This window comes from Emys orbicularis, chromosome 5, assembly GCF_028017835.1.
Source record: "Emys orbicularis isolate rEmyOrb1 chromosome 5, rEmyOrb1.hap1, whole genome shotgun sequence".
NCBI classification, from domain to species: domain Eukaryota; kingdom Metazoa; phylum Chordata; order Testudines; family Emydidae; genus Emys; species Emys orbicularis.
This window is the reverse complement of record NC_088687.1, coordinates 12,693,351-12,981,708: the sequence shown is the minus strand read 5'-3', so window position 1 is coordinate 12,981,708 and position 288,358 is coordinate 12,693,351. Positions and strand designations below refer to the sequence as shown.

At 41.6% G+C, this 288,358-nt stretch overlaps 2 protein-coding genes across 4 annotated transcripts; both read right to left on the bottom strand.

Moving 5' to 3' along the window:
- Positions 1–99,543: 99,543 nt before the first annotated feature.
- Positions 99,544–112,132, bottom strand: LOC135879106 (cytochrome c oxidase assembly protein COX18, mitochondrial). The gene is made up of 6 exons (XM_065404948.1): positions 111,827–112,132; positions 107,525–107,625; positions 106,356–106,519; positions 104,490–104,611; positions 102,551–102,658; positions 99,544–100,934 (listed from the first exon to the last, which is right to left on the bottom strand). The coding sequence occupies exons 1-6, from the start codon at positions 112,130–112,132 to the stop codon at positions 100,761–100,763; spliced, it is 975 nt and encodes a 324-aa protein (XP_065261020.1). The 3' UTR covers positions 99,544–100,760.
- Positions 112,133–120,036: 7,904 nt separating this feature from the next.
- ANKRD17 (ankyrin repeat domain 17) lies at positions 120,037–262,518 on the bottom strand. Of its 3 annotated transcripts, XM_065405663.1 has the most exons (34): positions 262,243–262,518; positions 189,187–189,340; positions 188,448–188,604; positions 183,787–183,934; positions 183,130–183,277; positions 179,758–179,991; positions 176,989–177,083; positions 173,287–173,524; positions 172,515–172,706; positions 171,988–172,097; positions 170,004–170,091; positions 168,449–168,576; positions 167,536–167,679; positions 166,488–166,590; positions 164,150–164,905; positions 156,354–156,502; positions 153,895–154,006; positions 153,520–153,665; positions 151,475–151,617; positions 148,524–148,737; positions 146,963–147,138; positions 145,896–146,058; positions 143,471–143,566; positions 141,126–141,242; positions 139,823–139,994; positions 138,366–138,813; positions 137,308–137,463; positions 136,896–137,045; positions 134,716–136,370; positions 126,977–127,174; positions 125,462–125,710; positions 123,228–123,403; positions 122,489–122,653; positions 120,037–120,835 (listed from the first exon to the last, which is right to left on the bottom strand). In XM_065405663.1, exons 1-34 carry the CDS (start codon positions 262,516–262,518, stop codon positions 120,776–120,778), a joined length of 7,716 nt encoding a protein of 2,571 aa, XP_065261735.1. In that variant the 3' UTR covers positions 120,037–120,775. The 3 variants fall into 3 exon arrangements, with proteins under 3 accessions (XP_065261735.1, XP_065261736.1, XP_065261737.1); XM_065405664.1 differs by lacking the exon at positions 262,243–262,518 and having other exon boundaries at positions 156,354–156,499; positions 189,187–189,334; XM_065405665.1 differs by lacking the exons at positions 164,150–164,905; positions 262,243–262,518 and having other exon boundaries at positions 189,187–189,334.
- Between the last annotated feature and the right edge of the window lie 25,840 nt (positions 262,519–288,358).

Genomic DNA, 288,358 nt, shown 5'->3' with positions numbered 1-288,358 from the left:
CTGTGGAACAGATAATTTGCTTATGTTTCCTCTTTGCTGCCAAACACTCAGCTCCATACATTAAAATAGGATGAACCACTGTTTTATAGACTTTCCTTTTTAATCTTACTGGTATTTTCCGATCACAGACTATACCATTAATTTCTCTCCATTTGAGCCAGGCATTTTATTACCCTAGCTCTAATTTAGTCCTTCATTCTGCATTTTCCAAAACCCAGACTCTTGAAACTGTGTTTTCAGTATTATCTGTACATCTAGGTTCAACGATAATTCTTGAGTGTACACATTACTAAAATTACATACTGTATCCTCTGCTTATTTTGAGTCCATCTCTCTCCAATTGAGCTCTCCATTTATCAAGATCCTCTTCTAGACGATCTTTCTCCTGACTAATAGAGTATCATCTCCAAACAGCATGGACCAAGGTGCCTCCTTTTATGTGTTCCTTGTGAGGGTATCCAGGAGGAGGTTAAACAAGAAAGGGCTCAGTGCTGATCCCTGATGCGCTTCCACCTTTATCAACAGTTCGTCTGTTTCACCACTAGACGTTCTGACTATTCACGTTTCATCTACATACCTGGTTTGAACAAAAAGTTCTCATGCCATTTTATCCTTCATGCACCATCAGATGACTTCTCTTGGAACTCAAAGGCCTTTTCCAGATCAATGAACACCATGTGTATATTGTTCATTTTCTCTCTAAGCTTTTCCACTAACTACCTCAGTGCAAAAACAGCATCTGTTATCGACCTTTCTGACATGAAGCCATGTTGATTTGCACTAATATCTACTTGACTTCTTAGTCTCTTATCAATGACAGTTTTCCACAGTTTCATTGTACGACTCATCAGTTCTATACCTCTATAATTTGTGCAGGTGCCTTAGAGTGCTAGGTTCAAATCTTGCACCTGTTAGTACTCCATCAATTTCAATGAGATTACGGTGGAGTGAGTGAGTAAGGCAGGTAGTGCGTGGCCCAGAATAGCACACTGTCACCTCTATACTTGAATTTGAGCTCTGTATGCGTCAGCAATGTAACAAACCCTGATGAAACCTGCACTTCTTTATTATATTTTATTTTAAAATCCTTTTTTGCAATAGAGATGGCCAGAATCCAAACCCTGGTACTTTTGGAAAGTTTGGACCCAGACACACAGTTTACTACTTGTTCTCATCTTTAAGCCAAATCCTGCATTCCTCATGAATCCAAAGCCCCTACTAAGGATTTTAGGTGCGCGAGGAATGGAGGATCCTGTTGAAACGCCCATTGACCTCTGTGCAGGCAGGATCAGATCCCAGGTCATTTTAATGCAAAAATGGCAATGCTACTGTTGGAGACATTTTTTCTTTTTGAAAATTGACCAGCCTTCAAAACCATTCATTAGGCATAATCTTTAATGAGAGAAGGTTGATTCCAACATAAGCCTTTTAAACAGAGCACTGTTAATCACATAAAATAACAGGCCAAATCTCACAGTTTTCCATGTCCAAATCTTCTATTGATCTGAATAGGAGGTTGACGGAGCCCAGCATCTGTCTGCTGGTAGGAATGGATCTAAAAAACAGAGATGGAAGAAGATATACTGCAGAGGAGAACCATCAGAAGAATGTAATGGCTTATACTGTGTGTTACACAGGAACAATTCAGCAGGACACTGCAGGGAAAAGGTCTAAAATAAATCTGCCTGTGACTGGGAACACACACCTCTCATGAGTGCCTCCTGTCAACTGGGTGTGGTACTGCAATCTTTTCTTGGTTCTGGCACCTCCTATAGGTTGTTGACCTCCCTACGTGGGTCTTCAGTGGCTCAGCCCTCCAGCTAAGTCCACAACTAATAGATGAATGGATGAACCTCTCCTGGGGTAACAAAATTCAACAACTGGTTGGCCCTCACCAGAGTCTTCAGTCCTGTCTCTGGGCCCATTTAAATTCCAGACCTTTTCTCAGGCTTTCAGAAAGGAGTCTTGTCCACTTTTCAAGACTTAGGCCACTTCCCCACTGGCTGGTGGAGAGACCCAGGCCCACCCAATACTTCAGGTCCCAATCCAGGGACCCCATGAACAGCAGCCACATACTACTACCCTTCATAGCTACTGCTGCATTCCCTGGGCTGTTTCCCACTCCATCCCATCCCCTTCACCCACTACCTTAGGGTTACAGTCTTGGGGTTCTCTCCCCATCTCTCCCCTGTTTGAGCAGGGTCTCTCCCAGGCCTCTCTGCCTGGAGAGTTCCACAGTCTGCCAGTCTTCCCCAGCCAGGAACTGACCTGCTCAGCCCCTGCAGCTCCGTTTAACTGAGTCTGCAGGGCTCTGACTGGCTGCTTCCCTGCAGCCATTCTAGGCAGGGCTGGAGGACTCACCAGGGTTGCCAACTTCCTAGTCGCACAAAACCGAACACTCTAGCCCTGCTCCTGTCCCACCCCTTTCCTGAGATCCCAGCCTCTGCTCACTACATTCCCCCTCCCTCGGTGACTTGCTCTCCCCCACCCTCACTCAATTTCACTGGGTTGGGGCAGGGGTGTGGGAGGGGGTGAGGGCTCTAACTGGGGGTGCAGGCTCTGGGGTGGGGCCAGAAATGACTAGTTCAGGGTGAGGAAGGGGGCTCCGGGCTGGGGCAGGGAGTTGGGGTGCAGGAGGGGGTGAGGGCTCCGGCTGGGGGTGGAGATGAGTGGTTTGGGGTGCAGGAGGGGGCTCCAGGCTGGGAGGTGGGGCCGTAGGAATTGGAGCACGGGAGGGGGCTGCAGGTTGAGGCAGGGGGTTGGCGTGTAGGGGGTGAGGGCTCTGGGCTGGGGGTGCGGGCTCTGGGGAGGGGCCAGGGATGAGAGGTTTGGGGAGGGGGTTCAGGGCTGAGGCAGGGGGTTGGGGTGTGGGCTTACCTCAGGCGGCTCCCGGTCAGTCGCGCAACGGGGAGGCTAAGGCAGGCTGCCTGCCTGTCCTGGAACCACGCTGCCTGCGCCCGGAAGCAGTCTGAGTCCTAGGCGGGCAGGGTGGCGAGGAGGCTCTCGCCCGCAGACACCCCCCCCCCCCCCCGCAGCTCCTGAGCTTACCAAGCGGGTGCTTGGGGCGGCCACTTCGGAGAGGGGCGGCACGTCCAGCTGTTCAGCGGCAATTCGGCGGACGGTCCCTCACTCCTGCTCCGAGCGAAGGACCTCCCGCCGAATTGCCGCCGCAGATCGCGATCGCGGCTTGTTTTGTTTTGTTTTGTTTTTTGGCTGCTTGGGGCGGTCAAAACCCTGGAGCCGGCCCTGTTTTGATTGCCCAAATGTAAACACTGACATTTAATTTCCCAGGCTGTTTTTAATACAGTCTAGAAAATGGAGTATATTTGGAAAATAAACACTGGAACCTGTATTTTTTTAGATTGTAGCACTGAGATGCTCTATGGCTTGTCTGGTTTAGGCCACTAATATCTATTTGTATCTTTTTATATGGATGATTTTTTTAGTTTTTCAGGGGTATCCTATACATAAAAAGATGGTCAAACTTTACACAACAAAATCCACACATACAGAACCAAACAAATATCGTCCTAGCAACAAAATAAGCACAGCATCAGTGGGAGTAACGACATCCCTGGTAAATCACTTCTGTCCCCTTTCAAACAGTTAACTGCAAAATACATAAAACCATGAAACACATTAAAATAGCATGTAACAAATAGTAAAACATAATGGAAGTTTAACTGTTAAATTAATAATAACCCTAGCCAAGGTGGCTATGATTTCATGCTTTTCCACTGTAAAATGGAGCAATCTGTCCACATTTCATAATTCCAGAGGGAATGAATTCCACATTTTCAGGATCATGCAGAATAAGAAAGTCACCCTTACCGGGGTAATTCTAGTTCCAAGGAAAAGCTGCAAACTGCTGTTGCAGCAGATTCCACAGGGCAGTTCCGACTATGGTGCTCAGCATAGGTGCTGGAACTGCACCCCCTGGCTTGAAGTGGTTTCCATTATGTACAGGGTTGACAGTTTGGTTCAATGGCTCTCAGCACCCCCACTATATACATTGTTCCAGCACCCCTAACCTACAACTGTAACCCAAACACAGAGTGACAGTAGAACACCTTTAAAAAAAAAACACACATAGGAAACTGAACATAATAAAGACCTCTGGCTAAACCCTGCCTGCCTTACTCACATGATTAGTGCCAGTGAAAACAGTGAGCGAGGGTATTGGTGGGGAAGTCCCCGAGATAAGAACGTAGAAAAAGACAGAACGAACTGGACAGGGTTGGGTTCTTTTCTTGCCTAATCTGACTGTGCAATTTAAGATGACATTTGCATAAATGAATACTACATGCAAAAAGCACGCTTCTTTGCTGAGCTTGATTTCCTTTTTTACCAACTGAAGATTTTCCAAATTTGATAACCACTTTGAAGTCCCACAGGACTGGTAAAGTTATGGTACTGTGCCTGATGTAAAAATAATCAGGTTAGGAAACACGCTCTACTAACTGGAGCTGCTTGAAACATTTCAAAGTCCAAAAAAGGAGCACTTTTAAAATAAACAAACAAACTGTTAGGTAAAAAGCAAGTCCTTACTCACCTCTCCAGCACCCGAGTTCGTGCGGAGTTGGTATGGGGCTCACAATCTGTCAGAGACCAGACACCAATTCGTTGATCAACGGGCTCACACTATCCTTAGCTTAAAAGGCTTCGGAGTAAGTGTGGCAAGTTTATTAGGGGTGAGCATCAATATTTATACACAGAAGTAAACAAAGTGATTAACAGATCATAATGGTCATGCATAATCAATCAAGATTCTACAGGATAAAACAGGTTAAAATGTAGATTCAAAAAGACAAAAGGGGAGATGGCTACTTAAGGGGAAGGGGGTGTCATGAGTAGTTCGCAGGTCAGAGCTTTGATTAAAAGTTCAGACAGAGACATCAAGTCTGGGTTAAGTTTAAGCTCATCAAAAGTTCAGACTCAACATTCCTCCATTTGTAGCTTTGGGATAACTATTTACCAAAAGCTACACCCCATTTTAAGGAGCCAAGGGCCGCTTGGCAATTTCAGCCTGGGCCAACTTGAAGAGAGTAAGGCCCTTGGCTGAAGTAGGAAAAGAATAAACTGACCCACATGAGTCTATGAGGGAGGGGACACACTGAATACAGCAACACAGTATTATAAGGATTACTATGGCCCCAACAATACCCACCAAGAGTTTTTTAACCCACCCAAATCCAGGCAGCCAATTCCATAAGGCTCCCCACCAATCATAAGGTGGCTGGCCAGAGGAGTAGTTCTTAGCCATTTCCCTTAGATGTTTGGTACGTTGAAAAGTGTCAGGGTAGGTGTCATTTACAAAAACACAGCATTCTTCATTTATGAGGGCGCAAGTTCCTCCCTGGGCTGCTAACATTATGTCTAAAGCCATTCGGTTTTGCAAAGCTAACTGGCGCAGCTGGGGCATTTCCCCGGCCTGATTCTCAAATAGGGTCGCAGTTTCATTGGTTAAAGACTCTAGTAGTCCCTGTAGACGGATGACACCACCCCTCAAGCTAATGAGACCAGCCCACCGCTGCCACGACAAACCATCACGGATATTAATATCTCTGAAGGTTTCACGGATGTTACGAACGTGGGGAAAATGAGGGGGAGTGAGGGAGATGCGAGAAGGCGGTGTTAGCCACGCTAAATAACATGACCCTGCCCAATCAGGGGAGAGAAAGTAATAAGCTTTGGGCCCGCACACCCAGTATGTTCCATACAATGCGTTTCGGGTATTCCATTGCTCAAAGTAGGAGGTAACCCACCACCCGTTGGACCACTGTTCCCCTGGTAATGCAGAGGGGTCGTTGTGCGAACTGCAGAGGCACAATTTGGTAGTGGTGTTTTCAAAGTGCAGTGTAGTACTGCTTGAGCAGTTGTAGAAGGCAATCGTATATCCCTTAACAATTAGTTGGACACCCTCGTGATCTGAGCAGGGCTTCTTAAAAGCTGACTCTGAAGGCTTGCCCACCCATGAAAAAGTTGGATCGGGGTGAGGGATCCACATATGGGATAAGTGGGATGCGCAAGGCTTGAAGCCAAGATTTTTACTAAAGGCGGTGCCATTAAAATACATGTTGCATTTACTTGTTCCCACAAAAGTTGACCCCTTTTCTTTAACAAAACACAGTGATCCTGTCTGATTGGTTACCCTGAGATATCTGTTAATTGGCACTCCTGTTTTGTCCCATGTAAGATTGTGTTGGACTGGATTTTTTTCTCTAGCCGGTGGCATCCAAGTCATATTAGCAGTGGTCAGGGGAATGGGTGTGAAGGGGAGTCCCTGTTCTGCATTTACTGGAAATTGAGTACATACCCAGCAATTACTTCTATTTCCTAAAATACGAGTTTTAACCTCGTGGGAATATCTAATAAAAGCATTATCTTCATAAGCAGAAAATAAACTAAAAAGGCATAATAAAAAAAACATACAGTTGTCAGAATAAAAGGTCCTCTCATTTTTGCCGAGTCAATTTAAGTCTGATGTCTGAAAGAGGTAAGCTGGTCCACTGGTCGGAGGCAGTGTCCTCAGTGGTGGCAAGAGCTGCTGGTCCGTCACTGTGGTCCACTACGGCTGGCTTGACGTGGGAGTGGTGGATCCAGGATTTGCGTCCTTCCAGGAACACTGCAGTCTGGGTTGTTAAAAGAACCTGGTGGGGTCCAGTAAACCTCGGCTGGAGGGTGTCGCCACGAATGAACTTTTTGGCCCAGACGAAGTCCCCTGGTTGGAACGGGTGGATCTGTTCTTCCAGCGGCACGGTCTGGGAAAACTGCGAGGCTTTCCAAAGGGTACGGAGGCGAGCCTGTAGGGAGAGAAACTGGCACGCGGTCATATGATCCCCTCCCAATAGTGAAACATCAGCACGTGGTAGCGCCCCGCCTTTGAAAGGGGGGTGTCCATAGAGCAGTTCAAAGGGGGATAATCCCAATACACGGGTTGGGCGAGTACGAAGGTGAAACAGGACCAAGGGAAGTACCTGAGGCCACTTTAACCCTGTTTCCTGACAGTATTTAGCCAATGTAAGCTTAAGCTCCCTATTCATACGCTCAACTTTCCCGCTAGACTGGGGGTGGTAAGGTGTATGAAAGGAGTGTGAAATGCCCAGTCCTTGTTCTAAACGGCCAAGGACATGACCAGTAAAGTGGGGTCCGTGATCTGAGTCAAGCACGAGAGGGATGCCAAAACGGGGTACAATGTCTCTAAGGAGAATCTTCGCCACTGTGGCAGCAGTACAATTAGCAGTAGGAAAAGCTTCGACCCATGAAGTCAGAGGGCAAACCAAAACAAGGAGGTGCTTTTTCCCAAAAGCCTTTGGCATATCTGCAAAGTCAATTTGAAGATGTTGAAATGGAGCAGCAGGCGGAGGTCTTCCACCCTTAATTTTGTTAAGAGGCGGAGCAGGTCCATTACGCTGACATGTGCTGCATGCTTTCACTATTGACAGGCAGTAGGGTTGAATGCCTGGAGCATACCAAAAGCGAGCGATGGTGTCCACAAGGGCGTGCGTGCCGTAGTGACCCCCCTTATCATGGGGCCAGCGAACTGCCACGGGGTATGTGGAGCGAGGGAGGCAGGCTCGGCCATCCGGCATAAGCCAGGTCCCTTTGACCAGAGTGGCTCCGAGGCTCTCCCACGACTGTAGTTCAGCAGCGGGTACTGGTACGGGGTGCGGTGGAGTAAAGGAGGAGGTTACAATAGCCAAAGTGGGCATGGCTAAGGGTAAGACGGCAGCCATCTTGGCGGAGGCGTCAGCCAGGGCATTCCCACGGGTGACGGGGCTATCATCTTTAGTATGGGCCCGGCAGTGAACTACAGCCAGGACCGAGGGTTCTTGGAGGGCGTCCAAAAGCTTGTGGATGATGGGGAGGTGCTGAATGGGTTTACCGGCAGCTGTCTGGAAACCTCAAAACTTCCAGAGGTGGATGTGACAATGCACAACTCCAAAAGCATACTTGCTATCAGTAAAAATGGTAACGGTCTTACCAGCGGCCAACTGGCAAGCTCGGGCCAGGGCATAGAGTTCGGCGGCTTGGGCTCCCCAGTTGCCTGGCAGTGAGGCGGCCTCTTGAATGTCCCATTCAGAGGTGACTGCATAACCGGTGAAACGCTTGCCATCAACATAGAAGGAGCTTCCGTCCGAGAAGAGGATGCAATCAGGGTTGTCCAGTGGCACGTCAAACAGGTTGTTCCTTATCTGTAAGATGCTATAAACTACTTCCACATAGTCGTGCTGATCCTGGAGGACTGGCAGGTCAGGAAGCAAGGTAGCTGGATTAAGGGGCCCACACCTTTCAAAAATTAGGTTAGTGTCTTCTAAGAGTTCGGCCTCTAGCTGTTGCTGACGATGGGCCGAAAAGACTTGGGTTGTGCCCCTACGCAGAAGGGCTGACAAGGCATGAGAGGTCCAAACCATGGTAAAATGACCCAGGGTCAGGCTCTTTGCCTTTGTGATCAGCAGGGCAGCTGCTGCCAGAGTCCGGGTGCAGGATGGGGTTCCCTGAGCGACAGGGTCGATCTGCTGAGAGTAAAAAGCAAGCGGGAAATGGTGGGGCCCGCTCAGCTGGGTAAGGACGCCACTAGCAATTCCGCCCCTCTCGTGGACAAAAAGGTGAAAGGGTTTGCTGTAATTGGGGGGGGCGGAGAGACATGGAGGAGGCCACACTGTCCTTGAGTAACTGAAAGGCTTGGATCGTGTCTGGGGACCACTGCAAAGGGTCAGGAGCAAGGTTAACAGTGAGTCGGTGGAGCGGTTTGCTTAACTCCCCGCAGGACGGCAACCAGGGGCGACAGAAGCCAATTAATCCTAAGAAACCTCGAAGTTGTTTCTTGGTGTTTGGCAGAGGGCAGTTTTGGATAGTCTTTATGCGGACTGGGTCCATTTGTCTCCCCTCTGGGGTTAACAGGAAGCCCAGATATCGGACCTTCTGTGAGACCCACTGAATCTTGTTAGGGTCTACCCTGTGGCCTCTGGTGTGTAGGTATAATAAAAGTGCCTTACCATCGATGCGGAGGGCAGCTTCTTCGCGGTTACCTAATAGGATGTCATCTACGTATAGGACTAACGTGGATCCCTGCGGACTGGTGAAGCCTTCCAAGTCGTGGCGGAGGCATTGGCTGAAAATCGTGGGGCTGTCTCTATATCCTTGAGGAAGTCATTGCCAGACATAACTTTGTCCCTCCCAGGTGAAACCAAAGAGATACTGAGAGTCTGGGTGCACAGGAATGCTGAAAAAGGCTGATTTTAAGTCAATAACAGTGAACCACTCAGCATCCCAGGGGATTTGGCTGATGATAGTAGCTGGATCAGGAACTACTGCATGAAGAGGGACCACATACTGATTAACAACCCGTAGATCCTGTACAAAGCGCCAACGAATAGGGTCTCCGTCCTTTTTAGGAGGCTTTTTGACAGGCAGTATAGGGGTGTTACAGGGAGTGCGCTGAGGGCGGACTAGCTTTTGTGCAATGAATCCCTCGATAATGGGGCGGATGCCCTCCCGGGCTTCCAGCGACAGGGGGTATTGAGGGACTGACGGGGGGGTTAAGGAGGGCTTCACTTGAATCCTTACTGGCTCTGCCGAAAGGAGCAGGCCAACATCAGTGTCAGAAATTCCCCAGAGGGTTAAAGGCAAGTCAGTGAGGTCAGGGGAGAGAGGGGGGGGGTTTCCCAATTACCCTGAGTTGGGGCAGAATCTCCTAACACTGTCATCAATAATCCTACCCCTTCAGGAGTGCAGGTTAAAGTAGCCTCAAGCTTACAGAGTAAATCCCGGCCCATCAAAGGGATCGGACAAGCTGGGGAAAAAAGAAAACGGTGAGAAAAACATTTATCAGCATAAATAACATTTAGAGGCAAAGTGAGTCCCAGAGACTGTGGGTTGCCCTCCACCCCAGTTGCAGTTTTAACCTCAGAGGATAGCCAGGGAGAGGGGGCATGATTTAAAAGAGAGAAAGTAGCTCCAGTATCAGTGAGGAAAGAGACAGGCAGTCCTTGGACTGAAAGGGTTAGACGAGGCTCTTTGCTGGGAGGGGAGAAAGTGAGGAAGGAGCCAGCTAAAGACATTAAGGAAATAAGACCGTCACATTGTTTGCCTTCGCCCCCGGGGTACCGTCATTGAGGAGGCTGAGTTTGCTGCAGCTGCTGCTGTTGCCCGTAGTTGATCCAGGCCTGAGGAACGGGCTGGGCTGGTGGTGCAGGGGTGTATTCGTCCCTGGTGTAAGTATCTGCGGATGCGACCGGACCCTCTGGGCGTCCCCAGGGGAGGGATATGCATCCTGCTGCATTTGCTTGATCTTTTGCCTAGTAATTACTCCTCCCGAGGTGTGCCCTTCCATTTCCCCCTTATCCCTCTGCAGAGATTCTGATCTGGAGTCCTGCAGATTCCCCTCTGCGCCCTGGAGAGAGTCCCCCTGCGGAGGAATAGGGGCAGGTGCAGTGGGGACCAACTGACGAGTCAAAACACGCCGTGGTTTACACCCTTCATTGAAATAACATGGAGGGGATTCACTCTCAGGAGAATACCTGACTGCCATAATTTTTAAAGATTTCCACAGCTCTGCTGCTGTGTCCCAACAAAACCAGTAACATAACTGTCCCGGATGGTCTTTTTCGATCTGGCTCCTTACTCCTCTTAAGGCAGCCTGTTCGAAAGAGCCATACGAAGGCCACCTCATCTCCGGGTCGGCCAATACCGCGGTATACCCAGTCCAATTCCTTACACACAGTGTGTACAACTTCCTCCTAGACATTTCTGTCTGTACTGGGAGTTTCCCTTCGTTCCATAACTTATTTACAATCCCCAACGGACTCTCAAGAGGCACGCTAGTCCCTTGACCCATGGTGTCTGACAGGAGCCCTCCAACTGGCGTTTATCCTGCTGTCCAGTACACGACCCCTCAATATTGAATTGGCTGGGAGAAATCTCCCGTGGCGCCTGCCAATTCGTATATGAGTGGTCTGACCACTGGACAGAGGCACCGCACCAGAAGGAAATCCCGGACGAGCCCCCAAATTGTTAGGTAAAAAGCAAGTCCTTACTCACCTCTCCAGCACCCGAGTTCGTGCGGAGTTGGTATGGGGCTCACAATCTGTCAGAGACCAGACACCAATTCGTTGATCAACGGGCTCACACTATCCTTAGCTTAAAAGGCTTCGGAGTAAGTGTGGCAAGTTTATTAGGGGTGAGCATCAATATTTATACACAGAAGTAAACAAAGTGATTAACAGATCATAATGGTCATGCATAATCAATCAAGATTCTACAGGATAAAACAGGTTAAAATGTAGATTCAAAAAGACAAAAGGGGAGATGGCTACTTAAGGGGAAGGGGGTGTCATGAGTAGTTCGCAGGTCAGAGCTTTGATTAAAAGTTCAGACAGAGACATCAAGTCTGGGTTAAGTTTAAGCTCATCAAAAGTTCAGACTCAACATTAACTGAAGATTTTCCAAATTTGATAACCACTTCGAAGTCCCACAGGACTGGTAAAGTTATGGTACTGTGCCTGGTGTAAAAATAATCAGGTTAGGAAACACGCTCTACTAACTGGAGCTGCTTGAAACATTTCAAAGTCCAAAAAAGGAGCACTTTTAAAATAAACAAACAAACCGCACCTCATTTTTCCATCCGGTCTACTATTATTCATTCCTGCACCCATGTGCCCATTTCTGCCTTCTCTATTTACATTTGAATCTTCAGCTGCTGATTTATCTCTTGACAGTTTTGCTGTTATGTGCATAAACAGTCAGGAGGAGGAGGCAGGAAGTATACTCTCAGCAGATGGTAAAGAGAATTAGATGGCCACTTCCAAGTCTTCTCCTGTATGTTTTTATCACCTGTTTGTATCATAAGAACACCTATGTTCATAACTGGATGTTATGTCCTTTCCCCATTATTTTTGATGGAGAGGTATGGTCCTGAATATAAGAATGGGGACAGCTTTGTACTGTAACATACCCTGTTACTTGGGCTGTATGATAGGGACCGGATTTGGCCCCAGTGACTTGCCCAGCATCATACAACGAATTGGGGAGAGATGAGACTAGAGAACCCAGGAATCCTAAAGCTCAGCCCCCATGTTCTAACCACTAGACGAGACTCCCAAGTAATTGGCTCTTGGATGTGCATTTACTGTTCTTCACCTGATTTCACTGTTGCATTTAGATTGATTATTTTCTATCCAAGAGTGCCTATTCCTCAACTTTACAGTTTAAGTTAACTAGTAAAAGGTTAAGTTGAACTTTACCCCCACCCCGCAAAACAAAAAACTTTATTTTTCTTCGTTGTCCTTGCTTCCACATAAGGAAGGCACCAGTTATAATCCAAACAACAGGTAGAATAGAAGCTATGTTTTGAAAAGCATTTGATTTGACTATAAGAAATGTGTGGCATATTTGGTCTGTGGTATCTCTGCCGAGGTATTACTAGTACATCTCTTTCCCTCTCCTCCTTCATATTCTCAAGGTATGTCTACATTACGAAATTAGGTCGATTTTATAGGAGTCAATTTTTAGAAATCAATTTTATACAGTCAATTGCGTATGTCCACAATGAGCGCATTAAGTCGGTGGAGTGCGTCCTCACTACCATGGCTAGCATCGACTTACAGAGCGGTGCACTGTGGGCAGCTATCCCACAGTTCCCGCAGTCTGCGCCGCCCATTGGAATTCTGGGTTAAGCTCCCAATGCCTGATGGGGCAAAAACATTGTCGCGGGTGGTTTTGGGTACATGTCGTCAGTCGCTCCTCCCTCCGTGAAAGCAACATCAGACAATCGTTTCGCGCCTTTTTCCCATGCAGACGCCATACCACGGCAAGCATGGAGCCTGCTCAGCTCAGCTCACCATCACCGCTGCTGTTGTGCCCTGGGTGCTGCTGTCAGCAGATGGTGCAGGAGGACTGCTAACCGTCGTCATCCACCACTTCCGCTGCAACTCTGCTCTCCTGCAGACGCCATACCACGGCAAGCATGGAGCCCGCTCAGCTCACCGTCACCGCTGCTGTTGTGAGCATTGTAAACACCTCGTGCATTATCCTGGAGTATAAGCAGAACCGGGCTAAGAGACGCCAGCACGAGGAGGATTTTGATGAGGACATGGACACAGACGATCCTGAAAGCACGAGCTGTGGCAATTGGGACATCATGGTGGCAGTGGGGCTGGTTGATACAGTGGAACGCCGATTCTGAGCCAGGCAAACAAGCACAGACTGGTGGGACCGCAGAGTGTTGCAGGTATGGGATGATTCACAGTGGCTGCGAAACTTTCGCATGCATAAGGCCACTTTCCTGGATCTCTGTGAGTTGCTTTCCCCCACCCTGAAGTGCAGGAATACCAAGATGAGAGCTGCCCTGACAGCTGAGAAGTGAGTGGCGATAGCCCTGTGGAAGCTTGCAACACCAGACTGCTACCGGTCAGTCGGAAATCAATTTGGAGTGGGCAAGTCTACTGTGGGGGCTGTTGTGATCCAAGTAGCCAATGCAATCGTTGACGTTCTGTTATCAAGGGTAGTGACTCTGGGAAATGTGCAGGTCATAGTGGATGGCTTTGCTGCAATGGGGTTCCCTAACTGTGGTGGGGCCATAGACGGAACGCATATCTCCATCTTAGCACCGGACCACCTTGCCAACCAGTATGTAAACCGCAAGGGGTACTTCTCAATGGTGCTGCAAGCACTGGTGGATCACCAGGGACGTTTCACCGACATCAACGTGGGATGGCCAGGAAAGGTGCATGACGCTCGCATATTTAGGAACTCCGGGCTGTTTGAGTAGCTGCAAGAACGGACTTACTTCCCAGACCAGAAAATTACTGTTGAGGATGTTGAAATGCCAATAGTTATCCTTGGGAACCCAGCCTATCCCTTGCTCCCATGGCTCATGAAGCCGTACACAGGCAGCCTGGACAGTAGTAAGGAGCAGTTCAACTATAAGCTGAGCAAGTGCAGAATGGTGGTAGAATGTGCCTTTGGATGTTTAAAAGCTCACTGGTGGTGTTTGCTGATTAGGTTAGACCTCAGTGCAACCAACATGCCCATTGTTATTACTGCTTGCTGTGTGCTCCATAATACCTGTGAGAGTAAGGGGGAGATGTTTATGGCGGGGTGGGAGGCTGAGGCAAATCACCTGGTGTCCAATTATGAGCAGCCAGACACCAGGGCGATTAGAAGAGCACAGCTAGGCGCGCTGCGCATCAGAGAGGCTTTGAAAACCAGTTTCATGACTGGCCAGGCTTCGTTGTGATAGTTGTGTGTGTTTCTCCTTGATGCAAACCCACCCCCTTTGTTGATTTTAATTCCCTGTAAGCCAACCACCCTCCCCCCTTTGAAATAAAGTACCTATTGTTTTGAAACCATGCATTCTTTCTTTAATAATTAAAAAAAAAATTAGATAGCGGACAAGGTAGCCCGGATGGGGTGGGGGAGGAGGGAAGGACAAGGCCACATTGTTTATTGTAGCCACACTAAAAATCAAACTGCTTGAATGACAACCTTCTGTGCTTGTGCTTGGGCCATCCTCTGGAGTGGAGTGGCTGGGTGCCCAGAGCCTCCGCCCCGCCCCCCCCCCCACGTTCTTGGGCGTCTGGGTGAGGAGGCTATGGGACATGGGGAGGCGGGTTGGCGGTTATACAGTGGATGCAGCGGGGGGGGGGGGTGTCTGTGCTCTTGTTGGCTTCCTTGCAGCTCCAAGACACGCTTCATCATGTCCATTTGCTCCCCCACCAGACGCTTCAGCATGTCTGTTTGCTCTCCCATTATCCTCAGCATCGCGTCCTGCCTCCGCTCTTCGCGCTCACTCAATTCTTTCCTGGCCTCTGCCACTGAATGCCTCCATGCATTAAGCTGTGCCCTGTCAGTGTGGGAGGACTACATCAGCTCGGAAAACATGTAATCGCGAGTGCGTTTTTTTCGCCTTCTAATCTGCGATAACTGCAGAGATGGAGATGATAGGGGGAGCGTAGAAACATTTGCACCTGTGTGGAGATAAAAAGGGAGAGTAAAATTGGGTTTGCTTCTTACGCCTTCATAACATGTGGGAATGTTTTCAAACTGCATCGCTCCCCTTTCCCAGAGCAAGCAATGGGTTGGGTTTCACATTTAAAAGGAGGGGCTGCAGTATTCGGGTAGATGTGCAACACACACCTACACCCACCCCACCGCGTGGCTATTCTCTGGGATGATCCCTTCTCCCCTTCCCCAGCCACTTGGCTATTCTCTGGGATGATCCCTTTTAGCCAAGCGCAAACAGCCCAGCATGAACGGGGTCCTTTTACTGTTCCATTACAAAAATTCCCCTATTTCAACCAGGTGACCATGAACACAATTGCTTTTAAATCCTGTAGTGTAGTTACAAATGTGCACTCACCAGTGGTGCCTTCTCTGGCTTCAGGGTCGGGGATCCCGCCTTGGGAGGGTATTGACTCCAGGGTGATGAAAAGGTCCTGGCTGCCGGGGAGAACAGATTCACCACTTGCCTGCTGCGCATTCTCCTCCTCCTCCTCTTCCTCATCTGAAAAATCCTCCTCCGTGTTCCGTGAGACTACCCCCTTGTAGGTGTCCACGGACAGTGGTGGGATAGTGGTAGGGTCCCCCTCTAGAATGCCATGCAGCTGTTCATAGAAGCGGCATGTATGGGGCTCTGACCTGGAGTGACCATTTGCCTCCTTTGTCTTTTGGTAGGCTTGCCTGAGCTCCTTAACTTTCACGCAGCACTGCTGTGTGTCCCTGGTGTAGCCTCTGTCCAACATGCTCTGTGAGATTTTGGCAAATATATTTGCATTTCTTCTTTTGGATCGGAGTTCTCCCTGCACAGATTCTTCTCCCCATACAGCAATCAGATCCAGTGTCTCCCTTTCGGTCCATGCTGGAGCTCGTTTCCGATTCTGGGACTGCATGGTCACCTGTGCTGCTGAGCTCGCCACGCTGACCAAACAGGACATGAAATTCAAAAGTTCCCGGGGCTTTTCCTGTGTACCTGGCTAGTGCATCGGAGTTCAAAGTGCTGTCCAGAGTGGTCACAATGGAGCACTCTGGGATAGCTCCCGGAGGCCAATACTGTTGATTTGCGTCCGCACTACCCCAAATTTGACCCAGCAAGGTTGATTTTAGCGCTACTCTCCTCACCGGGGAGAAATACAGAAGTCAATTTTAAGAGTCCTTTAAGTCAACAGAATGGGGTTGGTTGTGTGGATGCAGTCATTTTTAAATAGACCTAATGCGGCTAACTTCGACCTAACCCCGTAGCGTAGACCAGGCCTCAGTGTTGCACAGTGGAGAACATCAATGCTCTAACACATTTTCTGGTAATGTGGGAACAGCATGCGCTATAGAATCGATCTTTCACATAGCACAGCTTGCTGAGATATGCAGTGCACGTTTCATAGGGATACTACGCTGTAGCTTGATAATGGGGGTCCTCCCTTCAGTTTCTACCAAAGTCAAATAATCAGTGACCAAACAGATAACGCCTGAAAGGACTATATTGTGTTAGGTGTGGAAAATATTGTATTAAATCCATAGGATGGAAGTATAATAAAATAAAAATTCTATAAACATTTATAATTTTTCATACTTTCTGCTAGTTGGTTCACTTCTCTGGAGTCTTGGACAGTTTTCCTGGAATACAGCAGATTGTGACATCTGAAACCTCTTTTGTTCTTTTTTTTTTTTACATAACTGTCTATTTACATTACATGTGTCATTTAAAATTAACCTTGAAACCCCAGAACTGTCTGATTATCAACACAAACGAGGCGGTATGTTGCAATCTTCCAGGTAGAGTTTCATCTAATCCCATTTTAATAACTGGATTTAACTGAGTTAACATATCCTATTATATGAACCAATAGATTGCTGACATATTCCAAAAGCACAACTGGAAAGAATTTTTACTGGGATACTTCAGAAGAATTTTGTATGGGCTATAAAGTGTTATTGCCATCTAGGTCAAAGTATTTCCGTTTGTGGTGTGTGTAAATTCTTACTCTCTACATCAATATCTTTAGTTGCTTGGGAATCTTCTTCTCAGTGCACTAAGTCCAAATGCTGATGTCCTTACGACCCTGGAGTGTTTTAATTAAAGGAATTATAAACCATTTACAAACTTTTCAGCCACTCAGATTTCTAGACTGGCTGATTATTCTAACACTTGAAAAGAGATTCTGATGCATGTAGTGTAACTGCTAAAGGAATATTCCACGGTCACTGCGGGGGGAGGACCCAGATGTCCGTAATATGGGGCTTGTTCATTTTTTAAACTACTAAAATACCCTGAAGTCTGAAGATTCTACAGATTAAGTCACCTGAAAACATCTTTTCTTAACTGGAGTGTTGTCACTTCCAGGGAGACAGAAAGAACATAAGAACGGACGTTCTGGGTCAGACCAAAGGCCCATCCAGCCCAGTATCCTGTCTATCGACAGTGGCCAATGCCAGGTGTCCCAGAGGGAGTGAACCTAACCAGTGGTGAGCTGGAGCCGGTTCCCACCGGTTCGCAAGAACCGGTTGTTAAATTTAGAAGACCTTTTAGAACCGGTTGTTCCGGGACAACAGATTCTAAAAGGGCTTTTAAATTTAACAAAAGCTTCGGCAGCTGTCCACCCCGCCCCCGGCCCCAGCTCACTTCGCCCTGCTCCCGTGAACGCTCTGCACCCCTTCTCCTCCCCCTCCCCTGCTTCCCGCGAATGAGATGTTCGCGGGAAGCCTGAAACAAGCAGCAGGCAGGTAAACTGGGGCCGGGCCGCGCGAGGAGGGCTCCAGGGAGGCGCGGCACGGCCCAGTCCGGCTCCGGCCAAGCGGCTCCCTCCGGCCTGGCCCCCCAGCCCGGTTCCGGCCGAGCGCCCCCGGCTCCAGCCCCAGCAGCGCCGGCCCCAGCGGCTCCGGTCCGGCCCAGTTGACTGTGCGCTGTGTGAAGAAGAACTTCCTTTTATTTGTTTTAAACCTGCTGCCCATTAATTTCATTTGGTGGCCCCCAGTTCTTATATTATGGGAACAAGTAAATAATTTTTCCTTATTCACTTTCTCCACATCACTCATGATTTTATATACCTCTATCATATCCCCCCTTAGTCTCCTCTTTTCCAAGCTGAAAAGTCCTAGCCTCTTCAATCTCTCCCCATATGGGACCCGTTCCAAACCCCTAATCATTTTAGTTGCCCTTCTCTGAACCTTTTTTAATGCCAGTATATCTTTTTTGAGATGAGGAGACCACATCTGTACGCAGCATTCAAGATGTGGGCGTACCATGGATTTATATAAGGGCAATAAGATATTCTCCATCTTATTCTCTATCCCTTTTTTAATGATTCCTAACATCCTGTTTGCTTTTTTGACTGCCGCTGCACACTGCGTGGACGTCTTCAGAGAACTATCCACGATGACTCCAAGATCTTTTTCCTGATTAGTTGTAGCTAAATTAGCCCCCATCATATTGTATGTATAGTTGGGGTTATTTTTCCCAATGTGCATTACTTTACATTTATCCACATTAAATTTCATTTGCCATTTTGTTGCCCAATCACTTAGTTTTGTGAGATCTTTTTGAAGTTCTTCACAGTCTGCTTTGGTCTTAACTATCTTGAGCAGTTTGGTATCATTTGCAAACTTTGCCACCTCGCTTTTTACCCCTTTCTCCAGATCATTTATGAATAAGTTGAATAGGATTGGTCCTAGGACTGAGCCTTGGGGAACACCACTAGTTACCCCTCTCCATTCTGAAAATTTACCATTTATTCCTACCCTTTGTTCCCTGACTTTTAACCAGTTCTCAATCCATGAAAGGATCTTCCCTCTTATCCCATGACAGCTTAATTTACTTAAGAGCCTTTGGTGAGGGACCTTGTCAAAGGCTTTCTAGAAATCTAAGTACACTATGTCCACTGGATCCCCCTTGTCCACATGTTTGTTGACCCCTTCAAAGAACTCTAATAGATTACTAAGACATGATTTCCCTTTATAGAAACCATGTTGACTTTTGCCCAACAATTTATGTTCTTCTATGTGTCTGACAATTTTATTCTTTACGATTGTTTCAACTAATTTGCCCGGTACTGACGTTAGACTTCCTGGTCTGTAACTGCTGGGATCACCTCTAGAGCCCTTTTTAGATATTGGCGTTACATTAGCTATCTTCCAGTCATTGGGTACAGAAGCTGATTTAAAGGACAGGTTACAAACCATAGTTAGTAGTTCCACAATTTTACATTTGAGTTCTTTCAGAACTCTTGGGTGAATGCCATCTGGTCCCGGTGACTTGTTAATGTTAAGTTTATCAATTAATTCCAAAACCTCCTCTAGTGACACCTCAATCTGTGACAATTCCTCAGATTTGTCACCTACAAAAGCCGGCTCAGGTTTGGGAATCTCCCTAACATCTTCAGACGTGAAGACTGAAGCAAAGAATTCATTTAGTTTCTCTGCAATGACTTTATCGTCTTTAAGTGCTCCTTTTGTATCTTGATCGTCCAGGGGCACCACTGGTTGTTTAGCAGGCTTCCTGCTTCTGATGTACTTAAAAAATATTTTGTTATTACCTTTTGAGTTTTTGGCTAGCTGTTCTTCAAACTCCTTTTTGGCTTTTCTTATTACATTTTTACACTTAATTTGGCAGTGTTTATGCTCCTTTCTATTTACCTCACTAGGATTTGACTTCCACTTTTTAAAAGATGCCTTTTTATCTCCCACTGCTTCTTTTACATGGTTGTTAAGCCACAGTGGCTCTTTTTTAGTTCCTTTACTGTGTTTTATAATTTGGGGTATACATTTAAGTTGGGCCTCTATTATGGCGTCTTTGAAAAGTGTCCTTGCAGCTTGCAGGGATTTCACTCTATTCACTGTACCTTTTAATTTCTGTTTAACTAACTCCCTTATTTTTGCATAGTTCCCCTTTCTGAAGTTAAATGCCACAGTGTTGGGCTATTGAGGTGTTCTTCCCACCACAGGAATGTTAAAAGGCTTCTTTTTGATTCTGCCTGAACTGCTCAAGGTACAACACCCTAGCAGAAGAAGAGACCAGCATATTGGGGCTCATTATATACCCAATAAAACCTTTATTTATTTTCCTTTCTTGATCCTGATCTCTAATTATTTTGTGTCCTCCTTTGAGCACCAGGAGAAAGCAAGTTAAAAGCATTTCCTGGCAGTTACATTAAGATTTACAGCGCTGTGTAAACAACTCAGTGCAGCATCCAGTAACTTGTCGGGATGTGTCAGTGAAATACAGATAGTTTTGAGTTTGGATTTGGCTCATCCATGCAGTGCATTCAGCCAAACTGCAGAGGAAATGAATCCAAAGTCAGACTCAGCCCACACTTCCATATTTGCCCACCCTTTAACAAAGAGATACGCTTGCATGGGAGACCTCCAGTGTTTTATTTGTGCCAGCGTTTGCCAGGTCTGAGCCCCGGCACCTCTAGGCTTGGCAGTTTATAGCCCCAGCAACTCTGGGCTTGCTGCATCAGTTATGAATGTAAAAAAATTGCTTGAGCCCCGGCACCTCTTGCATTACAAATTAAGCACTGGAGACCTCACACTTACATCTCAGCTGACAGGAGCCACCTCTATGCTCTCTAGCACAATAGATGGGAAACCAACAACAAAATAATTAAGGGCTACAGGAAGTGGTGCTGGTGATTCAGCTTTTTCCTCTGAGTCAGAATTAAATAAAAATCCCAGGACTGCAGTAAGGCACAGTGTGCTGTTCGAGAAACCATGTAAACCATATTTGTGATGGGACATAAACCAATGACTAACTGTGATAATTAAAAACGCCATGTCACTTTTCATGAATCTAGAGACCATGAAAATGACCATGGCCATATTCCAACAGGAGTAACTAAATTCCAAGTATACAGACATCCCTGTTACTGCATTGGGAAAGCTTTTCTTCACTAATGGCCCCTAAAATAGAGTGCAGGGCTGCCGCTGGCATCATAATGGCTGCTAAGTTCCACCTCAGAGATGGCTGCAATAGGTAGTGCATGAGGTAACGTGATCCTTTTGTTTAAATAACTTATCATTAGTCAAAACACTTTGAGACTTGCAAAAATTGCTACATAAATTTGTCAAATCAACGCCACTTAGATTATGACTCTTTAAGGCAGAGATTTCTTTCCTTATATGTATGAACAGTAAAACAAAACAAAACAAAAACAAAAAACCAAAAAACCCAAAACCAAAAGAGTTAAATGCAGCTCAGGATCTGACCAAATAATACAGATAATTACAGCTAGTCAATTTTTGTTTCCATTGGCAAATGGTTTTTCTTTAAAAAAGGACAAAACTTTTTGCAAAAAATTTGAAATGCACCTTTCCTACTGAAAACCAAGTTTTTGATAAGCAAAAAAACCCCAAACAAAAACAAACAAAACCCAATAACTATTTTGACAATTTCAGTTAAAATGTCATGGAAAATAATGGCCTGGTCCACACTAACCCCCCACTTCGGACTAAGGTACGCAAATTCAGCTACGTTAATAACGTAGCTGAATTCGAAGTACCTTAGTCCGAACTTACCGCGGGTCCAGACGCTGCAGGCAGGCTCCCCCGTCGATGCCGCGTACTCCTCTCGCTGAGCTGGAGTACCGGCGTCGACGGCAAGCACTTCCGGGATCGATCCGGGATCGATTTATCGCGTCTAGACAAGACGCGATAAATCAATCCCAGAAGATCGATCGCTTACATCCGGACCAGGAAGTAAGTATAGACGTACCCAATGTTGTGAAAAGAAAAACCAGAAAATATGGTTTGCAGTGTAGTTGTGGCTGTGTTGGTCCCAGGATATCAGAGAGACAAGATATGTAAGGTTATACCTTTTATTGGACCAACTTCTACTAGTGAAAGAGTCAAGCCTTTGAGCTACACAGAGTAGATATTACCTTGTCTCTCTAATATCCTGGGATCAGCACAGCTACTATAACACTGCAAACAACATTTTCTGGTTTTATTTTTCACAAAATTTTCCATGACATTTTAACTGAAATTGTCAAATTGTTTTCAAAATGTTTATTGATTTTTGTTTTTGCTGCTTATCAAAAACTTGGTTTTCAGTAAGAAAATATGCTTTTTGGTAAATGAAAAGTTTCTACTGTGATTTTGATAGAGTTGGTTAAAAAGGCAAAATTGTCAGACAAATCAGAAAATGGGCTTATTCTGAATTATGCGAAACTCTGATATTTCAAAAAAATTTCATAACATTTTTCTTGTCTTTTGACCAGCTCTGTTAACACCATCACAAAGTGTTCTACAAAACCCAGCACCTCTAATGGATTCTTTCATGGATCACCTTTCTATCTTTGTTTGCTTTCATGGTCTTTAGGCAAAATGAACATACTGTACAAGGAACTGAAAATATGTAATTGGCTGTTTTTCACTTTTTTCTAAATTTGTGATGTTCTGGAATTATACCTCAGCTACTTTAAGGTTAGACATTTACTACCAGCATTTGTATTACTGGTAGTATATCATGAAAATCAGAGTGTGTTTTAAAATAACCAAAATCATTTGGTTAAAAATACGCATTTACTGACTTGTCTAGACCCTTATGGAAAAATCCTATATAATTTAACAGGGATGAAAGCAATAGGAGTTTACTGGAATATAATAGATTTCTACAGAAATTATCCAAACCCTGTAGAATTTAATAGTGAATGAGATTCTATTTTTAAAACAATCCTACAGAATTCTACACCAAAGATATCGTTTCCTATTAAATTCTAGAGGATGGTTCTTAAAACTTCCAGAAAAGTTTATCAATTTCTATTACATTTTATGGGGCTTTTCCACAGGACTCCATAAGGGAAGTTTGATTCCTACAGACAGAGGCTACAGGGTGTTCAAAGCTAATATAATGGCATCTTATTGAGAGGACTATATTGTAAAACCTGTTCATAGATTCATTTTTATAGAGTTTAACCCAAAGAAAACTGAGCACATCTCAGAGGTGACTTTATAAGCAAAGAGCTTGGAGCATCAGAGTGTGTGCAAACTCTGTTAACATTTGCAGCTGGATGCCTTGGGAAATGACCTCAGAAATGCTTCTCCTCTTCTACTATTTCCATCATTTTCCCTTTTAATCCCAATTTAAACAACAGTTAGGGCCAAACTTATCCCTAGGGATATGCCTCAGAATCATTCCCAACACTTGTACTTCAGGCAATGTGAATAAAAGCTGACGATTTAAAACAATATTTTTTACGTTTTTTTTTTATTTAAATAAGATATTTTTATTTAAATTAAATACAAGTTTAAAAATTAAAATTAAATTTGAACTTTGCAACCTATGTTCAAGCCTAAACATATTACCATCTATTAAAATAATTTAAGCTAAATATTAAAAAATAATATCAAGCAGTACATGTTTGCTGCCAAACTTTAATAAAAGTTAAACTACTGAGCTGACAGAACTCACTGGCTATGCACCTGGAGCTAGAGTTTGTTGAAATGCTAAGAGAATATTTCAGTTTATTCAGTTCAATGACTAAAGTTCATCCAAAGCTAAGAAACCATCTAAGAGTGGAAAACACAAGAAAGATTGTATTCATAGATTGGAAAAGAAAAACAAACTAGGTGTGAGAAGATGAGATCTACTAATTCTAAAGACATCTTAACCAGAAACAATCAGTTCAATTCACTAGTTACAGATAACACTTCCTTTGTTGAAAAAGTGTTCATTTTGATAAACTTTTTCTTCTTATCTGCACATTAAGGTAGCATCCAGCACATAAAAGGTAGTTTTATTTACATTTTTAAAGCTGTTTTTGTGCATTTTAATTTTATTTGAATTTGCATCCAAATAATTCTTGACACAGATCACATTTAAAAATTAATCTAGTAAATAAGAAATGTATCATTCACCATTTTCTAACATAATAAAAATGTAAAGATTAAGAATCTGAATAAAGGTAACTTAAGCTATATAGTTGCTTAAATAAATGTGTTAGTGTATCATCCTGATTAACAAAAAGAAGCACTAAATTTAGTGTAAAGGCTATATTTAGTTGCCAATCAACATCTTTTAATGGTTACTAACCAATGAGAATGAAACTTTCTTTAAGAAACTAACTAAGAAGTATAAATCCAAAACAATTAAAATTATTATTTAAAGCAAGGTTTCCTGCTGCTGATTTTAATAACGATTTAAATCAATCCCCCCGGACTACAGGTGAAAGTAGCTATGAGTATACCCTCAACAATAGTGTTGGGCATCCTTTATATGAACTCTTCATTTGAAAGAGAAGGAGAGTAGGCAGAGCTGCTATTGTAACCACATCACATCCCTATAGCTGTGACTACTGTATAGATATGTTTATGAAAGACTGTGATTTGGAGATGTGCAGAGGGCGGGGGTGAAGGTACACTGCATAGCTGTGTGCAGCAGTTCACCAGCGACGCTCTCCAGTTTGTTTTATTAAAGTTTTATTTCTTTCTCATTCACTGGTTTGTTATTTAATGAACCCCAAGATCGTACAACTACAAAGTTGGCTGCTCACCAACCACACCCCTCTCCTCTGCAGCACTGAGGCCAGCCATGACAGCACAAAGTGCGGTGGTGGCAGAAGCACACCTAAGAGCTTCCTGCTGAGAAAGAGAAAGCAATGAGTCAGCTATCTTTCCAAAGACCCTGCCCTGCTCAAGTATGGCACCTCCATCAGCCTCCTCTTTGCTCCCACAGCCACTCTTCATTTTCGTGGTCCCAAGAGAGCTCTGGAGGACAGCCTATCCCTTGCCACATCTGGAAAAATAGTGGTAAATTTGAGTACCCTGTTTCAGGGCTTTACAACATCAAGGGAAGGGTCAGTCTCCAACTGACAAGTCACAAACCTCACTCATTTGCAAAGGATTGTACTTGCTCATATCTCCCTAGATTAGTAAGCGCTTGGTGGTTAAGCTGATGTGGCAGAGAACCAGAGAAGAACAGTGTGTCAGGTTAGATCACAGAAAACCCCTTGGGACTGCCAACTGATGTGCTGAGACTACTTCTAATCCATTTTCCCTGCCAGCTTGGGACTCCAGAACCTTGCCTGTTTGAGCCAGACATGCTAGCCTGCTACAAACCCATGCCCAGGTCTGATCCATGCCCCCAAAAGCTGCAGGCTTAATTGAAAACAGCTTAAGAAGTGTTCCTGTCTCCAACACTCAGATGCCCAGCTCCCAATGGGGTCCAAACCCCAAATAAATCCATTTTACCCTCTATAAAGCTTATACAGTATAAACTCATAAATTGTTCGCCCTCTATAACACTGATAGAGAGATATGCACAGCTGTTTGCCCCCCCCCCCAGGTATTAATACATATTCTGGGTTAATTAATAAGTAAAAAGTGATTTTATTAACTACAAAAAGTAGGATTTAAGTGGTTCCAAGTAATAACAGACAGAACAAAGTAAATTACCAAACAAAATAAAATAAAACACGCAAGTCTAAACCTAATACAGTAAGAAAAATAAATACAGATAAAATCTCACCCTCAGATGTTTCAATAAGCTTCTATCACAGACTGGACACCTTCCAGTCTGGGCCCAATCCTTTCCCCTGGTACAGCCCTTGTTCCAGCTCAGGTGGTAGCTAGGGGATTTCTCATGATTGCAGCCACCTTTGTTCTGTTCCACCCCCTTATATATCTTTTGCACAAGGCGGGAATCCTTTGTCCCTCTCTCTCTGGGTTCCCACCCCTCCTTCTAAATGGAAAAGCACCAGGTTAAAGATGGATTTCAGTTCAGGTGACATGATCATGTCACTATAAGACTCCAAGCCCTTATTCCTCTCAGCCTGACTCACAGGAAGGCTTGCAAGCAAACAGAGCCATCCACAGTCAATTGTCCTAGTTGATGGGAGCCATCAAGATTCCAAACCACCATTAATGGCCCACACTTTGCATAACTACAATAGGACCTCAGAGTTATATTTCATATTTCTAGTTTCAGATACAAGAGTGATATATTTATGCAAATAGGATGACCACACTCCGCAGATTATAAGCTTTGTAATGATACCTTACAAGAGACCTTTTACATGAAGCATATTCCAGTTACATTATAGTCACACTCATTAGCATATTTTCATAAAATCATATAGAGTGCAACGTCACAAACAGTTAATCATATGTGACAAGTGCTAGCCATGTTACTTAGTGCATCTGTAGAAAGTGCTCCATTACTATGGCAAGGGGGACAGCATACGAACCTTAACAGAACAGAAGAGAGGAACAGGCAACATTTTACAATGCCGCAGTCTGCATTCGGCCTGTGGAGCAAGCTCTGTGAGCTCCTCATCTAGAACAAATATCAGAAAGAGCTGCTTATGGCTTGTATATGTTTGCAATGCATAGGATAAAAAGGGCCTTTTATTGGGTAAACTGGGCGTGTGATTTTAGCAAAGACAAGCAGGATATTTGCAAAGGATGGTAGCCAACATGTCTCTCCGTCATACGGCTCTCCATATACAAAGCAAACTCCTTCCTGCTGTGGGCCAAATAAAATAAAAACAAAGTGTTGTATAGAAGTCGCTCGACTGTAGCACGCAAAAATTAGCTTCTGAGTAATAAGAGAGGACATAGAGCTATACCGTGCATCTGCTTCGCCCTGCAGCAGAGTTGAAGGAATTACATTGCAAGGGTCAAACTCTGCTGATATAAACGGACACCCCTACATTGACATCAATGCAGTTTTGCCCATTTGTCTCAGCACAGAATTTGCCCCTCAATGTGTGCTTTGGATTCAGGTGCAGAAGGTGTCTCCATCACTGACAATTTTTAAATCAAAATTGGACGTTTTTCTAAAAGATCTGCCCTAGGATTATTTTGGGGAAGTTCTATGGCCTATGTTATAGATGAGATTAGACCAGATGATCACAATCATCTCTTCTGGCCTTTGAATCTATGAAGAACATGATCCAGCAGTCCTCAGATAAAACACCCATTGACTTCAGTTGAGCTTTTGCCTGAATAAGGAAAGCAGGATCAGATCCCCAAATGTCTATATAGCTTTATGGTGAATGCTATTATGTATCCAGTTTGCAATTGCCTAAATACCACCATTCTGCATGTAAAAAAAGATGGAGTAAGTAAACATCACTGCCAGCAGCCTTAGCTTGTAAGTAACTGCACTGTTTACTTAGAGGGTACTTTGCAAATTGTTGGCTGGGATTTTAACCACATGGACTAGAGAACAGTCTGCATCTTTTAAACGTTTGTGTGGGTGCCTATCAGTTTGCAGCTCTGTTTTGTGTCTTTGAATTTGATTGTGACAATCATTCCTTGACTCAATACCAACGAGTGCCCGTATGGACATACTCCTAAAATCAGAACTATGCCCACCCCAATCGCCTCTGATTTGCAGCCACAGCAGGTCCCTAACAAGTTTGTAGCATGTACTTTGTTCTGTGAATTATGCACTAAGCATGGTGCCACCTGGGCTGGCCCTATTTAATCTTTGTTAGGAAAATATCATCATCATCATCATCATATTTTCCAGCTTTGCTGTAGCTGATTCTTAGAGCAGCTGAGTTTCCACATAAAACAAATACTTTTTTTGTAGGTTGCCAGTCCTTGCAAATCTTACAACTGAATGCATAAAAGTGTTTAAATGATAAACAGTCATGCATTCAAGTCTTCAGAGATTGGAGCCATATTTTGCTATAAGTTTTTAACTGTTGTGTATCATATTGGTATGGCCCAGGCTCAGGATAAACATACCTAAAAAAATCTTCAAAATAATTTGCATGAAAGTTGCTTTCATTTTAAAAATTTGAATTTTGTCAAGGCAATTGTTTCATTAGACATATGAAATGACAAGAGGCACCTTTCTGAATGCTCTAGGTGAATCAATATATTGAAATAACCTGCAATCCCATAACATATACTAGTCCTAAATTGGCATGCAACACAAACTAAATGTATCACTCCCCCATACATCATCTCTAACAATATTTGCTTCATCAGTAGCCCTCCTAAGTCTTACATTATTTGCCCAAATCACACAGTAATGCTGACAAGTAGCAAACAGAATGGTAACCATTGAACTGGTTACCTCAAAAGGAAAAAAAGACAAAAATTCCCTATAACATTCACATAGCAGAACTTGTCTCCTATTAGTCTGCCTTCCCCCCCTATTTTGTGCACAACTTCTAGTGACATCAAATAGAAGCTGCACAGGGAAGGAGAGCAGGACAGAGTTCAGAACTACCAGGTGTGAGAGTGGAGAATTTTGCTTTCAGGAGGGTAAAGTTCCAACCATGGTTAAATGAGTGGTGGTTACACCTTGGCTCAAAAACAGAATCACAGGATGCTCATAACCTCCACAATCATCATCCTGTCTGGATCCTTCCATTTTCAGGGGAAGCTATTGAGAATGAGGCACCAGCTCCACCTGTGCCTTGATTTCACATATTTTCATCAAGTATTTGAATTACCCATTCAAATCTGGGTATGGAATCAAGGCTGGGTTGATACCAGGGTTTTGGGCACATGAGGCATAGCAATATGCCAGGTTGCTGAAAGGAAGGCCCTTACATATGCTGGTACTTTGGACCCCAAGCCAGCAATGCTCTTAAGCATTTAGCGAAGTCAATAGGACTACTCAGGTGCTTAACGCTAAGCAGGTGCTGAAGTGCTTTGTTGGACAGGGGCCTTACAGCATCATTCTGCCCTGAAAAGTGACTGTTCTTCTTACCCAGCAGGTCTGGTCCTTTTGTGTATTCAGAATCGTATCTGCTGGCATTAGTAACAAAGATACATATTTGTTGCTTTCTACTCCTTTTAGCCCTATATATCCAACACAGCTAAGAGAATAAGTGAGCAGGATTCTATTCCTACTTACTTGTGCATCAGTAGCAGCATTGTTTACTAAGTTCTAATCAGATGCACTTTTGCAACCTCACTGAAAGCAATCAGGTTGCACGGGTGTTACTGAGGGTCAAGATTTGAAGACAATTGGGCTGAACGGGTGTCTTTAAGGTTGGAATCTGGCCTGCAGAATCTGTGTTAAGAATGATGTATAGGAATGAAAAACACCATCTTGATACTGGAATCTCAGGTTGAGTTTGCAGAGCTGGCAACTAGGAAGAAAACATCTTTTAATATGTAAACTGAGCACATTTGATACAGAAGTTATTGAGACACTAAACATATAAGCCCCAAATGCCATTTTAACAGTGACTTTTTCAAAGTAGAACCACTAGGTTCCTGATGTCCATCATCTAAAACATGTGTAAGACACCACAGAATAAGTAGGACAGAGATTTAAAAGCAAGCACCAACATTTAAAATGCAAGCTAGCAAATGAAAAGCAGTCAGCACAACTGAAGGAAAAGGCATTTTTTGTGCCCATACTCATTGCACTGTTACAAGTAGAACATATTACCTGGTGCTGCCAGCAGGAGGCAGTGTAATCTAGCTGTCTGAGCGCAGACCTGGAGTTTGACTCTCCAGTGTCCTAGTCCTGGTTCTGCCACTAAATCCATGCCTGGCTTTGAACTAGTTTCTAAGGACTGTTCTAGAATAAAACTCCATCTGTGGACACACTTATTCCAGAATAAAAGTGCCTTGTTCTGGTTTAGCTTAATCTGCTTTCAAAGGTCAAATTTCAAAGATGGCCTTTAATTTTGGGTGCCCCATTCTTTTGGGCACTCGATTTGAGACTCTTAGGGCCTCATTTTAAAAGGTGCTGGATACCCGAAACATCTATTAAAGTCAATGGGAAATAGCTGGCTTTTGGATAGGATGTAAAACTGAAGTATTCACCACGTTTGATCATTAAGAATCCCATTGCACTTTTTACAAAATAGGGACATTTTAGCCCTGACACCTAGCAGCTGTTGTAGTGAATAGGTATAGAAATAATGGATCAGATCCTCGGCTCGTGTAAATTGGTGTAGCCCCTTTTAAAATTAATGGAGTACAGCAATTGACACCAACTGAGGATACATAACCCAGTACATTAGTTGGTAAAGCACTTTGGGATCCTTCAGAATTAAAGCTGCTACGTAAATGTACAATAGTATTACAGCATTTAATTTCCACTGAAGCATGTTTTCCCTGAGAAATAACTGACTCACTGGGGACTGCTGGAATTAACAAAGAACATGAGATGCCTGGAATTTTCCCCAGTCCTAGTAGCAACCAGAGTTGGGGCTCAGTTTTTGCAGATAAAAGGATTATTTTTCAGTCTGAGAATAATGCTGTAGAGAAAATTACAACAAGTTAGCCCATCAAGTCAAAAATCTGGCAAAGTTTCTTGTCCTAATGGACCAACATTGCTTTTGTACATTGCATGGATGCAACACATGCTGGGAAAATGCAGACAATTTCCATCACTAGAAGTGGAGAAGACACCCTCACGATTGGACTGGAGAGAAGGGGTAAGGGCTGAAAACACTATGTGCAAAGAATCCCTGGCACCCATTTTCCATTAGGAATATAACTGATTAGATAATTGAAAGACTTCACAGAGATGGAAGAGATACCATTAGGTTCCGTAACAACTGAAAGGAATGTCATTTATTGAAACAGCCGGTGTATTTTTAGGAGGGTTGGGGAAAATATAGGGACCCAGATAAGATTTGTGTGTGCAAGGAGTGGTAAAGCAGTTGATACAGAGAGGCCTGTGGAGTGCTTATAGAGTTCTTGCCCATCCACAGTTACCCGACAGGACCACAATGTGTTGCAGGAGGAATTTAACAAACAGGGGGACTTCTGGTCAGAGATTTCTCTATGTATTGCTTAAGGCATGATTATTTCCTCACACTACATGTCCCATCATAATTTCCCTGCTGGGTGGCTGGGATGCATTACTGAAGAGGTTTGCATGCATCTACCATACAAATCCATATTATGTGGAACTGGAAGCATACTGGTTTTCATCAGAGAATTTACAGTGCCCAGTGGGTCTCAGGTTTACTAGTAGCATGACAAAAAAAATACATGATAAAATGCATGCTGTATACCAGGATAGCTAGGGTCTTTGGGCCTGATTCAAAGCCCACTGAAGTCCACATCAGGCCTTTTAGCAATTGAAAACAGACCCGAGAGAAAAGGAGGGGACAGTGCGTGAAATGATAACTCTGAGTTGGGGTAAGAAAGCAAAATAAGGCACATCAGTAGAGGCTGGTGGCCTAGGAAAGTGGAGAAGTAAAACAGAGTCAAGGTTTGTTCACAACCAATTTACAACAGGAGGTAAATATTATAATTTGATTCAAGACTGAGTTTGCAACACCTAGTAAGCGTTGTCTTCAGTCAATCATTTTGCTGTGGAGACAAGGGTGTGAGCGACAGATGCCAGACGATGAAGTTCCTTCCCAGGTACCCAGGAGTGGCACCAGGGTTTTTGCCGCCCTAGGCGGCAGCGCTCCTCCTCTGAGCATTCAGGGGGCCTGGGGTCTTTGGCGGCGGGGGTCCTTCTGCTCCGTGTCTTCGGGGCACTTCGGCGGCGGGTCCCGGAGCGAGTGAAGGACCCGCCGCCAAATTTCTGCCGAAGATCCGGAGCGGAAGGACTCCCTGCCGCCGAATTTCCGCTGAGGGCAGCAAAATGCCGGCCCCCAAATCCTGCCGCCTAAGGCGACCGCCTAGGGTCGCCTAGTGGAAGCGCTGGCCCTGCAGGTACCAGTTTGTATTAGTGCTACTGCTAAACTAAACCATAGCTTATATGTTCTGTGATACAGATTGCCACATGGCAGGCTCATGGACAGTGTGGCCACATCATCTCAGCACCCCAAGTGAGTTTCCAGGATGTGGAAATCCAGATTTTCGCTTACATCTTTGATCTATTTTAGACAGCTGGAACCCTGCTTGTTAAGTGTTACAAGACTTAGGATATGGTTGTCACTGAGTTCACTTCCTTTTGATCTGAGACAAGTTTGGAGTGAGTGTTATCAGTGCTACTCTCAGTAACTTTGGTCTTGTTTTTCCAGTGTGTTCACCAGTAAGTTCCAGAATCTCTGGGTGTTTAGATTTGTCTAATTTATCATTACTTTGGGCCAGAGAAGACGCTGTGTACTGTTTTTAAATTACACAGATGAATTGCCTAAGAGCAGGCAAAGGAAGCATATAGGGGGACAAGTAATTCTGTTTGCTCATCCATGACCTACCACCAATATATCCCATAACCAGGCATGCTGATTAATAATCTGGAACAGAAGGATGTGATCAGCACATTTAGATGTCCAAAATGGGATATAGTCCAATAGCTTTACAACATATGCTTAATACAAAAAAACATTTGGTCACAGCTGTTGCTGAGCCTGGATTGGAAGGAAGCCAAAGAAACAGGGAAGTGAGAGCATAAGAAAATTACCAAGGGGAGATCAATGCTTTGCTTCTGTATGGGAATGCCAGCACTGAAGCACAAGATAATCAATTGCAATTATGCAGGTCTCTTCTGGCTTATGGAATGCATCTGTCAGAGAAAAGCTTGGAGAGAGAGTCTGTGTAGACCAACAAAGGGCCATCCAAAGCCCCCTTTTTTTCTTTTTCTTTTTTTTTTGGAGCTCTCTGGAATTGAGCAGCCAATCAAGGAAACTCTACTCTAATGATGGATGTTAATTTTAACCATGAGCTGAGTGCAGCTCATGAAATTCTCCCATCTCATCATGGAGGAGAGTATTACAGACTACTGAGAAGGAAGGGAAGTATTACGTTACAGAAATTTGTACAGATGGAGAGGTGTTTTGTGTCATATGCAAGAGGATTGGGGTCAATCTTCTTAGGCATAATGGGACTTCATTCATTATAGATGAAAAGATTCAAATCTTAGTGCTATGTGAGAGAGGATCAGTTTAGAGGTGGCTGAGGCAAGTTTACAGGAACCGTGGAAGAGTGAACTGGCCAACTGAGGCAAATAGGTTACTTCGTTTCAAAAAGCAGATGGAACATGTATAGGATTTTCCCCTCATATCTGATTAAAGTCTGCAAAATATAAACATAAGAAGTTCTATCAAAAGAGTATCAACTGCAATTAAAGAAGCTTGTATAAAATTTTAAGGGATATCAACAATTATCATTCAGGGCATAAACTGATCACCAGCTGGAATCAGAAAGAATCCCGTATGCCCCCAACCATTTGGCTGATATAGTATTTACACAATTAAGTACATTATGGGGGATTTACAACTTCCTCTGAGGCATACTGCACAGGCCTCTGTAAGAGACAGGATGCCAAGCCAGATGGGCTATTGTCTGCTCTGGTATGGCCACCCTTATAACAGTAATCTTGTACAATATAAGCCATCTTAAGTTATGCATATGGTACCATATGAACATTTTTCTTGTCCCATCTATAAATCACTACCAAAGCTGCAACCACTGTACTCCAAATTAGGAGTTTGTCATTTGTGGCATGCAAGATGTCTTCAAGCAAGTATATACTCTATTCCACCCCTCTGCCACATATACACACTTCCCACTAGCTATCCACAGCAGAGAAATGTGAAATGCTTGAGCTATGGGAGGTGCGGCCTTGGGCTGAAGCTTTTAAAAAAGTGTCTGTTTAAAATACCATAAGAAAGCTAGAGCCACTGTGCTTCAAAGGATTGTCTGGATCACCTACTGAATCCAGACTGTCTTTCTTGGGACATGATGCTCATGTCAAGGAATTTAAAGGTCACTTAGGCTGATGAGAATGACTATCCAAGCCTGCACTAATTTATTTTGGCAGTGCAATGGATGAAGAAAAAACAGTAAAAAAAAAAGTTGTAAAGAACTTCTCCAAATGCTTCTTTGAAAGAATTTGTACATATCTACGAAATGTTGGTTCCACACCAGACTCCTAGGCCAAATTTTTTCTTTCATTAATTTCTTCTTCATTTTTAAAGATTTTACTGGTACCCATAAATGTAAGAGAGGCCAGATAGTATCCTTTGCCAATAACTTTTGGTCTGCAGTTCTGGAGGGTTTCTTTTAATTGGTTTCTCATTATTAAAATGTTTGGATTTGAGATCTTGGGTAACTTAACACTTGCAAGAAACCACTGAAGTACTGATGTGGATGAGAAACTGTTAATAGTTGACTGACAGCCCCATACTGTGATTGTAGGGGAATTGTAAACCTAGAAGTCACATGTATAAACAAGGGGTCTGATGATAGTTTACTTCAGTGAATCCAAAGGAAGGTAAAGAAATTGATGGTAGACCAGAGGACATCCTAAAGGAATCTCACCAGTTTCAAAGTTTCTACACTGGTTCTAATAGAATTCCACATTTTGAAAATAAGGACGCTCCTGGAAAGGGCATAATTTTTCAAGCCAGTGGACTCAGGGTGAGCGCACACTAAAAGTGTACTTTTGAAGTTACCACTAATTGTCACCAATTTTCATCACATCCAGTGAATTTTAGACAAATGAAAGCACTTAAAGACATTTATAGTAAAAAGGATATAAATTAAAATAGGAAAACAATCTGCCTTGTTTGTTTTAGCTGCTTGCATGCCTCTAGGTCAGTGTTTCCCAAACTTGGGACGCCGCTTGTGTAGGGAAAGCCCCTGGCGGGCCGGGCCGGTTTGTTTACCTGCCGTGTCCGCAGGTTTGGCCGATCGCGGCTCCCACTGGCCGAGATTCGCTGCTCCAGGCCAATGGGAGCTGCTGGAAGCAGTGGCCAGTACATCCCTCGGCCCGGCCCGCCAGGGGCTTTCCCTACACAAGCGGCGTCCCAACTTTGGGAAACACTGCTCTAGATTGTTGAATTCCAATAAATTTTTTTGGATACATTCAGTTTATTTAATTTATTAACACCATGGATTCTAAGTTTTAGGGCTTGATTCTGATTGCAACTGAAGTTAATGGGAGTTTTGCCATTAACTTCAATGGGAGCAGAATAATAATTACTGACTCTTATTTAGCCCTTTTCATCAGTAGATCTCAAAGCACTTCACAATCCTTAATGCATTTATCCTCATAAAATCCCTGTGCGGTAGGGCTTTTAAAACAGAATACATAATTCCTGGAGTTACAAATTACATTTAAAAAGCAACAGAGGGTCCTGTGGCACCTTTAAGACTAACAGAAGTATTGGGAGCATAAGCTTTCGTGGGTAAGAACCTCACTTCTTGCATCTGAAGAAGTGAGGTTCTTACCCACGAAAGCTTATGCTCCCAATACTTCTGTTAGTCTTAAAGGTGCCACAGGACCCTCTGTTGCTTTTTACAGATTCAGACTAACACGGCTACCCCTCTGATAAATTACATTTAGTTCTGGAAAAACTTGAGATCTGTGCTATTGAATTTATTTTATTATGTTTACCTGAGAGTTCTAAATGAAAGACAACTTTCAAAGCGGTTTCTACTTTTTCCCCCTAAACTACACTTTCCTTGAAAAACAATGCTTTAGGGGGGAAATGCTTTAAAGGTAAACAAAAAGGTTTCATGCAACTCAAAAGTTTACAAAGGATTTGCACTTCATCGACAACAGTTCAAATTATAGCATCCACTAACTTTTCGCAAGCCTTATTTCAAATGATGGCAACGTATAGCATCAAGGCACCAGCTAATTTGCTTCCAGTTCTAGGAATTAGAGATTTAGAGATGAAGCTTTGTTTAGTGGACAGAGAACTTTGGCGTTTTATTCCCAACTCTACTACTGAGCAAGCTTCTTAACCCCTTTGGGCCTCAGTTTACCAAACTGTAAAATGCGAGTGACAATACATACAGTAGGTCACAGGAGTGTTGTGAAGATTACTTAAGGGTCAGATTCTGCTACCCTAACTCACATTGAATGGTACCTTACTATGCAAGTAGTCCCAAACAAATCAATAGGATTCCTTGAAAAGTAAGGTTCTACTCAACATGAAGGAGGAAGAGGGGGAAGAATCTGGCCTTTTATTAATCATCACATTGGCAGCAGTCAGCTCCTCCTATGAACAAGCTTTTATTTTGGAATGCTTTGAAGGCTTGAAAAAGAAAATGTTACAGGCATGATCTTGCTCCCATTGAAGTCAATGGTATTGACCAAATAACCAAGAATCTTTTTTTCTTGTGGGTCAACTGTTGCCCTGTAGCTCACCATAACAACTGAGACTGGCAGAGATGGAACTGTTAACCATCCGATGGTATATTCTTCAGAGGATGAAAGTCAGGGCGTCCCCCGTGAAGACTCAAGGAATTCTCTTTCCCTTAGCATCAGAAATACATCAATGGCATCCTTCAAAAGTAAGAGCAAGTTTTTTTGTTTCCCCACTTGTTTCTATCCCCATGTTTGTTTGAATTGGGTAGTTTTTTATGCTTGTTGGAGTTTTTAGACTATATTACTCCTCTGGGATCTAATTAAGTATATTGCTCTGTTCATTATAAATTATGTTTTGAGTCAGTTTCTGTGAAGGCTTTCAGGCACAGATGCCTCTAAATTAAAGATGGATATTACAAAGAAAAAAACTGTTTTACAGTTTGTCTCAAACATCTACACCATTTTCATTAACACAATGTGCACCAATACTGAATTTGTATTACTATTTAGAGTTAGCTACATTAATGCAGTTCTGGAAACCACTCTAGAAAATGGGTCAAACTGTTGCCTGTTAATTGTAAAATTATGTAAATTCAATGGGAACAGGATCGATCCAATCAGAGGAGGAACGTTATAGTCTTTGGGATAAACCCTGCCCATCTCTACACAGGTGTGCAAAGTAGTAAGGTAGACAAAGCCAGCACACAAGAAGCAGTGCATGTGGGGCTAACAGATGGAAGCCACTCATGGCAGAGAAGACACAGGAGAGTATGGTAGTATAGAAGGATTGCTACCACCTGGACATGGGCAGTACAAACATGCCAGTACCTGAAAAGGGGCATGATTACTTTACACAAGAACTAGCGCATATTCTGTCCTCAACAGTAATCATTAGCCAGCACTATCAGCTGCAAATATATCCTGTATTCAGGAGGCAGGCCATTTTAATGCCTTGTCATCCTTTTCTATGGAATTTAAGGCCACACAACAGTGGCTTAGTTGGAGGTATATTCATAGAGTAATGAGATAGTTAATACCAATGACTGCCTCATGACTAGAGTTAGTACAATAAATACCAATGAAATTAATAATTGTCAGGATATAATTTTAAAGTGCTAGACCAATAAATAGTTCTCCAGTGTTATTCTTCGGAATCTGCTTATGTTTAAAAAAAAAAAAACACTTGTTAGATTTGGAAACGTTTACCAACCCTGGTGTATTTTTCTGCAACAGACCAACATTTACTTCTCTGGTGTTTGGATGAGACATAAAGCCAAGATCCTGACCAAATGCAGTCATCAGAGATCATACGCCACCTTTTGCAAGAGTAGGTGGGTGTTGGCTCCAACATCCCAGCCAGATTCCAACTTGGACAGTTCAATTTTGCTTACCTAATTCCCTTTGTGGTTTTATACAGATATTGTACTAGATCCTCAGCTGGTGTTATTTGGCTTTGTTCCATTCAAAACAACAGAGTCACACTGATTTTTACCAGCTGAGGATCTAGCCCCTTCTATTCTTCATTTCCTGCCCTAAACAGCTTGGGCCATATTCAGCTCTGGTTCAAGTTGGTGCAACTTCACTGACTGACCAGCCTGTTTAAGGGCTGTTATATAGGACTGGAGAAGGGTCAGAATGCCACTCTATACTGCTTTTCCACATAAGTCTGCCTCATTACCTTTGATGCAAACAGTTTACACCTTTGTAAGTGTAAATACCCTTGTATTAGTTGTCTAGGATTATGGTCATACTCAAAGAAACCCTCCCCGCCAAAATCATACATTAATAAGCTTTTACTACAATTATACAGGTTTGAAATGCTACCAGAAGGGAAGTTTATAGGCAGGCAGAAATATGAATGAGCAAGAGACAGACAGGGCAACTGTCTAAAAGATTTATGTTCTCCTGTTTTCATGTTAATTGAGATTGCACCCTCTTAAACTAGGGCTAAATCTAGCATTGTTGTGCGCTGTTAAAAATGCCATGATGTTCCACTCCAGTGTTGGCTACATTTCAATAGAGTATGAAATGCTTTATCTACTGTGAAGTTCATGGTGAAGGGAGCAGTAAGATGATCCTTCCTTCCGAAGAAAAATCCAGGGGCTTTGGAGGCATGTAAATATGAAAGCAGGAGGACATAAATCCACTGATTTTTCACAAGAACTGTTGTATTCAGGTGAAAAAGAAAAAAATATGATTCTTTGTCCCTATCTGTTAGCCAATTTCAAAGGCAGGAAAACTGATTACTCAATGTGGAGGGAAAGACAATAACAGAAAACTCGGCAATGGCTGAAGTGTTCCTTTTTTGTTTCAGTTTTCACCAAAAAGTTAGCAGTGATTGGATGACTAAGGGTATGTCTACACTACGAGAGTAGTTCGATTTTACTTAAATCGAATATGTGGAATCGATATTACAAAATCGAACGTGTGTGTCCACACTAAGGACAGTAATTCGACTTTGTGAGTCCACACTAACGGGGAAAGCGTCGACATTGGAAGCGGTGCACTGTGGGCAGCTATCCCACAGTTCCCGCAGTCCCCGCTGCCCATTGGAATTCTGGGTCGAGCCGCCAATGCCTTCTGGGTAAAAAAATGTGTCGAGGGTGCTTTTGGGTAACTGTCGTCATCCGTCCGTCACTACCGCCCTCCCTCCCTGAAAGCGCCGGCGGGAAATCAGTTCGCGCACTTTTCTGGTCAGTGACAGCGCGGACGCCACAGCACTGCGAGCATGGAGCCCGCTGCGACCATCGCTGCAGTTATGGCCGTTGTCAACACCTCGCAGCTTATCATCCACCTTTCCCAGAGGCAGATGCAGAGAAATCAGGCGAGGAGGCTACGGCAGCGCGGTGAGGGCCTGAAGTCTGAGAGTGGCACAGACCTGTCAGAAAGCACGGGACCCCGCGCCGAGGACATCACGGTGGCAATGGGTCATGTTGATGTTGTGGAACGGCGATTCTGGGCCCGGGAAACAAGCACGGACTGGTGGGACCGCATAGTGCTGCAGGTCTGGGATGAATCACAGTGGCTGCGAAACTTTCGCATGCGGAAGGGGACTTTCATGGAACTTTGTGAGTTGCTGTCCCCTGCCCTGAAGCGCAATGACACCCGGATGTGAGCAGCCCTGACTGTCCAGAAGTGAGTAGTCATAGCCCTCTGGAAGCTTGCAACGCCGGACAGCTACCGGTCAGTCGCGAACCACTTTGGCGTGGGCAAATCTACCGTGGGGGTTGTTGTCATGCAAGTAGCCAACGCAATCGTTGAGGTACTGCTCTCAAAGGTAGTGACCCTGGGAAACGTGGAGGTCATCATAGATGGCTTCGCCGCGATGGGATTCCCAAACTGCGGTGGGGCTATAGATGGAACTCACATCCCTATCCTGGGACCGGACCACCAGGCCAGCCAGTACATCAACCGAAAGGGCTACTTTTCAATGGTGCTGCAAGCACTGGTGGACCATAGGGGACGTTTTACAAACATCAACGTCGGATGGCCGGGCAAGGTTCATGACGCTCGTGTTTTCAGGAACTCAGGTCTGTTTAGACGGCTGCAGGAAGGTATTTACTTCCCGGACCACAAAGTAACTCTTGGGGATGTGGAGATGCCTATAGTCATCCTCGGGGACCCAGGCTACCCGCTAATGCCCTGGCTCATGAAGCCCTATACTGGCGCCCTGGACAGTGAAAAAGAACTCTTCAACTACCGGCTGAGCAAGTGCAGAATGGTGGTGGAGTGTGCTTTTGGCCGTCTCAAGGGGAGATGGAGAAGCTTACTCACTCGCTGTGATCTCAGTGAAACCAATATCCCCATTGTTATTGCAGCTTGCTGTGTGCTCCACAATCTCTGTGAGAGCAAGGGGAAGACCTTTATGGCGGGGTGGGAGGTTGAGGCAAATAGCCTGGCTGCTGATTACGCCCAGCCAGACAGCCGGGCGATTAGAAGAGCCCAGCGGGACGCGCTGTGCATCCGGGAGGCTTTGAAAGCTAGGTTCCTGAGTGAGCAGGGTAACCTGTGACTTTTAAGTTTGTGTACAGAGAAGCTGAACCTGCCCCCGTTTCTTTACCCACTAAATGTTCAGTATCCTCTCCAGTTACATACCCCGTTCCCCCCCTTCCAACACACGTTTAAAAATAAAATCACTTGAATTTTGTTAATGAACACCGTTTTCTTTATTACTGTTTTCGCGGGAAAGTGTTGAACCTGGGACGCAGACTGTGGTGGGGAGCGGGTGTAGTGTAGTGATGCAAATGACGCTTCTAAACTCCAGGAATGACAGGCTCCGCAGTGGTGGACTGGTTGTTTCAATGGAGCCTGCCACCCCTCCTGTTCGGGACTCTGTGTGTGTGGGGGCTATGTGACTTTGTGGCAGGGGGAGGACGGTTACAGATCCCCTGCTGCGTGGCTCTGTGATCCAGGATAAGGACCGCTGCATAAGATCTCTAACTGCCCTCCCCCGCCACAAAGTCACAGAGCAACCCCCACCCCCCCCACCACAGAACATGAAAACCACCTCCCAGACTGACCAGGGTAACTAGTGACTGCACTGTGTGTGTGCCCTGCTGCTGAACCTGCCCCCGCCTCTGTACCCTGGTAAAGGTGACTGTCCTGTCCAATTACCAACCCCCTTCCCCCCCTTCAGACAGACTCTCCTCTAAAAGAACATGATGGAAACAGTAATTAACAGAAACGTATTTTTTATTAGCAACTACACATGAAACTGGGGGGTGAAACTTGGACGGGGGCTTGGGTGAGGCGGGAAGGAAAGGACTTGTCAAATTTTGGGGAATGAGAGCCTTCTAGTACTACAGCAGTCTGCAGGGGTGGAGTGAGAGTTTTCACAGACTCTGCCGCCCCTCCTTCTTGGGACTTTGGGTGAGGGGGGTATGGGACTTGGTGGCGGGGGAGGGCGGTTACAGATAGACTGCAGCGGGGCTCTGTCCTCCTGCCTCTGGTCCTGCAGAACATCCACAAGGCGCCGGAGCGTGTCCGTTTGCTCCCTCATTAGTCCAAGCAGCGTTTGAGTCGCCTGCTGGTCTTCCTGCCGCCACCTCTCCTCCCGTTCCATGTGTGATCGGTGCATTTGGGACAAGTTATCCCTCCACTGGGTCTGCTGGGCTGCCTGGGCTCGGGAGCAGCCCATAAGTTCCGTGAACATGTCCTCCCGTGTCCTCTTCTTCCTACGCCTAATCTGCGCTAGCCTCTGGGAGTGTATTGCCAGGCTAGGTCGGGAGACAGTCGCAGCTGTGGGAATGGGAAAAAGGGAGTGAATTCCTCAGAAAGATAAATTTAGTGGTGAACAAAGAAGATAGTCTTTCTCTGTGAACAAGACCATGCACAGCACCTATCACATGCGCACTTAGGACAAGGTCGAATTTTCGGCCTTCGCATTCAGTGCCTGGGGTCTTGCAGTGCAGATCTGAGAAGCGGGGCAGGACACCGGAATTTGTGTAGCAGGCCGACATGGTAAGCCGTAGACTTGTGGCTGCTTAAAACTTTAATAGTAGCACTGGCCTCCTTTCACATTGAAAGCAATGTCAGTCCCTGCTGCCAGCAATCCGGCAAGCATGAACTCTGCCCCTGTCCCACCCCCTCGCGCCTGTCCCAGGGAAAGATCCCTGTATGCTGCCCCTCTCCCACCTCCACCACGTGGCTGTAAGCCGCCGGTTACAGTTCTGTAAAGGAACAGGCAAGGAACAGGCAAGCAGTCCCAATACTAACATTCCCCTACCTAATTCAAAGCAGGTCACCATGAGCGACATCACTCTGATGAGGATTTCAGAGACGGAAAAAGAAAGGATGCTTCGGGAAAGCCTGCAAAGACCAGGGCCGTATGCCGCCATGCTCTGCAGGGCAATGATCCCCGAGTACTTGCTCGTCTCCTGGCGCGGAAATGTTTGCTACTACGGAGAACCCAATAAGGCCGCTCTCCCCAGGAACCTGATGCAAAGGCTTTCCAATTACCTCCAGGAGAGCTTCGTGGAGATGTCCATGGAGGATTTCTGCTCTATCCCCGGACATATAGACCGGATTTTACTGTAGCTGCACTGGCAGGGACTAAACAGTAGAGCGGCTTGGGCAGAACAATCATGCTAAACCGGACATTGTTAGATTTTTTTCAGCAGTTGCACTGCCAGGGACTGAACCGTTAAGCGCCTAGGGCAAAGTAATCATGCAAAACCCATTGTTAATATTGTTAATATTCCTGTTCTGTTAAAAATAAATGTTTAGGTGTTTTAAACACTTACTGAGTGATCCTTCCTCTGATTCTGTGTCCGGGTTAACGGCTGGGGACGGTTGGTAGGGGATCTCTGTAAGGGTGATGAAGAGATCCTGGCTGTCGGGGAAATCAGCGTTGTAAGCGCTGTCGACTGCCTCGCCCTCCTCATCTTCTTCCTCATCTTCCCCGTCCGCTAACATGTCCGAGGAAGCGGCCGTCGACAATATCCCATCCTCAGAGTCCACGGTCAGTGGTGGGGTAGTGGTGGCGGCCGCACCTAGGATGGAATGCAGTGCCTCGTAGAAACGGGATGTCTGGGGCTGGGATCCGGAGCGTCCGTTTGCCTCTTTGGTCTTCTGGTAGCCTTGTCTCAGCTCCTTGATTTTCACGCGGCACTGTGTTGCATCCCGGCTGTATCCTCTCTCTGCCATGGCTTTAGAGATCTTCTCATAGATCTTTACATTCCGTCTTTTGGAGCGCAGCTCAGAAAGCACGGACTCATCGCCCCACACAGTGATCAGATCCAAGACTTCCCGATCAGTCCATGCTGGGGCCCTCTTTCTATTCTGAGATTGCACGGCCATCTCTGCTGGAGAGCTCTGCATCGTTGCCAGTGCTGCTGAGCTCGCCACGATGTCCAAACAGGAAATGAGATTCAAACTGCCCAGACAGGAAAAGGAATTCAAATTTTCCCGGGGCTTTTCCTGTGTGGCTGGTCAGAGCATCCGAGCTCGGACTGCTGTCCAGAGCGTCAACAGAGTGGTGCACTGTGGGATAGCTCCCGGAGCTATTAGCGTCGATTTCCATCCACACCTAGCCTAATTCGACATGGCCATGTCGAATTTAGCGCTACTCCCCTTGTTGGGGAGGAGTACAGAAGTCGAATTTAAGAGACCTCTATGTCGAACTAAATAGCTTCGTGGTGTGGACGGGTGCAGAGTTAATTCGATGTAACGGCGCTAAATTCGACAAACTCCTAGTGTAGTCCAGGCCTAACAGAGCAAACATCAGCATCAATGGGGTTGGATCTGAGGCTAAAATAGGAAAAGAACAAGTTAAGAATTACTTAGACAAGTTACAATCAGCAGGGTCCCATGAAATACATCCTAGAATACTTAAGGAACTAGTTGAAGAGATTTCTGAGCCCTTAGCGATTATCTTTGAGAGCTCATGGAAGGTAGGAGAGATATCAGAACACTGGAAAAGGGCAAATATAATACCTATCTTTAAAAAGGAGAATAAGGACAACCCAGAGAATTATGCACCAGTCAGTTTAACTTCGGTACAGGAAAGATAATGGAGCAAAGAATTAACAATCAGTGTGTAAACACCAAGAAGAAAATAAGTTAATAAGTAACAGTCATCAGCGATTTGTTAAGAACAAATTATGTCAAACTAACCTAATATGCTTCTTTGACAGGGTAACAAGCCTTGTGAATAGGAGGGGAAGCAGAAGATGCTATAGATCACAACTTTAGTAAGGCTTTTTGATATTGTCTCGCATGAACTTCTCATAAACAAACTATAGAAATATAATCTAGACGAAGTTACTATAACGTGGGTGACCAACTGATTGGAAAAGCACACTCAGTAGTTATCAATGGTTCACATTCGACCTGGAGGTCATATTGAGTCTGGTTCTATTCAATATCTTCATAAATTATTTGAATATGGCATAGAGAGTACACTTAGAAAGTCTGCAGATGATACCAAACTGGGAGAGGTTGCAAGCACTTTGGAGGACAGGATTAGAATTCAAAATGATCTCACCAAACTGGAGAAATGGTCTGAAATAAATAAGGACAAATGCAAAATACTACACTTAGGAAGGAATAATCAATTGCACAAATACAAAATGGGAAATGACTGCCTAGGAAGGAGTGCTGAAGAAAAGGATCTGGGGGTTATAGTGGATCGGATCACAAGCTAAATATGAGTCAACCATGTAATAATGTTCCACACACACAAAAAAGCGAACATTGTTCCCAGGATGTATTAGCTGGACTATTGTAAGCAACACATGACAAGTAATTGTTCCATTCCACTCAGCACAGATAAGGCCTCAACTGGAATATTGTGTCCTGGGCACCACAGTTCAGGAAAGATGTGGACAAACATGACCTGTGAGGAAAGAGTGAAAAAATTGAGTTTGTTTAGTCTGGAGGAGAGAAGACTGAGGGGGGGGAACATGATAACAGTCTTCAAGTATGCAAAAGGTTGTTATAAAGAGGAAGGTGAAAATTGTTCTGCTTATTCACTGAGCAGGGGTGAAAGTAAGTCCAAAGACTTATCGGTACGGGGACGGCTCTCTCCCCCCAGAAGGGGCGGGGCCTCGGGCGGAAAGGGCGGAGCTGGGGGTCAGCGTCCCCCAGCCAGCCCATCCACGCTGCCCGGGGCTCCAGCAGCGATTTAAAGGGCCTGGGGCTCCGGCTGCTGCTGCCTTTTAAATCGCCTGCCCTGGGGCAGCTACTCCTTTTTCTCACTCCCGTTGGTGGCAGGGACGTTAACGTCACTCCCCGTCTCGTCGGCGGCCCTGATGGTACGGACCCTACCGGCAGGACTGCCGACGGGGGAGGCAAAAGGGGCAGGGGCGTTAATGCGCTGCTGTGGCAGCGCTTTCATGTGGGCTGCATACAGGCCAGTACCGACTTCTTACCGGTACGCCATCCCGGCCCACTTTCACCCCTGCCACTGAGGACAGGACAAGAAGTAATGGGCTTAAATTGCAGTAAGGGAAATTTAGGTTAGACATTAGGACAAACTTGTAACTGTCCGGGTAGTTAAGCACAGGAACAAATTACCTAGGGAGGTTGTGGAATCTCCTTCACTGGAGGTTTTTAAGAAGAGGTTAGACAAACACCCTTTCAGGGATGACCTAGATGTTACTTAGCCCTGCCTCAGTGCAAGGACTAGGTCTAGATAACCTATCGAGGTCCTATCCAGTCCTACATTTCTATGAAAACATTTTTTCTACTTTTCCCATCACTCTTCTGAGCCGCTACTCTCCATTACCCTCAGTAGTCAGGATTTCCTAAGTGCCGATACACTTGCGATTCCTAATACTAAAGTGTTAGATGTGGCACTTCAAGGGTTTCCTTAAAATCAAAATGACAGACCCCATTCTCATCTCTTTTGCCTAGTCTGCCTTCACCTCAGATTCCTGAAATACCTGCCTTAGACTGTTCCCACAAACAATGTTAAAATTCATCGTTATGCAGTTTGCTGACCTTAGAAGAAGAAAACACTCTGTCAAATCTTTAAGCATATACGTAGAGAATGTAAAACAGTAAAAAGTCTTTAAATCTATGGATGCAATAACTAGAAATACAAGACACACAAACACACAAAAGAACTGAAAAACTCAGGGAGCAAAATTTCAATAGCATCCATCTTCTCCAGTTCAGTACAGAACCCAGGAATATTAAAGCATTTGGGGTAAAATTTATTCTGATGGGACTTGACAATGCAAGATCCTCCGCATCATTTAAGCTCTGTAACGTGGTTACATGGGAGAGACCCAAAAATACCAGCCAGGCAAATGGGGCCTCCACATCGCTTGTTTGCCAGAGTTGGTCCTTCTGTGCTGGCTTTACATAGACTGGCACGGAAGTTGACAATGCGGGTGAACTAGGGAAGGGGTCCTAGGATCCACATTTAGGTAAATCTAGTGGCCCTAACAAGCCACTCAAGTGCCACAGAGGGGCTGTAGATGATACTGCAGTCTATGTGCTACACTAACAGCTGTGGACAAAGGGGAGGCCTACCCTGAAATTCCACACCCTGGCTGCAGATTGGGGGTTGTATTTCCAACTTCACCTGTGTGAAGCATGATCACCCTTTAAGCACACTCAGAAGGAGGCACAGAACCCCGGTGAGCTAGAAAAAGTTTGGTGAAGTAATGCACATTGGAAAACATAATCCCAACTATACATACAAAATGATGGGTCTAAATTAGCTGTTACCACTCAAGAAAGAGATCTTGGAGTCCTTGTGGATAGTTCTCTGAAAACATCCACTCAATGCGCAGCGGCCGTCAAAAAAGCAAACAGAATGTTGGGAATCATTAGGAAAGGGATAGATAATAAAACAGAAAATATCATATTGCCTTTATAAATCCATGGTACGCCCACATCTTGAACATTGCATACAGATCTGTTCTCCCCCTCTCATAAAAAGATATATTGTAATTGGAAAAGGTGCAGAAAAGGGGGGGGGAAACGATTAGGAGTATGGAACAGCTTCCATATGAGGAGAGATTAATAAGACTGGGCCTTTTCAGCTTGGAAAAGAGACTAATGGGGGACATGATAGAGGTCTATAAAATCATGACTGGTGCAGAGAAAGTAAATAAGGAAGTATTATTTACTCCTTCTCATAACACAAGAACTAGGGGTCACCAAATGAAATTAATAGGCAGCAGGTTTAAAACACACAACACACAATCAACCTGTGGAACTCTTCGCCAGAGGATGTTGTGAAGGCCAAGACTATAACAAGGTTAAAAAAAGAACTATATAAGTTCACAGAGGATAGATCCATCAATGGCTATTACCCAGGATGGGCAAGGATGCAAAACCATCCTCTGAAGTGTCCCTCGCCTCCGTTTGCCAGATTCTGGGAATAGGCGACAGGGGATTGATCACTTGATGATAACCTGTTCTGTTCATTCCCTCTGAAGCACCTGGCATTGGCCACTGTCGGAAGACAGGATACTGGGCTAGATGACCCAGTATGGCTGCTCTTATGTTGTGAAGTATCATAGTAGTTTGGGGTTGTCTCTCATTTGAATCAAGGTTTGTGACAGTCACTTTAAAAGTCAGACTTTTAAAGCTCTCCAGTCTCTCCCTCCCCTAACCCAGGCCCTAACTAGCATTCCAGTTGAACAGCTTCCAAAGTTTCAGTAAGAAGTATTTGCTACTCAACACCACCCTTTTACAAGCAGGAAGAGAGATAAAACTTGAAACTATAGGTCTCATCACTTGTTTTATCCTGTTTCACAGCTCCTTGGAGAATAATAAATGCCATTCTGTACACATTTTCCCTCTGATCTGCCAAAACAGATTAATATCACTGGGCCTTGTTACTGAGAGGGAACAGTAAATTCTGCTTTTAGTAGTCAATCCCATTCACACATTTTCACTAACCCTTTTAAGTAAATTTACTAACTTAACAATTAGATCACAAATGTACATTTCAGCCATTTTACATAAGTAGTACAGTGCAGAAAAGGTGCCATACAGCATGTCAGTGTAAACGAACCTCTCCTTCCAAAGTATGAACACGGACACACACACTCCACCTCCGGTTTTCTTGGTTTTTCTGTACATACAATTCCAGTGGCCTGTGGATATCCACCATATAATCATTATTCATCCAACAGCCCATTTATCAGTCATCTTATGTTTCTTAACTTTAACCCTGCCCTGGATTTATTATATTTGGATTCTCACCTCCATTTCCACTTTAAATGAAATCTGTTTAACCCACTTGGGGGGGGGGGGGGGAACAAACGTTCTGGCTGCAATCATGCACTTTACACATAGGGAATATTTTCATCAGTTTGGGAGATTTCTTCCTCCCTTAGGCTCCGAAATTTCCAGCCTCAAACGGGAATTCCATTATACATATTTAATTGGCACCCTCTGCGCTAGGGTAAATTTCACCCTTAGTTAACAAATGGAGCACACAAACACACACAGAATGAAATCTTTCAGTCTTCACAGAGGCAGAACTCCCACTAAAAATAAGTGGGAGTTTTACCCAAGCAAGGATGGGGCTCAGGAAGGGTAACTGAATGTTTACAAGAATATGAGAGAGGAACAGTTATTGAATCCCTTTCTTCCCGGGGGTAGAAACCATAACGTGGCCCCATGAATCTAACTCACATTATGTGATAGTCATTCCTAGACGCTTATCCTTTCAAAGGCAGAAGTTCCAAGAAAGGCCATCATTCGGCAAATAATGATACAGACACACTACATAGGTGGAGGTAATATTTATGAGATACATTTATCATGCACTAATCACCACTTCACCTGTCCTCTGCCCACTAATCCCACTAGGGTTTATTCTGAAATTCTAAACCTCTAACCAGATTCAAGCAACTGTCATTTTAAAAAATATATCAATTTTTTAGCAAAATTATTCTTCCTTTGCCCCACAAAATATCAATTCCCTCTCCAAATTTACACCAGCCCAAGGCTGAGGATGGGCAAGATTCGATCCTTTTGCCACTGACAGCTTTTCTAGCTGTAAAATACCACATCTCCAAAGTCCATTTTCCCTTATCCCCGAGGGCTAGAAATTGTGGGTTTTATCCTTTTAGGAAAGGGTGATTTTCCAATGAGCTCTAGCACTCACATCTAACCCTGCACGGTCACTATATGTTCGACTCCAAATGTGACACTTTTTAACATTGCGTTCATTACTTTTATTTTTTTTTAAATCATACGCGATATATAGTCTACAAAATATACAGTGTGAATACATAAATGAAAGGACTAGAAACTAAAATATTATTCTACTAGGCAAAATTACTGAATTTACTTTAAGTGCTCAGTAAAGGACTTTCAAACTTCTTGAACTTCTCTTCTGACAATTTTAGGTACAGAACAAATGTTTTATGTCATTTTTAGATGTTTAAATGGTTATTTTAGGTGATCTGCAAAACTGGTTCCTAGTTTTCACACTTGCCAGTATCCCAAATGCTTGCTGATAAAACCTTTATACATGGCATCACCACATATAAAAATGTCTCTTATTTTCTGTTCTCCCTTCAATGTTTAAAGGCATTCTTCTTTACATTGATTTATTTCAAGCTTTCCTTTCTTTGATATGGTTCCTTAAATTTTCCATTCCAATTTATGGGCCGGATCCTTGGGTAATTTTATTCTGCATAGCTCCATTGAAGTCAAAGGAGTTAGGTTGTTATAAACTAGCCTCTATATATTTATTTACTTATTGCTTGACAGTTCATGCTCCTAAACAAAATATTAATTTCAGTTTTAGTAGTGCCCATGAATTGCATCATATGTGAAGAATCCCTTTAATAGCAACATGTGGATGCTGCAAATAATAATTGTAATTGACAAAACAATAATTGTACTCTATTTGCCTGAGTTTAATTTAGAATTTAATTTAGTTAGTTTTTTCTTTCTGGAGAGTAGTAAAACGCTGCACTGTGGAGGGACCAAAATACCTTTTCTGGCTGAGGCAACCACCTCTGCAGGCCACGTTCACTAAATGTTCTAACAAAGGTTAGAAAAATTTTTGGAATGGTTTGGAAGACTTACTGTAAGTCAGAGACTTGGGATAAAGGCAAATTGCTTCATGATGAACTGCAAAATGCTTACATTCTTAAACATAAAATAACCTTACTTTCTGTGAAAGAAAAAATGCAATTTCAAATTGACCATTATTTATATAAATGTATATGTTTGTATGTCTGCTTATGTTTGTGACTATAACAGAAGGTGATTCTTTTACAGCACTTTCAACGTTTATGGCCTATTCAAAGTTAACCAGATGCAGGTTTATAACATTTTGAGTTAAACTGGATACTGGCCTCACAGGGATTCTGTGCTTGAACCTGCAATCCTTACTTATCTTAGTAAAGATTACTTTGGAGGAATTATATGCAGGATCAATCCTTTTGTAGCAAAGAGAACAGCTATTTTGCAATTAACAGCAGCAGCTCATAGGCTTAGACATTATGTCCAGCTATATCGAGGGCGAGTGTTTAATCTGATGTAGGGAATGACCTGCTGTCTTGGGTATGGAAGTGCTTTATAAATTAGCTTGTGTAAAATAAACCCTCCTGACCTTTACCCAAAGGGAACCATATGTAAAACCAATCATTTAAAGGTTCTAAAAATGCTGGTATAGTTTTCCTTCAATGTTTTTTTTATTTTTCAACACCTCTGAGCTTCAAGATTGTGACTCAGACCAGAAGTGAATTTTGGAGACACCAAAACTCCCCAAAAGAAAAGCTGTAACTCATAGTATTTCTGACCCAACTAAAAGCAGAAACTCATAGATCTCTCTGCAGAAACTTGTTCTCTATAGATTTCCCACCTCGTTTTGAAGATGTAACAGGTCTGAATAATTTGAATCAAGTTACAGAGAGTCCTGTGGCACCTTTAAGACTAACAGATGTATTGGAGCATAAGCTTTCGTGGGTGAATGCCCACTTCGTCGGGTGCATCCGATGAAGTGGGCATTCACCCACGAAAGCTTATGCTCCAATACATCTGTTAGTCTTAAAGGTGCCACAGGACTCTCTGTTGCTTTTTACAGATCCAGACTAACACGGCTACCCCTCTGATACTTGAATAAAGTTGTGTAAGTGTCTGAACTTTCAGATTCTCACTGGAACAGAGCGTACAAAAGCCTTCTGAGATTTGCCCTTCACTTGTTCATGGGTAAATTGTATCTTCAGCTTAGATATTTAGTAGGACACTTAAAAGAAAACAAAAACAAAAACCTTCTTCCAGATACTTCATTCCCCTAGTAATGACCAAAGCTGAGTGCAAACCTGGAGTAACCATAGGGAGTTTTTAAAATCAGACCATGAGTTGGCATTTAACATATTTAAAAGATAGTGGGATACGGTTACTAAAAAGCTAACCTTTTTCTCTCTCTTTCCATTTTCTTCTGCAAAACCCACAAAATGCAATTTTCCATCCACTTTGCCAGATGACAGAATATTTCACTCATTTTTACTCCACCTGCACACAATGGAGACCTGCTTCTATTATAGCATCTGGAAAGATCTTGAGGAAACTGAGTTGCCACAGGCCACTGTTTCCCCTGGAACCAATGCTTGCAGTCAGACTAACTCAATGCTGCATGTGTCAACAGTGCCGTGTTGTTAATGCCCAATAACGGTGCCCTTAGTAAGTGTTACCACTCTATATAACCATTACAATAGCACCATTCACATCACGAACCCCAGTTTTCATGCATATAAGAAGCAGTTGGAAAAATTTACTCCAGGATAGAAGAAGACATGCAAAGCCTCAAGGTTGAAATCTTTTCAGGAGAATTTGGAGAAAGTCTATTTAACAATATATATTTTAATGTAAACCAGTAAAAGCAGCCAACATTTACTTCATTCTAGTATGCAATGAAAGTGGATTATTTAAAAAAAAATCAAAATTTATTAATGTACTGTAGTTTCGTTCGAATGTTCAGAGATGGAAGATTTTGCCTCTAAATCAATAGACCAAATCTGTTGTAGGGTGGTAGTGATCAAAATCACTAATGGATGTGAAATACAGCCTTTTGATAACTCAAGTCCACTTCCTAGCTGGCAAACCACCCCACCTGACACTAATAAGCACTCTCACTGGCAGCATTAGCCAATGCCATGAATTGAATGGGCACAGAGATTAGACCCCTTGCATCCTTCTAAATCGGGGTTGAGGTAGGTCGATAGGATTTAAGAGGAAGCTTTGGCTGTCCCTGATATTCCTGACCTGCAGATAGGATGTCAACCTAGCACCTTCCACCAACATTAAAATCACACTTTAAATATGAATAAAAGTTCATTAATAATGCTAGCTTTTGATAGTACTGATTAATAATGCTCGCTTTGTCCAATCTGAAAAATAATTCATCATTGAGCTGATATATTGTATATTGTATATATACCAATATACAATTGGTATATATGTGACCACTTTTTATTAGTCAATGGATTCAGAAGATGAGATAGAATTTGAAGTTCTTGCAGTAGAGAAGGAGGAACTTTGAGAGTGAAAGGAAGACTCAGGAAGGAAGGGAAGATATAGAAAACAGCTTCAAATTCAGATGAGAAGCTGAATTTTTCATTGCTGCCTGTTGCAATACAGCTTTCCTTGTTGACAAATGGAAGTGCTGAGAACTCCGAGTTTTCCATTCATCCATTATTCAATGTCTTCAGGATGCAAACTCAGTGCTCCAATAGAGGGGTATTAGTATGTAATGGAATGTCACCAGATACCTCAATGCTGGCACAGGGACAGGACTTCTAAGTGAAGAAACAGCCTTTTAAGTTACTACATGTAACACCTCCCATCCACTGTCCCCTGGCCAATGGCGCACTCTTTTGGGCAGCAAACTCAGGCTTCAAACTATACTCCTGGGGGGATTCTGCACCAAAAACCTTAAAATTCTGCAAAATTCTGCAAATTTTATTTGTCAAAATAATGCAATATAATCACACCAGTTTCAATTGTGTTGGTAAGTTATTTAAACTACAATACAGAAAAAAACCTCACAATAACTATTCAGCATTTCCTAAACACATGAATGTTAAGTTACAAATACTAATACCTTGCATTCCAGTTATAATCCTGGGTTTTCATTTAAATTACATTACAGAACACCACACAGCAAAAAAACAAAAAGTAGAATGTTTTAAATTCCTCAGACTTTCACACATGAAAGTCAAAGTCATACAGTCATACTAATCATTGTCCTGGACCTGGCTGGGTACTTTGGGAAGTGCTTTGTTCTGATTGTCCTGACATTTTATTGACTGTTTGGTAAATGTTTTATTTGCCCTCAAAGTCTTTTTTTTTAAATGGTTAAGTAAAATAAATCCTGAGCTGTAATCTAATCCCATTGTGCCACTTTGGAACAGGAAAAAAGTGAGAAAGCAAATAGATCTTCATAGCTGATTCCCTTACTGTTATTTATAAGGCTTTACATCACTCTAGCAACGTAGGTAAAACTTTTACAGATTTTATGCTCCTGGGGGAATTCATTGAGAATGGGAACAGTTAACTAACAATAGGAACATAACAATGTTACTACACAGGCAGGCTGCTACATTTCTGTCTCAGAGAATGAGATCAATTAACCATCAACAGCAACATTAACAAAATGTGGTGTTTTATTTTTTACAAAATCTATTTTCTTTCATTTAAAAACAAACAATTTTCAATAACATGATACTAATATTTAAGTAAGTGTTTCTTCAATTCTCAGGAATCGACAGATATGTTACTAGGCAGGCAGGCAGCTACATTTCTGCCTCAGAGAATGAGATCAGTTAACTAGCAAGCAGGCTGCTACATTTCTGCCTTGGAGACAGAGCCTTCCTGATGCATGATAAGAAGACCTATCCCCCTCCACGCCCGGCGAGCCGCAGTAGCAAGTGAGGGGAACAAAGTCTCTCTCACTTGTTGGCCAGCTCTGCCCCGCTGACGGTGATCAACGTCTTCCTCCATAGGCACACATGCCCAGTCCCCCTGCCTCTGCAGTGATGTGTGTCTGAGGCTGCTCCAGGCATGCTGGAACAGACACGCTGCCTGGGCTGCCGGGGAAGAGGCGCGTGTCCCCCCACACATTTCTTTTGCAAAGGGCGCAAAACTCTGTCAGGAGTAAAACTAGAGACATGCTCTAGTGAAATCTTGGGGAGGTTCTCTAAGAGTCTAGTGCCAGACTAAAGATTACTGACTTCACACTGACTACAGGTGTTTGTTCTCCCTCACCTCCCAACCATGAAACTGTACAAAGAAAACCAGAGTTGATCCACTAAAATGAATGGGAGAAATCAAAGAAGCCAGGGAAACACACAAGTGGACAGCGACCACAGCAAGCCCTCATAGAACAGGGCCTAACAGGCTATTTTTCATATAACACTGGAGGCAGAGATCTGTGAGCCTTTTGTAATGAAACTAAGTAAACCTGTTTTGACTGGTAACATACACCAGAGACAGCCCAAATCCACAAAAAGCTTCACTGAGGCTGGATGATTGGGATATTATGCACTCATCTTTTTTTAACTTAAAAGTGAGAAACTGCCTAATAGGTTTCATAGGAAGGTTGAAAGGAAAATATCTCAATACATATATATTTATTTGATATGAAAGCATCTTTCATTTGGCACCCTTTCAAATGCCACCTGAACCCAATGGACTGTTCTGACTTCTGTTATTCACTGGTGAATAACTTCCTTAAACATGCCATTCCCCATCTCTAAATTGGTCCCATGCACTTTATTAATCAGCAAGATCTTCCAGGACAAGTCAAGTCATATTTGAGATAAAATGTAGCTAAACAAGCAGCATTATAAGAATCTTTAAAAACACAATTAACATATTTTCCACCTCCAACTCTCATTAAAATGGTTTGCCCACGTTAGCTCCAAGTTTCACAAAAGACTGTCTGCCAGCCATAGAACACGTGCAAAATTTAAAGTGGAAGTGAACATTGAGGATTTTATTACAGCATGACACCAAATTTGGATTTGCAATGCAAGTTTCACCCTTAAACTCTGGACAGGCTACCACCGTCTCCATAGTACAGCAAAGTTCGGATGGATAAAACTATCAGACCACCTTCTGCTATTCATTACACTGGATTATGTCTGGTAACCCCACTGAAATCAATTAAGCTGTTAATTGATTTCAGTTTATTTATTCTACATTTGCATTCTAGATTTGGTGTAGGTGAGAAGAATTTGGTCCCTTTTTCTTAAAGTAACACATTCCTGTAAGAAATGTATCTACTAGCTGCTTTGTCCAACAAAATGGCTTGAAATTATGGAAAGGAGATTACAAATTTCTGATCTCACAGGCTGTTTTATTATACAGTAGCTCCAAGCTATTATATATGATATGATATATGAAATAATATTTTGACATAGTCCAAAGGTGAACTCCCATTCTGTACGGACTGATGTCTCGCCAGTAAAATCAGTAAGGGATTTGTGGGAAAGATAATTAGCAAATATTCTGGGACTGAAAAATTACTGTTAAACTCTGTGGAATAAAACTTGGATTTGCAAACTAATGAAACATGCCATATCAACAGGGGTTTTCCATACGCTACAATTAAAAATTATAATTTTTCCCTTCACAGGCAGGAAATCACTAACAGATCAGCACTACCACCACAGATTTTTGTTAAAGATAAGACACAAATGGAGCATCCAACAGGAGCCAAGGGTCTTTCTTCATAATGACTAACACATTTCATGACATTCCTTCAAATGACAGAGTAAAAAAGCCCAGCAGTTTATTGCCTTCTGTACATCCTGTGCATAAGATATCCCTTTACTTGTGGGCTAATAATATTTCTTTCCTCTATGTCAAATCTCTTTCATTCTCTCTTTTTCTCCTCTTTTGCCAGATGTATTTAATACAGTAAGTAATAAGATTTCCTAATGGTTTCTAGCCTTTGGTGAGAGCATCACCACATCAGCAGGGTGAGAACAAAAGCACCAATGAAATAAACAGGGGCAACTATTTTAGTAGATTACAAAGAACCCACCAATGTATATATTCTCTTCATTTGAAACTGACCAATTGTTTAAAAAGAAAAGCATTCCCATGAACAGTAATACTTTAAGGTGGGCAAACCCACTTCTCTTAATTTCACACACTGTGGGTTTGAGATTTCCATTAGCAAACAACTAATGTGACACAGAATGCTAGGCACCATTAAGAAAGGGATAGATAAAAGATAGAAAATATCATGCCATTATTGGGGGAGAGGGATAGCTCAGTGGTTTGAGCATTGGCCTGCTAAACCCAGGGTTGTGAGCTCAATCCTTGAGGGGGCCACTCAGGGATCTGGGGCAAAATCAGTACTTGGTCCTGCTAGTGAAGACAGGGGGCTGGACTTGATGACCTTTCAAGGTCCCTTCCAGCTCTAGGAGATAGGATATCTCCATTTAAAAAAAAAAATTATATAAATCCATAGTACACCCACACCTTGAATATTGTGTGCAGTTCTTGTCACCCTAGCTCAAAAAAAGATAAATGAGAATTGGGAAAAAGTATAGAGAAGGGCAAGAAAAATGATTAGGGATATGGAACAGGGTTGAGAGATTAAAAAGAGTGGGACTATTCATCTTGGAAAAGAGACGACTGAGGGGGGATATTAGAGAGGTCTATAAAATCATGAATTTTGTGGAGAAAGTAAATAAGGAAGTGTTATTTACCTCTTCACATAACACACAAATTGGGGTCTCCAAATTAAATTAATAGGCATCAGGTTTAAAAAAAAACATAAGGAAGTACTTCTTCACAAAACACATAGTCAACCTATGGAACTTCTTGCCAGAGGATGCTGCAAAGGCCAAAAGTATAACTGGGTTCAAAAAAGAAAGAAATAAATTCCTGGAAAATGGGTGCATCAATGGCTATTAGCCAAGATGGTCAGGCACACATGCTTTGGGTGTCCCAAACCTCTGACTGCTAGAAGCTGAGACTGGACAACAGAGGATGGATCACTCAATAATTGTCCTGTCCTGTTCACTTCCTCTGAATAATCTGGCATTGGCCACTGTTGGAAGACAAGATCCTAGGCTGGATGGACCTTTGGTCTGACCCAGTATGGCCGTTCTTATGTTCTTAACTCGTGTTATTAGAGTCACATTCTGCTGAGCAAAGACTTAAAAAGTCCAATGAAGAAACAGAATGAAATAGGGAGTAAAGAAAATATAAATACAGAAAGACCACAGAAAATGTACATAGCATATTATAGAGACCACCACTATTGCCAGGCTAAGAATTGGAGTACTGGATCAGACCCATCTAGTCCAATATGCTGACTCCAACACAGTGGCTGGTAGCTGCTTCAGGGAGAGGTTCAAGAACTGCATACAAATTGACTTCAGTGGAACTGGCCCAGTTTCCACCAGCTGAGGATCTGGTCCTATGTGTTTGGATTACATTTAGTTCATGAACTATGTTAATTTTATGAACCTCAAAAGCTGTTTGAAATGTTTGCAAAACTTTAAATTCCGCAAGGTTTGCCAATCCCTACAACAAGGGGAGAGACAGACAATTACTGCAATGTGAAGCAGCATCTTTAAAAAGGAAGCACTGGAATGTTTAACCAACTGAGCAGTCTGGCTTATATCGTCAAGTACTGCAAACTGTGGTCCAGTAGTTCTTGGAATTACACAAATTGTAAGCAAACACTTCATAATTCCAAAAGAAGATACAAGGCAGAGTAAATCTTGTAAATAAATCATTAAGTACTAGCAAGTTTTTGTATTATATTATATTTAAAGTCAAAATGCTTCCTTCCCAACAATGAAAATGGAGCTGACTACTGGGACTTCCCATTAAATGAGATGACATCTCTTTGCACAAAAAGAGGTGTCACAATGTTCAGCCAATCGAGCGATATGTTTGGCTGAACAGTCATAGGTACCTAATAATGAACCAAATTCATTCCAGGTGGAATTCCAGCAGTTTCAGTACAGTTACATCAGGGATTTAATTGGCCAAGTGTATTTTAATATCAGCACTTAAAAACAACACTATGTATAAATTCCTTCAGCCATCCGCATGCAGTATTTCTTGCATACAGAAATATCAGAGGGGTAGCTGTGTTAGTCTGGATCTGTAAAAAGCGACAAAGAGTCCTGTGGCACCTTATAGACTAACAGACGTATTGGAGCATAAGCTTGCGTGGGTGAATACCCACTTCGTCAGACGCATGTGGTGGAAATTTCCAGAGGCAGGTATAAATATTCAGGCAAGAATCAGTCTGGAGATAACGAGGTTAGTTCAATCAGGGAGGGTGAGGCCCTCTTCTAGCAGTTGAGGTGTGAACACCAAGGGAGGAGAAACTGCTTTTGCAGTTGGCTAGCCATTCACAGTCTTTGTTTAATCCTGAGCTGATGGTGTCAAATTTGCAAATGAACTGAAGTTCAGCAGTTTCTCTTTGGAGTCTGGTCCTGAAGTTTTTTTTGCTGCAGGACGGCTACCTTTAAATCTGCTATTGTGTGTCCAGGGAGGTTGAAGTGTTCTCCTACAGGTTTTTGTATATTGCCATTCCTAATATCTGACTTGTGTCCATTTATCCTTTTACGTAGGGATTGTCCAGTTTGGCCGATGTACATAGCAGAGGGGCACTGCTGGCACATGATGGCGTATATTACATTGGTGGACGTGCAAGTGAATGAACCGGTGATGTTGTGGCTGATCTGGTTAGGTCCTGTGATGGTGTCGCTGGTGTAAATATGTGGGCAAAGTTGGCATCGAGGTTTGTTGCATGGATTGGTTCCTGAGTTAGAGTAACTATGGTGCGGTGTGTGGCTGCTGGTGAGAATATGCTTAAGGTTGGCAGGTTGTCTGTGGGCGAGGACTAGCCTGCCTCACAAGGCAATGCCCCTCTGCTATGTACATCGGAGAGGAAGAGGAAGAGGAGGAGGAGGAGGGGGGGCAGGAACCCAGCACACTGCGGGAAGAGGCAGGGGAGCCAGCAGGACCAAGCTTCTGCCCCCTGCCCCTTGCCCCAGCTCTTCTCCGCCCCCCACCCCCTCCCGCGGGGGCAGGGGGAAGGAGCAGAAGCTTGGTCCTGCTGGCTCCCCTGCCTCTTCCTGCAGTGTGCTGGGTTCCTGTCCCTCCTCCTCCTCTCCGTCCCTCCCTCCCTGCCAGCCGATCAGCTGATGGACCTTGCGAGGGAGGGGTTGGGGGAGGAATGGAGTCAGCATGCTCCCTGCTCAGGCAGAGAAGAAGCGGGGGCAGGGCCTTGGGAAAGGGGTGGTGGTGGAATAGGGGCATATCCCCTCCAGCCCCCTGCCATGAGCACCCCACGACCCCCAGCCCACATCCCCAGTCCCCTGCCCTGACACCCCCTCACACACACCCAGCCCTCTGCCCTGACACCTGCACCCCCCTCATGCCCCCAGCCCTCTGCCGACTCTTGCACCCCCCCACATCCTGACTTGCACCCCCCACATCCTGACTTGCACCCCCCACATCCTCACCCTGAGCACCAAACGGGAGCTCCTGCACCCCCCCACCCCCACATTCCCACCTGCACCCCTCGCACCAAATGGGAGCTGCCCAGGTAAGCGCTCCACATCCAAACTTCCTGCCCCAACCCTGAGCCCCCTCCCTCATTCTAGCTCCTCGCCAGACCCTACACCTCAACCCCCAGCCTGCTCCTTCACCCCCAGCCCTGTGCTCAGTGCACTCCCACCCTCAGCTCAGTGCAGAGAGAGAGGAAGAGAATGGGCCAGAACCAGGGAGAAGGTAGGTACCCACTGTATGTGGACAGGGCCGGGACCCCAGACCGGCAGCGGGCTGAGCGGGTCCGTCAGCTGGGATCCCGGCTGGCAGGAGCCGGTGGATGGAACCCCTGAGCGGCAGCAGGCTGAGCCACTCAGCCCACTGCTGGTCTGGGGTCCTGGCCGCCAGCCCCGCACAGCCTGCTGCCGGTCTGGGGTTCTGGCTGCCAGACCCTTGCCAGCCGGTGTCCCGGCCGCAGGCCCCGCTCAGCCCGCTGCCGGCCTAGGTGAACAGAACCCCAGACCAGCAGCGGGCTGAGCAGGCCAGCTGCATAAGATCAACATTTTAATTTAATTGTAAACAAAGCTTCTTAAACATTTTGAAAACCTTGTTTATTTTACAATACAACAATAGTTTAGTTATATAATATATAGACTTATAGAGAGAGACCGGCACGTGAAACCTTAAATTAAAGTGAATAAATGAAGACTTGGCACACCGCTTCTGAAAGGTTGCCGACCCCTGCTTTACATCAATGACCTGCCAACAACAGAGTCACGAAAGTTCATTTACGCAGACGACATCTGTTGCGGTACCCAGGCCCGGATGTTTCACGAGCTTGATAACATCTTAAACTGGGACATGATAAAAAGTTAGCTGACTACTGTAAGACTTGGCACCTCCAGCCAAGCATCATAAAAACAGTCTCCAGTTTGTTCCATCTTCATCATGCCAGCGCAACCCGAGAACTGAATGTTTATCTGAATGGTCAGAAGGTGAAGCATGAAGTAGAACCGGTCTATCTAGGTGTGACCTTAGACCGCACACAGAGTTACCATGCCCAACTGAAAAAGACAGCAGCTAAAGTTAAGACGTGCAACAATCTTCTTAGCAAACTGGCAGGTTCGTCATGCGGTGCTCATACTCCAACTTTGCGGACATCAGCTCTTGCACCTTGTATTTGGTGGCGGAGTATTGCGCACCAGTTTGGAGTCGATCGTCACATACCAAATTGGTGGATACACAGTTACATGCCACCACGCGCATCATCTCCGGCACCCTGCGTCTGACCCCACTCCCATGACTTCCAATTCTGAGCAATATTGCTCCTCCTCATATCAGACGAGAGATTGCCACTGGCAAGTTACTGGAGAAAGTATGCGCCAACTCAAGCCTGCCATTGCACAATGACCTTTTTAAACCACCAGCTGCACGTTTGCCGTCACGTCGCCCATTATGGTCTCATCCACCATGCCAGGCTGTTAGGGCAGAAACACTCTGACAAGAGGAATGGATATCAGTTATAATCCCCAACCAGTCCCTCGTCACTGACCCCGCAGTTTGCCCGCCTGGTTTTGACCTGCCCCGTTGCTAATGGTTCCTGTTGAACAGGTTCCGGACCGGGGAAAGGTCTCTGCAGCCAACCAGTATCACTGGGGCCTTCGTGACAGCCCTCTGTACAGCTGCGGCGCAACACAGACGATGATGCACATTGTCGATGAATGCCTGCTGACTAGTTCAGCGGTGGCTTAGAAGAACTGCATCATGCCACTGAAGATGCCAATGCTTGGCTAGACGACTATGCACATGCTAAATAAACAAGGCTCTGCTCTGACACCCTTCCTGTTCAACGTGTATGTGATGCCACTGGGAGAAATGAGACAGTTTGGGCTGCATCAATGTCTCATCAGTGTGTGGATGACACTAAGCCCTACATTACTTTCACTGGACCCAGACAGGCCTACCAATCTATTTTCCTCGTGTCTAGGCAAGACTGGGGTTTGTATCAGAGCTAGTGGGAAGAGGCTTGGAGTGATTCTCCATGTATGGGCTATGAGGTAGAGGTGGCATCTGCACCATTGACCGAGGGTACAGTGATGCATCTTTTTAATGAAGTTTACCGTCTTGGTGTCTTATCAAACTTTTACCTGCTCCTGGACTCCTAAATACCCACAACAATCAAGAGTGCATTTGACGCCCTGCCCTTTTCTCTTTCCTTCTAGAACAGTGGTTCTCAAACTTTTGTATTGGTGACCCCTTCCACACAGCAAGACTCTGAGTGTGACTCCTCTTATAAATTCAAAACACTTTTTTTATATTTAATACTATTATAAATGCTGGAGGTGAAGCGAGATTTGGGGTTGGAGGCTGACAGCTCAGGACCCCCCACGTAGTAAGCTCAGTTTGAGAACCTCAGTTTGAGAACCGCTGGTCTAGAACTCCTGATCAGGTTTATTCATGACAAGTCAAAAAAAACTAGCCTCCTCTGCTTTCCTGCCTCATCATCCTAGAAGGCCTTAGCGTTTCCTGAAGCAGGTCACTGTCTGGATATTCTTCTTGTGCTGGGATTATAATAGCAATTCTGTCTCACCAGGCAGATTTTCTATTAAATTCACAGATAACAGAATATACCTGAGGGGCAGAAAGGCAAGTGAGAGAAAGAATGTGGGTGAGAGAGACCTTTAGTGTTGTTACTTCTGGGAGTTTGGCACGGCAATATTATTACAAGCAAGGTTATGTCATGCATGTCATTTCATAATGAAACACGTTTGTTTTTATAAACCAGAGTTAATATTTGGATACTTCGGGAACAGTTAAGATAATGGGATAATAAAAGCAGCAATATAGTTCCATCCTTAGGGAAATGGCATATTTCAAGGTAAGGGCCTTGTGTCAGCCAGAATATTGCACGTGCTCCTGCAATATCTGAAATGCATTTGGTTATTCATTAGGCTTTTCAGCAATATGATCACTTGCCCCCATTTTCTCCCTTCGTCAACTCTTCAAAAAACCATGTGAAGTTAGTGACAGCAATAGGAATAATTGCATACTGAGTGCGGGGAGAGGGTTTACATTTAAAGAAGTGGCTCATCATTAGGACTTAGTGGAGAGAGTCTGCTTTTCCTATTGCTTAAAGTCACACGAGGTGACAGTTAAATGACCCATCAAATTACCCTGCTGTATGGCAGAACAATTTTTAAATGTTAAAAAAATGAGTGAATCCAGCTCAACTGTTTCCTAACCTGATGTTATTGGTCTAGAATTCACCCAGATGTGGTTTTTGTGAATTTAAGGGTGGTGACTGCTTTGAGCATTTGCTCAGGTCAACAGGGTGGGATGAATACAACAGAAAGCAAAGTACAGGGGCCTCTTCAGTGTGGGGGAGCAGCTAGATAGAATGAATGAAATGCCTATTCTTACATGTTCTATCTCCAGCATCCCTGGATGTGTGAATATCATAACTAAGTTGATCAGTGGGGCTGAGCAAGCTAAGACAACTCTTTAAACAAAACAAAGCTAGGATGGAGTGCTGGGCTTGATGTCAACCCGATGAGGCAGGGGAAACTCAAAGGAAATATTTATAATGCACGATTCTTTACCTTTACATGATATCTTCATATTTTGAAAACAATTTCACTGTTTGGTTGGAAGTCAAAAGGATCCACACAAAAATTTAATACTCAAAAGAGGGAAAAAACTGGCATCAGGGCTCTCTCAACTTGCCAAGTTAAAGGAATGTTATTGAAGACTCCTTACATAAATGTTCCTCGACCTTTGAATGAACCAACACGTCTTAAAAACTGTATTAGCCAAAGCAAATTCCCATAGCAAATAAAACTTTTAGCCGAGTGCATCAGATTTTTCCTCCTTGAAAGAGCTTGAAGAGAAATCTCCAACGTTAGGAATGGCAAACTAACATTTACTGATTGTTTCTAGCAGTACCCTTAGAGCAGTGTTTCTCAACCTATTTACCATTGTGGGCCACATCCAATATTATCTGTATGGCCCTGAGGATGTCACATGGGCTGTAGCTCTGTGCTGATTGGGCCACAGGTTGAGAACCACTGCTTTAGAGCATATGGTATACAGCATAAGGTATTCCTTCTCAGTGCTGGATTAAGGGTGTAGCATGCCAATGCACCAGAGTCCTACAGCAAGTGGCTAGCACAATGCTACTAATAGAAAACTGGGCATCATCGAGTCAGGAGCAGATAGCACTTCTTCCTCTTCAGAAAGATCTCAATCTACTTTTAGAGTTTTACTCCAACTGGAGTAAAGACACTGCAGAGCAGAAAGAGACTCCAAAATTTATCTTAGAACAGTGAAGAGTAAACTACACCCTATCCTCCTTGTAAACATAAAACCTGAGCCACAACCAGTGGGTGTGGTTTCATTGATAGATGTTCCATAAAAGGAAAGAGCATGTTTATCCAAATACTGGACAGTCACTTATCGCTCATAAACCAAGCAGTTGGATCAAATGCAAAAGACAGCTGTTATTTATATTACAAAGGTAGTGACAGCTGATGGTATCTATGGGAGCAACTATGGACAAATGTAGTATGCAGTCCAGAAGCCATAGAGAGATAATCTATTATAAGTGAAGTAAATCAGTTGTGTATGATTGGGGGGTGGGTGGGTGGGAGAAACACATTCCACTGACGTGGATGTAAATGTGTACAGACACTGCTGCTTTATAACTACCTGCATGCACATTAGTAGTTCTGGTGTACTCATGTACACCTGTCTGCCCTGGAATGCTGTTCTCAGTGATGCACATGTTATTGGAGATGAAGTATATGGGTACACAAGTTTCAGTAACAGTAAAATGAACAGGAGTTATATTAATCACCACAGAAGGCATAAATATAATGAACACCGTGCCCCCAGATACATTCAGTTATACATACCTAAACAACAATTCATTCGAGTCACAGCACATGCATCCGTGTGACGTCCATAAACAAGTCCCATTACATCCGTCACTAGTCCATTTCACAGATAAGCTGAATCCTAGAAGCAATGACCCCCTTTGCACTGTCACCAATATCTAGTCTAGTCTTGCATGTGCAGGGTGAAAGATGCAAATTAATATTGTCTTAGAACACATGAATTTGCTCACTTACAATGTTGCTTTCAGAGGATCATAATTAGGAAGGAGGATAGCCTTCACCACACCCTGTTCCTGGAAGGTAACCGTAGCTTTTTCTACTAACACCCAAAAACGGTCAAATTCTGATCCTAGGAATGTCTACACACAAAAGTCAGTTTAGCTAAAGTCACTAGGAAAAACCAAGGGATTAACGTACTGGACCATTCCAATGGTGGGCCATGTAGTCAACTGTCCTGTCTACAATGGTGGCCCATAACAAATGCATCAGTAGAATCTCAAAGAGATCCCAAAATGGGTAGTAATCTGTCCATTGGAGAAATTTCCTTCTAATCCTAAGCATTTAGTGGCTGGCTTATGTTGTAAACCACGAGGGTTAATATGCCTATTTCTCATTGTAAACAACTATGGATGTTTTAAAACAGATTGTTTTTTCTGAATGCCCCTAAGCTCTTTGCTTCAATGACATCTTGTAGCAGTGAGTTCCACAGGCTAACTGTGTTGTATAAAACAGCATTTCGTTTGATCAGTTTTAGATTTGTGGCCTTTTGATTGTATTGCTAGTCTATTAGGTGAGCTGTGTAACAGTATAGAAGTTATTAGTGACAGATCCTGAGACCCTCCAATCTAGCTCCTCATTCTCCCTTCAAATAATTAATGGCTGAATTCAAGGTCCCAGACCTGAACTGGGCTCTGCAGTTTTGCATCCAAAACCACAAGTGGATCCATTTCCAGATCTAATTTGCATCTTTAACAGCATAAACCTGTTTTTTGCTTCGCTGCCTGGAGAGGCTCCCATTTTAGCAATGAGAAAACTGAAATTCAGTGCTTAATTGATTTGCCCATAGGGCAATTAAAGGTAGAGCTGAGAGCATGCAGAACGTCCACACGCACTTTTCTACTGCATTCAACACCACAGTATCAGAGTACTTTACAAGCATTAAGGAATTAATATTCAGAATTCCGCTGTTCGATACAAGTATTATCCACATTTTGCTGGTCCTGTGGTGACCCTGGCAGGTTATAGTCTTTCCAACCCTTCAGCAAGGTTGGGAGCCGCTTCTCAGTTCATGCTGGCCCTTTTATCCCAAAAGCCCTGTCTCCTTGGCCTCTGGACCTGTATGAACCAGTATACGCAAACCACCCCAGGAGGCGTTACTTCTCTGGAGCTGTTCACAATCCCAGGGACTGCAGTAATCAACCCCCACTGTTTTTAGTTCCTAGAGGAGTTGCGGTAATCCTTCCCCATGGAGTAGAATATGGTCCCTAGTCCACAAAGATACATAAAATATTAAGTATCAGAGGAGTAGCCGTGTTAGTCTGAATCTGTAAAAAGCAACAGAGGGTCCTGTGGCACCTTTAAGACTAACAGAAGTATTGGGAGCATAAGCTTTCGTGGGTAAGAACCTCACTTCTTCAGATGCAAGTCAATTAATATTTTATTAATAAAATATTAATAAGTTTAATGCAATAGGATCCCTAAAGATACCACATGAGGTTGCAATAAAGTAGAACCTCAGAGTTATGAACTGAACAGTCAACCACACACCTCATTTGGAACCAGAATAACACAATCAGGCAGCAGCAGCGACCAAAAAAAAAAAAAAAAAAAGGCAAATACAGTACAGTACTGTGTTAAACGTCAACTACTAAAATAATAAAGGGAAAGTAGCAATTTTCTTCTGCATAGTAAGGTTTCAAAGCTATATTAAGTCAATGTTCAATTGTAAACTTTTGAAAGAACAACCATAACGTTTTGTTCAGAGTTACGAACACCTCAGGAGTGGAAGTTGCTCGTAACTCTGAGGTTCTACTGAATCTGTCACACATGCATGTATGAGTATTTGTGACAGCCTCTTGAAAGCTTTTTGTGCATTTGGGAGTAACCCCTGGAGGAGGCAGAAACAATACCATGTAGCTCAGATGACCAAACCTACAGTGTGACTAACAAATTGCGCACAGCAAATGCTTTAAGCAATGGCTGCAGCAGAGAGTTCACAAGCAATCCGTAGACTGAAATGTTTTATATAAAACATTCACCATTGTCAATAATCAGTACATTCATTAAAATGACAACCTGTTCATGACCTGAAAAGCTATGTGTAAACCCAAAAGCTTGTCTCTCACCAACAGAAGTTGGTCCAAGAAAAGATGTTACCTCACCCATCTTGTTTCTCTAATGTGTTCATGGATAGTTCATGAATAGGAAAAGGGGTTAACTTTAAATAAATGGCTCACTGCTAACAGTTCACCCAGTTCTACTTGCTGTGCTTTATCCCAAACACTTCTTGGTATCTAGTGTCCATAGTATGGTCTTGTGGCTAAGGAGCAGGAGACCAATTCAATAACTTCTGGAAAGTCACTTATTTTCTCTGTGCCAAAGTTCCTCCTTTACTTCCTTACTTTACAGGGATGCTGAGAGGAGAAATGTATTGATGTTTGTTAGATATTACAGTGATGGACACCACATAGATAGATTGTGTTTACAATATCTAAACCAAATCCCCAGGTGTTCCATTGAATGTGTTGTAAGGGTTCTTTACAATATCTAAACCAAATCCTTGGATATTCCCTTGAATATCTTCACTCCACTGTGGAAAACGGCAGCATACTTGCTTAGTTTAACAGGCCAGGCCATATACGTTACCGCTGCAAGGGAACAATCCACTCTGGAGAAACAGAGGGGCATAATATTCTACATATGGAGGGTACTTCTGTTGCTCCTGCTGTCATAATTTTGTAATGTACAGGCATTAGTGTGAAGGGTCACAACACAGTCACCACTCCTGCCTGAAAAGAATTTCATTTGATCATGTTTGTTTCTGGATGAATGTGGTCTCATTCCCTCTGCACATGAGAATTTCACAGGCAAGAGGCATCATATTCTTGGGGGGAGGGAGGGAAAGAGGCAACAGGAATGTCAGTGCCCCTTATGGTAAGAGTAGTAATGTGTTTGTCAGTGCTTTAGACTTTGTTACATGGGGAAATTTTTCAGTATAATTTGAAGTGTGAATTCAAACTAATATAGGTATACCAGTATAACTCTCCCCACTAAGCCCCAGTACAGACATACTTATTCTGGGATAAATCTGACTTTTCAGTTTAGCTTATGTTCTTTGGGAAGGGGTTTATGCTAAACTGAAAAAAACCCACTCATATACTGGAATATATTCACACAGGGGTTTACGGATATAAATATACCCATACAAATGGTAAAACTTTCCAGTATAGGCAAGGCCTTACAATTAATATTCACTCTATATAGAGTCAAAGTTTAAGGCCAGAAGGGACCACCAGATCATCTACTTTATTGCCCTGGTTACCACTTGTAGTTTACCTTACGTTTCAGCTCATGCAATTCAAGTTTGTAGCATGCATGGGATCTTAACCATGTCTTGTAACCTACTTAAAACAGAAGGCATAGCCAGGTTAACAAATTGTGATATAGATGGGACCTTATTTGTGTGGTAGCAACCCTAACTCCCATGTAAGTATAGCAATAAAGATGAAGTTCCATATGTCATCCTTGATCCATTCACAGAACTCTCATGGACATCAATGGGAAGTTTCCCCACAAAAATCAGTAGTATAATGTGGTCATAGATAAGACACCCTAAAATAGACACACACTTTAGAGCTGAATAGACATAACACCATGTTGTACAGCAGAGAGGAATCCTGCAGGAAACTGTAGAACACTACATAAACTAAAAAATGGTCCACACTTATTTGCTTTTAAGAAGTTCCCTGAATGGAATTAAAACTCTCAGTGGAAAAAACTTATAAGAGCAGTGTTAAGGCCAATGGCAGCCTAGATGGGACCCTATCCACATGTGTGATGTGTCTCCATAATTTTTACCAGACAGGACTTGCAGGTGTGGCCTGAGCACAGAGGCAGTTCAAGCAGGGAACACTGTGTACTGTGCATTTCTCTCTGTCGGCAGTCTGGTTATCGTTACTTCTGTGCAGGAAGACCTACAGAGCCGAGAATTGCTTCCATGGAATAGTGCATTGCAACTGAGATGCAAACCAGCATTTCCAAGTCTAATACTATTGTTTATTAGTTCAAGAACAGTTTTCACTCTGCCATCGACATGTGCAGAGGAAGAGCCACCCCAGCCCCGAAGCCACCATAGGATCATTAGCCTTGATTGCTCGACTCAGTTGAGTTCAACTTGTACCCTCATGAACACTGACATTGCTCTAACACAGTATCTGGAGAAAAAGCATATTAAAGTGATAGCAATGGTTAAAGTAGATGTTCAGGACAGAGTACAGAACGTGTCCTTCTCCTGACCTACATAGTACAACATGGTTTGGATGATAAAGGAATACTTCAGGATAGAGGCCAAAATGGGGGAAAGATTCCTGTAGCCAACTGCTGGCTACATTGAACATGACTAGATCTACAGTGATGGTTTCTGTGTTTAATTGGCAGTCAATCACTGCTTCCGCACAAAAAGCCCTCCAAGCTTAAATTAGTTGGACTTGTGCAATGTGTAGCAACAAAAAAAGTTACTGAGGAGAATGGGTCAGGCCAAAAACTTGGGAGTATAGTCCCAGAATTTACCTTCTATACTGACTATCCTGTGCATGCCCCAGTTTTAGCAATTCAGCATCTTTTAGATGGCAGAAACCATCAGCAAAAGGTACCCAGTGCTGCTACCAACACCATGACCCTTTGAATTTAGCTTGCAAAACACTGTAACAGAAATTATACGAATGCAGGAAGACTGCTTCATTTTATAGAGAGATGTTTACAGTAATTAGCCCTGCTCTTTGAAAGATTTGTCTAGTCTAGACTGATATATGTTTCTAAGTTGTATCCATTAGTTCCTACAACTCCCCGTGTATATCAATCCATGCATTTTATGAGCTCATGAAATGGCACAAAGTGGACAGCACAATGGACTATACACAGCCTCTCTCCACTAGGTCACCAGTTCTAATCCAATCCACAGCCCAGTGACTTGAAGTTGTTGAAAGCTAATGAGTGCTCACATGATCTCAGAAGAGTAAATAGGGGACAGGTCTCCACCTTAAACTCTTTGGCAGTCTCTGGTTTCTTAGTGCCTCTGCTGAAATACCAACCCCTTCATCCAAATTTCAGAACCTCAGCAGGAAGTTTTGGTTCAGTGCAGGTTGCACTATAGCCAAAGTTTCAGAGGACTCAAATCAACCAGCTTGCCCGCTGCTACGAAGGAGCCCTTGCCACATAGGCTCTTGGGTACATGTGTTGCAGTGGCCATTTCTGAAATGGGTGAATATGCTCTCATTAAGTAATAGTGGAAATTCTGCTGGAAACAACTGATTGGCCTACATCTCCTATCATATCACCCAGCCTCCTAATGCCAAGATGTGGGACACAACTGCAAAATGAGGGATGCACTGAGGGAACATACATTTCTCTCCCCCCAAGCCAGCTATTGTCACATCCTTCTCTCCACCACCCCTCACACCTTTACCTGCCAGCCTCCTCAGAGACATGAACAGTAGTGAGGGCAGAGGGCTGACTTGTTATCGAAAGTCTAAGCTTCATCATTGCAGCAGGAGAACACAGCAACTAGTGTATCCCTGCCCTATGTTTATTGATATATTCCTAGGTATATTCAGCTTTCAGTTTTTGCCAGATACACCCTGAAGGATCCCTTCCATCAACAGGCCAATCTCCCTGTCTTTATTGTGAGCTGTCTTCTGAGGAAGGCCCAGCCGCCTTTTCTCTTTCCTTGAATTTATCAGTACATTTTGCTTCTCTAATGAACAAGACTTTTCTAGCAATCCCAGAGTCTTATTCCCCATGCTGTTAGATGGAGAGACTGAAGATCAAGGTGACAGACCAGCCTTGTTGTGTCAACAAGTCTACTACTAATGGTAGAGGTTTATTAACTCTCTGGACAGGTGAATTAAGTCTGATCGATGCTGGTGCTATTAAAATTACCCTAAATGGGTCTTTTAAAAAATAAACTCTTTGAATGAAAGGAAAAATGGGGAGAAAAATGTATACATTAAGCCTTGACCCCACCCACTTTATAAGAAGTGTATCTGATACTGAGTCCTGCCTTTCCCTGCAAAATTTTTGACACTTCCTGTTGCTGCTGGATGGAACGAGATCTATTACAGGATTCTCCACAAATTGAAGATGTATGTTACCAATATGTCTTGCAAAGAGCACTCGTGAATTTGAGAGGGTGACCTGCTCAAATGATCTGCAAGGGTATTTTGTTCCCCCAATATATGAATTGTTATTGGGTGAACATCTTGTTCTATATCCTAACCCAAAGACACCTTGCCTCTATGCACAAATGTAGGGAATGAGTCCAACCTTTTGGTTTAGATAATAATGCTGAAGAGCTGTGTGTAAACTCAAAAGCTTGTCTCTCTCACCAACAGACGTTGGTCCAATAAAAGATATTACCTCACCCACCTTGTCTCTGTCACCACCTAAAGCAAAATGACTTTAGAGACAATCTGATTGCTCTCAGTTGTAAGACACTGATATGTAGATTCTTTTCTTTTGATATCTAGTGAACTCTGACTAATAAACTGATGTTTAAATAGGCCCCCCTATCCCAGTGTAGATGCACCAGCGGTAAGTATTACTGATGGCATAGGGAGACTGATGGCATAGGGAGACCTTCATTAAGTACATTTAGAGCATGCCCACCACATCGGTATTGTTGACACGTGTAGAATTACCAATTTTCTATGCATATTGTCCAAGGCTGGTTTGTTATTTCTTGGTAGTGTTGCAGGTCTCATCTGAAGAGCGTGTGGGGTCACTGATGTGGCTGATGCTAGAAGACCCAATAACCAGAAAAGCGGGGTGGGGGGCAGAGATAATTGACTGTTGTGAGGACTACAGAATTTTAGACAATTTTATTTTATAAACCTTTCTTCTGGGGGAAAGGCTTTTCCTACAGTCAAGTTTAACGTGGCCCCTATGAAAACAATCCTTTTAGCTGGATTTAGGATATTTTTTTCCCAATTTATGTATAATCCCAGACAGGCAAAAAGTAAACATTTGTTCCACAAAACAGGACATCTTCCCTCTATTACAATTTTATTAACCAATCATCTAGGTAAGGATATACACAAATCCTGTTTTCTCAGATATGCTGCCACCACACAAAGGCATTTTGTAAACACCCTCAGGACACCTTGAGACAAGTCACTTAATTGCTGTGGGGATACCTTTTACATTCCTCACAGGCAGGAGCGGCTCCTGGCACCAGCGCAGCAAGCGGCCTGCCGGTCGCTGTGAGGGTGGCAGTCAGGCAGCCTTCGGCAGCGTGCCTGCGGGAGGTCCACCGGTCCCGTGGTTTCGGCGGCAATTCGGCAGCGGGTACGCCGAAGCCGCGGGACTGGCAGATCACCTGCAGAAACGCCGCCGAATCCGCGTGACTGCGGACCGCCCGCAGGCATGCCGTCGAAGGCCGCCTGACTGCCGTGCTTGGGGCGGCAAAAAACATAGAGCCGCCCCTGCTCAAAGGAGATTAAATTCAGTGATTTTCACATGAAAAGTATAATTTACCAATGTCTAAGAGTCAGTGATAGGTGCCATACTGATATGCCTTTTTTTGGAGCCAGCATATAGAAGTAACTGCAGGGATTTCTTTTAAATAAAGCGGTTCATGTCCTGAAGAATTGCACTACCCAAACATTTGCCTCTTACTGTTTTCTTGTTTTAAATAGTGAACCTTCTTGCTAAAGGAGAACCTTTGCCCTTGAAAGCAAATTCATCCTTGGCGTAGCTACCCTGAAGCCAACACAGCCTCTTATGCTTACGTGTGAGTCTGATTCTGTTCTCATTTACACCAGGTGCTAAGAAGTAACTCCACTAATGTAAACAGAGTTATACCTGTTACAAAGGGGGAGCTTTTCTAAAGAGCCTAAATGATTTAGGAGCACAAGTCCTATTGACTTTCAGTGAGACTTACGTTCCTAAATTTCTTAGGAGATTTTGCATACCTTCCCTTTAAAATGAGATCAGAACCAAGCCTCTTTTTTTGTTGTTGTTGCCTGGCAAACAATTATATATATTTTTAAAAGTAGTTATAACACCTGTTTACTGATCAATTATATTTTAGCTATTTAAATTAGTATTTTTATAGTGAGATTCATGTATCTGAATGGTAACAGAGGGTTAAATGCTAATATTACAGGCAATCGAATTTCTGAAGAGTTCAAATAACCAAACATGTGTAGTCAATTTAAGGACTTGTATCAGAAAACAATAACACGGAAAAATGACGCTCAACTCATGAGAACTGGAGCATGCAGTCCCCACTTGGAACTCATTAGCATATTTGCTCTATTTGTGAACAGAAATATGAACTGCATGTCAATTGCTCAAAAAAAGATTCCAAAAGGAAATGCTGACTGCAGACACTCAACTACTGTGTCATGGCACATGTACCACTTCTAACCATTCAATATATCACATTGCATTGTGACTTCGAAGGCAGGAATTCTTAACTGCAGTCTCTTTCTCCTTTATTTTCTTATAAATATAGTTAAGATCAAGCAAAAAAAGAAACTCCCCCATGGGAGTGTATAGCGGGGGGCACTCACCTCTTGAGCACCTGCTGCATGCTGTGCTGCAGTCTTTTTCCCCGTCTTGGCACCCCCTGTAGGTTGTTGACCTTGGTTGATGGGTCTTCAGTGGCTCGGCCCTCCAGCCAGGTCACAGTAAAAAATGAACCGCCTCTGGGGTAGCAAATAGGGTTATCAGCTTTCTAATGGCACAGAACTGAACACCTCTGTCCCACCCCCTGCCCCATCCCCTTCTCTGAGCCCCCCCCCGCTCACTCCACCCCCACCCCCCATCACTTGCTCTCCTCCTCCCTCCCTTACTTTCACTGGGCTGGGGCAAGGGGTTCGGATGCGGCGGGGTTGAGGGCTCTAGCTGGAGGTGCAGGCTCTGGGGTGGGGTCAGAAATGAGGGGTTCAGGGTGCAGGAGGGGTTTAACGCAATGGGACTACTCATGTGAGTGAGGATTGCAGAATCCAATAGCTGTGGGGCTAGGGGGTGTCGATTGTCCTTCAAATAGCCGATGCCTCAAAACATGTTTTGTTTGGTTGTTTTGTTGTTGCTGTTTTTCAAATACCAGGGAAGGGATATTTGGTTATGCCCTACATACAGGTATCTGGGCCTGGGACCGTTCAGCAGCTGCTCTTACTGTTCTTTGCTCATACACATGGCCAAGCTTTTCAAAAATGAGTTGTTTTGGGTGCCTAATTTGACACACCTTAAAGCAACCAGATTTTCAGCGGCCCCATGTTTAGCTCTCTCTGAAAATCAGGCTCCTGATTGTTAGGCAGGGTCAGAACTGGATCAGGCTCTGAACTGAAAGCTGATCTGTTGCATCTCCCCTCCCCCCTCCTCGAACTAATAGTCTGTCCCCTGGGTATGCGATCAGCTCCTTCCACTAGGGCAGCAAACTGTCCATTTAATGATCTCCCTTTTATCACACTGACATTTGTTTCCTTTTTCATCAGCCTATGATAAAGCCATGGAACAAGCTCAGAAAATACAGAGGGCTTTTAAATGAGCCAAGCGAGCTACTCTTAACAATAATGATAATATTGCCAATAAAACCATAAGTGAGCGTCAGCATGAGCTATTAGGTGCTGTGGATCTTTCTACTTTAAAAATGAAATAGCTGAATGCAGAATCCCCCTGCCCCCCAACTCCTCCCAATGAATGACAGTTGGCAGGTTGCTTGGCTTACAAAAGGACAAGCATATTTCTGTCCTATCTGTCAAACTGCTTTTCTCAATCCTGATCCTTTAAGGACAAAATCCTGCAGGGTACAGAAAGTAGTGTTAGTTGTTTAAAGCAGCCATTTGGGTGTCTTATGGGAGGAATATAAATGCTCTAAGCTAGCAGGAAATACTCACCTATGCCCCAGTGTGCCGTATCTATGTGCATCAGATCCTGCACCCAGAACTCCCATAGAGACAGTGCAAATTCAGGATGTTTAGCTCCACAGAGGATCAGTCCCTAAATAGCCAAGGAGCCAGGGTTTTGTTCCTTTCATTGGACAAGCGATCAGCTCCGACTGAGTGCCAGCATGCTTCTTCCTAGACTCTTACAGGTCCAGCCATTGCCAGGGCCTAGGAGATCATGGCTGCTGAAAGAAAGAGAAATACTGAGTGTCAGCACAGGAACTCAGACACTTATGGTTGGCAATGCCTGAATAAAATACCATCCATATCTAATCATTTGTAGAGATCAATTAAGTAAGATGAGCTGCTTACTGAAGTTTTAAGCTTCAGATCAATGTTATTTCTTTCCAAGACCTGAGAGAGCGACTTTTGCATTTTTTTCCCCTCAAGTGTTTGCAGTGATGTGTTTCACTTGCTGCACAGCATTTAGGCCAGAATTTTCCAGGGGTGGCTGCTTAAAGTTAGACACCTAAAGCCATGCTCAGGCACCTAAACAAACAGCTACTGGTACTAACTACCAGTTAGAGCAGATGAACCACTGGTCTTATCCAGTATGGCTACTTTCATGTTTTTGTGATTTTCAGAGGTGCCAAACACCTACAGTTCTCACTATAATAAAAATCAGTGGAAGTGGTGAGTATTCAGCACCTCTGAAAATCAGAGCACTTTGATGAGACCCTAAACGTGAATTTAAGTGCATAGCTTTTGGGGCCCCCATCTAAAAAAATCTGATAAATAACTGGCACAAGGATTATATTCCCGTTTCTTTAATTTCAAGTCACCAGAAAATAATGGTTGAAGAATGTCCTAATTTGTGCCGAGCTATTCATCTGAATTAATAGCTTCAATTATACATGCTAAGAGAATGGCAATCAAAGCTTATGTTTTAGGTGAGAATTCACCGACACCCTACCCAACCCATGTACATGACTGCATAACTGGCAGAAAACTTCATACATTACCTGCCATTTTCAGCTATTGGCCCCTGCTGGAAACAGAAGAGAAGGTTCAACGAACCAATGGTTGATTCAGCATGGCAAGTCCAATGTTATTCTATTAAAAGCCCAGTACAGCAGCCCCAAAAGAATGACAACTGACTTCCAGTTCCAACCCTTGTGTTGGTGGAAAGGGAAAAAGACTGATGGTGAAATCCTGACCATGTTGAAGTCAATGGCAAAGCCCCTGTTGGCTTCAGTGGGGCCAGGATTTCACCCAGAGTCTTTTGGAAGGATGGAGCCAGCCAAGGGACACACAAAGACCCATACACTTTGTACAACATGTAGTTGCTGGAACAATGGCTATGGAATTGGCTCAGTCAGGAAGCCTACCACCTTGTCTTCAGATCAGGAAGTGAGAACAGTAGGTAAGAAGCAATTATACACAAAGCTAAGGACAATTTAGTGAAAATGCAGTTCTGTTAAACATCCCTTTGCTTGGGAATGCAACTGGGTTTGCAATGTCTCTATGTTTTGTATTATTTGCCACCCTAAGAATAATAATTCATCCCATGGAAACTGCATGGGGACTATTAGGAAGGCAGAAGGGAATACCACCAGTTAGAATTTTGCCAGGTCACCAGAGTTAATCATCTCTACTCTTCTTAAAAGTACCAGAGAACTTTTAATGGTCGTGAATTATCAGGTCCTTGATTTTCTATCTGACTCAAGATAGCACTGGCTCCTGATCGGTGTGTTGGGACTTTGTCTCACCACTGACTCAGAGGAGGTGGTCACCTACTGAGTCATCAACATAGCTTCCTCCAGCACCTGGGTTTTCCATGAAGGTCTCCCATCCAAGAACCAAGTTGTCCCATGTTTGACATGAATAGCCTGTGACACAATGACAGCACAAGGTGGTAGGTGCACACTCCAAAGCCACAAGAACAGTGTTCTATTTTCAGTACCATTCCCTTCTTCCTAAAGACGGGGGGGGGGGGTTGCTCTGGGAAAACAAATACAGGAAAGCTCCATGCTATCATAGTCTGTGCGCTGGATTCTCTTATACTGTTCGTGCTCATAAGTCATCTTCCTTTTTACCCTCCCATGGAGTAGCAGGGGAAAGTGACATGCTCCCTGCACCCAGCTGATCCTGGCTGCTGGAACAGTGTCTGTTGCCTATTAGCAGACTTTTTCAGTGGGGACTGGGTTGATGCCCAGAACTTAGGGGGAGTTTTAAGCCACCTGTGCCCCACTTTCCTCTAGGCTTCTGCTAAACACAGTTAAGCCACTCTGTATCTGTAAGAGAAGAAATGTCACATTGTATCAATTTAGCAAATTTTCCTATGTAGTCATTTGAATGGTGCGTTATCTATGACATACTATGAAAATCTTATATTTCTGGATGTCTCTAAACAAATAAATCTAGCACCTGCCTCCAATAATAGGGTGTGATGGGGGAAAATGCTAGCATAGAGAGGCTATCATTATCCTATCAGTTTGGGGTCATGTTATGGAATGAAAGGGACGTAGTTGCATTGACTGGAACAATCACTAATGGAGGCTATAACTAAATAAAAACCATGAATATCACAGTGATTGGAGTATAAAAAACACCTCATCTTTGAAAAAGGCACCACTTTGGGAAAATGGGAATGAGAAAGACTATTCTTAGCCTAGTATTGTAATTAGTGCCTGATTCTGATCTCTTGCTATTTTTACTTTGGGGTTAACTTCATTGATTTGCTCCTAATTTACTCTGGTGTGAGGATTACCTGCATCAGAACTATTCATTTATTTGTAATCCTGGACTGCAATTTATTTGTGCAATTCCTAGAAATGAGGCAGCCGCAAAAGTATTCAAGCTGCAGACTGTCAATAGTGCATAGTACTGAATTTAATAAATGATAAATCAAGCCTTCAGAACATGTATAAGGAGGGGGAAATACAGTTCCTGGATGGGAAGTTAGTGAGCATTTACATTGGGTAGCAAGAGAAGGGCATAGAAAAAACAAAGGGATTTATGTGTAAAGAACGATGTAGAAAGATGGTTTGATTGCCAATGAAACCCATAGAGGCAAGAAGGAAAAAATGATCTGGGTAAATTCATTTGGACTCTGACCCAAGGATGGTTCTTAAATTTGAAAAGGAGTGTGTGATATTTAGGCACCAAGGACTAAATTTTCAAAAGATGCCTCTAGTTTTGGGTTCCTCTATTTTAGGGTTCCCCGAAGTAGAGCCCTGCAAATCTGCAGATATCTGCTTTATATTCGCAGACCATGTTTGCAGATCGCAGATCAGATACGGATACAAATTTTGTATCCCCGCAGGGCTCTACTCCAAAGCTGTGGTCTGTGCAGCTAGATATCATGCTGCTTGATTTGCAAGCACAAATGATACTGGCATGCACAAACAAGAGGTCTCAAGCACCCAAAAACATAGGCCTCAATAGTTGGTCTCACAAATTAGAGGTCAGACTTAGGCGACTTTGAAAATTTAGCCTCTAAAAGTTTATTCCTTACCAGCTTCCAATATCAAACTAATTTTTAAGAAGTTTAGTCCTTGTAATGGCAACACTGTCCCATTTCCAGTATTGCAAATAGACATTAAATGCATTTCCAGGAAGTTGGTTCTCAACTGGAATAAGATATTTTCCTATAGCTTGGATACAAATATCAGAACCATCTATAGATAAGAGAGGGCTCATATCTGAAGCCATAAATATAGTTCAAGTTTCTCTTTCACCCTACCCGCAGTCTAACAGTCAAAGTACTCACACAGAAGAGAATTTTATCTGCCTGCAGTAGCTCCTGTTTAAAGAGATTATTAGCTGATTAAGATTAGACAACATCACATTTTTACAGCATAGCCCTCTGACTCTCACTTCCTAATGAACGTATGTTTCCTGTTTTACCTAAATCTGTAATTATGCTCAGTATAAAGCAACAGAGGGTCCTGTGGCACCTTTAAGACTAACAGAAGTATTGGGAGCATAAGCTTTCGTGGGTAAGAACCTCACTTCTTCAGATGCAAGAGTATGCTCAGTATGATTTCCATCTGTCTAGGTCAACTATGTAAAACAATTGGCTGAGTCAAAGTGACTCAATTTTAATTTGAATCCTTTTGGGGAATATATATATTCAAAACTGAATTCCTGAATCTCAGTTTTCTTCCAACCTGGATCATACTAGCTTGAGTCATTCTTTCTGGTTACTTGGATTTTCCATAGGTGCCAAATATAAGGGCCTCAGTGGCTGGCAAACCCACCCCCTCTTTCCCCTACACAATAGGCTGAGATTCACAATCTAACCTTGCTGCCTCCATTCCTGGTGCGAGTGTAGTAAGTGCATAGCGTACTGTGAGTGACACAGTCAATCTCAGTCATAGATGGCTCAGGACACAGACAAGGCTTGGGTGCTTAAGTGACCAGCAACAAGACTCAAAGTAACTTGCTGAGTTTAATGAATAAAAATAGAAATTGTTTAGTTACAGATGGAAATGTCTTCATGTGGTATAAAGCATATCCTATCCCAGTATAGTTAACCACAGTGAGTTATTCTGTAAAATACGTATTGGCGAACCCCACTGTCACAGAATCAGAGTCTGGCCGAAGTTAGTGGTACACTAGAAATCCACAGTAGTCACACATTACCCTCAATTAGACGGGCAGAGTTGCCCCATATGTGTTGGGGATGGAAAGGACCTACTAGGCCATTTGGTACATTCCTGTTCGGTTTGTTACCTACAGTACATTTTTAAAGAAGATACTTAATTGAACACCTGCCTACGCTGTGATTTTATTGCTGCAGCCTTCTCCTTCCTACTGTTTGTCACCTCCACTTATGCTCTGGCTACATTTAGATTATGAACTCTTTGGGGAAGAGACTTGTTTTTCTGCTGGTATTGTAAACTGCACAGTACGTGTTTCTCCACTGTAAAAACAATAAGGTTACAACAAGAAACGATCATATTGGGATTTCTCTGTCTTTCCATGGCAGACTACTCGACAGGGAAACAGGTGTCACTGTTTGTAAGTATTTCCTGAACATCTTAACTAGAACTGACTCAGGAAGCCATTTGCAGCACACAACAGCAACTTTACTGAACTTCTGAACTAATGAACAATGCTACATATAATTCATGCCAGTATATGGCACTCTTCATATTAACCAGCTATCTACATATACACATGTATACTGATACGTCTTTATATAGCACTTCCATAACACGTTTCTTATGCTTAATTTAATTCCATGACTTAAGTCTATCAAATCTATATAGGTTATTATACCGCAGCCATCGAATGTGATATCTGAACACCTAGTTGTACCTTCCTGGACCATCTAAACAATTCAACAGCTGCGGAAGAGTAAACAAATGATCTACAGCACATAGACATATCTTCTGTTTTTGTTTCAGGTTCTCTGGTCAGCTCTAAGACTGCGGCGGTTGGGGGGAGAGGGGGTTAGGAATTAAATCAAACCACACCTGCAGCAACTTGACAGGCAGCGTCTCCGTGGCATTTTAGAGCAGTCCCCACGCTTCTTTCACAGCTGAAGTATTTTCTGTCATAGAGAGCGCTGCAAGTACCAAACACCCTGGCTCCTTTTCTAAAAGCTGTTCTTGGAAGCTGCTTTTACGAACAGTACTAGCTGGAATAGTTTCCAGATTAACTACAAAGCTACAATAGCACAGTCTCCCCTCATACCCACCTCCAACACACATTTTTAACTCCATAATTGTTTGTTTTAAGATCCCCCCTGGCAACATGACTGACCATCTGTGCAAAAAGGATTTTGTGAAGAATTTCTTTGAATATCAAAGTTTCAAATCTGGGTTTATAGAGATACAAACATAAGAAAATCGTTAGTGAGACTTAAAAAAATATTACCTAATGATAATACAGGTATTAATCCAAGCATAAAGGGGGGAGAAATCCTGGTAGAAATTGGGGGAGGCCTTTTGGCTTGCGAAGCACACATGCTATGACCATATGCACAGCAAAAGGCCAAACTTCTCAGAAGCCATAGTTGTAGACCAGGACTAGGTAATTCCTAACCCTATTTAAAGAGCTCCTAGTGGGGCCAGCACTGGCTATAGCTATCCTGAAGTATGGCAGGATGGTTGGCATGTTCATTTGCAATTTCCAGGATATACAACTATTTCATAATGGAGCTATGAATGCAGGAGCTGGCATGAAAAGCTTGGGCATGCTTGCATGTACAGAGTGTTCATTGGATGATGATGTGGTTAAGGCATGGAAATAGGGGTCAGAAGATCTGTGCTTACTAACTATACACCAGGGATCGGCAACCTTTGGCACGCGGCCCGTCAGGGAAATCCGCTGGCGGGCCGGGACGGTTTGTTTACCTGCAGCGTCCGCGGGTTCGGCCGATCACAGCTCCCACTGGCCGCAGTTCGCCGTTCCCGCCAATGGGGGCTGCAACTCCAACACCACAATGTAAATTCCCCTTCCCTCTTTGGGCCCTACATGATGTGGCATGATGGTGAAAGGAGGATAAGTTAGACGCTGTCAGGCCCCCAGAAAGCATCTCTATGTATGGGCACTTGCGGCCACAGGAGACTCTGGAATACCAGCTGGGCTAACAACTGCCTTTAAAATCCCCCAAGCTTGACATCACAATGGCATCCGGGGAGGTGCTAAGGAATTATTTGAGAATGAGATTGGAAGCCCAACCAAACAGCCAAACCAGTTGCCATGTCAGTTTATTAAATCAATCTTCATTAAATGCACTCCCTTTAACCAGAAGGGACACAAGCCAAACAGCATCTTTGATACAGAGACCGACTCTGGCAGTTGTTTTCAACCAATGCTACAAAGGCAAAGCACCTCACCCTCTCCAGGTTGACAGACCACACCCCTTTTCTCCCATCAGTCAGAGGAAAGAAAAACAACCCAGACATTAACAAAACCTGAGGTACTAGAAGTGGTGCTGTTCTGCCTTACATTTTCTACAAATCAACCGTTTCTGGCTACCATCCTTCCCTTTCAAACTAGTGGACTATAAGCTCCCAGACATATCTTTAGCCCCACACTTGGATTGATAAATATAGCAACTTCTCTCCTTACCCTACCCCCTTCCTCCAGTTTGTGAGGGGAAGACAGTTTATAGTTGACAGAATACTCTGGCAAGAAAAAGTGAGAGAGGTGGTGGCTGGCCAGCTTCAGGAAAAAAAAAAAAAAAAGAACAAAATGAAAAGCCATTAACTCAGAAAGCCAGGTGCTTCTCACCCCCATAAATTGTAAATCAGCCATCTCCTTATACAGCCACGCCCTTGACCACAATTCATGCCCCCTTATTCTCTGAGGGGACACATCCCCTTTCCCTAAATAAAGGGGCATAAATCGCTCCTGTTGGAAGCAAGCCCTCACTCACTGTTCTCCATTCGCAGAGACCCCTTAGAAAACACAAAGTAAATCACAAAAAAATCACCTTTGTTTTAACCCAAACATCAGTTGCCCTAGGAAGGGACACAGTTTACCTCCTTTGGATCTGAATCCAGACTCTCTCAAGTAGAGGGAGTATTTGTGTCTGCGGTTTTGGCTCAGTCCTTTCTCTAGTAAGATTATTGTAACGAATGAACACGAACCTGAGAATGGTAAATTACAAACTAATGATGATGTTATACCACATATTAAAACCTTTCAAAAACATTTTAAAATATGACTAACAGGTCTTTAACACATAACCACAGATGTTCAGGTCATTGTAATCATAAACACTCAGCCACTGCAGGGCAAAACTCTCCTCTCAACTCCAAAAGGCCATTTAAGGTAGTGGATGAGTAAAATGAAATGAAGTCAAAGCTCCTCACGGAACCTTCCATGGCTTAACTCAGCAAATGGTTCTCTAGAGAGCCTATCACAAGATAAAAGATTTCCTCATTACACTGCTTGTGTTACAGACCCTGAGATCAAGACCCCATTGTGCCAGGTGCTGTACAGACATGAAAGAGACAGTCTCTACTCCCAAGAGCTTAAATAGACAACATAGACAAAGAGTGGGAGGGAAAACAGAGGTGAAGTGACTTGCCTAAGGCCACGCCACAGGTCAGTGGCAGAGCCAGGACTGGAATCCCAGTGTCCTGGCTCCCACTCTAGTCCCCAGCCACTGGATCACACTGCCTCTCTTACTATATGACCCTCAGAAGAATCCTTTTTTCTACAAGGGGCACATTCTCAGCATAGATTGAGTAGAAGGACCCTGAGTAGCTTTCAGTGACCCCTCAGCTGATTTGTACCGGCAGTGGTGGGATCTGAAGAAAGTCCTGACCCCAGCTCTCCTTAGCCTAATGAAGGTCTGTGATGTGAAGCCACGAATGGAGTGTGAACTGAAGGGAAAGAAGTGAAGGATCATCTATAAGCAGTCCCAGAAAAGAAAAATCATCCTTTTTAATTCAGAAAGCATTTCTACGAGGAAAGCAATATGCTGCCACTAACACTGCATACTCCACACAAAAAGAATTGTCTTTGGCTTACCTAATTCACCACCTTCAGGATAAACAACATGTCTTCTCTCTTCATCACAGCTTTCTTTTGATAACAATTTATTAATAAAGGATTACAGGGAAAAAACTCTACCCCTCCAATAAAATTTGGAAAATGTCCATCAGCTGTGTCCCCTAGTATAGTAGTGAGTTTTGTGTTGAGCCTAAGGGTACGTCCAGATTACCCGCCGTACCGGCGGGTAGCGATCGATTTATCGGAGATCGATATATCGCGTCTCGTTAAGACACGATATATCGATCCCCGAACGTGCTCCCCGTCGACTCCGGAACTCCACCAAAGCAAGCGGTGGTAGCGGAGTCGACGGGGGAACCGCGGCTGTCGATCCCGCACCGTGAGGACCCAAGGTAAATCGATCTAAGATACTTCGACTTCAGCTACGCTATTCACGTACCTGAAGTTGCGCATCTTAGATCGACTCCCCTCCCCCCCCCCCAGTGTAGACCAGCCCTAAGGAAGTTAGGTGCTCAGCTCTCATTGGGAGTTGAGCCCTCTGGAAATCTCAGCCCAATCTTTATCTAGAATGTTGCCCCAATTCAAAAAAGCCAGGATTGCTAGTTCCTAGTGGACATATGCTCAGATTAAAAAAACCCAGGAGTGCAACTATCACAATTTTCATCCATGATGTTAGTCTCAGCAGAGAGGTAGGGGACTGAATAGGCATGGAAACTAAGCTCTGTTCTCTCCACTTCTCCTGAAAAGAGGGAGGCATACAGGCAAAGCTGTATGGAGAAGCTCAGTCTGGCTGCCCATGCTGAGAGCACTTCAGTCCCCAGAACTGATACTGAAGTATAGATTTGTCTAACAATCTTCTTCCCATTAGGGTGTGTGTGGCACCCATCAACCTTACTTTTCAATCCATCTGGCATCTACATTTACTGCATTTGAGCTCTGGTCTCAGAACACCAAAAATCAAACACGATACTGTAGCAGGATCTCAGCCACACTCCATGAACAACATCCAAAAACAAAAACAAAGCGGGTAAAGTTTTACTGTTCACTGATGGATGTAAGAGGTGTCACCTCCATGAAACTAATGGCATTAGAACACCAGGGAGTTGAATTGATTCTCTCTCTTCTGGGGATATTCAGTTTTTCTTACGTCTACCTATAGAAAACCCCACGCCATCAGCAACTGGGAAAGGCTCTCCCTAACAAAAACATCAGTTGGGCTAGAGAAATTCTCCCCTGCTGAGCCTCTGGGTAGAGCTGTCAGCCCTTGAGGAGGCAGCTGTTGCAGGCCTGCCAAGCCAACCAGAGAGAAAGGTGAAAAGACGTAAGGGCTGAATGGTGACAGCGGAGTAACAATCCTCTTTTCACTGCAGATTATCGATATTGTGATGCGTTTCCTGTAACCCTGCCACAAGAATGTGCTACTGCAGTATTCTGGCAGGAAAACGAAGACGCAGGTGGCTGCACCAGTAAACAGCTCCAATATAGATGCTCTATCTCAGGGGTTCTCAAACTGGGGGTCGGGACCCCTCAGGGGGTCGTGAGATTATGTGGGGGGTAGCGAACTGTCAGCCTCCACCCCAAACCCCACTTTGCCTCCAGCATTTATAATGGTGTTAAATATATAAAAAGGTATTTTTAATGTATAAGGGGGGGTCGCACTCAGAGGCTTGCTATGTGAAAGGGGTCACCAGTACAAAAGTTTGAGAATCACTGCTCTATCTCCAAGGCCAAGACCAGTGGATTCTGCTTTCTATCCTGACTACAACTACTATTAGCACATCACTGTGCATTGACACTATCGGGAGCAGTCATTCTGCTTCACCATAAGCAGAGTTCTTTCAAGCAGGTTCTACTCCACCTCAGGAGAAGTTCCTGCTCCTTATTGCTAAAGTTCTTCAGAACAAAAGCGAGACCTCAAACCTTATGAAAAAGGTAATGGAAAATATTTGGTGAGGAAGGGAAGAAGCTTCTAGAATTGGGAGCAAGGCCAAATTTCTCTCAAGGGATGGAAGAGACTTATCTGAAATATTATTTGTTTGTATGGAGTTTTGTTTGTTTTTAAATGAACATTTGGGTTTTTTCGCTCCACAATGTGCTTGATGCAATAGAAGATAGAGCTAAAGACGGTCTGCTCCAAAGAGCTCAGAATCTAATAGATTAAGAAGCACCTAATGTTGTAAAATACCCTGCACCGCCTCCCTTCCCTGCTCCTTGTGATGTTTTAAAGAGATGTAGCTGTGGTAAATACAAATATAATCCAGTGTTCCACGTACCTGTGACTCACTGCTTCCCCCAAAATGGCCCAGGAAAAGGGTATTGGGCTACTGAAACTTTCACCTCTAGTCATCAATTCAATTCCAATCCAATGACTAGGAAAAAAACATTACCTCTCTGAGGGGCTTTTGGAGGTCTCGGCCCATTTTCCAATACACAGGTGTCCACATCATAAAATCACCACCACAACTAGCAACTTCAGCCACGAAGCCAGGACTTAATCATCATGGTATAAACTACCCTCACACACGTAGAGGCGCTGGCAGTCCCTGCAGGACAACATGAGAAATCTTGCACTGCAACCAGTGCTCCAGGGTCTGCACTGGCTGCCAATCAGTTTCTAGCTGGAGTTCAAGATGTTGGTTAGCCTATAAAGCTCTAAATGGTCTGGGACCTGGCTGCCTGAGAGATCACTTCTGCCACTATGTCAGACCAAAACAAGAGAGCTGGTTGAACTGGAGTCCCTTTGGTATAGAAGAAGGGCGCGTGGGGAAAAGCGTTCTCAGGATGGGAACCTGCTCCCCTCCCCCCTTGGGTCTAACAAAGCCTGGATTTATTAACCTTCAGGGCATGCTGCAAGAAGCATCATTTTTCCCAGGCACTTTGTAAGGGGGCAGGCTGAGAGATGGAAGGATTTTATTGTCATTGTGCCTGCTGTGGGGGGATTTTGTTATGACTATGTCTGCAGGGGCACATTTGTATTTGGATATGGGCTGTTGGCATGAGATGAACATGTTAAGAGTGCTCAGAACGTGGGATGAATCTCTTGCTTAGGTTTTATGGATCTAAGTAAATAAATAAAATAAGAATCTTGCCTGTCTTGTACCTGTTCAATGGAGAAAGAACACTAGACTCCGGGGCTGTCTACTCAGCAAGCGTCACACGTACTAAATGCACTAAAAAATAATAATAATAAATAGCAGGACTATCCCAGCCAGTTTAATAAATGCAAACATGTATAAAGGGCTGTCTCAAGAATTAAAATCCCTTCTAGGCATTGTTTGCAGAAAGACAAACTGAAAACAGCTGACTGCCCTGTCTCTCAGGCAAAATGAAGCAGGAAAGCTCCTAAGCTAATTCCTCCATCCTGAATAAGGCACAGGGGACTTCATACAGAATAAGTCATCCCCATTGTCACCAGGCCGCTTTCAAATATCACAAAAATGCCTGGTTTTTCAAGAACGTTGTGTTCAAGAGCAACAGTAAAGGACAATTAGAAGGCATTTACTACGTAGGTTAGGAACAGAGGGAATCCTAACAATGATACTGGTCCATTATTAGAGGGAAATAGTAGAACTGTCAGTAGTAATGCAAAAAAGAGAGAGGCGTTCATTAAATATCTGTTATGTATTGCCAGATGATGTAATCATATCATATGATGATGAAATATTTTTCATTCCAGTAACAACTCAGGAGGATGTTCAACAGCAGATACTAAAGGTAGACATTTTAAAATCAGATGGTCTTTTTAACTTGCATCCAGGAGTTTTGCAAGAACTTGCTGAGGAGCTTTCTGGACTGTTAAGGTTGATTTTCAATAAGTTTTGGAACACTGGGAAATGTACTTAAACTTCCGTAAGGCATCTGTCATGGTACCAGATGACATTTGCATTAAGAAACTAGAACAATATAAAAATCAACATGGCACACATTAAATGGATTCAAAACTGGCTAACTGATAAATCTCAAAAATGTCATTGTAAGTGGAGAATCATAATAAAACAGAGTGTTTCTAGTGGGATCTCTGCAGAATCCATTCTTGCCCCTACACTACTTAACATTTGTAACAAGGACCTGGAAGAAAATAAAATCATTACTCACAAAGTTTGCAGAGGACACAAAGATTGAGAGTGGTAAATAATGAAGAGGACAGGTCATTGATACAAAGCAATCTGGATCACTTGGTAAGCTTGGAGCAAGCAAACAATATACCTTTTAATATGGAAAAATATGAAGTTATACCTCTAGGAAAAAAGAATGTAGGCCATACTTGCGGGATACAGGACTCTATCCCTGGGAAGCAGTGACTCTGAAAAAGTCTTACGGGTCAAGGTAGATAATCAGCTGAACATGAGATCCCAGTGCAACGGTGTGGCCAAAAGAGCGAATGCAATCCTTGGACACATAAATAGGGGAATCTTGGGTAGAGACGTTATATTATCTCTGTATTTGGCATGGATACAATGGCTGCTGGAATTCTGTGTCTGGTTCTCGTATCCACAGTTCAGGAAGGATGTTGAAAGCTTAGAGAGGGTTCAGAGAAGAGCCACGAGAATGATAAAGGGATTGGAAAACATGCCTTATAGTGACAGCCTCAAGGAGCTTCAATCTATTTAGTTTATCAAAGAGAAGGTTACAGGTTAACTTGATCAATCTGTAAGTACCCACATAGGGAATAGAAATTTGGTAAGAGAAAGCTGTTCAATCTAAGATGAAGGTATAAACAAGATCCAATGCACGGAAATTGAAGCTAGACAAATTCAGGCTAAAAATAAGGTGCAAAATTTTAACAGTGACAGTATTCATTGGAACAACTTACCAAGTGTTGTGGTGGATTCTCTTATTGAAAATTTTTGAATCAAGATTGGATGTTTTTCTAAAAGATGTGCTCTTGTTCAAACAGGAATTAAGTCAGGGAATTCCAATGGTCTGTTTTATACCGGAGGTCAGACTAGATGGTCACAATGGTCTCTTCTGGCCGTATAAACTATGATATAAGATGATTGCTTTAAGTGGGAGACTGGAGCCATTTGTTCAGTTTTTCTTTTTGTCAGCAGGAGGTCAGCATCCTATGACAGCACTTTACTCCTCTAGCCTTGATATTACACCTTTGCAGAGAAAAGTAGCTGAAGACTAGTGTTTATTTTCTCAAATGCAAGGAAATATTACCTAAGTTACTGGGGGTCTGTCAAGGATCCAGTTCTAACAGAACACCCCCTTGTAGTGTTGTGGGGATGTGTACTCACTCAGGTCGGTCACTGCAGCGGGGGGTGCTTTGTAGCATTCTGGCGGTGATGGGTTCTCAGCCTTCTGGCCAAGCCCTTCTGGATACTTCTCCCCATTTCAAACAACTCAGTGGCAGCAAGCATGCAAAAATGATCAACCATACAGGTAGTTCCCAGTTGAGACTCTGGTCTCTCTCCCTTTAGAGGGGCCCTGGATGGGCTGCAGTCCAACTCACAGTCTGTTGATTCTCCAGGGAAAATTATAGGATATAGCCCATTCTCTTCCCATCCCAACCCGGGTACCACATGGAGCTTCTGGGGAAGTGGGGCAAAATGGAGAGCTGGCTGGACCCCACAGCTGACCACCCCTCTGACCAGCAGTCTATCCTTGGGGATAACAGCCTTCTGCTGCCAGCTAATGTAGCTAGTCCTATAACTCAAGCAGCAGCAGACTGTGCTGTAATATTTTTACTTCTTTCCTTTAAAATAAACCTAGGGAATTATATTACATAAACTCTGTTAAAAGAACATTATTCAGGTTGCAAAGTTGCGCACTCAGAAGTTAGGAAATGACACATTTGCAGTTGTATGGGTAGCCTTAATTCAGCCCTGTTGTGTTTATGCATTATGACACAATCTTTAACTACATGATCACATACTATTTTTCCCCACAAGCCCCATCTCATTCAGTGCACGGGATGGAAATGCAATGGGGCAGAATTAACGTTGCAACCTTACTATGGTGAGAAATCATAAATCTAGTATTTCCCAACTTTTGAGTGCTTGACTATACAACCTAAATTACACATTAAAAAAAAAAAAAAACTATGCTAAAAGAAACGAATGTATTATATAACTCCATAGCTGTAGTGTAGAATTGCATTAAGTGTATTACTAACCCGAACACATATTGAGATACATTTGGTATGGTATACATAAGATAAATATGTACCTTATTCAGTCCCAGGGAACTAGAGCTAAATGCAAAAAACAAGGCTAGGATTTTCAAAGTGGCCTAAGGGTATACGTGCCCAACTCCCATTCAAATGCAATGAGAGTTGGGAACCTAACTCCCTCAGGCTCTTTTTGTAAATCTCCGCCTAAAGTAAAATTCATATTCATCTACAGTATGCATTGGCTGTAGTGTGATTGTCTTCAGATTTTATCTGAGTAATTTGCCCCACTAAATGACATTGCATCCCTCTCCCACATAATCATACCACAATCCTTACCATTATGTATGTGGGCTGTAATACTTTGTTTTAGTTTTGGTTGTTGGGTTTAGCATGTGGGTGCTGGGTGGTGCTGAAACCCCACATTGCAGCATTTCAAACCTGGGGTTGAAACATCACACTTTGGAAGCTAGAGAGAGAATAGCAATGCTTGCCCCAGAGCTAGCTTTGTTTCCTTTTAGAAACACACTGTGATAAACTGTCCCCAAAAGGTACTCCTCCACCCTTCAGTAAGAAAAGGATAGACATTCTCTCAGACACCTTTTATGTGGCGCAAATTCCTCACTGGTTTATTCCATCTCTCCTTTTAGAGAATACAGCCTTGTGATCCTTCAAGCTTTACAAATAAAGTAATAAATGCAGTTCCGGTGGACAGCTGCTGCTCTGTGTTCTGCTGAGCTTTGAGGGAACTAGAAATATTCGATTTATTATTAGAATTAACAGAGATCAATTAAATACAGTGAGTCCAACAGCTTCAATAATAATAAAAAAAAAAAAACCACAACAAACCTAGAGTTCTCCTCCTCCCTGCTGGCATGTCGCTGCAAAGACAGAGAGCTTTGCAAATACAATTAAGCAATAAGAGGGATTGTCCTGACACCTGACAATTTCCATTTGGCATCTCTAGCCATAAGGGATGGATCAACTAGTAAGTTTTCCCATTCTTGTAAAGATCAGCAGTGTTAAACTCGGGGTTACTTCAAAGGGATACAGCAACGAGGTGGAAGAGCTGTTTACACTGCAAAGGAGCAGGCTGATTAAGTTCTGAAACAGCACCAAGATGAAAGACAGAAAAGGAAAAAAGGTTTTAGGTCTTGAAGTCTGCCCGACTCACATCTTTAGAGCCATGACAGTCTGGCATCTAACTCCACATAACCGTAGCACGAGTGCCCTCTTGTGTACAAGGGCTACATACAAAAGTGCGAAGCAGCCTATTTTTCCTGAAATCACTGGCTTGAAATGCCAGGAAACCATCCCAGCAATGTACGGTATCTCAGCTTTGAGTTAAAAATACAGGTTCCTCACCAAAGCTCCATGAAAAACAATCAGGGACCCAGTCTGGATGGATTGACAACACATTTCAAATTCAGTGGCTGCTGCCAGCTCTCCCCTCCTGTGCCTTGTAAATGGTGTTATATTATACTGATGTTTGCATCTTGGATGCGAGGCTAATGATCTCATTTTCCATGTGATGGTTCAAGCCAATAAGCAGAAGAAAGTTGAAAATGAAGAGTTTCATTTAGAGTTTCCTGAACACAGGAACTTTGTCTTCTCATCAACATGATACAAAACAAATATTCTCTGTTGTAAGATACATTTTTGGTCATTTACATCTGACCATCATTTGAATAAAATCAATGATATGCACACATCAGCAGAATACAGGAGAGAATAGTAAAAACAAAATGCAACCAATCATATTGCTAAGTGCACCAGAAACCCATCTTCCTCAAAGAAGGTATAGCAAAGAATACCATACACACTGTTGCTTACTATGGCTTCAATATACATGGCAACAGTCTTTCTGACTATCACCTGAAATCAAATCCTGCTTGCCTTATTCACAGGAGACATTTTGCTCAGAGACATGAGATCAGCTTGCAAAATCAGCTCATAATGTAATATAATTATAGTCTAAGGGATAGGGCACTGTCTTGGGAATAAGGAGACCTGGGCTTTATTCCCAGTTCTGCCACTGATCCACCTGCCTGGCTTTCAACAAGTCACTTCCCTTCCCTGTGCCTCTGTTCCCCCTCCCACTCTTTGTTTTAGTTTAGACTGAAAGAAATTACAATCTGGATTATCTCTTACTATGTCTATGTACAATGCCCAGCACAATGGGTCCCAATAGGTACGACTGTAATACAATAAATAATACTTTTTGTATATGCCGTGTAGTTCCTTTTTTAATGGAGATGAAGGCTACATGTTCCGCTACAAATATACCCTGGCCAATGGACAGAGCCATCTCAAGGAAATGATACTATAACATACTGCCTGCAGGAGTGAGGAATTATTAATTAGATTGTAAGCTCTTGGGGCTGGAACCATCTTTTTGTTCTTTTTGCACAGCACCTAGCACAAAGGGGTCCTGGTCCAAGATTAGGGCTCCTAGGTGCTATGGTCATACAAAGAAATGAATAAATAATCGCTTAAAATTGGTACTGTTGTTTTGAGAACTGATTCAAAATGTGTGTGTGTGTGGGGGGGGGTAGTACCATTTCTATGAATCAGAGAGAAAATATAATGGAATTAAGTAGTAGCATACAGCAGCTCTAGAAGATGGTATGGGATATTTTCCTCTCTATTAAAGTGCATGTGTGGGTCTGACACATGAAGTTGACTTGTCTATACATTCTGTTACACTGGCGAAGTGACGTATGTTGTCAGCTACATTACTATATATTTTGACCATCATTTTTAATAGCGAACATCCAACAAAGTATGATTTTCCAAGCCCAGGATTGTCAGAGGAAAAAACCCTATTAACTTGTAAACTTCACAGTTTTGAGCATCCACAACACCACATGTGTACAGGAAAGTATGGAATGTCCACGGGGATAGGTATTCCTGATTGTACACATGTATGGGACATCAGGGGTGCACAAGTCAGGTAGGGGTAAAATGGATCATGTACTTGTGTGCATGCCTTCCAAAACTGGGCCTTTTGTATTAACTCAAAAACGTCAATAAAAAAAGAAAAAGAACTTCTGCTTACCCGCCTCCCATTTCTGCCACTTCCTAACTCTAGCTATAGGACTGATTAGGTCCCATTTAGCTTTAAGGAAAAAAAGAACCTGAAAATTTACCTGTGATCACCTATGAGGTAGCAAAAGTCTAGAGCAGTGGTTCTCAACCAGAGGTACACATACCCCTGGTTCCCAAACCAGGGAAAGATAGGTGTTTGGCAGCCTAAGTCGCATGTGAGCAGGATCCAGTAGGCATGTTCAAAGATTGCCAGATAGGGCCCCATTTAAAACCTAGCCAGAGCAGAAATAGAAGAGAATGGCACCCACCTTGTAGCTCAGTGGTTAGAGCACTTGCCTAGGATGTAGGAGAGCCAGGTTCAATACACCTTCTCCCCCAGTGGGGGAGAAAGGAGTTGAAGAGGTGTCTCCCACCTCTTAGGATATTTTGATACAGTGCTCCCTCCATCTCTCCTGTCAAAGCTGTTCCACTGTGGCTAAATAATGAAAGTCACTGGAGCAGGGGGACTAGACCCTGGATCTCCCAGTGCATGTCCTAGCCACTGGAATATGTAGTCATTCTCTTTCTGGCCTGCAGCATGCCTAATTACTCCAGTAAATCCAACAAAATGTTTTGGAGTATCCAGGAGCAAAAAAACAAGGGTTTTCAAGCAAAACAACTTATTTTCACTTTCAAATAACTCTAAACCCAGGCAGAAGGGCAGTTATTGAAGATTACCATGTAAACTCAATACTGGGCCTAAATCAAATATTAGATTATAGCCCCAGCTATAACTGTTGGGGACAGTTAAGTTACTGAAAACCTGAGAGAGTACTGGCTTGTCCTTACAGTATGACAGCCTGTGCAACAATACTGTTTCTACTACTGAACTAATTAAATGCTGTTCAGGTTTAATGGTGGCTACCAAAAATTCTACTGCAATAAATGTGCCTGTATAACAGTTATGGTCCTTATTTACTGTACAAAGCACTGTTGCTGACTGGCTACAGAATTTCTTTCACAGGCTTGGGTAAGTTCTTCAGGAACTCTCCACAGCTCTGTGGGATCATGGAAGTCCTGTTAAGACGTAAAATAAGCCTCCATTTTCCTCAAGCTCCACCTGAGAGCACACTAACTTCCCCCAGTCACTCCTGGAAAAGAAGTCTGTTTAGAGCAGTCAGGAACCAAAGCAGGAGACCAAATCTCCTGATCTCGGGCTTCCAGGCCCGATGGTAATACAAATAATAAAGCGCCTGATCCAACTCCCATTAAAGTCAATGGTAGTGTTGTCATTTACTGCAACCGAAACAATATTGGGCCCCCAAAAAGTAGTGCTGGAGTTGTCAACTGCATTGTTGGGAGGCAGTGCTGAAACAAATAGTGTTGACTTGCCTCTCTCCCATGGTGCAAAACCAGTGTGATCAAAATCCAATGTCTGTTCAACAGAGCGAGGAGGGGAGAAGCTGTAACTTTGTGCCTCACCAATACAGGCAGTTTAGCAAAAGCCAAGATGGGCTGGATACGTCCTATATAACTGAAGTTACAGAAACTCCTGACAAACATTAAGCCGTCACACTGCCCAGATGCAGTAAATTTAAGGAGAAAATAGACTAGATGCTGAACAAGTGGGTCAGCTCCAAAGCAGCACGTGAAAATAGAAATCTGTCACACTTTCATTCCTTCGGATTCCTGCACGTTTGAAAATGACACACAACTGTAGACAGTCCTCCTGTATTTACAGCTTGGGTCTACATTTCAGATAAGGACAAGATGAATCTTAATACACAATTTTATTACAATTTTACATAATGTATTACATATTACAATTTTCAGTGCATTTGTATTTGTTAAGTAATGAACAGTTGTACAAGCACTACTTAAAACTTTTAGTATGTACAAAACCTCTGCAATTTTACAAATATACAGCTACCCTTCTCCCCCACATGGTGTATATAGAGCTTTCTGAAATATAGTCGAACATTGAGAATTTACTTTCTCTACGAGAACTGGGAATTTCTGAGGGCCAGATTTGATCACTTAACATTGGCAACACTAAATGGACCGCTGACCTGCTACCAAATGTATGGTATCCGTTTCAGATTGAAGAAATTTATGGCTCCACAGATAATCACAACTGCTTATAAATCTTCTCCAAAACTGATTTCTGTTAAATCAGATCTAGATCTCAATAGTGCAAAAACAAACAAAACCCACACCACTCCTCTGCAAACTGCCCATTAAATTAATAGTACATATGCTTTGCCCAGCTGTTCAGGACTCTAGACCTCGGTCTTTACATAACTGCCATGAAGATGGAGGATAATCTCTTCCCAGAATCCTTCCATAAAAGTCACATAAACCTGGCATTGCTCCATAGGTTTACCACAGCTGTTCCTGCCGACACTGCAGAACAGGTGAAGACAGTGGCCTGTTTCCCCCCTGCCTTGAGGCTTTCACTTACCAGTTGAATATGTTGCATCTTCCTTTCCTCCTGTGGTTCTGAGGAAGGACAGTTCCAATCTTCATGAAAGGCTGGCTCGTTTGCATGATGCAGGCACAGAAGCAGGTGATGGATGCTAACTGCCTCCAAATTTCCCTGCTGTGGAAGTCCATTAACACTTTGGATTTGCATGCAGTCCTTAAAAGATCCCCTGATACAGTAAAACTTGTTCAGCTGAATGGTAAAAAAATGGGGCCTAATTTCATGTAATCTCTATGCTGTGACTAAATGTCAAATGACATCTGGGGTTGACGCATGAAGTGGAACGCTATTGCCCCACAGGAGGCATAAAATGACTGATGGTACAATATATAACATAGCAAGATGCCAGCTGGGATAAACAAACAGCAACTCGAAGGAATTGCTGTGTGCTTGCATTTCAAAGATGCCCAGGGTAAGCCACATCAGGGTAAGCTGAACACAAGAGGAAGACCCAATGGACCATTAGGAACCTAAGAGCAGGAACCTCCTCTGAAAGTAGGGCTATGGAGTGTTGAATGAATCTGGCCTAACATCAAAAATTATTTTAATTGTGCAAAAAGGGGAATGGGTTTTCAGTTTGAACCTGAACCAGTCAGATTTTGCCCGATGTCATTGCCTTAGTTGAATATTAATTTCAATTTAACATACAAAAATATATATATTAGGGAAATCTTCTGAACTTATTTCCAATGGACAGAAGTAATGTTACTGTACACAAAGGAATTTCCCACTCTTACATTCAGCTGTGCAAATACAGCAAGTGCACCCACTATTTGAGAGAGAACACAGATAAACAGTGGTGGTTTCCATGGTAGCACCCCCAAAATGCAATTCAGGTTCTGAAGCAGACTTTCCATAATACAGCCAGCAGCCTCGGTAGTATTGCTGCTGACCCTGTAATAATATAAAACTATAAAAGTATTTTTAGTCCCTAGGTGCCACCTACAGGCAATACCATGTTTCCTTTTCTCTTCCTCTGAATGTGATAGAATGCACTTAATACTTAACACTCTCTTGTACTTAAATTGATTCCCAGCTTCTCCTGAAACTAACACAAGGGATATAAGGCTTCTTCTGTGAAACTTTCTGCATTTTAACAGAAGGTAAGAAGCAAGGAAAAAGTACACTACAATTATACTTTGCAGATATATAGTGCTCTTCAATTATAGCTCTCTAAGCATTTTGCAAAGTTGGGTAAGCAATATTTTCATTTGCTTACTCGAAATATTCTTATCCATGTAAATGTTCAATCCCTCTTTGAATTTTGCAAAGTTCTTGGTCTCAATGACATCCTGTGGCAATGAGCTCCAGTCTACTCACAGATCGTGTAAGAGCCTTTAATCGGTTTTCGATTCTCTCCCTTTGTTTTATTCACACTTAATTATGAATCTCTAGTTTTGTTATCTGACCCTTCCCTAAAAACTCACTCATCTTAGGCCAAGAACTTAGCAGTACCATGAGATCAATGATACTATGTATGTGAATAAGAGTTTGCACGCTTGTGATAGGGTAGGTCTTGCTCCAATTCTAGTCAATGGAAAATCTCCCATTGACTTCAGTGGGAGGAGAAATAAACCCTGTAAGCAATGTTGGACAAACCATTCTATTTCTTCTTTTCTATTTTATATGGTGCCAAGACCAATATTTCATTTCTTTTCACTGCCTCATTTTTCTACCCAACAAGACTTAAGCAAGTTACATTGTAAAGTGGGTTACGATATTTAAAAGTACTATTAAAAAATGGATCAAATCTTAGTCCTCAAGCCTGCACTTACCTGGGTAAGTATATGACTAGTTCCATAATGCTTATACTTAAATAGGTGCGTATTTGCAGGATTGGGATCTCTGACTAATCTAATAGAGGCAGGGAGTGTCTCTGGTTTTTTGTACTGCACACTAGCCCTAAAGTAGTAAATAAAATGAGAAATGAGTTCAGGATTTAGACCTATATGTTAGAATATATAATCCAATGTAATTTTTATAATTGTACCTATATAAAATCTTTAGGTTGAATAAATAACTCAATGTTACAGCTTATATTTTTAAAGCTGTCTCACTGAATAAACAATAAACTGGTGGCAAAAGTTGCAATCTAGTGACGGAAAGAAAACAACTGGGAGTTCAGACACTGCCTGAGCCAATTCAATCTGCCCATAGACAAGTCTCATATTCATTTTTGTAAGTGCAACTGAAAAATTAGACTAAACAGGACCTTGCTGAAAACTCTAGAGTTGCATTTGAGCATCCCAGACCAACTCTAGGACTGCATTTTCCCTTGGATTACACTAGTCCACAGTGTTGTGTATGTAGTCCTCAAGATGCTCTGCATTTCTGTGTTGGAAGGAGTAGTTTTACTAGCTGTGACTGGATCTCTGGAAAAGTACACCTCTACCTCCATATAACGCAACCTGATATAACACGAATTCGGATACAACGCGATAAAGCAGTGCTCCGGGCGGTTGGGGCTGCGCACTCCGGTGGATCAAAGCAAGTTCGATATAACGCGGTTTCACCTATAACACGGTAAGATTTTTTGGCTCCCGAGGACAGCGTTATATCAAGGTAGCGGTGTAGTGTGTTTTCCACAGGTGTCAGGGAAGGGGAGAAGTATTTCTCACATCTTATATTGCATGCCCAGCAAAGTGGGTGTAAGTGATGGATTGGGTCCAGCAATTTAGTGCATCTCCATTCACACTGAGAATAGAAATACAGACAGAAGTGGTACAGCTAGGTTATGTTTGTGGATGTATTGGAAACAGACACATCTGCTTTTGTGTCATCATTGCCTTGTTTGGCCATATAGTATATCTACCTAGTTCAAGAGACTTAAAAAAACCAAGGATGTGTTTGAAGAATGGGCCACTTCTGTGCTGAATAGGGTGCTCTAGAGACCCTAAGTGCTTCCCACAAGGTCAGTCTTTCCCATTTGCTTCAAACATGTTTGCATGTTTATTAGCTTTCTTCAACTCAGTAGTAATGTACTACTAAACAGTTTTAGCTCCCTTTAAAAATGATTACAACTGGGGTCAAAACTAGACTATAAAGGCCACAGTGAGACAAATGCACTTACTTCCCTCTGTAAAGAGCTTTGAGATCTACTGAGAAGCACTAAAAGAGCTAGGTATTATTTCCATACATCTTACCCAGCACTCGTAAGCTTTGCCACTGAGTGCAAAATTAGACTTACATTTTCAAAAGCATCCACTGATTTTATTGGGTGTCCAACAAGAGTCACTTTGTGGCTACCTTTTCCAAAGGTGCTGAACTCCCACAGTGGCAGCTGAATTCAGTGAGATGCAGTACTTAGCACCTCCTTGGGAAAACAAAAAAAGCAAAAAAAGAACACCCTATGCTAGGTGAGTGCCTCAAAGCTGGGCACTTAGAATTAGAAGGCAGTTTAGAAAATTTAGTCTTAACCTTCATGTGCTTAACCTTACATGAATGTTGTGAGGATTAACTGCTATTTGTAGAGTCAGGTGAGAACCCCATTACAAAAATTACCACTGTAGCTGGCAATATTCTCAGCAGAGGGCAGGGATTTAATAGACCTGGACACGGAGCGATCCTCATTCTGCCACTGGTGGTACCACTCCTAAGGGCAGGTCTACACTTACTTCCTGGTTCGGCAGCAGGCAATCGATCTTCTGGGATCGATCCCGGATGTGCTCGCCGTCGACGCCGGTACTCCAGCTCGGCGAGAGGAGTACACGGCATCGACGGGGGAGCCTGCCTGCCGCGTCTGTACCCGCGGTAAGTTCGGACTAAGGTACTTCGAATTCAACTACATTATTAACGTAGCTGAATTTGCGTACCTTAGTTCGAAGTGGGGGGTTAGTGTGCACCAGGCCTATGTCATCAGTAAGAAAACAGTAGGGAAACTGTCACTGCCAATTTAGTGCCTGTCTTGTGAATGGAGGATTTCAGTCTGCAAGTCAGTCAATCTACCACTTTACATGGAAGCACTAAATCCACTTCAACTTTAATGATAAAGTAAGATTTGTAAGATATTTCAATGTTTTTGGAGCAGGTATGGGGATATTTTATGCTCTCTACAGAGAATGTATGCCAGGGGTCGGCAACGTTTGGCATGCGGATCGCCAGGGTAAGCACCCTGGCGGGGCGGGCCAGTTTATTTACCTGCTGACGTGGCAGGTTCGGCCGATCGCGGCCCCCACTCGCCGCGGTTTGCCGTCCAGGGCCAATGGGGGTGGCGGGAAGCCGCGGCCAGCACATCCCTCGCCCGCGCCGCTTCTCGCCGCCCCCTTGGCCCGGGACGGCGAACTGCGGCGAGTGGAGGCCGCGATCGGCCGAACCTGCCACATCAGCAGGTAAATAAACTGGCCCGGCCCGCCAGGGTGCTTACCCTGGCGAGCCGCATGCCAAACGTTGCCGACCCCTGATGTATGCTAAATGCACATTGAATGTTTGTGTCAATTCTGGTGTGGGCGAGTAGGGATTAATAACTCCAAGATTAACAATTAAACATTTACATTTTTAAACAAAGTATTTGAAAAAATCTTCACTACTTACCTGCCAAATCCTGGATTAACACCATCCACAGCTGTCTGTGGCAGGAGGCTTTTCAGTCAGTTGGTGGAGCAACAGCTGCACTTCTGTGCTATCTGAGAAACAGCCAAAACCACCACAGCGCCCCGTTCTCCTCAGCATTGGCTAAGGAGTATCGAACAGTCAGCTTGTTTCTCTTCTCTATACCTGCCTGGGGCCCTACTTACTCCTCTCTCCTCCACCAGGTCCACCCACTTGTCTCTAACCACAGAGACAGCAGGCATTTCTTCCCTACAGAACTTAGTTTGAGATTCTGTTTGTTAAAGTTTAATGGGCCAAATACAACACTGATCGTAAGAATTCAACAGGGATGAATTTGTCCCAGTGGTATGACAAACACTGAAAGCAAGATTACAAGCAATATGCTGCTTCTTGCTCTGGTTTCAGTAGTTGTGAATGTAGGGTCAAAACCAACATTGAATTCAATGAGCGCCATTCCACTGATTTCAATAAGAGCTGAATCCAGCCTTTGGTCATTTAAAAAGTATTTATAAAACAAATTCCTCCCTCTAAGCTCTGTTCTTGGGGGGCTAATCATGATCTACACTAAAAGACACAAACAAACTGGAAAGATTAGGCCAAACAACGAGGTCTGATACAAACCGGGAGAAGGAATGGGAGGGAAAGGTAACAAGCATGGATCCAAGAGTGGCCTTTTTAAAATGCATCTGGTTAGAAGAACAAAAATCTCATTTTTGGGAGATGGCTGTGAAACTTCAATGGAAAGGGAGTTTAACTTGTCGGACCCATCAGAACAAAGGCACAACTGCCTGCTGACGTATGATTAAAGCAAATCAAGGCAAGAACCAGCAAAGGAGGAGGGTGAGCGTGCAGACAGCTGTCAGAAAGACTATGTATGGTTATGTATTCTTTCGATGTGTGCAGTGAGTAGCCCCAACATCTTCTACATTTGATACTGTGTATTTAATACATTATTTGAACTGGCTTCCCATATCCGCACCTTTTTGCATTCCATTAAAATAATCATTTCATTTCAATTTTATGTTGTAGTAATTAATTCCTTTCTTTATGGACACTGAACTTAAACATTCCACAGTGTGTACATGACATACAAAACAATGGTTTTTTGGTCTTGTAGAGCTGTGTGACATAGTTCTATACAAAAGTGAGACCAGTGCCTATGACAACTGCCATCACGCTCTTTCACATGATGCTTTTTTTTTTTTTTTTTTAAACAAAGCAGGATAAATATCATTATCCCCATTTTATACATGGGGAAACTAAAATATGGAGAGATGAAGTAACTTATACAAGCTCAACATGAGAGCCAAGAACAGAACCCTTGTATCCTGAGTCAAAGTTCTACACCTGTTCCCCTGGATAGTAGCAGTGAACCTTTCTCATGCTGTGTAAATCCATGGATTCCTAGCTTGTTTCAGATTAGTTGGCTGACACTGCAAACGAGTGGGCAATTAATCCACCTTTGTAGTTTCACAAAAACACCATCTCAGTTGTCCATAGAACTTTCCCATAGGCCAGTAGATTGACTACATGTGGTCAACTACTGAATCTGAACCTGGACCAGAACAAGTGTCTGAGAGAGGAGACCTAGCACACCATTACCAACCCAGTGACCCATTCAGTCTTCAAATAAAGCTACATCGTTGTTCACTAGCCTGTAGTTAAAATCAGACTCAGTGTAAATAGCAGAGCTACATCAGCCACAATTTTAACATCTATCTTCATCCTGTATTACCAATAAAGGAAAGAAGCTGCTATTAGTTGGACACCCAACTTACAAAAACACCACATGAACTAAAAAAATCCCAACAATTTTGCACTGCGCCAAGAAGTTAGTACAATTACCCACTCCACTTCTTGTCAGAGACAGCCACTGTTTTATTAGGAAAAATACAGTTCCAACGACAGCCTTTCACATTCTCTTTCAAGGAGACACTCAGGGCTTGGATACACTACTGCGTCAGTTGATGTAACTTTCGTCGCTCAGGGGATGGCTTTTTCACACCCATGAGCGACGTAGAGTGACTGACTTAAAGCAGTGTCCACACCGCGCTATGTCGGTGGGAGACGCCCTCCCGTCGGCATAGCGTTTCTTCACCAGGTGAGCTACAGCAGTGCAACTGCGCTGATGTAGCGTGGTAGCATAGACTTGCCCCATATTAAATAGGTACATTTCAATACAATATGACTTATGAATTACTCAAGTTGCCTGTATAGGGTAGTTCTTCCACCAATGCAAAATGAATCACTTTTTAAAAAAGTACTTAGTATAAAAGGCAGAGACTATATCCCTATAAGGAGTGTCTGAGTCAGACTTGGTCCTTGGTATGTGGCACAGTCGACGAAAAGTTGGCGAGCGCAGTAGCAGGTTGTGTGAGAGTCCCATGAAGCTGGAGGATAACCAGTACAAAGCCATGGACTGCAAGGAGACAGGAACACAGCATTCAGCAACCCAAAAGGCAATAAAAGCACTGCAATTCCAGTAGCTTTTCACAAACTACAATAATTATTTCTTATTAAGAAAGTCAACTCTCCTACATATGCACCCTTAAATAAATAGCTATGGTTAAGCAATGCTTCCATTACAAACCCTATTTTTCAGGGTTTTTGAACTCTACTGTAAAAATGTGATCTATGCTAAAATTTGACAAAACTACAGGACCCAATGTTTTAAATTCACAATTCAACTTTTTTCCTGTTTTAGTCTAAATAGGCTTGATAAGCTCAACAACGGTGTACAAGAATCTCTTCAAACACACAATTAAACATGCATTTCTTCACATACAAATCTACTCTAAAAACATTTTCAAGATTCTCTCACAGAAAATTCTGCAAATCTAAATTATAGGTTGTTCAGATCTTACAGTAAATAAACCTTTTATGCAACGTCATCTGTCTCTAGTTACATGAACATGGTCTGCCTTTCAATTCACAAGGTCAACCCAAATATAGACCAACTCCAGATATTTTCTAATACTCAACTTTTAAAAAATGATGTTAGCAACAATGAGTTTGTGGGCTCTCTCTTTTTAATATTTGGCAAAAATACTAGAAAGCACCTACTTTTATTTTTTTTTAAATATATATTGAACATATACCATAGTATGAACACCATGTAAAAATCTCATTCGTTCCAGTAAAAGTTTGCATAGTAGGATTTAGATCAACCTACTGTCAATAGGCTAGTTAACAGAATAGTTTTGTTGGATTCTAACAGTGTAATCAGAAAAATACACATTATATACAAAATAATTAAAACAAAACCAAATTTTAAAAAACCCATTCCACTGACAGCTTGATCTTGTTTCTATTTTCTCTATCAACCTCTTTTCTATAGTGATGCCAGTCTTAATAACTACTTTGTGTCCTCTCTTCCATGCAATGAACACCACTCAGTTCCAGTATTACTTCCAGGGGGCCCAAAAAACTCTAGCCACATCACATTGAGCATTGGCCTGCTAAACCCAGGGTTGTGAGTTCAGTCCTTGTAGCAAAAATCTGTCTAGGGATTGATCCTGCTTTGAGCAGGGGGTTGGACTAGATGACCTGCTGAGGTCCCTTCCAACCCGGATATCCTATGATTTGTTTGTTTGTTTAACATTTGAAGTCAACTGCTTCCATGGATCTCCCAGCCTATCTTGTCTTATCTATGTCTGTCTTATAGATTGTAAGCTCCTTGGAACAGGTTACTTGTTACTGTGTCTTGCATATTATGAAACGTGCAGCGCTTGTAACGATGCACATAACACTTTCGGAAGACCCTAGAGGCTGCATCTAATGTAATGTAAGTGTAAACAGCACCTTTCCCATATGCAGTATTGAATGGTGACCCTTATAGATTACAAATCCTGCACACACTACTACTTGAGTGAAGTCCCTGCTATTAAAATGGTATGAAGTATAATATCAACTATGGTCCGCAATATAGATCGTGCACTTGGGCTGCACTTAGAGCACCATGAATCAAGTCTGGCCAACACAGGCACGACTAATGCAGAGTCTCACCTACTACACACGATTATGTTTTGTACTTACTGAAGGTACAGTTGCAGCAATAGGAATCATCAGTATTGACAGTCCTCGAATGAAGTTGGTAATGTACTTCTGGAACCTGGACAGTTCAAGTTTTCGCAGAGCAAAGATCTGAAGAGGCAAAAAAAAAAAAAAAACACACACACACACACACACACCAGAGAAAGACTTTTTTTTAATACAAGGGAAGTTAAAAATGCACAGTCAATGTTAGAACAGGTTTGTTACACCCAAATATTTTTTTCACATTCTTTTCAATTATTGGGAAGCTCAAATCAAGTAAATTTAAAACATTGATAAATTCCTTCCTTTAATTTGTTTGGTGCCTTACAGTCAATACTCAATCCTTTCCTGGCAGATTTTATACCAAGACTAAGAGTCATCCATTTAAAACATTTTAAGAGAACATTATTTCACAGGAGAATAGCTTTTGCACATTGAATAAGCCTCCAACACCTGATCCTCAAGCACAGTCCTCTGAGAGATGGCTACTGAGAAGAGATGGACCATTATCCCCAACCTACTTAATGAATAATTGAACGGAAGCAGAACGTGTATAGGCAAACCTTGACTTTCATTTTGCAAAACTGTCCTAATCCACATTACTTGGAAAAAATAAAACAGAACAAGAATGAAATCCAGACACATGAAGGCAATGAGGAGGACTGTGATTGATAACAGAGAGAGACTAAACAGTAACTATTTCTGCAGAGATTTGCAAAAGAGCAAGAACATGGGGAATCCAGACTCCTCTACATATTTTATTTTTAATATTCATTAACATTCTCATTCTTATTCCAAAAATTTCAGTATATCAACAAGAATTTATAATGAGGCCCGGTTTAATGTGTAAGCCACTTTTCTTTCCTTTCAATTGTCATTTTATTTTCTGTTTGATCTTGCCTCCCCACACAATGAAGGAGCATCTTTGGACTCATCAAGGATGCCGAAAAAGAGACCACAGACTTGTGTGTGTAGTGCCCCAATATCTGTGAACTTCGGTTGTACGTGTAGGACATATTCCTGCTTATGATGTAACAAATGTATAAAAAAAGCTTGAGTTCAAAATTAGTAAAACATTCTTGACTTTACACTTTTTAACATGTGTCTTCTCAAACACATGTACTATGCAATGTTTACTAGTTTTAATTATGAAAGAGAAATCTCTTTACTTTCTATTTTTAAAGTGATGAATGTAATTTTTTTACAGTACAATGTGAGTTCTCAATGTTGGGACAGCATACTTCTCAGGAGTGGAAATAAACCTACTTGTTCATTTGGAAAATGGGTTCAAATAGTTAAGGGCTGAGATGCACTGGTTAATCTTGATGATGTCTATAAGAGGTTCCAGTCTCTCAATCCCTTTGCTTTCTTAAAATAACAATAAAGCACATTTTCTCAATTACTATTTTAAACTTAATATTTTAAGTCGTTTGCTTTTATCAAGTTTTCAGCTCATTTAGAATCATACCTACTGTACCCACAATCATCACTTACAATACATTAAAAGTGGAACTACGTCATTCTAACATGGAAAAGAAAGCCGCTGGTAAATGCAGCCCACGGGAATGTATTAGTCACACACCAAAACCTTAACCTTTATAAGCTGCAGTGTTAATAAAATGCAATAGGCTAATTAAAGTATTCTCACAGGAATCACTCTGGAGTGAAGAGTAAACTTTTCTGAGGTTAAGCTACATAAAAGCAGTTTCTGAAAAGGCACATTAGAATTTACCAGCAATTACAATGTGCAGGACCCATACAACTTCAACCTTGAAACAATTATGCAGTTTTTCCCTTCTAGACCATGAATTAAGGTGCATATTTATAATCAGAAGCTGCCACGGTATTTTTACACTTTGTAAGGTAGTCGTGAACCAGTCCTAACTTTATAGAAAGAATTATAATTTTCACAATGGTCCAACATTCACCAGCAACATACCTCCACTATCAGCAAATTGAGGAGCCCAAGTGAGACTGGCAAAATCCATGTAGTATCTGGTACAGTAAGGTCTGTAAACCACAGGGTTCCACCTGTCGACAGCTGTTCCTGAACTGCAAGGACTGTTTAAAATACATATATATATTTAGTATGTCATTCTCCTCAAAGTCAGTCAAAATTATGCATAACTTTGCTTTTAAATTGGACTTTCAAAGTAAACATTTTTGTTACTCTGTGGCCATGCATTTTTTTTTTTTTTTTGGTGCCAACTGGCAATTTTAACATCCTTCCATTCCCTCAGAACCAGGGCAAGGAACTGATGTAATGAAATATATAAATCCCAAGTAGGAAAGCTCCTTCCCCTGCCAGGTAGCAGCATAAACTCACATTTAAGTCTTACTCACACTTACTATCAAACATACATTTGGACATTTGAAAACTGTACCTACCTATAGACTGTGAAATGATTACAAGACAAAATCCACTATGTGATATAAAGGACATATAGAAATCAAAGAATTCCAAATCAAAGAAATCCAAAGTGGATTTGAGAGACTGTTGTATTTATCACTGATTTAAAAAACTGGTTCTTACAAAGCATCAGTTGGAAATTCACTTTGCAAACACGAATTATTAGTTTCTCTTTATTTATATAATGATGTCTTTTTAAAAAAAGCTTTTAATCCAAAAGATTAAAAGTGAAGGCAGTCTGCCATCTAACAAGAAAAGGAAATTATTAGTGAGAACTGCAGGCTGATAGGATTTGGGGCAAACAGAGGATGAAAAATAACTTGTTCTGAATCTTCTGTCCCTAACCGCAAAAATTTTATAACAAACAATTTTCCTAATAGTAGCTAAACTTTATTGGGCTAAATGACAAGTTATTTAGCCCAATAATATTTAGCACTTTAAACAATGTCATGTGCCAGAGGAACAGGAGCATTACAATTATTTTTAAAATCTGCCCACTGAAGTTGAAAAGTCTCTCTCATATGGGGGATGCCATTAAAGACACAATATTCACCAGTGCAGAAACCCGCAGCGACCAAAGTACTTTGTTAGACTTGGAATACAAGATATCATGGCATTTGAATCAACACAAAAGCATCATATGTTGGGTTAATCCTGCATATCATAATCTAGTCTTTAAACGGTCAAAACACCAATATTGCAGATAGGATAAAATAAAATACCATCTTGATGAACACATTTTATTTTATCTAAAGTTAAGGCTTTATAATGAGAGAAAACCCCACAGTTTAATTTTAAGCATACCGTTGCGTTAGTATCTTTACATATTAAGTATGACTTCTATTACTTTGGCTTGCAAAGCACACAAAATAATTTAGTGCCCAAGGAGCATACCCAACAGATTTTAGATTGTTCCTAGAGCTCAAATTCCAGCACTGCTGTTAATTGATCATCCCACGCATCCCACTTTGCTCTTTCAGCTCAGAGCTGCACTATAGTGCAGTGTAGAAATACCCTTACAGGCACTACTGGCAAATGAACTCTCTGAGTGAACAGAAAGGTTATTTTGTGGCTATGGCTGCACTGAGTTCCTGATCTACCAGAACAATCTGGGGTGCAAAAAGTATGGGAACAGGCCAGAGGTAGGCTTCTGGATTACATGGACGAGTGGCATAGCATCTATGACATGCCTAATCAAAAGTCTTACAAATACAGTATTATTCACATTAGTCACTTAGCTATGTTTGGGCTATTTTTTCAACAATCTTACAACTCAAACTCAACAACTCAAATTCTTAAATTTAAAACCAAACCATGTTTGTAAAAATTGTAACTGGAGAAGTGTATTTATTAAAACAGATGTATATTTTCAATACAACTGTTCGGAATGATCACCTTCTGAGTCTGCTGCACCGACACTGCAGTTACGCAAAGCTATGGAAACAAACACCCACACTGGAATCTGTATCCACATCAACAGACTAGCCTTGAAGGGGTGGCAGTTGTCTCGAATATACAATTCTGAAACAATTCTTCCCATATTCTTCCTGAAATGGAACCTGATTGGAAAACAAAACAAAACTCCTTGTAATATAACTTTTCAAATTCTGAAATAATAAACCACAGGTTGCATATCACACTTAGTTCATTTCAAATATTGCACTGGAGTACCAGGTGAATGAAGTCAAACCAGGGAGTTCTCCCTTTATGGTCTGAGAGCCTTCCATTTGTTGTCTGCCAATCACCTCCAATCTCACCCTTCAAACCCTTTTCTTTTCTGTGGGCTTCTAATGTTAACCTCTTCACCATCTCTGTTTCCTAGCAATACTGTTCGATGTCTTATTCTGTGTGTTGTATTTATCTGATTTAAGACTACAAGCTCCTCAGTGTACAGACCACAGGCCAGATCCTCAGACTGCACTCAGTCCCATTTACATCACTCTGACACTGCAAAGGAGATGGAGCTACCATACCAGGACAGCTGGGGATTCCTCTTCAAATCATAGAATATCAGGGTTGGAAGGGACCTCAGGAGGTCATCTAGTCCAACCCCCTGCTCAAAGCAGGACCAATCCCCAGACAGATTTTTGCCCCAGATCCCTAAATGACCCCCTTACGGATTGAACTCACAATCCTGGGTTTAGCAGGCCAATGCTCAAACCACTGAGCCTCCCCCTTGCATGAGGAAATCACTGGATGTAGTAAAGCTGACACAGCCAGGTCCTGCCATCCCCTCCTAACAAAGATTTAGAAACCATAGCTATGTGTCAAATCTTGGTCCCACTGAAGTCAACAACTAAACCCAGACTCACTTCAGTGGAAACAGGAATTGGCCTTATAAGTTTTAGTCCATCACAGATTCAGTGCTTCAAATGAGCATATTCCCTAAATGTCTATGTAAATAACACAGAAAAGTTTTATATAAAAATAGTAAGCCAGAATCCATTATTTTAGTGTCAGATTTGTAGAGCCTTTTTATATATACATATTGCCATCATCTTTATATATGCCTCTTATTTTCAGCCCAACTGGATTTGTAAAATACTGTACAATTGTTATCTTACCTAGCAACTTTTTCAGACCAACCAAGTTGCTTCCCACGAATTGAAACTTCATAGCGAAGACGCTTAGCTAGGTTTTCTATTTCAGGCTGCAAATTTTCCAGCTAGCTAAAGAAAAGAAAGAAATGATTATACAGCAAAATTAAAGAGTTCCATCTGCAACCAGTCTCTCTACCCCATATCATCTTGTATGTGTACTGTAAAGTGAAATGCATGCATCTGTGGGTGCTTGCTGCCTCTAAATATATTGGGCTTTTGAGGAACTTGAGTGAGAATGCCTAAGTATTTCTAACAAAAACAACAAATGAAACATCAATCTTACCAGGTGATAAAAAACATAAGTACAAGTGTTGGTTGCATATTATAATTCATTATAGGTTTTTAAGTATATAAAAGGGTCTGTACTCAATTGTTATACAAAAAAACATGGTGGAATCCCCTCACCCATGTTTTGAACAGCCTTATAAGGTATGATTCTGCAGCCACTAAGTCTATAGCAAAAATCTCATTTAATTCAATAGGATCAGGCCCCGGGATGTAGCACTGAAAATGGAGTTTGACATTTTTGCAGTCAATATGGCAAGATACAAGTATGAAAAAGTATTGGTAAGAGAATTTGTAATATTTGTGCCTAAACATGAAATTAATATATTTGTTCTCTATGGACTCCTGATTGTGAACAAGATGATACTAAACTGCTCAAGATAGTTAAGACCAAAGCAGACTGTGAAGAACTTCAAAAAGATCTCACAAAACTAAGTGATTGGGCAACAAAATGGCAAATGAAATTTAATGTGGATAAATGTAAAGTAATGCACATTGGAAAAAATAACCCCAACTATACATACAATATGATGGGGGCTAATTTAGCTACAACGAATCAGGAAAAAGATCTTGGAGTCATCGTGGATAGTTCTCTGAAGACGTCCACGCAGTGTGCAGAGGCGGTCAAAAAAGCAAACAGGATGTTAGGAATCATAAAAAAGGGGATAGAGAATAAGAAGGAGAATATATTACCCTTATATAAATCGATGGTACGCCCACATCTCGAATACTGCATACAGATGTGGTCTCCTCATCTCAAAAAAGATATATTAGCACTAGAAAAGGTTCAGAGAAGGGCAACTAAAATGATTAGGGGTTTGGAATGGGTCCCATACGAGGAGAGATTAAAGAGACTAGGACTTTTCAGCTTGGAAAAGAGGAGACTAAGGGGGGATATGATAGAGGTATATAAAATCATGAGGGATATGGAGAAAGTAGATAAGGAAAAGTTATTTACTTATTCCCATAATACAAGAACTAGGGGTCACCAAATGAAATTAATAGGCAGCAGGTTTAAAACAAATAAAAGGAAGTTCTTCTTCACACAGCGCACAGACAACTTCTGGAACTCCTTACCTGAGGAGGTTGTGAAGGCTTGGACTATAACAGCGTTTAAAAGAGAACTGGATAAATTCATGGAGGTTAAGTCCATTAATGGCTATTAGCCAGGATGGGTAAGGGGTGGTGTCCCTAGACTCTGTTTGTCAGAGGGTGGAGATGGATGGCAGGAGAGAGATCACTTGATCATTACCTGCTAGGTTCACTCCCTCTGGAGCACCTGGCATTGGCCACTGTCAGTAGACAGGATACTGGGCTAGATGGACCTTTGGTCTGACCCAGTATGGCCATTCTTATGTTCTTATGTAAGGCAAAACACACAAATGCTACAGAGAGCTTTACAGGATACAAGGACAATATCACAGGTGGCATGATTCATCTCTATTACTCAATAGCTTTTTAAAAAGTAAAAAAGATGGCCACAACATACCATACTTATTTTGATATGGAGAACCATGTGACAACTAGCTAGCAAGGTCAAAACAGATTGTATGGCTTACTACCATTCAGATGTATTACTACACAACATCTCTTTTACAAAACCACACTAGAGAATTACTTCCTCTGAATTTGTGGTTGGTATAAAATGGTCTCTGCCACACCTGCATTATAACTGGTTCAGTGTGTAGACACACATGTAGTGCCAATAACTAACACCACCAGTTTAAAGTTACTTTAATTGTCCAAAAAACAAGGAAAAAGAGTTATGCCTGAACTGATTCTGTATGGTGAAATCAAAACTACAATTTTCTGTCCATTTTCTCAAGCCTCACCTTTCCCTTACCAGTAGCAAAATGGAAACAGGAAAAAGATTTCCTGGGCTGGATTTCCTGTCACACTTCTGCTCTTACTATTTTGGACTCTCCTGAGAAAGGCACATTAATAGCTGAGTTTTAGTAATACTCCACCCTGATCCAGTGCTTTGAAAGTGTAAATTCCCAACTAAATAAGGAGTGTTGCGGTCACAAAGGATGTGCTATTGATATTTACTGCCGAGTGAATAACAAACAACCAAACAAACCTACCTACCTAACCAGAGATCAGTGTACCACAAAGGACTGTGTTAGGCTGAGTCTGTTAATTCTGCAACATTACAAGCAATAGCTACAGAAAATTTTACTGCATTCTTTGCCAGTGATTACACTTATTTATTTCAGTTCCACATTAGCTGAACCACTACTGGCTGTAACCTTCCAGCAGCTGTTTCTGGCACTACTTTTTGCATTCTAAGTGCACTATTACAAAGCAATTGCCTCTTATATTAAATTGAAACTAATAAAATACTTGGCATTTTCACAGTGCTTTTTTATCCTGAGATCCTGAAATACTTTACAAAGGAGGGAAAAGTATCCTCTCACATCTTGTAGACAGGAACACAAAGAATAAAAGCAAGATTGATTAAATACAGCCTCTTTACTCAAATAAAACATGGCTGTTTTAATTCTAGTGTTGCAAAGGATTCTGCAATTCTTTAGCAGTGAAGCATTTTATCGCAAACACTACAGCTGATACACTGTCTACTCTCTTTAGTGCAATATCAAAAGGTATATTATCCTGTGATTCAAAAGGCTTCACCTGCAACACTTTTGCTGTGACTCTGTTAGGTTCTACAAAATATTTTAACAAACCAGCACTTGGTTGGTTTGCAGGATCTATGGGGAACATCAGTGGTGCTGAAAAAGTTGTGTAAATGATTCACATCATCCTAATGGCTTACCAAAAACATATCCAACAGTGGAGATACTTAACTAGGTTTTCATTTTTACACAATAAGAAAATTAAACATAACGAGTTGTGATTCTTCATAGAGTAGTAATTATGTGTAGTACACAGTTTAAGCCTTTTCTAATTGTACATTTTAGTTTTACACGTACACAGCATTTCATGCTAGAACATATTACATATACATAATAAATGCTGTAGAATAAAATGGATTAGACTGTATTATGTGTGGAATAATTCATGAGGCAGCATATCTAGTATTTAGAAGCTGCTGAACTCTTGTCTACAAAAGGGCATCCACCAAGGCAGCTGAGTGGTAGCACTGGTGGGAATATTTTGTTAAAATTAATGTAGACACAACCACAGAGAGCACCATATGTGTTAACAATGTCTAAGCTACGTCAGTCTTACCTCTGAATATTGTTCCTGAGAGGGGGCAGAGATCACATTAGATTACAATGCTACATCACTACTTTAGTTACACTCTCCCAACAAATAATGTGACACTGCAGCATGGTGGGGCACATGACAATTGACTGGCTGGTCTGCAACAGAGCCACACAGCTCTGTAAGGACAGGGTACCACCAGGCATGAAGCCAGCAGCCATTAAGAAACTCTCGGCTAGTTTCCTTGGCTACACAGGTTGCCAAGCCCCTTACTTGCAAAGGCGGTGGCGAGGGCACTGCACGAGCCCATCGCTCTTATCCTCTGTTTTCTGGCTAGGTACTACAGTAATACATAGACCAAGGAGGAGGGAGAAACATTGTTCTCCTTAACCTCTGAGGACAGGACAAGAAGCAATGGGCTTAAATTGCAGCCAGGATGGTTTAGGTTGGACATTAGGAAAAACTTGCGGTCAGGGCGGTTAAGCGCTGGAATAAGCTGCCCAGGGAGGTGGTGGAATGTCCATCACTGGAGGGTTTTTCAGAGCAGGTTGGACAAACACCTGCCTGGGATGGGACTCGCGAGAGGGGGGAGGGGCTCGCCACGCGAGGGGGGAGGGGCTCGCGTGAGGGGGTCGCGGCGGGTGGGTTGACTCGTGGCCAAGCAGTTGCAGCCACAGGGCTAGCACGAGTGGGGAGGGTGACAGGCGAAGGGGCGGCTCGTGGGCAGGGCACACCACCTCCCCCCGCGCCCCGAGGTGCCCGCACGGGACAGGGGAAGATGGGACCGGGGGCCCCCGCGGATCTCGGACCCACCTTGGCCAGGATGTGGCCCTGGTGCGCGGCCAGCGGCAGGGTGAGGCCGGTGCGCAGGGCGGCGCCGGCACACACGATACTGAGCCACCAGGGCAGGCCGGTGCCCGCCTGCAGCGCCACCAGCCCGCTCTCCGCCCAGTGCACGGGGGCCGACTCGGCCAGCGCCTCGTACAAACCGCCCGGGCTCGCGCTGGGCAGGGAGGAGGCGGCGGCGGCCCCAGCGCGTGACCCCCAGCCGGGCGACAGCAGGAGCCGCTCGCGGAGGGGCCTCTGCAGCTCCTGTCCCGCGCGCCGCCAACACCACATCCCGGCAACGGCCGAGCGCGCGGCCAGAGTCCACGCGGCCGGCAGGTTGGGGAAGGGGCGGGGGAGGGGAGCGACCCGACCGGTCCTCCTCCTCCTCCTCCCGCGCGCGCCCCGAACTCTCCACCTCTCAACCCGGAAGGAACGCGGCAGTAGCTTCCGGCCAGCCAGCCACCGAGAGGGAGAGCGAGACCGCGGCCTAGAGCGCCCCCTCCCCGTCCGCGCGCGCAGCTGCGGGAGGTTGGGAGAGGCGCTATGTTGGATTAGGGCAGGTCTTGCGCTGAATCAGACCCCGACCCCTCCCCCCCACACACGTTGGAGAGCGTGGGGGGAACGGGAGGGGGCCAGCAAGGGGGGGAGGCGGGTGTGGGCTTTGGAGCGATTTCGGGTCTGGATGATGCTGGAGCGGGGGCGCCCGTGGCAGGTGTGAGAACCAAGGTCGCGGTGGCCAATGCGGAGGTCTCAGTCTTGTTCTCTGCTCTCGTTTTGTGGAAATGTGGCCCGCAGGCCCTGAGGCCAACCGTGTGACAGGGCATCTGTCCTCGCGGATCTGGGGTCTGCCTCCCTTCCCTTGGGAGGTATTCGGGCCTCGGGTGGAGGGAGTCCCAACGTCTTCATCATGCAACACTGAGAGTGGGCGGGTGGGGAGATGGAAAACCTCCTGCTGCAGGCCCCAGCAGGAGTTGTACCTGTGCCGGCTGAGCCGCTCTGCCTTTTGCTTCAGGTGCCCTATGATGCGGGTCGCTGAGTCCCAGGGAAAGGAGGAACTGTTCTGCTCCCCTTGGTATTTCCATTGTTTCCTCGTGGTCCCTGGTGGTTGTTTAAGTACCCAGCTGTAGTGTCTGATTGAACCAGGATATAGTTTCCCCCCCTAGGGTCGAGCCTGGAACCTTTGCAGAGCCAACCTGATTGCTCTCAGCGCTAGGTTTATGCTGTGAGCCTTTTCCTCCTTGCTCCAGAGGCCCTTGGTAGGCGTTACAAGGCCTAAAGGATTTGGAAGGCAGAGGAGCATGCCTTTGTGGACCCTGTCATGGACTGACCACTGTTATAAGGAGTTGAACACCTGTGCTGGAACCCATACTTGATTTTTCATGGGCTGTGGGGAGTCCTGTATCTTTCATATGAAAGCTTTGAAGACATGGGCTGCGTGCTTGTGCCCGTTAAGCGATCCCTATGCACACCACTAGGAGTCCTTGCAGTTGGAGGTATAATGCCTCCTCTGGCTCTGGAACAAGAAAATAAATTCCTGGGTAAAACCAAACAACTTTTCTTGGCACTGATGATGAAGCCGTGCACATGGAGGAGATTCCACATCCAAGTAGTAGCCTTGAGCACTGCTGACGGTGATAGAGCTCTGAGCAGGATGTTGTCCGGGAGGGGATACAGGTGAGTTCCCTGTGACCTGTCTGGCGCTTACCAGTACCAACATCTTGGTAAAAACCCCAGGGGCCAAGGACAGGCCAAATGGGAGTGTTAGGAACTGATACGTCTCCTGCTGTATGCAAACCTCAGAAGTCTATAGTGGCATGGTCTGATGGGGATATGGTGATAAGATTCCACTAGGGTCTCCATCTCAAACTTTGTTTTCTTCATACACTTGTTGAGCCTTTTGAGGTCAAGAATGGCTCTGATACACCCCCTCCCTACCCTCACTGTTGCATAATGAAGATGTAGAACCTGCAGAACCTTTCTTCTGAGGGAAGGTATTCTATCACTCCCATATCCAGAAAATGAGATTTCCTTCTGGATCAGATTGTGTTTTATGGGGTCACTGTTCCCTGAGTCACTTGTGCATGGTCAATGAAAACCATTTCTTTAGGAAATGGGAGATTCTGACCCCAGCTTTAGCTCTGGGTGGAGGCCTATGTGATCTGTGTCAAAGTGGATGGGGAGAGGGCAGGCAGGGAGACTGAGGTCCCTCTAGACTTTCAGTCCACTGTTTTCCCTGGGGGAATCTATTGTGGCTTTGCTGGTACCTCTGAGGATGAGGAGCAAAAAGAGCACCTCTCTAAAGGCCGGTTTATATCCTCTCCTGGGGGACCTTCATGGGGAAAGGAGAGACAATGTGGCAAAATCCAGTTAGCCACCATTTTATCCATGTTTTCTTCAAAAAGGAGGGAGCCTGTAAACTTGGCTGAGCACAGGACCTGCCTAGAGTGAGTAGCCACCTTCCAGGGAGTGAACCATAGGCAGTGCATGGCTACTGGGCTGGAAGCTATGGCTCATGCAAACGCTGTTGCTAGCGACTCCTTAAAGTGGAGCCCAAGGTAGGGTGATCTCTATCCTAAAGAGCTTTGAGATATTCCTGGTAGGAAATAGATGCTCTTGGAAAGTAGGTAGCTGCCAGAAATGCTCAGAGGTTGGTGGAAGAGGCTTCAAAGCCCTTGTTCAGAGTGGCCTGCATCTTTCTATCCAAGGGTTCCTTAGGATAGAACTCTCCTCGTGAGGGAATAACTATATCCCTGACGAGGAATGCTACAGTGACAGTGACCTTTGATGTCTCAGCAATAGAGCCCTTTGGTTTTTGAATGTTAAGAAAGGCTGAGGTCACTCTTGTTAATATGCCTGCCCTTACCAGGCTTGTTCCATTCATCCCTGATCACTTTCTCAAAGGAGTGAAGGGGTAAGACAGCCTAAGTGGAGGATGTTGAGGGAAGAAACTTTCTCTGAAGCTTACTCCCAGGAGCCTACTCTGGTTTTAGAACCAGGCAGCTTGCCTTCTTCAGTGGAGGAGGCAGAAAAGGACTCATCTCCTGGGTTGTGTGCGCTTTTACTTTCCCTGTTTAGATTTTTTTTAAAAAAGCTTTTAGCATGCTTTGGGAGTGGAGAAGCCCTGCTGTGACTTTGGGGAGGTTTGTTGCAGCTTGCCTTCCTTAAGGCCTGGAGCCCTCTCAAGAGGTCTGTCTCAGAATCCTCCCCACTGGGGAGGTTGGGAGCGGATTAGAAACCCTGCTTCTTTCCCTAGGGTGCTCAGGACCCACTTTAAGATTTGGGGGGTGGAATGACGTGGCCTCGCAAGCTTCCTCTCTTCGTTCTGTAGAGGTCCCATGGGACTTACCTCTAGAGTTGAGTAGTCAGGGTGCTCCTCACTTTTGGAGCCTCTCTCTTCTCTGCACTGGGGTTCGTGGCCTATTTTTCCTCCCATTGGAGTCACAGCTGCCTTGGTGGGTAGGGACTTGCCTGAGTTGCAGCCTTGGGTCCCCACGGATTTAGGGACAGAAGGCTGGGCACAGCCTGACATCTGCTGAACCTGGAAATGCTGCCTCACATATAGAGCACCACTCAGATCAACTCTGTGCTTTCTTGGCTGTTCTGCCATGCTGTAAGGGACAGAGGAGCCAGCAGGGAGATGCTGCAGTGGAGGCTCAGGGAGGGTTAACCGACCTGGGAGGAAGAGGAATGCCAAGGAGGGAGAACAGCTCTCACTAACCCAAAAAACTGGGCAGAAAAGTTAAAACAGTGGGAATAAGGGCAGGAGGAAAAAAAACCACCACTGTCTGCTGCTGCAGAGATGAAGACTCTAGCAGCAAGCAGGATCAGAGGGGGCATGGGCAGACCATGCAGCACCAAAACACTGATCTATCTGCATGCTATAGAGAGGAGAGCAGCCCAGATGTCCAGAATTGTGGGGAAACCCTGGGCTGCAAAAGATGGCAGGCAGAAGTAGTCTACACAGAGGCCAGTCAATTTCCACCTTGCACAGAACATAATGATCAAAACTGTCCTGATGGGGTACCCAGCAATTACAAACACCATGGCTCTGCGAGCTGCTGCAAGTAAATCACATACCCCCATCCTAGGTATTTCCATACACAGCACTGCAGTATCCAGAAGTTATATCACCTGACCTACTGCCCTGAAATTCAAAACTAACATTTAAAGCAAATTAAAATCCTTAGCTTATCTGCTGAGAGTGCCAAAAAGGTGTATACTGATGGGCCCACTCAATCATGAGGAACTGACCAACTCATTTCACATGCCTCAAAGGTTGGACCTGATCCAGCTCTCTTTCAGATCAGTGGAAAGATTACCATTTACTTCAACAGGAGTGGATTGGCCTATGCTAATGTATTTTAGTCATTACCAAATAGGTCCAGATTTAAACCACTAATTTAGGAATGAAAAGGCTCTGTTCCCCTTTACTAAGCTTTTTACCATTCAGTTGGCCTCTGATAGTGTATATCTTTAATTAGCTGTTTAAGAAAAAGGGAAACCATGTTAAGTAGCTTGCAAATCATGTCATAGATAACTTAATTAGGTCTCTAAGTGCTAATATTGCCTCACCTTGTTCATTTCCAGTAGTCTTTTGTCATTTGCTTCATTTAATCACCTAGATGTCACAAATGCAATGTAGGTGTCCTACTACAGCTTCATTTGTCTGGCAAATAACTGTAAAGATTAAATTTGTTCCTTTTATGTCAAGTCTGTTGTGGGTAACTACAGACCAAGAAATTGCTAAAAATGTTGGTTATTAAATTTTAATTTGTCCTGGAAGTTGACTCATATGCTTGATCCATATGTCAAGGTTTAACTTCACTGCAAAAGTGAAATCTTTCTCTTTATGAGTGTTTTAGTGGTGATTTAACTCTCTAACCTTACCTGATACGGAGCTGTGCCAAGGTTGATGCTAGATTTCTATAGCAGTATCTGCTGTAATTTTTTTTAATCCCAAAGAATTAGAGAACTTCTATAAACTGTTTTTACATAGTGAAATCTTTAAGTCACTCATGATGGATGATCAGCCACATTACCCAATGGAAAATATTTAAGTATTTCAACTCAAATCATATACTCTCTTTCTATGGTCTGGTATGGAATAATCCATATAATGTATTTTCAAGGGAGAAATTTTACTTCCAATGATACTCAAACCAAGTTCTGATAGCTACTATTGATCCCCTCCCTGGCAATGTAGATCTGTAAGAACAGAAGATCATCATCAGGATCTTAACACTGAAGATCGCAAATTTAAAAATTGTTATGGCTAATGCATACGGACATCCACTAGCTTATGCAAGTGGAGCCCAGAACTCCTGCATCACAGTGAATGTACAAGTGCTATAAATGTTTTGTTCTTGTATTTTAACTACTTAGAAATAGTCCTGGTTCAAGAACAAGCTATTTTTGTTTGTAGGTCAAAACAAATTGCAGATAGTTTCAAGTATTCTGTGATGTGAGATTAAAAGAAAGCTCAGTCAGTGATTTTTGATACACAAAAATAAAAGTCTAAAATCAATCCAGTGGACTGATTTTGATTCATCTTTCCTGCCCCCAAATGAAATTTGACTATTGTAAGATTTTAGTTTTAGCGAACCTCAGAAGTTTAGCATCTTGCTTTATACATTTATCTTTTAACTTAGTTTCCTTGGTCCTGGATTTATGGAGACAAAATGACTAAGGGTATGTCTACACTGCGGTTAGGCACCCTAGCTGGCCTATGCCAGGCTCAGGCTTGTGGTGCTCAGGCTAAGGGGCTGTTTAATTGTGATGTAAATGTTTGGCTCTGGGACCCTGCAAGGAGGGAGGGTCCCAGAGCTCAGGCTACAGAGTGAGCCTGAACATCTACACCACAAATAAATAGTCCCTTAGCCCAATTCACCTGGCATAGGCCAGCTGCTGTTTTTTAATTGCAGGGTAGACATATCCTCAGGGTCATACTACATCTCTTGTGAATTGGGTGTTTAAGGAGCTGGTAAGTATCCAAACCAGTGCAGAATACCATTTGTACACAGTAGGCAGAAATTTTGATATCCATCATATCAGTTTTGAAATTTCTCTGTTCACACTATAAAATTATTATCCTTTACAATGAAGGGAGAAGATAGCTTAAGCTAAGAGCTAGCATTACATTTTTATGAAATACCTATTCAATGCAAAGGCATCTGACAGGTTTCACAGTAACTAGATTACAGTACTTTATCATAGAGTGACAAACAGATTACACAAGGTACTGGGATATTTATCATCCTGGGGCTTAAGGAGTGAACTAACTCATGGCTCATATTTCTTGAGTTATGCCATTCCTTAATTAACAGAAAAATGAATAAAGTATTCTGCATATACACACTCCAATAATCTATGCATATGTATTTAAAAAAAGATAGGGAAGACCTGCCAGGTCTCAAGAGTATGTTCCTTTTTTTATTGGTCAAATAAAAGGCATTACATTTGAAATATAAAAAAATGTATCTGAAAAAATGTTCCTAGTACAGACTTCTAAAAACCCCAGTATTTTATTTAACAAGCCTGATCCCACAAACGAAACATGGGGCATTCCAGCCTATGTTCCGGTGTCTACAGTTTTGTTTTCAAGTCAACAAAATACAGACAGCTTTATAAGAAATCACATCCTAAGAAACTCAGTTTTTTTGACCCACAGAATACATTTTGTTGTAATAAATATTGAGCAGTATTTATTCCTCAGAAGGATTATTTCAAAAGAGTAAAAATAATCCGTTAGCACTGGAGAAGCATTAATCATAAAGTTATAGGAGAGTGGTAAACGTTATATAAAATACCTTAATAGCATTATTCCCCACTCATAGTAAAGTGCTGAAATTGAATTTAAATGGTTTTTTATTAACAGCTGTTCAGCTAAGTATCCATTCTGATCCAACCAATTCTTCATACATTAGATTTCAGAAGGAGGAATCACAGACAACTGGAAAAATGAGTTTACTTAGATTTAGAGCACCACCTTGGGGCATGTATACAGACATTGGTATTCATGAACTTCTGGACATCTCAAACGTAGCATCTCCGTATTTAAAAGGCTGTATAATAGCTTTGGAAAAATCATTTTTCCTTCTGGCTTTAAGAGAGTAATCATAGTAAGTTATGAAACAGCATTTTAAAAATCCAGTTTTATAGCCAACAAACAGAATTAATCTAATTAATTTGGGATATTCATTCAATTAAGATTTATCTAAAGTTTGTCAGGACTCTAACTCACCATATAAAAGGGTGGATTTGATTGACATTGTACCTTAAAGATTTACCTTTTAACATTCTTCTATTTCAAAAAGCAAATGATAGACCATGTTGGATTTGTTCCCACAATACTACAGTTGATTTGTAGATCTAGTTTATAAATTTGGTTATACTGTATATCACATATACACAGTCATTTGTGTTATAAACTGGGATCTTGGGTTAAAATAGCTTTGTTTCAAGCTGTCAAAGGCTTGCCTTATAGTACTTCTGAACTTGCTCTACAGCAGGGGTTCTCAAACTGGGGGTCGGGACCCCTCGGGGGTCACAAGGTTATTACGTGGGGGGGTCGCAAGCTGTCAACCTCCACCCCAAACCCCGCTTTGCCTCCAGCATTTATAATGGTGTTAAATATATAAAAAGTGTTTTTTAATTTATAGGTGGGGGTCGCACTCAGAGGCTTCCGTTCTGAAAGGGGTCACCAGCACCAAAGTTTGAGAACCACTGCTCTACAGTTTGTTGATGTTCCTTTGCAGAGCATACTGGTGTTTTCATGCCAGGAAACTTTAAAAGCAAAACATGATAAAAGCTAGTAAAGATGATCATTTACACAGAAATTTCATTTTGGAATGTTCAAAATTAACTTTGATCAGGCAGACGCACAGTTCAGAATAAAACATCGCCTGCTCTAATTAAGCCACTAATTCTTGAAAAATAAGCCTTGGTTTGGAGGCAGTTTCATTAATGAATCTCTACTACTAAGTGCCAGTGGGTGTGCTTACTTTTACTCCAACAGCCAAAAACAGTCACACATTTTTCTTCTCTGGTGACTGGGAGGAACTAGATAGATGCACTTAGAATGGTCAGAGAACTAAACATACCTCACTGCATCCACCCATCTGCAAGAGTCATTTGTAACAGACTGCTGCAGGATGGCACGTTCACTAGTATTCACTGGGGAACTCTACTGGTGTTAGCATGGAGACAGTTCTGGAAGTGCCAGAAGGCATAATCTCAAGAGTTTTTGTTTTTTTTTAATTGAAAACCCTGCGTAGAAGAAAATGGAAACTTACTTTTAATACGTATCTGGTTACAAGAGAAAAATAAACAGATGTATGACTTTTCAAAAATCCAACGTATATAATTGGGAAAACCCACTGATAATTCCCACTTTTATACTGTACTTAAATTACACAAGTAGAAAAGTTATGCTTATTAATAGTTTAATGTATGAAGGAAACATCCAGATTTCTGAATATGAAGGTACATATCTCACATTAATTTAAGTCTACATAAAGTAGAGCCTCTATACTGACATATTGAAATTTACTTTCTGCTTAGCCATTTCTGTTATGTAAACAATTGTACATTTATTTGCCATTCTAAAACTTCAGGATCAAGTTTACATAATTTTGCTAAATTTCTGTGTTTGCTCAGAAGCAGTTTACAGTACTAAAACCAACCAGCCAAAGAACAGTTTCAACAGAAAGTTATGTTAAAAAAAGAAGAGTAAAGGCTAACTAAGTTGAAACATATGATGGTGGGGAATGGGTGGTCACAATGTTCACAGAAAAAGGTCAGTTAGTAAGTTCTTCTGCAAAAAGCCTACACACTTCAGTCAAGCACATCAGTAGAATGATTTGGGAGCATATTAAACGGCCATTTGTGTTTTCCTCTGAATAAAAAGCAATCTCCAGGCTAACAAGTTGATCCCACTCAGCCAAGTTGGTTCATATGCACACTGTTCATGTGAGGTGTCCAAGTTCCAGTCCACACCTGCAAAAGAAGAGGGTGTGTTACTAATGATGTATTACAAGGATGCTTTAGAACATTTAAGAATTTTAGGCTTAGCTAAGATGTTTACAATATAATTTATAGTGCCTGCCTTCACTTTTCACTTCTGTAATGGTTGCATCTCTTAATAAACTACACCAAGTTATTTTCTTAAATGTGTTTTCCTCTTGTAATACCTAAGAGCTGAGGTGTGCAGAGATTATTTTCATCACTTTCATCTTCCTGCCTGTGCTTCTCCCCTTGGTCACATATCCTACCTACACATTCCCTTCAGCACTAGGTAGAACATTTCCCCCCCAGCAATTTTTCAATAAAAAATTAAACTATCATGCCACAGAATGACAATGTGTCATTCCACCCTGATATACTATACGGTAACATTTATATTAGCTGTATATCAGGAAATCCAGCCTCCTAGGATCAAGAGGAATAATAACTAAGGCCCCAAACCTGCCACTGGATCTGTTAATGCTGTGCCTGCTGAAGTCAGTTCGGTTTCTGCATGCATGCAGGGGATCATGCAAGCAGAATCAGTTACAAGGTCAAGGTGTAAAGCATCATGATTTGGGGAATTATAAACGGTTTCACTTCAGCTTTTGAAAAGTTCAGTGAACTAAAAAAATTATTATTGTTATGAATTGTTTTTTCAATATCTAGTACCACGTTCACTGCTGGAGAAACCTTACAAATACTACATGTAACAAAGTAAAATCTATTTGGGTATAACTGATAAATACTTTAACAGAGTTTAATATATAAGCAAGTGCGTTTTATACAGTTAGGTATATAGTTGGATTTGGCTGGAAGAGGAGAAAGCATACAGGGAACCCTCTCCCTCAACTGCACTCATACAATGAACTTCCATAATTCAGCAGAATGAGGCAACTTGTGCAGCCAGCAGTGCTAGAGATCTCAAAAGGGGTAACACTGGGACAGAGATTGATGGCAGGGCAATGGTTAAACCGATGTAGGAAGGGCCAACTCTCTCCCTGGGCACTCTTAGCACTAGTGAAGGCAATACGGCTCAAAAGCATAATGCTCCAGGTCTAATGCCGTGACAGTCTCACCTCCCACTAAGAAAATCATAAATTATATGCAGCAGTGAATAAACTACACTTCCCGGAAAGGCGACTTATCAGTTCTATCACATTTATATCACTTCTAGTACTTCTGTAGTAGCCCACCAACATTATTTAACACATTTAACAAAAGAGGTAATGTAACACTTGAAACAGTTACTATAAGGGCTTGTCTACATGAGGAAATTAACTCTAATAGCTATTCTCCAATAGCTGCCCATGTGGATACACTTATTCTGGAATAGCTATTATGCTTAAATTCACACCCTACCTTATTCTGGAACAACTTCCCCATGTTGACAAGCCATCAATGACTCTTTGCTTATTTTTAAAAAGTAAGTGGACTTTATTTTACACTTGTTACATATAAGTGCATTAGGTGCTGCAGTTGTAATTAGTACGGGTAAATCAGATTTAAATTAGAAAAATCAGAAAGACTAGAAATACACAAGTTTTTATGTTTTGCATTATACTCCTGGGGAATGATTTGTTTTTGTATCTGATTATGTTGAAGATAAGTCAGGAATAATAATTAAAAAAAAAATCACAATATTACCGTTTGAGGGCCATTGTTTTCTGTGGAATTTGAAACCATCTTTATCAATGAGTTCCAAGATGGGTCAGCAGCATGAGGTCCATTAAATATAGGACCTCCAGTACCATCTGCGATGGGTGCTACAGGAGGAATCATTGCATTCCCATACACAGAGAAAGGCATACCCTTCAGGGGGAAAAAAGTTAAGAATCAACATGTATATATAAAGACACACACATATCAAGTAGCAATAGAAATTATCACTTTACATTTTAGAAATTCCCTACATTTGTATTATTTAAAAGAGTAAGGTTTTAAACATTTTTCCTATCTGCTGTACATTTACTTTTTAGTATCAGATTAGTAGTATCTTGCAACTGTTCTGGAGAAAAATAAAGATCAATAATACTCTAACATACACAGCTCAGACTGTTTTGACTGGACAGTACTATAAAACGGGGGTTCTCAAACTGGGGGTCAGGACCCCTCAGGGGGTCGCGAGGTTATTACATGGGGGGTCGCGAGCTGCCAGCCTCCACCCCAAACCCTGCGTCGCCTCCAGTATTTATAAGGGTGTTAAATATATAAAAAAGTGTTTTTAATTTATAAGGGGGGTCGCACTCAGAGGCTTGCTATGTGAAAGGGGTCACCAGTACAAAAGTTTGAGAACCACTGCTATAAAATGTCTACTTGTCTTAACAACATAGAAATACTGAAATTCCTATACTAAGGTGGATGCCAGAAACATTAGGATTGTTACCCCGACTTTAGGAAAATCCATATATCCTGCAGGAACATGCTGATGGAATGTACCGGAAGGGGTTACAATTCCTGTACTGTCTCGCTCCATCGCTTGATGTGAAAACACTCCTGGATCAGACATTGGCCTGTGGATCATATGACTTCCCATTCCACTGTGACACCAATCTACTTTATCTAGCAAAGAAACAAGTACAATCAATTATTATATTGATATTAATAAACTTGTATGGGCAGCTAAGACTAAAGTCCTCTGCATTAAAGCATTTCTGCAACAAGAATAGTCCCTTGCCCTACAGAAACCTTGGTTGTCCACTCAGACTATACTTCTGAGGCACATATATACCAAGAATGAAATCTGTGTGGACAATCACTCGAAGAAATCCCACTTAATGGAGGATGTTGAAAAATTACTTCTAGTCAAGAAATAACTTCCACAATATTTTCTCCTTCAAGTTATGGATACTGAAACCTGCCCCTTATAGCTCTCGTACTGTGGTTACTGAGGACTGCATGGTTTCTTATAACCTCAGTTTGACTGTTCGATACTACAAATGGGCGCTTGTCAAAAGAGTTGGCTTTATCAAAAGATTCCTGAAGCTCACAGGCAAACAAGATGATGCATCCACAAGTGGTAACATGAAGAGGCAGGCCACTTGGAAGTTGGTGGTTACCTAGGGACCAGTGATCATGAACTGATTACATTCAATATGGGAAAACAGAGGACACTCTCAACCGGTAACAGACAGACAATATTTCAAAAAGGCTAATTTCCTAAAGCTAAGAAAAATTATGAGCAAAATTGATTGGGAAGAAAAACTTAGAAAAATGTTAAGAATTGGCAGGTCTTACAGAACAGTTTATCAGACAGCCAAAAGTCATGATTACACAATCAAGAAAGAGAACTTTACCTAAAAGCCCATCCTTGTTCAGTGGCAAGGTGAAAGCATCAATCAGAAATTAAAAAGTAATATATTTACAAATGGAAAAGGGGAAATAGTTGATAAATATTATGAAAGGCAGAAAACTATTAAGGGATACTAAAGATATCAAGGAAAAATCTCTGGCTGGCAGGGCTGAGGACAACAATGAGTTTTTGAAGTGTTTTAGAAATAAAAGAAATCTTAACAAATGGTATAGGATCCAATGCGAGATGAAGATTGTAAAATTGTTAATGATACAGAAAAGGCACAAGTGTTCAATAAATATTTCTGTTACAAAGCAGAAGTGTACTCATACCACATAAAAATGTGTGACTACTGGCCAGAGAATTAATAACTAACTAAGGATGGTAGACAACATCTACTAGGGACAAACTTCTTTAAACCAGCAGGAGCAGATAATGAAATCAAGAATCTGAAAAGAGTTGGCTGAGAAGATCCCAGGCCTGCCTATGTTAATTTTTAATAAATCTGGTATCAGCTGGTAGCTGATACCAGACAAATTAAAATAAGAAATTAGGCACAAATTTTTAACAGTGAGGTTGATTAACCACTGGAACTAACCACCAAGAGAAGATATGCTTTAGCCAAATAAGTTATTTGGTTCAACATAGGGGTAACTGGGTTCGATGTAATGGCGTGTGATATCCAGGTCAAACTAGATGATCTGATGGTCCCGTCTGGCCTTAAACTCTCTGAATCTGAACAGAAAGTTTCACAGTTCCTAATATACAGAACAGCAAACTCCATAAAAGAAGCAAAACTGAAAAAAGGTTATGACAGTCTCCAGAGGAGTAATCTTCATCCTCAAGAGACAACTATCCCATGCATTTCCTCACTCAACGTCCTGTATTGCAACAATCTTCCTCAACAAGAGAGAGTTTTGGATGAGAGTCCATTCAAAGCCCATTAATATTGCTCTTCTAGGCCGGTTGCAGGAGTAATCGTAAAAATTACAGCTAGATTATCTAGTTCATCCCGGGCAGGGTGGAACCTACCTGCTTTGTTATTTATGGCTTTGTGCAATTATAACAGCAACAACAAATGTCACAAGCAGCAAAGCTTCACAACCAAAGGTTCTCCACTACCGTTTAGGACACAACTTCAAATTGGACAGAGCAGACAGAAGACGCAGTTCTGAGAATTGGAAATGAATTTATAAATGAGCAAATGTAAATTCTGCGGAATTCAATTTATACAATGCCTCTCAGTTCTAAAGCATGGTTATTAAGAAAAGCAATATAACTATAAAAAATTGCATGCATAAGGATGCTTGTTAGACAATATTTCATACCTTGATTGCCACCTATCCCTTCAAAGGACCAGATGCCACTATGCCCCACTGGAGTGGCTAAATTGCTCCCAATAACGGATGGAGTAGAAGTTCCAGTTTGTCTAATACGTGCAGAACGTTCAGTCCCAATTGGAACAGGAACCTTTCTGTCCTGAGACGCATTGCTGGGTTTTTCTGACCCCAAGGACACTGTTGAAGGGGTAGGAGATGGTGCTCTAACTCCAGATGACACTGATTGGGCAGGAGATTCTACAGAAAATAATTGAAAAATTACAGAAGTGTGTATGTATATTTAGTATCTTTGCTAGACCTAGTTTGAGATGATAAAATGAATTTCCACTCATACAGTCAAGTATCAGAGGGGTAGCCATGTAAAAAGCGACAAAGTCTGGATCTGTAAAAAGCGACAAAGAGTCCTGTGGCACTTTATAGACTAACAGTCTGTTAGTCTATAAAGTGCCACAGGACTCTTTGTTGCTTTCCACTCATATAGTTCTGTTCACCTATACCAACACTAACCTGTAAAAAAACACCAAGCTTTTGGAAGTAGATGATTCAGGAGACTCAGCAGGCATATTATGATAATCTGAAGTGTTTTACCTCCAGATCACTGGTTCAAAATACAGCTCAAGCCTTTATCACTTGTTGACTGTTTGGTGGCTTATGTGAAACAATTATTGTAAGTAGTTTACTACTCTAGAGTCTATACAATTGTTTATAAAGATACTGTTAAAAAGATTATTTTAGGCATTATCAATAAAGATTGGCAATTAGAAAGGGTTAGATTCTGAAGCATATCTTAAATAAAATAATGGGTTCTTTTCAAAACATCTGCATCTCATTTAGCCTGCAAAAGTCCTAATAAGAGAACTTCAGATTTTAATACTGTATTGCCAGTGGTTTAACCTTTAACTTTCTTCCTTAAATATAATGGAATGAGTTATCTTTAAATTTAAAATTAGTTTTCTATCATAACACATCATGGCTGTGTTACAGCAAAAACTGTAAAAGTCACAATTATAGATGAAGATATCAAAATTTACAGAAAACAGTCACTCTCCAAATCTATTTAGTGGTTATTTTAAAGGGTTCTAAAAACAATCAATCAATCATAAAAGAAACACTATTTGTTGGTAGGATTTATGAATACACTATCACTTGGTTCACTTTTGGAAGAGTATCTTCTCAACCAAAAGGGCTAGAACTTGAAAAAAATCCCAACATCTAAAAGGAACCTCAGAGAGGATTATTGAGCAGCCCTAATGCATCTGTTGAGATCAAATCTTTCATTTAACAGATTTCTTCCAGGACAATTCATTCTGTAAAATATAGTTTCAAAATCCATCTTCAAACAGATACGGACTTTAACAACAATGAAACAAAAAACCCTAGGAAAAAGCTTAGCCAAAAATATCAAGTTTATTCATTAGGAAGCTACATAGACTAGGTAGAATTTGACAGAATAGGTTGCCTTTACAATAATTTCTCACTAGTTTCCTACTGAGAAGAACTCACCATTTGATGCTGATGAACATGGAGGCAATAAACTAAGTGGGGAAAAATGCTGTCTGTTAAAATTAGCAGCTGAAGGTGCTCCGCCCAGGGGTGGGCCAGGTGCATATATCTGACCGCCCGAAAGGTTTGAGGCAAAGTTACCCAAATGTGCAGAAGGTGGTGTTACAGAAGCATACGGTGAATCCATACTGACAATACCTATGAAAGAAATTGGCAGAGGGTAAGTCCTCACTGAAAGATGGTTCTAATTAACATCTGTGTAAGTAGGAGATGAGGACAGTGGGAAAACATTTGCATCAAATTAATTTCTTCATCCATCACAATTATTTGACAGTTTGGTTAATTAGCCAAGTCTTTTTAGCTGTTCTCTCCATTCACACAACTACAAATAGGAGAGCAAGAGAAGTGAGTACTAAAAAACTTTGGAAAGGTGTGTGTGTGTGTGTGTGTGTGTGTGTGTGTGTGTGTGTGTGTGTGTGTGAGAGAGAGAGAGAGAGAGAGAGAAATTAAGTAATTCTGAAAGGTTTAAAACAACTCTAAAATAAATGAGTGAATGAGAAAATAAGTATGCATCAGTACTGAAGCTGGATACAAATAAGTAGTAAGAAAGTAAAAGCCCACCCTTCTTTCAAAAAAATAAAAAACTTTTCAAAGGGGAAAACTGAAAGTAAAATAATGCAGGGAAATTTTCAGGGGAAGAAAAATGATTGGAAAATAGCAGTTGAAGAGAAAATGTGAAAGTAAAAGACCTGAAGGGAGTTAGCCAGTAAATGGAGGGGGTGTGGGGGGGGGAGGGAGGAGGAGGAGGAAGGAGAGAGAAAGAGACAGACTGTCAGTTTGGAAATCTTTCATGCTTTTTGTTGTGAGAGACTTAATACAAATCATATTTTATATTTAAAGACATAAGTAACATTTAAAAATTATGCTTGATTTTTATGTGGAGGTCTGGAGTTTCAATGAATGCAATAACTAGACTGTAAATAATCCTATAATTAGCTACCAGCGTAACAATCTAGCATTTTCCAGATCCATAAATCTTTCTAATTTATATCATTTGGGACTAGAAAAATGATTTTCTAGTAAGTAATGCAGACCATCTGGCACAGGGAAGGTAAAGTTGTGATCGTGTTTAAAATTCACAAAGTATTTCTCCACTCCCCTTTTCTTTCTTTGTTAAGGAAATATTTAATATATGTTCTGCGATCAACATGAAGCCATGTCATCAAATTAATTTATTATAGCTATGAAATAATATAGCTCATGGACTGGCTGTCAGCAGACCTCAGACTCCAATCTGCAGCATGGCCTGGCAAAGCATCTTGCATTCTGGAAGAAGGCTATAAAAGTCACCGACCCCAAACAGAGAAGTGGCAAGAAAGGAGGAGTAGTTTTTTGTTGTGTTCTCCAGCACGCCTATCCCCTTGAGCTTCAACTATTGCAACACTGTCCAAGAGACCTGGCTCAGAGCCTCCTTCCCCCACTTCCATGTGTGCCAGCAAGAGGGGAGCTTGTATCACCTTGATTCCCCAGGTGCCAGCAGCTATACTATTCTCCACAGAGTATGGATAGACCACTTCACACTTCTCCCCAGTCCCTAGCTGCAAGTTAGGCCTGGTCTACACTAGGAGTTTATATCGAATTTAGCGCCGTTACATCGAATTAACCCCGCACCCGTCCACACCACGAAGCTATTTAATTCGACATAGAGCTGTCTTAAATTCGACTTCTGTACTCCTCGAAAACGAGAGGAGTAGCGCTAAATTCGAAATGGCAATATCGAATTAGGCTAGGTGTGGATGGAAATCGACGGTAATAGCTCCGGGAGCTATCCCACAGTGCACCACTCTGTTGACGCTCTGGACAGCACTTCGAGCTCGGATGCTCTGACCAGCCACACAGGAAAAGCCCCGGGAAAATTTGAATTCCTTTTCCTGTCTGGGCAGTTTGAATCTCATTTTCTGTTTGGACAGCGTGGAGAGCTCAGCAGCACTGGCAACGATGCAGAGCTCTCCAGCAGAGATGGCCGTGCAATCTAATAGAAAGAGGGCCCCAGCATGGACTGATCGGGAAGTCTTGGATCTCATCGCTGTGTGGGGCGATGAGTCCGTGCTTTCAGAGCTGCGCTCCAAAAGAAGGAATGCAAAGATCTACGAGAAGATCTCTAAAGCCATGGCAGAGAGAGGATACAGCCGGGATGCAACGCAGTGCCGCGTGAAAATCAAGGAGCTGAGACAAGGCTACCAAAAAACCAAAGAGGCAAACCGACGCTCCGGATCCCAGCCCCACACATCACGTTTCTACGAGGCACTGCATTCCATCCTAGGTGCGGCCGCCACCACTACCCCACCAGTGACCGTGGACTCAGAGGATGGGATACTGTCCACGGCCGGTTCCTCGTCGGAAATGTTAGCGGACGGGGAAGATGAGGAAGGAGATGAGGAGGACGAGGCAGTCGACAGCGCTTGCACCACTGATTTCCCCGACAGCCAGGAGCTCTTCATCACCCTTACCGAGATCCCCTACCAACCATCCACAGCCGTTACCCCGGACACCGAATCAGGGGAAGGATCAAGCAGTGAGTGCTTTAAACATCTAAACATGTAATTTTAACATAACTGGTCCACCGTGGTAACACACGTTCCCACGCCATGAGTCCAGTAAGTAGTCTGGGATCATGGCACGGCACAGCATGGCGGCATACGGCCCTGGCCTCTGCATGGTCTCCCGAAGCATTCTTCCCCTCTCGCTCTCCGAGATCCTCATTAGAGTTATATCGCACATGACGCCCTGCTTTAAATTAGGGAGGGGAATGTTAGTATTGGGACTGCTTTACAGCCACGCGGTGGAGGCGGCAGAGGGGCAGCATACAGTGATCTTTCCCGGGGACAGCCGCGAGGTGGTGGGACAGGGGCAGAGCTCATGCTTCCCTGATTGCTGCCAGCAGAGAGTGGCCTTGCATTCAGTGCGAAAGGAGCCCAGTGCTACTATTACATTTTTAAGCTGCCACAAGTCTACGGCTTACCATGTTTTCCTGCAACAAAAGTAGAGGTGTCCTGCCACGCTTCTCTGATCGCAACTGCAAGACCCCAGGCACTGAAGGCGAGGGCCGAAAATTCGACCTTGTCCTGTGTGCGCATGTGAAAGGTCCAGTGCATGGTGTTGTTCACAGAGAAAGACTATGTTCTTTGTTAGCAACTTCATTTATCTGTCTCAGGAATTTACTCCCTTTTTCCCATTCCCACAGACACATCTGCGACTGTCTCCCAACCCAGCCTGGCATCACACTCCCAGAGGCTAGCGCAGATTAGGAGAAGGAAGAGAAAGACGCGTGAAGACATGTTTTATGAACTTATGGAGTGCTCACGAGAGCAGGCAGCCCAGACGACACAGTGGAGGGAGAACTTGTCACAAATGCACAGAGCAGTCATGGAACGGGAGGAGAGGTGGCGCCAGGAGGACCAGCAGGCTACTCGAACCCTGCTTGGACTAATGAGGGAGCAAACGGAGACGCTCCGGCGCCTAGTGGATGTTCTGCAAGACCGGAGGCAGGAGGACAGAGCCCTGCTGCTGTCTATCTCTAACCGCCCTCCCCCGCCACCAAGTCCCACACCCCCCTCACCAAAAGTCCAAAGAAGGAGGGGCGGCAAGGGCCGTTAAAACTTTCAGTCGGCCCCTGCACACTGCTGCAGCAATGGAAGGCTCTCGTTCCAAAGTTTGAAAAGCCCTTTCCTACCCATCTCACAATAGCCCACGTCCAAGTTTCCTCCCCCCCTTTTCATGTGCGGTTCATAATAAAACATCTGTTTCTGTTAAGTACTGTTTCCGAGAGTGTCTTTTAGAGGGGATTCTGTCTGAAGGGGGGGAAGGGGTTTGTTACTTGGACAGGACAGTCACCTGTAGCAGGCTACAGAGGCGGGGGCAGGTCCAGCATCAGGACACATACACAGTACAGTCACCAGTTACCCTGGTCAGTCTGGGAGGCGGTTTTCATGTTCTGGGGTGCGAGGGGGTTGATCTGTGACTTTGTGGCGGGGGAGGGCAGTTACAGATCTTCTGCCGCGGTCCTTATCCTGGATCACAGAGCCACGCAGCAGGGGATCTGTTACCCTCCGCCCCCTGCCAGAAAGTCACTTGGCCGACACATACATGCAGTCCCGCCCAGGACTGCTGGCAGGCTGCGTTGAAACAACCAATCCAGCACTGCGGAGCCTGTCATTCCCGGAGTTTAGAAGCATCATTTGCATCAAAACAATAAACCAGCCCCCCGCCACAGTCTGCGTCCCCGGTTTAAAACATTCCCGCGAAAACAGTAAGAAAGAGAACCTTGTTCAGTAACAAAACGGAACAGATTTTATTTGTTGGGAAGGTGGGGAAGGGGGTATGTAACTTGGAAGGATAGTCAACAGTAACTGGGTAAAGAAACGGGGGCAGGTTCAGTATCTGTGTCCACAAAGTGAACAGTCACTGGAGACCCTGCTCAGTCAGGAACCTGGCTTTCAAAGCCTCCCTGATGCACAGCGCGTCCCGCTGGGATCTTCTAATCGCCCGGCTGTCTGGCTGGACGTAATCAGAAGCCAGGCTATTTGCCTCAAGCTCCCACCCCGCCATAAAGGTCTCCCCCTTGCTCTCACACAAATTGTGGAGCACACAGCAAGCAGCTATCACAATGGGGATATTGGTCTCGCTGAGATCACAGCGAGTGAGTAGGCTTCTCCATCTCCCCTTGAGACGGCCAAAAGCACACTCCACCACCATTCTGCACTTGCTGAGCCGGTAGTTGAATAGTTCTTTCCCTGAGTCCAGTGCGCCAGTGTAGGGCTTCATGAGCCAGGGCATTAGCGGGTATGCAGGGTCCCCGAGGATGACTGTAGGCATCTCCACATCCCCAATAGTTACTTTGTGGTCCGGGAAGTAAAGACCTTCCTGCAGCCGTCTATACAGACCAGAGTTCCTGAACACCCTAGCGTCATGAACCTTGCCAGGCCATCCAACGTAGATATTGGTAAAACGTCCCCGATGGTCCACCAGTGCTTGCAGCACCATGGAAAAGTACCCCTTTCTGTTGATGTACTGGCTGGCCTGTTGGTCCGGTGCCAGGATAGGGATGTGAGTCCCATCTATAGCCCCACCGCAGTTTGGGAATCCCATCTCGGCAAAGCCATCTCTGATGAGCTCCACGTTTCCCAGGGTCACTACCTTAGATAGCAGTAGCTTGACGATTGCCCTGGCTACTTGCATAACAGCAACCCCCACGGTAGACTTGCCCACACCAAAGTGGTTAGCGACGGACCGGTAGCTGTCTGGCGTTGCGAGCTTCCAGAGGGCTATGGCCACTCGCTTCTGGACAGTCAGGGCTGCCCGCATCCGGGTGTCCTTTCGCTTCAGGGCAGGGGACAGCAACTCACACAGTTCGAGGAAAGTCCCCTTCCGCATGCGAAAGTTGCGCAGCCACTGGGATTCATCCCAGACCTGCAGCACTATGTGGTCCCACCATTCTGTGCTTGTTTCACGGGCCCAGAATCGCCGTTCAACAGTATCAACAAGACCCAGTGACAGCGAGATGTCCTGGGCGCTGGGTCTCATGTTCTCAGAGAGGTCGGAGCTAGTGTCCGACTTCATGCCGTCACGGTGGTGCCGTAGCCTCCTCTCATGATTGATCTGCAGCTGCCTCTGGTACAGGTGGAGGAGAAGCTGCGAGGCGTTGAGAACTGCCACAACTGCAGCGATGGTCGCAGCGGGATCCATGCTCGCACTGCTGTGGCGTCCGCGCTGTCAGTAATCAGAAAAGCGCGCGAACTGATTTCCCACCGGCGCTTTCAGGGAGGGAGGGAGGGAGGGCGTGAGTGACGGACGGATGACGACAGGCGCCCAAAAGCACCCTCGACACATTTTTTTACCCAGAAGGCATTTGGGGCTCGACCCAGAATTCCAATGGGCAGCGGGGACTGCGGGAACTGTGGGATAGCTGCCCACAGTGCACCGCTTCCAATGTCGACGCTTGCCCCGTTAGTGTGGACTCACAAAGTCTCACAAAGTCGAATTACTGTCCTTAGTGTGGACACACACGTTCGACTTAGTAATATCGATTCCACATAGTCGAATTAACTAAAATCGAAGTACTCTCGTAGTGTAGACAAGGCCTTAGACTCTAACTCTGGCTCCCTGAACTCTGCCACTTGACTTCATGGAACAATGAGGGACCACATTCCTTATCCTCCAATTAACTCCCTGTTAGGAAAGCTGGCAAATAAGCAGCAACTCCAGCCAGACCCAATAGGGAGACAAAGTGCCAGATGGCTAGCACAACAAAATGGCAAATTCTGTGACAAAAATACTGAATTCCATGGGAGCTTGGAAATATGCCAAAGTCCCTGGCATCACTGTCCTGATTGAAATGAACTGGGCAGTCCAAACCGCTTAAGTGCTATTGTCTTAGACCCTCTGCTAACACAAGAAGATATCAATGCATCACTTTTCTTTAGAGGCACATTTTCAAAGTTATCTTCACAGCTAAGAGAGCTAGATTTTTTTTTTAACACACACAAAAGCTGACATTCTGAGCACAACTATTCAGCAAAAAGGTAACTTCAATACATGGAACCCTACTGATATAAATGCAACTCAGCTCTGTCTCACTAAAATACCCCTTGCTATTCAACAGGAACTGATAACAAGGCCTACATATTGCCAGATATTTGAAGAAGACCAAACTCTCTAAAATTATTTCAAAATCAACTGAAGTTAACTAGTGCACATGAATAGGTTACAATGTAAAAAATAAACGGCATCTCTCAATTCTTTGATATTAATAAACAAACAGATCAAAATTTACAACTGTTCTTCACTTCTTTAGGAAGTCATTGCTATACTTTTCTCTTGAAGGCAAAACACTACATACAAAATCCACATCACGAGTCCCTACCCACTGGACAGAGTCGAAGTACAAAAAAGCTCTATGTACTCCATAGCAAGTTGCTGCTCGGAATACTGTGACAAAACCCGGCATGAGTGCAGCAAACTGGAAATTCTCCTGCAGAATCACGTGCATTCAAAAATGGTGATTTTTGTTGAATTAATATGAAAATGAATAATAAAAATTAGTGAAGTATCCCTTGTTTTATACATTCTGATTTTAAGTTAATTTTAAACTCTGTCCTAAAGTTTCAATATGCTATGGATTTATATATTGGCTATGCAGGACTACACTACAGAAGTTGGCAAGGGATAAAGAGGGAGGTTTTGTCAGATAGGCAGTGACAACTGAGCCTTTTGATACCTCAGAAGTTGTGGTAGATGGAGGATTCTGTTAACGGTTTCAGTGTTGATAATTTTAACATGCTAACATTTCAACTGTCAACTCTGGGTTTTACATGCAGTACTTCAAATGAGATGAATAGGGCAGTTCCCATCTCTCAGAGATGGTGTGTCAGGCTGCATGCACACTCACGAAGACAGGAGTCCATTAGTTTACATTCAGAAGGTATCCTTGTAAGGGCTAGAAACATAATTCGGGTTAAAAATGAAATCTTATACTTGAATCTGTCCCTTGTAGTGGAACTGTGCTTTCAAGAGCAGATGAATTACGGAATACACAATTCATTTAGTATAAAGAACACTAAAAGAATAGGCAGAAAATATTAAGTGTTCCAAAGTGCAGGCATTCAGTTGAGGGACATATTACTGAGGGCACCACAAACACACATACACACACACACACACACACACACACTCTCGCTTACCTGAGGGACTTGGAGCTGGCCTTTGTAACGGTGGCCTAAAACCTGGGGCTTTGGAAGTATCAGACTGATGCAAGGGTTCTGAGTTTGGCAAAAACGAAGACTTTCCTGACAGAATGGACTCTGGTGTTGTCTGAGATGAAACTACAGATCCACCCCAGAAGGCATGAGCAGAAGTGGAACTGTTCTCAAACAATGTGCTAAAGGGCCCAAAAGGCAAAGTAGCACTGAAGTTAGTACCCATAGATTTGTTTGCTGGATGGGCTGAATTTTGAGAAACAGTTTGTGTACTTAAGGTAGAAGGAAGCTGCACTGAAGAAGGAACACTGTGGGGCCTTTTAATGTGATTTACATTATGGACTGCAACAGAACAATTCTGCACGGGAGCTGGAGTCTTGTGAGCAGTATTTGTTCCATGGGCAGGTGGTTTGATAGCAGGGGTTTCCATTTTAGCTGGAGGTTGAGTAGATCCCATCGATGTCTGAGGCAAGGGATAGGTCATGGGGGCATTTGTCGAACCTACCACTGGGGCAGATGAACTTGTTGCTGCTGCTAAATTTGGAGGCACAACCATTCTAGGATCTGGTAGAGGAACCTGAGGTTGCTGGGGAGGAGGTCTTGCTTCTTGAGAAAGAGATCCTGGAGACTGCTGGTGAGCGGGGTGCACTGAGGAACTCCCAACAGAACTAGCACTCAGCTGCCCACTGCTGGCTGAATTACTTGTTTCCACTACTGGTGGACTAGCTGCTTCCTGGTCAGAGGAAGATGCCCCTTTATTCGGAGAGGTTGTTACACAGTCTGAAGGACTGTTTCTAGAAACCGCTACTGGCTGAGCTGGTGGTGAAGGGGATGATGGGGATGAGACAGGGTAGTGTTCTTTGGCAGTAGGGATGGGATATGTGGCATTTGTAGGTGCTGTACTGTTGTTACTAGCTGTGGTTGTGATTGTAGTTGTGGTGGCATTAGATGTTTTCACAACTGTAACAAAAAGCTGCCTTCTGACTGACGGTGAACCGGGACTGCCATTAGTAGATGAAACAGGCACAGCAGAGGCTGTTGAACTTGTTGTAGCTGTCGGACTAGTAGTCAGAGAACTTGTTGAATTCACCTGAGAACCACTGCTGTTCTGACTGTTATGGCGAGGCACCATGTGAGGTTTAGGTGAGTTAGTAGCTCTTGCAGGGCTCAAAGGCCTAACAGGAAAAGGACCCCAGGTAGACTGAGCTGGTGGAAAAGTACCTCCAAAGTGGGTCATGGGCAACCGAGGTGGACGGATTTGTTGGAAAGTCTGAGCAGCAAGTAAAGCATGTGCAAACTGTGGAGGAGGATATGCTAATGGAAGAGAGACTGGAAAACCAGGCCGCACGTTATTCACTGGGTTCTTGACAGTTTTATGTGTGGGTGCTGAAGAAATTGCAGGCACAGTGAGTGCTGTGGCTGTTTGAGATGTTGATTGAACAGCTACAGTGGTCACTTTGATTCCCATTAGTGAATTGTTAACGGCTGTAGTGGCAGCAGGTGTTGACGACCCTATTTTGGAATTTGCTGCAGAACTTTTCAAACGATTCTTTGGAATAAGTTCATCAATTTCCTTATCTGGATCCTTAATAAGAGCATTGATCAACTGTGTTGCTTGTCTTGTTGATTCTGTGCCACCCCTGTAATAAAGAGTAAAAGGGAGGGAGGAAAAGTATAGTTATTCTGATTTAATTTTTACCCTGAACTTTTACACTATGTAGCCCAAATGTATGCTTTGAGGTGGTCAACCACTCTATTATAGATAAATTCACAGTAAGATATTTTATGTTAAAGGAAACTAGATGTTTAGCTTCATGTGTAAAGAATTTAAAAGGCTGAAATACCAGTGTCCTAAGCAACAAAGGCATTGCATAGTCCACAAAAAATAGTTTCTCTCTCCTTACTTTCTGCCCACAACTACAGAACAGAACCAATTTTCCCTATTCTGCATGAAAACATTCTTTTGGTTCTAAAGCACAAACGGAATAGTAGCATCAATTATGCTTCTCAAATGATATATCTTTAAAATTGTTGCTCACTTAGAAATCCTGCAAGAAAAGTGGTCTATTAAACCAAAGACTACACTTTAAAATTCATTCTTCCCATTTACTGTATAGAAATTATTCTTTCAAAAAGTAGTAAACAATGCCAAACAAACTTTTTACCTGATTGTTATTATTCTGTCCCCTGTCTTGTCTTTCTGTTTGTCGATGTCTATATGTGCTCCAGTGAACTCCCGGATAGCATTGATGTTACATCCTCCTCTTCCAATGACTCTGGAAATTACTGTTGATGGGACAGAAACCTTCTTTGATCTATACAGAAGAAAAAAGTATTAAGTCAACTGGAGAAGTTTTGATGATCTGAAATAAGGTGAGGATTAGCAGGAAGATATGAAGTTTGAGACAGATCCTGAGTTGGTGTTTAAGAGGAGAAATTTATCACTTCTACTCTCAAACTAATACATTCATTTTAACTGCAAGATGGGGAACAATGAAATAAAAAATGTTCTGTCAAAAAAGATACATAAAAGGCGTAAAACTACTGGCATGTTTGACTTTGTATATGCACACATACCTTCTTACAACCTCCTTCCATCCTTCTTCCCTCTTCTGACCACGTTTCGGGCTAGCTATGGTTAATTTTCCATTTGGAGAAGAAAGGGGAGAAGGTCCAGATTTTGTGCAAGTGGACAAGGAGTTGCTGGTTACTTCACTGATAACCTCAGACAACCTTTAAAAAAATAATTTGTTGCATTTAGAGAAATTATTTCTTCAAACTCAGTGCAAGACACACACCATGTGGCCATTTTTCTTTAGCCTTTGGGCACTAAGCTTGTTAGGAGCACCAGCATTAGAAAACCATAACTTGAGTTAGCACATTTCTGCCCAGATACTAAGTACACTAAGCACAAGTGATCATTCATTAAATATAGTTAATATACATATGCAGTAAAATATCTTAACGGTATTTTAGCAGCTAACTACTAGCGAATTTGGTTTTGCTATTTCCCCCCCCCCCTTCTGCTGAAAGCTAGAAACAGGTTCACCACATCTGAGGAAGATGCAGAGCAATAAACTACTTAGATTAACCAACCAGTATGAATTTGTGTATATGGCATTTTGGAATGCATCTAGAAACCATTTGAACTTTTAAAACCACCAATGTAATATCCACTGGATTAGGTGCCACTTGAACTCAGCAGCACTGTACCTGAAACCTAGGCTAAAATACTCCCCTTTCACTTGCTGGCATTGCTAAAAGACTAGCCGCTAGTCATGACACCTGTTGCTAAAAAACACTGACTATACCAACTCTGAACTAACTGAAATGCTTCTGTCTGGGAAACCACATATAGCAAGACAACCCACTAGTTAAAGATTTGTGGGTAGGCTTCATGCCTCAGCCCACTGTTTTAATATAATTCATGATCCAAAAATGTTTTGTCTCCTCATACAATATTTATATTCATATAAATAGAAAAGCAAGGACATTTGTGCTCTTATCTATTTTTATTCTTATAATTTACAAGACTCTAACAAGGCTATTAAAAATAGGTCTTGAAAATCATTTTCAGCAGGAAGTTCCAATTATTTTTGCAATGGGAGTTATGACGTATGGCCACGATAACTTACTTTATTGATGATTTGCCAGAAATGGCTTTCCTCTCCTCCTTCGGGAAAGTGACCAGTACCGACGGCTGTTTCTTGTTGCTCAGAGCGTTAGCGGCTGCTGTGGAAGAAGGACTGTCACTTTTGTGGCTGCTGTTGCTATTGCTGCTTTCGTCACTACAGCTGGAAATCCTCATGTTGTCACTGTCGCCACTTTCACTGGTACTGCTACTCTTCGACTCGCCATTGGCTTTCTCTGGTTGGCCATAGGAGAGTGGGAGTTGATCATCAAATAGAATCTGAACATTATCTGGGTTAATTTTGTTTTTCCTGCTTTTCCTCTTGGAGCTGGTTGTGGTGATGGTATTGTTCCTTTTCCCATGGGAACCTGCTAAAGTGGTCCAAGTTGCAGATATACCTATGGTGGTTGTAGTGGTGGCACTAGGAGGCTCCATTAGGACCTCAGGCTCATCTGATTAAGAATCAAAAAAATTACTACAGCATGAGGAAATTTGCAATTCCGGGATATTTTTGTTTTTCAAGTCACACCTAGCAAATCAGGCAATTTACTACTAAAGTTTAGTAACAGTCTTGAATGACTCCATGGGATAATCATAAGCCAATAACTGCTAAGACAGTTACGTAAAAATAATGCAGAAATTGTTATCGTGCCATTATATAAACTAATGGTACGCCTTCATATTGCATTCAGTTCTGGTAACTGCATCTCCTAAAGGATACAGGGAGTTCCAAGAGTGCTCACAAAAATGATTAAGGGTATGGAAAAACTCTCACATAAAGAGAAACTGAAAAGACTGGGTTTATTGTTTGCCTTTGAGAAGAGACTAATAGCAGGGGACATGATACAAGCATACAAAATAATGGACGGTGTAGAGAAGTTAGATTGATAATTTCTATTTACCACTTTTCAGGATACCGGAACAAGGGGACATTCAATGAAATCAAAAAGTGGCAAATTCAAAACTGATAAAAGGAACTACCTTCCCATACAAAACTCAATTATCCTTTGGAACGCATTGCTACAAGGTATCAGAGCCTAAAGGATTCAAAAGGATTTGACATTATTCAGATAACAAGAATAGTGGGAGAGTTATAGTAAATATTAAAAACCACAAGAGCTCTGGAAAGGATATAAACTCTAGCTTCTTGACAAAGCCAACCACTATGTACCGGGGGCTAGGAGGAAAGTTTCACTGTGGACAGGTTATCCCATAGTTGTTTCTGAAGCAGTTGGTTATGGCCACTGTCAGAGACTGCATACTACCTAGATAGACCACTGGTCTGATCCAGTATAGCAATTCCTATGTTTAGTAAAATTTAAAAGTCATGTTAGATATAGCAAATATGGATGGACTACATGAAACCTTATATCAAAGTACTGATAAAAAAAGCTGTAATCATACTGGGAGTAAAAAATTATGGGAAAAGATTAAATCTATGGGAAACAGCAATAAGACTACCTTCAGCTTTCAGCTTTTCCTTCTCTTGAGCAGCTTGTAGTTCAAAATTCTCTTTATTTTTAGCTTCTATTTCTTCTAGTTTTCTTCTTTGTTCTTCCTTTTTCTTTCTCCGTTTCTCTTTTCTTTTTTCTCTTTTGGCAGCCAAAGCCAGCCTCCTGCTTTCTTCCCTCAGCTGTAAGTCAAGAACATTTTAGCAGTATGAGAGTATTGCAAGTTGATAAAGAGGAACCGTGCACCATGTTCGGGAGCAATGTGAATGCTTCAAGATTACTTCTTTTTTACATTACAATTTGCAACTGTGAAAATCAAAAATCTAATTTAATTAGTTAAATTATGTTTAGACATCAAAAGGCCAATATTTTCCACTCTGACCTGCACTATGGATCTCGATTGTACATTTAACTCTGCAAATATAAACAATACATATTGCAGTGGAGAGGAGAATTTTGCCCTATATTTTAATCTTCAAGCGTACCTATAGAGCATGAAAGCACAAGCCAAATCAAGAATGCATGAAACTTACCAAAAAGAATGAAGATAAACCATTTTCAATTAGAGTGAGATGGTAAAATATATGCTTATTAAAAATGCTGCAACTAATGTGGCACTAGAAGCTCAAATACAGATTTTAGATCAAATATATTTGTGCTAATGTCACCAGGTACAGACTCTTCAGTAAGCTCAGTTTGTACAAAATAACTTTCTGCTTTATATTAATCTTTTTGGGAAATGCTTATACCAAGAAACAGTGTCCATACATAAGCATTTCTTTAATGATATTCCTTTTAAACTTGATATGCATATCAAGGTAAAGCATACTCAGACAATAAATACTGTGCAACAGGTTTTCTGTTACTGTGTGCCATCTACAAACTATAATTACCTTAAAATCATATTTTATATCTATCTATCTATATATGAATGATTTAAGGTAATTATAGTTTGTATATATATATATATAAAATAATCAATCATATATAATTATCTTTTCTTATATTTGCATAGATTATTTTGGAGTTCTAACAGAAAAAATAATCTATCCGGAATAGCTGACTGAAGCACTTTCACTGCCAAAGAAACAGCGGTGACGTTTTGGCCACCTAAAAGGTGGATTTTATGGTGGCTAAACATTCACTGGGTCCCTCTTTGTGGTAAATATTTCACACACCTCTAGCCCAAGAGAGAGAGAGAGAGCGCGTGTGTGTTTGTTTTTAATTCAGGCCCAGATCTTGTATAGTTTCTTCTGATGGTGGAGACATTTTGGTCACAGAAATGAAACTTGAAATGAAAGGGGACTCCTTACCTTCTCTAAATCCAGCTCTTCTAAAAGAATGCTTGCGTTTTTGTTTGCTTCAGCAGCCTGTCTATCTTTGGCTTGTACTATTGATTCCATACAAAGGTGGCATTTCTTTAACATCTCCTAAAATGACAAAGTAAATCAATCTTCTGTCTGAAAACATAAAATTCTGTAATATGTATTGTATTTGTTGACAAACTTATATTTTCCAAATGATACGAGATTTACAGATTTGCTCAATTACTTGTATAAATCAATCATTTTTAAAAGGTTTTAAAGAAAAAATGTGAAGAACATTGGTATTTTGTATTGGAGGCATATTGGTACAAAGCATTTTTAAAACATTTTATTATTTTAATTACTGGTCTTTTAACTGCTAACATGCTGTGGAAACTACAGAATCTTTTATTATGAAAGAAGCAGTCTGACACACACAGAACCGCAGCTACTCAACTGTCAACAAAAGGGAGTTTTGTGGTGATATTTAGAGTACCATCAGAAAAAGGAATAGTGTTTTCTTCTCTTGTTTTTTAATTTAATGCTTACAAAAGATTTCTTAAAGCTCTGGAGACTGAAACTCTCTATTTATCCACAGAATAGGTGGAACAAGGCCAGCAAGCTTTTCCACACTACTCCACTTATGTGCCTCAATTTTGGCTTGGATGGACAGCCACATGCTTGAAAGAGTAGTTCAGTTTCTACTTCTGCTCAATTACTGGCTTCCTTGCTGAGTCTATCAGGAATTTGGTTAGTAAAAATGATAAATGTGGACACGTGCCCTCACTTGTAGGACTGTCACAGAAGCTGAACCAAGGCTCTGGAACTATTTGACTCAAGGGATAACTACTAAGTTCATAATGTTCAGGTCTAAATGCAGTACCCAACTCCAGCTTAACTTTCCTTCAGCAAGTTCCTCCATTCCCCCTTCCTTATACATACTATATTACAGTAAAGCCTAGTATCCCTAATTGGGTGCCAACTGCGCTGGGCACGGTGTTGTCCAACAGAGGAGACAGTCCTTGCCCCGGAGAGTTTAAAACCGAAGGCTGCTGAACAGGATAAAACAGGCTGATGAAACAGAAAGGGGGAAAAGGGATTGGGAAGCTGAAGTAACAATAAAATGATAAAAGAAAGTTGGGAAGGAAAGTAGATGTCACAGCTCTAACCAAATAACCCAGCAACATTCTCTCTCTCTCTCCAAGCTAAGAAGGAAGTCCTTGGGAAGTTCTCAGATACATTGTGATGTGGGCCATATCAATATTTGGATGAATGGCATTAAATTCTTGCAAACTCACAGAACTTTGCCGGTGAGGTGAGGGGATGGGGGGAAGAAGTGCCATGGAGAGTGCTGTCTCCTCACTCATGTCATCCTCCAACACTGCACAGCCTGAACTTCAGGGAGGAGATTTTGCAGGGAGTGTGATGATGGTGCAGGGAATCAGGGATACAGTGGAAACACTCTGTACTACCACCGCTCTACTTTTCTCATGATCTACTTCCTGCTGATGCCTTATTCCTTTTGATACCTGATGCCATTTGCCCATACCAACCTGGACCAGAGATGAACAAGGCAAGAGATAGAACTTTCACAGCAGGTGAGAGGCTCAAAAGATATTACCAATCCCCTGAGAAGCAATTACTTAATATTATGGAAACTGGGAGGCCATTTATGCAAGATAAATGGATAGCAATTCAATCCAACAGCAATTCACTTACTCAACAGCAAGTGTCAACTTCAGATATTTAGTTCAAGCTCAGAACAGCATTGGATCCCAAAAATACTGAACAGCATAAAAGGAATGCTTGCTTATAAAGCAGCAATGGATAATATATTACTGTTTGTTTGCAGTTCTTGTTTACTGCATTTAATCAACATCAGGAGAACAATCTTTCAACTATGTTTAAGAATGGAAGACTTTAGGAGCTTCACTGGAGTTATATGAATATAATCAAATGTCACATTGGAAATGTTAGAATGTTATATTTATTTTTATGGAAAAGAAAAACAAAGTTGCCTTCTGTAATAATATTTAAAAATGCAGTAGAACTTCACTGATCTGAGCAAGTGTCTGGGAAACTAACTGAAAATTAGCAAGTAATTATTCTGCCATTTTCACAACCATTTACTGTAATTTGTACTACTGTTACAGTATTTGGATTTTCAATTTTTACCAAAATAAAACACATTTATTTTGAAAATCATGGTATACTTGCTTTGCCAGTCAAGCAGATGTTCACGGTAAATTCTACTCCAACCTTGATTATTCACACTTAGAACTATTCTTTTAGCAATACTTTTCAGTCTTACCAAAATCTTGCTAAGAGTAGCCACACTACAACAATGCCCTTACCTTGTCAGTAATCGTTGCTATGTATCGCATACATTCTGAATCGGATGGAAACTGGTTTACTTCTTTCACTAGATAGCGCACCACCTTTACATGACCCTGAAAATTTAATTTCAAACATCAGGTTATTTCATAGCAAATTAATCGCTCTTTTAAAGCACTATACATTTGTCAAACATGGCTGTCTCTGGAATATCTTGTATTAATCAATAGCTCTGTTACTGAGGCATCAGGCATCTACCCTTCCAAACTCTTTCAAATATTAATTAATACCCAATTTCTCAAGTCTGGAGATGCTCCACTCCTTTCCTCTCCTTCACACATCTTTTTAGTTAAAAAGTTACCTAAATTATTCAAGTATTTTTGGTTTTGGAATGTCAAATTCAACTTTTTTTCCCATTTCAGACACTTCTCACTCTCTTCTCCATGATCAAGAAGAAAACCCTTGATTTTAAAATGTGTGGGTATTTACTAGTTATTGTGGAGAAGTGGTTTCTTTTGAAAAATGTATACTAGTTATCTTTGAAAAATGCTATTTGCATCACATGTACAGTAGTCAAGTTTTCATAATTCTAAATCTTTTATCTATACAGTTCAATGTGCTATATCATCAATAGGATGGAATAGAACATCGTCAATGGGAGAAAAACACGGAGGCAAAGTCAAGATGCTTAATTTCAAACCAAGTACAATGGTTAATTACAATATTTATCTTGTAACAAATGAACAATGCAATTTTAATCATTTTAACTTGATAGCAGTGGGTGATACAGAGTAGCTTAGAGATTGACTGGTTGCTTACTGACTGATTTAGGGAACAAATCCACTGGTGGTATACATGTTTCTGCAAAGAGAGCAGTCTATCCTGGGACTTTCATCACTAGATTCATTTTTTATTACAGGTTTCAGAGTAGCAGCCGTGTTAGTCTGTCTTTTTTCTTTTGTAGAGAGGCAAAATTTTTTATTACATATCATCTTGGGGAGAGAGGTCTCCTACTATTAAGATCATATGCAAAACAGCCTCAGCAACCCTCCCTTGATTCATGCTGGAACTGAGTACCTTGCATGCAATTTCTTGGCTAATGAGGTCCTGAAAAGTCATCCAAACCAGAGGCTTCATCAATAATCAAGTCATAGATGGTATTAGCCACTAAGCTTTCATTTACCAACATCAACTGAAGAGCAGGGTTCATGACACCCTTCTCTACTGAGCAATTCCAGCAAACCTATGCAATACCAATGGAACAGATATTTAATAGTTCAAACTTGGCTTATACCTCACTAATAATGTATTACTGCCAAGCCTTCTCTTGCTCATGAGAGATCCAAGGGATCACACATTTGCCTTCACACCTTTCCAGTTCCATAGGTGTCCATATACTCTACTTCTGGCAGTAACCAATCATTTAAAATGCAATTTTGTATACTAATATTTGCAAAGTAATAGTTTACTCATGTCACACTGGGTCCTTGTGATGGGGTGTGCTCCCCATACTGGCCCTATAAAAGCTGATTTAGGCCAGGTAGGCCCAATCAGCTAATTAGGCTGAAAATGGGGGAGATTTAGGCTGGAAACTGCTAATTAGAGAGACGCTCACCTGCAAAGGACAGGTGGGGATTCTACAAAAGGAAATTGGAAGCAGAAGGGGCTGCTGGGAAAGTCTGCAGTCACTCCCTGGGCAAAGGGAGATATGTTTGGGCTGGCAAACCCAGAGAGTGGGAAGGTCAGGAAGAGGACAGGGCTCAGGAAAAGGCAGTAAGGTCTAGACAGGAACAAACCTTGACCGCTGGTTAGAGGGTCCCTGAGCTGGAACCTGGAGTAGATGGCGGGTCTGGGTTCCCTAATCAGCCACTGGGAAAGTGGCACAGGCAGTGCATAGGAAGACTGCCTGAGCGTGTTTGTGGAGAAGAGATTTTCCCCCCCAAAAAGGAAACCATAATAATGGCCTAGCCAGGGGCTGAATGATGAAAAGGCCAGAGCAGCTCTTGGAGCAAGAGAGAGCTGCAGACAAAGAGGGTGTGGAGGGACATCTTACAACCACAAGGAGAGGTGTCAACCTGGTGAGCTATTCCTCAGAACGGCCAGGAGGAGGCATCATCCTAATGGTGACTGGAGCACACGGTCATAGTCCCAAAAAACCGGATAGCTAAGACTGTAACTCTTTCCCATGAATGTTTCTGCGACATGTTGGCAAAGCATAACGTTGCATAGGTGATGCAAATACCTGTTTTTGTGGGTTCAAACCAGACCCTCAAAATATTTATGTAAGTTTTTCATTTACTCTTTTAAATATTGTGATAATTAAAGAAGAGATTTAGTAGATCTAATGTACCCATGTTCTGATTACCATCGCACAGTTAAATTTACAAAGAAATATCTGAATAAGGAAGGAAGGAAGAAAGAAAGAAAGAAAAAAATCCATTCTACCTTTCGAAAGGCTGCCATAAGAGGCGTTATCTTTCTGTTATCAGCAGCATCCACATCTGCTCCAGCTTGTACCAGTAGCTGGACAACATCGAGATGCCCACCATTTGCTGCAAGCCATAGTGGAGTATTCCCCTTCTTATTCCGTACATCAATGTGAGCTCCCCTAAAAAAAGCAAATTGTTTTGATCAAAAATTGAATCATGCTTTGAGAATAAACAATACACAGGACCTGTATAATTAGGTCATTACCTATTTCAACTAACCTTTTAGCATTAAAATACTGTATTTTATATATGTTTGGCATGGAGATGCTCGAGTTTCTAAAATTGTTTTTTGACCTTCTGAATCATTATAATGATATAAACATTTACAATACACAAGCAGTATGGTAACCTGAGAGCATGCCAGAAATCCAGACTCAGGAGCTATCTCTGAACCTTTGTTTCTAACTGCAGGTGTATCTCAAGTCGTGGTCAGGCTTACAGGAGGGGCTTGCTGACAGCTGTTTCTATATGCCTGCTGCTGGTCTATTCATGAACGTGCATTGGTATCTACCTTGGAAATGGCTGCTAATGGGAGCATATTCACAGTAACAGTGAATATTACAAGATGGCGGGTTCAAAAGATACATCCTTCTACAATGAGGATGCAAGGAAATATTGAGATCCCTGATCTGATTCTTAGGTCTAAGCCTGGTGAGGAAGAAAATACATGTTTGGGTCAAATACAAAGTATAAGCTAAAATTACTAAATGTTACATCTCCTGTGAAATATAGAAAGGCAAGACAAAAACAACGAGGAGTCCAGTGGCCCCTTAAAGGCTAAGGGATTTATTTGGGCATAAGCTTTCGTGGGTAAAAAACCCACTTCTTCAGATGCATGGAGACATCTGATGAAGTGGGTTTTTTACTCACAAAAGCTTATGCCCAAATAAATCTGTTAGTCTTTAAGGTGCTACCGGACTCCTCGTTGTTTTTGTGGATACAGACTAACACGGCTACCCCTCTGATAAAAGCAAGACAATCAGCATTCAAGACCCTTTAACGGCATAGCTTCAGATATGGTACCTGCTAATGAGAAGCTCACAGAACTTGTAGTGCCCTTTGTCTGCTGCTATGGTTAAAGCTGTATCTCTCGATGAGGGTACTGGAGGAGCATTAACATCTGCACCTTTGTCCAGAAGAACTCTGCCTACCTCTGCATACCCACCCGAGGCAGCTTCCATTAATGGCGTGAGACCAGTCTAGGTTGAGTAAGCAGGGGGAATAAGAGAGTTAGTTTTTGGTTTTAATTTTTTTTTTAAATAAAAGCCAGGAATAACGTCAGCTTGCAGCAATAAGTTCTAAGTTCAAACAGATGCATTTCCATTACTACCTTGCAAGCCACGTTTATATAAACCGTTACCAACATTTAAAAGGAAAAAACAAAATCACCTGCAGCTGGCCAAGAGTGTGGACCGTGCACGCACTGCGTTATATTTTGGAGACTAAACATGCTTTTGGGGATAAATCCTGGACCTGCGCTTTGCAGCACCAAGAGGTGGAGAAGCCCCTGGCTATCATGTTACTAGGCTTTTTACAGTAGCCCAACCAATCTTGTACCGGTTTGGGCATGAGGAGCAGGTAGCAAAGAAGGGATGTTCTGCTGTGGAGCTCATGTAAACAGGTTTCTGCATGGGGAGGGAAAACCTCAACTGCAGCAACACCTGTATGGGGTCTACTGGGTGGGGAGGGAGATAGCCAGACAAGTCTTGGAGGGGAGAAATCCTATTCTAACAGCTGGTATAGAAGCAGATCCTGTGAGTTTAACTTATGTTCCATTTAGTGGGCAGAGGGAAGGGAGGCAACCATTGACCTGATCAGACCAATCTTCATTCCTTGGTTGACAGCTCCATTTTAATGCTGTCTGTCAGGGACACTACGTGGTAGGACAACTGACGTAGCTGGCTGGAATATTGACTGTCAGCTGAAAAGGCTTTTCTCTACTGTCATCCTCCACCCCAATGGCTGTCAAATCTGGCAAGGAGAGGAAATGCTAAGTGAAGTCACAAACTCTGTCCCTGGCAGGGGAAGGGATTTGATGGCTGCAGAATTGCTGTACAGCCTCATTTACGGGGTGCACACCTCCGGATTCCATTTCACCTTCATGGCTGTGGAAGCCAGGCAGACTGTAGAGATTCAGCCAACAAATATAGCTTGGGTTAAGATCAGCTTTTAATTTTTAAAAATATGAAGGTCTCAAGAAATTTAATATAAAATGATGAAGTGTAAGATTTATCATCATTCTGATGCTTGTCATTATTTGAAGATTAAATAAAGCTCCAGAAGCTAAAACAAATGTTTTTATGTACTGTACACACAATGGGTGTATGTCTGTGTGTAAACCAACAGTAACCTTAAAACAAAGATATTTCTTTTCTTTTAAATAGCTCTATTAAAACTCAGCCTCTTCCTCGTTGGTTTCAATAGGCGTGTGCACAATCTATAATCATATAGTTACTACATAGGAAATACTTACTTTCCCTCTTTAGTTAATTTCCAAGGGGGAAAAAGTCACGTGAAACATAGAACTAAGTTCTTAGTATAAATCTGCTTAGCTGAAAGACACATATCTCATCCAGTTCCTTACCTTAGCTCTATGCTCGACATTTGCTTTTCTGTCAAGCAGTAGACTAACTACTTCAGTTCTTCCTTGGAAACAGGCCAAAGTCAAGGCAGTATTCCTATTGGTCTCTATCTGGGCATTAATATCAGAGCCCATGTCCAACAATAGCTTAACAGCAGCAGTGTGCCCATTCATAGCTGCCAACATTAAAGGAGAAATGCCCAGTTTGCTACCAGTTCTGGGGGGGAAAAACAAACGAACAATTTTAATTTTCATTATCTTTGAAAAGGGTGATAGGAAAATTAGAATGTGAAAAAGGACAGTTCCCAAACTAGAAGTTACCATTGGTAATTCTGAACTTATTACTACTTGCAGAAATGCAGCTCAAAATAGAAAAAAGTGTATTCATACTAAACCTGAAAGTTTCCTTTTTCTGAGTAATGAGGTCACAAATCTGTTACAGCAGAGCTCTAATCTACCTGCAGCACTGGAAGCAGAACCAGCCCTGCTAACTCAAGATGGATATTACAGTAATGTACTGCAGAGCATAACAAACTTTGAAACATACTGACTGACCCAAAAGCCATATCACACTTCTCAGCATGTTACTGAAAATCTGCCAAAGGGAGGCCATATCTGTTGATCTTATTACTAAGAGAAAAGTAGTTTTCAGGTAAGGATGGATACATTTTCTCATTCTCTCATATGAAGGTCCACAGGTCTGTTCCACTGATTTTAATCACTGGGTACATCTAGGGAGGGAGAAAGTGATGTTACAACTCTATAAATCTATTATTAAGGCCATTCTCTACTACCGGAAGACTAAAATTGGGAGCACCTTTCTCTCAAAGGAGCGAGTGTTCAATTTGGAAAGCTGTAAGGACATACTAAGTGATGACCATGTGACCCCCTGGGAGATGATCTCATGAGATATAAGGCCTCTACCGCTCTTCAGGAAGAGTACTCCGACATTAGTGATAAACACTTTTTGCTTTGAAGACGCCATAGAAAAAAACACATTAGTCAACACTGAAATATTCTGTGGTTTTCTGCCCATTTAACATAGGATGCTAATGCATGAAGAGGCAATTTGATTCGTAAGATGGTATACTGTGTTTAATGTAAGTCTGGAGCTATCTGAACGACTATTTTAAACCATACGAAAGCTATAGTACTATGTTTCTATAGAATGCTGGAATTCTAAAACAGGATAGTGTGGCCACGTGAAGAGCCTCGGTCCCTAGACCACTTCATTTGAATGTCAGTTATGTCAATTATGTTTTTGTGTACCTCACGTGGGAAATCTCTTGAGGTTAGCAGCATGGAGTGGACCTTTCCCAAATACCTGGATGTCCCGAGGCAAACCATGTCCCAGAGAGATTTTCTGCAGTAGGCCTGATTCCTGACTGCACAAAACACAAAAATATCTATCCAGGAAGCAGTCAGTGCAGACCGGAGTAGCTTGGTCTTTCTGGACTTAGTTGCCATGCTGTACTCCATGAAGATGAGCAGGAGTACAGGGCACCGAGTTATGTATATTTTGGCCAAGCTGATTCTGCTTGACAGCTCTAAGTACTCTGGGACTGAACTAAGCATAGACTCATAGAATATCAGGGTTGGAAGGGACCTCAGGAGATCATCTAGTCCAACCCCCTGCTCAAAGCAGGACCAATCCCCAACTATTTTTTTTGCCCCAGATCCCTAAATGGCCCCCTCAAGGATTGAACTCACAACCCTGGGTTTAGCAGGCCAATGCTCAAACCACTGAGCTATCCCTCCCCCCCATGGTGGTCATGGTTTCAGTGTCTCCTCTGCAGCAGGAACGTCTGGAGTTGCTTGCCTGCAAGGCAGGTCAGTATCATTAACCCCATCTTACAGGCACAAAAAGGTGAAGTGTCTTGTCAGAGGTCACCCAGCAGTGTCAGAGCCAGGATCAGAACCCAGGGCTCTGGTATCCCAGGCTAACTCATGATTCACATTGACCCCCTTGCCTGAAGGCAGAATGAGAACTGTCTGGGGTCATCAGAGGCTGGGCCACACACCACTTCCTGCCAGTGAATGGCAGATCTTGTTCCACCCTCCAATGCTACAAGTAGGATGAAGACTCACTGGAACAGATCCGTGGGCTTCAGTATGGGAGAGAAAGTGACTTTATGACACAAAGCATGGGAGTCTGATATTTGAGACTTTAACTACTATAAATCCTTGTGAAAGAAAAATGGTACTGTTTATATTTTTTTAAATTTCAATTGTGAACAATTTCCCATCCTGCTTTAAAGCTTTGATATTTGTCTCCTTTGCTCAGTGTCCCAGACAAAGTCATGCTACAGCAATATGGCTGCAAACAGAAATAAGGTCAGACAGAAATATTTACATGCTAAAACTATTAGAAAAACTTTATTTACAAAGAGCCTACTGTCTTTTGAACTATCAGATTGGTGAGCAAAAGAGAATATTCTTCTACATACAGTAACGTCTACATATTATAAAATAGTTTTTTAAATAAAACTGTGTACACTTTTTGGTAACTGGGCTGGAGAAAGGGAAAGTGTGTGTGTGTGTGGGGGAGAATAAGAGAAAGGAGATGCTGTCTAGGTGAGTGATTGTTTCTTGTTTCAAAAGTATCTATACTCAGCTAGCAGACAGATCAAAGTCAGTAGGAGGATTTTCACCATAACCCAGAAAGGAGTGCTAAGTTTTGCTACCAAACTCATGGAGAGATGCTTGAAGGAAGGGGGAGAAAGGAACAGGAGTTAAAATGGTATGGGTCTTCAAAAAGCATACTTGAACTGTTCCTGTCTAAAACTGGGCAAAAACTAAAGCAATGTAAACCGTACATTTCTTTAAATATTGTATCAAGATTAAAAGCTTTGGGAATGAGTTTTTGTTTCATACAATCACCAAAGTGAACTTTTATTTTAGATTTAACAAGCAACTATAAAAGCAGGGGAGTAGAGATGAAAAAGAGAACTTGCCTAGAATTGATTTCTGCACCAGCATTTAGTAGGATTTTGATGATGTTCACATAGCCACCAGAAGCAGCTAGACTTAGAGGTGTGTAATCAGAAACGTTCCTGTGCTCTTTGTTTGCCCCTCGAGCTAGCAGCAGCTCCACCACCTGCAATGTTACAAAATAAATTACTTTTGATTCTCTCCTTAAAATTGAAAACCTAACTGGAGAAAATGTTCGAAATGTCTGAATACACCAAAAAGACATGTCTAGAAAAAACAGGTCTCTGTATTGAAAGCAATCCTTTTAAAAAGAAAGAACTTGAACTCTTCAACACCATGCCCCTAGCCTCAGAAAAACATATTACAGTTGCAATTACTTCTCCTAAATTTCATGGCAATAAAATTTAAAAAATGTTAATAAAATACATCACTCCCCAAAGTTGACAATAAAATAGTTTCTGGCTTGGGTAATTACAAATTTGAGAAGAAAAAAACCCAGTACGTAATGACATTGTGCAAAGGAAATTTCTTTACTCAGTGGAAAAGACTACAGTGTCCATCTCCAGTTATATAAGCCCAGTAAATCACAATGATTTAAGAGTACTTCAGCTACCCATGCTATACAATTTTCTCCATCCCGACAGTGAAGCACTCTTGCTCTCTGATCATCCCACTTTTGGATTATGAGTAGATCTTTAGCTGAATATGCTAAACAACCATTCATCATTTTCAGTCAGGGTGCTGAGGTGGGACCTAGAAATCAGTGGTGTGCCTTCTCCCTATTTCCCCCAGCTACTCCACTGCACAAAACTCTCAGAAGCAGTATAGAATTGTTTCTCTGCTTCTGCACTGAAGCAACCGTTATTGTAACTCTTAACAGAAGAGGTATAGTGGGGGGGGGGGGGGGGGAGAGAATACAAACTACTTCTTTCTTACAGGTGTGGCTTCCTTACCCGTTCATTTGTAATCAAGTGGTCAAGACCTGCATATTCTGTAGAAAGGTGGACTTACATTCTGCAGGAAGGTTCCTGGTTTCTGTAGCACTCTGGTGCAAGAGATTTAATTCTGGGGCAGTTCCTTTTACAAAATTGATTTTAATTAGCTAAATATGGACATTAACAATACACCCAGTATTGCTGCTTCTCACAATTACAGCAACTGCTAAGACAAATGGTCTCAGACATTTTAACCAATATGTCCTGAACTATTCACTATTCAAGATAATGTTAAAAATATTTACCTGTCTACAGCGATTTAGAATTGGGGCAGCTGTACCACTCATACAATGTGGGTATTAATTATTCTTCAGCAGGCATACCCAAAGAGCAGAAAGTTAAAGTTAAAGTGGTTATCTGTTGCTATTTGATGTAGCAGTGGAGAGCTGGGATGGGGAGAGCTGACTACTGTCTAGTGGTTTGCTGATATGGGAATCTGTTTTCAAACCCCTTCTTGCAAATGTCGAGTCACCTCAGACCAACAAGGTGAGGGTCAAGGGGAAATGTAGGCTCTTCCCGACATGAAAAGCATCAGTTATCTACTGGGTGCCAAAAATCCCAACTGTCAAAACTTCCCACGTTCTAAGACAACTTCTACAATACATTTGTGCATTGTCAACACGCAACTCTAGCACACTGAAAATTGGAGGCAACACAGACTATTTGAACACAAGAACATAAACAAAGGAACTGTGAATGACTGCATTATTCACTTTCAGATTTAATTCAATACAATTTAGCTTTTTAAAATGTAAAGGTATCTCAGAATTCTAAATCAAAATGTCACAGAAACCAAGGAGCCTTCCTCTTGAATGTAGGTCTAGCTTGCTGCTAAATACTAAATTATTTCTTATATTCATATTATAATACATAACCAATCCTCAATAAGTTTGCAGTTCATCAATATATATAGTTTAATAGCAACAGTCCTTTAAAGTTGGGGTGCTGTGGAAGTCTAGGCATATTTGTTGCCCATACTAGGGAAAATAAATTTGCTCTTAATCTAAACCATGTAACTTACAACCTGCTTCTACAGTAAGGGTGCCTTTATACATGGGTAAATTTCACTTCACCTCTTGTCTTCCCCCTGAACAAGCCAAAGACAACGGCGTGTCCTTGGTTCTCTCAGATTGGGCTTCAATATCTGCACCATTGTCCAACAAGATTTCGACAACACCAACATGACCAGCTGTTGCAGCCAAAATAAGCGGAGTAAATCCTGAAACAGAATAAAGAATGTTTGAATATCTCTTCATCTATTTTTAAATCATTAACAACTTTAGTTATAGCAATAAAAAGAAAGTTGGGTCACCATAAATAAAGTCTAAAATAAATGTAAAACTGTACGTAATGCCAGGTTCTAAGCATGTAATTGTTTTGCTACATTGTAAGATACTGGAGTTCACTCTAAATGGAACCCACATATACCAATATACTGAGATTCCTACCTTTTTTGTCCCTATGCTCAATGTTAGCTCCTCTCTCTAGCAGCGTTTGTACTAATTCTTCGTGGCCACCAGCACATGCAAGTGTCAATGCGGTGTCATGATTACTCTCCGTCTAAAAGAAAAAAAATTACACATACTTCAAAACAGTAAAATACATTTTCCTTCATTTTAAAATTCCATGGTCATTACTGCATGAAGATTTAAATGTACCTCCTTTACAAGACAAATCTTTTAAAAGCCCAAGAAATGTTTTAAATAACTCTATAGATGTTTTTCTTGTGAAACTAACTATAATCATCCTCAAATTAGATAAGCTTCTGAAGTCAGCTCTTTAAATAGAGATTTAATAAGCACCTTCAAGAACTGAGATATATCATATATTTTCTGATAAACTGTTTAATCTTTAAAAGTCATAATGCCAGTCCTGCAATTTACACTCACAATACAAGAGGCATTAAAAATCGTTGCCGTCTAAGAAATGCATGGATTTTATTTTATAATTTTTACCCCCTATAGCAAATCTACAAATAAAAATTAATTCTCATCCTTATAGCTAGTGTTTCTGAAGGAACTAGAGCATTAGGCCTTAGCAGCTGGTAAGCCAACAGAGGGAGCACAAATGAATTGGCAGGATTTATTTCTGGAGCAGTGCTAACATTATTGATAAACACAATAGAAAGGTTGTGAAGGGAAACATGGGGGCTGAAGTAAGTGTTTGACAAAAAGAATAAGGATAAAGTTGATAGGTAAGTCAATTTTGATTTCTAGTTAATAAGAGAATGGATTAACTAGGCCTAGTGCTTGAAAAATGAAAAAACAGGTTTCCAATTTTTGAAATCCAGGCCTATGTAGGTCCCTGTAACTTTTTTGGAAGGTGGGAGGTTTCCTTGATTTTAAGACCCAGAAAAAGGATGACTTGAGAGACTTTAAATTGCCCTCCTCCATTTCCGCCAGCAGAGAGTGAAATCTTGGCCCAAATGTCTTTAATTCAGCACAAAAAGTTCCCATGTTTCCTTATTAATAGGAAGGTAAGAACTCAAAAAGTTGACACTTCCCAGAAATATGCCATCCATAACTGTTGACATTTTTAACTTGGCTTAGAACATTATGCTAAACAACTGCAGTCTTAGGAGCAAGGAGAGGTGAAGTAAGCTATGCTGCCAGACTCAGAGTACTGACACACTGTGAAGAAGACTTTCATTTCTTCAAATCAACTACTTTTCACTAAAAAAACAAATCCTTTATTGCAATACTTCTCAAAAACTCTGGTCCCCAGGAAACATTCAGAGCCCTGCAGTGAGCTTAAGTGATCACTCTTCTGAGGAAGTCCATCAACTGCTAGAATTTCAGAACCACTGCCTTATTTATAACTCCACAGAATGAGCTCACAAATGACCCTACATTTTGATCACTGGTAAACTAAGTAGGTTATGGGAGCAGGATTAAAAGATACAAGCGGTTCTTTTAAATTTAAATTTTTCATGCTCCTGCTTTTAAAATGTTCTGATTTTTGTAGAATGCATCCACTGTCTCCAAGTAACCACTTCTATATTTCCTGTTATTTCTAATTATCTACCATCTTGGTATGATGCACTTATTGATTATGACATTACCTGTCAGGCCCATACGATGGAGTGATGTATGTTTCATCAAATCCTTCCAGTGCCTGGTTAAAGAATTATCAGCTCATTCAACGGTGTATATGTGCGAAAAAGGAAAAGCTGTGGCGTTTGATGCAATCTTTTACTGAGATTGTGACAAGACTTTTAGATGGAACACTTTATAAAAGGCAGCAGCCATCTCGCTCTCTCTTTTTTTGTTTGTTTTAATTTCTACTCTGACCGCAAATCCTTCTAAGACATTAAAAACCAGTTCCTGGCTGACATGTAGCAGAACAATGCAGCACAGGGCAGAGAGAACTGAAGTTTGGTACCAAGTTCTGTCTTCTGTTACCCAAGCTAGCAAGTACTGGGAATGCCACAGAGTTAGCACAATGTTAGCAATGGATCCCAGACAATTACGGAGAGAAGGTTATGTTGATTTGCACTGACCCTGCCAACCTAGAAACCAGGCTGACGGGTTGTGGAGAGTTATTTTGCCTGCTGACTGGCAGAAAGCTGATGAAAAATATCTTGGGGTAAGATTCAAATACCTGTTAGATAACGAAAGATATTTCATCAGAAAATTTATCACTTAGTATCGCACAAACAAGAGAAAGTGAAAACTAAATGATCAGTCACCGAACAAAATGCCTGCGATTTTTCCCCACCTGTTCTGTAGCCCAGATGAGAACACATTACAATTAACCTGTTGGATTATGCAGGATTTTAAATATTCCACCAAATCATCTAGAATGCAACTAAATATAAATCTGAACTGTTTACTGATGGTGATTCATTCATTATGTAGAAGCAAATACCTTCACCACCACAATTATGCTGCACTCATTTCAGGCTTACCTGTGCATCAATATCTATGGCAGGGTAGATTGGTAGCATGGCTGAAGGAGAAATGATAGGACTTGGAGCTGGCGTCTGAGGTTGGGAGACAGAAGTTGCAATGCTATGGGTAGGAGTGTTTGACATTGCAGATGCTCTTCCACTCACTGCTGTTAAACAGAATGACTACATTTAGTAAAGGTAAAATTTATTCTTCAGATCTGTAACATCACAACAAGTGGACAATGAAATACCAGAAAAAACTTGAATGCTTCTTAATAAATCATTGTATTTTGAAAATATATCACATGTAAACCTCTTATTCGTTGGCCTTAACAACTCTGAGAACTTAAAAACTAATTTAAGAAATAGACGGAATGAGAAATGTGTGAATGTTAGGTTTGCGGCATTTTCTGAAAGCCACCTCTGGAAAAAGAGAGCACTTTTCCTGATCAGACACTTTATTCAAGGAGGTATATGATTAACTGACTCAAAAATTCCATGTCATTAAAAGGAGACTGGAGCACATTCAGAATAACTAGGTACTTAAAAAGCTATATATTTTGGCTAACTATGGGTCCTGGAGTTCCTATTCCAATCACAAGGTATTAATGCAAAATAGCAACAATGATAATGTGGAAGCGCCTGATCAGAATTGATCAAATATGAACAACTATGTTACATGGGGGGGTTGGGGGGGGGGGGGGGAGTTGAACATTTTTATAAAAATCATTTTGCCAATGGTATTGATTAAAAGTTCTGGCAAAGAAAAAAAGAAAACCATCAATAAATACTATTCTTGCTACATCATATCAAAATGGCATAATTAGCATTTTGAATGCAATATTTTCCTAAAGAACCTTTTGCATTCAAGCTGTTCCAGTTTCTGGTAAAGCATCCTTTAAAATAATATGTTCTGTGTATACATTTTTAAAGGAATTAATGGATTTTCCTGCTTTCCTTTTTGATGTCAGTGAGGGTCTTTAGAACCTCACTGATTATACAGGAGAGCTATGAAAATGAAGATATACGAAGTGCTGTCAAATGCGCAAAGTAAAGGATTTGAAAAAAAAATTTAAGTATATTTTTTGAATAATCTTAGGTGTTATTTGTAGCTCCAGTAATTACTAAATTTAGAGAAATGCATTTTTCAAATTGATAGTGTTCCTTTACTACATACAATGGAGTAGCTATGCAGGAATATATAGCAACCCCTACTCTTAAAGTTTCTAATGTTTTAAAATTTGTTCTTTGAAGTAGGTTTAATAATTGGGAGAGGTGCCAGATCACCAGCCCTGCACACTGAAGTCCTTTATTCAGCAGCAACATTGTGGGCAGCAGCAATGCAACTTTCACCACAGCATCCCACCAACCTGACTGAGCCTCAGTCCAAAGAGGCCAATGTTTACTCTCTGTACTAACTCAATTCTTGGCCTTCTTGCTGAAACTGCCAACAAGGGAGACAGCAAATGTCAATTATGATAGCAACAAATGGTAACCACCAACTTATTTCATACAGACCCAATGAACAATCTTACCAGATAATAATGACTTCTGGTCACTATCAAACCAAGTTTTACTCATGACTTAGAGGTGGAAGTCTGTGCTAGTCCCAAAGCCATCCAATTATTCATTCTTTAATTTTCACCTAAATAGCTAAAGAATGGCAACGGGCATCTTTAATGAAGAAGAAATCTGTCTCCCATAGTACTTCATTACAAAGTTATCACTGGGTATGGAGTCAATTACTGGCACAAGACTTGAACCCAAGATAATTTGGCCCAAAGGTGAGGTGCACCATATGACTGATTTCAAATTAAAGATAATATCAACAAGAGTTGTGGTTTCAAGGAATTCTTGTTCAGGGAACATCATATCCAAAGGTTTCAGCCCAAGGTATTCATGTTCACCAGGAGTCTTTTTTTTTTTTAAACTTAAAAGCAGCTCAGGTTAATTATCCCTGTTATATAAAGGTGTTACCTAAAAAAAGGAATAGCTGTGGTTTGATTTAGAACAAAAAACAGGAAATTCAGAGTTAGATCTCTTGCTCCATTTTTTGTTCATTATATCAGAGTACATGTGGGTCAGATACTGAAATTTTTCTAAAAGCCAGCAAAAAAACAAGAACCCTAAACTCTGAATTTACTGCCTTTTATGGGTTTAAAGAACAGAACTTTTCAAGCAGCACAAAGTATTTTAATTCCTAAAAAGTTAAAGACGTCTTGGAAAAAAGTTTGATTCCCACCATATCAACATTTTATAAATGAACCATCTTTTCTGTCCAGTGACACTAGGGGCACATGGTAAAGTTACAAGAGATTGAGTACTAAAGCTGGCTGCAAGATGATGGGAATCAATGAGAAGTAAGTAATCCACGCACCAGAACCAGAAAGCTTCCAGTGCTGAATGTAATACCATTACCATAAAAGTTTTCAAAGGGTCATTAAGAACCATAATTTCCTCTTTAAAAAACCAGTTCCAAGTTATGAGATTTTCAAAGACATAAGAAGTTAGTATTGTGACCCACTACAAGAAAAAAGGCACGTTAACTATTACAACTGACACCACCAAGGTTGTTAGGCCTAAAAATGGACCCATGTGGAGAATTATTATATTCAATTGTTTCTAATTTAAGCCATGTACCATTTTTCACACTATTGTTGCTGCAGTGAGAAAAAAAAAATGTAGAAAAACCAACACCCCTCTTCCCACAAGAAACTTTACGATAAGAGTTCATAAATGAACGGTTTATACGCACGCTAATACAGTACACCATGAATATGCATGTTGGTTTACAATTCTTACATTATTATTTTAAATCTGCTGCAGCAATAATTAACTGAGAAAAATATATGGTTCATATCCGTACAGTATATTTACTAAATGAGACAAAAGGTAAAGATGTGTTAATTTTTAGGTCTAACAATCATGAGGGTGGTACTCTGGGTGCCAGGAAAGCTCCTGATCAGGTTGAAATTGTCATTCAAGTGCATACCCCAAAGGCAACCAACAAAAATCGTTCATCTAAAGTGTTCTAACAAAGACTAAGAAGCATTCAATAAAGTACAATGTCTTCGTACTATCTTCACAACAGTAACATGAGTACTCGGCCCACTTTACTAAAGTTAAGAAGTATTTTTAAATTAACTATTTTAATGAAGAGTTTTATTAACATCAGGGCACATTCGGTCATCTCTCATGAGCAAGCAAAATAAAATGAATTCCCTACCCACGCTGCCTCTTTTTTAAATTTTCTGACTGTGATGTGGTGAAGTACAGGTATCTGTTTCAGTAGTTAGGTGAACATCTACTACTGGATGTCAGGGAAATGAAGTGATTTTCTTTCAAATCACATTGAAATTAGGAGCACTTGGTATGTAGATTTGGCTGTAGGGCCACACACACTTTTCTCCTGTTGAGATGTAGGATTAAACTTTCAAAAGCATTAAATCTGATATTCAAAAGTTACTTTTCAAAGTTACTTTGAAAGTTAGGTTCTTAAATCACTTTTGAAAGCAGCACTTTGGTGCTCTTGACAATTTTATTTGCAATGAAGACTGAAGACACGGCAGTATTTCGATTTTATATTTGATTTTCCTGTGTACTGCCATTAGGAGGTCTACTTAACTAATCTTTACATTGGACTCCTTTTCCAGATGTTAGATTTCCTCCGGACTTAAAGGGACATTCCTTACACTTGACATGTTTTCCCCACAAAAACACCAAGTTGTACACTTGTAAGATAAGCACTCCAAATATTGCAGGAGAGAAGGAAAAAAGAAAAAAGTTCACAAGTATAAGTAAGTCGAGTGAAGGTTGTGTAAGATAAAAATCTGTTTTAGAGCGATAGGCTCTTACCAAATAGCTCATTTGGAAGGTAAGCCTGACATTTTAAAAACATGTGCTCATATTTGAGAAATGTCAAAGTTTATTTCTTTAAATAGCTAATATATCTGTCCCTCTTGACTCAGGGGATAATGCTATGCACTTTTTAAATTTAGCAAGAATGGGGACTCTTTTTGTATTGAAGAATGATCATACTATTCATTTAGTTTCTTCCAAGTTTTGAAATTTTTTACACTATGCTGAACAGTAGTAATTTTCTTAGTGGTGTTCTTATTACTGGGCCCACAATGCTGTTCTTGTGCAGTGAATGTCCCTTGCAATGCCAACTTAGAACGGGTAGAGACATTCTTTCATGCTGCACTGCTGTAATTTGAGATGCAAGACTGACAGCCAGATTTTCATTCTCTTTTTCTCAAATGGATTTTAAAAAAATTTAAGATCTTAATGTGACTAATTTGTTTTTTGCATTTCAGGTTTTTCCAAATATTCTAGTAGAAGAGTCAAGTTTTCTGAATTTAAGATTAAAAAAGATGTTCCTAGAATACATTTTTAATGGATCTGTGCACACAATTACAAAGTCACAATATGCCCTGAAATAGTAACTAGAAGGCATGTTGTGACTATGAATTGTCAAATACAATACCACTCCTAAATATTTACAGATCTATCACATGGAGCCTGAGACTCCATAACATATAAATGTTCCTTATTTTACATTTATATTAGTTCTTTTCAGGGGCTTTTTCATGCAGTTTTCCAGTGTAAAAGGTAAAACAGATCACATTACATACATTTCTTTTCATGCAGGAAGTCCATACCTTTTAGTCAACGGACCAATAAAAATGTAATTAAGTTGTGTTTACACAGCAACTCCCAGAGCACGCCATCAATATATACCAAGAATAATACAGATATCTGTATATTATTTAGAATACTGATAGCATAAGTTAAAATCCTTAAGAGAAGTTAAAATGCTATTGCAGTAATTTGCTCCTTCCCATGGGAGAACATACCTCTGCGAGCACTTCTAGAAGTTACGAGAAATCTCAGGATTTTGACATTATATTCTAATCTAGGGTACTCACTTACTGTGTAGTATCTGTCAAATCATTTATCCTTTCCTATGACCCAATTTAGCCATTTGTGAACTGTAAATGCAACTTAATGATCTCATAAGGATGTTTTGTGAAGCTTAAATTTATTGTTTGTAAAAAGTTTTGAAACCCTTGACTAGAAGTCATGTACAACATGTTAATTTTCTTCTCTCTTTTCAAAGGTGTTGAAGGCAACCCTCAATATGGAAAACTGCAAGAAATCTCTGAGTGCAAACATCTCCCAGTAGCAGAAGGCAGGGAGAAGGTGTAACAAATTAAAAAGAGGTACTGACAAATTGAAATGCTTGTTTATTAAAAATATACATTTATAGTATTTACATGCTAATGAATTAATAGATTGCATATATAGCCTTAATATTTAAAATGTGTTTGTTTATAAATAAACTGAAATGATTCTTATTCATCAGGATCTGAACTCAAGATTCATCAGAACAGCATGAGAGATAATGACATCAACATCTCAAGTGGAAGCAGGGAGATGTCCTTCCTTGCCTTGTCATAAAACTCTTGCAGGATGAACAAGAACCCTGACCTCAGGTGTTAGTAGACAAGTAAAAACTAATTTTCAAATAATTTGTTTTTAACATTTGTCATTTTTAAAATCAACTACATATTCTGTTATTTCTAGTCTACTCCTGAGAAATGCTGAAGACTCAACAATTGCCACTGATAGCTGTGGGTACCTCTGATTTTTTTCCATTGCTACCTTAGTTTTAATTTCTCATTCAAAAAGGGGAACTTTTAAAAGTCATTTTATCAGTTGACGTTATAAAAGTGGTTCCATTTTCAGTTGGTTCAAACTTAAGTAATCAAGGTGAAAAACCGGTGACTTTCCATTTGATGAGACAAATGTCAGACATGGTGAGTCAAATTAATTTCTGGTGTAACTCAAGTGACACCATCCCTGAGGCTTAGTCAGTCAAACATTCCATGAAGAGACACCATGAAGTCTCTGGGATACACAGCAAACATGTTCTAGTTTGCTGGGTATTGTATTGAGCCAAATTAATCTCCAGTATTGTGGCAGCTTGAATTCAGACTTTGCAACTTAAATTGTACAGCATTTTTGAAGTTTACCTATTTGTACTACATTCCCTATTTACAAATAAAAATGGGTTCTTTTTACATTAGTGGTTCAGTACTCTGAAATTTAATTTATACAAACTTCAGACTAATCCTGAAAACCTTCCACACATGCAACTCTCACAGATTTCATTGGATATTGCAAACACACAGCTTGTAGAATTGGGACCGACGAATGTGAAAAATATTTGATTCAGATGTAAATTGTAAATAAATCTAGCCTTTCATAAAAGGAAATGTTCAGATAGTGCACCCCCAAAATAGAATCACAAATCCTCAATATTTAAATGGAGTTACATGTAATTATATATCATAATAGATTTTAAAATGTAAACTAAATTTAAGTTCTATTTAAATTCAGTATGTATAATTACATGTAATTACAGCTTAAAAGTTGTAACCATTTTATCTGACAGATGCACCAGCTGGTATTAGGTATCCCAGTGTATCCAAATAAGGGAAATCTTCACATCTCCATTTTCTCATCAGGACGGAAGGAGAGAAATAGTCTCTTGAGTGTTCAGTTTAACTTTTGCCTACTGATATTTTCAAACCTGGATGCCTAAGTTAAGCTCCTGAACAGCACACTGATTTTCTAAAGGCACCCAGGTTTGAAAATGTTGTCCTGAATATTTAAAAACATTCCCAAATACTGTTTCTTCACTTCCCTACAGGATAACGCTACTGTAATTTCTGCAATATGTTGGTACAACATAACTTTACTCCTGTAGACTGAGATATCCTAGATTACCTCCACTGTCATGCTTCTCAAATGGCACATCACGATAATTAGCACCATGTAATTAATATTTTTCTTAATAAATCTGTACTTATAATAAAGTTTTAATATATGTTGACCTCCCACAAGGTAATTTAAAAGATTCAATGGATACACAGGTTTACGGTAATAAAGGAATAGATTGAAAACTAATATTCCACTGACAAGTTGTATAATTAACAAGGGGAGTAGCAAATGAAATATAATTAGGATGCAAAACATGCTCTAAGGAAATCAGCACTGCTAGCCTTCCATACTTCCAGTTGTATCTAAACCCTATTTTATTCTTAGTGTACTGTTTAGTACGCCAAGAAAAATCTAATCTGTATGAAATGTCTTAATACTGGATTATTCTCGTAGATTTGGAAAATTTAAATTTGTTTGCATAGATAAAGGTAAAGCAATATTAATCTGTGTATTTTTTAACAATACATATAGGTTTATTTAAAATTTATTCCTACTTATGGCTCAATTCCTAAATAATTTAAATTTAACTATGGCAGTTCTAATTCTAAAATCAAATGCAGAATGTCTATTCCAGATGGTCTTGCTTGGAGTATGCTAGTTGATAGAAGGCCTATTCCAAATATTAAAACTATTTCTTAATAAACAGATACAAGCACTGAAGAACAATATTGTCAGGCTGGTTCTCCACATCTGGAAATGGGGCTGTAATAGTACCATAGTTTCAATTGTGGCAAAAGCAACTATGCAAAATAAGATGACATTTTGCACATACAGCATACCAACCTGTCAAATGGGCAGTGGGTAGCAAAACCTCAAATGGGAAGTCAATCCTTCAAACTAAAAACGTTTACTTAAGATTATAATTAACTATTATTCTAAAGCCCTAAGGACAAGGATCAGTATATAAAAACCGTTCATTGTTGTGGTAGTTAGAACCAAACCAAAAAAAGAAAAAAGAAAGTGGATATACCCTCTACTAGGTGTAAGCAAATCATAAATTATACCTGCTCATAACAATATAAACCCACCTGCCATGATGTCATCCAGCGTGTCATTGAGGGTCTGAGCAGGGCTGGCTACCATTAACCCTTGCTGAGTTTCTGTCAGAATTCCTTGCCCCAGCCCTGCCAGCTGTGCTTGGCCCAACACTGGCTGTCCAACTATAACACCTTGAAGTTCTGTAAGATTTGCGATGGACCCTGGAGGTAGGGAACCTGTTGCCAGAGGCAAAGCTTGTGGCATCGCCAGAGGCTGAATAGGTGCAAAGCCCATCTGCGCAGCAGTTTGCTGAGGATCATCCTTGAGCAAGATGGGGTCCACCTGCTGTAATCGTGCATAGTCCCCCTCTGAAAGTTGTTCTCCAACCCCAACAGGAGTCAGTAGTCCCAGATGCTGGCAAGACTGCTGTTGCTGCTGCTGCTGAAGCTGAATTCTTTGCGCTTTAACCTCTAGATATTGCTTTTTTAGCTGCTGCTGCGTTTTCAGTTGTAACTCCCGTTCTACTTTCTGCAGTTCCTCCAAAATCTTTTGTTTCTTCTGAATTTGTTCCTCTCTCGTTTTGTTCAATTCCTCAATCTTCTCCTTGGTAAGCTGATCAGCATGTGCCAATTCCAAGGACTGCAGTTGAGCATTTTTTTCTATGGCTTCTTTTATCCTCTGCTCAAGCTCTGTTAACTTGCCCTGAGCCTCTTCTACAATGCTCTCTGGAGACTGATTGGTGATGTAACCCTGTACATCCTGGTTGTTTGCTGGCAAATGGCTGCTGGACTTTTGTTTAGAAGCAGCTGTGTGAAAAAGAAACCCCCTCAGAACCAATGGAAGTGCACATGAATGGCATCCTCATTACAGAGCTACTGTTTGGACATTTAATGGCCAACAGTTACGCACCAAGGTACTGTACCCATAGAAGGTGAAAATGTACAGTAAGACCTTATGAAGAAAACCATATCTTGCACGTTATGATAATTATATCATATCAGAGGCTAGCCTGCAAATCTAACAGTGGATTACTATACATAATGTAGAACAGTTCTGTACATTATTTTTAAGGTATTTGTTCCAACAATAGTTAAATGTCTGAATAGAAAATGATTGCCTCAAGATGTGTGGTATGCAAGTGGCATGATTAGATATACAAAAAAGAAAGGGAAGGAGATACTAGCCCTAGACCTGATATTTTGTGTTTTGAGATGGTATCAAGTCATAAATGCATGGAAAAAGGCAAGAAACCAAGCCAAACTGTTATTTGATGGGTAGGGTTTTTGTTTTTGTTTGTTTTAAGAATCTGCTTTGTAAATCTGACTTGGTAGTTTTAAAAAGGTGCTAATCTAATTAGGAATATTTAATCCCTTCACACTGGGAGTCCAGCTTTATCAACTTGACATTCAGTACTAGACCCAATATTAAAGCATTAAAATACGAATTAATATGTTCTGATTGGACATCTATTGTGTTTAGGTGTTCCACACAGAAGACATGAATTTGCGTATGTTCGACCCAACTCCCTGATCAGGAGAGGGAAAGAATTCAGTCTTCACGTAAGAAAGGACAGTGCTCTGTGTAGTCCAACAGATTTATAGTGAACCAGTCCATAGTGATTAAGCCAACACTGTACCATCTAAATGTTATAAGGAAAAGTGATTAATAGTTCAGAATGGAAGGGAAATTAAAACCCGGTATTTCTAACTGAGGAAGTACCCATTTTCTTCCAGCAGAACTTAAATTGTAAAGTATTACAAGCATATACACAGTATATATTTTATTATACACACACACAAACACATGTGAACTACTGGTGGTCCTTGATAGAAAAAATATTCTGGAGATCCTTTATGTAAAAGTGCAGCAAAAATTTTTAGATAACGTGTCCAAAATGGACACCAAATTTACACTGAGTTCAACTACTTTGCAAAGAGGACCCAACTCACATTTTACAGCACAAAATCAAGAAATTCTGCTTTTAAATATAGTCAAACCTGTACCTAGACTACTATCTTAAGGAGATGTAAATTCCAAACCAACTACAATATTACTGATAACTGTGATCAATGACAATTCTTTCAAAGTTTTTACTATTAGATACTGGTTGACAACCTACATTTCACATTAATCTAGCAAAACCACACATTATGTAATATTTTTAGAGAGGCAGATTTCTTGAAAAATTCCAATTTAAAGAAGTTAGATGGATATTTAGTCTTTAATGTGGGTGAAAACAGTCCTTACAAAAATTAAATTAATTCCCTTGACTGATTCCAGAAATAATTATTGTCTACAGGAACTTGTCAACTAAAATAAAATTAAAGCAACCCTAAATCTTCTACCTAGACAGGATTTTTTAAAGTAAGCTGCAAAGCTACAACTGACCTTTATTTCTGATGGGAAGGGTTGTGGCGACATTGGCAGGGGGTTTGTCAGGCTCCTGGGGTGGAACGACCATGGGCAGTGCCTGCACTGGTACACGAGGAGCCTAAAACATTGGACACTAATAGATTACATTTCTTTTCTTTTCTTCCTATATGCTTAATATTTATTGAAGTATAACATCTAGTTAACAAATTGTCACTGTTACAAAAATGGCATGCATAACATATATAAAATACTGTTTAACACCTTTTGAAATGTTGAGATCAGTGCCAATAGTTGTTAACAGTTCCAGACTATTATTAATATGGGTCCTAAGCACTTTACATTCCTAGGCCATGTCTACACTAGCAAGCTTACAGTGGCATAGCTGTACTGATACAGCTGTGCCGCTGTAAGATCGCTCATGTAGCCGCTCTATGCCAACAGGCGAGAGCTCTCTGTAGACATAATAAAACCACCTAAACAATCAGATGTAGCTATGTTGGCAGGAGACACTCTCCCGCCGACATAGCACTGTGCACACGAGCACTTATGCCGATGAAATTTATGTCGCTATGGGATGTTTTTTCACACCCCTGAGCAACATAAGTTTTGTCGATCTAAGGGGTCGTGTAGACATGGCCTTAGTATAAACAACAAACATTCTAACAATTTAAACATCATGAACATGGTAACCCATACTAAATCTGCAGTGCAAATTTAAGCCACAGTTGGCTGCAAATGAAGGTTAAAAGAGCACTTCTTACTGAAGTGTTTTCGATTGTTGAGATTTTCTTCCTCATTGTTTTTTCAGTAAAATTGACAAATTGAGAGGAAAAAGGCAAAGAATTACCCAGTAATGCTACCAAAGGATTTTCAGTTTGCACTTCAAATTGTGGCATCTTTTCAAAAAAGCTCATCTAGTAACCTACAAAATGTGCTAAACCTATGTTTCCAGATATTTTTCATAACTTATTTAGTGCATATTTTAGTACCTTAACTTTCAACAAACTAAGTATGAACACACAGAAAAATGAAATCACACCCTGTATTAGCTCTTGCATCTTACCCTATTTAAATCATGGGATGGTGGGGTCAGCTGGGTGGCATCAGGTGCAGGAGCAGAAAGCAAGTTATTTGGATAATCCAGCAGGTAGCAAACCACACTAGTATGACCACCTTTAGCTGCCTCTATCAACATAGTTGAACCATCCTAAAGAGAAAAAAAAAAAGGAGCACACTACTTTAGAAAACCAGGTGTATGAGAAACATTAAATTATTTTGTTAGCTTAGAGACACATCTCTACATCATATATTGAAAAGGCATGTTGACAGGCTCACTGATAATTTTGTGCGTTTTTAACAATTTGTAAGACACAATTAAACATTTTTACAAGCGTATCTTAAAACACAAAGGCATTAACATTCTGAAACTATGAAAATTACATAGCAAACTCAGTCTAATTTCTTGGTGCAAGAATTCATGACTTCCTGTGGATAACGCACTCACTCTCCCTCAAACAGTGCTATACACTTAGGGCTTGCCTACACTACCGCGCTAAATCAGAGTCGCTGCACCGATTCATCATGTCTGGTGAAGACACATTGCGTCGATGGGAGAGCGCTCTCCCGTCGACGTAATTACTCCACCTCAACGAGAGGCGGAAGTAGGTCAGCAGGAGAACGTCTAAGTTGATGTAAGTTACATTGCTCAAGGGAGTGGTTTTTTCACACCCCTGAGAGACATAACTAACATCAACTTAGGCGGTAGCGTAGACAAGCCCTTAGTGGCAAGGGTTCTCTTGGACGATGATAAGGATTTCATTTAGCACTATCACAATTTTTAATTTTGAGAGTGATTGCTATAAACTTTCATTACATGTATGTCAGTTTATTTCGTCAGCCCCTACACTTATTTCGAACAGTAACCAGAAGATTAGTTCAGAAGACAAGGAGAAAATACACATGCTAAAAATACATACCTTCAGTCGGTGTGTAGGATCAGCTCCATGAGCTAGCAGTAATTCCACAACTGCCAAGTGACCTCCAGCACAGGCCAGCGACAATACTGTATGATCATTGTTAGCTGTGGTCCTATTCACATTTGCTCCTTCGGTGTAGGAGGGGAAAGAAAGAAGGATGGTGGGGGAAGAAATCACTTCATAAAAAGATGAACTGTAACACTTGTCTTTCACCCATTTCTGTTCTGGAATCAATACTTAATTCCATATATATTAGACTAATATGAAACAGCAGCTTTAAAAATAATTAAATGCATAAATCAACTTCAAACGTATTTGATGGCCAGAAATATTAGGAACAGACGCACTATTACATAATATAGTACTGTATACAGCAAATTTGATAATATGAAATTATAATCATTAACACAAAAGTCTTATCAGCTACATAATGGATACAAAAATGTTACTTTTACTAAATAATACAGGGAAGATAGCATAAATATTAACATTCCCAACCAAGAATGTGAGTATGTCTATATTACATGCATGGACCTAATGTGATTGTATATGTGATGCTGTTATTCACGATCTGTCAGCAATTTTGTTGTTAAAGTGCCTCACTTTATGACTGACATGCTGCAGAAGCCCTTCCTAGTCACTGGCAAGCAGTGATTAATTCCAACTGTGCTTTCTCCCATTCACATCTGCGAAGGGATGATAATGGGGCAGGATTAGGGACAGCAGGCCAGTCAGGTTCCACACGAGGAGGAGAGGAAAACTTGTAACTGTAGCTGCTTGGGAGATGGAAGTGGGGTTACTAAGGAGCAAGAATGACCACACATGCCATTGCTAAAATTAGACTCCTAAATCAATATTTAGGCACCTGATTTTTAAAAGCGTTGAGCACCCATTAGCTTCCACTATCTTCAGTGCAAATAAAACACTAGAGCCTAAAGAAGGGGTCTAATTTCAGAGTTCCTAAGCCGTACCACAGCTCCCAAAGAACTTAATGGGAACTGCAGGTGACCAGCACTGTTTAAGTATCAGGTACCTCACTTTAGGTTGCCGAGTTTGGACGTCCTAGCCTCCATAGCCTAATGGCTTAAATATTCTAAGTCAAGGTAGAGTGATTAAAATAACTTTAATGTAGTTGGAAGCAAGACTACAATGTCATTATAAGTCCTATAATCATTCCATGTTCTTATAAGAAACACTGTCAGTTTTATACACAATATGTCGATTGTATGGACAATCAGGAGGATCAAATGGATCATATCTTCTATTTAATAAAAAAATACATCAAACATATGAGCAGCAACTCAATATCAGTACATCACAACATACAGTGAAGTTTTTCATGCACTGCCTGCGTTGCAAGAAGGGGCATGGTTAAGATAAATGATGTCCAGAACCATAATTACATTATATATAAAATTAAGCATAAAAAAGTTATCCTAGTACTAGCACCTATATTTAAATTATTGGAAACCTAAATAGAATATCCATTACATACACTGTTGTCTTCAAGTCATAATTCTTATAAAAGCAGAAAAGAAAAACTTCATGAACTCACCTTTGCTAATCAAGAACTGAACAGTGCAAACATGACCTGCTCTTGCAGCTTTCATTAAAGGAGTTCTTCCACCTTCTGATTCATGTTCCTAGACAAAATATGAAAACAGGCTTACAAGATTATAAAGGGGCAAGTTTCTAAAGGGATCTAAATCCAGCCTGCACTTTTTCAACTGAAATATTATTATGGTCACAAATGACTGCATTTTGATGTTTAATAACCCAATAATATCCACAAACTAACTGACTTATCTTGATGATATCTGTAGAACAGGGATAATACCAACCCACCTTTGTAAAGAGCTTTGCGAGCCTCGGATGAGAAGTGTAAGTGTTAAGTATTAAAACGTTCAGATTGTAAAGCCCATTTTTAATTTTTTGGGGCTTTTAAGAAAAGTGTTTCCTTATTAATAAGCTTAACAGTTAACTTCATTTTATGTGGAATTATTATAATGCTATACAGGCATTCTCAACAGATGCTGAACATGGACAATGTCTCTGTTTACCTCAAATCATCTTTATTCCATTACCTAAATACAGTTTAATAGTTGCTATTGAAGGGGTGGGGGGAGGGGGGGGGATAAGGTTTTTCACTTCTAGCATAACAGAACCAGCTGTTTTCTGGTATTAACCAGAATATGGAGTGGATCATTTCTGCATTTTCATTTGAAATGCTTCATATAAATGACACAGCAGCAGTATTTTTCTGTTCAGGCCACTTTTAAGGGGTTGGAACAGCTTCGGAAGTCAGCCATGGTAAGTCAGACTAAAGCAGTGATCTCCAACCTTTTTATGCACAAGATCACTTTTTGAACTTAAGATCAACCCAGGATCTACCCCGCCCCGCTCACTTCATTCCCTCCTCCCTGTCGCTCACTCTCCCCCATCCTCACTCACTTTCACTGGGCTGGGGCAGGGGGTTGGGATGCGGGAGGGGGTGCAGGCTCTGGGCTGGGGCCGAGGGGTTCGTAGTGTGGGAGGGAGCTCCGGGGGTGCAAGAGTGAGGGGTGCAAATTCGGGAGGGAGTTTGGGTGCAGGGGTCATATGGTCACTCTGCACCTAATCTCCTAGAATCCACTGGACATTTCATGAGTTTTACTTTTTATTAGTGTCATTTGTGGTTTATAGATCCAAAATCCTTCAGGGACTGTCACAAATCAGTGCAACATTCTCAACTGTGGGGTGTGCATTGGCTGAGCCTGGGGCAGGTGTGCAGGAGAGGGTGAGGGGTGTGGGCTCTGGGAGGGAGTTTGGTGCAGAAGGAGGTGAGGGTTCTGGGAGGGAGTCTGGTGCAGGAGGGGGCTCCAGGTTGGGGCAGAGGGTTGGGGTGTGGGAGGGGATGCGAGGTGTAGGCTCTGGCCAGGAGGCACTTACCACAGGTGGCTCCCGGACGGTGGCGCATCAGGGCTCAGGCAGGCAGGCTGCCTGCCTGCCGTGGCCCCACGCCACTCCCGAAAGCGGCTGGCTGCTGGCACGTCTCTGCGTCCCGAGGGCAAGAGAGGCAGCGGGTCTCTGTGCGCTGCCCATGCCTGCAAGTGCCGCCCCTGCAACTCTCATTGGCCGGTTCCCAGCCAATGGGAGCTGCGGGGACAGTACTGGGGCAGCGCTAGGAGCCACCTCCCCGCCCTCCTCCCAGGGGCCGCAGAGACACGCTAGCAGCCAGCCGCTTCCAGGAGCGGCGTGGGGCCACAGCAAGCAGGTAGCCTGCCCGAGCCCAGATCAACTGGCAGAGGCTCCAGGATCAACCGTCGATCACGATCGACAGGTTGGTGACGACTGGACTAAAGCATTTTGAGAATTTCTTTTAGATAATGAAATAATTATTTTATATCGAACTGGAAAGAATCACTGCATTGAGAGAACATATTTAAAGTAAAATAAAGAAAAGGAGAATTTAAAAAACAAGTTTTCAGCAATTAACATCCAGTGCTCACTTTATTTTTTATTTCTGATTTATAATTATCATCTAAAAGTTAATTCCTTACCAAATCTGCACCTGCCTGAAGTAAGACATCTGCTACATCAGTATGGCCATTTTCACATGCATATGTCAGTGCTGTGTCACCTGTTGCTGTTGTTGCATGCACATTAGCCCCTGAAAAGCAGCATTAATGAACATGTAAGCTTTAAAACAATAGTCTAAAAATAACCAAATCTCTCTATGTTCCTTAACAGAACAGATTGTAAAGCTCTGTAGCATTTTCTTCATCATTCAATAAAAAGTTGATTAAAATATTCCTTTAAAGATTTTATCAGCCATACTCTGAAATGAATCACTAAAGACACAAGTCCCCTCAGAACTGAAGTTTGAACTACTTATTACTCTCCAGTGGTTAACATATATCCAAAATATTAAATGGTCTAGAACAGTTACATAAATCACTACAGAGTATCTACAGAGTCTAACTTCATACTGTTACTAATGAAGGTTTATCAACATGGGCACACGTACCCTATTCAAGTAAACAAACTTGTAGAACCCAACTAAGCAGAACAAAAAATGACTCCATACCTGCAGCTAGTAAATATTTAACTAGCTCCAAATGACCCTCTTGAGCAGCTTCCATTAGAGGTGTGGAACATCCAAGCTCTATATCAGCTCCTGCCTTAATAAGAAAATCAGCAACCTCCAGAAAACCTCCACAGCAAGCTAACGTTAGGGCAGTTTCCTGAGTCTCTTCTGTTTGAGCATTGATGTTTGCTCCTTCCAAAACAAAAAACAACCCCCCCCACCACCAAGATCAAGTTAGTTACTGAAACAAATATTAAAAAGTTAATTTCTTTAATGAAAGACATGTAAAATGTAAAGCTGATTTGACTACTCTGTTTCAAAGAAAATTCCTGAAGTAATTTGAAACCCACATAATTATAACTGTTTCCGACTAGCAGAGATTGCTCATGTGATCTCAGTGAGCACTCTTTTTTCTGTAAGATTCCAGAAGCATATTCTCCAAGTGGATCTATGCAGAGGCCAACTTGAAGAACCTAAATTACATATATTGGTTAATTAGTATGTAATGCTATTCTGTAAAATACATTTTCAGATTACCAGTTGCTCATTTACTTCTCACTGATTAATCTGAATTTATTTAAGGATTTTTTTTGTTTTTTTTTTTTGTTAAAAAGGTCAGGATGTTGCATCTGGGAGAAAGACTATTTGAATAGGAAAAAAATTAAAAAACTAGTTACAGCACTATTTTTTTCAATTATACATTGACATTCATATTTCTAGATGCCCAGATAGTACTTTCAAATCTACTGAGTAGACACACTGTTGTAGTTACCTTGACCTAACAATAATGCCACCATCTCTTCATGACCTTCTCTGGCTGCTTCCATTAGTGGTGTATATCCTTCATCATTTACCTCCTCCAAGTTAGCCCCACGTTCAATTAATAATGCTGCCAGCTCTACATGTCCACCACAGGCTGCCAACGTTAATGGAGACTCAAACGAGTCAGCAGGCATGTTCACTTGAGCACCACTGTCAAGAAGTAACCTAGCAACTTCCACATGGCCATCCTAAGAATGCAAAAAACGCAAGATGAACAAAGCACAAATACAGGCAACACAAGTTTTGCCCTGACACCTAGAACTTGGCTTAAAGATCATACTTCAGTTTATGTATATTCCAGTCAGACCCAATGCATTTTATGGTTGGGATTTACAACAGAGTCTAAGGGAACTAGGTGCACAAATCCCACTGAACTTCAATGGTCTTCTAACACCCTTAGACATTTTTGAAAATCCAAATAGCTAAAACAGATGAAGGGAGTTAAGATTCCCATGAACATCAATGGGAGCAAGATCAAACCTGAAGTATTTTCAAGCATACTCAAAGCCTCAAATGTAGAGATATTGCTACATTATGTAGCCCGCCCAAAAGTTAAGTGTGTGGTTCACAAATTAGTGAACTTAATACAGCATATGCATGTTTAAAAAAAACCAACATGTTGACATCTATAGAACTTCACTAAACTACACTAATTAAAACAATAAAGGTTTTCTTCACCCAACTTTTGAGTAACAATTTAATACAGAAGTGTGGTAATGAGGATTCATTAACTTTGATTTCATTCGTACCAGAATTCACTAGTACCTTGTGAATTATCAAAAAATGAAATAAAAAGAAGAAACAAGTTAGCAAGATTCTAATGCAATTCTGATCCTAAAAAAATTTACTTTTCTGTCAAAATATTAATCGTATTATCCAAACAAGCCCCTTCATGGAAAGAAATAGACGCTACCACAAATTTCACCATAAAATTACTACTATAATACAACCTGCTGCACACTGAGTAAAAAAAAAAAAAAAAATTCTTGCTTCTTCCTAAGCTACTGTAAGATATTCTTAGTCATCTTGCCAGTGGATAACGTTGAACCTGGGTGCTCTTTTTTATATATGAAGACATGAAAGCGTGTATTTTATAGTTTAATTTAAAAAAATTAAGATATATGAGGAATATAATATCTGGTCCTCCCAGGTTTTGCTGAAAGATTTGTTGGGGTCTCAAGATGTATGTTACTAAGCTCTCGCTTTAAAGGGGCAGAGGTGTTTTATCTTTAAAAAATTCCCTTTCTCCAAAACGTACGTCATTCATTCAATCAAAAAAAAAAAAATGTAAACAGTGATTAAAAATCACTTCTCTCAATCGCTCAGCTTGCATTCTCTTGGCTCTTGTGAGGTCATTTCACTAGATATCCACTCAGTCTTCCAGGCAAGATAGGACCTGAAATTTTAACCAGGTTAAAAATAAAAAAATAAAAAATCCACGTAGACATTCTTTTATAGATCATAGGCAGCAAATGAACAGAGAGTAGGCAGAGATGAGAAACACGCATTATGTTAAAAAAAAAAAGGGGGGGGGGGAAAGAGTATTTAAAGTACATTCATAGTAGAACTGGGTCTCTGAAAGGGACATAACAGTAGAGAGGAGTAAGGCCCTTGAGAATGAGTTCATGAAAATTCCCTTTACAGAAGGGAGGTCTAGAAAAAGCACGGAGATGTTTATGTCAGAAACTAACAAAACCATTCAACACAGGAGAGGAGGCTAGCGGGTTGGGGGTGCGATATTAAGAGAGGCAAGACTTCATAAGCTGGGATGGCTATATAAAGCTTATTTAGTTATACTGAGTTTTCAAGAAGATAAAAAGCTTGAATTTGATGTAACAGGAGAAGCCAGTGGACAAATTCAAAGAGGTAAGTAACTAACACTCAGAATGGGCAAGGAAGTTAACTTTTGCTATACACTAGATGCTGAAGTTTAAGCTATACTTTCTCTGCTTTGATTCTATTCTTCATTTGCATGTGAGAAACAATGAAACTGAAAAAATTTCTTGGAAATTTTGTCAGTTTCTCTGTTTAAGAGGGAGTGGAGAGTCATGATACAGTACAAAGAAAACAAAACAGCTATAATTTAGAGAAAAGGGAGGGGAAAACAGACACAAGCAATTGCTTCCTTATTACTATTTAGTAGGAAACCTTGATACAACCTTCCAGTAACTCCTTCCATGTACAGAGTTATTAGGTGCATCTGCCCACACCCATCACTCTATGGGGCTAAATTCCTGCAGCTTACACGTCATTAGACTTGGGATAGGTGAGGTGCATGTTGAAGATTACACATTGAATCTTTGGTGTTGCAACAGGATAAGTAAATGGAAAGATTTTGAAAAAGACCCAGGTTTGCTGGAACTAAACCTGCCCGGATAGCTACTCTAAATTTAATCAAAAGTGAAAGAATTCAAATAAATCCATCAATATTTTACATGGTGAATGAGATACATAACAAATATTATTATTAATATGAATTATATGCTAACAAACAGATTCCCTAAATTGTCATGCAAGAGACCCAAATCTCCAGACTCCAACATGGACAAAGATGACGCTTGAGGGAAAGAACGGTAATCTTCTCTTGGACAGAGGCAGCTGAACAATTAATATTGCAAATTGTATGGGTCATAAGACAACAAACCACAACCAACACTAGGTTAGACCAAGCCTGTTTGTGATATGACTTTCATTGCTATCACTTGGATGATGGACGACTGTAGTTGTTGCCAAAAAAGTTGACAAAAATAAAATACAGTGTGAAATGGATGATCACCCACATCTCATTTATTTTTTTAATCAAACTAACTTTGAAGGGCTGTAGCCGCCTATGAGATCTCACCTACTATCACTGTCATGACAGATTATTTTTAAGTGGCTATGGAGTCATGTGATCTAGAGCAACACTTTTTGTAAAAGAAGCTGGAAGAGGAACACATGGAAAATGGAAAGTCTACACATGGCAAGTTTTGTTTTATTTTATTTTTTTTAAACAAGCTTCTCTGAACTGTAGTAGCATGTGCTGAATACCTTCAGTAACCAGGCAGAGGCAAACATTCAGCATATAAGTTTAAAATGTAAGAACATGTACATTTTAAACTTATCTGTTAAATGCACATTTGAACGTGACCACTGAGAGCATTCAGTTGATATTATTACAGTTTAGGGTTTCCGAGAAGATTTGAAGGTTACCTTTAAGTTCAAAGCTCTTCTTTCAAGTCAGAGTGACTGTAATTAAGATATGAGCCTGTGAATCAAGTGTAGTAAAATACTACTCACTTATTTCAAGACGACTTTGCAGAGGCCTCAGAAATAACCAAATTCTAAAAAATTTTATTGGAACATGGCCAAACAGGTGCTACCACAGCAGACAAGAGTGTCACCCAGTACAACATATGACTATTGTGAAGCATAAAATGAGTGCTAATTTAGATCATTCTGTTTTAGAAAAGTATTGTCTTAAACCATGTTTTCTTTACCCTCTGTTGAGTATGGGGGGATAAAAATAATGAGGCACAATGAATGGACGTATATAATTTAAATTAGATTGTGTACCAAATAGACAAGAGGATCGTCGTTTTGCGGCTCTTCTCCAGCAACTGGAGAAATGCTAAATATGCTTCCATGCTATAGCAATGTATTTGTTTCTTACCATACAAGCCTCCATTAAAGCAGTGTGCATTTCATCTGTTTTATGCTCCTGGTCTGCACCTGCCTCCAGAAGAAACCTCACCATTTCTAAATGGCCTAAATTGAAAATACATAATTAATAAAAACCTCAAAACCTGTTCAACAAGTCACATTCCTCTGTTTTGTGTGTGTGTTCATAGACTGAAACACAGCAGAAAGGTTTTAACATACGCAGTTAAACAATGCAGGACTCTGTTACAATATCATAAACAAAGAAAATTACTTTGGAAATCACCACTTCCACCTCCCATATTTTTAGCCAGGGTAAAAATCAGACTTTTACTGTAAACATCACAGCCCACATTATCTAATCACTAAAATCGTGTACAAGTGCAGTATTCCATGTGATATGCTACAAGAATGTTAAATTAATAGCACAAATTTCATATCGCTTTATAGGGACTTCAGATACTGTCCAGAAAGAAACTAAACTAACTGGTTTAACCCTAACTTTAACTGTAAGCATTCTGTGAAAAAGGCTGCTGTCCATTTATTTATTAATACTGTATGGGACCAGTTTATGGAAACTATTTATTGTATGACTGTATAGGATTAATTCATTGTATGCATAGGTGGGTTTAGTTTAATAGCAGAGTCTTAGGAAACCAGCAGAAAGGCAGCACAACGTCTCTAGATGAATAACCTCCTGGTAAATAGGTCAACAAGTTAAGAGAAAATACCTGAGATTATCTGAGCAGATGGCTACTTTCCAGCTCCAGCCAAAGTACACAGCTGGGAGCCTAAAGTTCAAAGGGACATTACCAATTAACTCATTCTCCAGAAGGAGGGACACAGTTGTTTGGGCCTGCAGGGAAGGAACAGGCTGATACACACACAGGCCCTCCGGAGGGGGTTTGAAATGGTTGGGCCTTCCTAAATTTCCAGGGGATGGTAATCCATGGGTGACAGATGTGTATAAACAGTTTTCAAAATCCTCTCTCATGTTTCTGTGTTCCTACTGTTAAAGATGAAACAATATTTTGTTTTAAGAAAGCTGTCTTGTCAATCTATGTACCAGTGACCCCAAAGGGAAGACTTGCAGGGGCTGAGCCCAGTCTGACTTGCTAAGAAATCACAATTGCTATACAATAAGCAGTAGCCCAGGACCTTTTATAAGAGTGGGAGCATTGAGGGATTTCACTCCAGGAGAGGTGAAACAAGGGGCTAACACCTGAAGAGGGTTCACTCAGAGAGGGGTCCAAAGGGACAGCTGGGCCTGTACCTGTGACACAATCCATTTTCAACTTTTTAGTAGTTAATTGGGGGGGGAGGGGGGGGAAATCCTGCAAGCCAAGACAGCAATAAAAATTAGTGGTAACAGTCACACACAGGTTTTCAAGCCTCAGGCACGAGATCTGGAAGCAAATTAGAAAGCCAAAAAGAGTTCAGAACCTCCAAGAAAGAAAGGAATACAAGACTGAAGGAGCACTTTGAACACAGTCACCTTGAACTCCAAGTTCTTTCCTATGCAAAAGAGTGAGGAGCTGTGTAAGTACCAACTTGCGCTGTTTGCTTTTTACTCTGCTTCCAAAGCTCATAGATCAGGATTCAAAATCCAATCTCATTGCTCTGTTATAATTCATTTTCAGAAGACTCCATTACTACTTACTCTTTTCTAAACACCATCAAAAACTACATCCCATTACCCAGGGTAACAGAAAAATGCAACAGGAACAATCAGAAAAATTTAATCAAGAATATTAGAACAAAATTAACATAATCAGCCAAATAACTCCGTGCTCAGCTACTATGCTGATGTAACCACGTAAGTACGAAGACTACGGACCGGACTCTAAACAGACAGCACAGATCCATCATAACTACTTCAGTGAAACCTGCCTTAAGTGACCATTTGAGGGACAAATTAGTTTATTTAACAGCTGTGGCCTTCTAACAGACGTAAACAAGACTTGCATTCTATAGGTTTGGGTGATCTAATATAGACAGTTGCCTAAAAGGGAGGCAGTGTTCTCCAGTGGATAAGGCACTGGAACGGGACTCGGAAGACCTGAGTTCTCTTCCTGGCTGTGCCACTGGCCTGGACAAGTCACTTCCCCATCTATAAAATAGGGATAATAATACTGACCTTTGGACAGCGCTTTGAGATCTACAGATTAAAAGCACTATATATAAAGGTATTATTAAGGGTCTTTTCTACATGTTTCACTGAATTATAATAGTGGACTTTGTCCAGAGCAATTATAATAAACTGTTACAAAATATTTTGGTTCCCCAATATTGTTTTCTCCAAATAAGGGCTTAATCCTCAAGCACTTGTAGAAATGTTTTTCATATTTTGTTCAACAAGCAGCTTATTTTCAGAAGCTAGATACTTTTTTTTTTTTTGTAGTGCGCAGTAAATCAATCATTCCCCTGATTTTCAGTTAACAGCATTTCTTCATGAAAGTTTGCACTTTTACTGGTTATTTTACTGACCAAATAAGATTTAAAACCTCATGTAAATAAGAGATATAAAATTAGGACCAGATTCCGATACACTTACATTGAATAGCATCTCACTCCATAAGTGGGCCCACTGATTTTAATGGAAGGTACTAAATCAGGGTTAAAGGATCAGATGCTGGACCTTAATGAATTGCAAAATCTATACCTATCTGTAACCATTTAATTAATAATTTTAGGTTGAATACTAAAGTTTGTTAAGGAAAGTAAAGTTTTTTTAGGAAAACTTCTACAAAAAAAAGTAAAGGCGTTAATACTGATACTGTACCTTTGTAACAAGCCAATGTAAGTGCACTCTCCTTAAATTCATTGGAATGTGTATTGATTCCTGCTCCGTTTTCTAACAGCACTCTGGCTACTTCCACATGTCCAGCACTTCCTGCTTCCATAAGTGGAGTGTGACCATTTTCATTGTGGTCCTCAATGCTAGCGCCTGATTCTAACAGCACCTTCACAACATCTACATAGCCCCCAGCACAGGCGTATGTAAGTGCTGTGTTGCCTAGTACCAGAAGAGAGAAGAAACGAAACCAAAAGTTATTCAGATATTTTGTTTTGGCAACAGGAATTGTTTCTACATCCCACTTACCCTCAGACCCCATTTCAATACTTAATTTAACACTGATATTTAAAAAAATGGTTATAACATTTTCAGGTTATGGCTCAAGAAACAGTACAATTAAAAACAACTTTTCACATGTATAACAATGCTGAGACACTAAAACCCTGAACTATAAATGGTGTCTAATGACCTGATTGGGGGGGAGGGAATGAAATCACTCCCATTTTTCTCCACGTGAATCTGCAACTTCTGGCATGACCCATCTCCACACTGATAATTTAATGGGAGGTGTGAAGAATGTGTTATTTTCAGTTTCAGTGTAGTGATACTACTCTGCACAAAGGAAAGCAGATGTTAGATCAATTAAGGAATGGAGTGAACTGCCTTAGGTAAGACGATTTCAAGACTTATTCCCAAAGAGTTAATTTTTAGTATCCAGAGCTGGAAACAGCATATTTTCATTACATATACTTGTTCTCATTCTTTTATGAATCACAGATAATATATCAATATAAACATCCTCCCTCCACCCTCCTCTTTTTTTTTTTTTTTTAAAAACGGGAGTGATACTGCTACTCTACTTTCTGACAACTAAGCAACATATTTGTAAATCAATTAATAACCAAGGTTTCAGTAGTTAACACTCTACTGCAGGACTGGCAAGGACACTTGCAGTTACCCAAAAGTAGTTTCTCTAAAATACAGAATTAAAAACAAAATTTATCAATTTATGAAGTTATGCACTGAAACAGATTATACACGAAATAAAATAATCTGGCAAAAGAAACTGCAAAAAAACCTTCTCAATCATCCCTTGTCCAGCTAATCTCTGCCAGAATTCAAGCAAGCAATCATTTGCAACAAAGCAAATAAATAGTCAATAACAAACTATCCGAATTATGCTCAGAATAGCATATGTCTTCGTCATTGTCTTCATAGAAGATTTGTGCTTCAATTTATTTCATTGCTAAGGAAATTTCACTTTTGAAACTATTCACTGATTTGGGTTTCCAAACACCTAACATTATCTACATACCTTTAGGGAAAAGATCATTATACAATGTCAAATGGATCAATAGCCACAAAAAACTATGCCTATACTTTTTTTTTTTTTATGTAGATTGCTCATGCAATTAGAAATATCTAGTGATTTCCAAGCCTCTCCAAACATTAAAATAAAAACAGTTGGTAAGTTAAATGTATAGCAAAGGTATGTCTCCAGATAGATGTTCAATTTCATTATCTGCTTAATACAGCAAATACCAATCATCTAATTTGTATTCATGATAATATAGCTGTAGTCTGTCAAGTGGCATACAACTGCAGCTGTCCACAGTCTAGAATTATAGGGTGAATCCTGGCTCTGTTGAAGTCAAAAGGAGAGCTATCATTAACTTCAACAGAGCCAGGATTACACCCATAGCTCCTGCAATGCTCTAAAGGTCCAGGCAGTCACATAACTCATGGTATGGGTCCCAAACCCATGAAAACTATCAAAATGTCTGCCACTTACAACCCTTTGGAGATTTTCAAGGTGTGACAGATTCAAGGATATTTTTGAGAAAATTGCCGTAAGACCTTATTGTATTAAGTTTATATATTATTGTAGACTGAGATTGTATGCAACTTTGGGGGGGAAAGTGACAGATGAGAGACCTGGGAATTCAATAGAGTATATTGAAAATGTGCCAGACAGGTATGGACTTTTGGGACAATAAGTGTAAATGGATTTCCTGGGGAACCCCTAAGGAAGAAGTTAATGCAAATTCCTAAATCCAGGTATGCAAATACCCAACCTTTTGAAGTTACTCAGACAAGAAGGTCATTGTCTCCTGGTTGCCAGTCACAGGAGGCCAAGATCAAAGGCCTGGGCTGTTTAAAGAAATGACTGCTTTGCCCAGGCTTGGTCTACACTAACCCCCCAAATCGAACTAAGGTACGCAACTTCAGCTACGTGAATAACGTAGCTGAAGTTCGAAGTACCTTAGTTCGATCTTACCTCAGTCCACACGCGGCAGGCAGGCTCCCCCGTCGACTCCGCGGTACTCCTCTCGTCTAGCTGGAGTACCGCAGTCGACGGCGAGTACTTCCTGGTTCGACTTATCGCGTCCAGACAAGACGCGATAAGTCGAACCCAGAAGTTCGATCGCTCGCCGCCGAACTACCGGGTAAGTGTAGACATACCCCCAGTTTCTGTTCTGGATCTAAGACAAAAGCATTTATAATCATAGGGAAAACCCAGCTGTGGGTTTTGAAGAACTAAAGCCTATCACAGCCCTACGTTGGATTGGGAGTGACCTCTGGTAAGCTTTTTAGTTTCTGTGTAGGTTCTTTTATTGTTTTAAATGTCTTCTCTGTAATGCTCTTAAGAATGAATGTGTTTGCTTAGAAGGAGCTGTGTAGTAACTTATAACTGCAGGCAATGCTCTGGTCATAGTCCAGAGAGACAGAGCAACAGAGAAAGCAAAGCACAAGTGCTGACCTTTTTAGGCAATCTGGCTTGCTGGGGATATCTCAATGAGGCAGGGAGCTATGCAGTCTTGAAACCTCCGGGGGGAAGAGAGTGAGATGCGACTTTCTGCCCAAGTGAGGTGATGGCTAGGAGCCATAAGCCTAAAGTGGATGTCCTTGGTGGACCATGGAGGGGAAAAAACAGGTGCAACTTGCTCTGAAACTGACACATGGCACCTGAAAATCATGGTACGTGTTGTTTCACTCAGGATTTTTTGTATTTTTTTAACTGTACACATTGTGGTCTATAGTCTACTATTTGGGCAGGAATGAACTTTATCACCACTTGCAAATGAAGATGGAGTAACAGTTACTGCAAAAGTGAAAAAGGCAAATGTAAACTTCAACTTCCTGTTTGATTCAGACTAGCAATACTGAACATATGTCTGGAATCAATTAATATTTTTCATTTCTCAAAGAAATATGAAAGCAACAGGCAAACACACTGGAGGGGGGAAACAAACAACCCACTCACCAGGACATCAGATGCACAAAGACACAAAAAAGGTAAGAGTTTCTGTGACACAAAACTCAGACATTCACTCTTCATCATGGCACATTTATTACCTGTTGATGACTGTGCATTGACATCAGCACCATGAGCTAGCAGCAACTTCACAATTTTGACGTGCCCGCCATTAGCAGCAGCCATTAAAGGTGTTATGTCTCCTTTAATACCTCGGTCTTCTACGTTAGCATGCATCGCCAGAAGAACCTTTGGCAGAACGGGCAATAAGTGTTATTGTAAGATGACAAATGCCCAAATTGTCATAGAGCTTAAAATTAAATTCTATATAAAATCCCGTTTTGTGAATTCATTGCGTCTTGTAGGAGCTTATTTCAAAGACGCTCCCCGGGTTACGCAAGACCTGATTTACGCAAACTCGCACTTACGGAAAAAGTTCCGTAAGGCAGAAATAGGATTTTCGAGTTGCGGAAATTTGTGTGTAATGTACGGGTATACATTTCCGACTTATGCAAAATTTGAGTTATGCAAGGCTTTCTGGAACGGAACGATTGCGTAAGTCGGGGGGGGGGGGGGCGTCTGTATATACAAAGTGCCTGTTAGCAATGCAAATTTTTTCTAATGAAGCACAGCTTTCATCTGTTGAAAATATAAGTAACTGAAATGTTACTTGGGCTCTGTAACACCACAAAGGCCAGATAGTGAAACACCAGTACAGTACTTTATATACTGTGTAAAAGACAGCATGGGAAACTAACCTGTGCAAGCTCATAGTATCCAGCTGAGCAGGCTAAACAAAGGAGACTTTCCCCTTCTTCTGTGTGCTCATTCACACTTCTCCCTTCAATTAGCAACTTTCGCACAGCATTTACATCTCCTTCTGAACAAGCTTCTGCCAGACTGCGGCTAGTAAGGTAAATCACATCTTCAGAAAATGAAATTGTAACTACACTTTAAGCAGTAAAGAAATACCTATGTGAGTAGAGTAAAAGTACTATGTTCTTTTCAGATACAAACCTGACCGGTCATCATGATGCAGTCAATACAAGACAGACAAACACAAGAAAAGCGTGATGGAAAAAACACAGGAAACCATAACGAAAATGAAGGTTGAAATACAGTATAAACATGTCCTTTGAAAAATCAGAACTCTCGTGAGCAGTTAGAATCCAGTACAAAACAGAATCCAGTACAAACATTTTCAAGCCCATCATGTAGCATTTTAGTTTATCAAACTTCCTATATATAAATAGAAACAAGGGAAAGTCTAGGTGATGAAATAGCAGCAGTGTACGGTCATAGGTCAGACCACTGCCCCAGGTGAACCCCGCGACTGATGTTTCTAATCTGAACATTTATACCTCTGTGCAATAAAAATTTAATAACTTACATTGTTAGCTACAAGTTGTCTCTGCTATAACACTTTCATTTTATGGGAGGTTTATGTGGCCATGGCAGAATAGCTAGCAGCCAGTCTAACCAAAGTTCGTGTTATATCAGGTGAGAAGGAGCCTGACATAAGACTTTGGGGGAAGGGAGGAGTGAAGGGGGGAAAAGGGAAGTAAGGTTGGGTGATAAGCAAGCAGGAAGAAATTTGCAGGAGAGGAAGCAGTACACCATATGAGGATTGCTGACTAAAAGGCTGATTTGGGTGAAAAGAGCTGGCTTGCATTTGGCATCATGTTTTACCTACTCTGCAGTGAGCAGAGGTAACTTATGAGCAGGGATCCTAGAAATCCGTTTGCCACCGAAAAACACGGAATACGCATTTTTATAGAGAATCTTTAGTTTTTACATTTTGTGAAAAAATAAAATCATATGTTTAAGTACAGTGAAACTCCGTTTATCCAATCTAATTGGGACCAAATCGGATAAGCAAAAATTCAGATAACCTGGAGAGTTTCAGCCTCACCCTCCTGGGGCTGAAGTTCTTTGCCCATTCTCCAGATTATGTGAATTTTTGCTAATCCGACCTGGCCCTGGTACCAGTTGGATTGGATAAACAGGGTCCCACTGTATAGTGTGGCTAGGGAAACTAAAGTTCAGCGTTTCATTTAAATTGCAGAAAAATACAGATTTTTGTGTTTTTTTAATCAGAGAATTTGGGGGGAGGGGTTTATGACGGAAAACTAGGGTCTCTGCTGATGAGGTTGTCATCTACCAAGCACTGTGATGATTTATTCAGGCAGAAACTATCCAGGCTTTATTCCTGACATACACCTCATACAATCAATAAAAGCAGATCTGGACCACAAAGAAGTGTGTCCAGGAGTTGACACAGTTTTCTCTGATTTGGTTGGGCATCTGAATATTTGCTACAACAATATGAAAGCTATAAGTAAATACTGAAAGAACCTCAATCGGAAATTGGAGGATACACGACTGACTGGAAAATGCATACAGTATGGCATAGAAACGTTACTAGCTCTGACACCTTACTGTTTCTTGGAGATGGGGTGTATCTATTGGACAGGGGTCAGAGGATTTTTCTCTCAAACATAAAACTGTCAATATTTTGGAACAGAAACCCTGGGTGATTTCTCTTGCTGGCCTTGCTACCTTCCAACCCTCAGAAACATGACCAGGACCACCACCACCCCATTGTAACATAGTTGTCCTTCATTCCAGGCACAACACGTGAGTCGGGTTAAAAGAGGGGGAGAAATAATGTCAACAGAAATGTCTGTATATCAGGAAGTGAAGACTTCAGGTAGATGCGTTCACTATTGTACCCAGACCCCCACACTACAAGCTGGGGGAAGGCTGGACAGGGGAACCCCAATAACTGGATCAAGGGCATGGCTGCGGGGGGGTGCTGACGCAAGGCTGGTGGGCCCAGCTGATTGTGGTGAGGGGCTGGGTCGGTATGCAAACTGCAAGACATAATATGTATAACCGCCTAAATGACTAACTCCTACCAACAACATATCTCTTCCTTAAAAAAAAAACAAAATAAAAAAACACCACCCCAAAACAGGAAATTCAATGGCAAAAGACTACTTTGACACAGAATTAAGGTTGCCTGGTGATATGACATCACATTCCAGAATGCTGAGTTGAGCAAAACTCAAGCTTCTGAAAAAAACAGCAAATGCACAGTTAAGGTTGCCCAGGCAATCTTAACGCTGCCCTCTTTCAGCTGTGCTCATAGACTCATAGACTTTAAGGTCAGAAGGGACCATTATGATCATCTAGTCTGACCTCCTGCACAACGCAGGCCACAGAATCTCACCCACCCACTCCTGTAACAAATCCCTAACCTATGTCCGAGTTACTGAAGTCCTCAAATTGTGGTTTAAAGACCTCAAGGTGCAGAGAATCCCCCAGCAAGTGACCAGTGCCCCATGCTCCACACTGCAGAGGAAGGCGAAAAAACTCCAGGGCCTCTGCCAATCTGCCCTGGAGGCCCCAATATGTCCCATTAGCACACACAATGTTACTTTACCTATCCCACAGTTGCTGAAATGTATAAGCGCTTCACCTCCTTTTAGGACCCATTCTCACCCACAGGATTCCAACTAACACTATTAAAAGGACAAAACATTACAAAGGTTGCCCGTGCCACTTTCCCTCCATTCCCCTGGACATGGCAGTAGCCAATGGGAACTATGTGCGTACACTCCAGTGCAGTGAGTGTGTCAGATGGGGGCAGCGGTTGTGCCTGCTCGGTCAAGGTGTGTTTGTGATACGAGGAACAGAGTGGAATACTTTGAGGCGTGTTACAGAGCTGTGATTATATTCGGAAATCTGTAGTTTGCACCTTTCAACACGTAAGAGCAAAAGGAAGAGCTGCATGTGTACCTTTAGGATCCAGTATGCATCGTTTCAATGCAGAATTGTGTAGGTTGTGTCAGCAGCAGGGCATACAGCTTTTATTACTAAGGATCTTGTCAGCTGTGAGATGGAATATGAGAGAACTAATGCTTTAATGATGATTAAGTGAAAGTGTAGGTTTGAGATATCTGGTGAGTAAGCACAAGGGAGGTGCAAAAGGCTGTGAAATGGTTCTTAAATTGTACCTGTGAGTCTTTCTAAGAAGTTGGCTAAGGGTATGTCTACACTGCAATTAGACACTCATGGCTGGCTGTGTCAGCTAACCCGGGCTCACAGGGCGTAGGCTAAAGTACTGTCATTGCAGTGTAGCCCACAAGAGGACAGGGTCCTGGGTCCCAGAAATAGGACCCCAGCCTGAGCACCTACACCACAATAAAACAGCCTCTTAGCCCAAATCCCATGAGCCTGAGTGAACTGACATGGGCCAGCCACGGGTTAACTGCAGTGTAGACATATCCTAGTGTGAGAGTGTGTATGTGAGGACCTGGAAGCTCTGGAATCTTATAGTGTCAAGGGCCAATCTGACTATGTGCATATTGAGACGTTGCTCAAAGAGGCTAGAGGGAAGGTGACAACTCCCCTTCTGTCCTTTAATAGTATTAGTTAGAATCTTGTGGGTGACAATGAATGGCTCCTAAAAGGAGGTGAAGAGCTTGTACATTTCAGTAACTGTGGGGTTGGCAGAGTAAAGGTAATGTTTGTTAATGGGGCATACTGAGGCACTACTGAGTTTTTTGCCATTATATATGTATTTCAGTAGTGCCTTGAGGCCCCAACCAACACCATGGCTGCATCATGCTAGAGGATGTACAAACACCCAAAAAGACATAGTCCCAACCCTGAAGAGCTTGTATTCTAAATAAAGATGACTAAGTGTGAGACAGGGGTGTAACGTATAAGCAGAAGACTTGGAACAGAGACAGATTAAGGGACCTGTCCAAGGTTCCACAAGAAGTATGGCAGAGCTGAGATCTGAAGTCACTTTCCAAGTCCCACTCCATTGCCCTAACCATAGGACCACACCCTTCCTACCTTAACTTAAGTAGTCCATAGAAGGGACTTGATCTTATTTGTTCCTCAACCCTCAAATTAGATATTTTCCTAAAACTACTTCAACACCATTTATATTAACTGCTTTCTTTTAAAAAACAAATAAAAATAAGAAAGTGGGCAACAGAAAAAAAATATTTAAATTCTTCCACTGGTTTCAGGAGTCATCTCCTGAAGAAATTTGAAGAGGAAAGCACACTACCGTAGTAGGCTCTGAGCCTACTAGATTTTGTTTGACATTTGAAATTATGTCTAAGATAGTGAAATAAGAATTTTTCTTGAATGCGTTAACCCTTTTAGTACTGATGTCCCTAAATTCCCAGTACCCCATGCAAAAGCATTTTGCATTTCCCACCTGGAAAGCATTTAATGCCAAATGGATTAAATAAAAAGTCCAAAGTATATTCTCAGAATTGACAATCTGAAGCCAGTTCAATCTCAACAACTATGTCATTGTTGTATAGCAAAAGAAAGGGGACAGCAATAAAGAATGTGTTTTAAGTGGCAGGGGAAAAAATGCAAAAGATCTATTTACTTGTCCGTCTGCCCTGCATTTGCTGTGCTTTCCGCTCTCATTCGGGTAAGTGCAGCAGCAGCTTCATCCAACGCACAGCTGACCGAGGAAGTCAGTCTACGAAGCACCTCGGGATCTGCAAATGCTTTACCGTCAGCGGTGGATAATTTACCTATTCCTTTCATTCCAATTTAGGACAAGTGGATACGTACACCGAAAAAGAAAAACAAAAGTAACAAAGAAAGTGTAAATTCAGTCCATACAATATGTTAGCAGAAACCATTCCAATACTGATGGTTAAAGACCTAGAAAGGAGGAGCCTTAACCAGGACAACTACAGAAACAAAAGGAAAAAGCAAGCTCTATAGTTCAGACAGAGTACTTTCACTCATTCTCAGTCTGAAGTGTGGCCTTGCACGTTGGGAATAATTAAGAAATGGGAGGTGGGGAAATTAATTGAGCTTTACTAGCATCATATTCATATGATATTACAATAAAATAAGGTGGAGTTCTGGAGTCCACAGAGAATGATATCAGGACATTTCTTTTCCTGCATTATTAAATGTTTTTGGAAAGGTATGTATTTTAATTAGGTCCACCTCCCCTGCAAAATAATGTTCACACCACTGAAAGTTCACACTGCATTAGCCCCAAGACTGCCACACTTACACATGAGGATTAGTACTTATGCAAGCAGCCCCATTATGGTCTCAGGAATAAAGGTGGCAGGACTGAGCCCTTAAGAGACATGAGTACTTACCTGCAGCTTCAAGTAAAGCTTCTAATCTAGCTTGGGTTTCTGGGTCTACTGTCCTCAAGTCAGCACCATCAGCAGTACTAGACAAAAGCAATTTGGAAGCAGTCTCCAACATTGGATTTTCCAAATCATCCTGATCCAAAATGAATGACTCCACCTGGAAAGAAAAAAGAACACATTAGCCTTAATAAAATTCCAATCCTTAACTCTGTAATTTTAAAGTCCATTCATGCATTTTTTTTTAAATCAAAAGGTGCAGTGATTTTCTTGTTGCAAATAAGATTTTCAGAAGCACTTGTGTTGGCATAATTCTGTTCCCTCTGAGGTTACTACGAGTTTTCCTTCCATGGAAGGAAAATCCTGAACACTTCTCAAAATTCTACACAATATATTTCATAAATTAAAAACTCTAAACATTGCTCTGCAATTGGTAACCAGCAGATGCAACTTTACATTAAATTGTTTTAGGCTTAAGTCTTAATTAGCATTAAAAGTTGTGAACCAAAGTATAAATGCTGGAGAAATTTACATGGAGATAAAAACATCAAGTAACATTTTAGACTAGATTTTACCTCCTCAGAACTACAACTAGTATTAGTCATGAATTCCCACAGAAGTTACTCTATATTTCTGAGATATCTGAAAGCTATATTTTTAAAGACTGTATGCTATACAGTGCAACAAACTAATGGAATAGGGTTAATATCCAGATAAGAATATGGAGATATTAAAACAAAAACAACAACAACAAAAACACAAATTCAAGGGTTGTAAGGTCTTCTCCAGATTTTGCGGTTACACAGAATGGAATATGACTTTTAAAAGTGGTCTGGTTTTCAGAGGTACTGAGCACTTCCTTCTATGAGAAGTGTAGGTGTTCAAAACGTCTGGGGAGGAAAAATCAGACCGGAGATGTCTACCACTTTTGACTGCAATGGTAGCCCTTATAATGTAAATCAAACTGTTGTCCAAATGTGCCAGACAATTGTACTAAGTGTGAGCTTCACTATTTATCTCACTGGAGTGAGAATTCTGAAGCCTTATTATGATCACTGGAGGGCCAGCATTACCATTTAATTGCTGATGGTTCTACTAAATACAGGAGAGCTTATTTAGCATGAGTGCACTACCTGCACAAATCCTACTGTTTTATTGATGGGACGCTGAAAGGTTTTGAATAACACCGCTGAATGTTCAAAATAATTATTTTGTATCCAGATTTCTGCTCTTTTCAATACACACTGTGAATTAAAACAGCTCATTTTCACTAATCAATCTAGGTCTACTGTTTTCCCCCCATTAAAGACAGTAATTTTTGCAACCATTTTAACAGACTATGGAGGAAAAACTTAAGTACAAAGTGAGCACATTTTTCCTTTAAAATTACTTTAAGAGTTCTGTTCATTTATATACTAAAAGAAACTATTCTGACTTTCAGTCATTGTTTCCCTCTTGTTTGATTATAGGGTCAATGAATACTCTAATGGTATTAGGAAATAGCTTGGATAGATCTCAATTAGATTTTTTTTTTTTTATAAGATGCATTACACAGGAGATATCTGCATTCTGAAAGAAGCGACACGACAATCTGTTTTGCACTTGTACTAACTTTTATCATATTTACAAAAGCGGACCCCAAGACTAGTTTAGGAGTAGTAAAATAGATGTAAGCCCTTTTAAACAAACATCACTGAAACAGATACTAACTAACTACTGTAGTGCCTAGGGACACTATTCAAGGACTGTTGTGCTAGGTCCTGCACAAACATAGAACAAAAAGATGGTCCCTAAAAATGTATATTTGTGGCTGCTGATCAAAGTAATTCACTGAACTGAATGTAATGCAGAACGGAAACAAAAAAGGTTGTTACCTTAAAGCTTACTCCTATGAAGATGCATATAAATACATCTCTCTCTCTCATAGGTACTGCCTACTACATTTACCCAAGACAAATGGGGTACAAATATCATCTTAGTCTCTGTCCAGACCATGCACATTATATTTTCAGCCTTTAATGAATGTGTTATGGATTTCTGATTACAAAATTCAAATGAAACATAGCTCTAAAAGCCAAAAACATCCACTGCACTGGAACATCTGGACTATACTTGGATTTGTTGACACAAGAGTGAAAAATACCATGCTGACTAACAGGATGCTGTGTCCCAGTTACCTTTTGCAGAGGAAAGAGCTATTTGGGTAGAAAAGCTTTGAAGTTTAAAATGTTCTGAAATTTAAAAGTTTGACATTAGATGCCTACCTCCCCCCCCCGGCGCTTTCTGATTAAATCTAGAATATCATTTCATCAAAGCTATTTTTATGCCCAGCACATAAAAATTGAGGATAGTCTGAAGGTTTAAAAAAACCTCTGGCTGCTGCCCTCAAATAGGCTGGAAATAGTCCAATATTGACTTTTTTAAAGACAGGTTACACAGATTCTTTAAACAAAATAATGAAGTCGACTAACAGACAAGTTACAAGTAGTTATGGCATTAAACTCAATTAAACTCAGATTTATTAATAACTTGCGTTATACCCTCACATGGTTGCAGGTTTCCATTACCTTTAATTTTCTTTACAAAATATAAAGGCCAAATACTCCAGGAAAGGTGACATATCTTGCACAAATAATTTCACACAGATCTATTGTTCTGTTATAAATCACTCATAAAACATGTGTATAAATTTCTGTTAGCTTCCTATTTGTTTTCAGGAAGTGAGGCTCCCCCAGCCGGGTCCTCATTTCTACTTCCCAACAACTCCTCCACTGCTGTACTTCCTAGTCTAAAAGAATGAATGCCCTTTACCCGATGGTGTGTGGCCCAAGAGCTACTTTAATAAAGATGCTAAATAACACATCCCAAATCAATTGTTTACCATAAAAAGAGTTAATGACCTGGATGTAGGGATAGAGAACATACTGATCAAGTGTGCAGATGACACAAAGCTTGGGCAGGAGAGGGTTTGCAATACTTAGCTGTATCCTCCAAAAATTCAGAGGGATCTTGATAAATTGGGAGAACTGGGCGATAGATGACAAAATGAAATTCAGCATAGACAAATGTTGGGTGCTTAGGGAAGAAAAAAATCGAATGACCAAATACAGAATGGGGGATAACTGGCTTGAACTAAAGCACGTCTCACAAACGTGTGGATGGAACTCCACATAGATGCTCTGCAAATGTCAAGAAAAGGTATTTCTTGAAGCGATGCCATTGACACCACTTGTGCACTTGTAGAATGAGCTCTGACCCCAGGAGGGGAAGGAAAATTAGACCACTTATAGAAGAGTAAGATACAGTAAGAGTAAGATAGAGATTCTATGAGAGGAAACAGCTTGACCTCAAACACTTTCAGCTATGGCAATAAATTGGGAGATTTTCTGATTGCCTTTGTTCTTTGCAGGTAAAAGGACAGGGCTCGTTGCATAGAGGTAATGAAGTCTCCTCTCTTTTTCAGATGCAAGTGCTTTTCCGGCTGCAGGGTGAACACAGGTAAGTGAATTGACTGGTTCAGGTGAAACTCTAAAACTACTCTGGGGTGAACTTTGGATGTAAACACGAAACTTTGTTTCTTATAAAATAGCATAGGAGGGTCCACCATCAATGCTCCAAGCTCACCGACTCTCCTGGCTGAAATCACTGTGATCAGGAATGCAACCTGCACAGATAGAAGACACGTGGAACATGTAGTTAGTGGTTTGATGGGAGACTTAGTGAGCACCAGAAGAACAAAATTTAAATCCCATTGAGGAGTAGACTTCCTTACGGTGGAAAGGTTCTGAGTTGACTCTTACAGAATCTGGTAATCAGTGAGCGAGCGAGAATTAAGTTACCACATGCCGGTGGGTGGTATGCATGGATTGGTGCCAGATGGATCCATAAAGAGTTGATGGGAAGACTCACTGTTGTTTCGAGGGAAAGAAGATAGTCCAGAATAAGGCAATAGCCACAGCCTCTAGTGATGTAAGTTTCTGTTGTGTCCAGACAGAGAAACACTTCCACTTGGCTGCCTAGAATTTTCTAGTGGAATCTTTTCTGCAAGTAGTAAGAAAGCTTTGCAAATTTCAGAGAGCTTCAAAACAAGGATGTTGTAGATTTGACACCCATCCAAAACCCAAGCCCTCTGATGGAGTGCTTGGGATGCTTGATTCTACCTTTCCCCTGGGTCAGGAAATTGGAAAAGGACTGAATGTTGATTGGCAACCAAGATGACATACGCAGAGGACTTGGGAACCAATATTGTCTGGGCCTGTTGGGGGCGATGAGGATGTCTCGTGCCTGGTCTTGATGAATTTTCTGTAAGACCCCAGATAGGAGTGGGAAGGGCGGGAAGGCATAGTTCAGATGATATGACTATGGAAAAAGGAGAGCGTCACTGTGACCCAAAGCACCGTTGTGTTCACTCCCTAAACACTACTGTAGTAATCTTTGTATAAAATAGGCCTTGTGAGGTATCACTCGAAAACTAATAACTTGCTGGACAATAATATCATGGTGAAATGTATGTAGCAACATTATATGCAAAGTCAAAGTCCCCCTGTATGATGTTATTAGTACATGCTCAAAACAGACAGCCCTGTCCAGGAACAAGTTGTTAAACATGTCTATCCTAAACAAAGGAATATGTGTTTACCTCATTTGACATATAAACAGTAAGCAGGATCATCATGACAGAAAGGGTGGAAATGGCAGGGAACAGAACAATTTGCATTTCAGCAAACACAAATGGCGGGGAGGGGGGAAGGAGCATGGAGCCTCTTTCACCAAATTCCATGTCACCTTCCTCACTGTTTGAATAAACTTTACTTTGACAGGTATGCTACCACTTCAAACAGTTAATGGATTATAAAAGAAAGAGGCAGAGAACCTTGCAGAGACAGGCAAGTTTTCTTTCATCTAAGAAGACAAAGGCTCAAGAACCATATAGGCCTCTGGAAAAATCAAGACCAAGGAGAGAGTTAGGCCTTGTCTATCCTGCCACTTTACAACGCTGCAACTTTCTCGCTTAGGGGTGTGAAAAAACACACCCGAGTGCTGCAAGTTTCAGCAGTGTAAAGTGGCAGTGTAGACAGTGCACCCCTCGTGGGGGTGGTTTTTTACAGCACTGGTGCCGCGACTACACAGCCACATTAAAGCACTGCCACTGCACCGCAGCGCTTTAACGTTGCTAGTGAAGACATACCCTTAGTCACGATCTTGCTGGAAGCCTTGAACCAAAACTTGCTAGATTAAATTTTAGACGTGTGTGTTCACTTTTATTTGCTTGTAACCCTTTCTAAACTCTCTCTTATACCTGAACTCATTTAAAATCCTATCTTCTTTTGTTAATAAACTCATTTTACTATTAATCTAAACCAACAATGCTGTGTTCGTGCTCATGTGAATGTCAGCTCCACTTAATGTGGTAAACTGTGTTTGTCTCCTTAAAAGGAGCAAATGGGTCATATTTCTCGGAATTGTCCAGGAGAGGACTGGACATTGCAGAACACATGGTTTTGGGGAAATTCAGGACTGGGAGTGGGCAGGGGTCCCCCTGCAAGTAGTAACCAAGGCTGGTGGAAACAAGAGAGGGGCTATGGGGCTGTAGACAGACAGCTGGGGTCATAACTGCTGGACCAGGGCTGTCTAGAACACAGACACTCAAGGTGTAACCTGAAGGCTGGTTGTGAGTGGCCCAGCTTGGAAGCCACAACAGCAAAGCATTGTGAGGCACCCATGGTGATAAGGCAGGCAGTGACCACCTCTCACTGTGTGCTTTCACGAACAGGGGTGCAGTCTAGACCTGAGAGCGAAGTTCTAGGGCCCCTCTGGAGCAGTATATGTTGCACTTTCTGTTCATCTGAGAGACAAGCAGGCCCCTTTTGAGAGTTCCCCACATAACAAAAATACTGTCTACCACAGAGTCACGTAACTCTCAGTTGTTGTCGATAAAGTGTCTGCTGAGGGAGTCCATCAGCATATTCTGATCCCCAGGAAGGTAAATAGCCAACAGGGTCATTTGATTGCTGGTGCACCAATTCCATAAGGTGACTGCTTCTGTGCACAGAAGAATAGCTATTGTTCCTCCTTGCTTGTTGACATAAAATATTGTCCTCATATTACACAATATGAGGAGGACACAGTGACCTTTAATGTATCAAAGAAAACCTCTCTAAGCTTTCCAGGCTGCCCACAATCCCATCCTGATCTTGGGACGTCTAAGAGCCCTACGTGGAGCGGTTGTCTGAGGGAGCCTCCCAGCCTAAAAGGGATGCTTCCGTAATAATCATCCTGTCTGGTGAGGGGGAAAGGAGTGGCACGCTCAGGCACGTCTTGATCCCTCCATCAACAGTAGAGAGGAGGTTACCTTGGTGTGGGCACAGTTATTATGGTATGCATGGACTGTCTGCTTGGTGAGAACACTATTTGAAGCCACACTTGCAAGCAACAAATATGGAGTCTGGCCAATGGCATGACAAATACATAACGCCTTATGTCCCCTGAGAGAAAGGAATTCTGATTGGTGTTTGAAGGTTCCTCATGACCTGATCTATGAGGCCGTTATTTGGAATCTGTAGCAGATAAGCCCTCACTGTGACTGAATTTAGGGACATGCTGATGAAATCTAAAGTCTGTGCTGGAACGAGAGCAGACTTTTCCAAATTTCCCTTTCCTAGGGAAGACACGAGTTGGAGCACTGACAAAGCTGATTTGTAGGCATCTTGACGTGGCTTGGCAATGAGAAGCAAGTAGCCATGACAGGGGAAAAAGGTGAAGCCAAGACATCTGATATGGGCTGCTACTACCAAAGAGACCTTGGTAAAGAACCTGGGGGTAACAAGGCCGAACAGGAGTACTCTGTATTGAAAATGGTCAGGCACCAATTTGAATCTGAGAAAGCATCGGAGTGTGTGGTGAATGTCCAAGTGAAAATACACGTCCTTCATACTGAGAGCTGTAAACCACAAACCCTTTTCTAGGGATCGGATTATAAAATGCCAGTGTAACCATGCAAAATTGCTGCTTGCGAATAAAGCGGTTGAGACAGCAGAGGTTGAGGATGGCCTCCCTCCACCCTTCTTTCTGGATACTAGTAAGTAAGGTGAGTAAAAAGCCCTTTCCTTGGTGCCGAAGAGGTACCCATTCTATTACTCCTCGCTGCAAGGAGGATTCTACTTCTCGTTTGAGAATCTTTTTGTGAGAATGGCCCTGAAAATTCTGGGGGGGCTTGGTGGGGGCAGGGAGGGAAATTCGATCGCACAGCCAGAATGGATGATGTTTAGAACCCACCTGTCTGTTTCTGCATTCCTAGTGTGGGAAGAGTGTTAGACGACCTCCAAAGGGTATGTGGGAATCCGTAAGTGTTGGCATCATTGGTTTGCACTCTCCAACTCCCATCAAAAATATCATTTCAATGGAGGCTGGGATTGGGACAATGATGTTTCTGCAGAAGGTGCAGGGAAAATGAACCTGTTGCCTTTTATGGGTGGCTCACAAGGTCGGGAGTGGTAAAACTATTGAGCCATCAGTCTTGGCTTGTATGACATCATGTAGAACTTTCTCTTCGGGACAAGTGTATATATCCCCAGGGATCAGAGAGTGACCCTGAAGGCCTTTAAAGTATGTAAAGGCTCATCTGTCTTCTGGTTAAGCATGAGAGTTTCATTGATGGGCAGATCCTCCACAATTGTTACAGACCTCCCTGGGAAACCTTGAAGCATGAAGCCAAGATTCAAGGTACATTACAATGGCAGTAGCCCTTGTCCTACAAGATATATCTGCTGCATCCACTGCTGACTGAAGAGTGGTCCTGGTAACCAACTTGAGAGCCTGAAATTGGTCTCTATCCTCTTGCAGAAGCTTGTCAACAAAGTCCATGAATGTAGAATAGTTCAGGTGATTATACTTGGCCATCGGAGCTTGGTAATTGGCTTCTCTGAACTGAAGACTAGAAGAGCTTCTTTCCCAATAGAGTTTTTAACCTCTTTATTGACTGGAGTAGATCTAGGGTTTTCTCGTCTAGATATCCAAAGAACTGGAAGCATTATGAGAAAAAAGAAAATCCACCCTCATGGCTGAGACAAAATAGCATTTTTCTGCCCCCACAGGAAAAGGGGCACCAGTGGCAGGGGTACACCAGACTGTTCTAGCTGGTTCCAGAACGCCATCATTAAGAGGAACGAATGACTATTATGGAAACAATGTTGTTTTTACAGACGAAATAATAGTATTGCTCCCAAAATCAAAGCCCCAAATGGTTGCAAAACCAGCTAAGCTGGCATCTAGAAATTAAATTAGATAATACTACCCCACTGAGTCTGAAATTATGGATCCCCTATTTGAACCTTGAAGTTAGATAATACCTGCTGTCCAAAACTACAGACCATTCAGCATGGAAAAAACATGCTAGTAGCTCCTAATCAGCCTTTATACTTGGCAGTACTATACCTGTGTCATAAATTTTAAGAAGTGTAACTACACTGTGCATGTGCTTCCGATGAGTAAATGAATGATCATACAGCGTCTCCCATCCTCCTTCCTACTCTTATTGCATCATATCTGAAATTAGAGAAGAGTTCTTAAGGCAGGGACCAAATCTTTTTTGTACTCTGAGCACCTAGCATAATTTTGGGTGCTGTAAATTAATATACGGTCATATTTTAATTTTGTTCTTTTCTGAAATGTTTAATATACTCAGTGAGCAATGTTTTTACATTTTGCCTCCACACAGGGTCATGCACAATGACAGTTAGTTCCACAACATAAAGTTTGGGTGACAAAAACAAAAAATACTGAGATCACACTTTTTACTGAGGAATAATTTCTGAAGTTAGCAATGACAGTAACACCACTATCAGACATTCCAATATATATAGCCCCACCGTCCAAATCCACAGAAGCCTATTCTAAATAACTTCTGTAACATCCATATAGTCAGAACACAGTTTCCATAAATAGCTCTGCTCATCAATCCACAGAGCAGCCATGGCACAGTTTATGCATCTGTCTTGCAAAGTTCTCCATCACAGGAGTGCAATTATAATGGCACACAGTAGGCATAAACAAAAACAAGTCATTTTTATATAAAGCAGAGAACTGAAAAATGTTTTCTTAAACTAGATTCTCCGTCATTTGCATACATCTCCACGTCTCAGTGACTGGTTTTGCTAGCACAAATCCTTATATCTTATTCTTTCGAGACTAGTCAGTTGGTTGTTACGGCACAGCTTTTAAGCAGACTATCATCAGCAGGGCACTGACTCCATTTCACTGGAAGTAGCAAGATTGCATAACAAAATTTTGTAATACAAAGCAGAAATCTGAAAGCTGGGGAATGGGAAAGAAAAAGTGCTCATTCTTATAGATTATCAGCAAAATGTTGTAATTTAGAAACCAAAGCAATTTCTCACCTGCACATCACTAGTGAACTTGCTCAACTGTCTTATCATGCTACATGTTGATGTGTGCAACACAAACTAATACTGTGCAAATTTCCAGCTGTGCTTCAAGCAGTTTTTACAATGAGAAAAGTGGCAGATAACAGAAGACTACCATCTGTCTAATAGTTACACAAAGACTCATTCATATTTTAAAAAATCCTTATTTATATTTTAAAATCTTAAACCCAGTTGTAAAAGCAATTTCCACACCTACCTACCAAGACAGTGCTGAATTAAAGCCTTTGAAACGAGAATATGAAATTTACTGTATTTTCCTTGAGGTGACTGCACAGGAATTTTTGGCCTGAAAGGGACAGTTTGTTTAATTAGTGGCAATTGTTTAAAGTGTTGCAAACAGTTCTCTTAGCGGGAATTAAAATGTGATCAGTCTATGGACTTTGGATATCGTTCTCTCTGACAAATGTAAGTAGCTTGAGGGATCAAATGAAGCCTAGTTAACTTACTCATGCTTTACTTTTTACAGCGCCAAGCAAGAATATGCACCTTGAGAATATGTACACCCCTTCGTTTTCAGTTTAAAACTATTTTTACCGAAAAAATCCTGCGTTTTACAAGTAGTATTTTTTCCTCCCCGATTTTCACCCTACTTTTCTATCATTCAAAAAGATAAAAAAATCTTGTTTCATTAGGAAAACACAATACATCGCATGAGCTATATGTATTATGATACGTTACTCTGTGTGTATATGCAAAGCTCTGTTGAAATAAGACTATGTATTAGTCTAAAACAGGGGTTCTCAGGACAACTTATTTGATGGCCTCAGAGTGCAGCCATCAACTCTTGCTGGTGCCGCTCTCACACTATTTCCTAAAATGCTTAATTAGCTTTAGGAAAAACAAATAAATATGCACATATACACGTCCAAATCATTGTCATTTATTTATTGCTAACTAGTAAGTCTGTTGTGAAAAGTGGTATTAACAAAACATACAAGTATTACTATTCACAGCAGACTTACTCAGCCCTGCCAAGCCTGGGGACAAATTAAACCCTGGATGGGGGGGGGGGGGGGGGGGGGGGGGAGGGTCAGGGGAGGCAGCGGTGGGACTGAGACCGAAGCCGCATGACTGGAGCCTGGGACTGGAGCCTGAAGCCCGGTAGCCAGAGCCTGCCACCCCACCACCCCAGAGCGGAAGCCCAAAGTCTGGGCCCCACACTCCTGCGAAGATGGGGAACTCACTGGCTGCCTGCTCCTCCAGCGTTGTGCCCCAGGTGTCTCCAGAGGGGGGCAGGGCCCAACCCCTGCTGGCAGCCCCAGCAATCAACACCAAGGCAGTGCACCCAGGAGCAAGAGGGAGGAGGAAGGGCTTCTGCTTTGCTCCCTCCCCCCAAATCATAGCCCAGGAGACTGTGGCCACAAGAAAAGCCCTTGGTGGCCACACGTGGCCACAGTGGTCGCATTTGAGAAACACTGGTCTAGAAGATACACACAACAAACAGGCATGCACACAAGCTCTGAAGTGTGTGCACATCTGAACGTACTGATGAATCTCACGCCCACCACATGCACATTTCAAGCTGTTAGCAGATAACGGTTTAAAGATTTGACACACTAAAAAGGGAAGAAAATGAAAAAACATATCAGAATACGTTTCACAACACAAGGAAGTATTCAAAAGTTTTAAAAAACAAAAACAGGAGAAAAAGATGAAGTGGAGTGTATGCTCTGCAAATGGTGTGGCCCAATTATTAAATGTAAATATTTATAGGCTAAGAGTTCTAAGTCTACAACAGGAAAACTGTTTATTCAAATGAAAAGTTTTATTTGGGGATTAGAGATGTATTGTTTTCTTAAACTCAGAGGTGGTATTGTGTTTTGAGTTCTGTTTTAGTTCTGCAGCAAACCACATTAAATTCCATTAATCAAAGCATTAATTGATTGAATACACCCCCCCCGTCCTTCCGTCTACCAAAATAAACCCCAATATTTACACAGAAAAATTATGAATAGTTTTTGCATCAATTTGCACCTGTTTTATAGTAATACACACTGATAATATTCCTGAGAAAAATTAAATAAAAAAACCTGAAAACAAAGGGCCTTACCAATATGCCATTTCAGTTTAGAAACAAATAATGGAAGCAATACAGCAGTGTCCTTTCAGAAAGGTTGCTAAAGACATTGCTTGTTTTTCCAAAGTAGTGTCAAAATTGTTAAACACTGTAATGATTCACATTTCTTAGCAAAAATTAAGAATTTTTCATTTGTGTCTTAAAGTTTTAACTTTAAGAGAAAAGTTCCAGTAGGAAGAAGTTACTTGTCAATCTGTAATCCAGGAAAGACCACAAATGGTATTTATGCTGTATCTAGAAACAAAATTGCAAGTTACTAACTATGATAAACACTAGCTAAGTAACTCACCTAGTGAAACAGTGAAGTTGGCCTTTGAACCACAAAGCTCGTGGTCTCCTCCAGGCACTGGGGACTTATGTCAAAAATAATGTAAACTTTCAGAACAAAAATGTTTCTAGAACCTTTTTGTCGGAAAGAAAAGCATCCAACAGTGTACATTTATTATTAGTCCCTGATTTCCCCTTAAAGATTATAAATTATTCACAGCCTGCACTCTACAGTTGGCCAGAGAAGATTTATAGGACTCATGAAACACACAACTGCAGGATTGCCTTTAAGGGAAAGGAGGACATGGAACAGCAGGTAAAGGGTAGACCAGTTTATATGTGTGGGCAGGAGAGGGGATACCCAAGCTGAAACAAATTCTAGTACGACACCTGCAAGTTCCTTCCTAGCATATTGATAATTATGCCGAGAGTTGCACAGGACTGAAAGCATCAGCAGAAGACTACGGAGTTGCACAGGTGTAAACAAAAGCAGAATCTAACCTGCAGAATTCATTAGGGATGATGTATGAATAGGAGATAATGAACTTTAACCTCCAGCTTTTAGGTTGAGTGTGCAGGACTGGCAAGTTACAAAATCTTGTCAGTACACTGAACAGACCTGCTCTGGAAGTCACCGTCAAGAACATGGAACTTCTTACCAGATGTTGCAGGACTCCGATTTTACAAACAGAGAGAGTAATTGTAAATAAAAATAAAAAAAAGTATTTTATATTATTGTATCTAGTCAAGGATTCCAATTTATTTTAAAAGCCTAATTTTGCAGTTGTTCATTAGTAGCACAGACTTCATACAGATGAAATGTATTCATGTACAATCAGAACATTTTTCTACTTTCTACTATCTCATAATATATAAAAATTTGTCTAAGAATAAAACATTCAATTTCTGCTTGTGAGAAATAAAAGCCAAATTCAGGAAGACTATCCAATGAAATCTTTAATTCAAAAAAAGTTCATTTTGAACTATTTATATAGCTATCTAACACTTAAAGGTGTATCTCATGGGATTCATGGAAGAAAGTGGATCAAAATACAGCAATGTAATGTGAAAGCTGACATAATTCTGGCAAAGAATCTCAGGGGGAAATTATCCCATTCAATAATCATCCAAAGGTAAACATTTCAGTACTCAGTAGCTTATGATTAAATTTCATGGAAATATAGGATGGTTCAAATATATATTTCATAAGTATAAGTTAGTTCTACTTGCCTGCATAATCTCAAGTAAACCTAATTCAAATTCTTCATAATTTGAATAAAAACATAGGTCAATTCCAGGATACCATTAGGCATGTTGTCAAATCCTATTTGATAAATAAATTCCTTACCAAGCCATATAAAGTAAAATCCTGTTATGACAAACATTGTGTAGTCCTAGTTCAGTGGTCCCCAAACTTTTTCCCATTGCGCTCTGCTCCCTCACCCACAATGGAACCTGCGGGCCCCCTCCCCTGGGAACCACAGTTGGGAGCCAAGCTGCAGCTGGAGTGGAGCTGGGGGCCAAGTGGGGCTGGGTAACACTCCCTCCCTGCTGTCGGGGGGAGAGGGGGGAAGCTGGCCCAGGCCTCGCTGTGCCCTCCCTCCGAACATTCCTCCATAGCCCACAGTTTGGGGACCACTGTCCTATTTCATTTTAATATATTTTAGCACAACAAAGCCCATGTTTTATCCCAACTAAAACCTTATTAGTCCCCATTATGGTGCATGATCCCATGATAGCATATATTAATTTAATTGACTACCACTTTAAGTATAACTTTCACCCTCTATATCCACCTTTTAATTACAAAGGCAAAAAAAATTGTATCAGGAGACAGAATTTCAAATGTAGTTGTATGCTCATTATTCATGGGACTATACTTCAATTACTTTTTTTCATGTTTCAGATACCCATCAGGCTGGCGAAGGGGGAAGAAGAATTTCTCTCCACAGAGACACTTATTTTTTCCATGCCAAAGAGGAATTCCATATCTATACTATCTCAATTCAGATGTAACCCTTTGAAGTTATTGGACCCAGAGTTCTTACCATTCTAATATCAAACTCGTCACATCAGCAAAGAGTTAAGGAATAAAACTATTTGGACTGTTGAATACCCAGATTGAGTGTTCTGTTTAATGATGTTCTGAAATAAGTGTGAATACACCCAATGCAACAAAGTTTAATTTTTCCCTATAATGAAGTCATAATACCTAAATTTGTACGTATCCTCTCTCCTTTGTTTTAACTTAGATTATATATATTTAGAAATCTACAATAGATGGTTATAACATTAATACAAATTTTCTGAATTTTCAAATACATCTTCGTAACACAAAGCTAATCCTTCATTTAAAAAAATTACTGATGCAAATATTAAAATGGTCATAAAAAATCATTTAAACCTTTGCGACCTTTAGAATTATATAGTACAGGCAGAGCCAAAAACTATTGCTACTTCTTTTGTGAAGTTTATTGTAAAGATACAGGATGATGAATTCTTGTTATGCAAGCTTGATTTTAAAAATCTATAAAGTTACAGGGCCAAATTCTTGGCTGGTGGAAACAGGTGCAGCATGCATTTATACCAGCAGAAAATCTGGCCTATTTCAGTCTTACAGTTCTTTAAAGGTCAGAGCAGTATAGTTCAATAACATGGGATCCTTCTTTATCCCAGCCCAATCCATTTTTCTTAGCACAGCAGCTGGCACCATAACAGCAACAACACTGCAGAACCATCCACAAAAGTCCTGCAATGCTGACCATTTCATGTATGGTAAAGTAGTATATTTGTTTTCATGTTACTTGGAATTCATGAGAACGGAAAAATAAGTATGATCGCAATTCACACCTGTTCTGTTAAAACATGACAGGCTAAATTTTCTTATTCACACACTTCTAAGATCCGGCAAGCAGGAACTGTGCTGGTATAAAATTAACAAGTGTGAGGTGGTTTTTTTTTTTTTTTTTGCACATTACTAATCTATTTCGCTGATATACTCCAAAATGCGTATTTTTTCTCATTGCTGACAGAGAAGGGGAAAGCAGGAGGGTCAGACTGTGATGCTGAAGTGGTATAACACTGCATCAATGGCTGGCACCAACAGCCCTCCTGCTGCAGGGACACCTGCATTATTACTGCAGTGTCACCATTTCTACTGAATATAAAAAGAAAGTGTTGGTGTGTATGCACACAAATCTCTCCTCTCCATTGAGTACAAGGAAAAAGATACAAACAGCTACACAGGTGGTCAAGTTGTGAGGAAAAATAGCTGTATTCTAACAATTGTTTCTGCATCTCAAATACACCACCCATCTAGTCTGACATGCTGCAGCTCTTATTCCGGGAGACAGACAGCAGCACCAATGAAATGAAGCCAAGCTTCTGGCATCAATTTACCAGGATGATCCAAAAAATTCTAAAAGCTTAGTATATCCTGGTGCTCGTGTGAGACAACTATATGCTTGTCCATACATGACAGGTGAAGCTTTCTTGCTGAAGTTACTTTTGCAGTTAAGAAATATTTGTCCAAATACACAGATAATTAGTAAGACACTCCTTAAAGCAGGCAGACAGTTTCCTAGCCCCACCGTCACATTTATGGGGACAAAGAATACAATGAAGGATCCCATGTGCCCAACAGGATGATTTTACTCTTAGGAAACTGCTGAACCCTTGCAAGATAATACAGATTTACAAACCTGGTATATGCAATTTAAATCAATGTCATGGGTAGGGCCCTACCAAATTCACGGTCCATTTTGGTCAATTTCACAGTCATAGGATTTTTAAAATTGTAAATTTCATGATTTCAGCTATTTAAATCTGAAATTTCACAGTGTTGTAATTGTAGGGGTCCTGACTCAACAAGGCATTGTGTGTGGGGGGGAAGGGGGGGGTTGCAAGGTTATTGTAGGAGAGGTTGCGGTACTGCTACACTTACTTCTGTGCTGTTTCTGGAGGCAGCCCTGCCTTCAGAGCTGGGCATTTGGAGAGTGGCGGCTGCTGCCCAAGAGCCCAGCTCTGAAGGCAGGGCCACCAGCAGCAGCAGTGCAGAAGTAAGGGTGGCATGGGATGGTATTGCCACCCTTACTTCTGAGCTGATGCTGGCGGGGTGCCTGGCCAACAGCTGCCGCTCGCCGAACACCCAACTCTGAAGGCAGCGCAGAAGTAAGGGTGGCAATACCCTCCCTAAAATAACCTTGCGACTCCCCCACCCCCCACCCCACCCGCAACTTCCTTTTAGGTCAGGACCCCAATTTGAGAAACGCTGGTCTCCCCTGTGAAACCTATACAGTATAGGGTAAAAGCACACAAAACACCAGATTTCACAGTGGGACACCGGATTTCACAGTCCATGACACGTTTTTCATGGCCATGAATTTGGTAGGGCCCTAGTTATGGGTAAGTCAGAAAACATAAATCTGAGAGAAAGATTTTATAATTATTATAGGGCTTGAAATAGGGCTATATGGTGATTAGGAAACATCATAGCAAACTGTGTTTGGGCCTGCCAAAATAACCAATTTCTGCAGAATGTAAGCTTTAGTTTGAGATGGACAATTTGAATATAAGACAATATATAGTACTTCCAGTAACAAAAGAATCTGCTAGCCTGGAGCTTGATTGACAGGTTAACCACGCCCACCTAGGCCCTTTTTGCTGCTAACATTCTTAGTTCTGGTGTTCAAACTGCTCCCTAAATGAGCCCTGGAAGGCATCACAGCAAATCTGTTACTTATGTGCCAAGCTGGAGAAGTCAGGCTGTGAGCCCTTGGGTTTTGCTGGGTTTTCCTTTCTCTACTATCCTGCTCCCTTTCCTCCACTCCCTACCCACAGTCCTTACCTGGACCACGGTCCACAGGATTAACATTGCAGCCAGAATGTTAACGTTGATGGAGACATGCTATGCTACTTGAAAACATCAGGAGATGGCCCAATCTGAGGTCTCTGCTGATCAGGGAGGGATGTTACGTGGATAGACTGAATCTCCTCATGCAGCCTTCATTACCTGAAGTGACCAGTCAGCTCTCTATAGAGTAAAGTCTAGCACAAACATAAGGCATGTGGCCAGACTAGTTGAAGGGGATCTACCTAGCACCTGTGAACTTGCTGCCCTCATCCTCTGCACTGGTCACCCAAATCCAGCAACACACCTGGACTCCAGTAATCCTGGCTTCTCAGAACTGTCCTGTCAAGCAGCACTCGTCTGCTTCGAGATTTATGTTGCTTAAATGAGTGTTCATGTGGTCATATTACAGTCCGTGACCAGCTCCTTACAGCTATTATAAGGATTATTCTTGGAGGGAGCCTGAGACTCCTCTAGCTAACTAGACACTTGATTCAGATATACTACAGTATCCTAGGAATAAGCCCCTCCTAACAGACACAAATGGCTTTTTGGATTCTTCCCTGTCCTCCCGGGGCTTCCCTTCTAGTGAACAAACAACAACAAAGCTCCCCAAAGATCTAAAAACTAAAGGTCTCTGCCTCCTCCTCTGCAGAGTGTGAATCTTCTTCCTTGGACTCCTGGAGACTCAGAATCCAAATCCTTTGACACTCAGATTTTGATTACACTTAAGGTGCTGGTTATACAAAAGAGAAAAAAATCTCAGGGCCTGAGACACTCCTGCTAAGGTTCCCCATTAGAAAGAACACGTAACTCTTGGAGCAGGTAGTGAGTACTGAATGGCTCAGTAGAAGGAAGAGTCCACTCTGAACGGCTATGTTAAATTGCATAAAATCCCTATAGAAAAGCACAATAGATCTGACTCCATCTTTATAAGGTGGACCTACAAGATCTCTTCAGTTAAGACCATTATTCCTGTGAAGGCTGTTATTGCCCCAAAAGAGCTCTTTAGTCCACTGTGGCTTACTTAAAAGGGACTAACATTAGTGGTGTTGTGCCTCCCTCATCCTACCTTACAGACAAAAACAAAGCTTGTGAGTAACTTTGGGAAAGTGAGCTCAGGGAGGAGGGGGAAAAAAGGAAAAATAAAAAGAAAGCTTTCCAAGCAGCTTCTCTCCCCTACCTCCATCCAGGTTTCCCTGTCGTTGCCTCTAGCCTTGATCATATACTGCATGGATAGGTTTAATGGATAAATTCTCAATACAGGAGTCTCTAATCCATAAACAGAGCACGCTGCTACGTAAACTGACCACTTTATCAGTGGTTTAAGGCAGGGTCTTCACACAAACTTACACTGAGTTATTTTGGTACAAGACTGTTCTGGGCACACACTTATTTCAGGAAGTGCCCGATTTCAGTTTAGCTTAAGTTGGTTTCCTCTGTCAAAGCCTACACATTAAGACCATGTCTACACTACGGGACGTTGCAGTAGCTATGCTGCCATCAACCCAGCTGTGTAGACATAGCCCACAATGACAGAAATTGTTCTTCCATTGCTGGAGGAACACTGCCTCCCCGAGCGATGGTAGCTAGATTGACAGAAGCACTCTTTCATCCACCTAGCTGTGCCTGCACCAGGAGTTTAGTCAACATAGTACAGAACTTGGGGATGTGGATTTTTCACACCGCTGAGTGCTGCAGCCATGTTTATCTAAATTTTAAGTGTAGATCAGGCCTCAGTCTGAAACAATGTTCCCTATTTTGATTAACCCTGTTTTCTAAATTCGCCTCCTGATACAGCCCTCCTTTAAGAGGAATTATCATGGAATCTTTGCAGCTCTTCGAGCAGGCATTTTCTGTGTCACTCCCTGAGGCTTTCCTGTAATGGATTAAGACATTTAACTCCCATAAATGAGAGTATGGGGATGTTTAGAACAATCAGAGGTTGCCTAACTTTCCCTGAGCACTATCCTTCATGCGCAACTACTTTTCTTATAGAATATTGTTGTTTCCTACTCTTTCTTTACATTGCTACAGCTAAGAGACGTGCTTGATGATAGTTACGGGAGAACATTGTCACACTGTCTCCAGAAACTTCCTGTCCCTGCATCTTTAGGCAGTGAAAATAGTTGTTTTCACATCAATATAGTTACTTTGAGTTAGTTACCTCAATGTAATATCCTAATGAAGACAAGACACTGAAGTTTTAACCTCAATGTATAAGGCTGACCTCTACAGCTACATGAAGGTTAAAACTACAGAGCCTTGTCTCCACTTGGATTTTACTTTGAGATTATCTCAGTGTAGAAAACACCTTTCTTTGGTAGTGAGGACATAACCTTAGAGATCCAGAAGCGGGTTCAGCAAAGTCTGTACAAGAAAGCTGCTTAACTCAGTAAATTCTCCTCATCCAGAGGTGGAAGACAGGTGCTTTTATTCCTATGGGTAAAAGTAAGTTCTCTCAGGTGAGCCCAAACCTTCAGCGCCTCATTCCTTGAGGATGGGGAAATGTTCTCTTTGTCCCTTTACTCCTCCCACATGTGTTTTTTCCCGTCTTAATATGCCTGTTTATTATGGTACAGATATTTCCTCACTTATCTTTAAACTCAGAGCATACTCAGATTTCCATGGGGCAATTTCCAGCAGCACAGAGACCTGGAAAGCTTCCATTCAGAGGGCATAAGCATTTAAGACATTAAGGTTTTCTGACTCCAAGTTCCTGGTATAGATAGAGTTAATATTTTCTGGCTGTCCTATGATATACTGGTATAAGTCAGCTGATCACCCAGTGGCCTAGTCAGCTTGTCCACATTCCGCCCTGTCCCTGAAAGTGACTACAGGGTTTGTAACTGACCACAACTCCTCCTTCCAGGGCCTCATTCATGCTTCTACAGCACTCCTGAAGTCATGCGATAAAGTTATTCTCCAAGTTCTGCCCTTCCCAGGTTTTAGGCCCTGATTTAATTTTGTAAGTGAAAGAAAGGCTTACAAACTCATACACTATCATTGATACTGCAGTAGGCCCTAGAGGCCCCAACCAAGACTAGAATTCTAATGTGCTAAGTACATTGGCCATGCCCCTCTGCCATGTACATTGGCCAAACCGGACAGTCTCTACGCAAAAGAATTAATGGACACAAATCTGACATCAGGAATCATAATACTCAAAAACCAGTGGGAGAACACTTTAACCTGTCTGGCCATTCTATGACAGACCTGCGGGTGGCTATCTTAAAACAGAAAAACTTCAAAAACAGACTCCAAGGAGAGACTGCTGAGCTGGAATTGATATGCAAACTAGACACAATCAACACAGGATTAAATAAAGACTGGGAATGGCTGAGCCATTACAAACATTGAATCTATCTCCCCTTGTAAGTATTCTCACACTTGCTTCTTATCAAACTGTCTGTACTGAGGCATCTTGATTATCACTTCAAAAGTTTTTTTCCTCTTACTTAATTGGCCTCTCAGAGTTGGTAAGACAACTCCCACCTGTTCATGCTCTCTGTATGTGTGTGTATATATATTTCCTCAATATATGTTTCACTCTATATGCATCCGAAGAAGTGGGTTGTAGCCCACAAAAGCTTATGCTCTAATAAATTTGTTAGTCTCTAAGGTGCCACAAGTACTCCTGTAACTTCAATACTGTTCATGCTGAGGTCTGTTTTGCGGCCATCTTCTCCATGCTAATCTTCAGTGTTGCTTGTCTACTAAATAGAGCGCTGGATGATGTGGATTTGTCCACTAGCAGAATTCTGGAGCTCATCTCCTCAGCATCTGATGAGATGTTCATGGACTGTTCCAGAAGATGGCGTTTCAGCCTTGCATCTTCTGCATTCGTGCAGAGAAGGATAAGCATACCAAACATCTGCTCAGTATACATTCCTCTCCTAGACAGTGGAGACACCTGCTGTGTCAATCTTTCAAGAAAATTAGCCCATCACAGGTTGGACAGGCTTGAAGTCTGTGGTACAGGGAGGTATAACGGTTAATACTCAGCCCAGTCAGGCCAACACAGATCACAGTGGTCACATGTCAAACAGTCAGAAGAGTTTGTGAGGGGGTGGGGAAGATGAGAGAAACTAGATTTTATCCAGAACTAGAAACTAGTGGTCAGACACTCCCCGGTTTCCATCTTGCTACCACAGGCAATAAGTGGGAACTGAGGAAGAGTCACTGCCACATTATCCATTAATGCCCTCCCACGGGAACACAAGGAGGCACAGGGAGATCCACACTGAATACTCAAATATTTGTTGTCTAAATTATCCATTACTACAGACATGTTAAAAGCTAGTAACTGGTTTTGCACTATTGCTTCAGGCTGTGGTTAAAGCACTCACCATCCACTATCCCCGCAAACAACAAAAACAATTGCTAATTTAAGTAGCCAGCTACCCCAGACTTTCTTCCCAAATGTTCTGATGTTATGGCAATAAAACAGAGGGTTTTGACTATATGGTTTACAATTTTTTAGCATGCCACTTCCTTTTAGTATACACAGCCAGCACATTCCAGAGAGGAAGAGAGCTGAAAAGATGGTCAATGTATGTAGGAAAAATGGCAGCTGCCTGAGCTAAAGTAAGAAGGGAACTTAAATGCCTGTTTCCTTAGAAGTTTGAAAGATGTAATTCAAGTTTGCAAAGATAAAATAGAAATTGTTAAAATAAATTAAGGTACATAAAAGCCCTGTACACTTCTCCTGACAGGAGAGCCAAGAAATAATATAGTAGATTTGAGAGAGGAAAACAGAAGATTGTGCTTATACTGTAGCGCAAGTAAAAATGCAGTCATCCAGAACTATTAATGCTTATTAATGGTAACTATCCTAGATTTATAATGCAACTTGTCCGATACCAGTCACAGACATTAGGAAAATATAGTTGTTGCTTTAAAGTAAAGTAATCAAGCCCACAAAACAAATTTTCCACTAGAAAAACTTTGTTTTACCCAAAGGAAAAAAAAAATCAATATTATATCTACTGTATAGTGGAAAGCAACAATGGGTTCATGAAAAAACTATTTCAGATTGCGTCTTATCAAAGTTTATAAACTCTCCCCAAGACTTTCTACACCATAAACTCTCACAGCAGGGAGTTTCTCCAAGACTGATAAAAACAGACAACTTTCCCCCCTCAAAAATGCCACCAAATGGCTAAAGCAGCCGATATGCTTGTCCAATCTACTTCAAGAAATTCCATCTCTGGCTTCACTTTGCCAGGTGAAACCCATAAAATCCTCAGGAAAAGGACACATGGCTAATTATATATGTATACACATCTAATTAAAGCACAAAAGTACTGCTATTTGATGATTACAAGTAAATTGAGGCAGAGAACCAGTTTTTATTTCAGCTCCAGGTTAGACAAAGAGAAATCCAGATGTGGTGATGGACAGCATCAGCAGCTTGACCTTGAGACAGACAGCTGCAGCGCTTGGAAAATTTAGTTACCCCAGTGACAGAAACTTGCTTTTATGAGATGAATGGACCTAAACCTTGAGTTTCTGCAGATCATTCCTGTTAAACTAAAAGAGTTGGGGAATTATTTGTAAAAGTGCTCAATACCCACCAGGTCTTATTAAAAAAAAAAAAAAAGGGGGGGGGGTGCCTAGGCTTAGGCAAAAATGAGAATCAATCCTTCCTGAAAATCTGGACCAGTGTTTCAAAAATCCTTAGAGTCACAAAAACTTTGCCAACATAAACCAATTGCAAACCCATGCAATATAGCCCTCAGGAGTCTGCAGGCAGACTGCTCCAGTTTGTTTCCCCTCATTTTTGTCAAGCAGCAAGAGATCAAAATTAACATCGGGGACACTTTCAGAGTCTTGCAAGCTTCAGTGAATCTGTCAAGTATCTTGTCAATTCCCTACTGTCACTGAGGAAAGAGGAAAGCTGTGATCAAGGCAACAGAGGCAGTCATAGGGAGTTACTTATTGGGGGGAGAGGGAGGGCTCAAAATGAAAGCTGGGGAAGGAGTGGTAAAGAACCAAACCCCCTGCAAGCCAGCCAGGTGGCTTTAGTAGTGGCGTAAAGTACCAGAAACACGACCACTCACGCCAACCTGTAAACTCTGAGGTGGTGTTGTAATCAGAAGGTTCTGGCGGATGTGTAAGAGGCAGAGGGTAATACGATTTTTTTTCTCCCTTCCAGCAGCTTGCAGGGGTAAAGATTTAATTTTATGTGTAGACAACTACTAGCCAGACATTTATGAAATCATGAGCCTCCAAGCAAGGACCAGGAAAAGTATATGGGCAGAAATCCTAGCTCCCTCCTTTTCTGGGAGCTGGAGGTATCAGAGGGGGCTGGAGAAAGGAGAACATGATTGCTATTTACTACCTATAACTAGTAGGATTAGTCCCTCCTGCTAGTAAATGTCAGGTAAATTTCAAGTCAGGCACCACAACTTCTACTCCCCTCCCCCTCAGACTAATTTTTCAACTCTACATTTGTAAGCATCATATTTGTTTGAAAAATTGAAGTCCAGATTGCTCTTAGGGGGGAAAAAAGACCTCAGAACAAACTCATCCTGCTCAACAAAGTAGCACTGTAGCTGTGACATGAGCGAGACTCCTTACTTTAACCAAAGGAAAGCTATAGCATGCCTGGCCATTGGATGACAATTATTTATGCAATCATCACTTTGATTCAAAATAAAATGCGATACATGCAATGTATCCAGCCTTAGCTTGACTGTGCATTAGGATATAAAGTCCATTTCTACTTCAGTCTCAGCTGACAACCAACTTATTAATGTCATTGTATAGTGCTAAATGCACAGCTCTTTATATGTTCAAAGTGCTGTACAAACATCTGTCCACATAATTATGTAAACATTGTATCAAATTAAGTTGCTGGGTAAAATGGAAGTTGGAGAAAAGAGCGCTATTTAAAATGTGAGGGTTTCTAAACAAACAAAATTTGGGGGACGTTACGACCCGTGTTAAATGGGAGGTCAGACTAGATGATCACAATGGTCCCTTCCGGCCTTTGAATCTATGAATAAATTCCAGAGATGCTACACAAAACTTAAGAGCCCCATTAACTTAATACTGAATAATTTGGGGGCAGGGATTGGTCATGATTATGGCCCAGCCCTTCAATCCATTTGATCATGGACTTAATACACCACTGCTAGAGTATTTGCCAGGATTAGGAAAAAACTGTTCCCATACAAATTGTGAAACTAGCTGACAGTACATATAGGAACAGCACAGAGAAAGAACAAATGCTTGGGCACATCAGCAGCCAGGGCTGATATTTAATAGGAAAAAGTTTTTAAAAGAATAAAACCCAAAAAACTCTAAAAAGAGGATCTGAAAAGGATCTGTTCATTTGAGAGTAGAAGAAGGGAAAAAAGGAAAACAAAAGGGAAATAGGATGCTACAAATTGTTAATACAGAAATAAAGAGGTACAAGTGACAACTGCGAATACAGAAATTAAAATCTGTTTTAAATTCTGAGTGATCAAAAGTAAATTTAATGTTGTAAGCTTAATGCACATTTACAAAACTCAAGGGTTGTTTTGTTTTTTTAAAGCTCTGTTACAGCGACCGGTTTACTTTTTCTCCTTTGTATGTCATACCATACATTTTACATCCAAAGTAGCATAAAATGCTCCCCATCCCTCACTTAACTATCATTCCACTAGGTACAAGGTGATCAAGCAGTTTGGCCTTTATTCTATATTAAAACTTTTAGAAGGCTCACCATGGTGGCACAGGGCACAGGCTAGATTCTACAGCCTCAAAACAGTCAGGCTGGTTTGGGACTCCAAACTATGGCTCATCAACACCTAGTTTGCTATACAAAAGGCAATCTGTTGCATAATAGTGGGGCATGGGTGAGGATGAGGGTGCTGCCCAGTCTAGGTCAAACAGGGGTCTCATCTGCCACTCCATTAGATGTTTCCTAAGCCTTAACTCTCATGCCTGGCAGGTGTGGCTGGGAAAGAAATGGCAGATACTACACTTGTCAGAGTTGCACACTTCACCCAGGCAGTACGAGAACCTCTGGTGGACATCACAGAAAGGCTCTTGGGCAGGAGACAGCTTTTTATCCCAGTATCCTGGGCATAGTTTGATGTCCATGCCAGGAAAAAAAGGTGTGTGTGAGGAGAAGTAACCCCAGAAGGGGGCGGGAAAGGACTCCCTAGTTGCTTACTGTCTAAACTAAAATAGCCAAAACTATCTAATAAACTATTTTAAACTGTGTACAGATGAAGTCTAAAGAAGAGCTCTGAGGACATTGGAGCGTTCCATCTCAGACCACATGGAGGTAAGAAGGAACTGGAGAGGTGGCTGGTCCAAACCACCTCTTATAGCCTCGGTTCAAAGCATAAGAAGCGAAAGAGCACAGGCACAGACCCAATGGACACTCCTAACAAGAATCTTCTAGTCTCAGGCACATGGAGTGCAGGCCTACCCCACAGTGGAATACACACAGGGACCAACACTTGAAGAAGTGGTTTGTTATGGTTCAGCTCAAGCCAAGGTTTAAGTGAAACTGAAATAAGCCACCAAAACAGCAGTCCACACAGTAGCTTCCACTGGCTAAAGCAATTTAGTTAAACCTGTGCAAAGCGTGTGTAGACAAGGTCCAAGGCACTTAAATCAAAATAAGAGTGTCTACACACAAAAAGTTGCACTTCACCCAGATCAATTTAATTCAGTTGAACCAGTGAACATTTGTGTTTAGAGAAGGCCTAAGCCAGTGACCTGATTTTCAAGGGTGCTGAGAACTTAGCACTACCTACAGTCAATGGGAACTGCTTCGGACTTAGTGCTTTTGAAAAACAGGGATTTTGGTAGGTGGCTACATAGAGATTCAGGAGCTAAGCTTCCAGCACCTGTTTTTGAAAATATGAGCACGTCACTTAGACTGAAAGTGATTTAGAAAGTCGAATCCTAGTCAGGAAGAGAACCCAGGTCTCAGAACAGTATAGACCACAAGATCACTCTTCCTATAATGGCTTTCTAAATGACCTCTTCCTTGCTGCCAGAAAGGATTCTGAGCTTGCTGCAGTTTGGGGCTAGTCTACACTAAAAAGGCTTTTCCAGTATTGCTATACCAGCAAAGCCCTCTAGCAGAGGGACAACGTATACCAGCAAGAGTTCTTTTGCCTGCATACTTAAACCATCTCCCTTAATGATTTAGCTATAGTGGCAAAAGAGTCATTGTTAGCATACAATGTGTCTACACGGGTTTTTTGCTGACATAGCTATGTCAGGTCAGGGGGTAATTTTTTGTACATTCCTAACCAACATCACTCTAATGGCAAAACTTTGTAGTGTAGACCTGGCCTCAGAGCTAAGCAACTATATCCAAATCTGAGTCAAGGTTGCAGCACATCCACGTTAGACTAAAATTCTAGTTTATTTTGCATAAAAAGAGTTCTTGTAACTGTGAGGGGAAAAAAAAGTTACCTACTATTTTGCTTCTTTAAAGATATCGTTCCCTGGGATTCTCTCTACCAGGTCCTGACCGCCCAGTTGGGACAGGGCCCCTGTCTTACAGTGGGATCTTGTGCTCCCAGGCTAAAAACCCTGTGAGTATGGTATACCAAAAATATTCTCTTCAGCACAGCATATCCAAAATATTGCAGCTGAAATTTAAAACCCTATCTAAAACTACAAATGATTCAGAAGCAGAAGTAATGACTGGTTACAAGAGCTTCATTAAACCACAGGAGGGGGAAAAAAATGTTAATCAGGATTCTATTTGAAACAACCTTGCCCATAAACAATTTAGAGAAATGAGCAGACAAAAGCACAAAAAACAAGGAACAGACTTTGCATACCACAAGATTCTTTAATCAATATAGTCAAGGGGACATTTCACAGTGGAAGAAGGCTTGAAATGCATACTAAGATTTGCTTGGTCAGTATTTCCTTTACTATCATTACCTATTTGGTTTAGGGTAAAAAATGCTGCCTTCCCCACTCCCCCAAACAACCCACTCAATGCCGCAGTGAGGCACTTACCCTGATTCTGACATCAGTTTATTGCCCGAAATAAGTGCCACAAAGGCCATTGCAGTATCTGATAGAACCCATTTAAACACAAACTTTCATGTGCTGATTAGTAATAAGTAGGGCTGTCAAGCGATTAAGAAAATTAATCGCGATTCATCGCACTGTTAAACAATAGAATACCACTTAAATACTTTGGATGTTTTCTACATTTTCAAATATATTGATTTCAATTACAACACAGAATACGAAGTGTACAGTGCTCACTTTATATTTATTTCTGATTACAAGTATTTGCACTGTAAAAAAAATAGTATTTTTCAATTCACCTAATACAAATACTATATTGCAATCTCTTTATCATGAAAGTTGAACTTACAAATGTAGAATTATGTACAAAAAACCGCATTCAAAAATAAAACAAGATAAAATTTTAGAGCCTGCAAGTCCACTCAGTCCTACTTCTTGTTCAGCCAATAACTCAGACAAACAAGTTTGTTTACATTTGCAGGAAATAATGCTACCCACTTCTTGTTTACAATGTCACCTGAAAGTGATAACAGGCATTCTCATGGCACTGTTTTAGCCAGCGTCGCAAGATATTTATATGCCAGATGCGCTAAAGATTCATATGTCCCTTCATGCTTCAACCACCATTCCAGAGGACATGCATCCATGCCGATGATGGGTTCTGCTCGATAACCATCCAAAGCAGAGCAGACCGACGCATGTTCATTTTCATTATCTGAGTCAGTTGCCAATTGGGAGAAGGTTAATTTTCTTTTTTGGTGGTTCAGGTTCTATAGCTTCCGCATCGGAGTGTTGCTCTTTTAAGACTTCTGAAAGCATGCTCCACACCTCATCCCTCTCAGATTTTGGAAGGCACTTCAGATTCTTAAACCTTGGGTCCAGTGCTGTAGCTACCTTTAGAAATTTCACATTGGTACCTTCTTTACGTTTTGTCAAATCTGCAGTGAAAGTGTTCTTAAAATGAAGAACTTGTGCTGGGTCATCATCCAAGATTGCTATAACATGAAATATTTGGCAGAATGTGGGTAAAACAGAGCATGAGACATACTATTCTCCCCCAGGGAGTTCAGTCACAAATTAATTAACGCATTATTTTTTTAATGATCATCATTAGCATGTCCTCTGGAATGATGTCCAAAGCATGAAGGGGCATACGAATGTTTAGCATATCTGGCACGTAAATACCTTGCAACACCGGCTACAAAAGTGCCATGCGAACGCCTGTTCCCACTTTCTGGTGACATTGTAAATAAGAAGAGGGTAGCATTATCTCCTGTAAACGTGAACAAACTTGTCCTAGCGATTGGCTAAACAAGAAGTAGGACTGAGTGGACTTGTAGGCGCTAAAGTTTTACATTGTTTTGTTTTTGAGTGCAGTTATGTAACAAAAAAATCTACTTTGCCAGTTGCACTTTCATGACAGAGATTGCACTACAGTACTTGTATGAGGTGAATTGAAAAATACTATTTCTTTTATCATTTTTACAGTGCAAATATTTGTAATTAAAATTACAATACAGAATACTATATAGATGAAAATGTAGAAAAACATCCAAAATATGTAATAAATTTCAATTGGTATTCTATTGTTTAACAGTGCGATTAAAACTGCGATTAATCGCGATCAATTTTTTTCAGTTAATCGCGTGAGTTAACTGCTATTAATCGACAGCCCTAGTAAGTTATGAAAAACAAGCAATAGACTCATGTTTTAAAATATGCCAAATCTGAAAATTCCCATCATCTTTAATAATTAATATTAAGAGTTTGAGAAAGCAGCATATTTATCATGGGACTGAAATTTCACAAAGTATGGATCCTTAGACATTTTACATGTAGACCAATGTGCAAATTCTGCCCTGATTTATCCCCATGTAACCTCAATGACTTCAATAGGATAGCACTAAATTTATGTCAGGCAAACTTTCACCCCAGGACTGTTATTCACCCAAACTTAGTAGGATCTTTGAATTTTTCAACTCCGTATCATGTGTGAGCAAATATGAAACAAGTAAAATTTCAGGTTTCTCCTACAGTAAATGATGCTTTAAAAATAGGAAAGGTTCAATAACAAATTCTTACATAAAACACATTTTATTAATACAGAGGTAGAAATCAGTTCTCCCGCAGAACTGAAATTCTATACCTTCAAAGATATAGCTAAAAATACTTGCTTACTAAAGAAAATGATTAAATATAAAAAATTCCAATTTCTTCTAGAACTAATATCAGTCTTAAAAAAATTGTAGTACCATCTTATAATTCAAATAAAAATATATAAAAAAAGATTATGCATAGCCAATCTAATTCCTGAAATAATACAATGAGGTTCATTAATGAGTTTATGATTTTTAGTTTGTTGAACTTGAGTAGAGAACGAGCACCAGAAAAAGATACTTAAAATTTCTAAAAAACATTTACTGAAAAAAGCATTTCATATTGACATAGCATTTCCAAATGAACTATTACAAACTCAATATAAAGTTTTAAAGTATCTATACACAAGTAATTCTGGACAAACACAGTAACTTTGAAGCGTTATTATTTAAGCTCGCCAAAGCTGATAAAAAAATCAGTGAGAAACTGGGTCAAAACATATCAACAGGATTTGGTTCATTACCAAAAAAGAGGGGCATAACTTGATACACTCATCTAATATATGTGTATAATTACAACATTTTACTTTATGGATACAGCACAGTTTTGATTTTTATTTAAATACCTCTCAGTAATCCACTTAATCTTTAATGCATACAGATATATATTCCTCTTTGGTTCACATGATACATATGCACTTAAATATTTAGCTTAATTATGGAGAAGACATAATGTGTTTGATCAGGCACATTATAGTTCACACATTCATCTTCCCTACCTCTAACAAAGAAAGCAAATGACACATTTTAAGCAAAAATATTTTATACGTAATAGGAAAAAGAAGTTAACCCCTTTCAATCTATCAGTTGTCTGGGAAATGCATGAGTCCAGATATCTTTTCATTTGAATTTATAATCCATTAAAATTATTATTGAGATGTGTATAGTCTGGCAACAATGGAGTTAACCTCATTATAATTTCCAGAACTAGTTTAACATTGATACCAAATGTTTTCATGAATATAAATTGAAAACCTTTTAAGCCAAAAATAAACATCACCCAAAGGTCCAAATATTTAGAAAATGTACATTATTGATAGAACTCTTGAGTGTACTGAACTTTTGAAAATATCCAGAGTAAGGATAAAAGGCTATTTTAATGCATTTTTGCTTACAAAACTGGAATTACGGAATCAAAAAAAGATTAATCTGAACTATTATTCCTACTCACTTTCATATTCTATAAATTACCAAGGAATATATTGCTTAAAACATCAGGCTTAATCTAAACGTAAAAACAAATATAGGAGCAGTGAAAAGCTAGCACATGGGTATTGCTAGGAAGATTTAATTAGCATTTTGGAGATACAGCTAGAAAAGGGAGTTGTCATTTACTTAATGAAATAGAATCTAGTTCTTTATAAAGAAAGTCAAATAGAACGAGGCCACAAATATTTTCAATGGTGGAGAGAGAAAGCAGTAGTAGAAATTAAGTATCTCTATTGCATATTCAATTCAAGAGTGGTTTGAAATAATGATGAAATAAAAGAATCACAGCACAATCAGCTTTCATTCTGCAGAACAGCTAGAAGCTATAAGAATCTTACTGCAATGTCAGCTCCAAGCACACACAAGGGCTCCAGAAAATGCTCATTGATCACGCAGCACTTTATAATGCGCAGGAGGCCTCTCTCCTCCCTCTTTCCCCCAACCCCTCCCACAGCAGCATTATAGTAATTGAGAATTCTCAACACCAGTACCGCACATGTTAAAGAGAAAATAATCAATCACATCCTTGGCCTTCCTTGGAGTTATTAGCCTACAAAACAGATCTGCAAATCTAACTGGTATTTAAAAATCTGCAATAACTCAATATCGTATTCTAACCTAGACCAATTAAACCAGAAATGGTTATTTCTTCCCTTCATCTTTAGATTGCATAAAATTCAACTGATAAACATTTACTCAGTAACAGACAGAAAACATAAATATAGTTTCTCTTTAGAGATACACAAAGGAAGAATGAATCAGATTAACAATTGTGATCCTTTAAAACAGTAAAATATCAAATTATATATTTTCATGCTCTGATAAGGAAATCACCAAAATTTAGCATTTCGGGATTTATAAATATCCTGATTCTCTTTAGAAACAAAAAAAGTATTGTATTTAGCCAGATAACTATTTCCAATCTGGACCAAAGTATATATAGCAATTTAGCAATTCTCATCATTTAATAATTTATAATAGATACAAACAAAACAAGCAGCTTCTTTAACCAGCAAAATATAAGCACTTTCAGGACTTTATGTAAATTAATTGTGTAAGACATAGGATACTAAAGCCTTTGCAAGCTGCTTTGCAGACCCCACCTTTTAATGAGTTAATCTAAAGGTCACAAGCACGCAGGCGTTTTATGAAGTCTGAGGTTCTTTCTTTTATTCCTCTCTACCATGCACCCCCAACTTATAATTTATAATCAAACAAATGACATACTAATTCTCAGCTAATTTAGTAGTCATCTGAGCAGCACATCTCACAGAACAAGGACTGTGTGCCTTGCTTAAATGCACAACTTCTCTTCCCCTCCTCCCTCAACTGAGTAATTCGTAAGCATATTCCCGTTGATAGATTTCTTTCTTCTGGCTTTCAATTTCATTGCAATTTGTAAATCAACTCCTACCTCAAGGATGTCTTCTAGAACATATGCTTCCATCTCAGCCTCTGTCTCCACCATGTTTTATCAAACTGCCATGTTTCTTACTGCACTATGATTAGATCACTGCCAGCAGGAACACTCCTCTGTGTCAGCAAGGGAACAGGAAATGGAATGTTCTAATACATGCCTGAAAGAGGCTTTACTGCTTGCAAACCAGGCACCTACCAACTGAGCAGGGGTGACTGAATATGCTGTTTAAAGTCACAGCAGCCCTCTTCTGGAAGTACCCTTCAGATAAATAACCTAATCAAAGGAAGTAAGCAAGGCACCTTATTTTACAACGCTATCTTGAAAGCATGTATGTTTCAGATGAATTCAACTTTTTTAGAGAGGAAATCCAACCCGTCAGCTTTCCTAAATTCACTAAACCTAAGGGGTTGCAGTTTTGTAGCACAGAAATTTATCTGGAGCAAAAGTTTATAGAGTAGAATAGATGCTGTATCAGTACAGTGCTTACTGAGACATTCACTCCAGGCTCAGGAAATCCCAACATAATAAAATTAGAATGAATCTTCAGTAAAGTATGGAGCAAGCAATCACCCTGATTCATATTCAATGTATTAGGAGTTTAAAGTCTTCCTACCTTCTGACCTTTGTAGGAACACTTCTGAGCTAAAATTCAATAGACTGAGTTTCATTCTTGTTTTTGTCTGAACAGAATTTTTAAATTAATTTCCCAAGCATGGCTCAGAATTCAGTATTTTTTCCTATAGATCAGCTTCTTCTCTCCTTACAAAAGTCCCACGAGATGGGGCTGCTTGCAAGTTTCTCCTGCTAAAAATTCTCTAATCTAAACCTATAAACACTTTCTTCTAAAAACGGAATGAAGTTTTCTGTAGTCTCAACACTAGACACTGATCCAGCAGAGATGTTGAGCAACAACAGGACAATAAGCTGCCCCCTCTAACTAGGCTGAAATGAGCACATCGCCTGCTCCCCAACATCAGCTTGTTTGCCCAGCTCTACCTCAGGATGTTGCTGTGGCGGGCTATTGCACAGCAATGTGCTTTTGGATGCTTTAGGAATTGCTGCTGTTTCTTAGCCAGCACAGAGACTGGATTCGCATGGGACCCTCTCCCCTCCCCGCTTTCCATGCCATCCCAACACTTGTGTAGTCCCCAATGGGGCTTTCAGACCATTCTCTCAGCCAGTGTACCAGGCCCCCCTGGAGAAATTAGTCTCTACTTGAATACCAAGTCTAGCCACTGCAGTGGCACCTGCTGGGGTCTCCAGGTGGTCTAAATCCTCTCCCCACAGTTGGAGCAACTACACTGTGAGAACCAATGTGGTGGGCCAGTGGAGGGGCAGAGGTGAGAGCATGTGTGCACAGCTAGGACCATGTTGAGGTCTAAATGAGAAAAAAGAAAAGGAAATGGAAGCGTGGGAAATTAAGACTAGGAAACCTAAGAGGGGGACAAAGAGAGCGCAAGGAATAAGGTACAAAGGTGTGGATGGGACGGCTACAAAAACATTGCCAGGGGACTGCTAGTCTGGCTCTTTTTGTTAGCGAAAGACTAACAAGTGTATCTTGGTTTCCCACACACCAGACCGAACAACTGCCACTAAGCTTCTCATTCACTCATGACCCATTACAGAACTGAAATATACCTTGGGCCAACAAGTTTAACCAGTTCTAAGAAACATAGCTACATGCATCCCATTCATCTTCAAAGAAAGAATGAATCTGTATAATGGATATAGGAGGCTGACTCAGTTTCTGGTTGTTCTCAGGGTGTTGCTACAGAGGCAGCGTTAAGGTTGTTTGTGTGATTTGCATACTGTTTTGAGGTTATTAATATAAAGTAGAATTTCTAGAACAAAATCTGCTTTTTTGTGTTTTTCTTAGAACTGTGGATCAAGGTAATATTACCACTCCTCTGTATATGTAGGGCCCTACCAAATTCACAGCCATGAAAAACTAGTCAAGGACTCTGAAATCTGGTGTGTCATCCCCCCCCCCGGTGAAATCTGTTTTTTTGTGTGCTTTTACCCTGTACTATACAGATTTCCTGGGGGAGACCAGCATTTTTCAAATTGGGGGTCCTGAACCAAAAGGGTGTTGCAGGGGGAGGGTCACAAGGTTATTGTAGGGGGGGTCATGGTTTTGCCACCCTTACGTCTGAGCTGCCTTCAGAGCTGGGCAGTAGGAGAGCGGTGGCTGCTGACTGAGGGCTCAGCTCTACAGAAGTAAATGTGGCAACACCATATTGTGCCATCCTTCCTTCTGTGCTGCTGCTGGCAGTGGCTCTGCCTTTAGAGCTGGGCTCCCTGCCAGCAGCCGCTGCTCTCCAGCTGCCCAGCTCTGAAGGCAGCACCATTGCCAGCAGCAGCACAGAAGTAAGGGTAACAATACTGCAACCCACCCTACAATCAACTTGCTACCTTCCCACAACTCCTTTTTGGGTCAGGACCCCTACAATTACAACACAGTGAAATTTCAGATTTAAATAGCTGAAATAATGAAATTTACAACTTTTAAAATCATATGACCGTGAAATTGACCACAATGGACCATGAATTTTGTAGGGCCCTATTTATAGGGTATTGGTGAGCTCACTATGTCCAGTTCCAACGTCCATAGTTTTTAAAGCATGTTGAAAATTTGGATATAGTTCAGAAAAGAGCTGCAAAAATTATTAGAAGTTGGGAAAAAACCCACTAACATTTAATGAGAGACTTAATGAGCTCACTAGTTTAATCAAAAGAGGTGACTATCACATCTATAACTACCTTCACAGGGAGAAGCTCTTATTTTCAAGAGATCTTTAAGTCGGTCTAACAAAACCTAATGACTGGAAAATGAAGTTAGAAATATTCTAACTGGAAGAAAGAAAATTAACCACAGATAGTGGTAAATTCTCCCATCACTGAGTTTTTTAAATTGAGATGGGATATCTTTCTAAAAAATATGCTCTACTTCAATCACAAGTTATTGGGGCTTGACAGTGTTCACTTATATAGTAAAAAAATTATCTGTTACAGGAATTGCAGGTGAAATTTTATTACCTGTGTTATGCAGGAGGTTAGACTAGATCAGAGGTTCTCAAACTGCAGGTCATGACCCCAAAGAGAGTCACGACCCCCTCCGAATGGGGTCGCCAGGGCTGGCTTAGACTGCTGGGGCCCGGGGCTGAAGCCCAAGCACCATTGCCCAGGGCCAGAGCCAAAGCCCGAGGGCTTCAGCCCTGGGTGGCGGGGCTCAGGTTGCAGGCCTCCTACCTGGGGCTGAAGCCCTTGAGCTTCAGCTTTGGGCCTCCTGCCCAGAGTGGTGGGGCTCAGGCTTTGCCCCCCCTCGCACACCTGGGGCAGTGGGGCTTGGGCGGGCTCAGCCTTCGGTCCACCCTCCTGGGGTCGTGAAGTAATTTTTGTTGTCAGAAGGGGGTCGCACTGCAGTGAAGTTTGTGAACCCTGGGCCAGATGATCTGAGCAGTCCCTTCTGATCTTAAACTAAAAGGCTTTTGTTAGGGTATCTATGTGTAGAGCAGAGCTGTGACTGTTTTCTGCTGTCAAGGATTGCAGTATGGGGAGGTAGGGAGTGGGGAACAACTTATTCTACTCAACTGAGTGAGTGTTCTACATACCCCCATCAACTACCACAAGATAAAGGAGTTTAGAATATGTGATCTCTTACTGTGGATGAATCCCATGTTTATTAACTCATTGCTTTCCATTCTTTATGATGTGGAAATCTTTCAGTTTCCAAAAGAATGTTTTGCTCCTGGAATTCAGTCAAGGAGTATCTCCCATTCAAACGTTCCTCATCTTGGACCTTGTTGCACTGATGCTTCCTGATCTTGTTCCTTGACTCTGGCTAGTATTTATTAGAGTCTCCATCTCTGCTTACCTCCAGAATCATCACACCAGCACAATGCTTACACAGGTATCTCCAGTGGTGAGGCTGGCATCTACTAGTATATGCAGCCACTCTGGTTCCACCAGTTCTATTCCCTCCAGTTAGAACCTTCCTCCAACCAGCAAAAGAGATTAAACAATGGTACCTGGTATTCCTGCTGCTCAGGAAACTGGGCGACCAATGCTAAAGGAAGACTATCATTACTGGCTTCTCATCCACAGATGTGATGGCACTATTAACTACCCTTGTGTCACTGACATCTTAAGAAGTTGCATGAAGTGGCTTGAAAAATCCACTCACCTACAAAGAGCAGGAAATTTTCACAAGTGTCATCACATTCTGCAGAATCTAAATTTTCATTTAAAATAAAAGTTTCTCACCCACATGGCTATGCAGAATAACTTCTGAATAAAAACCAATATTAAACCAATGCAATACTGTCTTCAAGTCTGCAAACAACTCTAGGGCCTCCGCTGCTGCTCAGATCTTCAACCACATTACAGAAAACCGGAAACTGACCTGTGTCAGTTTTCACTGCTGTTTTCCAGATCTTGGTGAGCAGCAGTGAAACTGATAAGAATCAAATTACTGGTGGTGTGGTAATTCAAAAATGAAAGCTGGAAGAATTTTCAACATTCCTCCCCACTACACAGCAGGCAGAAAGCTGAGTTGAGGAGTGCATAAAACCTCACACACACACACCCCATTGCAGCAGCTAGGAGATTATGAGATGTGCAGTGGTTCTCTAGTCTGTAGAAGTCAGGATGCTCTTTAATGGAGCAGTAGGGGAAAAGAATTATCTTTTTCTTCCAGGAGGCAGAGAGGGTTGGGTAGAGAGAGCAGCTTTAAATAGACATCTAGTAGTTAGAAATAGATATGAAAGATAAGAGTCCACAAAGAAAGATCCAAGAGATAGCACCCTACTGAAAACCTAGCAGCTGGAAATAGTGGTTTTTGGTTTCTTACGTGGTCATTGCCGCTGAATAGCGTGGGACAACAACTCCATCTGAAAGCTAGTACATCTATCTTCTGCCTTATAGGTGTTGGGTAATTTCCAGAACTATGTATGGGTGTGTGGAGATAAATGGGCGAGAGATTGATGGGATAAGTTAGAAAAGAAGTTAAGCAGAGGGTTTGTTTGGAGGGGGCAGAAGGGAAGCGGTGAAAAAAAAAATCAAACTGGGGAGATGTAAGGCAGAAACAGTGGAGTAAAAATGGAAAAGGAAAAGGTAGAAAAAGTAAATGAAGTAGGGCTGGTCAAATCGTACTCTGCAACTATATTACTTGAGGAATTTTACTGCTATTCATCAAATAACTTATTCGATGAACACTTTTGTATTCTGCCAGCTGTTCAGTTAATATAATTGCTGAATGTTTAACTAACACTAGTGGATTTTGTCAAATATATTAAATTATCTTTTCTGCTATTCAAAAAACAATAGGAAGCTCATTAATGTCAACTTAAAATACAGTACACAAAACAGTACACCACTGTTTTATTCCTTTAAATCGTAGGGGATATGGCTGTCAGTCTGGGGGTGCAGGTATTTTTCACTAAAGGGTTTTGGGTAAATAATTCAAGCTCTGTTTATGTGTGTCCTCTAGAAGCACTAGGGAAAAGCTATTCTCTATGGAATTCTTTCCTATTAATAATCCTTTTATTGGGTCACAAGCACTTCCTATTAAAGGAACCAAACTGCATCATGTGTGTAGAATTGTGACAAGGAGAGAAAGCTCATTATCAGTCCACATAAATTAGAAATTTGGAAGAGCCTGTAAACTGCTGGCTTTGCAGTAGTTTATTTAAAATAACCAGATGTCTATGCATCACAGCCCATCCCTCCCTCTGGAGAGCTGTTGTCATCACAATCATTATAGTAAAAATTCCATGATGTAATTGAGGAATACTGAGCTTAAGTCAAGGCTTTTGGGACTGCCAGCTGCCTCTGGCATTTAGGTTTCTTTTATGTACGCATCCTGGAGATCAGATCCAAGATCGTGCCTTAAGTGGAAAGCCAGAGCAACCAACTTGGCATACTTCTTTTTTCAAAGATTCCAGAATGGGCTTCTGCCTGCATGGTCTCCTGGACACCTTAAGTAGAACTGATGAACACCTAAACCTCACTCCAAGATGGGCAACAAACAGCTTCTGCTGAAAATCAGGCACATGCTATCCCAATACACTGTACAAATTTTCATGAAGTAGAAAAAAGTGAATTACATTTTAGAGAAACCATGAGTAACGTTTTCAATTTTACACAGTATTCCCTGTAAAACACACCAGTCCTATATTATCTGTCCTTACAGACCAGGCTTCCTTGCAAAAGACTATCATTTTCCCAGGCAAAGGGAAAGCAAGGCATAGATTTGAGAGTCTGAAGTCATCCCTTGAAAGATCACGGATAGTAATATCCCTGTAAAAGGAGAAAAACAGGAATTCTGTAAGACAACATGCAGATCACCTTCAGTGCTCTGCAGAATCCAGACTTTACATAAACATTCCCCCGCACATGTATGTGATGGACAATCTACAAAATTCAAGTGGTGGGGACATGGGGCATGGATTTTAATGATTAAGTCAAATTTATACTAATATCACAAATACACTAAGTATTTGCTAAAACTGCTCATTTCAAAGTCACACAGACTGCAACTGTAGTCCATGCCAATAGTCTGTAGACCAGTATCCTCATTAAAAAAACAAAAAAAAACTGACCATATGCCATCTTTCACTTTCTTCCATATAGCCTTACTTTATCACATTAAGTAAAATAATCATGAAACATGAAACACACCAAGTTCCATTTTCCACAAACAAGTTTTACTGCAAAATATCGTTTTAGGGCAGCTTTATACGCACAGTATTTCAGTAGAACTGTAACAAGTCTGTGTGATCACACAATATCAATTGGTTTAGGAGAACGTTCAAGCATCTTATAAAAATGTGTTTTGCTACAAAGCAACTTGATACAACTCCTTTGTGCAAAACCCAAATGCATAAAATTGAATCCCTCTTATAGTATTAGCAATATTGAATGCTAGTCAAAGTCACTGTCATACAGTTTATTAAAATTATGCTATGCAGTAGGGACCTTCCTCACCACCTCTTAGCCCCGTCCAGCTCTCTCTCGGTAGTCCCTCATCTAGTAACATTTTAAATGGATAAGAACAAGGAAGTCAGAGAGGGACAGGGATGCCCACTCCTCCTGGGATGCATGCAAGGGATAAACTGCAATCTGTCAGAAAGTCTCCGTATCTTTCTTAAGGCTACCGCAGCCACAGCCACTTTACAAACAACATTTTACACATTCAGTCCCCAGTGTAGAGGAATTGGATCTCTGGTTCTTCAATGTTAGCTTGTTTGCTTCCCTCCCTTCAAGCCCCTGCAAGCTGCATCCCAGTATCACCACCTCCTTTTGTGAGCACAGTAGGGAAGACCCAATTCTGATCAAAATCCATATATTCTGGAGCACCCTGGACCCAATATCTGTGGCAAGACCCACATACTTGTGCAGCATACAGCACAACGGCGATCCAATCCAGCTTTGGACTTCTGGGTGCTGCTATTATAAAAGACTTTGTGACCTTTCATCACAGAAAACTGGAAACTGAGGCTTATTTAGGTAATATTTTTAACTGAACTAAATATGAAAGTTAGTACATAATACACTGTGTAGTTTGATAGTTGATTCAATTTACATTGCTCCAAATGTGTCTGTCAATAGACCACAAGTTTTTGTACTGATATACAAGACTGCATTGTAGACGTTACAGGAAAACCAGGACGTTTTGACAGCTGCAGCTTTTGGAACCCAGAAAAGCATGGGAGGCTTTAGACATCAGAGAAGGGATGCATAACCTCTCTTATTACTCCACTCTTTGTGGATGGGGCAGAAATAAATGTTTTGTGGCAGGGCCACCATAAACATTTCATTGTCCACTAGCTACCCCACTGCACCATACCCCATATGTGTCTCAATATTCCATGATGGATAAGCACATTATATTGATGTTTCTGCTAAAATCAACTTTTTAAAAATTGTTAACACTTAAAACCAGGAAGCAAAATTGGCCCCAAAGTGGAATCTGTGAATCCCCGTTGTTTTTATTGCTGTAAATAACTGGAATTCTAAACAATTCAAAGGATGCTGCATAAACAGGAATAGGCCTCGCTGTGCTGGCTCTGAAGAACTAACAAGAATAAAACCTGTAAAACTTATTTTTGTCAGTGAGAAGTAGAAAGGATTCTAAAACACAGATCTGTTGCTTATATAAAAATGGCATCTTCTTAATCACTTACGAGAACTGCACTTTAAATATCAGTAGTTTTCAGAGACACCAAGCTCAGATGAACGAGAGAAGCTAACACTTATCCCATAACAGTAGCAGTGAGAGATCTGCAGATTCAGACAGACTTTTCCACAACAGTTTACACATGGTTCATAAACTCTGATTCTAAAGGCAGACTTCATAATCTTATGGCCTACAGATTTTTTCAAACAACATTTTAGAATCTGAAGTAAAATTATTCAATAACTTGTTCAAAAAGTAGACAATTTGACCACAAACCCATTATCCATAGAGCGCTGATCATAATTTAAAAAAAAGCAAAAATCCTTTACCCTCTAAATTTCTTAGCTTGGAATTGAAATTCTCAACCCTAATGTTGCATTATTGTATTTATCACGTACTAGATATACAGTTCACTAATTATCAGGGGGTAGCCGTGTTAGTCTGTATCTACAAAAACAACAAGGAGTCTGGTGGCACCTTAAAGACTAACAGATTTATTTGGGCATAAGCTTTTGTGGGTAAAAACCTCACTTCTTCAGATGCATAGAGTGAAAGTTCACTAATTAATTTTCCATAGACTTGCTAGTTGATTCAATTATTACCCATAAAAGTTATAGATTTTAACCAAACAGTGCTTTCAGTTTCCTTGTTTCTAAGCTACCTTCAACACCACCACTTCAGAAGCGTTCTATGTACAGAATGCACCTGGATTCAACAGGTTCCAGTCCCTATTTATTGTTAGAGTATTTCAAGGAAGAACAATACAGTGTTCGTTATTTAAGATCTCTGTCCATATCCTCCTTCAAAATAGAAAGCTATGCTGTAATCTAAAACAAGCAAATATTACTCAGATTGAGGGCAAGTTTTGATTTTAGCTATGTGAGAAACGCATGGTAAAGAAAAACATTGATTTGTAGTTATAGCCAAAAATAATTTCAAAATATGTACAGAATTCAAACACAAAAAGCCTAAAACTGGAATTAGCCAAACAAAGTCTTGTAGTTTCTTAGTAGCCAACTGTTCGTTAAAAGCAGACAATGATTAGCATTCTATTTCCTTGCTCACTAAAGCAAGTCCTGATTCCTCCCCCACCTCTTGATTTGTATGCTAGTCCTTATGCTTGGGAAGAAGCAAGATTCATTATTTTCCATCTTTAAGTGAACTGCACAGATTAAACCATTATTACATTTTTGTAATAGTCTAAGGCCCCAATCTTGCAAGCTGATCTACACAGAAATCTCTGGACCCAAGCAAAATCCTACCGACTTCAGATTCACTTGCAGGATTGGAATTTAATGACATACTATTGATTTAAATCCACATTTATGTATATCTGCACTTTTTTTAAAGAAAGTTTCTTGTTTACTTACCACCTATTTTCAGTACAAAGGTATGAACATGTTAAATGACAATTTCCAAAAATGTACAGGTTCATTTCAAAATACTCAGTGCACAAATGCCACTTAAAAGGCTATTCAAGTAATTCACAGGATGTGTAGTTTTATTTAAACACTAATATAGGTTAAACGTAGCTTTAACTAGCAACGAAGTTAATTCATAAGTCTATAGAGGAAGAATTCAAACTTGCAACACTAACCACTCCTAAGCCTTTAAGAAAAAACAGAATTATCCCACATTAGGAATAAACATTATCAACTAGTCACCTATGTTAAAGGAGAAAATAAATCACGAATTCTTTAATTTTTGTATGTCTTATTTGGCAGATCTGGGTATCCACTTCAATATTTTATGGTGCCCCTGCGCAAAACGCTCAAGTTTTGTTCCACACTTCTGTTCCCAAAAAAAACACCCCACAGTATCAGAACCACAAGAAATGAGTGACTAGTTAAAAACTTGCTTCTGCTTTTTAATCATTTAGTTTTTTTAAAAACTTTACATAGTCTTTGCAGTTTGCTTTTAACTAAGCATAGAGAAGGAAATAAAGGAACTCAATTCCTTCCGCAAAGGTAAACTTGAGTACTTTTATTCTTAATTTCCAAGTCCAAATTTAATGGTTATTTTTGTAACTAGTCTGTTCTAATATTGGTAGAATGTAAAAAAACTGTTTGATCACGACGTTTTGGAGAAGGAAATCTCATCACTCTTGTAAGTTACCTTACTGTATTTCCCCTTATCTATGAAGGATAATTTCTACTATTGTATTTATTCAGTCATCTCATCTGCTGTTATCCATTCTTTAAGAAAAATCAGCCTCTTGCCACTAAGCAGGTCACACCTTAAGCTCCATAAAATAAGGAAACTGCAAACACATGCACACTCATCTGAACCATGCCTATGCTATTAACTTCAAAAAGTCTTTATTCATGAGATTTCTCAGTGAGACAGGTGAAAGGAGGCGCTTTTGGAGAAGGCGGGTCAGGAAACAAATTTAGTAGAATGTCTGAACAAAAACTGAAAAAACAAATTAGTATATCGCTGAACCGAAAATTACTGGGCATCAGGGAACTGAACAGGTGGAAGGAAGAAACAGTAGTTTGTTATTTTATCTGTTAAGACCATATGGTGAGGTCTCAGCATTAAACATATCTGGTCAACTGTTTCAAAAAAGGTTTAGTTTCTATTTCAATCTTCCATTATCAGAAGTGCTATCGCTCTAGGTTTGTACTTGAAGTAGAGAGATACAGGGGCTCTGAAAAGTAAGCATTTTATTAACAATTGATCAGACAATTCCCACTCTTATACCACAAAAGCACACTGGACAGCAAATTATGTCATCTATTCACAGCTGATCAAGCAGTACTGGTCACAAACAGTAACAACACAGATTACAACTTCTTCAGTATGTGAAAATGTGTTTGAGTGTGATGATGTTTTATGACTTTAAAAAAAAAAAAAAAAAAAAAAAGACCATTTCCTTCTTAGATGCCAATAGTTTATTCTGCTCCAGTTTATGTATCTATACATCAGGGGTAGGCAACCTATGGCACGGGTGCCAAAGGCGGCACGCGAGCTGATTTTCAGTGGCACTCACACTGCCCGGGTCCTGGCCACTGGTCTGGGGGGCTGTGCATTTTAATTTAATTTTAAATGAAGCTTCTTAAACATTTTAAAAACCTTATTTACTTTACATACAACAATAGCTTAGTTATATATTAGAGACTTATAGAAAGAGACCTTCTAAAAACGTTAAAATGTATTGCTGGCACGTGAAACCTTAAATTAGAGTGAATAAATGAAGACTCGGCACACCACTTCTGAAAGGTTGCCGACCCCTGCTATACATGATTTCCAGAATTTAAAAAACACACTTCATTTTAAAATTATTGTATGGAGGAGGGGAAAGCGAATGTATGTTAATTTCAATAAATTTTATAATTAAAAATTTAAACCAGTCTCTAAATTAATTCTAGTTTTGTTTCTTAAACAACTGCACACCTGATTTTTACTGTCCAAACAGAGGAAATGCCAGTGGAGTGTAGCATGCCTGGTGGTTGGTAGAGATGGAAGAATATGCTGGGAGCCCACTCAGGTGTCTGACATAAGTTTTATAGCTGCATTAGCATGAACTTGGTGGGAGGCAGAGGAAGAAAAGAAGGGCGGCTAGTCCAATAGACAGCGGGGAGGAGTTGATGGAAGTAGCATCAACACTAGGCCCCAGGAGGATACAGGATGGCAATAGGGGGACTATAAGGGAAAATAGAGACAGACAGGAGTTACGGCCGCAGGGAACAGGGGATAGATTGGTAGATTGCGCTGCCCCCAGGCAAAGGCAGGTTTATGTGATTGGGGACTCCTTACTGAGGAGGTTAGACAGGCCTGTGACCAGGGCGGACCCGGAAAACAGAAGGGTGTGCTGTCTGCCGGGCGCTAAGATACGGGATGTGGACCTGCGGTTGAAAAGGATTCTAAAAGGAGCAGGTAAGAACCCCTTGATTGTCCTTCACGTAGGAACGAATGACACGGCTAGGTTCTCGCTAGAGAGAATCAAGGGAGATTATGCCAGGCTGGGGAAGACGCTTAAGGAAGTCGAGGCTCAGATTATCTTCAGTGGGATTCTGCCTGTTCCTAGAGAAGGACAGCAAAGGGCTGACAGGATTGCGAGGATAAATAGCTGGCTAAGGGAGTGGTGCTATAAGGAGGGCTTTGGGATGTATGGCCACTGGGAGGCTTTCGGGGACAGACAGCTGTTCTCGCGGGATGGACTTCACCTGAGTAGGGAAGGAAATAGACTTCTGGGAGGGAGGCTGGCTCATCTGATCAAAAGGGCTTTAAACTAGGAACTTGGGGGAGACGGTTGGGAGATGTCCAGTTGATCTCCACGCCAGATTCCAACACTGAAAAAGAGGGCGAGGAGATAAGCACAGATATAGGCAAGGGTAGGGAATTGGACATAAGAAGGAGGGGGCGGATGGACACTACGGGGTCCGTACCAAAGTGCATAACTAATGGGAGAAAGGATAGACAGCATACGGTAAGATGTTTATACACAAATGCGAGAAGCCTAGGTAACAAAATGGAGGAATTGGAGCTCCTGGTCCAAGACATGAAACCTGATATCGTAGGAATAACAGAAACGTGGTGGAATGGTAGTCATGACTGGAGTGCGGGTATGGAAGGGTATGTGCTGTTTAGGAATGACCGGAAAAAAGGTAAAGGTGGGGGTGTGGCGTTGTATGTCAATAATGAGGTAAACTGTAAAGAAATAATAAGTGATGGAATGGATAAGACGGAGTCTGTCTGGGCAATAATTACACTGGGTAAAAGAACTACTAGAGCCTCCCCTGAGATACTGCTTGGGGTGTGCTATAGACCGCCGGGATCTAGCCTGGATGCGGACAGAGAACTATTTAATGTTTTTAAGGAAGTAAAAACTAATAAGAGCTGTGTGATCATGGGGGACTTTAACTTCCCAGACATAGACTGGGGAACAAATGCTAGCAACAATAATAGGGCTCAGATGTTTCTTGATATGCTAGCAGATGAATTCCTTCATCAAGTAGTAGCGGAACCGACGAGGGGGGATGCCATTTTAGATTTGGTGCTGGTGAGTAGTGAGGACCTCATTGAGGAAATGGTTGTAGGGGACAACCTTGGCTCGAGTGACCATGAGCTAATTCGGTTTAAACTAAATGGAAGGATTAACAGAAATAAAACTGTGACTAAGGTTTACGATTTCAAAAAGGCCAACTTCAATAAATTAAGGCAACTACTTAGGGAAGTGGATTGGGCTAACATACTTAGAGAGCTAAAGGCAGATGAGGCCTGGGATTATTTCAAGCTGAAGTTGCACGAGCTGTCCGAGGCCTGTATCCCGAGAAAGGGGAAACGGTCAGTAGGCAGGAGAATTAGACCCAGCTGGATGAGCGGGCGTCTCAAAGGGGCGATTAAGAAAAAACAGAAAGCGTACAAAGAATGGAAGAGAGGAGAGATCGGCAAAGAAACCTACCTTATTGAGGTCAGAGCATGTAGGGATGCGGTGAGAAAGGCCAAAAGCCGTGTAGAGTTGGACCTCGCGAGGGGAATTAAATCCAATAGTAAGAGGTTTTATAGCCATATAAATAGGAAGAAAACAAAGAAAGAGGAAGTGCGGCCACTGAAGCTTGCAGATGGAGTGGAGATTAAGGACAATCTAAGCATGGCACAATATCTAAATGAATATTTTGCATCGGTCTTTAACAAGGCTAATGAAGGGCTTAGGAATAGAGGGAGCAGGACAGAGGGGAATAAAGGAGGGGCGATTGACATTAAAGTATCAGAGGTGGAAGCCAAACTTGACCAGCTAAATGGGACTAAATCGGGCGGACCGGATGATCTTCATCCTAGAATATTGAAGGAGCTCGCGCGAGAAATTGCAAGCCCCTTGGCGATAATTTTTAATAAATCTGTAAACTCGGGGGTGGTACCGATGGACTGGAAAATAGCTAATGTGGTTCCTATTTTCAAGAAGGGGATAAAAAGTGACCCGGGTAACTACAGGCCTGTTAGTTTAACTTCTGTAGTAGGCAAGGTCCTGGAAAAAATTTTGAAGGAAAAAGTAGTTAAGGACCTTGAGGTGAATGGCAATTGGGACAAATTACAACATGGGTTTACGAAAGGAAGATCGTGCCAAACCAACTTGATCTCCTTCTTTGAGAAAGTAACAGACCTTCTAGATAAAGGAAATGCGGTGGATCTAATTTACCTAGATTTTAGTAAAGCGTTTGATACTGTGCCGCACGAGGAATTATTGGTTAAATTAGAAAAGATGGGGATCGATATGAAAATCCAGAGGTGGATAAAGAACTGGTTAAAGGGGAGACTGCAGCGGGTAGTACTGAAAAGGGAACTGTCGGGTTGGAGGGAGGTCACCAGTGGGGTTCCTCAAGGTTCGGTTTTGGGTCCGATTTTATTTAATCTATTCGTTACTGACCTCGGAACCGAATGCAGGAGTGGGCTGATAAAGTTTGCGGATGACACAAAGTTGGGAGGTATTGCCAATTCGGAGAAGGATCGGGATATTCTGCAGGGAGACTTGGATGACCTTGTAAATTGGAGTAACAATAATAGGATGAGATTTAATAGTGAGAAGTGTAAGGTGATGCATTTAGGGATGACTAACAAGAATTTTAGTTATAAGTTAGGGACGCATAGGTTGGAAGTGACGGAGGAGGAGAAGGACCTCGGAGTCCTGGTTGATCGCAGGATGACTATGAGTCGGCAATGTGACGTGGCTGTGAAAAAAGCTAATGCGATCTTGGGATGCGTTAGGCGAGGTATTTCTAGTAGGGACAGGGAGGTGCTGCTTCCGTTATACAAGGCGCTGGTGAGACCTCATTTGGAGTACTGTGTGCAGTTCTGGTCTCCTATGTTTAAAAAGGATGAACTCAAACTGGAACGGGTACAGAGAAGGGCCACTAGGATGATCCGAGGAATGGAAAACCTCTCCTATGAAAGGAGACTCGAGGAGCTCGGTTTGTTTAGCCTAACCAAAAGAAGGCTGAGGGGGGATATGATTGCTCTCTTTAAATATATCAAAGGGATTAATACAAAGGAGGGAGAGGAATTATTTCAGCTTAGTAGTAATGTGGACACGAGAACGAATGGATATAAACTGGCCGTGGGGAAGTTTAGGCTTGAAATTAGACGAAGGTTTCTGACCGTCAGAGGGGTGAAATTTTGGAACAGCCTTCCGAGGGAAACGGTGGGGGCGAAGGACCTCTCTGGCTTCAAGATTAGGCTTGATAAGTTTATGGAGGGAATGGTTTGTTGGGATAACGTGATTTTGGTCAATTAGGCATTAACGTGCCATCGCGGGTAGAATGAGGGTCCGGCTGTAGAATCTTGCCTGTATGCTTGGGGTTCTGCTGATCGCCATATTTGGGGTCGGGAAGGAATTTTCCTCCAGGGTAGATTGGCAGAGGCCCTGGAGGTTTTTCGCCTTCCTCCGCAGCATAGGGCAGGGGTCGCAGGCTGGAAGATTCTGTTGTGGGTGGGTCAGCTTTTGTGGCCTGCATCATGCGGGAGGTCAGACTAGATGACCATATTGGTCCCTTCTGACCTTAAAGTCTATGAGTCTATGAGTCTATGAACTTGTGTGTCACCATTTTAGTAGGCAGCATAGAATGCAAACTACTAAAAAGGCAGGACAGTGCTTCATACAGCAACCTAGGGCTCTCTTAACAATTTGTTTATTTCACACTACTAGTTTAAGTGGACACAAGTCTGTATGACCAAACAGCACTTGTAAAACATCAGAACAAGTCAAGAGCCAGAATGAAACCTGCATCTCCTGAAACCCACCCAGTCCCATGCTTAGTGGCTTTGTACACATGAAACGATTCTGTGGGAGGGACTTAGATTAATTTTGACTGATTTCAAGTTAGTAAACTTAACAACTGTTTATTTGAATATATTTTAAAAAGAACCTAGATTCTTAGTCAAGAGCAAGTTCAGGAAGGAAACTAGTTATATTTTATCTCTACCATTAAATATACAGGCATTTGTCAGAAAATTTCCCTTACCTTTACCAAAGGGTAAATTACGTGCTACAGGATATCATTATTCATGTCACACATAACCCCTGCAAGCATTACTTGGGTGGAATATGAAGTCACCCAGCCCCAAGCGCTGCAAAGCAACTGCCTCTAACCTCAGCAAGAATGGACTCCAGAAGAGTGCCTTCCGAGTCTCTCCATATTACAGCGGGGACTTTGATACCTCCCAGTCTGAATTTCACCCCACCATTTTATTTTCAGCTGGTTACTGTTATTGATGTTAGTAACAATAACTGAGCCAATTTTCCTTTCACCAGTTATTCAGATTTCAATCTGGTACAAACACCACAACAACTGACACCTATCTAAAGTTTGGGTGCCTTTGAGACGCGCGCACACACACACACAAAACCAAGGACATGGGAAACAAAGTATAAATTTACCAAAACGGCAATATATCTTGCTCCCATCTTACCACACAGTAACTTGATCACTAGTCTTGTGATCAATACATCTTAATGCCCCCATTGCACTTTCCCAGACAAATCAACTTAACTTTTTAGCCACCTACGTCTGCTACTTTTAACTTCCTCTTCACCATCTTATCTATACCCTACTCATAGTTTAGTATGTGCTCACAGTCTCGCCCCCTCCTTTATTTCATCCCACTCCTCTTGTCTGTATGGAAACAAACTTCTGAATGCTCAGATAATCATTTATTTTGAAAAACGCTATGAAAAGGATTGAAAATGACCTTCAAAACAGCCTGTTCAAATGGGCTAACTCAAGCATGAAAATTTTAATTTCTACATGTTTTATTATTTACCTAGATGTACCTGTTTCATTCCAAGCTGTGTATGCACTTTAAATAGTTACATAAAACTTATGCTGAGATTTTCATTCATCTCGTATTCAATATTTTTACTCTAAAAGTATTCCTTAATATACTTTTTCTTGTCCAGTTGTGTGCCCCTTCTTTGACAATACATGAATCTGCCTATAAAAGTCTGCTCTCTTACATAAAAACAGACTTGTCTTTCGAGAAATTTGAAATGGAAGCAACGGGAACCATGTTCAAACATGGCTCTTGATAATAGGCTGATAGATTACTAATATGCTTTTCCCTGACAATTCACAACAGCTAATCTACACTTGCCAAGGAAAACACTGGCAATCTACTCTTTAAATGTTTCCTGCTAACCCAATTCCACTGCAAAAGTAGACAGGGAGAAAATGTGGCAGATGATTACCATGATTCTTTCCTTAGTGAGTATTAACCACGCCTTCAGAGATCAGTTACAGTTAGCAAAATGCCCTTTACCAACCCTTCACACTTTCTATAGTAAATATGAGGTACTGTCTCTTTCTTTGGAAGTCAAATATATCTATTGATCTCAGTTGAAAATACAGCTTGAAAATTAACAAGTTAGAACATTCCCTGTCTTCTTGCTAGTTGCTGTGTTCTACTGGAATGCTTTGCAGCAGATAAGAGAACAATGGGTTGGCAACGAGACAGTAGGATTTGTATTGAGAATTACAGCCAAAGCCAAATCTTGTGTTGACTCCTGAGTTTAGTGTAAACTCAATCTATCTTCCTTCAAAGAGCCTCAGATCCAGAATTCCTGTCGTTTTATTCCGCTAAAGAGCAGTGTCTTAAATACTTAAATAACCAAGTCTATAACATTCTGATAAAACCACACAAAAGAATCCATTACTTTGAGGTACTGTATGATAATTCTAGCGTAGCCAAGAGCCAGAGTACAGCTCTATATCACTACAGAGAAATTGGACTATAGATTGCATTTCTACATTTTCTAACTAAGAAGGAGGAGGAGGAGGCGGCATCTATCCCTAAGTCTGAATTTGCCCTACTGTATTTGGCACTGTTTTTACTAGAATCCATTGACAAAGCATTTATACTCATGGCAAAGGCACTCAGTCTGATACCTTTTCCAGGGATTCAAAGGCAGGGCAAACTGAACATCCTCGTTGCATTTCATTTCAATAGATCCCTCTCTACCTGGGATGGAATAAATTCTTACGTCTATGTTCAGTGTACTAGCTCAAACTGACAATCCTTGGCATTAAATCTTCCCAAGTCTTCTAAATCAGGGACCCACAACATGAAAGGCAGCCTTACAATGGTAAAAATGCTTCAGAATTGAGTGTTTTATTTTACACTAGGGGTTCACTCACTTCATAGCTTCAGCGGACCGAGGTTATTGCACGCTCCAAGGGCTCCTTGTATTCCTCCATTCCATGTCCTACTCTCCCAATCTCCCTCCATTCCAGAGACTCCATACAACATCCCCAATGCCAGGGACTCTGTGGGCCCTCCTATTCCCACCTTCCTTCCATGCCAGGGTCTCTGTGACCCCCTTCCATCATACCAGGATGCCCAATACCACCCCTCCATGACAGGAGCTGCATGCATACCCCATTCCTTCTTCCCTTCCCCCACCATTACCTTGTCAGAGACAAGTCACTCAGGGTATCAACATGTTAAACTTTATTTGGAAGAGGGGCAGAGATGACATGAAGTATTGTTATGCTGGAAGCCATTAAAGGGTACCATCAACCAATTTGATCTATAGACAATTACAGAGGTACTTGAAGCTGTGACTATGCTAAACAGCTATCAACAGCTCCACGTGTCCCTCTTCCTCACTCTTTGGCTTTCTGATTTTCCCCAAAAATCATATGGGTTCTGGCCACTGATTCCTCGAACATTTCCTGAAAGTTCTGAATATATCACACGCAACCTTTGAAAGTTATCACGTTACATACAAACAGAAATGCCGCTGAGTTGCGCGTAAGGCTTTTCAAGTTCAGCCAACCTTATGTTTTACCATATAGTAACTCTATAAAATATATTCTGACATGAACTGCACTACTCAGTATTTTATCTTAATGAAAGTAAAGCAAAAGACAACTCCTCTTCTAAAAAATGAGAGACCACTCTCTTGCTGAGGGGTTACAAAATTGGCAGTTCCTTTTTGTGTACAAGAAAGCAAAATAAACAACAGAACATACCCCTGAAGAACAGCTTTAAACAGGTTAGAACTTGGGATTTTTTATATTGCAATACTGCCCCAAAGCTACAGTTTACAGACAGCCACTGCCCCAAAGAGTTTTCAGTCTATATAAAATAAATGTACAAATCAAATGTCTCAAGATACATGCCCTTAATAAAAATCTACCTTCTTTTTTCTACATTTTCTATTTATCACAACCAGCTTGCAACAATAACTTCCTTTAGGCAAACCCCAGAGAAATATATGCAAGGTAAAGGGGCACACCACATTTAGTGAGGCCAGGTGTACACTATATACTTACATCAGGTGTCGCTCAGAGGTGTGGATTAACACAGTTATACCAACCTAACCCCCGGTGTAGACAGCACTATGTCAACAGGAGGACTTCTCCCATTGCTGTAGCTACCGCCTTTTCCAGAGGTGGATTAACTACACTGATGGGAGAATCTCTCCCATCAGCACAGTAGCATCTTCACTCAACTACAGCGTTTTAAGTGTAGACCTGCCCTTCAGCTATATAATATCTTCAGAAAAAACACAGATCTTTCTTGAATCTGTAAGGGTGGCTTTTGTTTGCATGAATTTGTGCCCGGGGTGGGGGAAAATATGGTATTTAAGGCAAAAAATACTCTAATCTACTACAAGAGGATAGCTTATCTTTTCTCCTCAGTGAATGCACCTGCTTTTCCTCTGCTCTCTGAGAGCCTCTCCCCTGACTCAGGTTAGTTCTGGCATGGGGAAGCTGCAGGGTAGTGCTCTATCAGGGTAACTGCCAGAGCCTTTCCCCACTGCCACCCCCACCACCAGAGCCTTTCACTGTGGTGAGGAAAGGCTCCGTCAGCAAGCCGTGTAGATGCGATAAGCACTGCCTGGGGCATGAAGAGAGCCATGCACCCTCAAATTCTGGCGTGTCTCTAGTTTACTTGCCGAAGCAGCACCTCACCATCTATGCCCCAATTTATACACATGCTAGCTGGACGTGCAGTGTCTACAGGCTACATGCCACCGTAACCATAGACATACCTTAAGAGCCACCATGATCCAATTAACTGATCATCAGATTAGGGGCTTCAAATGCTCAAATTCTAATCCAGGCTCTGCTCAGTGACTGAGCAAATTTGATGTTATTTAACTTCATGCCTCCATTTTCTCCATCCGTAAAAAAAATAGCAACACTACTTATCTCACATGGTATTATGAGGAAGTAAATTTATGTTTCCACAGAAGCCTCAATGTGTAAGTACTTCTAATGGGTATTACTGTGTACTCCACTGTTCTATGGAAAGCAACGTTGTCACCGAAATCACACTCTGCTGCAGACTCTCAGGTTTCATTAAAGGAAATATTTTGACCTCATGATTGGAAAGATATCGAAACGATAAGCTGAGTGACATTATGCAGGGTTGACATCCAGAGCTCACAGACAGCCTGAAATAATTTCCAAAATACAGCAGAATCTAGGAACCTTACAAGAAAAGTTCAGTGCAGTTTAGCAGAGTACACTGTGTCTTGATTATTGTACTGAACACCAGGTTAAGATTTTCAAAGTTCGACATACAACCCTTTTTAACACCAGTCTTGGCAATTCCAGTCCCATACCACTCTCTCCCCCAATACACACTCTAGGAGTATGAAATCCTCTGATAACTGGGTTTTAAAGAGCTGGATTATAGGTTCAATTTCATTTTCTTTTAACACCAGAGACAGGACCTAGAATTAAAACTTGGAGATCTCCCACTTTTGGTTGATCCAGTCACTAGAAGGGAAGCTGTTTTCTAGGTCAAGATCTCAGCTCCAATGTTTTCATGCATTCAAAGGGATGTTCTGAAAGAGCTACAAAGCCTATGGCTAGATCACCCACTCATGCCTTGGCTTTTAAGCTCCCTTAAAAAAAAAAAAAAAAAAAAAAGTAACAATGTGCAGTGTGGAACTTAATTTCTCTTCTCACTTTTCTTATACAATTGAAGTAAGCAAAACAGGTACAGCCTGACAGAGGCTACTTGTATTCCAGTGAGGTAGAATTCTGAGGTGTTGAAATAAAAGATACCGGGCCTGTACTAAATATTTACTACTTATGATAACAAAAGGCAGATAGAGTCTACTTAACAGCACATATAAAAGAGGTCTCATTTTGTAGACAGGATAGATATTAGAGCACATGCTGCTCACATTGAAGTGGTTAAGCACACTGAAGTGGTTAAGCATTTCAATATTTTTGGAAGGATCATCATCACACTGTGGAACAGAACTGTTTCTGTATTAAGAACAATTCACTATTACCATCAGAGGAAGAGGACCTTTGCTGTAACTTTTAGTAAATTATCTTTATTCAGATTTTAATGTAACGAGACAGGCTCTGTTTAAAAAAAAATACATTCGGATTTAGAGTCACAGTACTATAACATAATACATGCACATTATCTGTTTTCTTATGTTACAGTATCAAACATTGTTGAGTTAACCTCAAATGCTTATTCAAGAACATTCATTACAAACAACACTATAAAATGCATTTATATACGTTAGGTTTTACGTAGGCTTGGAGAGATTATATTTAACAGTAAAATATCAGTAAATATTGATTTTACTGTATACACACAAACTGATTAAAAATATTTCCATCAATAATAATCAATAAAACACAATTTGTGTTTTAACTGTTATAAAGTTTTAACTTTTTGAATCTCAATTTCTACTTTCATTAAATAATTTTTGTCTGCCCCCCTAAATCCTGCAACTTTGAAAATGTAAATTGATAAAAATAAAAAAATAAAAAAAACTTAAACCCCATAGTTTCACGCAACTGTTTAAATTTAATTTGATAAAAAAAATTAAAAGCTTAAAAATAAACATGGATATTATTCATCAAAATTATAAAAACAAAAAAAGTCAAATACTGCCTACTGAAACCACTAAAAGTTGCTGAAGAACAGAATCATCAGGCAACAGGTTTTCTGATCATAAATTAATATAGTGAAACAATGTCTGCAGAGACAGAACTAAGCTGCGTATTTCCAGAATAAGGAAGGACCTATTAAAAATTATGGAGTACAATAGACATTCCAGTCATTTCTGTTAAAGAACCCGCCTCTTGTTTCCAGGTGTTGCCGAGTCTGTGCGAATATACATGTCTGCACTTCGCAGATGTACAGACACAGAACCCGATGGGTTCTGCGGGTACAATTTCTTATGTACCAGTATAACTTTAATGAAAGTGCACCCACTCATGCCTGTTTTAGGAGTGCCCTCAAATAATTTTGCACTTGTCAAAAATAATCACATGCCGGCATAAACTGTTTTGGACATGCACAAATGGACGCTTGAAAGAGGCTCTTATGAAAATTTACCACTATCATTCTGAAAATTTTTTTATCCAGTTGCTGCTTCAGAAAAATATCTGCACACGGTTATGCCCATCACCACTTCGGTTGGTGATTGAAACAGGCAGAGGTCATATGTTCATGTATCTGGGGACCATTAAATTTAAGTAAAAATGCCTTTAGAACATACTTCGATCCCACTCACTCATTAGTATTTATTATTTGTATTATGGTAGTACTTTGAGACCCTAGCCAAAATCAGGGACCTGTGGTGCTAGGCAACGTATACCTGCACAATAAAAGGGTCCCTGCTCCAAAGTATTTACAATCTAACTTGAGAGAAAGTTATTATAACCGTTCTCATTTTACATGTGGGGAACTGAGAAACATTAAGTGACTTGCTCAGGGTCACACATGGAATCTGAAGGACAGCTGGTAATTACATCCAGTTGCTGGAGTCCCAGTCCAGGGCCTTAACCACAAGACCATCCTTTTCATTTGTTTGAAAACAGCATGTTAATACTTTTGAGTGTCTTATAACTATTGTCCTGTGCCATTTCAGTGGAGTGACATAACAGGCACACAGTGAACAGACTTTTCTCCAGGATTGAACACGTTACCATTGGTCTAATTTTTCTGCTGCCTCTTCCCTTTGCCACTGCACTTCCTCTGCCAGCTTTGATTGCATAACAAGGATGTGGTCTTTGTAGCTATGAGACTGGAAAATGTTGTGACTTTCGAACTGAACAATTTACTTATCCCAATAAACATTGATTTAAAATTTTAGAGCTTCTCCATAAATACAAAAGACACTTTACCTTAAGAAGCTATAAAGTTCAACAGCTCTGAGAAAAAAAAGCCGTTTCCAATTTGTTACCTACCTTTTCAGAATTGTCTCACACACTCCAACATTAGTTCAATAAAAGCAGCAGCTGAACAGTAATTTTTTTTCCTGATAGTTGTTTTACTAATTATCTTGTACAACTTAAATTTTAAAAATGATTACGCCTGTCATCAAGACGACACTTAGCCCAACTCTGTTTCCACTGAATGGTTGGAACAGAGTCAGGCCAACCCTGAGCGCTTTCGAAAATCCCACCCATAATATTTAAATCTCCTTTAATAAATTAGAACTTTGTTTGGGTACCAAAAAAAATGGTTTTTGGCAGGAGAGGGGGAAAAAAAATCAAGATTCCAATGGGATTAAAAAGGAAATATTTCAGCAGGCAGGAAAATGCTTAAGAGCCATCACTGAATTAAAGAATATAAGAATACTTTAAAATTTTGAAATTTAATAGTCATGGAATTCTAATATTCTAAAAGTCAATGGAAAAAAACCTGTAGCTCTTTTTTCCTTAAACACACTTGATATATTAGATATCGTAGAGATTCACTAGGAAGTTCCTACCTATGGTAAAAGCACACATACCACAAGATGCCTAGATAAAACTTCTGTTCCTGTTGAAAAATCTGCACAAGTACCTTGTCCAATAACTCCCCCCAAATCCTTCCTTTGACTCAATTAAGAGAACTTTGTCAAGTGTTCTGCAGATAGTCTCTTTTTTGGGGAGGGGGGGGAATTAATACAGTCAAACTATGTGAAAAAGGAAAAAATTTGTATGCAAAGCATGAATCTCAGCTCTGAACGCAGACATTCCTCTTCTATAGCCCTGCAAACATCAACTATCAGGGAAATGTATTTATGATACTGATCACTTGTCACGTTATATTCAAAGCAAAAAGAATACAGGATTAATCTATTTTTAACTTAGGGAAAGCTGACTCAGTCTTGAACGTTGCATAACAACATATGGATTATTAATGTTTTGATAGTTTTCTTCAAGCTTACTTACACATTTTGCCTCGAATGTTTAACTTGAGATTTTAATAGATGTTGGGTTGAACTTGTCAATAGAGCAAATAAAGTTCTATTTTTACTTTTAAGTATGCACATATGTGCACACACAAGTGTTTACACAAGGAAACTTTTTTATTCAAGTTTAGAAATTCCAAGTTTCAGGTTTGATTTACTGAGTTTTCATTTTTTGTATTCTATTTGATGTGTACATATGATTCCTATTACTGGAATTAACTATGATGAATACTAGATAAGGCTTGCCCAGTTTATCCTCTTCTCCTAGATTTGAGGAATTCTGAAGAGGCTGCAGACAGCTACATATATATAAAAGTTGTTGGACAGTTACTTTGAATTGTGGCCTGGATCTAGTCTTAAAGGATGCAACTACAGGAGATGCATGTTAAGGCTGGTAAAGAAGGTGATTTTATAACAGTGTGCAGTGGCAGTCAAATAAGCTAACAGAATGTTAGGAACCATTAGGAAAGGGATGGATAATATAATTGAAAATATCATAAAGTCACTATATAAATCCATGGTACATCCACACCTTGAATACTGAGTGTATCTCAACAAAGATATATTAGAATTGGAAAAGGTGCAGAGCAGGGGAGTGAAAATTATTAGGGGTACGGCTTCCATAGAAGGAGAGATTAAAAAGATGGGGACTGTTCATTTTAGGAAAGAGATGACTAAGGGGTATACGATAGAGGTCTATAAAAACATGAATGGTGTGGAAAAAGTGAATATGGAAGTGTTATTTATCCCTTTATGTAACACAAGAATCAGGGGTCACCCCATGAAATTAACAGGCAGCAGGTTTAAAACAAACATAAGGAAATACTTCTTCACACAACACAGTCAATCTGTGGAATTCAGTGAGATGTCATGAAAGCTATAAGTATTAACTGGGTTCAAAAAAGAATTAGAGAAGTTCATGCAGGAAAGGTCCATCAATGGGCCTATTCATCAAGAAAGTCAGATAAAACCCCATGCTCCAGGTGTCCCTAAACTTCCAACTACCAGAAGTTGGGACTGGATGACAGGGGATGGATCACTCAGAATCGCTGTTTTGTTCATATCCTCTGAAGCATCTGATGCTGGCACTGTCAGAGACAGAACACTGGGCTAAACGGACCACTGGTCTAACTCAATATGGTCATTCTTATGTTATGTTTGAATAAAATAGACCAGTAAGGATCCTAACTCTCTCGGTATCTTAGGAATGCCAGCATTTGGACAGAGTACCACCATCAAAACTGACAGAGAACAAGTAGTAATGAGTGCATTTAGTCCAAATGTGCAAAATCTCACCAAATAAAAAGAAAGGAATTGCTATACCACATCAAGCCACAAGTCCAACTTATCAGGTATTCTGTCTCTGACTGTGGCTATTACATGATACTTCAAATAAAGGTGCACAAAAAGAGAGGGCAATTATTGAACAACCTAGTCCTAAGGAAAGTGCCTGCCTAACCTTTGTCAACTAATGGTTGACTTATGCCTTTGGCCACATTGTGTGACCCTGCCCACCCTCTTCCCCTTTTTAATTTAGTCAATGTACTAGATATTCTCAACATCCATATAAATGTCTAATTTTTCTTAATCCTACTAACCTTAATATCGAGCAACAGAATTTCCATCATATTTTATTACCACAAAAAATTTCCTGTTTGTTGCCTAATTTAAATTTGTTATCTTGTTTATATTATGAGAAAAGGTAAATATGAGCACTTTATATACTTTCTCTATACCATTAATTTCATTGTATATCTATATTCCCATTTTCACCTTTTCTCTAAGCAAACAAGTTACAGTCTTTATAACCTCTTCATAAAGCAGTCTTTCTATCCCTCTAGTCATTTTCACACAGAAGTTAACACCAGACAAAAATAATGGTTAAACTGGAGTTCAGGTTGAAAGTGCAGATAAATTGGAGTTATTTAAAAGGTATACACATTATAAAGATAGGAAAGTCAGAGTCAGACAACAGGAACTTTTAAAAAAAATTAAAGATAGGAAAGTGCAAGTTAATGTTAACATTATAAAACCCCAAACCATCTGGAAAAAAACTCACATTTATGATAATAAATATTAACTCATCTCCCACAGAGATGTCATTTCCCTCCTATTCTCCTCTTTTATGGGTGGAGTACAGTACAGAAAAAATAATTGTATAATTGGTTTCAGACTCACACATTCTGAGACACTAAGCATGATGCTTCTTCACACTAAACTTACTTTTCACAAAATTTCATTATCTGCACATAGTGTATCTTCATATACAAACCTCCTATCAGTGTACATGACATCTATAACCATCAGATTAAGTCCCATGAGGTGTTGAGCAACGCACAGAATTGAGCGTTTATCGAGAAAGGGAAAGGATTTGCTTCAGTATTGTCTCTCTCTAACCAGGCGTTTGTAAAATACAATTTTTGTGGACAGTGCATGACCATACACGCACTGTATGATTAAGGCTAAGGCATTTTTTGTTTTCACCAAGATGAAACTGTCATTGATCTATATCATAATCAGTTTGATTCTTTTAGTGAACCTGTATGTAAGCAGAGTTTGAATGAGCTCTCCCCTGACATCTAGTGATATTCTGGGGAAAGAGACTTCAAGAGCAGACGGTGTTTGCATAGGCACACCTACTCTGCCTACGGGCGCAGCATGATGGAGTTGCTTTGCCAAAATGATCAACTTTGGCTGCTTTTGGGTTACAATTCACTTCAGTGCTGATCATCGGAGCCCTGGGCGCATGGGATCCCAGTAATGAGCGAGTGTTGTGGGAATGCGGAATCTATGCCTCACTGATGCAGCAACTCATGGTGTTGGACATCATCAGGTGTTCAAGGCATATCTATTTAGAACATATCATCGGCAATAACAGGAGATGAGTTGGAGTGCCACTGAGAAGCGAAGTCACAAAAGTAGCTGAAATACTTCTCTGATGGATTGTATTTACTGAGGGACAATCTATCCTAAATTCTCAACTACTGAGGGACAACCTACATTCATTGCTATATTTGCTTCCCACAAGCTACAGCTGATGAGACGAGAAGATTATCATAACTTAAGTACAGAAAGATGTGTCATCCAGAAATCAATAGGCACTACTGGGTGTTCAACAACTTTGAAACTCAGTCTTGGGTGCCTATATACTCTTAGTATAACTTATGAGTGATGTGTCCAAATATTTGGATGCTAATATTTTAACCATATTGTTAAATTTATTAAAAATGGTGGGTAAAGTTGGGCTCCTATGGCCATATATATGCCAACAGGAGAGCGCTCTCCCACTGGCATAACACGTCTTCACCTGATGCACCACAGCAGCGCAGCTGCATCAGTAGCGCTGTAGTATAGAGTTGCCCTTACTGTATGTGGAATCGTGTGCGTGTTGATGGATTAGGGCATCATAGCCAAGACATAAAGCTAATCTGAGGCACTGAGAATGTTACAAAGGTCATTATAACCCCAGGAGTGTGCCATCCCTATTTCAATATGGAATATTATACATTTGACTGTTTTCTGAAATTTGATCACATCCATCCCATTTTGACTAATATCCCTATAAATTTCTATTAACAAGCTTTTCCTAGGCATTGGCTGAAGTTTGAGACCTCTCTCGAGAAAAAAAACTAATAGACACTAATTTGAGATCATTTTAGCTGATGAATTATCTCCTTGCTGGGGTGAGATTTTTTCCAGCAGCACTTAGAGGTCCCAATAACAATTGGATCCCCTGCACAAACAGAGGTAGACAGGGTCCCTGCCCCAAAGTGTTTACAATCTATATTTTTAAGGTCTTAATTACTCCTTCAAATCTAGAGAATTTTTTTTAGCTTTGCAACAGATGATGTATTTCAGTTTCAAGTCAAAAATACCTTTCCCTTGGATCGTAGATAAGAGTTCAAATATCAGTCACATGCTTAAGTATATAGAAGTTACTGCCTCTTCATAAAAAGGAAAAGAAAAACAAGCAATAGTCCTTTCATTTCCATCAGAGCTCATCACACCAGGCAGGTTGTACACACTGTAGCATGTGCTGCATAAATTCTTTACTGAGAATGCTATTAATTCATATGGTACCACTAATGTTTGCCCACCTCTACTGTGGTGATTACTGTTTTATGCTGGATCCATCTTCTCTCCTATCCCCCTGCCCCTGTAATCAGGATATTAATCCAAGGAAACCTTCAAAAATTTAGTGAAGTAGAAAAAGGACAGGGGACTATTCTGAGACAGAAGTGATTTAATGTAGTCTAGATCAAATCGGGTACTACCTATTAGCTCAGAACGTACCAAAAATCCCTTCTGCCTGCGTGGAGAGAAATTAATATAAAACACATCCCACTTGGGATAGTAAGAGTATACGTATTCTCTTCTGCAAGTACCAATGAATTCTAGCAAAGCCTGTTCTGTGCAGTTAATTGGACAATACCCGAGACATTTGATCTCCTGGGTGGGGTAATACATCTGCCAGTAACAATGATTTAAAAGCTTTTAAAACAGGGAGTTTGCCACAGAAAACCAGCCAAATCTTCACTCAGATTTCCCAAAACAATTTTAGTGAAAGCTATTCCAATGACCACCTCCAATAAGCAAGCACGAAAGTACTGAAGTAGCCGCATTAGACTGTTCAACCTTTTAAGGATGGCTCCTGTCAGGAAACGTTTGTTTTTCTGGTTCTTTTTTTTGGCTGTTAACAAGACTAAAGGAATCCTACATTTTTTCTGTGATTCCTTTCTCCAGATTTCTTTATTTCCCTGTGGAAAATTCCCATGTGTATTTCCAGCACACATTTCTTACTGCCAGTAAAGATCAGCATGAAAAAAACAACAGAGGATCACACAATTCTTGTCACATTCTTTCTACTGCATTCCTTATAGTCAAACTAAAAACAAAAACCTTAACTCTGGCCTCACCTAGATGAATGTATTCCCTATATAAAATGTGCTGTGTAGTGAAAGTGTTATCTGAAGAAGAGAAAGTCCAAGGTAAGAGTTAAGGTTTTTAGGATATACGCGTTGTGTGTGCTTGTTTGTAAAGACAAAGTGAACTTTTGTTGTGGAGCTGCAAAAATGTTTGGGTGTTCTGTCCGATATGTTGAATCTAGTTGCCGTGGGTGCTATTGCTGCCTTACCGGGTGTTTTCCCTGGTTTGTTCTGATTGTATTGATATGTGCATTTGAGCTTTCTTATCTAGCCACACAGCAACTCTTGCCCAAGCTCTCAGCACCTCATGTCTGGACTTCTGCAACATCCATCTCTCTGGACTTGACACATGCAATCTTGCCCCACTCATATCCATTCATAGAATATCAGAGTTGGAAGGGACCTCAGGAGGTCATCTAGTCCAACCCCCCTGCTCAAGGCAGGACCAATCCCCAGACAGATTTTTGCCCTAGATCCCTAAATGGCCCCCTCAAGGGTTGAACTCACAACCCTGGGTTTAGCAGGCCAATGCTCAAACCACTGAGCTATCCCTCCCCAGAATGCTTCTGCAAAGATTATTTTCCTAGCCTGCTGTTTTGACCATGTCAACACTCTCTTTACAAATCTCCATTGAGTGCCTTTTCTTTAATGCATCAAAACAAACCACCTGTGTTCACTTTCGAGACTCTTCACAGTCTATCACCACCTTATTTATCATCATTTGCTATCAAGCTATTGATGCTCACCTCCTATCGGCTCATGATGCCAGCTTCCCATGCAGCCCCTCACACAAGGGAGGTGCTCCCCATAACCATCTGCAAAGCTACCTCCATATCCACCTTCAAATTCGTCACAACTCTCCTTTGTCATGATGCCGATAAAAAACTTGACAACGGTTAGGTACTGTGTGCAGAGACCACAGCCTATCATGCTGACGTATCATCTCACTGTTTCCTTGTACTCCATCTGTCTGTATCTACCCATTGTCTCGTCTTATATTTAGATTATAATCTCTTGGGGCAGGGACCATCTTTTTGTTCTATTTGTACAGCACCTGGCACAACAGAGTCCTGGTAACTGCTTAGGCGCTACAATGATGCAAATAAATAACCTAAGAACGGCCATACTGGGTCAGCCTCGTGGTGCATCTAGCCCAGTATCCTGTCTTCCAACAGTGGCCAGTGCCAGGTGCCCCAGAGGGAATGAACATAACAGGTAATCATCAAGTGATCCATCCCCTGTTGCCCATTCCCAGCTTCTGGCAAACAGAGGCTAGGGACACCATCCCTGTCAGTAGCCATTGATGGACCTATCCTCCATGAATTTATCTAGTTCTTTTTTTTAAACCCTGTTATATTCTTGGCCTTCATAATATCCTCTGGCAAAGAGTTTCACAGATTGACTGTGCGTTATGTGAAAAAATACTTCCTTTTGTTTTAAACCTGCTGCCTATTAATTTCATGTGGTTAACCCTATTTCTTGTGTTATGAGAAGGAGTAAATAACAACACTTCCTTATTTACTTTCTCCACACCAGTCATTTTATAGACCTTTATCATATCCCCCCTTAGTCGTTTAGTTTCTTTTCCAAGCTGAAAAGTCGCAGTCTCATTAATCTCTCCTCATACGGAAACTGTTCCACACCCCTAATAATTTTTGTTGCCCTTTCCTGAACCTTTTGCAATTCCAATATAATGATAAAATGAGCAACCTTAACTCTTACACAACTATCTGCGCGCGGGGGGGGGGGGGGGGGGAAGAGAGAGAAAGAGGGCGCAGTTTCCTAAGTTTGGTTTTCTTCACCCTCTTAACGGGAAGGAGTGAAGTAGTGTTGGCAAGAGGTGTGTCAGTATACTGGGGCAAGGAGGAATATCAGTCAGCATAAACAGAGGAGACAGGAAAAGTAGCAGAGCAGCATGGAGGCTGCTGGGAACCAAGGCAGCACAGTAATGCAAAGCTGTGGATGTGGCAGCAACATGGGAGGATGGTACAGGGACAGACATGTCTGCATAGATGTGAGGGAATGGGTCTGAGGGTTTTTGTTGTTGTTTTTTTCCGTAGAGGAGAGTAATGCAGGGAGGAGCTTCACACAAAGAAAGCACAGGAAATTATCTGGAGCTGGTCCTCCCCAGCCACACTTTGTCCCTTCTCAGACTCTCTTTTATTAGGAAAAGCAGCAAAGAGTCCTGTGGCACCTTATAGACTAACAGACATATTGGAGCATGAGCTTTCGTGGATGAATCGTCACATGCATCCGACGAAGTGGGTATTCACCCACGAAAGCGCATGCTCCAATACGTCAGTTAGTCTATAAGGTGCCACAGGACTCTTTGCTGCTTTTACAGATCCAGACTAACACGGCTACCCCTCTGATACTTGACACTTATTAGGAACTCACTCATACTTAAATTTCCCACGCTACTATATTGGTTGTATTCTGTGTGTAGTACTTTAATTGCTACATCTGATGAGACAAGGAGATTATCATAACTTAAGTACAGAAAGATATGTCATCCAGAAATCAATAGGCACTACTGGGTGTTCAACAACTTTGAAACTCAGTCTTAGATGCCTATATATGGCCGTAGGAGCCTAACTTTACTCACCATTTTTAAAAATCTTTTACCTGCTTAGCTTGGTTATGTCTTCCTCCATAAATTTAGGTTCGATTGTCAAAACTGACTAACAGGTTTAGCCACACAACTCCCATTAATTTCAATGGGAGCTGTATGGCTAAATACTCTTAAATAGCTTTGAAATTATCAACCTTAGTTCCTATCCTGGTTATATGAAAAATATTCAGTGTTCTAGGATTTATGATTATGAGTAAACTAGTGTTATTGTGGTTTGTTCTTGCTTGTTCTCAATAAAGTTTATTAATACTCAGCTGTTTCTTCTTTCATTCCTCCATCTCTCTTTTTTAGGTACCTATTTTATCTATACATGAAGACTAAGACCTGACTTGAAGGCCATGAACTGGATCACAAGAAAAGAAAAAAAGTGCTTTTATGCCCCTCCTAATTCTAACTCCACTAAACATCATCTTCTAATCCTGCAAAGATTTACATACATGTCTAACTTTAAAAACACGAATAGCCCCATTGAACTCAATGGATTCAGGTGACTAAGTATTTGCAGGATCAGGGCCCCAGGCGCCAATCCTGCAATGAGTTTTGTACAGGAGGACATTCCAGTTCACAGAAGTCACTGCAGAATCAGGGCTCACCACAACTAGTGGATGAGAACACTGAGCTCTTCTTATGGTAATTTATCGGCACATTCTTTACCGGAGCATCTCAGAGAAACTAATTTTGTACTGTGTTGCAATCTTAAGTTTTCACCAAGGCCAAGTCAAAATGCAGAAAGAACATTCAAAAGGTTATACAAATACCATTTTTGTAGGCATGCCCTAAAGCACTCCTGTAACATTAGCATTCCCAAATATAATCCTTAATCATTTCTGGATCCATCTGAGAATCCAGTAGCAAACTGACTTAGTTCAAAACTAGAAAGCCTATATCTTAATATAATGAGATTGCTCGGGGAAGAAAAACTGATCTAACAAGTTAAACTTTCATGAAGCGTGATTTGAGATTCAGGAAAGAACTACAGCAGAAGTCTTGTTTAATCCAAAGTAAATGTTCAAATATGTTTTAAGAATTTGAAAGGAAAAAAAAAAAACCCACCAACCCCACCTCTGAGATTAAATGTAAAATGGTTTAAATATCTCTAATCCATTCAAGTTTATTTCATTGCAGTACATGAAATAAAATCAAAAGCATACAAATACTTTTGATCTTTATGCACTAAGTCGTGTACAGAACAGATAATTACAGGTTTGCTCTGTTTCTTGGCTTTAGTTTTATTACATAGCTTAGCCAAGGCAAAATTGTTGAGACATCAGAAACAGACATGCACTTTTTTGATAAACCAAAACATTAACACATTTTATAGATCACTGCTCAAACACTCTTGGATTGTGAATTCATTTCATGAAGAAATCGGAAATGAACAAGGACGTTCTTAATTATTACAACTCCAAATGTAGAACTCTGAACTTCATCTTTTAAAATAACTTTAAACTGTCTATTTTACTACTCGCTCTTCACACACAAATATTACATCTATATAGCTTTCTGCTGACAGCCATGCTTCTAAGAAGTCTGGAAGACAGATCTTTGAACTACCATATGGCATGTGACACAGAAAAAGCACTGACTGTCAAACTCCATCCACCACATGCCAGTTTAAAGAACACGTGGGCAATATTAGTAAGATGGAAGAAAAAACATATTATAGCTACCAAATGTTTGTAACTAAGTTCACAATCTAATTCAGAACACTGAAGCACTGCCCTGCACTACATGCCAGAAAAAAATACTGAAAATTCCAGTTAAGCAATTAAAGCTTTACCAGTTGGCTTAATTAGCTTTTTGATAGTCTGAATAAAGTTACATAAATTATATAAAAATATTTACACACTTAATTTGAAAACATCTATTTTTTCTTAAAATGTATTTTCATCCACTACTAGATACAGTCTATTTACAGTGCATTTCTTTCTGCTACAGGAACATCCTCAGTAGTTACAGCACTGTTGCCTGGATACTCAAGATTTTTTGATGTATCTGCTGATCGAAGTGCAACTGCAATGCAATTCCAATTTACTAGCCACATATGCAAAAGATTAAATTCCCCTCTAACAAAATTAGTAAATACAACCCCTTAACACAGATCATGAGACTACAGTAAACAAGATCAGAGTGGACCTATATTAAACATAGCTATTATAGGAAAAATGATAAATTATTCTAGTCGATTAGAAAATGTACTGCTACTGCTCATGACAATTGTAAAAAACTAAGGTATAAATTTTGCCATCAGGCACACGTACTGATCTACCACTAAGTAAATGGGAATTACATATGCACACCTGAAGAAAGAATTTGGCCATAAGAGAAGATAACAGCACTCTCACGTAGTCTTCATTCTGTATGCTGAAAAAAGTTTAAGCATTTACTTCCTAACTGGTGGGTGGAGAAAACATAGTATTTGCCATATCCGTGCAGTCCAGCATCACGCTTTTGGCAGTAGCCATTAGCTAATGCTTCAAAGACATCACCTTGCATCCCCTTCACCATACCATGCACCTATCAAGTTGTGAATATTTGAGATGGAAAAGTTAAAAGGAAAAATCAATTTAACTCCTTCCAAAATTCATGTACAGTACCTATTACTTTACACTGAGTTCTTAACTGTATTTAGAGTAATCCAAATGTTTTCGTTTTATCGAGAGACTATTTCTCACTAATTTACCACCTGAGATAATGGAAACTACTTGTTCCAAAATTGCTTCCTGTGAAGGTGACCTATAAAAGGAAAAAAATTGGTTTGGTGTTTTGCTTCTTTATATTGAAGATGTATTACATGAGCACCTGGAAGCCCTAACCACAATCAAGTCCCTACAGTGCCAAGCACAGTACAAATATGTAGTAAAGAACAGTCACTGTCCTGAAGCGTTTATAGTTCATAGATTCTATGGGAGCACTGATCATCTAGACTGATCTTCTACATAACACGGGCCACAGAACTTCCCCAAAATAATTCCTGTTTGAACTAGAGCATCTCTTTTAGAAAAACATACAATTTTTGTTTAGAAATTGCGAGTGATGAGGATTCCTCCACAACTTTTAATAACTTGTTCTAATAGATACAGTGTATATTTTTAACAACAAGGGTAAGTATTTCCAGTCTGAATTTAACTAGCTTCAGCTTCCAACCTTTAGATCTTTTTATATCGTTGTCTGCTAGACTGAAGAGCCTATTATCTAATTTGTTCTCCATTTAGGTATTTACAGACTGATCAAGTCACTCTAACCAGACAATACAGGAAAAGGGTTGAGGAAAGGGAAATAAAATCACAGAAATGAAGCGTTGGAAAGGATGTTAAAAGGTCATCTCATCCACCCCCTTGACAACTAGACTATCCCTGAGAAGATGTTGTCTAACCTTTTCTTAAAAATCTCCAATGATGGGGATTCCACAAATGTAACTTACTAGTACATCTATCTCTTGCTTCTGTTCTATTTCTCTATTCCGCACCACTTGGGGGTGGGGGGGCAGAGGAGAGGAGGAGGCAACCTCTGGACATTCTTTCCTCATGCTGATTGCCTGTTTGCTATAACCCCCTCCCAAACACTACTTCAGTGTCTTTATCTTAGCCTCATTCCACCTCTCCTCCATGCTCCAGCCTCCCTCTTTTCCCTACCCTATCTTCCCTCTCCCTTCAGCTGAGGGTTTTGCTAATCCCTTCCACAAAAGAGAAAAAAAATGTATTTAAAAAAAAAAAACATTAAGAGAGTATAGGTCTGATCAGTTGCTTTAACTCACCAAATCATATTCCAATAGTTTAATGTTTAAGAAACCAATGCATACCAGCTCAACTTCACTAGTGATATTTAAAATGACAAGAATATAGATCATTTCTAAAGACGATGGGTTTAAGGAAAGAAGGAATGAAGGGGAAATGGGTTCTACTGTGTGTGCACGCTTTCACACGCTTGTCTATTAAGAATTCTCTAAAAACTATTAAAGGCTAATCAAGCTAAGAATATAAGATTTAATCTCATCTGAAAAAACAACGAGGAGTCCTTGTGGCACTTTAGAGACTAACAAATTGATTTGGGTCTCTAAGGTGCCACAAGGACTCCTCGTTGTTTTTGCTGATACAGACTAACACGGCTACCACTCTGGAATCTCATCTGAGTATTTTTCAACAGGAATTAAAAACACAACAGAAGAGTTGCATGAAGAAAGCCAAGTATGCTGAGTAAAACGTTTAAAAATCAAGATTTAGTCTGTTAAAGCACTTTATTATTGTTAAAGAAAATTCCCTTCCATGCAAGAGATCCCAAACACATTTCCTACGCAGGAGATACTGACTATTACTTCACATAAAATATGATCCTCCTTTCCTCATAATTAAATTCCCACATCCCATGTACCTAAAGAAGCTGATGGACATTTTGGATCATCAAATTGCACAATTTACCGAGTTATATTATTTCCTTTTGAAATCAGTGAGAGCAGGACTAGACCTTAGCTGTTAGCAAGCATCTTGAATTTCCAAGGGAAAAGCATATTGTAAAGAAGGGAGAAATCACACGTCCCCAAATGTATCCTAATTAGTTCTTTGAATGTTAAATTCTCTTTATTGGATACCCAAACTTCTATTTCTACTCTGGGAATTTTTCAGTAATTGTGAACAGGACTAAGTAAATTCGTAAAACTATAATGACAAGGAGCGTCTAGATTCCCAAACTGCTCTTTCCGTGATCAAAATTCCAACTATGCATCCAGCTCTGTTATTATTCATCCCCTGCCTCATCATGATATTATAATAATGTTTTGTTTTTTTTCCTCTCTCCATGTCTTGATGCTGGACCTCTATTTAACACGCCATAAGCAAATCAGCAAACATAGGGATTGGTTTAATATTACAAAGTGTTGAAAACGTATGTCTCAGCTTTTCCATCATTTCTGCTTCTCCTATCCCATCATATATACAATATACAATGATGTTTACTGGCATGAGGGAGCGTCTAGAAGGGGCTAAATGTGTTTTCTCACTTTTTTTGTCCAGAGTGTTTGCAGTCTGGAAGTTCTATTGGATCAGTCACTGCTCCTGGATTCTCAGTTGTCTATAGTGCCTCCTATGGGCTACAGCTGGGTGACAGCCACTTTGTTACCTCCAAACTAGTCTATTGCAATGCATTATACTTAGGGCTACTCTAAGACCACACAAAACTTCAGCCATGCAAAATGCAACTGCCCAACTGTGTATTTCAATGGGGTGGGAAGGAGAGAGTATGGCACTATAAATGCATATCACCTGTGCAGCACTAGATAGTTGCAAAGTTTTCTACAGGTACTCAAGGCACTCCACTTTAAACTTTACATGGTCTGTTACTTAGTTCGCCACAAGACTGCTTCACACTCTTTCTCTCACTACAGCCGTGTAGATCAGCAGGATGCTCATGGTGCTGGCTGTATTCAACTAAACTTCTTAGCATTCAAATACATTTATATAAGAAAGTTTAGATCCCATAGTGAGATACAGTAATACAGTGGTCAAACTTTAAAGATGCCTCAGTTTTGAAAGATTCTACCAGTTAAAGAGACAATACTCCCTTTGCTTAAATTAGGAAATGCCAACAGAACCAATAATATCTCAAAGCAATAGAAACAAAGTGTGCCCATTGTATATATAATTTTTAACATAATGAAGTCTTTGAATGAAAGGCACTGAGTCAGTGTCTGTCAGTTACTGTGGAAATAGATGAAGAATATGTTTCTTTAGCACTAAAGTATCATTCATTTTTAAATCTGGCATTACACAATAAAATAGAAAAATTCTAATTTAAAACTACTGAAAAAAACATAACTGATGTTAAGGTAAAACTCCATCTCTGCTCCTTATAAATACATTAAGCTCATCTCTACAACCAAAACATCTCAAAAGAGGCTTACTTTATCCGTATTTTATTTGCTATTAAGAACAGAGTAGTTTAATTCTGACAGTGAGAAGTTTAGATTTTATAAATGAATTATTTTAAGAATGATGTTTAAAAAGGAGAGAAACAACTGTTAAAATAAACAGGTTACAAGACTGAAAAACTACTTAGCAAAATTAGTAAGTGTACATATAAAATACAAGTACGAATTGAGCACTCGAGCTCTTATTTGCCCTTTCCAATAATATGCATACCTGACACTCAACACTGAATGGAAACCAGGTTAAAACAAGGATAAGAGAATATTTTAATACTATGTATAATTGTGACACAGACATAACCAGGCAGGTACAGTACCCATGTCCAACCATTTTCTCAGTATTTCACTGAAGAGGGTCATGGTGGCCTCTGTCAAAAGCTAAGAACTAGCTGATTGTCATGGTTATGAAAGATGATTGTGCAGGAAATAGTTTAAGAAATATGTAAAATGCGAACTATTAGATTGCAAAACTGTTAAAGTGAGATTTGTCACCTGAGGTGAGGCAGGGTCTCAGGGCAAATTCAACTGATGTTGAGAACAAAGGACATCTGTGGAGACAAGCACTTTGTTCACTGTCTGGACCAGGTGGAAACTTACAAAGACAAACAAACCCCTGGAGAGCTCTCTGAAGAGGGGGCCCCCTGAGCAAAGACAGTAGCCTGTAACTGTACAAGAGCCAAAAAAATGGCCCAGGCGGTTATCCATTAGAGGAGAAACTGCAGCAGGGGTGTCTCATGAAAGGTGGATCCCAGCTTCCTGAATTGGACAAGGGCTGCAAGGACTCACCACTGTGTGAGAAATACCTTATTAGAAAAATAACTTACCCTTATATTTGCTTTTATTTGAATCTCTATCTCAAACTCTGTTAAATAAACTTCAATTCGGTTTTACTATAGCACAAGGGACTTAGATGTGTCTCCAAAGAGCACTGAACTGATGTGAAAGGAGTAAACTAGGTGGCACTGTTTGCACAGAGGCAATGGATCAGTGTACATTGCAGGTGCCCAGAAGATAAGGGAACAAAGTGGGGCTTGTAAATAGCTAGCCTACAATGGGAAAAAGCGAGGCTTGTGAAGCTCAGAGCAGGACGCCTACGTTGTCGGCAGTCAGTAGCTCCTGGTGTGCACAGATAGCTCCCTACCGCTGTAAGCAGGGAGTAGTGATTCATTCCGGATACATTGGATAACCCCAAAAAGTCTCTCTATGATTAGTTTATGAATTCCACTATTGCAGGATATTCCTGAGAAAAATAATAAAAGGATACAAAAAGACTACACATTTCAGAAAGCAAAAACATCTGCATTTATACAAAGAAAAAATTTACAAAGTTATCAATTTTCATCAGTCTAAACAAATTGATCAAACTGAGGTCAGAAGCTTTCCTTGAAGTACTCTGGTATTTTTAGTGAGGTGCAATACTGGATTAGATGGGGAAGGAATTTTCTTCCCAGGTGAGATTGGCAGAGACCCTGGGGTTTTATTTTGCCCCCTCTGGGTCACTAGCTGGCTTCAACTAGAGTAAATGGTGGATTCTCCGTAAAATTAAGTCTTTAAATCAAGTTTAGAGAACTTCAGTAACTCAACCAGAAGTTATGGCCTATTACAGGAGTGGATGGGTGAGGTTCTGTGGCCAGCTAGGTACAGGAGGTCAGACTAGATGATCGTGATGGTCCCTTCTGGACAGAAAGTCTAGGTTTACACCGCAATTAAACACAGGGTGACCATACGTCCCGGTTTGGCCAGGACAGTCCCTTTTTTAAGCCCTGTCCCTGCCGTCCCGACTTTTGGGGGGCAAAACTTTATCATTCAACAACAGCAAATGGGACAAATGCCATAAGTTGGCGAGAGCCAACAGGACAAATGCCTAGTTTTGCCAAAGAAGTGGGGTGCAACCCCTAGCAGGGCACAGAGGAACATGGGGGGGGGAGGGCTGGGGGCAACACCAGCTCTGCATGAAGGGAGGGAGGATGGGCTCAAGCCAGGCCATCCCCATGCCTGGGGGAGGGGAGGGGGTGGAGCAGCTCGGGCTGGCCCTGCATGGGCCTGGGGGGTGAGAGGCCTGGCCTGGGTCACGCGTGTGAGGGGGGGCGAGCGTCTCGGGCTAGCCCCACATGAGGGCCCCCCCCCTCAGTCCAGCAGCTAACACCAGCCCCGCACGGGGGGGAAGGGGCTCAGGCTAGCCCCAGGCAGTGTCCTGTTTTCCCGTTTGGGAAATATAATCACCCTAGTTAAACATCCACAGTTGGTCCATGTCAGCTAACAGCAGCAAAGACGTCTGGGCTTGGGCTCAGACCCCACAAGGGGGGAGGCTCCACAGCAAGCTCTGATGTGTACATGCCATTCTAGCCCCAAAGTGACTCAGCTGGGCAGGTGTTTAACTGCAGTGTAAACGTACCCTACGAGTCTATAAGATGAACCATCAATATGCTGAAGTATAGACAGCCTCATTGATCACAGTCTCAGTGAGAGATTATGAATCACACAGCACTTGTCCGTTATCAGTTCACAGAATCATAGAATATCAGGGTTGGAAGGGACCTCAGGAGGTCATCTAGTCCAACCCCCTGCTCAAAGCAGGACCAATCCCCAACTAAATCATCCTATTGGTTGTAGGTCTAAAATATTGATCAGACAGCGTTTGAATTAATGAAATTGCTTACGTCTCTGTGTCTTGGTTCTCTCATTCAAAACAATACCAGCACCTTAAGCAACACTGATAGGAACCTAAAGGTTCCTTAAATATAGATATGATCTATGCACCTATTTAAAATTGGCTCCTCTTTCCACTTCAGTCTTAATACTGCACCAGGTTATACAAAGATCCTCAAGACCTTTCCTTTCGAAAGCACCTCCCCATGCACGCCTTTCAAACAGCAGTTGGAGGTGAGCGGAGTTGGGTCCCACTGCCCCACACCAGCACCCCTGACACTTGCTGTGTGTGCTGCTGGGCGAAGCGGGCTTCCAGAAGAACGAACCTAGATACGGTTGAACACGGCAACAGCCATTCGCCCCCTGCCGTTTTCAAAGGGCAAAGGAGCAGATGCTCAGGGCTGAAAGCACAGCCCCACGTCTCCTACCTCTCGCTGGGGGGGACCCGCTTTAGAGAGCGAGTCCCCCAGCCGGCGCCGACCCGCCGCCGCAACCCGACCCCTGCGTTTCCTCTCGGCTCCGGCCCCAGCGCGGCGCGGTGCTGCCCCCTCCCGCCCGTGCGGAGCCCTGCCCGGCCAGAGGACGGCTTATGAAACCGGCTCGCTCGGGCAGCCCGGCAGGCCTCCGAGTCCCGCCCGGCCCACCGCGGGGATCCCGGTCCTGCCGCCGCCGCACTCGGCCTGGCTCCCTCCGACCGCAGCCGCGTCCCGCTGCCCGCCCAGCATGAGCCGGGAAAGGGCGGCCCCCTCCCGACGCCACCGGGGGACCGAGGGACACACCGGGCCCGCAACCCCCCCCGGCACGTGTTGGCGGAGCCCCCCCTCCGACCGCGGGGCCTCAGCGACCCCCCCCCCGGCACCTGCCAGCCGAGCCCCCCCCCCAGACCGCGGGGCCGCAGCGACCCCCCCCGGCACCTGCCAACCGAGCCCCCCCCCCAGACCGCGGGGCCGCAGCGACCCCCCCCCCAGACCGCGGGGCCGCAGCGACCCCCCCCCCCCCAGACCGCGGGGCCGCAGCGACCCCCCCCGGCACCTGCCAGCCGAGCCTCCCCCCCCCAGACCGCGGGGCAGCAGCGACCCCCCCCCCCGGCACCTGCCAGCCGAGCCCCCCCCCCAGACCGCGGGGCCGCAGCGACCCCCCCCCGGCACCTGCCAGCCGAGCCCCCCCCGTACCTCGGACACCTCCTCCTCCTCCTCGTCCTCCTCCTCGCTGCCGCCGTCGCTGCTCTCGCTGTCGCTGCTGCTGGCCGGGCGGCAGGTCCGGCTGCGCTTGGGCTTCTGCGGCTTCTTGTGCAGCAGCAGGTCGCAGACCCGCACCAGCCCCCGCGGCGCCGCCGCCGAGGAGGAGGAGGACGGCGAGGACTTGCCGCCGCTCAGCCCCACGGGGGGACCCGGCCCGGCCGCGGGGCTCCCGGCATCGCCGCCGTCTCCTCCTTCCGCCTTGTCCATGGCTGGCGGCCGCGCTCAGTCCCGCTCGGGAGGCACCCGGGGCTGCTGTCGCCGCTGCCTCGGTCACCTCTAGCGCCGGCGCCGCGCCACTTCTCGCGATACTTGGCACCGCCGTCCCTAGGGCCGGGTGCCGCTACCGCTCCTCCCTCTCTCAGGCTTCCAAGCGTCCTCCTTCCTCTTCCTCGCTCCCTGCCGGGCACCTTCCGCCCTTTTCCTGCTGCGCATGCGCCGCGCGGCGTCAACCGGAAACGCTGCTACTACGTCATTGTGCGCGGCGCCAGCCGCCGGGCCTTGGGCGCTTTTTTCCGGCTCGCGCCGGCCGGCCGCTCGCTCTCTAGTTGTTGCGGCGTCCCGCGCTTCTTCTCTTCTCCCTCGCACCCCGGCTGGCGCGAGCCTTGTCCGTCCTCGGCTCCTCCCCGGACTCCTGGGTTTCTTGTCCCTCGGCGGGGCGATGCCATCGCAAGACTCCGGCCGCCCCGCAACACCTACCCCCTGCTGAAAGCAATGCCCGGGAGGGCGTGGAGAAAAACCTCCACCAGCTTCCCTTTCTCCTCGTTCGTGGGCCTAGGCAGGGCAGGGAGCTGTGCTCCTGCCCCACGATCCCTCCCTCTCGCCCCTTTTAGCAGGTAGCGGAGGGCTCAGTGTTGTGATCTCTGCACCTGCAGAACCTACAGCACCTAGCTCTCACCTGGCACTTTTCATCTATAGCGCTCAAAGCCCTTTGCAAAGCTTTATCCCCTTTTGACAGGGAAACTGAGGCACAGAGGTGACGTGACTTGCCCAGGGTCACCCACCAGTGGCTCTGTTAGGAATAGAACCCAAGGCACCTGAGTCTTATTCCAGCGTCTTATCAACTGGAGAAGCCTGCTGCCCACTAGAAAGGCAGTATCTTTGACAGTAACATACTCACTCTTGCGTTCATCAGTGTAGCAAGTGCATGCCAGCCACTGACACAATTTTTCCTACTAATTTTGTTTTCATATTAATAAACTGGTATACTCTGTGTGTGTCAATTGTATGTATTGAACCAAATATTCATCAGGAAACTGACATGCTGCATGTCTCACCCTCCATTCTCATAGCCTCCCTGTGTTCCTTGCAGCCTGTCCCCAGGTTGTATGTCCTGGTGAAGGACAGGAAGAGCAGCCTTCAAAAAATCTCAAGTTGGGCCCAAAAAAATCATAATTAGACTAAGAATGAAAATTTAAACAACAAATGTAGGGGTTTTTTTTTAATTATTTTATGGTTTCTGTGCCTTTAAATTACACTTGCTTCATGTTTTCATACTTTTCTCTGCAGCCATGAGGGCTACAAATTTACCTTTCCCCTCACCCCCCCCCCCCCCCATGTAAACAGATTCTCATGCAGCTGGGAACTTAAAAAAAACACCAAATATTGTGAGAATCGCAATAATACCACAAGAGTATGCGAGTCTGGCATGGACTGTTAGACATATACTGTATGACTGAACATACAGTTAATACAGTATATTAAAGCCTTGGCTTAATTGAGGCCCCTAGGTGCTACCACCTACCGCAACATAATAATGTACATTGCTGTCCTTGGGTAGGAACATGGTTCAGTCACCCCTGCAGGACTGATGGGGTAGCTAGTAAAACATGCTCAGGAGTATGAACAGAGGAGCTTTTTCTGTTTTCCAGCCCTGTAATAAGCTGGCAAGATTCTGGTCTTGCCCCAAACCAGTTAGCAGGTGTTAGAAAAGGTGGGTATAGCCCTCTGGCAGAGAGAGCGAGTTAGGGTTCAGCAAAGACATGTCTTAGGATAAACCAAGCTTGAGGAGACAGCTTAGGCTGGAATTTATGTTTTGTCATCTTGAGTCACTTTAGTAATTAAGCTAAAGCCAAGGAAGAGGGTAAGGTTTCACCCGGTCCCTACATAACATATTTGTTTTTTATCTGGAGCAGTGTGGACACTGCCAGCCTAGGTACGGAAGTGAAAATGCTCTGCAAAATTTGAAAGGCCTACAAAACCTTTTGTAGTCAAAACCTCTGTCAGAATTTAACATTGCTGTTGGAATCCTAACTTGGCTACACTCCATAACCATAAAATGTGTATTTTATATTAAGAGTAATGTCCTGGTTAACTATCATTTATTCAATATTATATATACTGTATATGTAATGAATATTGGTAAAATAGCAAAGTCAAGCACTTATTAAAAGTTAGGAAATATCAGACTATAGGTTGCCCGTGCTGCAGTAGTTCTGCCCCTTCCAGCATACGTTTTCTGATAAATTCTTAAAATTATATTATGTGCTATTTTCCCCCACAAAAAATTAACCTTTGTGCTGAGATCAAACTTGAAAAAAATCAGTCCAAATGGTCATTCCCCCTTCCCCGCTCCATTCCCGGATCAGTGCCTGATCACAGGCATATATTGAATGAGCCTCCTCAACTGTAACATTAATATAATGCTATAATAATAATCCAAAAACTGGTGGGAGGGAAAAGAAAGATTGTTATTTAGCTTTATTTTTTGTTCTGTGATTTATAATTGAGCCAGACTTTTGGATCCAATTTTCAGGTGTGAGATTTGAAACCTGAATAATCATCTAAATTCATAAGCACCCCTGAGTGTGACACAGGCTGTGTGAACCAAAGGGAGTAAATTGAATATTATAGCCTCATAACTACCAGTTCGTTGACTGAATGACTTTTAATGACAAAAAAAGCATAATCAACTCTCTAGGATAGCAGAGCGTGGATCTAAGTGGATAATGATACCTACCCTTCTTAAGTGCGTTGAGATGTACAAATTAATAGTGCTACTTATATGAGTTAAGTATTATTTATTGTTATGACTACCAGCAGAGAACATGAATCAGAAGTAAATATAAGTAATTTCTGTTTCATACTGAAGCTCCATTACTGAATATATGAAAAGCATGCAGTCTTATTGTTAAAATAATTAACAGTCTGGAGACAAGCTCAAGGAGAATGGGTTAGGATGGGGTTTCATCCCTAGAGCTCCTGGTAGGGAGGTGCACTTCTCCATTACCCTCTCCACTGTGGTGTGGGTTAATGACACAATTGATTCTCCAGGATCAACATAGAAGTGGAAGCATACGAACTAAACTTTCACTGAAATTCAGGATGGAGTGGGGTCAATAGTTTCCAATCATCTAGTCTGATCTTCTGTGTAACACAAGCCAGAGAACTTCCCCAAATTAATTCCTATTTGAACTGGAGCATCTCTTTCAGAAAAACATCCACTTCTGATGTAAAAATTGCTAGTGATGGAGAATCCACCACAACCAGGGCCGGCTCTAGGCACCAGCAAACCAAGCACATGCTTGGGGTGGCACAATTTCAGGGGCGGCATTCCGGGAGTCTTGGGGCAGCACAATTCCAGGGGTGGCATTCCGGGAGGTTGTGGGTTTTTGTTTTGTTTGTTTTTTTGCTTCGGCAGTTGTGCTCTCGGAGGTTTGAGGTGGTTTTTTTTGTTTGTTTTTTTTGCTTGGGGCGGCCCTGACCACAACCTTTGGTAACTTGTTCCAATGATTAATTACCTTCTGTTAAAATGTACACCTTTTGAATATGTTTTCAGCCAAATTCTGATATTTGACAAATCTTTTTTCAAATGTCCAGTTTAACTGGACAGTTAGAAAGCAACACCCCACTGCAGTACTAGTGGTATAGCCAATTTGGCCACTTATATCTTCCTTCCAACCAGTTCTGCTATTCTGATGGTGGTGACCCCCAACCACATTCAGAAAGTTTTATGAAGAGGCTCTGCTCCCTTCTAATCCTTCACTGTGGAACTGGTTACTGCCACTCCCCTTCTAGTTGCAGGCAGTTTATATCACATTCTCCCACTGATAGTTCCCTCCCATCCTCCCTGGGATCAAACCCTGCGATCAAGCCACAATATAGGAACTAGGGCTGTCGAGCCATTAAAAAGATTAATCGCACCATTAAAGAATAATAGAATACAATTTATTTAAATATTTTGGATGTTTTCTACATTTTCAAATATATTGATTTCAATTACCACACAGAATACAAAGTGTATAGCGCTCACTTTATATTATTATTTTTATTACAAATATTTGCACAGTAAAAAACAAAAGAAATAGTATTTTTCAATTCATCTCATAGAAATAACATTGTGCGATCTCTATCATGAAAGTTGAACTTACAAATGTAGAATTATGTAAAAAAACTGCATTCAAAAACAAAACAATGTAAAACTTTAGAGCCTACAATTCCACTCAGTCCTACTTCTTGTTCAGCCAATCGCTCAAACAAGTTTGTTTACAGTTGCAGGAGATAATACTGCCTGATTCTTATTTACGTCACCTGAAAGTGACAACAGGCGTTCACATGGCACTGTTGTAGCCGCATCGCAAGATATTTTACGTGCCAGATGCGCTAAAGATTCATATGTCCCTTCATGCTTCAACCACCATTCCAAAGGACCTGTGTCCATGCCAATGATGGGTTCTGCTCAATAACGATCCAAAGCAGTGCAGACCAACGCAAATTCACTTTCATCATCTGAGTCAGATGCCACCAACAGAAGGTTGATTTTCTTTTTTGGTGGTTCGGACTCTGTAGTTTCCGCATCAGAGTGTTGCTCTTTTAAGACTTCTGAAAGCATGCTCCACACCTTGTCCCTCTCAGATTTTGGACGGCACTTCAGATTCTTAATCCTTGGATCCAGTGCTGTAGCTATCTTTAGAAATCTCACATTGGTACCTTCTTTGTGTTTTGTCAAATCTGCAGTGAAAGTGTTCTTAAAACGAACAACATGTGCTGGGTCATCATCTGAGACTGCTATAACATGAAATATATGGCAGAATGCGGGTAAAACACAGCAGGAGACATATAATTCTCCCTCCCCCCCCAAGGAGTTCAGTCACAAATCTAATTAACACACTTTTTTTTTTTTTTAACGAGAGTCATCAGCATGGAAGCATGTCCTCTGGAATGGTGACCGAAGCAGGAAGGGACATACGAATGTTTAGCATATCTGGCATGTAAATACCTTGCAATGCTGGCTACAAAAGTGCCATGCAAACGCCTGTTCTCACTTTCTGGTGACATTGTAAATAAGAAGCCGGCAGCATTATATCCTGTAAATGTAAACAAACTTGTCTTAGCAATTGGCTGAACAAGAAGTAGAACTGAGTGGACTTGTAGGTTCTAAAGTTTTACATTGTTTTGTTTTTTTGAGTGCAGTTATGTAACAAACAAAAAAAATCTACATTTGTAAGTTGCACTTTCACAATAAAGAGATTGCACTACAGTACTTGTATGAAGCGAATTGAAAAATACTATTTCTTTTGTTTATCATTTTTACAGTGCAAATATTTGTAATCAAAAATAATAATATAAAGTGAACATTGTACACTTTGTATTTTGTGTTGTAATTGAAATCAATTTATTTGAAAATGTAGAAAAACATCCAAAAATATTTAATAAATTTCAATTGGTAATCTATTGTTTAACATTGCGATTAATTGTGATTAATTTTTTTAATCGCAATTAATTTTTTTGAGTTAATCACGTGAATTAACTCCAATTAATTGACAGCCCTAATAAGAACGTATAGTCTATAGGGAGATTTCTTGTCAGATTCCTCACTCTAGCAAACTATCTTTTTGCTACAACCAACAAACTATTTAAAGAGATATGAATTTCATTGTGGGTCAATAGTACGAACAAGAGAGCCTTAGCAGAGCATATTAATTTGCTTTATTTTTTAGAAGCCAAAAATAAATTTTCCCAAAGGAAATGTAATTCTTGTCAGAACAGATTTAATTTCAAATGTTTATATAGAAAGAGTGGATAACAGCCTTTAACTAAGATTAAGAGTTTGGTACTGAAATTCACGTACAACTGTATAATAAAAAAAAAACGGTTACTTACCTTCTGTAACTGTTGTTCTTCGAGATGTGTTGTTCACGTCCATTACACATTAGGTGTGCGCGCGCCGCGTGCACGAACGTCGGAAACTTTTCCCTCAGCGGCTCCCGTCGGGCCTGCAGGGTCTCCCCTCCCGCCAGAGCGGCGCCCCGCCCCAGCGTATATATATCCCTGCCGGCCCGACCCTCCCTCGGTTCCTTCTTGCCGGTGACTCCGACAGAGGGGAAGGAGGGTGGGAAGTGTAATGGACGTGAACAACACATCTCGAAGAACAACAGTTACAGAAGGTAAGTAACCGTTTTTTCTTCTTCGAGTGCTTGTTCACGTCCATTCCACATTAGGTGACTCACAAGCTTACCATTGGAGGAGGGTAGGAGTCAAGGAATAACTGATTGAAGCACAGCCCTGCCGACAACCGCATCCTCTCTGGTCTGATGGTGGATCGCGTAGTGGGCTGTGAACGTATGCACCGACGACCAGGTGGCTGCTTTGCAGATTTCCTGGAGCGGGACCTGTGCCAAGAAGGCCGCCGAGGACGCTTGGGCCCTAGTAGAGTGAGCCCGGATCTCCGGGGCTGGTACGTTGGCGAGCTCGTAGCACGTGCGTATGCAAAGCACAATCCATGCCGACAAGGGTTTCGTCTTAATACGTTCATGCACGTGTCGAAATAGGTTGGCCTCTCATTTGCTCCGCAACGGCAATAAACAGCTGAGTCGATTTGCGGAATGGCCTGGTGCGGTCTAGATAAAACGCCAAGGCCCGACGGACATCAAGGGTATGCAGGCTGCGGTGGCTTGGGTCCGTATGGGGCTTGGGGAAGAACACCGGTAAACAAATGTCCTGCCCCATATGAAAATGCGTGACCACTTTTGGAAGGAATTTAGGGTGCGGCCTCAGTTGCACCTTATCCTTATAAAAAACGGTATAAGGAGGCTCCGAAGTGAGGGCTCTCAATTCCGATACCCTCCTAGCCGATGTGATGGCCACGAGAAACGCTACCTTCCATGAGAGGTGCAGGAGGGAGCAAGAGGCTAGGGGTTCAAAGGGCGGCCCCATGAGCTTAGTGAGGACCAGGTTGAGGTTCCATGCAGGGACCGGTGGGCGCGAGTAGGGAAACACCCTCTCCAACCCCTTGAGGAATCGGACTACTGTGGGGTTGGAGAACACCGAAACCCCCAACTCCCCAGGGTGGAACGCCGATATGGCGAGCCCTTGATGCTTGAGGTGTAGCAAGTAGTCTAGAATTGATGGGATTGAGGCCTGCAGAGGCCGGATGTGGTGAGGCTCACACCAGTGGGAGAACCGTTTCCATTTGGCAAGGTAGGTCGCTCTTGTGGAGGGCTTTCTACTACCAAGGAGGACTTGCTGGACCTCATGAGAGCACGCGTGCTCCATATCGTTTAGCCAGAGAGAAACCACGCCGTGAGATGTAGCGACGGTAGGTTCGGGTGGAGTAGGCGACCTCGGTCTTGCGTGATGAGGTCGTGATGGAGGGGGAGGGTTATCGGAGTGGTCACGGACAGTTCCAACAGGGACGTGAACCAGTGCTGACGTGGCCACGCCGGGGCGATAAGGATGACTGTCGCCTTGTCCCTGCGGGTTTTGAGGAGGACCCTGTGGATGAGCGGGAATGGGGGGAAGGCATACCTCAGGCCCCCGCCCCACGGGATTGCGAAGGCATCTGCCAATGAGCCCGGACCGTGGTTCTGGAATGAACAAAACTGGGGGCATTGGCTGTTGTCCTCGGTGGCGAAGAGATCCACCTGGGGAAACCCCCACCTCCGGAAGATTGAACGCAGGACGTCCTGCCTCAACGTCCACTCGTGCATGAGATAGGACCGGCTGAGGCGGTCCGCTAACCTGTTTTGGACCCCCGGGAGATATGTCGCTAGTAGGTGGACTGAATGGGCTATGCAGAAGTCCCAGAGGCGGAGTGCCGGCGAAGAGGACCGGTGCCGGAGGTGTTCCCTCCGAGTCGGTGCCGCAGGCTTAGGTTGCCCCGCCGGCGTCGGATCACGAACCGATGCCGGGGCACTCCGCACCGAGGTTGACGGTGCCGTTGAAGTGGAGGGCTGTAACGCCGACTCCATGAGCAGCTGCTTAAGGCGAAAGTCTCTCTCTTTCTTAGTCCTGGGCTTGAAAGCCTTACAGATCTTGCAGCGCTCCTTTTGGTGTGCTTCCCCCAGGCAACGGAGACATGAGTCGTGTGGATCGCTCAATGGCATAGGCTTGCGGCACGTGGCACAAGCCTTGAAGCCTTGGGCGTGCGGCATGCCCCGCCGCCCAGGGCCGGTGCCGGAGTTGACCAAACACCTAACACAAAGAAGTTTAAGTCTTTGTAAAGAATTGATAACTGCTAGCTTAACACTAACTACTAACGACCTGATAACTGTAACACTAATTACTATGCTAAGGGACACTCTCAGATGAGAGACAGAGTTGTTCCAACGTCGCCACGGACGGTAAGAAGGAACTGAGGGAGGGTCGGGCCGGCAGGGATATATATACGCTAGAGCGAGGCGCCGCTCTGGCGGGAGGGGAGACCCTGCAGGCCCGACGGGAGCCGCTGAGGGAAAAGTTTCCGACGTTCGTGCACGCGGCGCGCGCACACCTAATGTGTAATGGACGTGAACAATCACTCGAAGAAGAAGTACTTTTTCTATTTCCAGGGCTTTTTAATAATGGGTTATGTGACAATAGTAAGTTAACAACAAAATATTATGGGAAAAGTAATAGCTAACCAATATATTCCATTTTGTGAGGGTGAGGTTGACTAACTATATGTATTTGTTTTTGTTACTAACATCCTGCTGCAGCAAATGTTTAGATAACAAATAGGATGTTTATTTCTCGGTTATGTGGCTTTTGTTTCAGCTTTTGCTGTTTTTCAGTTTGTGTGGTGTTCAGCCAAATGCTATGATTATATATTTAGCACACACAAGTATTAATACCCCTGTCCCCTGATACTTGTGCTCATCTAACACTTTAAAGGAAATGTCCGTATTTTCTGGTGTGCACACTAATTCCCCAACCCTGCAAAGATTTACACAGATGCTTAGACTTTAAACACATGACTAACCCCTTACTTCAATGGGACTACTTGTGTGCTTAAAGTTAATCATGGGCATAAGTCTGTGCAGGATCAGGCTCTAAAACACCATAGAACAAATTCTGGCCTCAGTCCCAAGAACGCACCATGAGTATTATCTTCACTGCTGCAACTGAAAGCACGCTTTAGCCCATGGTATTTGGGTGCATCAGACATTTTCTTGAAGAAGTTAAGTAGGTGCACCTCTGAGGTGTATCCAGTTTTAATATTTATGGGAGCACAAGGGATAGTTCAAATTCATTTTCAAACCTTTGAGGGAATATAGCAGGGTGTGACCAGGAACAGACTTTTACCCCATGTGTGTAGATACAAGCAGAGAAGTAAATCGACCAGTCAGTTAGCAGCTAAATGCAATGATCAATTAGTTAATGAAGATATGCCATAATTCCCCCCAAAAGGTTCAAAGATACATTTTAAAAACACAGAGGGGCAGCTAGCTCCTTAGCTGGTGTATTCTGATGTAGCTGCATTGATTTCAACCACACTGATTTGTGCCAGCCAAGGATCTGCCCTAGAGCATGTGAGAAAAGTGTCAGATTAGAACCAATCCCATTTTTTCTTTTAATTAAAATAATATTTTTAAAAATCATGCATCTCTTTCCTACCAGCCTATTGTGGGAGACACATACATGCCTCCTATACCTCCTCCTTCATGCCAACTAACTTTTCATCACTTTATATAGTAAAATTAGTTGACGCATTGTAAAGCACAGATAGGCACTGAGAAGTATGGATATACCCAGAGTTACTCGTGAAATTATTTTATAAGCCAAGACATTCAAGTCTCAGTAGCCATGTATTAAGACAGGCTCCTGTGCTATAAATCAGCTACATGATCTTGTGCTATAAATGAGCCAAAGTGCTTGATGGATTGGGGTTGAGAGGATCTGATTGTTACAGCTACTGTATCTACTGAGATGTACTTGCTGCCAATCATTCCTAATATAGTGAAGCACTAAGCTGTTCCTTCAGTTGGATAAATGGATCAAAAGGTGTAGTTATCTGAACCTGCTTGGTGCACAGATTTCTCCATGTCATAGATAAAAGTGTTTGTAGAAAATTGACGTGAAATGGGCTAAAGTTAATTAAAACTGGACTACCATCAAGCATGTCAGAGATAGCAAGAAAGGGGCTGTTTAGCCACCAAGAAAGGGGCTGTTTAGCCACCCTAGTGACAAATGCTAGTCATCATGTGGACATAGTTCATAGAAATAAGAGATGGAAAAGATCTATTATATTTCCCCATCATCTCCATGAAGGATTGTTCCCTGCAGGATATTTACAAGTGGTTTGTGCAATCTTCATTTAAATGTCCCAAATGACATATTTGAAGAGTGCTCAAAAAGATCACTTTGATGCTCCCCTCTCTAGGGCCCTCAGTGAGCTTTTGATTCCTAGGTGGGGTGAAACAGGCATGCAAAGAATTTTGTGTCCCTAAAATATTGCAATAAAGATATGCATCTATGTCTAATTTTCACCTAGAGAACGTAGAGAAGCTAGATATTGAATCTCCGATGTGCACCTGAGGCGTGGCCTCAAGATTGCAGTATTCCCCAAGATCTCTCATTCACCCATTCATTAACAGAGGGGATGCTGAAACTTACAATGTCAGTCATTGCTTAGTAGTACTTGTCATACTGATTGACAGACTATTGGAGACACCATGTGACCTCACTGCACCTATGCCAAGACAGATCACTGGGGAAAATAATGGTGGTAAAGAAACTCATTTACATATCCATGAACCCAAGGAGACAATGGAAAAGCAAATGGTGCTGAAAAACCTCCAGTTCATCCACAATGAAAAAATCCACAATGCATCCACACAAGTAATGAAATAGTCTTAAAATATCTATGTGTCAAGAGCTATCAGTTTAGGCTACGGTATCTGTAGATGATACCCAGCTGTATATCTCCATTACAAAAAATTTCACTTGAGCATTGCTACAGATGACCCTGAATCTACAGGAAATTGAGGCTTGGACGAGAGCTAATTGGCAGAAACTCAATTAGCACAAAACAGAGACAATGTTCCTTGTGGCTTATTGAAAACTGTGTTGAAATTACAAGCTCACTTTAAGTTATAAGGGGTTTCCTGGTCCTGCTTGCAGGGGGAGGGGGAGCCCTCTGGAAGGAAGTGTGGAATTGGGGTCTTGTGCAGCCAGTCTGCAAGAAGCAGCCTAGAGAGAGGTGGATTGAGTTGTGCCTCTGTCCTTAGGGAACAATCTGCTTTGTCTCTTTCTGTTTCTGGTGCTGGTGTTTTAGGGTTCTGGATTCTAAGAAATAAAGTAGTGTTACATTGCAGACTTCCAGAAAGAGAATTTCATGTTATCTAACTTCTCTCTGTGTGTGCTATGAACATTAATAGGCTTGAATAACTGGCTAGAATTAGATCAGCACCACTGACTAAAAGGCAGTAGCCCTTATTTGTGTATTAAGCTTAGCAAGGTAAGTGTGACTAATTGCTTTTGCCTTTTTGCTATCCTTATCCAGGCCTTTATGAATTTAAGATTTGATTACATAATACATTCTGTGTGGGACCATTCAGAAACTGAAGCTAGTCCAGAATCTTATTTAACATTTTTATTAATGACCTTGGCATAAAAGGTGTGAGTGAACTAAAAATTTGTCGGATGACACAAAATTGGGAGGTATTGCCAATATGAAGGAGGACCAGAATATCATACAAGATCTGGATGACCTTGAAAACTGGAGTAATAGAAATGGGATGAAATTGAATAGTGCAAAGTGCCAGGTTATGCATTTAGGGGCTGACAACAAGAATTTTTGCTATAAGCTGGGTATTTATCAGTTGAAAGTGACTGAGGAGGAGAAAGGTCTGGGTGATTAGATTGATCACAGGATGACTATGAGCTACCAATGTGATATAGCTGTGAAAAAGGCTAATCAGGTGAAGTATTTCCAGTAGAGACAGGGTAGTGTTAGTACCATTATACAAGGCACTGGTGAGACCTCATCTGGAATACTGTGTGCAATTCTGGTCTCCCCTGTTTAAGAAAGATTAATTCAAACTGGAACAGGTGCAGATAAGGGCTATTAGGATGATCGGAGGAATGGAAAACCTACCTGATGAGATGAGACTCAAACGGTTTGTTTTGTTTAGCCTAACCAAAAGAAGGCTGAGGGGAGATATGACTGCTGTCTCTAAATACAACAGAGGAATAAATACCAGGGAGGGAGAGGAGTTATTTAAGTTAAGAGACAATGTGGACACAAGAACAAATGGATATAAACTGACCATCAGCAAATTTAGGCTTGAAATTAGATGAAGGCGTCTAGCCATCAGAGGAGTGGGGCAAAAGTCAACATGGTTTCTCTAAAGGGAAATCGTGTCTTACTAATCTATTAGAGTTCTTTGAAGGGGTCAACAAACATGTGGACAAGGGGGATCCAGTGGACATAGTGTACTTAGATTTCCAGAAAGCCTTTGACAAGGTCCCTCACCAAAGGCTCTTACATAAATTAAGTTGTCATGGGATAAAAGGGAAGGTCCTTTCATGGATTGAGAACTGGTTAAAAGACAGGGAACAAAGGGTAGGAATTAATGGTAAATTCTCAGAATGGAGAGGGGTAACTAGTGGTGTTCCCCAAGGGTCAGTCCTAGGACCAATCCTATTAAACTTATTCATAAATGATCTGGAGAAAGGGGTAAAAAGTGAGATGGCAAAGTTTGCAGATGATACTAAACTGCTCTAGATAGTTAAGACCAAAGCAGACTGTGAAGAACTTCAAAAAGATCTCACAAAACTAAGTGATTGGGCAACAAAATGGCAAATGAAATTTAATGTGGATAAATGTAAAGTAATGCACATTGGAAAAAATAACCCCAACTATACATACAATATGATGGGGGCTAATTTAGCTACAACAAATCAGGAAAAAGATCTTGGAGTCATCGTGGATAGTCTCTGAAGATGTCCACGTAGTGTGCAGAGGCGGTCAAAAAAGCAAACAGGATGTTAGGAATCATTAAAAAGGGAATAGAGAATAAGACGGAGAATATATTATTGCCCTTATATAAATCGATGGTATGCCCACATCTTGAATACTGCGTACAGATGTGGTCGCCTCATCTCAAAAAAGATATACTGGCACTAGAAAAGGTTCAGAGAAGGGCAACTAAAATGATTAGGGGTTTGGATAGGGTCCCATATGAGGAGAGATTAAAGAGGCTAGGACTTTTCAGCTTGGAAAAGAGGAAACTAAGGGGGGATATGATAGAGGTATATAAAATTATGAGTGATGTGGAGAAAGTAGATAAGGAAAAGTTATTTACTTATTCCCATAATACAAGAACTAGGGGTCACCAAATGAAATTAATAGGCAGCAGGTTTAAAACAAATACAAGGAAGTTGTTCTTCACACAGCACACAGTCAACTTGTGGAACTCCTTATCTGAAGAGGTTGTGAAGGCTAGGACTATAACAGCGTTTAAAAGAGAACTGGATAAATTCATGGAGGTTAAGTCCATTAATGGCTATTAGCCACGATGGGTAAGGAATGGTGTCCCTAGACTCTTTGTTTGTCAGAGGGTGGAGATGGATGGCAGGAGAGAGATCACTTGATCATTACCTGTTAGGTTCACTCCCTCTGGGGCACGTGGCTTTGGCCACTGTCGGTAGACAGGATACTGGGCTAGATGGACCTTTGGTCTGACCCAGTATGGCCGTTCTTATGTTCTTATGAGTGAAGTTCCAGAACAGCCTTTCCAAGGGGAGAAGTGCGGGCAAAAAAACCTAACTGACTTCAAGACTGACCGTGATAAGTTTATGGAGGGTTGATATGATGGGACTGCCTACAATGGCAGGTAGCTGATCTGCAACTGCTAGCAGCAACATCTCCAAAGGCCGGTGATGGGACACTAGAAGGGGAGGGCTCTGAGTTAGTTCACAATTCTTTCCCAGGTGTCTGGCGGGTGGCCTTGCCCACATGCTCAGGGTCTAACTGATCACCATATTTGGGGTCAGGCAGGAATTTTCCCCCAGGTGAGATTGGCAGAGCTCCTGGGGTTTTTTCGCCTCTGCAGCATGGGGCATGGGTCACTTGCAGGTTTAAATTAGTGTAAATGGTGGATTCTCTGTAACTTGAAGTCTTTAAACTAGGATTTGAGGACTTCAGTAACTCAGCCAGAGTTAGGGGTCTATTACAGGAGTGGGTGGGTGAGGTTCTGTGGCCTGCAATGTGCAGAAGTTCAGGCTAGATGATCATGATGGTCCTTTCTTACCTTAAAGTCTATGAGAACGCAGCAGCCTGGTTGTTAAGTGATTTACAGTGGAAGCACATAACCCTGTGCTCCATAAAAAGCTCTAGTTGCCTGTGGGCTTCTGAGCAGAATTCAAGGTGTTGGTATTGACTGACCTTTAAGGCCTTCAGTGAGTAAGGTCCAGGTTACCAAATACTACCTTTCTCCTTGTGTCCGACTGGCATAGTTTTGGTCAACGTAGGAAATCTCTTGGGAGGTCTGTAAACATAGAAGAGAAGGCATTTGCTGTAAGGGTCCCTTGACTTTTGAAAGCGATGTACACGTTTTCTTTTGTTACCTCCCACCCCACACTCTACCCCATACAGGGTATCATCAAACAATCACAACCAATACTTGGTAGGGACCACATCCTGAAAGAAATCTTTCCAGAACCCACTTTTCTGTCCCTCAATCACCCAGCCTTGCCAAGCTCATCATCAGAAGCAAGCTCCCCACAGACCAGGGCATGCCAATTCAAAGCAGCACCTGCTACACAGGACTGAGACTCTTGGTAATGTATAGGAAATAGCAGAAGGATTTGCAGCAGTGGGGTTCCCGAACTGTGGTGGAATGACAGTCACGAAGCATATTCCTATTTTGGAACCAGCCCCCTGCCACAGTGTACACCAACAGAAAGGGCTACTTTTCTATGGTTATGCAAGTGCTAGTGGATGACCGGTATCAGTGTGCTGGTCAGGGAAGATGCATGATGTTTACATCTTTAGGGCTTTTCAAAAACCTGCTAGTGGGGACATTCTTTCCCAATCAACTGATTACCATTGGCAATGTTGAAATGCCAATAGTGATTCAGCGGGGAGGGGGAGGGGGGGGCGGAGGAAAGGTGGGCAGCCTACCCCTTGCTTCCCAGGCTCATGAAGCCACTTTGACAGCACCAAGGAAGGAATCAACTGCGGCTCTGTTGAATGTGCTTTTGATAAATTGAAGGGACCCTGGCAGTGTTTAATCACTGGATTGGATCTCAGAGAAAAACATCCCAATGGTTATAGTAGCATGTTGTATACTGCATAATATCAATGAGGCAAAGGGGGAAAAGCTGTCACCAAGATGGAGGGACGAGGTTGACCAGCTGTCTGCTGAATTAAAACAACCAGATGCAAGGGCTATTAGAAGAGCCAATTGTAGAGCTGTGCAGCTGAGGGAACCTTTAAAAGAGCATTTTACTAGTCCTTCAGAGTTCTCTGTTGCTTTAATGGAAAAGTGTCAGTCTTGGATATGTTAGAAGATATATTCGTAGGGTCTTTGCCTGCCGCTATGAATTCAGTAATGTTTGATGTACATTACTCCTGGGGGAATTCTGCGCCACTACGCAATGCAGAATTTTACATTGTGCGTGCAGAATTTCCTTTCCCCCACAGAAATGGGCTGCAATGCTGCTAGCTGCCACTAGGGGCCACTGGATTCGGCAGAGCCCAGCTTGCATATAGAAGACACTGCTGGCGGGATGGAGAGGGAGCTAGAGGGTTCCTGGCAGCTGCAGTTCCCAGCATGCCCTTAGGGAAGGAGAGGGTGACGTGCAGGAAACTCCGTTCAAACCTGGGACTGAGCATTAGGCTGTTTCTCCCTCTGGATCCCTGGGCTCTGGGTGGGGAGAGGTTGTGGGTGTCTGGCCCCCCGGCTGGCTTCTGGGGGAGAGGGGGAAAGGGGCCAGAGAAGCAGGAACTGGGTTGTCATAGGGGTTTCTTCAACTCTCTACTCCTGGGGGAAACTTTTGTGTGTGTCTGTTTTGTTACAGACATACTTGCTGACAGATATTTTAAAATAAATTACCAAAATAATTGAAACTGGCATGATTATGTAGCATTATTTTGACAAATAACATTTGCAGAATATTAAAATATTGAACGCAGAATTTTTAATTTTTGGCTCAGAACTTTTAATTTTTTTGGTGCAGAATGCCCCCAGGAGTAGTACATGATTAAAGGTCTAGAAAACATGACCTGTGAGGGAAGATTGAAAAAATTGGGTTTGTTTAGTCTGGAAAAGAGAGGACTGAGAGGGGACATGATAACAGTTTTCAAGTACATAAAAGGTTGTTACAAGGAGGAGGGAGAAAAATTGTTCATCTTAACCTTTGAGGATAGGACAAGAAGCAATGGGCTTAAATTGCAGCAAGGGTGGTTTAGGTTGGACATGAGGAAAAACTTCCTAACTGTCAGAGTGGTTAAGCTCTGGAATAAATTGCCTAGGGAGGTTGTGGGATCTCCATCACTGGGGATTTTTAAAAGCAGGTTGGACAAACACCTGTCAGGGATGGTCTAGATAATACTTAGTCCTGCCTTGAGTGCAGGGGACTGGACTAGATGACCTCTCGATGTCCATTCCAGTTCTATGATTCTACATTTATTAATATAGTTGGGTCTTTGCCTTGCTCTATGTATTCTGCAATACTTAGTATATTAGTTTGAACTAATAAAAGATACTACTACTTTCTAGCAAAAATCAAGAATGCACGGTTATAACCCCTTAAAATTGTATCTTATAATGCAATTCCAGAAATTTGAATATAAACAGGGGCCTAATTCTTTGTCATTTTACTCCATTCTAGCTGAGTAAAAGGGTCTTAAAATGGGCATAAATTAAATATTTTAAGACCCTGTATACTGCCAGAGGGCTATGTAAATGAGATTCAGGCCCAACATTTTAAGAGCCTGATCCTGCACTCCTTGTGCACCCAAAATTCACACGGACATGAATGGGTGTTTCCCCCTGAATAAGAACTGCGCTCCAAATGCTAAGTTCACATTACCAGCAAACTTCCAAATCCTAGAGTTCTCTTAGCAACAACCAGTTCCAACTGGACATATTTTATAATACAGATTCTGTGCTAATTTTTGCAATTTCCTGACTTTTGAGTGTTTGGCATCTCACCTTTAACACTGCATTAAAGTTCACTTTCACATTTAATTTCTCTGTGTTTTTAAAAAGAAAAAAGGAAACAAAAAATGAAAGATAAAATTGTTTTATTGCTGCTAAATATTCTAAGAACCACCTCTGTGCTGTTAAATCACCCCAGTATCTGAAGCATCTTTAACTGAAGTGCCTTTAATTAGGTGCTTTTAAGTCAGGCATTCTTAGTTCCACTCCATAGCTAATGCTTTACTTTGCTCCTATACATTAGCTGTTCAAGGTTTACTTTTATCCTATTTGTTCATGATCCAGTCTGTCCACTTTGGGCCTGGATGTGCTCTACTTACGTCAGAGTAAGTCTGAATTTACCCTGGATTTACGCTATGGTAATTACAAATAGAATTTGGCCAGAAATAAGGCATAGATCCACAGGACTCTCCATTATAGAACACTGCTTCATTCGGTATGAATGGTCCAACCTGCTGGCCCATTACCTACCATTTTTTTATTTGATTAATTTGCTTTTAAGAATTAATGCTAAGGCCATTCCTGTTCTCTTTTTCTAGAATTAATAGATTTTGGGATACAGCTTCTTTTACAAAATTAACTTTAATCTTTTTTGTCATTCCTATTTGGTACAGTAGATGGCGCTACAAGGTGATACTCTATCCTCAACTAAAACAAAATCACTTGGACAGCTTTGAAAAATTTCAGAGTAGCAGCCGTGTTAGTCTGTATCCGCAAAAATAACAGGAGTACTTGTGGCACCTTAGTTAAATTTGTTAGTCTCTAAGGTGCCACAAGTACTCCTGTTATTTCTTTGAAAAATTGTTATTCTTACCAGTCCCTTTGAGGATGAAAACCTAGTTCTTGATTCTGTGACATACACATGCCTATCACATATGTTCATTTTTATCGCTCCTTTTTATTACATTATAAGGCATCTATTAGCAGTGAAGTATTTAAAAAGCATCTTACGTTTGTTTTCAAGAGCTAAACCTAGGTTAGGGTCCTACTCAGTAATGGAGAAATCTGAAGTTTGTCAATATAAAAAATGACCCATGTCTAACAAAAACAGTATAAAAACTATTTCTACGAATAAAGCGAAATACATTTAAAATAACCCCAAATTAACAAAGAAAACCAACACTCAAAGAAATTATCCTTTACTTTCTCTTTCGCCTCTGAATCTTACCTACACCTCACCAGACTTCCATTTCTGATTTTTGAGTGTTCATACAGCATCTCTCATTTACTTTCTCTGGTCCTGCCTCACAGTATTAATTGCTCCCAAAGACATATTAATTGACACCCTTGTTAGCAGTCTTAGTGGTAAGGATAAAGAATAAATGGGCATCTAGTCTCTTCCTCTCAACATTAGGAGTTTTACTGTTGGCTTTGTCTGTAGACTTGTCTACACAAAATTTGTACTGTTTTAACTATACTAGTATAGTTAAATAGTACCATGTAGTTATGCCAACGTAAGTGTGCTTATACCTACATAGCTTATTCCTGTATGGGAAGCGAATAAGCTAAACCACTATAAGCACTTTTGTATTGGTATAACTGCATCCACAACAGGGATTGTAATGGTATATTAGTAAAAAAAGAAATCCCTCCTAACTGACATAGTACAAAAACTGGGTGTAAACTATGCCTAGACTGAGGCCCTGTCTACACTAGAAAGGGTTTGCTATACCTGTATAACTATACTGACAATCCCTCCTAGCGTAGATGCTGGTTATAGAAGCAAAAGAGTGCTTTTGCCGCAATAGCTTATACTGGCTCCCTATGTGAAATAAGCTGTAACCGGCAAAAGGCTTGTTTTGTGGGTACCACTGCATCTGCAGTTTTGGCTGGTATTAAAATGTTGGTTTAAAAAAAAGAAAAAAGAATCACTCCCCTAGCCGACATTACTATACCAGCAAAAATTTTAAGTGTAGATCAAGTCTTAGGTTTACATTTCAAATATAGGTCAACATAGCGATGGCACTCAGGGGTGTGAAAAATCCACACCCTGAAGCACTGCAGCTATGCCAACCTAATGCCTGGTGTAGATGTAGTTAGGTTGATGGAAGAGTGCTTCTGTCAATCTAGCTACCATCATTTGGGGAGGTGGTGTTCTTATTTTCTTTATTACTGTTTTCGCGGTAAAGTGTTGAAACAGGGACGCAGACTGTGGTGGGGAGCGGGTGTAGTGTAGTGATGCAAAGGACGCTTCTAAACTCGAGGAATGACAGGCTCCTGCTCCTAGAGTGGTCCGCACTGGTGGACTGGTTGTTTCAACGGAGCCTGCCACCCCTCCTGTTCGGGACTCTGTGTGGGGGGGGTATGTGATTTTGTGGCAGGGGGAGGACGGTTACAGATCCCCTGCTGCGTGGCTCTGTGATCCAGGATAAGGACCGCTGCATAAGATCTCTAACCGCCCTCCCCAGCCACAAAGTCACATAGCCGCTTCCCCCCCCCCCCCCCCCCCCACACACAGAACATGAAAACCACCTCCCAGACTGACCAGGGTGCCTAGTGACTGCAATGTGTGTGTGACCTGCTGCTGAACCTCCCCCCATGTCTGTACCCTGGTAAAGGTGACTGTCCTGTCCAATTACCGACCCCCTTCCCCCCCTTCAAACACACTCTCCTCTAAAAGAACATGATGGAAACAGTAATTAACAGAAACGTATTTTTTATTAGCAACTACACAGTTAGGGGATGAAACTGGGACGGGGGCTTGGGTGAGGCGGGAAGGAAAGGACTTATCAAATTTTGGGGAATGACAGCCTTCTGCTACTTGAGCAGTCTGCAGGGGTGGAGTGAGAGTTTTCACGGACTCTGCCGCCCCTCCTTCTTTGGACTTTGGGTGAGGGGGGTATGGGACTTTGTGGCGGGGGAGGGCGGTTACAGATAGACTGCAGCGGGGCTCTGTCCTCCTGCCTCCGGTCCTGCAGAACATCCACAAGGCGCCGGAGCGTGTCCATTTGCTCCCTCATTAGTCCAAGCAGCGTTTGAGTCGCCTGCTGGTCTTCCTGCCGCCACCTCTCCTCCCGTTCCATGTGTGATCGGTGCATTTGGGACAAGTTCTCCCTCCACTGGGTCTGCTGTGCTGCCTGGGCTCGGGAGCAGCCCATAAGTTCCGAGAACATGTCCTCCCGTGTCCTCTTCTTCCTACGCCTAATCTGCGCTAGCCTCTGGGAGTGTGATGCCAGGCTGGGTTGGGAGACAGTCGCAGCTGTGGCTGTGGGAATGGGAAAAAGGGAGTGAATTCCTCAGAAAGATAAATGTAGTTGTGAACAAAGAACATAGTCTTTCTCTGTGAACAAGACCATGCACAGCACCTATCACATGCACACTCAGGACAAGGTCGAATTTTCGGCCCTCGCATTCAGTGCCTGGGGTCTTGCACTGCAGATCTGAGAAGCGGGGCAGGACACCGGAATTTGTGTAGCAGGCAGACATGGTAAGCCGTAGACTTGTGACTGCTTAAAACTTTAATAGTAGCACTGGCCTCCTTTCACATTGAAAGCAATGCCAGTCCCTGCTGCCAGCAATCCGGCAAGCATGAACTCTGCCCCTGTCCCACCCCCTCGCGGCTGTCCCAGGGAAAGATCCCTGTATGCCACCCCTCTCCCGCCTCCACCGCGTGGCTGTAAACCGGCGGTTACAGTTCTGTAAAGGAACGGGCAAGCAGTCCCAATACTAACATTCCCCTACCTAATTCAAAGCACGTCACCATGAGCGACATCACCCTGATGAGGATCTCAGACACTGATAAAGAAAGAATGCTTCGGGAAAGCCTGCAAAGACCAGGGCCGTATGCCGCCATGCTCTGCAGGGCAATGATCCCGGAGTACTTGATTGTCTCCTGGCGCGGAAACGTTTCATACCACGGAGGACCCAATAAGGCCGCTCTCCCCAGGAACCTGATGCAAAGGCTTTCCAATTACCTCCAGGAGAGCTTCGTCGAGATGCCCCAGGAGGATTTCTGCTCTATCCCCGGACATATAGACCGCATTTTACTGTAGCTGCACTGGCAGGGACTAAACAGTAGAGCGGCTTGGGCAGAACAATCATGCTAAACCGGACATTGTTAGATTTTTTTTCAATAGTTGCACTGCCCAGGACTGAAACGTTAAGCGCCTAGGGCAAACTAATCATGAGAAACCCATTGTTGGTATTGTTAATATTCCTGTTCTGTTAAAAATAAATGTTTAAAACACTTACTGGCTGATCCTTCCCCTGATTCTGTGTCCGGGTTAACGGCTGGGGACGGTTGGTAGGGGATCTCTGTAAGGGTGATGAAGAGATCCTGGCTGTCGGGGAAATCAGCGTTGTAAGCGCTGTCGACTGCCTCGTCCTCCTCATCTCCTTCCTCATCTTCCCCGTCCACTAACATGTCCGAGGAACCGGCCGTGGACAATATCCCATCCTCAGAGTCCACGGTCAGTGGTGGGGTAGTGGTGGCGGCCGCACCTAGGATGGAATGCAGTGCCTCGTAGAAACGGGATGTCTGGGGCTGGGATCCGGATCGTCCGTTTGCCTCTTTGGTCTTCTGGTAGCCTTGTCTCAGCTCCTTGATTTTCACGCGGCACTGCATTGCATTCCGGCTGTATCCTCTCTCTGCCATGGCTTTAGAGATCTTCTCGTAGATCTTTGCATTCCGTCTTTTGGAGCGCAGCTCGGAAAGCACGGACTCATCGCCCCACACAGCGATCAGATCCAAGACTTCCCGATCAGTCCATGCTGGGGCCCTCTTTCTATTCTGAGATTGCACTGCCATCTCTGCTGGAGAGCTCTGCATCGTTGCCAGTGCTGCTGAGCTCGCCACGATGTCCAAACAGGAAATGAGATTCAAACTGCCCAGACAGGAAAAGGAATTCAAATTTTCCCGGGGCTTTTCCTGTGTGGCTGGTCAGAGCATCCGAGCTCGGACTGCTGTCCAGAGCGTCAACAGAGTGGTGCACTGTGGGATAGCTCCCGGAGCTATTAGCGTCGATTTCCATCCACACCTAGCCTAATTCGACATGGCCATGTCGAATTTAGCGCTACTTCCCTCGTTGGGGAGGAGTACAGAAGTCGAATTTAAGAGACCTCTATGTCGAACTAAATAGCTTCGTTGTGTGGACGGGTGCAGAGTTAATTCGATTTAATGCTGCTAAATTCAACATAAACGCCTAGTGTAGACCAGGCCTAATAAACATGAAGACAGAGAAACAGACAGAAAATGATGCTGTAAATTCGTTGCAGTTTAACCCCATTCAGTACAGGCTTTTACATTTCCTCTTTTACAATTCCCACACCCTGTCTGCGCTGAGAAATCTCTCTATTTGACCAAGTGCTGCTCTGTGACCCTGTTAGGACCGTGCTCAGTCCCTACCCAACACTGACCATATGGCAAGGGAACCCTGTATTAAATTATACTCTGCATTGAGAACATTGACAGAATGCCTACTAAAGCTGAAAGCCAGTTCTTGATCTGACTCATAATACAGGGTTGATACTGGTATTTGCCTGTTCATAGCATAACCTTTGTTAATGACAGAGAAAGACATTATGTAGCTTTTTCTTCATGTTGCTAGGGAACTGAAGCTCTGACCTAATTTGTCAGGGAGTATTTTATTCATAGATTATAAATCCAGAAGAGACCATTGTGGTAAACTAGTCTGATTTCCTGTATAATAGGCCAGAGAGTGTCCCTAAAATAATTCCTGTTTCGACTAGAGCATATCTTTTAGAACAACCATCCAATCTATATTTAAAAGTTGCCAGTGATGGAGAATCCATGACAGCCCTTCGTTAATTATGCTCATTGTTGAGAATCGGTGCCTTATTTTTAAGTCTGAATTTGTCTAGCTTCAACTTCCAGTCACTGGATCTCATTATACCTTTGGATTAGAAAACCCTCTATTTTCAGATTTTGGTTCTCTGTGTAGGTACTTATACACTATAATCAAGTCATCCCTTCTTAGCGTGGTAATGAAATGCCAAAAACTCAGATCAGGTGAGTGCAGAGGCATAATCAAGCTGACACTTTTATTTACTAATAATTGTGGCCACTGGATGGCAGTGTTGGCAATGAAATGCTATGGCATTACTAGCAACGCATTCCGAGAAAGCCTAGTATCATAGAGTGGTATGAACCACAACTCCGGGTCTGAAAATGCCACATCTTGAAGGGAGGAAGTATTAGGAACACAAGTCTAGACCTGGATCCCAATTTTACAGCTGAATTCTCCGTTTCTCTTTCCTAATAAGCCAAACCAAAACTTCAGATCCAAAACACCCCCCACAATCTCTAGAAGGAAGGGTCATTCACCCCAAAATCCTGAATCCAAATACCCCCAGTAGAGAGGGGGTGATCTCCAATTTGCATACTAAGAGAAGGTCTCACTGGCCCAACTGCCTAATTGTGAGTGTCATTAGACATCTGAAATCTCCAAATTCAAAAATATGGCTGGGGGAAGGCAAAGTTTTATACACTTAAAATTAGCAAAAGTTTAGTGGCAAGAAGCTACAGATGTGTTCCTCATACACTGCTCAGAAATGTATGAAAACGGTGACCCCTGAAATCACTTTACCGCATGTGTAGTGGAAGATTTAGGAAGGTTTAAATGGGGCTATAACAACAAACTTACAGGAAGCTCAATGAAAGGCCCTCTCTACAGTAGGAAATTTAACGCCTCTTGACACTGGGTGTCAAATATGGCTCCCACTTTTCAAGCAGTGTTGAAACCAGCTGGAGTTACTTGAGTTCAGTATAGTGAAACATGTCAGATGCCTTGAGTTATATTCATTACAAAAATACTGAAATCAGTGTCTCCCTAAAGCTCAGTTAGGGACAGACCCTGACATCCTTAATTACATTGAATAGTACCTTACTCCACAAACAGTCCCAGCTGGGTCACTTGCGGAAGAGGAGTCTCCTTAACAGGAGTAAGGGGATCACAATCTGGCCCTCAATTGATAAACACGAGTTACAGATGTAGTTAGTCAAAATGCCTGATGCTCAAGAGGCAGCCCAGGGGAGGTGCAGTAACATATGGTGCGTTGTAACTTTTTTGCCACTTTTATGCATCCCAGAGAAAGCCCAAACCTGTGTTAAAAAGAACATTAAAGTTGCACAGTCAAGCACTGAAAAAGTTAGGAAATACCAGAATTATGGTCACTTGTACAACATTAATTCGACCCTTCTGTGTACACGCACCATGAAACAGTCTTTAATGACATAAATGCTTAGGCTCCTAAACTCATATTGAAGGCACCTACAGTCCCAGTTCTGCAGAGTACTTTAGCAGATGCTTAACTTTGAGCATATGAGTAAGCCCATAGACTGGGCCGCCCCTAGGAGCGTGTGGGGCCTGGAATTAGTGGTGCGGGGGGTGCTGCAGAACCCCCAGGGTCTCGGCTGCCAGCCCGCGTGCCCAGGGCTCTGCTACCGCCCCGCCCCGGGGTCTTGGCTACCACCCCCGCGCGCCCGGGGTCTTGGGCGCCGGCCAATCGCACTGGCCCATAGGGCCCTGATCGGTGACACCGATTCGCCGTACCCAAGGGATGGCTCTGCCCATAGACACCTCTTTTTAAAATGTCCACTGTTAAACGAATTCTGATATTAATTTTTTGCTTTGGTTATTGTACATGATGGGCTAATCAGTTAACTGGGCACAGGTAGGCACTTAAGTATGAATCTGTGACAGTATAGAAATAGGTGCTTGTAATGAGACAAGACACGTTTTCATAGCTGTGGGCACAAACCAAGGTGTGTGCTTTTAAAAAAATATATAATATTGAGTTTTTCTCGTCTGTTTGCTCATTTACAACTGGTTCTTCACCTGACTTTTGACCTGAGTTACAGGTTAATATAGGATTTTCCTTCATCAGTAGCAAACAAAAAGGGAGTTCTTCAGAGCTGCAGAGTTTTCTGAGTGCAGTGATCATTGGATCATGGAATCAGAGGTATAAAAAGACCTAAATCCCAGTCTAGCTTTCAAAAAGTTACTGAGCAATTGTGCATCTAAGCTGCAGCTACCTTGATTGAGTGTGTCATCAGATATTCGCATGCACAGTCATTTGTCTGAGTGGCAATTTGCATGTGTAAATACCTAATCTGTATATGTACGGATGGTAATTACAGGTCTGGCTTTTTGAAAATCAGGCCCCTTCTAGGTAATAATCTAATCCATTATCCCTTCCCTAGCCAATGCAGAATTGGTCCCAACAGTGCTTTGCAGATTCCAATTTTAAATAGCTTATGCATGAAATTACCTGGCTTACACTTCTGCAAATGACTGATGCTTAATGAATAAATAGACCAACTAAGGAAAATGTCACCCTGACCTGGGGTGTATTTACTGCCGGCTGATTGTAAAGTACTTTGTGTCTGTGTGGACTCTCCCAATCCGGGTACATAATGAGGTAAATATATTTTATATTGAGGAGACCATTAGTCATAAATACCTTTAATCATATTAGAGGGGCTAATGTAATTTTCTGACAGGGGAAAAATAATATTGATCCCATAAAATCCAGTGCGTAACTTCATTTTAAGACCTAAACACTGCATTAAATGATCCATTCAAGGCTGCATGTTAAAAGACTCCCACTTGTTCAGGTTAATGAATTTTAATGGTAAATTTCATCATACATCACTGTACATTTCTCATTTAAATTATCTACTTCATCTTTTCATGAATATCAAGTATATATTTTTAAATTAATAG

Excerpts from the sequence above, each read along its gene's own strand:
- LOC135879106 (XM_065404948.1), bottom strand. The coding sequence starts at position 112,132 with ATGTGGTGTTGGCGGCGCGCGGGACAGGAGCTGCAGAGGCCCCTCCGC. Across the intron at positions 104,612-106,355 it reads CGGTGCAGCAGACTCAGAAG|TCCTTGCAGTTCAGGAACAG; the intron begins GTGATCATTCCG and ends TATTTTAAACAG. Across the intron at positions 102,659-104,489 it reads TCAATTTGCTGATAGTGGAG|ATCTTTGCTCTGCGAAAACT; the intron begins GTATGTTGCTGG and ends TTGCCTCTTCAG.
- ANKRD17 (XM_065405663.1), bottom strand. The coding sequence starts at position 262,518 with ATGGACAAGGCGGAAGGAGGAGACGGCGGCGATGCCGGGAGCCCCGCG. Across the intron at positions 183,278-183,786 it reads GATACTATGAGCTTGCACAG|GTTCTTCTGGCGATGCATGC; the intron begins GTTAGTTTCCCA and ends GTTCTGCCAAAG. Across the intron at positions 147,139-148,523 it reads ATGTCGAGCATAGAGCTAAG|ACTGGTCTCACGCCATTAAT; the intron begins GTAAGGAACTGG and ends TACTCAACCTAG.